The sequence below is a fragment of the Tamandua tetradactyla genome, chromosome 11 (genome assembly GCF_023851605.1).
Source record: "Tamandua tetradactyla isolate mTamTet1 chromosome 11, mTamTet1.pri, whole genome shotgun sequence".
Taxonomy (NCBI): Eukaryota; Metazoa; Chordata; class Mammalia; order Pilosa; family Myrmecophagidae; genus Tamandua; species Tamandua tetradactyla.
Genome location: NC_135337.1, coordinates 57,699,042 through 57,987,399, shown reverse-complemented (window position 1 = coordinate 57,987,399; position 288,358 = coordinate 57,699,042). Strand labels below are relative to the sequence as shown.

At 39.3% G+C, this 288,358-nt stretch overlaps 2 protein-coding genes, 1 long non-coding RNA gene and 1 pseudogene across 3 annotated transcripts; 2 read left to right on the top strand and 2 right to left on the bottom strand.

The window, feature by feature from the left end:
• Positions 1-46,721: 46,721 nt before the first annotated feature.
• DIRAS3 (DIRAS family GTPase 3) lies at positions 46,722-47,671 on the bottom strand. The gene has a single exon (XM_077119504.1). It carries the CDS (start codon positions 47,669-47,671, stop codon positions 46,985-46,987), a length of 687 nt encoding a protein of 228 aa, XP_076975619.1. The 3' UTR covers positions 46,722-46,984.
• Positions 47,672-108,825: 61,154 nt separating this feature from the next.
• On the top strand, positions 108,826-132,396 carry LOC143649134 (heterogeneous nuclear ribonucleoprotein K-like; annotated as a pseudogene).
• Positions 132,397-140,035: 7,639 nt separating this feature from the next.
• Positions 140,036-252,564, bottom strand: WLS (Wnt ligand secretion mediator). The gene is made up of 12 exons (XM_077120645.1): positions 252,188-252,564; positions 207,854-208,126; positions 181,862-181,986; positions 178,129-178,290; positions 176,954-177,090; positions 173,554-173,722; positions 164,862-164,959; positions 164,438-164,501; positions 162,336-162,479; positions 160,993-161,076; positions 153,154-153,307; positions 140,036-141,670 (listed from the first exon to the last, which is right to left on the bottom strand). The coding sequence occupies exons 1-12, from the start codon at positions 252,291-252,293 to the stop codon at positions 141,561-141,563; spliced, it is 1,626 nt and encodes a 541-aa protein (XP_076976760.1). The 5' UTR covers positions 252,294-252,564; the 3' UTR covers positions 140,036-141,560.
• Positions 142,606-144,554, top strand: LOC143650175 (uncharacterized). The gene is made up of 2 exons (XR_013159420.1): positions 142,606-143,091; positions 143,579-144,554. It is a non-coding gene; the product is annotated as an uncharacterized LOC143650175 (long non-coding RNA).
• Positions 252,565-288,358: the final 35,794 nt, after the last annotated feature.

The following is a 288,358-nucleotide window of genomic DNA, read 5'->3' as shown; positions in this document are numbered from 1 at the left end:
CAATGTTCATCATCCTGGAGGACAGAGCAGGTGAGTGTCTATGAACACTGGTGTCAATTTAGCTAAAGAAATTTATTGATACTGTTTCAACTTTTTATTTATTTCCATACTAGGTTTCTTTCCTCTACTTTTTTTCACTTCTTAATCTCACACTGATAGCAGGTTTGGGAATCAGTATCAGTAAACTGGGAAAATACAGTATCAGTGCAGTGGGCATAATTTTCAGTTTTCATTTACTTTAATCCTTACAGACATCCTGAATTCACTGTCTGGCATTTATTTTTTCCAAACTCTGGGCCTCTGGGTCCAGTTTTATAGGTGTAGTTTATAGATGCAGTATCCAAATTCATGGATATGCAAACATACTTCTCAGTGGATTTTGTACATTTCTGTTAATCTTGGACTTTATGAATTTACTTAGACATCTGAACAACCCTCAGTATTTTATTATGTATGTGCTAAGATTTTTTTAAGACACTTGATCTTTGATCCTAGCTAAGGTATGTAAGCAACTTCAAATCAGAAATTGGTTTCTATAGGAAAACTCTTAGTATAAATCAGCACTGCCCAATAGAAACATAATGTGAGTCACAAAGATTACTTAAATATAAAATTTAAATTTTTGGTAGTCATATTTAAAAAGCAAAACGAAACATAAAAATTAGTTTTAATAACATTTTATTTAACCTACTTTGTCTAAAATATTATCATTGGAACAAGTAATAAAGTCAGAAATTATCAGAGTATGCATTCTTTCTTTACCAATGTTTTATATCTTTCTTTACCCCCTGTTCTAGTGTGCTAGCTGCTGGAATGCAACATACCAGAGACGGACTGGCTTTTAATAAAAGGGGATTTATTTTATTAGTTCTTCAGAGGAAAGGCAGCTAACTTTCATCTGAGTTTCTTTCTTGCGTGGGAAGGCTCAGGGTAATCTCTGCTGGCCTTCTCTCCAAGCCTTTGGGTTCCAACAACTTTCCCCGGGATGATTCCTTTCTGCATCTCCAAAGGCCTGGGCTGAGCTGAGATGAGGCATGCTGAGCTGCTTTTGCTGTGCTATGTTGTGCTCTCTCATTTAAGCGCCAGCCAATTAAGTCAAATGTCATTCATTGCAGCAGGCACGCCTACTAGCTGACTGTAGCTGTAATCAGCAACAGATGAAATTCACGTACCATTGGCTCATGTCCGCAGCAACAGAACTAAATGCCTTCACCTGGCCAGGTTGACAACTGAATCCAACTACCACACCCCCATACAAGCAGTAATAATGCAAAGTTTCTTTCTTGCCTATGGATATTTTGGAGATAGACCTTAGAGATCATCTTGTCCAAACTTTTGGTTTATGGTCAAGGAAGCTGTAACCTCAGTAACTATTTCAATCAAATGTCCTCCTGTGTTGGGGCAGTCTCCATTCCATGAAGCTTTTCTGCAGAGTTAAGGAGTGATATGGTCTGAACTGAGGATGGTACAAGGAATGGCTATGTCACCTAAGAGAATTTACCCAGCTAGATTATGTATACCTGCAAAGTCTCTTCTTTGCACATGTCTTTCTTCTTCCATGGTAGCAGAACCCTGAACTTGGCAGGGTACATAGCTTCTCAAAATAAAGACTACATTTCCCATCCTCCCATGAAGCTGGGGAGAGGAAGAGCATGCAACTAAGTTCCGACAACGGGATATTTGGGGAAAGTGAAGAGTACAACTTTCAGGAAGCATACATAATGAGAAACAATAATACCCTTCTAAATTTTCCTTCTCACTAATTAGAATGTGAGTAAAGGTTGAAATTTCACTACTATCTGGAATCATGAAAGAAAGGGAAAATAAGATAGGAGTCTGGGTTCCTGCCACTTTTAAGTACCATGCTAGCCCTGGATTGACTAGCTAGCTCTCAAAGTCTTGCTTGTGAGAGAGAAATATTTATCTCATTTAAGGCATGTTACTTTGTTGTTTTTGTTTTGTTGGAGCTGAAGCTATCCTTAACTCATAGAGCCTTACCTTCAAAGTCTTCCCTTACATGCACCATGTCTTCCCCTCTCCCACTCCCCAAGTTTGGTAAGGCATCCTTCCTTTACTTCTAAAGCCCCCTCTAACCACACCTGTCATAATGATTTTCCCCTCTATATTGTAATTATTTATGCATATTTCTAATTTTATACATTGCATATGTACTGTGTATCTATTGATCACTATGGCTGATTGTCCCCTGACTATTTTCTATATTCTTCTTTATGACCCAAAACCCCTTTCCACAAATCATTTTGAGTTAGATATTTGACAATAAGAGGTACTCACAGGTTTAGAAGTTGAAAGATACAGAGAGACTGCTATCTAATAAGGTAGCATCTGAACACAAGCAACTGGAATCATCAGTGTGACCTGTACAGGATTTTTTCAAAGCAGCCTCTTGACTTTTTCTCCCTTAGCCCCTCAAAGAGCTATATAAGACTCTAATTCTTTGTACTAAATCGTTTCTATTTTCCTGAAACCTGACTGCCACTCCACCTATTACATGCCACAACTTAGAGCAGCTGGAATAGTAGTGAACAAAGAAAACACTGTCTTTCCCCTACAGAACATTCTATCTTTTCTGTGAACCTCTTGATTTCTAGCCCCAAATACAATCCCTGGCATATAAAGGGCCTTCAATAAGTGCCTGTTGAATGGACTTACTTAGATGACATTTTGTTGTCTTGAAGTTTAGATAAAATGTAACAAGGGTCTAGAGAGATGAAGGGACTGGCCAAGGATCACACAACTCAGTAACTAACAGCAAAGCTGAATATCAAACCCACAACTCCAGATTCCCAGTCCATGACTCTTTCTACACGTTTCTTGGGAAGAGAGAACATTTAAAAGTAGCTGAAGCTCCCTGTAATCAATGTCAGGTGACTATTTTTTCAGCCACGTCTATAGTGTGGCTGAAAAATTAAAAACATAAAAAAAAAAAGAAAGTAAAATAAAAATCTTTTCTACCTAGAAACACTGAGCAGCTGGCCCATCAGCACGAGGAAACCCACCATAACACCCATTCTAGAATTGGGCATATTCTTCTCCCCTGCAGAACAGAGCATGCCTTATTCCCTAAAGACCTGCGTGGCACTGGCAGAGGGGAATCTCACCACAAGAAGCAGCCCAGCCTGGGAATTAGTTTCCGTGCCTGCAATTGGACATTTCTTCTCCCCACCTGGAAGCACCAGCCAACCTAGCCTGGGAAGTGGGAGGGATCAGAGGGCGTATCAGCCCTGGTGAACCATATGCAGGACCAGAGGAGCCAAGCAGATCCACACAATACAACAGAAGTTCTGAAAATTAAATTGTCACTGGAATCAGGGCCCCCCAAATTAGACCAAGATCTGCATGTTAAACCTAAACAAGGAGATGACCTATTAAAAAGAAAGATTTAAATAGGACCCAGAGTCTTCTACATAATAGCCAAAATGTCTAGTAATACAGCTGCTGATCACTCATCACAAGGAACCAGGAAAATCGCACTTTGAATATGAAAAGACAATCAACTGACTCCAACACAGATGAATGAGATGTTGGAATAATCTTACACGTATTTTAAAGTACCCATCGTAAAAATGCTTTAACAAGCAATTACAAAATCTCTTGAAACAAATGAAAAATAAAAGTTCTTAGCAAAAAATAGAAGTTATAAAAAGAAACAAATGGAAATGATTGAAATGAAAAACATGCAGTAACAATAATAATTGTAAAACCTCATATGGGCTTAAAAGTAGAGTGAGGATGACAAGGGTAGGCTCAATGAACTTGAGGAAAGATTAATGAAATTTAACAAATCTAAATAACAAAGAGAAAATAGATTAAAAATAAATTAAGAGAACCTCAGCAAGCTGTAGGATAAGATCTGCCATTTATGTTATCACGGTTTATAAGAGAGAAGAGAAAGGGAAGGGTGCTGAAAGAGTATTCAAAAAAATAATGGTGAAAACTTCCCAAATTTTCAGAAAGATATAAGCGTACATATTCAAGAAGCTGAGTGAATCCAAGTGGGTTAAACTCAAGGAAATCCATGTCTAGACACATTATAATTAAATTTCTGTAAACTGAAAAGCAAAAAAAAAAAACAAAAAAACAGTTTGAAAGCAACTAGAGAGAAGCCACACATTACCTCACATAACCTATAGGGGAATATATCAATTTGAATTTGAATGTTGGAAAATTTCTCATCTGAAACTACAGAGGCCTTAAGGAAGTAGCACAATATTTTTTGTGTGCTGAAAACAGAACTGTCAGCTATAAATTTTATATCCAGAGCATCTATCTTATGGGAATTTGTTGCTAGTAGACCTACTGCTTGAAAAAATGGCTACAGAATGTTCTTCAAACAGGAAGTAAATAAAAAAAGAAGGAGTCTTGCAATATCAGGATGGGGAAAAAAATAAGAAGAATAAAACATGGTATTTTAAAATCATATGTGATTATTGAAACAAATATTAAAACAGCTTCTGATAGGATGCTCATGTGTGAAGAAGAAATACTCAAAATAATGATGTTTTAAAAGTGGGATTGATAAAGGGTCCTAAATGGAAGTAAGATAGCCACACTTCCCTCAGTGTGGTAAACCACCAATATCAGTAGACTGTGATAAGTTGTGTATATATGTATTATAATACTCAAAGCAACCACCAAGAAAACTATATTATAAAATGTGATATAAAAAATGCGATATGATTTTAAATAAAGCAATATGGAATTCTAAAAATATTCTAGGGACCTATAGAAATGCAAGAAAAACAGAGGAATGAGAGACAAAGGAAAGAAATAGTAAACAAATAATAAAATGGCTGACTTAAGCCCCAACATGTTAGTGGTTACCTTAGATAGAAGATGTTTATATACACTGATTAAAAGGCAGAAATTGGGGGTGCGAGGGTAGTTCAGTGGCAGAATTCTCGCCTGCCATGCAGGAGACCTGGGTTCGATTCCCGGCCCATGCACTTCCCCAAAAAACAGAAAAACAAGCAAAAACAAAGAAATAAAAAACTAATCATACAAAAATTCAACAAATGGTGCTGCAATAACAGGATACTCACGGAAAAAGAATGAAATGTGACCCTGCCATACAGCATGCAAAAAAAAAAAAGGCAGCGATTGACTGCCTTTTAAAAAACACACAACTCAACTAAAGAGGAAATTTCAGAATGATAAAAGGATCAATTTGCAAAGAAGAAATAGCAATCCTGATCTTTATGTCTCAGACAACAGAGCCTCAAAGCACATGAAGCAAAATGTGAGAGAGCTGAAAGTAGAAATAGAAAAATCCAGTTACAATTGGGGACTTCAACTCCCCACTCTTAACAACTGTTGGAACAGAAAATCAGCTAAGATATAGAAAAATGAACACCACAATCAGCCAACAGTATCTAACTGTCATATATAGAACACTCCAACCAACATCAGCAGAATTACTTTATCCAAGAGCCCATGAAATATTCACCAAGATAGTTAATATCTTGAGCCATAAAGAATCCTCAACAAGGGATGGTGGTGATGGTAGCACAAAATTTGAGTATAGTTAACAGCACTGAATTATATATTTGAATGTGGTTAAAAGGAGAAATTTTAGGTTGTATGTATTTACCAGAATAAAGATTAAAAAGAAAGTACATAGGACTATACAATACAAACGATAAACCTTATCGTAAACAATGGACTATAATTAATAGTAAAATTATTAAAATATTCTTTCATGAATGGTAATGAATTCACCATGCTAATGCAGGTGTTAGGAATAGGACGGCACATGGAAACTTTATTTTATGCATACTTTTTCTGTAAACCTACAATTTCTCTAATAAAAAACCCTCGACAAATTTAAAAGCATTGAGATGACTCAAGGTATATTCTCAGACATAATGGAATCAAACAAGAAATTAATAAAAGAAAGACAACAGAAAAATCTCTAGACACTTGGAAATGAAATGACACTGCTAAATAATACATGAGTCAAAGAAGTCTCAAAGGAAATAACAGCATACATAGAACAGAATGAAATTGAAAATGCAATATATCAACATATGCAGGATTCTGCCAAAGTAATGCAGAGAGAAAATACTTACTTTAGAAAAGAAGAATGTTTTCAAATCAATCATCAATGTTTCTACCTAAAAATACAAGAAGAGTAAAATAAACTGAAAGCAAGTAGAATGAGGGAAATAGAAAAGATAAGAGCAGAAACCAATGAATTATAAACAGGAAAATAATAACCAGTGAAACAAAAAGTTGGTTCTTTAAGCATTTCAAGAAAATTGGTATACAATTTCAAGAAAATTGATTTCAAGTAAATTGACAAAGATGAAATGACAGACGATCCAAAGCACCAATATTAGGAATGAAAGCGGGAAATATCACTATAGACCCAGCAGCCATTAAAATCATGACAAGGCAGTACACAAACAACTTTACATTTATAAATTCAACAACTTAGAAGAAATCGATCATTTCCTTGAAAAATACATATAAACTGAATAGTCTATAGCCATTAAAGAGATTCTATTTGTAACTAAAAAGCTCCAAAAAAGAAATTTACAGGTCAAAGTTATTTTGCTGGATAATTCTACCAAATATTTAAAGAAGAATTAACAAAGTTTATGCAACTTCAACAAACAATAAAAGATGAAGGTGAATTTCCCAACTCATTTTATGAGGCCAATATTTCCCTGTGTTGTTTATACTACATTTTGCACTCTTACATTTGCACATGCTGTGCCTGTGCCCACCACTAGACTATGAGCTCTCTGAGGCCAGGAGATATGTTTCATTCTGTGTCTTCAGATTCTTACACAAGTTGGACGCTAAATAAATGTCTGTTGAATTTGTTGGAAAAAAAGGATAAACAAAGACTATGGAGGTAGGGGTGTGGGTTTGGGGGGGGGAGGCATTGGTTGTGCATCCCATTGGAATTTCAGACCACTTCCTATGTGAATCAAAGAGAGTGTCAAACAAAGACCACTTCCCAACCAAACAAAGAGAGCACACACCAAAAGAGAAAGCTACTCATCTTTCATGCTTAAACACAATTTCTCAACAAAATATTAGCAAATAGAATCCTGTATCATATGAACATAACTAACCACCATGACCTCATGAGGTTTATTCCAGATATGTAAGGTTAGTTCAACATTTAAAAGCCAATCAAGGGCGGGCCGCGGTGGCTCAGCGGGCAAAGTGCTTGCCTGCCATGCCGGAGGACCTCGGTTCGATTCCCGGCCCCAGCCCATGTAAAAAAGAACAAACGAACAAACAAAATACAATAGAACAAGAAAATGTTTAAAGATGTTTCCCTTTCTTCCTTTCTTCCTTCCTTCCTTCCTTCCTTCTCTCTGTCTTTCCTTCCCTTCCTCCCTCTCTTTAAAAAAAAAAAAAAAAAAAAAAAAGTCAATCAAGGGGAAGATGTGGGAAGATGGCAGAGTAGAAAGGTCCAGAACTCAGTCCTTCCACCGGAACAACTAGTAAACAGGCAGGAACCTTCTGAAACAACTATTTTTTAAACCCCAGAGGCCAGAAGAATGCTTTATAGCAACCAGTGAAGAGCAGAAGGAGGAGGCTGAAAAATATAGTAAAGAACAGTAAATTGCTCTCTCTACACAGCAGCTGTCAGTGCCCATGCCCCACTCTCATGGCAGGCTGCCAAGGGGTCCAGCCCCTGAATAGTTCACTGGTGTCAGAAAAGGACGTAAAAATCCTCTTCCCTGAACAGGGGTGGGCACAGATGATCACTGATCATGGGTTTTGATTAGTAACTTCAGATTGCTGGGAGCCCAGGTCTGGGGGCATCCATTGTTTCAACTTGCCCTAGACAAAGGTGGCGCAGCCATTGTTTAAACCCTCCCTGAACAGGAGTGGTGGCAGTGGAGACAAGGATACGGTGCTTCCTTAGACCTTTGGGGGGCAGTTGAGGGGTTGCAATTGCTGGGCAGGCCAGGAAAGCTCAGCTCTGTGAACACCTAAGAGAAGCTTTTGGTGTTCCTTCTCCAGGGCACATTGGAAATGCCTTCTCCAGGGCACATTGGAAATGGTTTGCACACCCTGCATGTGTCCCTGGCAATATTTTGGCTGGGAAAGGCTGACTTGGAAAAGTATTCTCTGGAATGCACCTCTTCCCATAATTATCCCTCCACCCAAAGCAGTTTGAGACAATAAATATAGAGGTGAACAGTCTCAGGCAAAGGCCTAATAGCCTTTCAACTCCTGGGAGAAGGAGAGGGAAGTCTGTCTCTTGGGAAATAGAGGGGAACTCCAAAACAATTAACAAGCAAAAACCCAGGACGAAACAGAAACCCATAAAGTGAGGGAAATCCCTGCACATTGCATTTGCCTTGAGCAGGCCTTCATGATAGGAGGGCTGAAGCTAAAAAAAAAATCTCTTTCTTATCATAAGTTGGTTCTAAAATCAAGAAACAGACATCTCAGGGAATGAATCCCAGAATTAACATTAAAAGATATTCAAATGTGTACTGTTGGATTCCACAGCATGTCTGCAGGAGGCAAGAGCACCATGGAGGACTCAGCTTCAACCCCAGCCTCAACCTTAACCCCGGAGACCTCAACCATACCTGAGTGGCAGCTGCTGGTGAACAAAGCACAGATTAGAAAGGTGGTGAGAGCTCTGTTGGAGAATTCCAAGTCCAGGAAAAATGCTCATGACTTTCTTTTGAATGAGAAAGAAAATTTTTTCTTAATAATGGTATTATGGAAAATTCCAGGTAGAAAACTGAAGGTCAGATTGTCTGAAATAGAAAGGACTATTAGAGGATACTATGAACAACTGTACATAAAGGTTAATAACGTAGATGAAATAAACAAATTCTTAGAAACACACAAACTATCTACCTTAGCTCAAGAAGAAATAGAAAATCTCAGCAAACCAATTACTAGTATAGAGATTGAATTGGTAATCAATAACCTCCCAACCAGCTGTCCTCACAGGGGAATGATACCAAATATTCCAGGATGATTTAACTCCAATTCTGTTCAAACATTCCAGCCCTCAAAAAAAAATATGGAACACTCACTAATTCATTCTATGTCATCAACATCACCCTCATAACCAAAGCCAGATAAAGTTACCACAAGAAAAAAACTTCAGACCAACATTTCTTATGAATATATACGCAAAAATCCTCTACAAAATACTAGCAAACAAAATCCAACAGCATATTAAAAGAACTACACATCATGATCAAGTGGAATTTCTCCCTGGTAGCAAGCTTGGTTTAACATAAGAAAATCAATTAATTAAATGCACCACATTAACATAAGGAAGGAAAAGAAAACACATGATCATCTCACTAGAAGCAGAAAAGGCTTTTGACAAAATCCAGCACTGTTCTTGATAAAATACTCTGAAATCCAAGAATAAAATGACACTTCCTCAACAAGATAAAGGGCGTATATGTGAAGCCCACAGCTAACATTTTACTTACTGGTGAAAGACTGAAAGCTTTCCCTCTAAGATTAAGAAAAAGACAAGGATGCCCACTGTCACCACTGTTATTCAACATTGTGACTGAAATGTAATTAAATGAGAGCATTTAGGCAAGAAAAAGATAGAAAAGGTATCCCAATTAGAAATGAAGAAGGAAAACTTTCCCTTTTGCAGATGATATGATCTTATATAGAGAACATCCTGAAAAATACACAATGAAGCTCCTAGAGCTAGTAAATGAATTCAGCAAAATGGCAGGATACAAGATCAACATCCAAAATTAGTAGTGTTTCTCTGTACAAGCAATGAACAATGAGAAGAAGAAATCAAGAAAAAATTCCATTTCCCATGGCAGCTAAAAGAATCATATATATAGGAATAAATCTAACCAAAGATGTAAAGGATTTATACATAGAAAACTACAAAACATTGCTAAAAGAAATTAAAGACGATATAAATAAATGGAAGGACATTTCATGTTCATGGATTGGAATACTAAATATTGTTTAGATGTCGATACCACCTGTGTTAGTTTGCAAGCTGCCAGGATGCGATATACTAGAACTGGAAAGGCTTTATAAAAAGAGAATCTAATGTTACAAGTTTACAGTTCAGGGGCCAGGTTCTAAGCCTATATACCTTAATGTAAATTAAGGTATATAGGGAAAGATATCTTAATTCGAGAAAGGTCAGTGGGTAGAGAACACCTCTGACAGCTGGGAAATCATGTGCTGGCATCCGCTGGTTCCTTGCTCCCACTCCATTGCTTTCAGCTTCTTTTCCTGTGGGGTTCCTCACTTTGCTTCTTTGGGGCTGGCCTTCATCTCTTGGCTTCCCTTGGCTCTCTCCAAGTTCTGGCTTGCTTAACATCTCGCGGCAACATCTTCTGGGCTCCAAGAATCTTCAAATATCTGTGCCTCTGTTCTCCAAGTGTCGGTGTCTGTGTCAGCTCTACTCTGAAGTTTCTGTCAGCTCTGAGGCTTTTGTCGTTTCTGACTCTCTCCAAAATATTTCCTCTTTTAAAGGATTCTAGTCAGCTAATCAAGACCTACCCAGGATGGGTGGAGTCACATCTCCATTTAATCAAAGGTCACACCCAAACTGGGTATGTCACATCTCCCTGGAGATAACCTAATCAAAATTTCCAACCTACAGTATTGAATTAGAATTAAAAGAAATGGTTGCTCCTATAAGATTGGATCAGGATATTTTGTATACGGTGTAAGACAGCAGTCCTCTTTCATTCTTTTGGCTATTGATATCCAATTCTCCCAAGTCATTTATTGAAAAAACCTTGGGGGCCTTTGGGGGCCTTGCCAAAGGTTAATTGACCATAGATTTGATATTCAATCTCTACACTCTTGATTCGGTTCCTTTTCATCAATACTTCTATCTTTGTGTCAGTACCATGCCATTTTGACCACTGTGGCTTTAAAATAAGCTTTAAAGTTGGGAAGTGTTAGTCCTCCTACTTCACTCTTCTTTTTGAGGATATCTTTAGCTGTTCGAGGTTTCTTTCCCTTCCAAATAAATTTGATAACTAGCTTTTCCAAGTTTTCAAGATAAATTGTTGGAATTTTAATTGGTGTTTTATTGAATCTGTAGATCAATTTGGGTAGAACTGACGTCTTAATGACAGCCCAACTTCCTATCATGAACATGGAATATCTTTCCATCTATTAAGATCTTCCACATCTGTGATCAAGCTTATTCCTAAATACTTTATTCTTTTAGTGGCTATTTTGAATGGATATTTTCCTTAATTGTTTCCTCAGTGAGATCCTTACTTGTATACAGAAACATTACTAATTTTTGAATATTAATCTTCTGTCCCCCCATTGTGCTGATTTTTTTTATTAGCTCAAGTGGCTTTATCATGGATTCCTCAGGATTTTCCATGTATAGTATAATGTCATCTGCAAGTAATGCAAGTTTTACTTCTTCCTTTCATATTTGGGTGCATTTTATTCCTTTCTTCTGTCTTATCACTCCAGCTAGAACTTCTAGTATAATGTTGAATTATAGTTGTGATAGTGGGAATCCTTGTCTTGTTCCCCATCTTAGAGGGAATGCTTTCAGTCTCTCACCATTGAGAATGATGGGCTGGCTGTGGATTTTTCATATATGTTCTTTATGATATTGAGGAAGTTTTCTTCAATTCCTACCCTTTTAAGTGTTTTTGTTAGAAAAGAATGCTGAATTTTTTCAAATGCTTTTTCAGCATCAATTGATATGATCATGTGATTTTCCCTTTTGATTTGTTAATGTGCTGTATTACATTGATTTATTTTGTTTTCCCTCCCTATTTGTCCTTTACATTACCCTTAGTGATACTGTTCAGTTCTGTACCCTTCTCCAGATCCCCCTCCCCTGCCATTCTTTTTCAGCTGATGGAACTCTTTTTAGTATATCTTGTAGAGCAGGTCTCTTGTTGGAAAATTTTCTCAGCCTTGTTTGTCTGTGAAGATTTTAATCTCTCCCTTAATTTTGCAGGACAACTTGGCAGGATAAAGAATTCTTGGCTAGAAATTGTTCTCTTTCAGAATTTTAAATGTATCATGCCACTGCCTTCTAACCTCCAGGGTGCCTGTTGACTAGTCTGAGCCTAGTTTTATGTAGTTTCTCTTGTAATGAGTGAATCTTTTTTTTCTCTTGCTGATTTCATGACTTTTTTGCTTCTCTTCAAGATTTGACATTCTAATTAATATGTGTCTTGCTGTAAGCCTATTTGGATTTATACTATTGGAATTCATTGGGCTTTTTTTGATTTGCATATTTATATCTTTTATAAGGATTGGGGAATTTTCCCCCATAATCTCTTCAACTAGCCTTCCTATCCTTTACTGTTATTTTCTCCTTCTGGGATACTGATAATTCTTATCTTTGTGTGCTTCATGTTGTTTATCATCTCCCTGAGTCTAGTTTCATTTTTTCCATCTATCTTGCCATTTGTTCTTTTGTGCATTTGAGTTCAATTGTCCTTTCTTCTAATTTGCTTATTCTTTCTTCTGTCTCTTCAAATCTGCTGTTGTGTCTCTCTGTATACTCTTAATTTGGTCTACAGTGTCTTTCATCTCTGTGAGATCTGCTATTTTTCTATTTATTCTTTCAAATTCTCCTTTGTACTTGTTTTTCTTGATATCCTTTGTGTCACTATGAACATCCTTGATTAGTTGTTCCAAATTCTGTGTCTCCTCTGGTTATTTAGTTTGGTCATTTGTCTGGGCCATATCTGCCTAAATATTCACATGCTTTGTGACCTTCTGTTGCAAACAGGGCATTTGATTGTCTTGATAAGGTTATTTTGCCAGCTCATTTCCTTCACTTGTCTTAGGTTCTGTATTTACTTGGGTTTGCATTGAAAGTCCTCTTTTGGATTTGGTTTGGGGACTCTTCCCCACCAAACCAAGTAGCAGATCTCATGAGGGGATTGCAATTCTACTTTGGGCTCTATTGAAAGCTAGGCAGATAGGCAATTTACCAGACTGCACATTCCATTTCTTCCCAGCAGGTGGTGCTGTTGAGCCACCTCTTCTCAGATCCACTCCTCCCTGATTGCAAATGCCAGCTGAGCTGAATGGAGACCTGATGTAATTCCAGCTAGAGCCACTAGTCTTGTTGCTTGTTCAAAGCTGCCAACCCCGGGCTTGGGAGATAGGCATTGTGCACCTCAGCCCAGACTCCACTTGTGTGACTGATAGCTCTTGTGGCCCCAGACTCCCACTTGCAATGATCCTGGGCTGTGGGGCTGGGTATTTCAGCCTACCCTGCCCATAGTCAGTCTAGAAATGTCTGACAGCTGCTTGTGGCGTTCAATTCAGCTGACTTCCTCAGTCTTGCCTCTCTGTCTGCATGTGCCTGAGGTCTCTGGTACTCTTTTGGGGAAAGGGAGTAATATTAGGACCCAAACAAGTCTCTTTGACATGCCACTGTTGAACCAGCACCTCTCTGCATCTTCCCTTCCTCCCCAGGGGAGGGCATCCAGTCTCCACCAAGAAAAGACTAGGTGCCCATAGCAGCCTGTCCCAGGAGTAAGGAGCAAGTACTGTATCCTGGCCAAATGGTCTCTGTATGCAAGGAGACCAAGTCTGCAGGATTCCAAGTTCCCCATGGGAATTCCTGGCAGCAGAACTGTGAGGGAAGTTCTCCCAAGGCAGTTGCAGTGGTAGGTGGGAATCATGACTGAGAATACTCACCCTGTTCTCTACATCCTGTTTCTCCACCTTTTCATTCAAGGCCTCCCTGTACAGGGTAGAAGACCCTCTCTGGTCACTCACTCTCTGGAACCTCAGTCTCAGTCGTTTTCTCTGTATCATCCCTCAATGTCGTATGGAGCTGGAGTGAACTCAGCCTCTCCTATTCCACCATCTTCCCTGGAATTCTATTTTGATTTTTTTAATGCAGTTGAATTGAGATAGATTCACATACCATATACTTATCTAAAGTGTACGATCAGTGATTCACTGTATCATCATACAGTTCTGTATTCATCACACAATAAATTTTTGAAATTTTTCATTACTCCACAAAATAGATAAAAGAATAAGAATAAAAATGAAAAAGAACTTCCAAAACATCCTATACCCTTTACCCCCCCCTGTTTTTTATTTATTTTTGTCCTTATTTATTTATTTTTAACTTGTCTGTCCATATATTGGATACAGAGTGAGTATCCATGAGTGTCAGCCATGATGTTTTCACAATCACATGATCACACTGTAAAAGCCATATAGTTATACAATCATCTTCAATAGACAAGGCTACTGGATTACAGTTCAACAGTTTCAGGCATTTCCTTCTAGCTATTCTAATACACTAAAAACATCATATATATATATATATAAAATGCCTAAGAGCAACCTCCAGAATGATCTCTCAAGTCTATTTGAAATCTTTTAGCCACTTAAACTTTACTTTGTCTAATTTCTATTCCCCCTTTGGTCAAGAGGAATTTCTCAATCCCAAATTGCCAGGTCAAGACCATCCCTGAGAGTCATATCCCGCATTGTCAGGGAGAATTACCCCTCTGGGAGTTATGTCCCACATATGGGGGAGAGCAGTGAGTTTACCTGCTGAATTGGCTTAGAGAGAGGGAGGCCACACCTGAGCAACAAAAAGGATTCTCTCGGGGAAACACTTAGGCATAATTACAAGTAGGCTGATCTTCTCCTTTCTACGAACAAGTTTCATAATGGCAAGGTCCATGATCAAGGGCTCAGTCTATTAAACTGGTGGTCCCAAATGTTTACAAGGATGTCAGGAATACCCCAAGTGGGAAAGTTCAATATTTCCTCATTTTTCCCTAGTTCCTCAAGGGGTCTTTACAAAACTTTTGGATTCTCTGCCCAAAGTACTCTGAGCTGTATCACGGCATAACACTAACCTGTAGAAACCAACAAGTTCTTACTTCTTATTCATGTTTCCATGTAATTATACTGTTAGAATAAAGTGGTCAGTTGATTTTGTGTGTGTGTGGGGGGGCAGGCACTGGGAATCAAACCAAGGTCTCCGGCATGGCAGGCGAGAATTCTGCCACTGAGCCACCATTGCACCACCCCCAACTGATTTTTGAACAAGGGGGAAAAGACCACCCAATTTGGAAAGATTAGTGTTTTCAACAAATGGTGCTGGAAAAACCGGATCACCTTTTGCAAAAAAGAAGAAGGAGAAGGAGAAGGAGAAGGAAAAGGAGAAGGAGAAGAAAAGGAAGAAAAAGAAGGAGGAAGAAGAGAAGGAAGACACATAAGGACTAGAACTATCAATTTCTAGAAGAAAACAACATAGGGCAGCAGCTTCAGGACCCTGTATTAGGCAATATTGTTTTATATTTTACATCCAAAGCATAAACAATAAAAGCAAAAATAGATAAATGGGGCCTCATCAAAACTACAATCTGCTGTGCCTCCAAGGGCTTTGTTCTGAAAGTAAAATGACAACCTATACAATGGGAGAAAATATTTGGAAGTCATATATTTGATTAAGGTTTAATATCTAGAAAATATAAACAAATCCTTCAATTTATGAACAAAAAGGCAAACAGCCCAATTAAAAATGAACAAAAGACTTGAACAGACATCTCTCCAAAGAAGATATACAAATAGCACACACACAAAAAAACACATAAAAAGATGTTGAATATCATTAGCCACCTGAGAAATGTAAATCAAAATCACAATGAGATATCATTTCAGACCCATTAGAATGGCTGCTATTAAAAAATGGAAAACAAGTGTTGGAGAGGATGTGAAGAAATTGGAATACTCATTCATTGCTGGTGGGAACGTAAAATGGTGCCGCCGCTGTGGGAGATAGTCTGGTGGTTTCTCAGATAGCTCAGGTATGGCAGAGAACTACCATATGACCGAGAAATCCCACAACTAGGTGTATACCCAAAACAATTGAAAGCAGGGACTCAAACAGTATTTACATACCAATGTTCACAGCAACACTATTCACAATTGCCAAAAGATGAAAGCAACTCAAGTGTCCATCAACTGTGAATTTATAAACAAAATGTGACATATACACACAATAGAATATTGATACATAAAAAGGAATGAAATCCTGATACATGTGTTGACATGGATGAACCTTGAAGACACCATGTTTAGTGAAATAAGCCAGCCAAACATTGTATGATCTCACTGATCTAAAAATCTAGAATATAGATTACCAGGGGATGAGGTGGGGATAAGAGATGGGAAATTAAAGCTTAAAATGTACCGGTTCCTATTTGAAATGATGGAAATGCTTTAGTAATGGGTGTAGTGATGGTAGCACAATAGTGTGAATGCAAATAACACCACTGGAATACAAATCTGAATATTATTAAAAGGGGAAATGCTAGATTGTATATATGGTAACGGAATAAAAATTTTATAAGTTGATCGATGTAAACCACCATATTAACAGGATAGAGAAGAAAAATAATGTGATTATATTAACTGAAGCAGAAAAGAGCAACTACAAAATATCAATACTACTATCAGGCTTAAAGTTGAAAGTTGAATTCTTTTCCCCTAAGATCAGGATCAAGGCAAGGATATCTGCTTCCAACAATCCTATTGTGTTACTGGTCACCGCAATAAAACAAGAAATAAAAAGCAAGAAATTATAATATCCCTATTTCCAAATTACGTTACTTCTTTATGTAGAATATTCTGAGAGATATACAAAAATCTACAATTAACAAGCAAGTTTAGCAATGTCACAGGATATAACATCAACACACAAAATCAACTTCATATCTATATATTAACAGTGTAAATTTGGAAACCAGATTTAAAAGACATGCTAGTTACAATTACTGTAAAGAAAAAAAAATTAGGTGTAAACTTAACAAAAGATATACAGGATCTATACACTGAAAATTACAAAATGCTAATGAAAGAAGTCAAAGAAGACTATTTAGGAGAGATGTAACATGTGCATAGATTGGAAGATTTAACACAGTAAAGAAGTCAATTCTCCCCAAATTGATCTATAAATTCTACACAATTTGATAAAAATTCCAGCAACTATTTTTTTTTTTTGTAGATATGGATGAGCTATCCTAAAATTTAATGGAAATGCATAGTATCTAGAATAGTTAGACAATCCTGAAAGCTAAGAACAAAGTATGTATCAGTCTACTATCATTGCTATAACAAACAACCACAAATTTGGTGGCTTAAAAAACATAAATTTATTTTTTTAAGTTCTGGGGACCAGAAGACCAAAGTCAGTTTCACTGCTGAAAGTTGTTGTCAGGGATGGTTGGTAGGGATGGTTTCCTCTGGTGGCTCTAGGGGAGAATCTGTTCCTTGGCTCTTTTAGCTGCTATAGGCTGCTGGCATTCCTTGGCATGTGCCCACATCACCCCAATTTCTGCTTCCACTGTCATGTTGCCTTCACTTCTGTAATCAAATCTCCCTTTTCCTCTCTGTTATAAGGACATGTATGGTTACATTTAGGGTCTACCCAGAAAACACAGGATACATCTCCCATCTCAAGATCCTTAAGTTATGGACCATGCAACCGCCCCCCTCCCCCCAAAAAAGTTAATCACATCTTCAAAGTCCTTTCACCCATATAAGGTTACACTTACAGGGTCCAAGGATTAGGACCTGGATATCACTAGGGGCTATTATTTAGTCTAACACAAAGTGGAAGAAATCATTCTACTGATAGCATCTTAATATATAGCTACACTAATGGAAATAGTGTTATGTTGGCAGAGAGATAGACACATAGGTTAAAGAAACAGAATAAAGAATCCCAAAACATACCCAGGTCAAATGAGTTTTAGCACAGGTGTAAGAGCAACTCAATGTAAGAATGATAGTCTTTTCAACAAATGGTACTGAAGCAACTGGACATCCATAGGCAAAACAAACAAACAAAAAAGCTTGACCCAAACCTCATGTCTTGTATACAAATTAATTCAAAATGAATCATGAACTTAAATGTAAAGCATGAAAGCATAAGACTTAACAACAACAACAACAAAACAGGAGAAATTCTTTGGAATGTAGAGCTAGATGAAGAGTTCTTATACTTGACATCAAAAGTTTGATCCATAAAATAAAAATCTGATAAACTGCACCACATCAAATATAAAGTTTTTGTGCTGCAAAAGACCCTTTTAATCGGATGAAAAAGACAACCTACCAACTTTTTTGTAAACTATGTATCTGCAAATCACATATATGCCAAAGTAGTAACACCTAAAATATATAATGGACCCTTCAAACTCAGCAGTAAAAGACAAACAATCCAATTAGAAAATGGACAGAAGATATGAACAGAAATTTCACTGGAAAGGATATATATATGTGGTAAATAAACATGTGGAAAGCTGTTCAACATCATTAGCCTTTAGAGAAATGTATATTAAAAACACAATCTGATAATCATTACTGAACTATCAGAATGGCTAAAATAAAAGTATTGATAACACTAAATTCTGTCAAGGATACATAGAACCTGGATCACTCATACATTACTGGTAGAAATGTAAAATGGTACAGCCTCTCAGGAAAGCAGAGAGGCAGTGCATTTATAAAATTAAACACACAACCATCACAAGCCCAGGAATTACACTCTTGGTATATATGCCAGGGAAATGAAAACTTATGTTCACACAAAAGCCTGTTGATAGAAATTTTATTTATAATAGCAAAACCTGAAAATAACCTAGATGTCCTTTAACAGGTAAACGGTTAAACAGCTATGGTACATCCATACCATGGAATACTTTTCAGCAATAAAAAGAAATGGACTTTTAATACACACAACTTGAATGAATCTCAAGGGAATTATACCAAGTGAAAAAAAGCCAACATCAAAAGTTTCATGCTGCCTGATTCCATTTATACAACATTCATGAAATGACAAATTATATGTAGGGTTGGAGAACAGAGTGGTTGTGACCAGTGATTAGAGCTGTGTATGTGGGGGAATCTAGATGAGATCATTGTAAAAGAGCAGAAAAAGAGACACTGGTCATGATGGAACTCTGCTGTATCTTGAATGTGGGAGTCCTTATATGAATCTACACATGCCAAAATTTCATAAAATTAAATACACATGTACATAAATGAGTGGGTATAAAACAGGTGAAATCTAATTGAGAGCAGTTGATTGTATCAATATCAATTTCTTTGTTGTGCTATTGTACTATAGTAATTCAAGATATTACCAATGGGTAAAGGTGTACAAGATCTCGCTATATTTCCTACAACTACATGTGAATTTGTATTTAACTCAAAATAAAGTTTTCAAAAATATAAACAAAACAAAACAAACCTAACATATTCTTCGTTTCTAAATGGAAAATTTGGAAATAACTCTGGAAGTAAGTTTTTTTTTTTAAAGAAGGGTAAATAGACCATAACTGCAAAATGTTTTGTTTCATTGTCTGAGACTATTTTGAAACATAATAGGAATATGATAGGTTTGGAGAGGAGAGTATGTGCTGCAAAATTATCAGCTCCTATACAAGGATGTATAGGAGACACCATGAGCTTTGGGCAAAATGCTGACTCTGAATTGCAAAATTTTGTAAACAGAGCATGTGGAATGTGCCCACATCCTTAAATATAAATAGCACTTCTATGTTTTACATAAACTAATTTAAAATTCCTTTACTTGCATTTTTCTTGCAGTTTTCAAGGTGCTTTCACGAGCAAATCTGGTTCTATCCTCCTAGCCACACAGTATGGTAGACAGAGCAAAACTTTTTATCCTCCATTATAAAGATGAGAAAACTGAAGGTGGGAGAAGTGATTTATTCAGTCATGAGCTAGAAAATTGTGAAGTTGGGAATAAAATATGAACCTTCTGACGCTGGTTGATGAAGTTACTTGAAGGTGAGGACTGAGTCTTATAATTCCTGTCTTACTTAGAGGGTTAATCTGATGTGGGCACAAGGGCACTATGGATTATGAGTCATGGATTTAAGGTTTGGCAGTGAGCCTGGTCGGATAAAGCAGGAATATAAATTGGAAGATTAGTAGCAAGGGGTGAGAGAGTTGCTACTAAGTCCCAGAAAAGAAAAACATCTGTTAGGAGTCATGAAGAATGCCTTGAATTTTGATTTGTGATTCTATTAAGAAGAAAGGGAATTCCAGTCAGAGTGTTAGTAAAGACACAGAGGCAGGAAAGTGAGCAGTGTATATGAGAAAGGAGGCAGGAAATTGGATCCAGTGGTCCCCAACCTCCTCTGTCTCCACAGCAGTTGTACCACACCGATAGCGGTGAGGACTTCCTCTCCTCCTACCCCTGCTATGGTCCTTGGGACTTCATCCTCAGCACCAATGACCCTTCCAACACCCTGATCCCTAATCCCTCTTAACCACCACCCGCCATCACGTCTCCCTCACCCCTGAAGTCCTTGGGACTTCATCCTCAGCACCAATGACCCTTCCAACACCCTGATCCCTAATCCCTCTTGACCACCACTCGCCATCACGTCCCCCTCACCCCTGAGGTCCTTGGGACTTCATCCTCAGCACCAATGACCCTTCCAACACCCTGATCCCTAATCCCTCTTAACCACCACCCGCCATCACGTCTCCCTCACCCCTGAGGTCCTTGGGACTTCATCCTCAGCACCAATGACCCTTCCAACACCCTGATCCCTAATCCCTCTTAACCACCACCCACCATCACGTCTCCCTCACCCCTGAAGTCCTTGGGACTTCATCCTCAGCACCAATGACCCTTCCAACACCCTGATCCCTAATCCCTCTTAACCACCACCCGCCATCACGTCTCCCTCACCCCTGAAGTCCTTGGGACTTCATCCTCAGCACCAATGACCCTTCCAACACCCTGATCCCTAATCCCTCTTGACCACCACCCGCCATCACGTCCCCCTCACCCCTGAGGTCCTTGGGACTTCATCCTCAGCACCAATGACCCTTCCAACACCCTGATCCCTAATCCCTCTTAACCTCCACCCGCCATCACGTCTCCCTCACCCCTGAGGTCCTTGGGACTTCATCCTCAGCACCAATGACCCTTCCAACACCCTGATCCCTAATCCCTCTTAACCACCACCTGCCATCACGTCTCCCTCACCCCTGAGGTCCTTGGGACTTCATCCTCAGCACCAATGACCCTTCCAACACCCTGATCCCTAATCCCTCTTAACCACCACCCGCCATCACATCTCCCTCACCCCTGATAACCATAGCACAGGCCTGGGGCACCACCCTTACACCGCAACACCGTTCAGGGTTTCTCCGCCTCCTAGTTGCAACATTCTCAGGGACGGCCGCCCTGACCACAGCCTCCTATTCTCTCATCTTTCCCTCTGCTTCCTCCCCATTTGTACTGAACCTGCCTTTGCTCAGGTTTTATTTTCTCTGCTCATTTAGCAAAGAAAGTTTGATTACAATTTGGTGGGGACTGGATGGAAGGGACAAAAATCTCAAATCAGAAAACAAAAATTCTCAGTATACGGGCCATGCGGAGCAGTGGTTAAAATCACTAACTTTGGAGCCTGATAGCCCTGGGTTTGAGTACTGGTTTTGCCACCTGCTAGCTAATATAAACCAGAGTTAATATAACGTAGATATTATTTATTAAATCCTTATTATTTATAGAATTGTTATTTAACATACATTGCCTTATTTAATGCTTAGAAGGGTCCTATATTAGATAGATGAACGATAATTATTTTATATAATAGTAAGAATATAATAAAAATAATGGTAAGAATATATCTATAATATACATCATTATAATATAATTCCCTCACAAGAAGTTTCTACTAGAATGAAGGAGCAAGAATGATGGTTTTAGATGAAGAAGCGGCTGTGAGAGTTTTTGCATGGTGGGTATAGAGTGTTTGCCAATAAAAATTAATAAAAAAAAAAGTACTACTTCACATATCAGAAAGCAAATAATTAACCAAAGCAGTGGCCAACTGCAAAAGTTTCAGTGGGTTTAGAATGATTTAGGGGATTAATGAAGGATGAATTTACAAAGGGAGTTAAAAAATAAATAGAATACGCCTTTAGGGTGGGAGAGATCCAAGAAGGAAGGCACTGGCAGAGGCTAGCTAGTATATTAGTTTCCTAGGTCTACCATAACAAATTACCATAAGCTTGGTGACTTTAAACAATAGAAATTCATTCTTTCACAGTTTTGAAGTCCAGAAGTCTGAATCAAGCTGTTGGCAGGGCAGTGCTCCATTCAAAGTCTTTAGAGAAGAAGCCTTTCTTACCTCTTCCTGTTTCTGGTGGTATTCCTTGGCATATGGCCATAAAATTCTATTTCTCATCTTCACACAGCCTTCTTCCATGTGTGTTTCTGGGTCTCAAATCTTCACCTTTCCTACATAAGGATACTACCAGTCATTGGATTTAGGGTCCATCCTAAACCCAGGATAATCTCATCTCAAAATCCTTGACTTAATTACGAATGTAAAGGCTCTATTTCCAAATAAGGTCACATTTACAGCTACCAGGATTTGGGACTTGGACATATGTTTTTGGAGAACACAATTCAATCCACTTCAATTAGACATGCAAATAACAAGCTAGAGGACTCGTGGAGCTAGTACTGCTGAAAGACATGCAGTCAAAGTCACCTAGGGAGAAAAGTTCACCTTTGATAGGAGGAGTTCCACCACTTTTTATGTAGTCTGAAGGAAGTAGGAGAAGATGCAATGCAGTTACAGAGAAATAGTTAGGGAGTAGGAAGGAAACTGATGGGACTCATGTTAAATGAATGGATTTCTCTGCAAAGATATCTGTGGAGATTTGATTGGTGGAGAGTTTTTGGAATTTGGGGAGAAATGATTAGGAATAGATCCAGGTTTGGGGGAGGGCAAGTTATGATGACTCTAGTTGCACAAAAGGACTGCTGTGTAATTGCAAGGGCTCTGCTGAGATTGGAGAGCATGACTTTGAATCAGAGCCAACTGGCCTGTTTCCTTGACTTACTCCAGTATCTCTCGGCATCTTAGGAACAAGAGCAGAGAAAACAAATTGGGATGTCTTCCCAAGAATGGGCATTGGTAAGGCACATTCAATTCCAGGACAAGAGGACAAAGGGAAAAAATTTGAAGAATAAGCAGGATTTTGAGAGCTGGATTAGGAAAAGGGATAATATGGGGAAGCAAAGAATTTCAAAATATCAAAACCAAGGCAGATGCATGATTTAGTTTTAGGTCTGGAATAAACACTACTTACTTTAAGATTATGTTGCTGTCTTCTTCTTCATTAAACAATTATTAAAATGTGCAAAAAATATATTTTAAGGGGGCTGGGAACGAAACACACTGTTTACAATATGGTTTTCCTAAGTTCTGATATTGAAGCTTTTACCACAAGAATGAAAGGCACAGTGTTGCATACTGCTCCCATCCATTTTTATAGCGCTCTTAGGTCTGTTCTAAGTCTGCTAGTAGGACAGCCCATTTCCGTTACCACTCAGGCTATAGCTGACATCAGAGAGTCAGAGAGGCTGTGGATAAAGGGTTGGAAATAATGGCAATGCGAAAAGCTCCCCATGAGCATGAAGCCCCAATCAGGTATCCCATAAGCAGATGTGGGAAGATCTCATTGCTACAGGCACCAAAATAAAAGCTATAAATAGGCAACTTAATGAAGTCCTGGTAAAACTTTGGATCAAATTGCCTAAGAACCAAAAATTTACTAAAGTGAGCTCCCAAGCTTCTGAGGGAGAAAGGAAGTCAGGAAAGAAACTACCATTTCTTTCTTTTAATTGTTCATCTGGGCATAAGAAGGGTATATATAGTCAAACACAAGTTTCCCATGGGAATAGGAGGCCCCAGGTTAGTAATAAAGATTTTAGCAGGTATTGGATCTACAAACTGAGGTCTGATTGCAATATTTTTGGTGACTTCTTTTCCCAGGGACCTAGGATTCCTAACAAAATGGCTGCAAAGGCCAACAACAAGGCCAATTGACCTGTTTTCCTCGTGTTTTGTGGTCTGAGGCACAGGTAACACAAATTATCATTTCCCCTTTTTGACTGCAAAGCAATGGGATATTTGACTTCTATTTTCAGAGCATGCATTGGTCCAACTATCAGCATTTTAATGGGGCAGGTATAGCTGTCCACGGTGTCACATCTAAGTGAATTAATGCCTGATAGAGCTTCTTAGTCCACTGCTGCAAAAAGTTCTTACCATTTTTTATCTGTAACTTTAACAAACTATTCTTTCCTTTAATTAGGCCTGCACCCGTGGGATTGTAGGGCAGCAAGAATGTCACACGATGTCCTGATTCATGGCCTAGGATTGGGTTATTTGAAAAGTCATCCCCCAATCACTGTCTATCTATGTAGGTACATTATACGAGTGCTCACCCGTTCCAAACAGCAGATTGTGGCTCACTGTTTCCCCACCGGGAAAGTTAACAGAAGTCCTGTAGCCATGTCCAAGTCAGTAAAAGCATGTTTCATCCCTTTCCAGAGTGGAACGGGACCAATGTAATCTACTTGCCACCAGGTCACTAGGATTTGTGACTGGGTAGTATGTTCCATTTGGTATGGTAGCCTACATGGTAGACACAGGGAGTACAAAGGGCATTCTCTAGTGATGTCTACTGAGACTGAGGCATGATTGGCAACTGGAACTGCTGGGCTAGATGTGTCAGGGTTTGATACCCTCAGTGTTTGCTTATCTGATGAAGCCATTCCACTGCTTCCCTGGTTTCAGCTGTGCTACTCTGAACTTGTACAGGTGCATCTATTTCCACATTCCCAGGTACGTGAATTTGGGACATGATAGACAGTTACTTTACATCATTGGCAGGCATCTCATATGTCTCTCCACAATTCTTGCCCCCAGAAGGGTGATCTATGACTACCCATTGTTCCTGCTTCCAGGTTGCCAAGTAGGTCTTAGGGCCTTTGTGATCAGCCCACTTGTAGGTACAGATAGTTAGCACATCTCCTGGTTCGTGCACTATTACCATTCATACTGCTCTTAACTCAGCCCATTGACTACTTTGCATAGCACTAGTCTCCCACCATCTAGTGTCTGACAAATGCAACGTGGGTTGTACGGCTACAGTTGTCCACGAGGGAGGCTGCCTGCTAGTGGGCCCATCAGTGTACCAAGTAGACTCAGGTAGGGGCCCTGTGCCTTCTGTAGTAGGCATTTGAACAGCTATTTCAGGTGCAGTGACTTTAGCTGTTGAATCTTTTATATAGGACTCTGGTCCAAGAAACTCGTGAACTTTTGCATTGAGAGGGCTGGTATTGAAAATGTTGTGCTGTAGCAGATCCGTGTGCTTAGCTGGGCACTGCTAGAGTGTGGCTTAGAAGCCACGTCAGTTACATACCCCTAAAGAGGGATGGCTATTTTCCAGGTGACTGAGCATCTTTGTGTCAGCCCCTCCACTTACAATAAGGCACAATGTACAACACACAATTGCTTTTCCAGGGGCCTATATTTCAGTTTTGCCCCTTTCCATAATTGTGACCAAAAGCCAAGGGATATTTAGAGTGTTGCCTCTGCCACAGACCCCACCAAAAGCCAATATTAGTGCTGGCTACATCCAACTTACAGGGCAGGTCTGGATTTACACCACCCCACCCCCATCGCATACAAGTGCCTGTGCTATTGCTCTTTTTGCCCTTTTAAAAGCAGACTGTTGGGAGGCAACCTGTTTCCAGAAATGGTCTTTCCTAATCAAAACATGCAAAGGTTTTAACATTTGGGCTAAGTGAGAAACAAAAGGTCTCCAATATCCCAACAACCCCCAGAAAGCCATTACTTGTTTTGGTGTTTGCAGCACAGGGAAACATTGAACCTTAGCAATTACAGCAGAAGGTATCGTTTTTGTCTTTTCTGACCATACAACATCCAAGAATTTGACAGAGCAGCCAGGGCCTTGTAACTTGTGGCACTTGACTGTCCATCCCCAGATCTCAAGGTCAGATAGCAATGAGCCTGAAGCTTCTTTTCATTCTGAAAGAGAGTTGCTAGTTAACATTACATCATCAATATGGTGAAATAGAGTTACACTTGTGGGACTTTTCATTTAGCTAAATTACTTGCCATGAGATCATGAAAGATGGTCAGGCTTGGGCTATGTATATAGCCTTGGGGAGGCACAGTAAAAGTAAAAGTCCATTGTTGGCCTCTCCAAGTGAAGGTAAATGCAGGCTGTCTTGAATTTTTTAGGGAGATACTAAAGAAAACATTAGTGAGATCCAATACAAGATGCTAAAGAAAGCATTAGCAAGATCCAATACAAAATGACATTAACACAACTGTGTACTAATCTCCTGTAATAAATCAGTAATGTCTGGGACTGTGGCATATTACAGTGGTGTTACTTTTTTTTAACTCCCAGAAATCTACCATCATTTGCCATGTTCCATCAGGCTTTCATACTGGCTATACAGGACTATTGAAAGGGCTAAGGGTGGGTATTATTATCTCTACCCGGCTCCAATGTTTTGATAGTTTTTGAGTTTTTTTGGTGCCTTCCTGGAAGTTTATATGGTTTTGCAGCCATGGCCATCCAAGGCAGGGGTATTTTTACAGGGGACCATTTAGCTTGTCCTCTCAGTACTGCTTTAATCACTGTACATCAGAAGCACTATATAGTGGTCTGTAATGTGGCATTCTTTAGACCATCAATTCTAAAAATGTATTTTGGCATTGGGGAAATATATACCATATACATTTGGGAGGGGCAATCTCCCAATTTATAAAGTCATACTGTGCCTCTTTGCCTGGATCATTCTCCCCATCTACCCACCCCATATCTATCTATAGCTAGTACTGGCCTATGGAATCAGGCTACATTGCTAGAGATTAAGTACATTTGGTTCCCATATTTAGTAGAGCTAACACTTGCTGCTGGTCAGTAGGGGACCAGTAGGTAGCTAATTCTACATGTGGCCACTGATCCCCAGGGTCCTTGGTTATTGATCACACCCAGGAATCTCAACCTCCCACCTATAGAAGAGGGAAAGGGACCTGCCCAGCCTTCTCTGGGGGTGGGGGGGGTGGAAGTCTCCTGGGCTTGGGCTCTGAATGGTAGTTTCTTTCCTGACTTCCTTTCTCCCTCAGAAGAATCAGAATCAACAGGAGATATCTATAAATAATAAGGTTTTAAAGATGTCTCATGCAACTGTGAGGATGGAAGAGTCTGAAATCCACAGGGCAAGCCTGTGAAGCTGGCAGCTCTAATGAAGGGTCTAGATGAACTCCACAGGAGAAGCTCACTGGCAGGAGAAGCAGTGAAAAAGTCTTATTCCTTAGAAGTCTTAAACTGATTGGAGCATCTCATTGGTGGGAGACAAGCCTTAGTTGATCACAGATGTAATCAGCCACAATATACAAGCAACTGACTGATGATTTAATACACCAGTCTTCTGGTTTATCAACCAGCCATGAAATATCCTTATAGCAATAGTCAGGCCAGTGCTTAGCTGACCAAACAACTGGGGCATCATCACTTGGCCAAGTTGACATCAGAACCTAACCATCATAGTCCACCCCTTGTCAAATTGGCAGCTATGCACATCAAACATGCCTAATTTCTAAATAGAACACAATAACAAACATATTTGCCTAACAATTCTCATCTGTCCTATGTACAACTGGAAACACTACATCTCTCCAGAATGGGTGCAAGTCCTTAGGTAACATTCACTCTTAAACTTCATATCCTATGGCTTAAATACCATAACATGAACAACATAGCTTATGTGATATGATCAGAGGAAAATAAGATATTTTTCTTACGTACGAATGCAAACATACTCATAACAAAACAGGTAGGAAATATTCATACAATCACAGTCCTTGTTTCTGTAACTGGTTATAGTCCATATTTATCACTACCTCCTTCTACTCATTCCATGTTCCCTTTACCCTCAGCAAGCACTTCAGCTGGTCATGGTTCTTTGCCAGGTAGGGTGACCCAGACCTCCATTCCTGAAGTTTCTGAGCCATTGGTAGTCTTGCCTGAATTGGGTTGTTACAGTTCTCCATTGACTTTAATCATAGGGCATGGTGGTACTAACAGACTCCCTAGGGGAACTCCTGTATTCCAGGGAAATTCTTCTTTACCTCCATTGTGTAGTTGCAGTCCTACTTCCCCTTGATAGTCAGAATCAATCGCCTCAGACAGAACAGTAATCTCCTTTCTTGCATGTTGATTCCATGGCATGAAAAGTTTAAAATGGCCATGTGGCAGTCTTTAATTTCCAGTTCAATGGAATCACTGTTGTGTCTCCTGGAAGAAGGCACCCCTCCTTTTGGAACTAAGACCTGTAGACCAGCAGAGCTTAAGGTTTCAGGGACAGGAAGCAAAACTTTCCCAGAAAATCACTAGGGGTGATAGTGAGATATGCCACTCCCCTTTCTACCTCTTGATTCCTGGACCTATGAATCCTGGCTATGGAAAAAATAGCACCGTAGAGTGGACATTGATTGAGAGCATACCCAGCCTCCCGGAGAACATTGCCCCAGCCCTGCAAGGAACTGCTACCTAGCTGAATATTCCGAAGGCCATTCCACTGTTCTATTAAACCTTGGTGGAGAACATGATAAGACCAGAGAATTCCATGAGCATATGCCCACTCCTGTACTTTGCTGTGAAGTGGGTTCCTTGATCAGAAGCAATGTCGAGTGGAATACCATGATGGTAGGTAACTATAAGTCCATGGATGGTAGTTTTTTTTTTTTACATTTGTTCCCCCTATTATTTGTTTATTTTTAATCCACATTTTTACTCATCTGTCTATACTGTAGATAAAAGAAGCATAAGACACAAGGTTTTCACAATCACACAGTCACATTGCAAAAGCTATGTCGTTACGCAATCATCTTCAAGAAACATGGCTATTGGAACACAGCTCTACAGTTTCAGCACTTTCCTCTAGTCTCTCTAATACACCTTAAACTAAAAGGAGATATCTATATAATGTGTAAGAATAATCTCCAGGATAACCTCTTGACTCTGTCTGAAATCTCTCAACCACTGACACCTTATTTTGTCTCATTTTTCTCTTTCATCAAGAAGGTTTTCTCAATCCCTTGATGCTGAGTCCCAACTCATTCTAGGATTTCTGTCCCACATTGCCAGGGAGGTTTACACCCTTGGGAGTTATGTCCCATGGAGAGAGGGGCACGAATGGCAGTTTTTGTGGAAGCATTGTGTTCAGGGAAAGCAAACCCATATCTGGAATTTGTGTCTATTCCAATTGGAACAAGTTGCTGCCCCTACCATGATGGAAGTGACCCAATATAATCAACCAGCTACCAGGTAGCCACCTCGGGGAATGGTGCCATATCGGGAACTGAGTGTGAGTCTCTGCTGCTGGCAGATTGGACACTCAGCAGTGGCCATAGCCAGGTCAGACTTGGTGAGTGCAAATCCATGTTGTGCAAGCTGCATATGAGCCCATGCATAACCTCCATCCCTACCACCATGACCACTTTGTTCATGAGCCCATTGGGCAATGGCAGGTGTAGCTGAGGGAAGAGGATGACTCATATCCACAGGACAGATCATCTTATCCACATGATTATAAAACCTTCCTCTGTTGAAGGTTTGACTGGTGATCATTCAAAAGGGACACAAATATCTTCATGTTCTTTGCCCACTCAGTAAAGTCTATTCATATACCTCTTCCCCAGACCTCCTTGTCACCAATTTTCTAATCACTCTCCTTCCAAGTCCCTGACCATCCAGCCAAACCATTAGCAACAGCCCATCAGTCAATATATAAACACACCTCTGGCCAATTCTCCTCCCAGGCAAACAACCAGGTGCAGTTATTGAACTTCTGCCCATGGGGAGGATTTCCCTTCATGACTATCCTTTAAGGATATCCCAGAAAGAGGTTGTAGTGCAGCAGCTGTCCACTTCCAGGTGTTCCCTTCATATCATGCAGAACCATCTGTAAACCAGGCCAGAGTTTTCTCTTCCATAGTCAACTGACTATAAAGAACTTCCCAAGAGGCCATAGCTCTGGTCTGGGTAAGAGAAGGTAATTGGCAGGATAAGGCCATGGGCATTTGGATCACTTCCTCATGTAACTTATTTGTGCCTTCAAGACCTACTCGAGCACTATCTCTTATATACCATTTCCATTTTATGATGGAGTGCTGCTGTGCACACCCAACGTTAAGGCTTTGTGGGTCAGACAACACCCAGCTCATGATAGGCAACTCAGGTCTCATGGTAAGTTTGTGGCCCATGGTTAAGCATTCAGTCCCTACTATGGCCCAGTAGTAGGCTAAACGCTGTTTCTCAAAAGGAGTGTAGTTATTTGCAGAGGATGGTAAGGTTTGCTCCAAAATCCTCATGGTCTGTCTTGTGTTTCTACTATAAACAGCATCCCTATTTGCCACTGACACTTCCAGCACCATTGGATCTGCTGGATCATATGTTCCAAGTGGCAGAGCAGCTTGCACAGCAGCCTGGACTTGTCACAGAACTTCCTCTTGTTCTGGCCCCCACTCAAAACCAGCAGCTTTTCTGGTCACTTAGTAAATGGGCCAGAGTAGCACCCTCAAACGAGGAATATGGTGTCTCCCAAATCCAAAGAGGCCAACTTGGCATTGTGCCTCGTTTTTGGTCATAGGAGGGGCTGGATGCAACAGTTTATCCTTCACCTTAGAAGGGATATCTCAAAATGCCCCACACCACTAGACACCTAGAAATTTCACTGAGGTGGAAGTTCACTTTATTTTTGTTGGTTATATCTCTCATCCCCTGACACACAAATGCCTCATTAATAAATTTAGAGTAGTCTACTTCTTGCTCACTGGTGTAGTCAACAGGATATCATCAATATAATGGACCAGTGTGATGTCTTGTGGGAGGGAGAAATGGTCAAGATCTGTGGACAAGATTGTGACATAGGGATGGAGAGTTGATATACCCCTGAGGCAGGCCAGTGAAGGTAAACTGCTGGTCTTACCAACTGAATGCAAACTGTTTCTGGTGGTCCTTACTGACTGTTCGTACAGTAGAGGACTCTCATGATTTGCAGGGGGAGAATATCTCCATAATGTCCCTCTTCCTGGTATCTTGTTAACAATCAATGGAACTCTGGTATGTATATTATTAGATCAGCAATAATTAACCTTTATCATTCCCCATAAACATCTTTCTTTTTGCCTATAGTACCTGTGATGAGTAGGTTCATGTGTCAACTTGTCCCAGTGCTGGTGCACAGTTGTCTGGTCAAGAAAGCACTGGCTTTTAAGGCTTTTAAGAAGAGTTCAGAAGAGAGAATCTCTCTTTTCTGCTTCAACCAGCCAGCCTCTGCCGGGGAATTCATTGAGGACCTTCACTGTCAGTATGGAAAGACTTGATGGAATTCATGATGTAGGGTGGCTATACCCCCCCAGTTGTATAATTTTACTGTTAAACTACAAAGCAATAGTCTTTTACATGAGCAATATGGTTGGCCCTATTTACCTTACAACTGAACAGGATGTTGTATGTGCTATAATTGGACTCTTTGGGTCATTTGGGTCTTTGGGTCTTTTGGGCCATGATACACCATGAGCAAGTGGAATTTATTCCAGGTATGCAAAGTTGACTTAATATCCAAAAATCAATGAACTCAATATACCATATTGATAGAATAAATGATAAAAAGCATATGATCATCTCAATAGATACAAGGAAAAAAAAAACATTGTTTAACACTATTTCATGATTAAAAAAAAACAAGGAATAGAAAGGAACTTCCTTAACCGGATAAAGGCCATCAACAACAAAAAGTCATTGCTAATATTACACTTAATCATGAAAGGCTATGCCCCGCCCCCCGCCCCAAGATCAGGCACAAGATGACATTCAAGATTACAACTTCTACCGAGCATTGTACTAGATACTAGATGTTCTAGCCTGGGCAACTAGGTAAGAACAGGAAATAAAGATATAAAGAATGGAAAGGAAGATGTAAATTATTCACAGATGATATAATACCTACAGAAAACCTTAAGAAATATAAGCATAAAAAACCATTAGACAATATAGTTTAGCATGGTTGCTGTGTACAAGATCAACATACAAAAGTCAATTACATTTCTATACGCTAGCAATGAGCAATCAAAAAATGAAATTAAGGGAACAATTTCATTTACAATAACATCAAAAAGAATAAAATGCTTAGGAATAAATTTGATAAAAGAAGTGCAAGACTTGGTAACTGAAAACTAAAAAATAAACATTGTTGAAAGAAGTTAAAGAAGATCTAAATAAATGGAAAGACAGCCCACGTTCATAGATGGGATTATACATGCAAAACAACAACAATATTATACATGCAAAACAGCAACAATGAAAACATTATACAGATGCAACTCCAAGTAATCTACAGATTCAACTCAATCCTTTTCAAGATATAAGTTGCCTCTTTTTTCCAGAAATTGACAAGATGATTCTAAAATTCACTGCAAGTGGAAGGGACCCAGAATAGTCAAAACTAGTCTTGAAAAATAACTAAATTGGAGGACTCACGTTTCCTAATTTCAAGACATACTACAAAGCTACAGTAATCAAGACAGTGTAGTACTGGCATAAGGATAGACACATACACAAATGGAAGAGAATCAAGAGTCCAGAAATAAGTTCTTATATTTATGGTTAATTGATTTTTGACAAGGTGGCCAAGACAATTCAATGCGGGCAATAAAAGACTTTACAATAAATGGTGCTGGTTCAGCTGGAAATTCACATGCAAAAAAATGAAATTAGACCGCACTTCACATCATCATACACAAAAATTAACTCCAAATGGATTATGGACCTAAATGTAAAGATCTTGGATGAAAATAAAGTCATATAACTTCATGACTTTGGGTTAGGTCAAATGGCAAAAGAAGAAATAAACATCTTTAAATTAAAAACTTTTGTGTTTCAGAGGACATCATCAAGAAAGTAAAAAAGACAAGCCATATAATTGGAAAAATATTTGCAAATAATATACCTGATAGGTGACTTGTATCTTGTACATATAAAGAACTTTTACAACTGAACAATAAAAAGACAAAAAACCCAACAACTTAGAAATGAAAAAAAGTATTTGTCAATATCTAGAAAATAGCTTCCTGGAACTTTTATTGACTTTGCATTGAATTTACAGATAAAGTTGGAAAGAATAGACATCTTAACAATATTCAGTCTACAAAAAAGATTTATGTAGATAGTTTCTGATCCTTCATCAGTTTTGAGGTTTTCTACTGATAAATCCTATACATACTATGTTAGATTTACACCTAAGATTTAATTTTATTTTGCTGTCATTGTAAATGAAATTGTGTCTTCTATGTGTTCATTGCTAGTATATAGGAAAGCAATTGAATTTTGTATTTTAACCTTTAGCCTTGTATTCTGTGGTCTTGTATCAATTGATTATCATTAGTTTCTGGGAATTCTTTCTGTCAATTCTTTGAGATTTTCTACCTATGCAATAGTGTAATCTGGGCACAAAAGCAGCATTATATTTCCCTCCAAATCTGTATACCTACATTTTCCTTTCTGAGCTTATTGCACTGACTAGAACTTCCACTCTGATGTTGAATAGGAGAGGTGAGAAGAGATATCATCGCCTTGTCGCCAATCGTAGAGGGAAAGCATCCAGCTTCTTATCATTAAGTATGATGTTAGCTGTTGGCATTTTGCAGATGTTCTTTGTCAAGCTGAGGAAAGTTCCCTCTATTTCTATTTTCTTGAGAATGTTTATCATAAATTACTATGGGGTTTTGTCAAATGAATTTTCTGTATCAATTGATAGAGTCAAATGATTTTCTTCTTTAACCTCCTGAATAAAATGAGTTAAAAAATTCTCCCTCTGATTCTTCAGAACTAGATTATAGAGAATCGATATAATTTCTTAAATCTGTGGCAGAATTCACCAGTGAAAGCAGCTGAATGCAGCAAATTTCCTTTTCTGAAAGATTATTAATTATTGATCCAATTTCTTTAATAGATGTGGGCCAATTTAGATGATCAATTTTCTCATGTGAATTTCGGTAGTGTATATTTTTCAGGGCATTAGTCCATTTCATATAAAATTATCAAATTGTTTAGGCATAGAATGGTTCACTCTATTTGTTTAAGATAATTTTTATTTTTATTTTATTTATTTATGTATTTATTTATTTATTATGAAAGGGCAGGCATCGGGAATTGAGCCCAGGTGTCCGGCATGGCAGGCAAGAACTCTGCCACTGAGCCACCTTTGCCCACCTTTAATATCATTTTAAGGTCCATGAGATTAGTACTAATGAATCCTCTTTCATTTGTTATAGTGGTATTTGTTGTTTTTTCTTTTTCTTCTTGGTTATTTGGCTTTATTATCTATTTTATTGATCCTTTCAAAGAACTAGTTTTGATTTTGTTGAGTTCTTTATTGTTTCAGTTTTGTTTTATTGATCTCTGTTCTAACTTGTATTATTTCATTTCTTCTCCTTGTTTTAGGCTTAAATTGCTTTTTCTCTGGTTTTCTAAGGAGCGGTTTAGATCATCTTTATTTTTTAAAATATGCATACCATTCTAAATTTTCCTCCAAGAACTGTTTTCACTGCATCCCATAAATTTTGATAAATTCTTTCTTTTTATTTTCACTTAGTTAAAAATGTCTTTAAATTTCTCTTGAGGCCTCTTTAACCATGTGCTATCTAGAAGTGCGTTGTTTAATTTCTAAATATTAAAGGTTTTTCCAAGTATCTTTCATTTATTGATATCTAATTTAATCCCATGTGGTCTGAAGCATACTTTGCATGATTTCTATTATTTTGAATCTGTTGAGGTTGGTTTTATGGTCCACAGCGTGGTCTACCTTGGTGACCATTTCGTGTGAGCTTGGAAGAATGTGTATTCAGCCGTTTATGGAGGGACTATTCTAAAAACACCAATGATATCAAAGTGATTGATAGTGGTGTTCAGATCAAGTATATCTTTTCTGATTTTATGCTTGCTTAATCTGTTAATTAATGAAAGAGGGGTGTTGAAGCCTTCGGTTAAAATGGTGGATTTGTCTGTTTCTCCTTGAGTTTTATCAGCTTTTGCTTCACAATTTTTGATGCTCTGTTGTTAAGAACGTAAACGTTAAGGATTATTGTATCTTCTTGGAGAACTGACCCCTTTATCATTATTTAATGCCTCTCCTTATCTTTATAATTTTCCTTGTTTCAAAGTCTGCTTTGCCTGAAATTAATACAGCTACTCTGTCTTTCTTTTGATTAGTATTTGCAAGGTTTATTTCTCTATATTCACTTACCGTAACCTATGGCCAAGTGATTTTTTTTCTTTATTAGAGAAACTGTGGTTTTACAGAACAATCGTGCATAAAATACAGGATTCCTATATCCCCCCACTAATACCTTGCATGGCTGTGGAGCATTTGTCACAATTGATCGTAGCACATTTTTACAATTGTACTATTACTTAAAGTCCATGGTTAACTTAGGGTTTACTGTTTGTACAGTGTACTTCCATGGATTTTGTTGTTGTTTTTTAGTTGTTTTCTGTTATCACATACACAATCTAACATTTCCCCCTTTTAATCATATTCATATACATTTCAGTGCTGGTAATTGCATCCACAATGTTGTGCAATCATCACCACCATCCATTACCAAAATATTTCCATCATTCCAAATAGGAAACTTGCACATTTTAAACCTTAATTTCCCATTCCCTATCCTCACTTTATCCCCTGGTAACACGTATTCTAGATATGAGTTTGTTTATTCTTAATGGTTCAAATCAGTGAGATCATACGATATTTGTCTTTTTGAACTTGTTTCACTCAACAAGTTCATCCATGTTGTCGCATGTATCATTCATTTACTTTTAAGCTATGTGCATCATAATATTTAAAGTATATTTCTCATAATATATAGTTGAGTCTATTTCTCCATCCACTTTAACATATCTGTCTTTGATTTGGTATAGTTGGACCATTGATATTCAAAGTGATTATTGAGGTATTGGATTAATAGCTGTGCATTTGTAAATGTTTTCTATTCATTATATGTGTTGCTTATTTCTTAATGTTCCTCCCCTTTTCTGCTTTCTCTCATTTAAATGAGAAATTTATATGATTCCATTTTCTCTCCTTTCTTGGCTTATCAATTATACTTCTTTGAAAAAGAAATTTGTGGATGCTGTTGAATTTGCAATACACATTTACAACTAATGGATTTCCACTTTCTCACCGCACTGAATCACATGGAGTGCAGGGACTTTACAGCGGAGTCTTCTCAGTCTCCCTCTTACTCTTTATGACATTGCCGTGGTGTGCTTCACTTATCTATAATCACTTAATAAATTATTATTATTTGGAACAATTAGCTACCTATTAAATCAAACAGGCATAAGAAACCATTTTATCTTCCTTTATTCCTTCTCCAATACTTTTCCTTTTGCACATAGATCTCATGTATCATTTTCCACATTCCTAAAGAATGTCTTTTAACATTTCTTTCAAAGCAGTTTGGCTGGTGATGAATTTCTTCTCTTTACCTTTGTCTGAGAAAGTTATTCAATTTTGAAGGATAATTTTGCTGGTTATATAGGTCTGGGTTGATTTTGTTTTCTTTCAATACTTGAAATATTTCACTCCTCTGTTTCTTGCTTCCCTGGTTTCTAATGGGAAGTCTGCTGTATTTCATATCTTTTTCTCCCTCTGCATGTAATGTGCTTTTTTTCTTTTAAACTCTGGCTTTCTTCAAAATTTTCTCTTTGCCTTTAGTTTTCTAAAGTTTGAAGATGATAAGCCTAGTGTATATATATATATTGTGTTTTCTGAGCTTTCTGGAGTTGTGATTTTGTGTCTGTCATTAACTTTGGAAAGCTATCAGCATTATTCCTTTAAATATTTCTTCTGCTCCTTCTTCATCCTTCCTTCTTTCTCTCCTTCCTTCCAGTATTTCAATTATGTGTATGTTACACTTTTTAAAATTGTCCATTGTTCTTGGATATTCTGTTTTGATTTTTAAATCCTCTTTCCTATTTGCATTTCTGTTCAGAATATTTCTAGACATATCTTGAGGTTCACATGTTCTTTCCTCAGTTGTTCCTGGTATACTAAGGGGCTCATTAAAAGCCTTCTTTATTTTGATTACAATGTTTTGGATTTCTCACATTTACTGTTGATTTTTTTCTTAGAGTTTCTATCTCTCTCTTACATTATGTATCTGTACTTGCATGTTGTCTACTTTTCTCTCTAGAGCCCTTAACATATTAATCATAGTTATTTAAATTTCCTGCTTGATAATTCTACTATCTGAATCTGGTTCTGATGCTTGCTTTGTCTCTTAGGTCTGTTATTTTTTTTCCTTTTAGCATTTCTTGTGGGTTTTTTTTGTTGTTGTTGAAAGATGGATTTAATGCATTGGTCATCGGAACTGAGGTGACTAGCCCATAAGTGTTATAAGAATTTATGTTAATCTGGCTGTTAATTGGGCTGGATTTATATATTTGTTGTAGCTGTAGGTGACAGAGGCTTCAGATTCCTCTAGTGTCCTTACTTTTGTCTACTGTTGTCCTTGGTTTCCTAAGAATATCCTCTCAAATAGAATCTTTACCTTGTAGCTCTCTCAACTGCAATCCACTGCTGTTGTATTGAAGCCCTGTTGCTGTGTTATTAAAATGTGGAGGAGAGGAAGCCTTCTGTAATCCTATGTTTAAATCTCAGTTTCCAGTCTTTTAGTGGTCCTGTGTCCCCAGTCAGTGACCATCACAAGTGCTCTTTTGTGACCATCGCAAGTGAAATAGGAGGGATGCAGCGCCTTTAGCAGGGTAATTGCTCCCCAGATGGAGAAGATTCTGGTAGTCTTTACCCCTGGAGAGTAGACCTTGTGGCTGTTTTTGTGGGGAAAGCTCTGGACAAATCTCAAAATGGTTGCTTTTCCCCTTCCATCACCAGAGAGATAAGGGGACTTTTCTTGGCTGTTTACTATGAGAACCTGGTGGAGTACTTAGAAGTAAAATCCATGAAGGTTGGCAGGGGGTGGGGGCTTAAGACTTTGGCCTCCCATGCATTTCTTACATTCATGCTAGTTTACAATCAGCCAACCATAATTCATCAAAATTGCTATTAATGTCTTCCTACTATTTTGTGCCTCTAGTGGCTTCTGTTCCAGGTAAGCTGATCTCAGATTTGATTCTCTGTATTTGCATTTCTCTCAAGATTATAGGGTGGCATTTTGTCCTGTGACCTCAATTCTCTGAGGGAGCCAAGGAAAGTTATTGACTTTCAGTTTGTTCAGATTTTTTCTTGTTGTGAAGATAGAAGTGATAACGTCCAAGCTCTGCATGTGTTAGAACTGAAACCAGAAGTCCTGGGCAAAGAATTTGAATAGACATCTCCAGAGAAGATATTACAAATGGCCAAAAGGCACATGAAATTTCTCAACATCATTAGTCATTAGTGAAATGCAAATCAAATGCACACTAAAATGGCTAAAATTAAAAAGACACTGATAAATTTTTACAAAGTTGTGGAGAAATTGGAAACCCTTATATATTGCTGGGGCTATTGTCAAATTGTTCAGTCACTTTGGAAAACTGTTTGGCACTCCCTCAAAATATTACACAAAGAGTTACTATGTGACCCAGGAATTCTACTCCTAGGTATATACTTTTGATGGTTTGAAGCTTTATGTACTCAGAAGAGATCAGGTTCTTTTAATTCATTCTGGAGGTGGGTGTGGGTGGTATATCTACTGTGGGTGGGACCTTTTAATTAGATTATTTCAATTGAGATGTGGCCCACCTTGTGGAATTTGGAGCTGTTATGTACCCCAGAAAAGGCCATGTTCTTTTTTTTAAAAAAAAAAATATTTTTACTGTAAACAACAACCTAACATACAAACACTCTTGACATACAACTCTTGACATGGTTATAATCAATAGCTCACAATCATCACATAATTGTGCATTCATCATCATGATCATTTTTTGAACATTTGCATCACTCCAGAAAAAGAAATAAAAAAGAAGAAACTCATACATGCCATACCCCTTACTCCTCCCTCTCATTGACCACTAGTATTTCAATCTACTCAATTTATTTTAACCTTTGTTCCCCCTATTATTTGTTTATTTCTTATCCATATTTTTTACTCATCTGTCCATACCGTAGATAAAAGGAGCATCAGACACAGGTTTTCATAATCATACTGTCACATTATAAAAGTTATATCATTATATAATCATCTTCAAGAAACACGGTTGTTAGAACACAGTTCTACAGTTTCAGGTATTTCCCTCTACCCACTCTAACACATCATAAACTAAAATGGGGATATCTATATAATGTGTAAAAATAACCTCCAGAATAACCTCTTGACTCTGTTTGAAATCTCTCAGCCATTGACATTTATTTTGTCTCATTCCTCTCTTCCCCCTTTTGATTGAGAAGGTTTTCTCAATCCTGTGATGCTGAGCCCCAGCTCATTCTGGGATCTGTCCCACGTTGCCAGGGAGATTTGCACCTCTGAGAGTCGTGTCCCACATAGAGGGGGAGGGCAGTGAGTTTGCTTGCCGTGTTGGCGGAGAGAGAGAGTGGCCACATTTGAGCAACAAAAGAGGTTCTCTGGGGTTGTCTCTTATGCCTAATTTTAAGTAGGCTTAAGTAGGGATAAGTTTAATAGGGGAAAACCCAAAGATTGAGGGTTCAGCCTATTGATTTGGTTGTCCCCAAGGCCATGTCCTTTTAATTCTTGTGGGTGCAGACTTATTGTGGGTGGGAACTTTAGTTAGGTTATTTCAATAGAGATGCAACCCACTAATTCAAGGTGAGTCTTCATCATTTACTGGAGCCTTTTATGAAAGGTAAAAGGCAGAAACACAGAGAAAGAGAGTTTAGAAAGAAAAGCTTGGAGATGCTAAGAGAGGATGCTCAGAGAGAAAGCCACTGGAATCAGAACCTGAAGCAATGGAACCCAGGATTAAAAGATCAGCAGATGCCAGCCATGTCCCTTCCTAAGTGACAGAGGAACTCCAGATACCAGCAGCCTTTACTCAGAGAAGCCTTTACTCAGCTTCCTCTTGATGGCTTAATTTGAACATTCTCATGGCTTTAAAACTATAAATTTATAAACTTAAAAACTACAAATTTATAAACAATAAATCCCTACTGTAAAAAATAAAAATTAAAATAATAAAAAAGAACAAAAGAAAACAAAAAAAGACAAAAATAACAAAACAAAAATCCCTGTTGTAAAAGCCAACCCATGTCTGGTGTACCACCTTCCGGCAGCTTTAGCAAACCCAAACACACCTCATTCAAGGTGGGTCTTAACCTTCTTACTGGTGTCCTTTATAAGAGGATAAAAGATAGAAAAAAAAGCCCCAGAGAAGTTTAGAGAGAAGACACATGCACGGTAACAGACATAGAAGCTAAAAGGCAGAAACACACAGAAGGAAGACATGGAAGCCAGAAGCTGGAAGTCATGAAACGTGGGAGAGAAGGACCAGCAGGTGCCACCATGTGCCTGGCTATTTGACACCAAGCTGACCAGTAGCCAGTCTTCGGGAAGAAGTTACTATACAGATGATGCCTTAATTTGGACATTTTCATGGCCTAAGAATTGTAAACTTGTAAGCTAATAAATCTCTAGTGTTGAAAGCCAGTCCATTTCTGGTATACTGCATTTCATCAGCTTTACCAAACTAAAACAATACCCCGAAGAATTGAAAACATATGCCCGTACAACAGTTTGTACTGAATGTTCATAGTAGCATTATTCATCGTAGCCAAAAAGTGGAAACATCCCAAATGTCAATTAACTGATGAATTGGCAAATCGATGAATGGTTAAAAAGTGTGCTATACCCATAAATTGGGATAGTATTTGGCCATAAGGAGGAATGAAGTGCTGATACATGTCATAACATAAATGAACCTTGAAACCATTATGCTCAGTAACAGATACCAGACATAAAAAAGCTACATATTGTGTAATTTCATTTATATGAAATATACAAAACAGGCATAGATTTGTGGTTACCAGGAGCTTTGGGAATGGGGAAATGGGGATGGACTGCTAATAGGTAAGAGATATCTTTCTCATTAGTATAAATTGTAGAAATTTTAATTTTTTTAACTTTTAAATTTATGTATTTATGTATTTATTTATTTATTTTTATTAATAAAAAATTAACAACAATTGAACAAAACATTAACGTATTATCATTCTGTTCTATATGTATAATCAGTAATTCACAATATCATCACATAGTTGCATATTCATCATCAATATCATTTCTTAGAACATTTGCATCAATTCAGAAAAAGAAATAAAAAGACAACAGAAAAAGAAATAAAGCAAAAACAGAAAAAAAAAAGATTATATATACCATACTCCTTACCCCTCCCTTTCATTGATCACTAGCATTTCAAACTATATTTATTTTAACATTTGTTCCCCCTATTATTTATTTTTTTCCATGTGTTCTACTCATTTGTTGACAAGGTAGATAAAAGGAGCATCAGACACAAGGTTTTCACAATCACACAGTCACATTGTGAAAGCTATGTCATTATTCAATCATCATCAAGAAACATGGCTACCGGAACACAGCTCCACGTTTTCAGGCAGTTCCCTCCAGCCTCTCCATTACATCTTGAATAACAAGGTGATATCTACTTACTGCGTAAGAATAACCTCCAGGATAACCTCTCGACTCTGGAATCTCTCAGCCATTGACATTTTGTCTCATTTCACTCTTCCCTCTTTTGGTCGAGAAGGTTTTCTCAATCCCTTGATGCTGAGTCTCAGCTCATTCTAGGGTTTCTCTCCCACGTTGCCAGGAAGGTCCACACCCCTGGGAGTCATGTCCCATGTAGACAGGAGGGGGCGTGGTAAGTTTGTTTGTTGTGTTGGCTGGAGAGAGAGGCCACATCTGAGCAATGAAAAAGATTCTCTTGGGGCTGACTCTTAGGCCTAAATTCTAAGTAGACTTGACCTATCCTTTGTGGGGTTAAGTTTCATGTGAACAAACCCCAAGCCTGGGGACTCAGCCTATAGCTTTGGTTGTCCACACTGCTTGTGTGAATATCAAGAATTCAAGTTGGGGAAGTTGAATTTCTCCCCGTTCTCACCATTCTTTGGTGACTTTGCAAATACTTTTTTATTCACTGATCGAATCACTCTGGGATTCATCGGGGCATCACTCTGGACAAACCAACAAAATCTCATGTCCCACCCAAGGTTTCAAGTACTTATGGTGTTCAATCAAGCTATCTACATAAGTTTTATTAGGAAATGCACTAGTCAAAATATAAATTTTGTGCCAAATAAATGTTTCTTGCTTTAGTCTCACACATAAGGTGAAATTTTAAAATATTAACTACCATCTATTTTCAGCACCCTGCAATAATGACATTCCTTTGTTCTTCCTCATGGAAAAACATTTTTAAAATTTGTACATTTAGTCACTATTATTATACACTCTAGGCATTCCTAGATTATAACATCTCAATCTTTATCGTCTATCTTTCTTTCTGATTTCATTTATGCACCCAGCCGTCCTCCCTCTATCATTCTCACATTCAGCTTCATTTAGTGTTTTAACATAATTGTATTACAGTTAGGTAGTAGAACTTTTGTTAATATCCTACAGGTCTCTGAGGGTCTATTCATTTCTTTTTAATCTATTTCCTCTCTGTTGTTGAAATTTGTTAAATTCTATTGATGTGTTCTCAAGTTCACTGATTCTATCCTCTATCATCTCCAATCTACTGTGAATATATCCAGCAATATCTTTATTTTCGTTATTTTATTGTTCAGTTCTATAATTTATATTTGATTTTTTATTACTTTTATTTTTTTGTTGAAATTTTCTATAATTTCATTTGTTAAGGAGAATTCATAGTAGCTTTCTGAAGCATTTTTAGAAGATCGCTTTAAAATCCTGTTCAGATAATACTAACATCTGATTTATCTTGGTGTCTGTTGATTTTTCCTTTTCTTTCTCATCCATGTTCTGATTTTCTTGGTTCTTGGTATGGTGAATGATTTCTATTGTATCGTGAACATTTTAACTATTATAACCTGACTTTGGATTCTACCTAATCACTTTTAGCAGGCATTCCCGCTCTATGAATGTGTGAGGGCCAGTTGGGTGTGTATTTTAAGCTTTCCGCTAGGCTCCACCTTCACCACTCCAACAAGTGTGGGGTGCTGACACACTAGCTCTTTGCAGAAGAATGGAATAGAAGCTAAGCTTCCCCCTCAGCTCCACTGACATCTTCCTTGCGAAAATGAAGCACAGACACATACTTACCTAATTGGGACATAAACTCAGCCCCCCCCGCTGGACCCCAGTGATGAGAGGAGAAGGAGAGGAGCACCAACTAACTTAATTTGCACAGCCTCTTTCAGTCTCACTGATGCCACTTGGATGTGGAGGCTCAGCTCCCCCACTGTACCCTGCTGACATGGGTGGGAGTAAGGTGGCGGAGAGAACTAGAGTGCCAATTTGGTCTGCTTCCACTCCTCCTTCAGTCTTCATTACCGCCCTATGGGGACAGAGGTTCCCCACTAAGCACCCACTGACACAAGCCTGGCAAGGGAATCAGAACATTAGCTCCCTGCTTAGCCTATTGATACCGTGTGGCTGAGGGAATCTGCCACACCTGGATAGAGGGTTAGCAACATGAGGAAGGAAAATCAGAGTTGAAGAGAGCAAGGGAAGGGGTGGGTGTTTTTTCCTGTTCTCTTTTTTTCCAAGAAGGTATTCTGTGATTAGATTATCTCATTTTCCTGGTTCTTTGGCTAGGGGGAACCAGAGGTTTTTTTTGTTTTGTTTTGTTTTGTTTTGTCTGTCACTTAGTGGTTCCAGCATCTGCAATGCCCTGTCCAGGACATATGGCAGACAAGCCCAGGAAATTCACCATCATGTCCCTCTTCCAGTCCCAAGGTTCTTGGGCAGTTTGCTTTCTCTCCATCTTTAAGCATTTTCCTTTGCCTGTTTATTGGGTTGTATCCAGGGTTTTTTAGTTATAAGAGGGAGGACCTTGAAGGAATGGAGTTATAATATCCTGGCGAAAATCAATCTCTATTTATAGCTTTCTAAGTACTTGTGTTCCCCAAGATTCTGTCTTTTATCTTGCTTTCTCTTCTTTCCTTCCATAGACTTACTTACCACAAGATATACATTGAAAATTCACAAATCATTGTCTCCCTTTCCTAATCTTAGTTCAGTTCCCCACTGGAATCCTCAACCTGGCTGTCCTGTAAATACCTGTTGCCCAAAATGTAACTTATTATCCACATGCGCATATGTATATAGACATTCCCTCAAATAGGCTCTTCTCCCTTTATTTCTGAACTTGGTTAATGACCCATTCAGAACTCACTCAGAAATGCCAAGCGGAAGCCCATCAGTCATCCTACTTTCTCCATAGCATACAAATTCCAATACATCACCATGCTCTGGCCATTCTCCCTACTAAAATCAATCCCTTTCTCTCCATTTCCTCTGGTAAAGCCTAGAGCATTTACTCAAAATCTCATTCCTGGGCTATTCTAATAGCTTTCTAATTTGTCAACTTGCTCTCTCTCTAGCACATCTTCCAGAGACTCCAGAGAAATCTTTTAAAAATATAAATATACTTAAGTTTGCTTTAGTCCTTTAGTAATTCCCCTTTACCTCCAATAGATAAATTCTAACCCCTAAATTTTCAGACTTAACTTCCATAATTTGATCCATCCATTCTGGAAACATGCTGTGCTGTCTCAGAGCCCACACTTGGTCCATGCTTTGATCACACTGTTCTGTCTGCCTGAAATGTCTTTCTCTCCTTCCCTGATCTCACTCCTATTAGGTCTAAAAGATTTCAGTCATGTACTCTCTTCTGGGAAATTTTTTCTGACTCCCTATGTGAAATGTTTCCTTCCCTGTTTCTAAAACACCCTATATATGTTGCAATTGTTGGTTTGCTTTTGCCTCCCATCCTGTTTTCTAGGGAGAGTGTGTGCAAGTTTCCATTTCTACCTCTGTGTAATATGGATACAGAACAGAAAGGCTAGCAGTTTCATCCTTTGACTGGGCCTCTTGGAGAGGCAGTATGCCGTAGTGGTTAAGAGCACAGACTCTGGAGAAGAACACCTGGCTTCAAATCCTAACTCTACCATTTACTAGTTTTGTGACATTTATCAGTGTCCCAATCTGCAAAATAGGCATAACAGTGTTTAGTTCATTGAAATAGAAGTGAAGATTAAATAAAACAATGTAGAACATTGTCTGGTATGTAGAAAAATTGTATAATTGTTTGATATAACAATGTAAAACATTGGTATGTAGATTATATTATATGTGTTTGCTATTATCTTGCAATGTTCTTATATTTTACTAAACATTATCTGTAACATTAAAAACATGTCCTTTTCTTTCTAATGGTTAATATTTCCCACTCAAACCCTTAGTAATGCCCTTGCTAGTCCACAGGAAGTAACAGTGAATGTGATATTTTTTTCAAGGAGAATTCTCCTGGAAAATGGCCAATCTAGAGTATTTTCTTTTAGAATTGATATTACTCTGTTAGGGACTTTGTTAAGAATTATTATTTTTAAAATAGAATACATGAAAAGTAATATGGAAGTAACCACTCAGGTATTTTCTAGTGGTTGACAATAACTGTTGTGAAAGTGCTTAGGGAAAATCTTAGATAATTGACTAAAATGGAACCACTAAAGTGATTTTCTATGCTCAAAAGCTGTCTATACCACTGTGAAATAGAGGTTTATGATTCCTTCCCAGCAGTGAGCGTCCTCCCTAGAAAACAAGCCAAAAAGAGCCACTTTAAGAAGTATAAATTGCTCAATATATATTTGTTGAATAATGAATATTTTATGGAAACCCCACTCAGATTAAGAGCGTCTCACAATACTTGGGGGTGGGGGTGGGGAAGGCTACAAAGCAAGGACATGCATAGATGTGTATTTCCTTACTCAAAAAAAACTGATGCTCAAGTATAAAATTAATCATTTTAAAAATTTCCTTAAGCAAGAGTTTCTCAAATTTGAAACCCACCCATTTCTCCACTTACCATCCATCCCCTTCCCCATCTCCCACAGCCATTATTTCTTGAAAAAGACATTTGATAACAGTGGAAAGCTGAGCTCTGTTTTTCACCTGCTATCTCCAAGACAATAGCACCATGAGCACCCTTTTCAAAGATGCCTGGAGTTCTTCTGGATGTCAGTCCAGGAAAGGTTATGGAAACAAATCAGCTCTGCATTGCAGGGAACCCTTTAAAACCTTCTATTGGCTACTTTGAAGAGGGCAAACTCAACCTTGAGTGAAATTTTTATTAGAAACCTTAACCAGATGTGGTTTAAATTCTAATGCAATGGATAATTTCTGTTGTTGTCTGGTGAAAAAGAAATTACCACAGTTGATTACATGCAGAAATAGCTTTATTAAGTCATGCAGCACTTTTTTTTAAACCTATGTGGAATACCCAAACATTTTTTAATGACATAAGAAATAGCTAGCACATCTTTGGTAAGCAGGTTCCACTTTCACAATTTTATATACGTCAATGATCAACTACAGATTTTTCATGTCTTTCAGTATATCTTTCTTACAGCAATTTGTCAAAACATTTGTTACACAAATACACGACTTAAGAAATACATACACTATGAAAAGAAATATCAGACATTAACAGGATTTGAAATGTTTAAAGCAAACACAATAATAGGGCTACACAAGGGACTGTGGCATCTTTCAGTTCATTTCTGTATTTTATTCTCTTTTGAAAGACATTTTCTCCAAAGTTCCTCTGTCCAGGTTTCATTTCCTGTAAATGGATCATGCTCTCATTTTTTTTCCCTCCTCAAATGACGTTTTAGCAAGTTGAAATCTCTCAGCTGAGAAAAAGGAAAGTTATCAACTCACAAGGGGCATTTATTGACACCTATTTTTTAAATAGCCTAAGCCACAGCACATACTTTAAAACACAAAAGTCAATCACAGACAGGCGGCGCGTCACGCTGGGAGCAGTCCATGCCTTCCGCACGCCGCAAGGAGAGGCAGGTCGGGCTCCTGAGGCCCAGAGCTCACATGATGATGCATTTGTCGAGCAGCTTCTCGGTGGCCTTGGGCACCTCGGCTTTCCTCTGGGGGATCTGGAGGCAGCCGGCGGGCTTCTTCTCGTGGGTCAGCAGCATGAGGAACAGCTCCCGCACGTTGACATCGGTCTTCGCCGAGGTCTCCAGGAAGCCGCAATTCCACTCCAGCGCGTAGGCGGCTCCATCCCTCAGCGCCAGCTCGCGGTGGCCGTCGTCGCTTTTGTTGCCCACCAGCACGATGGGGCACTTATGCAGGTTGTTGCCTTTGATCTCGCAGATCAGCTCATAGAAGGGCTTCAGCTCCTCCAGGGTCTGCTTCTTGGTGACCGAGTAGACCAGAATGAAGGCGTGACCCTTGGCAATGGCGAGGCGCTTCAGGCCCGGGTATCGGGGGCTGCCGGTGGTGTCGGTGATGTGCAGGGCGCCCACGCTGTTGTCGCAGCTCATCACCTGGCGGTAGGTGTCTTCGATGGTCGGCAGGTAGACATCACGGAAGGTGCCGCGCACCCACCTCTGCACCAGCGCGCTCTTGCCCACGCCCGCGGAGCCCATCACCACCACGCGGTAGTCTTTGCTCCTTCTCTGCGGCATCAGGGCGCGGATGATAAGCAGAGTGGGCAGGGGCCGCAGCCGCCGCATCAGCCGTTCCTTGAAGCCAAAGCAGCAGTTGCCCATTGTCGGGAATTGGCGGGGAGTTGCGTGCACAACTTCCCTGGGGCCAAGTCGGTCGTAGGGGTAGCCTAGGAAGGAAGTAAAGGGAGAATGAGAGATGGGGGGGGGCCTAGCCTAACCTCGGGATGGAGACCACGGAGGACGCTGGGGAAAGTCGATGCTCAGAAGGTACCTGGGCAGGACGAACAGCGTGGAGTTTGGGAGAACACACACACACACCGCGCGGTCGGGGTGGCAGATCCCGCTGCTGAGCGATGGACAGGGGACCTACGCAGACCTGAGTTAAAGTGCTATACGGAGTAGACAGGTGGACTTCTTTTCTTTTTTGAGGGGGGAGGTATAAAAATGGAAAAGTGCACCATTCGTTGAAGAGAAACGGGTGAGAAGAGCTAACTATACACCGAGGCTGAAAGTCATGGAGGCATTTAGAATCTCAGCACCACAAGACCAGGGAGAGGAGGGGAGTGGAGGGCTTTTGGGTGGAAGAGTTGCGGGTGGAGGTTGAACAGCAGAGAGTCGACTGGACATGGGCTGTGAGAGAGCTGTGGGGCGGGCGTTGCCGCTGTCCCAGGACAACGCGAATGGGACTGGACTGGACCAGGTGCGCACGGGCCGGCCTCCATCCAGGTGGAGCCGGGGAAGAGGCTGGGGCAGCGCCCTTGTCCTCAGCGCGCTGCCACTGCCTGGACCCCGAGGGCTCGTGCTCTCTGCATCCCTTTCCTCTCTCCTTCCCGGAGGTAGACCCGGCCTCGCTGCCCACCCCAGGCGCCCCCTAGAGACAGTGCAGGCGGGAGGGGACGCTCGCTCAGACCCTCTTTCGACGACTCCTCCCGCATACGCACACTTCGAAATGTTCTTTAACACCACGCTACTGTACTCTCATTTTCCCGGGACGGGCTATAAAATGAGCTGTAATAATGAATACCTGGCCCACACTTAAAACTATCTATCACCCAAACACGCTGGAATCAAACCTTTCCTCCAGGTAAGCCCCTGTCGCCTTTTCCCGTTCGGTATTAAAGTTCGTCAGCATCACCGCACCAGCGGGATCAATTGTTGAGCGATCACTGCGATCAAGGGTTGGATGCCGCGATCAGGGGTGTGGTCGCACCCCTGGAGAGGCTCCCCCAGAGTTCGTAGGGCTCTCCTGGTGCATGCAACCCCATGCCAAGGAAACCCGTTCTCCACGGCGAGGGTCCCGGGGACATGCAGGGATCCGCGCCCGCTCTGGGACGACGCGCCTACGGCTCCCACCGGTAACAGCCCGCACCCGTTCGCCCACCGCACCTTGCATTGGTGTGCCGGAAAAAGGCGGATGATGGCTTTCACCTCTCCCAGAGGCGCGAACGAGAGTTCTAGTGGGCAAATTCGCTCCACTTAGAACAAGAAGTAGTGACCAATCGCGGACTCCGAACAGCAGCCGGAGTCCAGTGGGGGAACTAGCGAGGTCGGAGGCTCCTGGAGAAATGCTCCAACAACTGTTGGACTCTGACTAGAGCCCCAGAGCCAGGGAGCGCAGGCTGGGAGACTCCAATCGCTCGATGCACAGGGGAAGTCTGGCTGTAAGGGGCTGGCTGAGCCCAGTCGCGGACCCCACAGGCTGCCCGGCGTCCCCCACACCTGAGTGGCTGGTCCCACAGCCCAGGGGCGGGGGGAGTGGGGTGGGAGGACAGCAGCCGCTCTGCGTCTTCAGCGGAGCCCGCCTTCTTTTGGCTTTCTTGGTATTGAGGATTCTAATCATGGGCATGGATCTGGGATGTTATACTCCAAACATTAGGATGAAGAAAACACACAGACGTACACGTACACGCACACACACACACACACACACACACACACACACACACACACGCTGCTTCTTGTGGTTACCTGGGACTACAAGGCAATGGCCTATCCAGATGAAGATGCTTAGGGGATTTACACTCTCAGCTCCAACTAGACATCACTCACCTACCCGGGTCCTTCTTAGCTCTACTCCCTTTCCTTCCTTCAGGGTTAACCTTTCCCAAAGCAGGCACCCTTCACATCCTTGAAGAAGGACCTGTTAGAATCTTCCCCACCGCTGCTGCAGGTGTCTCACAGAATCCCTTCCACTTAGTTCAGTAAACATGCGGCTAGCGGAAACCCCAGTTTTTTGTCCTTTAAGTAGAGTCCATAGGATAGCTGTTAGTATGTGCCAATTTGGCTGTTTAAGTGTTCAGTTGTTACCAGGGGAGGTATTTGGAAGATGGGATTAGCATCTACAATCCGCTGACCTCAAGTAAAGGAGATTACCCTCCAGAATGTGGGTGTGTTTAATTCTATCAGCTGGGAGTCTAATGCAAGAACTGGAGGTTTCCACAGGTGAGAAGAACTTCTTCCTCAAGATTTCACCACACATTCTTGCTGGAATTTCCAGCCTCCCAGCTTCCCCTGGGGAATTCAGACTGAAGACTTCAACCTCACCTTAGTAGTAGTATTCTAGCTTGGAGTCTTATAGAATTCAGCACCTGTAACTTGTATAAACCAGTCTCTAAATACATACATACATCTACCATACACATATCCTGTTGGTTTTGTTTCTCTGGATAACCCTGATTGATACAGTTCAACTAACACTTCCATTAGAAGAGCTTTTAGGATCTACTTGATGGTAGTTTAGACATAGATTCCATTTAAGGGGAGCTAGTGGTGTTCTCTAAATCAGAGACTCTATCTTATTCATCACCATTATTTTGCACAGTAAGTCTCAGCAGATCGTCTTCAGAAAAACCCTATAAGAAGCAGGACAAGTTTTTGTTTGTTTTAAAAATGAGAAAATGGAGGCTCTATGAGGTGGTCAAAGTGTTTAAGTGCATGTGCTTTGGAGTTAAAAGTTCCAGAATTTAGAGCACTTACTGATAAACCTCTTAAAGCTTCAGTTTTCTCACTTGATAAAGTGGGACTACCAACAGTATCTGCTTCATAAATTCGTTATGAGGATTGAATAAGCTAATACATATACTTCTCTTAGCATAGTTCATGGGACAAGCAACCCACAATGTAGGATTTTCTTTTAAAATTAAACTGTTGACTTTTCTCACCCATTAGAACCAGATTTAGGCAAAATTGTGACCACAACACAATTTGTATTAGAACCTCATGAGATTAAACACAATTGGTTGTCTATCTCTCTGTTACCCTCTCCCTTGAATATATCTGGCATCACAATCTCTCTTTTGCTTAATGAACCCACTTGAGTTGGGCCTCCTAAAGCAGTTTGTCATATTCTCCATAATTTTCCCACCCCAAAACTGTTGTGATCCTTTCCCTCTGGGTTGCATTCCTTGTGCTGAAACGACGAAGTCCTAATCACATCATGTCCCATGTCTACAGGACACTGGTTCTAAAGCTCTTCCCTTATGTTATATTATTTAATGTTCAGTACAGCATTGTAATTAGAAATCATTGTCCTTATTTACAGATAAGTAAAGGAAAGCCTAAAGCAGAATATTAAGATGGGCCCTATAGCCTTTGCAACTGGTGTTACTTCTATGATTATTTTATGTTATATGGCAAAAGGAAGATTATCCAGCAGGCCTGATCTAATCACACAAGCCCCTTAAATGCATAGAGTTTCCTCTGGCTGTATCTGAAAATTGAATTGTCATGGGAACCACAGTCTGCAAAAGTAGGTCAGGACCTCTGTGTTGAATCTAAATGGGGTGACTGCCTGCAAAAATAAGAGACTTGCATAGGATACAAAATAACATAATAGCTAAACGCCCAGGGTACAATAAAAATACAGTTAAAAATCACTTATAGCATCAAATACCAGGAAAATCAAAACCTGAGTGAGAAAAGAGAATCAAATGACACCAACACGGAGCTTAATCAGATATTGAAATTTTCTAACAAATATTTTAAAGTAGTGATTATAAGAATACTTCAGTAAGCAATTATAAATTCTCTTGGAAAAAAATAAAGACTCTCAGAAGAACAGGAAATTGTAAGAGAGTTCTAAATGGAAATTATAGAATTGAAAATAAAATAATAAAAATTTAAAAACTCCCTTGATGGACCCAATAGTAGAATGTACATGACAGGTGATACAGCCAGAGAACTTTAGGATGCAGCAATAGAGTTTAACCCCACTCTGTACAAGAATTAAAAACAGACAGGGGGTGCATGGGTTGTTCAGTGGTAGAATTCTCTCCTGCCATGTAGAATACCAGGGTTGGATTACTGGTATGTGCATTTCCACCCGCTAAAGAAAAAAAAATCAAATGATGCTGCAATAATGTAATACTCACATGGAAAAAGAATGAAAATGACTCCCACCATACAGTATACAAAAACAAAAATAAAAAACAACAGACTGAAAAAAAAAAAGGATCTTAAGGACCTGTGGGACAGTAGCCAAAATTTCAAAATTTTATCAACAGAATTCTAGAAAGAAAGGAGAAAGAGAGTGTGGATGAAAGGGTATTTGACGAACTAATGGCTACTTCCCAAATTTGCCAAAAGCATAAACTCTCAGTTCCTGGAATCTGAATGAACCCTTAACAGGATAATCCCAAGGAAATCCATGTCAAGATATATCATCATTAACTTCTGAAACCTGAAGACAGAAGACAAAGAGAAATTATATATTACCAATAGAAGAATATTAATTTGAAAGATAGCAGATTTCCTATCTGAAACCACAGAGGTTAATGGAAGTGGTATGGGAAGATTGTGGGAAGACAGTGGAGTAGGATGCTCCAGTAATCAGTTCCTGAACTAGAACAACACCAAAACAACTATTAAACAGGCAAGAACTGTCTCTATCATCTATTTAGAAGCTCTGGAGTGGGTAGAACACTGTAGAGCATCCAGAGAAGAAAAGGAGGAAGAGATGCATAAATCATGGTAAACACAAGTAGATTGCTCTCTCTTTGTGGTGGTTACCACTGCCCCACCCCCACTCTCATGGCAATCTAGCAATCTCTTGGAATAGCTTGCTGGTGTCAGAAAGGGGCATCAAAATCCACTTTTCCAGGTGGGCTACGGTGGCTTAGCAGGCAAGAATGCTTGCCTGCCATGCCAGAGGACCTGGGTTTGATTCCTGGTGCCTGCCCATGTAAAAAAAAAATCCACTTCTGCAAGAACTGGAATGGGTACAAGCCTCTGCTGATCACAATTTTTGATGAGCTACTTTGTATCACTGGGAATCCAGTTCTCAGGGTAGCCATTGTTTCAACCCATCCTAGACCAAGGCAGTGGAGGAGATTTAAAGATGGTACATTTCCTAGAGCTATGGAAAACAGTTGAATGGCTGCATTTGCTGGGCAGATCAAGAAAACACAGCTGGTATAGCCATGGAAGAAGTTCCTGGAGCCTTCCTGGCCCCTCCCTTATCCCCTCACCAGGACAATTTGGAGGCAGCTGATGCTCCCTTAGTGGGTCCCTGGCCTTGTACCATCTGGGAAGACTGACTTGAGAAAATCCCCTCTCCTTCCTGAATTTGTCCTCCAGACAAAAGCAGCTTGAGACAACAAAAGCAGTGTAAGAAACAATTAAGGTGGATAGCCTGAGGCAAAGGCTTACCTGCTTTAATTCCAGCAGTGAAACATCAGGAAGAGAGAAAAGGTCTACTTTTGGAGGTAGGGAGACATTCACACTAATGTAAACAAGGGAACTTCACTGGCCACTATCAGATACAAACTCAAGACAAGATAGGGGCCCAAAAAAGACAGGGAGGGCCCTGCACTTTGCGTTTACCTTGGGCAGACTTTCTTGATAGGAGGAATGACATTCAAGAAAATCTCTGCATATCAAAAGCTGGTTATAAGCTCAAGAAATAGACATCATGACTTCCAAGGGTGTAAATGACTCCCAGGGGTACATCTCTCTGGCAAAGTGGGACCTGACTCTCGGAGACGAGACTGGACCTGGCATCATGAAAATGAGAAAGCCTTCTTAACCAAAAGGAAGAAGAGAGAAATGAGACAAAATAAAGTTTCAGTGGCTGAGAGATTTCAAACAGAATGGAGAGGTTAACCTGGAGGTTATTTGTATGCATTATATAGATATCCCTTTTTAGTTTGGGGTGTTTTGGAGTGGCTAGAGGAAAGTGCCTGAAACTACCAAGCTGTGTTCCAGTAGCCTTGATTCTTGAAGAAGACTGTATAACTATATAACTTTTACAATGTGACTGTGGGATTGTGAAAACCTTGTGTCTGATGCCCATATTATCCAGGGTATGGATAGATGTGTAAAAAAAAAGGGGGGGGGGATAAAAAGTAATAAATAAATAGAAGAGAGAGATAAAGGGTAAAAATTGTATAGCCAGAAATACTGTGGGCCAATGAGAGGGAGGGGTAAGGGGTGTGGGATATATGAATTCTTTTTTTTTTCTTTTTTGGGAGTGATGCAAATGTTCTAAAAATGATTATGGTGAAGAATACAGAACTATGTGATAATATTGTGAGTCATTGATTGTATAATATGATCGGTCTGTAAGTATGCGGATATTTCTCAATAAGAATATTTTTTTAAAAAAGAAGCAGAATCTTATAATCCCAAAGTTAACATTTTAAAACATTTGAAATATACAGTGTACAAGAAAAGATTACAAGACAAAGAAACATGAAATGAAGTTACAACCAAAGGAAAAGGATAAAAATCCAGGAAACACCAATGAAAAAAGACCAGACTGTGGTCAAAATGGAAAAAGATGTTTAAAAAATGATCTAAATATGTTCATGGAGATGAAAGAAAATACAGAGAAAGAACTACAGGATATCAGGAAAACAATGAATGAACAATATGAGAAGCTTAACAAAGAAATAGAAATTTATAAAAGAAATGAAATGTAATCACAATAACTGGAATGAAAAGTACCCAGGAGGGTTTAACGGCTGACTGAAGAAATCAAAGAAGCAAACTTGTAGACAAGACAATTGAAATGATCAGGCTGAGGAGTAGAAAGAAAAAAAAGAATTATAAAAAGTGAAAATAGCCTAAGAGATGTCTAAGACATCATCCAGCATACCATATATACATTTTGTGGGTCCCAGAAGGAGAAGAAAGAGAGAAGGGGGCAGAAGGAAAATTCAAAGAAACAATGACAGAAAACTTCTCAAATGTAGCAAGAGATAATGAAATGCACATACAAGAAGCCCAGAGTACACCAAACAGGACAAACTTGAAGAGAAATACATCCCATCACGTACTGATCAAATCGTCAAATGTAAGAACAGGGAGAGAGTTCTGAAAGCTGGGGGAGAAAAGCAACATGTCATATACAAAGGAGTCCCAATTTGATCGAGTGCCAGTTTCTTATCAAAAACTAGGGAGTCAAGAAGGCTTTGGGTTGAAATACATGAAGTGCTGAGAGAAAACAACTGCCAACCAAGAATTTTATATCCAGTGAGATACTCTTTCAAAAATGAAGAAGAGGGGCAGTGTGATGGTGGCTCAGTGACAGAATTCTAGCCTGCCATGCTGGAAACCCTGGTTCGATTCCCAGTGGCCTGCCCATGCCAAAAAAAAAAAAAAAAAAAGAAAAAAAAAAGAGGGAGACATGAAGACATTTTAGGAAACTGGAAGCTGAGGGAGTCCATCACCACTACACCTACCCTACAAGCAATGTAAGTTCCTCAGACTGAAAGGAAAGGAACTAGAGAAGGATTCAAAGTGGCATAAAGAAATAAAAGCCCCCAGTAAAGGTAACCATTTGAGTAACTACAAATGCCACTATAATTGTATTGTATTTTTTGGTATGTAACTCCACTTCTTACTTCCTGCAGGTGATAAAATGCAAATGCATAAAAAGTAATGATAAATCTGTAATTTGACATACATGTCAAATTGCATGTCAATTGCAATTATATGCAAAGATATAATTTATAAAAGGTACAAAAAAGATGCAATTTATAAAAGATGTAATTTATAAAAGATGCAATTATATGCAAAGATATAATTTATAAAAGGTACAAAAAAAGGTGATGGATGGAGGAATATAAGAATAGTGTATGCTACTAAAGTTAAGTTTGTATCCAAACAAGTATAATGTTACATATTTAGGATGTTAAATTTTAACCCTATAGTAATCACAAGAAAAATACTTGAAAAATATATCAATGTATAAATGAGAAAGGACTCAATGTACAATGCAAAAAATCAAATAAATATTAAAGTAGGAACTAACAGAAGAATTGAAGGACAAAAAGGTAAAAGACTTGTAAAAACTAAATAGTAAAATAGCCCAAAAAGTTCTGCATTACCAGTAGTTACTTAAATGTAAATGGATTAAACTCATCAGTCAAAGATCAGAGATTGGCTAATTGTAGCATCTTCTTTGAATTAAGTAATTCAAATCCAGATGATGTCATCATAATAAATAATAAATAATAATAAACAATAATAATAGAGCTCCAGTTTTCCTTTCTGAAGAAGTCAATACATGCAACATGTTTATTTCCTTTCAAAGAACAGCATGCCTTAGCAAGTGGAAACAGGTTATCTAAAGCAAATAACTTGCTGCCTAAAATTGTTAAAGACAAATTCAGTATTCATTTTAATTCTTATGTCTAATATAACCTTGGAAAACATCAGTGCCATGGATAATTTGGTTTTGATGAGTTCTAATGAACAAATGTTAAATTAATAATATCTGAATTGTGCGTAGAATGGGATTGCTTCTAGAGTGCTGGTAATGTTTTATATCTTGACCTGGGTGGTACTATATATATATATATGCTTTATAATCATTATTAAACTGTTCATATGTTATGTGCTTTTCTGTATTATGATATATGGCTCACAATAATAAAGGATTGAAGAAGTGAAAAAAATAAATAATAAAAAAAGATCAGGGATTGGCAGAATGGATGAAACAGCATGATTCAACCATATGCTGTCTATGAGAGACTCACCTTAAACTCAAAGTACGTTGGAAGTGAAAGGATGGAAAGAATATACCATGCAAGAAATAACTGAAAGAGAGCTGGGCTCGTTATATAGAGATGAGATAAAATAGACTATAAGTCATAAACAATTACAAGGAACAAATACAGTTATTATAGTTATAAATGGGCCATTTCAACAGGGAGACATAACAATTATAAATATACATGCACCTAACAACAGAGCCTAAAAATATATCTGAAGCAAATATTGACAGATTTGAAGGGAGAAATTGATTGATCAACCTTAATAGTAGGAAACTCTAACACACCACTTTCAATAATGGATAGAACATCTAGACAAAAGATCAATAAAGGAATAGAAGACTTGAATGATAGGCTAAACCAAATAAACCAAACAGACATATATAGAACACTTCATCCAATAGTAGCAGAATATAAATTCTTTCTGAGTGCACATGGATCATTCTCCAGAATAGACCATTTTGTAGTTCATAAAATAAGCCTCAATAAATTCAAAATCATACAATGTATCTTCTCCAACCACAATGGAAAGAAGCTGGAAATCAGTAACAGAGAAATAGAAATTCATAAATATGTAGAAATTAAACAATGCACTCTTAAGCAATGGATTAAAGAAGAAATCATAAGGGAGATTTGGAAATATCTTGAGGTGAATGAAAATGAAAATACAATATGCCAAAATATATACAAAGCAGCAAAGGCAGGACTGAGAGGTAAATTTAGAGCTCTTGATTATTTTGAAAAAGAAGAGGAGGTGCAAGGGTAGTTCAGTGGTTGAATTCTCATCTGCCATTTGGGAGACCTGGGTTTGATTCCCTGCCCATGCACTTCCTCAACAAACGAACAAGCAAACAAACAAAAGAAAAACTAAACAAACAAAAATTCAGCAAATGGTGTTGCAATAAGGGGATACTCACATGGAAAAAGAATGAAAGGTGATCCCTGCCATACGGTATATAAAAGAAAAAGAAAGATTTCAAATCAGAGACCTAACCTCAGAACTGGAAAACTGAAAAAGGAAAAACAAACTAAGTGCAAAGCAAGTAGGAAGATGGGAAAAACAAAGATTATAATGGGGAGAAAAAAAATAAGAGAGAATAAACAAAACCAAAAGCTGGTTCTTTGAAAAGATCAATAAAATTTACAAATTGTTTTAGTTTGTTAACACTGCTGGAAATGCAATATACCAGAAATAGATTAGCTTTTATAAAGGGAATTTATTAAGTACTAGTTACAGTTACAGGACCATAAAAATGACTAAGGCATCTAGAGTAAGATACCTTGACTTAGGAAAAACCGATGTCTGTCACATGGGAAGACATATGGCTGGTGTCTGATCATCTTTGTTCTCAGTTTTGTTCCCAGTTCCATTGCTTCCAGCTTCTGATTCTAGTGGTTTTGACTTCAAGCATCTGTAGCCCTTCACTTAGCTCTTCTGGGGCAAAACCCTGGGTTCTACCATGCTTAGTGTATTAGTTTATTAATGCTGTCAGAAAGTAAAATACTAGAATGGAATGGCTTTTAAAGGGGGAATTTAATAAGTTATAAGTTTACAGTTCTAAGGCCATAAATATGCCCTAAAAAGGTATCCAGAGAAAGATAGCTTGGCTCAAGGAAGGGCAATCTGGGAAGGCACATGGCTGGTGTTGGCTGGTCCTTGTTCTGGTTCCATTCCTTCCAGCTTCTGTCCTGTGAGGTTCCTCACTTGGCTTCAGTGGGCCCTCACTTAGCTCCTCCAGGACATGATCCTGGGTTCTGGCTTTCTTGTCATCTCATGGAAAGGCACATGGTGACATCTGCTGGGCTTCAGCCATGTCTAAGCATCTCCTCTCTCTGTCAGCACTCCAACTCCTCCAAACATCTGTGTCTCTGTAAGCTCTGAAGCACCTGTTCTCCAAACATCTACATCTGTGTCAGCTTTCTGTTGGCTCTAGCTCTCTCCTTCTTTTAAAGGATTCCAGTAAACTAATCAAGACCCACCCTGAATGGGCAGATTGCATCTCCATCTAATGAAAAGGTCACACCCACAATTGGGCACACCACATCTTCATGGAGAAAATCTAATTAAAAGGGCCACACCCCAAACTGGGAGTGCCGTATCTCCATGGAGATAATCTAATCAAAACAAAATATTCTATTTACAATATTGGATCAGGATTAAAAGAAATGGCTGCCCGTGCAAGATTGAATCAGGATTAAAACATGGCTTTTCCGAGGCACATAACAGTTTCAAACGGGCACACTTAGCATCTTATGGGAAGGCACACGGCAATGTCTGTTGGGCTCTGCAAGTGCCCATATCTAGGTGTCTGCTCTGTCATCATTCCAGGCATCTCCAAATGTCTACATCTCTGTTGGCTCTTTTAAAGACTCCAGTAAACTAATCAAGACCCACCTTGAATGGATGGTTTCACATCTCCATCTAATCAAAAAGTCACACCCTTAACTGGAGTGTCACGTCTTCATGAAAACCATACAATCAACGTATCCACCCTAAATAATAGGTCTGCCTCCACAAGATCAGACTAGGAAAAAGAACATGGCTTTTCTTCAAACTAGCATGCAGACCTTTAGCTAGTCTGATGAAGAAATTTTAAAAAAAGGTTGTAAATGACTAAAATCAGAAATAAAAAGGGGGACATTACTAGTGACCCCATAAGATAAAAAGGATTATTACAGAATACTATGAACAACAGTACAACAAATTAGATGACCTAGATGAAATGGATAAATTACTAGAAACACAATCTATCTTCACTGACTCTAGAAGAAATGGATTTCATCAAAACAATAATTGGTAAAGTGATTACATAATCAGAACTCACCCAACACAGAAAATCCCAGATGGCTTCAAAGGTAAATTTTAAATATTCCTAAAAGAATTAGTTCCCATCCTGCTCAAATTTTTCCAAAAAATTGAAGAGAAGGGAATACTCCCTAATTTATTCTGTAAGGCCGGATAAAGATACCACAAGGAAAGAAAATTACAGATAAGTATCTCTTATGAATATAGATGATGCAAAAATTTTTGACAAAAATACTAGCAAACCAAACCCAATAACACATTAAAAGAATTATACAACAGGATCAGGTGGGATTTATTCTAAGTATGCAAGGGTGATTCCAAATAAGAAAATCACTTAATGTACGGGAAAAACACACGATCATATCAATTGATGCAGAAAAGGCATTAGGCAAAAATCCAGCACCCTTTCTTGATTAAAACACTTAGGGAGCTAGAAACAAAAGGAAACATCCTCACCCTAATAAAGAGCCTATATGAAAAACCCACAGTTAACATCATACTCAGTGGTGAAAGACTGAAATATCTTGGAAATATCTTGAGGTGAATGAAAATGAAAATACAATATGCCAAAATATATACAAAGCAGCAAAGACAGGACTGAGAGGTAAATTTAGAGCTCTTGATTATTTTGAAAAAGAAGAGGAGGTGCAAGGGTAGTTCAGTGGTTGAATTCTCATCTGCCATTTGGGAGACCTGGGTTTGATTCCCTGCCCATGCACTTCCTCAACAAACGAACAAGCAAACAAACAAAAGAAAAACTAAACAAACAAAAATTCAGCAAATGGTGTTGCAATAAGGGGACTTTCCTTCTAAGTAATAACTTAGGAATTACTAAGTTAATTAATTAACTTAGTTAATAATAACTTTCCCTCTAAGATCAGGAACTAGAAAAGAATGGCCACTGTCCAACTGTTGTTCAATATTGTACTGTAGGATCTAGCCAGAACAATCAGAAAAGAAAAAGAAACAAAAGCCATCCAAATTGGAAAGGAAGAAGTAAAACTTTCCCTATTTGGAGATGACATGATCCAATATGCAGAAAATCCTGAAAAATCCACAATAAAATTCCTAGAGCTAATAAATGAATTTAGCAACATGATGGATACAAGACTAATATGCAAAAATCAGTACTGTTTCTATACACTAATAATGAACGATCTGAGGAAGATATCAAGAAAAAAAATCCATTTACAATAGCAACTAAAATAATCAAATATCTAGGAATAAATCTAATCAAGGATGTAAAGGACTTGTACACAGAAAACTACAAAACAGTGTTAAAAGAAATCAAAGGTGGCCTAAATAAATGAAAGGACATTCCTTGTTCATTGATTGGAAGGTAAATATTCTTAAGATATCAGTTCTACCAAAGTTATAACAGATTCAACACAGTCTCATTAAAAATTACAACTTTCTTTCCAGAAATGGAAAACCAGTCATCAAATTCATATGGAAGGCTAAGGAGCCTTAAGTAGTCAGAACCATCTTGAAAATGAAGTTGGAGGACTCACACTTCCCAATCTTAAAGCTTATTACAAAGCCAGAGTGTGTTAGTTTGAAGCTATTATGTACCCCAGAAAATGCCATGTTTTTTTACTCCATTCCTGTGGGTATAGACCTATTGTAGGCAGGATATTTGGGTCAGGTTATTTCAATTGGGCTGTGACCCATCCAATTCAAGGTGGGTCTTAATTCTTTTAATGACGTCCTTTATGAGAGGATAATAGAGAGATGAAACCAAGAGAAGCTCACAGAGAAAAAGCCCCCAGAGGAACTGAGAAAGAGAAAGTCACTAAAGCCAGAAGCTGAAAGTAGCAAAACCCAGGAGAGAAGGACCAGTGGACACCAGCAATGTGCCTTTCCATTTGACAGAGGTATCTCAGATGCCAGTAGTCTTTCTTCAGAGAAGGGATCCTCCTGTTGATGCCTTAACTTGGACATTTTCATGGCTTTAGAATTGTAACTTATAAAGTAATAATTCCCCTTTGTTAAAAGCCAGTCCATTTCTGGTACACTGCATTTTGGCAGCTTTAGCAAATTGGAACACAGAGCAATCAAAACAGCATGGTATTGGTGCAAGGGCACGGGTCCTTGGAATCAAACTGAGGGTTCAGAAATCAACCCTCGTATTTATGGCCAACTGATTTTTGATAAGATAGTAAAGACAACTCAATTGGTAAAGAACAGTCTCTTCAACAATTGGTGCTGGGAAAACTGGATGTCCAATATGCAAAAAAAAAAAAGAAGGTAAACCCTTACCTCATGCCATATGCAAAAGACAATTCAAAATAGATTAAAGATCTAAATATAAGAGCCAGAACTATGAAACTACTTGAAGAATCTTCAGGACCTTGAGTGAGACAATGGTTTCTTAGACTTCACACTCAAAGCACACTCAACAAAAGAAAAAATAGATAAATGGGACTTCACAAAATTTTAAACTTGTGTCTCCAAATACTGTATCATGGAAACAAAATGAGAGTCTACAAAATGCGATAAAATATTTGAAAACCACATCTACAATAAGGGCTTAATAGCCCAAATATAAAAAGAACTCCTACAACTCAACAACAAAAAGACAAACAACCAAATTTTTCAAATGGGCAAAAGACTTGAACAGAGACTTATCTAAAGAAGATATTCAAATGGCAAAAAGAAAACACATGAAAATATGCCCAACATCATTAGACATTTGGAAAGTGCAAATCAAAAACCACAATGAGATATTATTTCACACCAACTAGAATAGCTGCTATTTAAAAAAAAGAGGAAAATTACAAGCCTTGGAGAGGGTATGGAGAAATAGAAACACTTATTCATTGCTAGTGGCATTGTAAAATGGTGCAGCCCCTGTGGCAGGTCCTCAGAAAGTTATGTATAGAATTACCATACGACCCAGCAATCCCACTTCTATGTACCTGAAATAATTGAAAGCAGTCACTCAAACAGATATTTGCATACCAATGTTTGTAGTGGCGTTATTCACAATTAGCAAAAGATGGAGGCATCAACTGTGGCATGATAAACAAAACTTGATTGATACAATGGAATATTGTTCTGCCATAAAAATGAAAAAAGTTCTGGTATAAGCAACAATGGATAAACCTTGAAGATATCATGTTGACTCTAAAGCCAGACAAAAAAGGACATTGTATAGTCCCACTTACATGAAATTTACAGTAAATAAATTCACAAAATCAGAGATGTCAGCTGGGCTACAAGCATCTACAAACATGTGTCTCCATGTGTCGGTATCTGTGAATGGGAATGGAAGAGTGCAAAATCCATAGGGCAGGGAGTGAAGCTGGCAGCTCCAATGAAGTGTCTGGATGAACTCCACAGGAGAAGGTCACTGGCTGAAGAAGCACTGACAGAATCTCTCTTCTTCCTTAAAAGTACTAAACTGATTGGATTATCTCATTGTAGGAGACACACTTTAGTTAATCGTAGATGTGATCAGCCACAGATGCAATCAACTTACTGATGATTTAATACACCGGCCTTCTGTTTTATCAACCAGCCATGAAATATCCTTGCAGAAATAGTCATGCCTACCCAGACAAGTGGGCATCATTACTTAGCCAAGTTGACATCAAAAGCTAACCATCACAGGAAGTAGGGCTCAAAATGTACAGCGTATCAATTTGGGATAACAGGAAGGTTTTAGTAATGGATGGTGGTGATGGTGGCATAACATTGTGAACCTAATTAAGGGCCCTGAATTATATATCTGAAAGTGGTTAAAGGGGTAATTTTCCATTGTATATCAGTCAGTAGAATAAAATTTTTTTAAAAATCCACAGAACTGCAGAATACAAACAGCGAACACTAAGTTAAACCGTGGACTATAGTTAATAGTGCAATTACAAAAATGCACTTTCATCAATTATAACAAATGTTTCACACCAATTACAGGTATTATTAATGAAATTGTATATGGGAATCTTGTATTTTATGCAAGATTACTCTGTAAACCTACAACATCTCTAATTAAAAAAAAATGTTTTGAAGTGTCATCACATTTTTCAAGTATCTTTTAATAGAATAACTGTCAAGAGCAAATTATATAACAGACTTAATTTCTAACATACCAGGAATTATCTTAGAATGAAATGGTGCAAACATGCCAATTAAAAGGCCGAGATTGGAAGAGACTATCTAAACATAGTCACATGCACAACCCAACTATACAGTGTTTGAAGCAAGAAGAAACTTATTTCAAATTCAATGACGTAGGCAGTTGAATATTAAAAAACTTTTAAATAGAATATCATGAAATATATGGAAATCAGCATTTAAAACACAATCCCATTTACAATCATTCTAAGGAAAATGAAATATTTAGGTATATGCTTAACAAACTATGTTTATGATCTGTATGCTGAAAATTATAAAATGCCAATGAAAGAAGTCAAAGACCTAAAAAAATGGAGAGTCATAACATGTCCATGGATTAGAAGTAGAATAACAATTCTCCCAAATTGATCTACAGGTTGAATGCAATTCCCATCAAAATCCCAGCAAGATTTTTTGGTAAACAGAGACAAACTTATTCTAAAATTTATATAGAAAGTCACAGGACTTAGAATAGCTAAAAACACTATTGTAAAAGAAGAATAAAGTGTGAGGAACCACTATATCTTATATAAAGTCTTACTGTATAGCCATAGTAACTAAGACAGACTGTATTGATGGAGGAATAGATATATAGATCAATGGAACAGAATTGAGAACTCAGAAATAGACCCACACAAATCGTTTTTTGACAAAGATGCAAAAGTAATTCAATGTAGGAGGGATAGTATTTTTAACTAACTGAATGCTGGAAGAAACAGACATCCATGGGGGAGAAAAAAAGAGAACCTTGATCAAAATTTCACCATTTAAAATAAAACTAAATTAAATGGATCATGGATATAGATGTAAGTTTATCAAACTGTTAGGGAAAAATTAAGAGAAAATCTTTAGGATTTAGAGCTAGGCAAAGAGTTCTTAGATGACATAAATAGCATGATCCATGAAAGAAAAAATTGATAAATAAGATCTCACCAAAATTAAAAACTTTTGCTCTGCAAAGACCCTGTAAAAAGAATGAAAAGATAAGGTAGAGACTGGGAGAAAACATTTACAAGCTACATATCTGGCACAGAATTAATATCTCAAATATATCATGAACTCTAAACTCAATATTTAAAAATAATCTAATTAAAAAATGTATCTTTTGCTGAAAAAGATACACAGATAGCAAATAATTTTATGAAAATTGTCCAACATCATTAGCCATTAGAGAAATGTAAATCAAAAGCACAATGAGATATCACTACACAGCTATCAAAATGGTTATGCTGATGAGGATGCCAAGACACTGGACCACTTATACACTGCCAGCAGGAGTGTAAAATGGCACAGCCCACACTGGAAAACAGTTTGGCAGTTATAAAAATGCACATGTAATTAAACATACAACCCAGCAATTGTGTCCTTTGGTATTTGCTGCAGAGAAATGAAAACGTATGTTCACACAAAAAATTTGTACAGAAATATTCATAGCTGCTTAATAGTAGCCAAACACTGAAAACAACTCAATGTCCCTCAATGAGTAAATGGTTAAGCAAACTATGTTACATCCATACCATGGAATACCATTCAACAATAATAAGAAATAAACTACTGACACATACAACAATTAGATGAGTCTCAAGAGAATTATGCCGAGTGAAAAAGGCTAACCCTAAAAGATTACATATTGCATGATTCCATTGATACAACATTCTTGAAATAAAAATATAGAAATGGGCTCTTTCTCCGCCGGCAGCGCTCCCGCCGCCATCTTATCCTTCCCTTTCTCCTCCTGCTCCGGCGGCTCTCCAACCACCATCATGCCCTCTTCCGCCTTCACCGGCTCCCCGCCACCGTCCTCGACAGCCTTGCCACCCTCACCTTTCCTCCTCCAGAACAGCTACTAGGGGCGTAGAAACGATACAGAACAGCTCCCAGAGCCATGACAGAGATCAAAAAGACAGCGTACCCCATCTTGCAATGGCTGACTGTCTGGGAGAACCCGCTCCGGTGAGATCGCCGAGGGGCTCCCTGGGCAGGGTGGCAAGTGGCCGGAGTCCATCCCTTCCTCCTTCCTGGGCCAGCTGGCAGAATTGGGCAGGCGGTCCCCTCAAGCCGCGGCGGCTGGCGCCCCAACCATGCGAGGCCCCCCGGACCAACTGAGAGAATTGGATCGAAAATCCCCAGACCGCGGAGAACGGTGACCGGGGGGTCCCTTCCAAACACGTGACTCCCCGGTCCGGCTGGGAATGGTGCACTCTCCCGGGCTGCGGCGGCTGGCACCCTCCCGCCACGCTTGGCGCCCCGGGCAGACTAGGAAATTCGGTCGGGCACTCTCCCGGGCTGCAGCGGCTGGCGACCCTCCCTGCGTTTGGACCCCCGGGCCAGCTGGCCCTCTTCCAAGCCGCTTCGGCTGGCGAACCTCCCCCACGGTGAGAGTTTTCCAAAGTTAAAGGACCCACAGCACCTTTTACTGGTGGAACCCACAGACAAACGTGTGCCACGAGTGCCACCTACTGGGCAGGATAAGAAAAACAGAACCCAGAGATTTCACAGAAAAATCTTTCAACCTGTTGGGTCCATCACCCAGGGAAATCTGACTAAATGTCCAGATGCCAGCAGAAAATAACGGATCACGTTCAGAAAATTGAAAATATGGCCCAGTCAAAGGAACAAACCAATAGTTCAAATGAGATACAGGAGCTGAAACAACTAATGCTGAATATACGAACAGAAATGGAAAACCTCTTCAAAAATGAAATCGATAAATTGAGGGAGGACATGAAGAAGACATGGGCTGAACAAAAAGAAGAGATAGAAAAACTGAAAAAACAAATCACAGAGGTTATGGAAGTGAAGGATAAAGTAGAAAAGATGGAAAAAACAATGGATACCTACAATGATAGATTTAAAGAGACAGAAGATAGAATTAGTGATTTGAAGAATGGAACATCTGAATTCCAAAAAAAAACAGAAACTATCTGGAAAAGAATGGAAAAATTTGAACAGGGTATCAGGGAACTCAAGGACAATATGAACCGCACAAATATATGTGTTGTGGGTGTCCCAGAAGGAGAAGAGAAGGGAAAGGAGGAGAAAAACTAATGGAAGAAATTATCACTGAAAATTTTCCAACTCTTATGAAAGACTTAAAATTACAGATCCAAGAAGTGCAGTGCACCCCAAAGAGATTAGACCCAAATAGGCGTTCTCCAAGACACTTACTAGTTAGAATGTCAGAGGTCAAAGAGAAAGACAGGATCTTGAAAGCAGCAAGAGAAAAACAATCCATCACATACAAGGGAAACCCAATAAGACTACGTGTAGATTTCTCAGCAGAAACCATGGAAGCTAGAAGACAGTGGGATGATATATTTAAATTACTAAAAGAGAAAAACTGCCAACCAAGACTCTTATATCCAGCAAAATTGTCCTTCAAAAATGAGGGAGAAATTAAAACATTCTCCAACAAAAAGTCACTGAGAGAATTTGTGACCAAGAGACCAGCTCTGCAAGAAATACTAAAGGGAGCACTAGAGTCAGATACGAAAAGACAGAAGAGAGAGGTATGGAGAAGAGTGTAGAAAGAAGGAAAGTCAGATATGATATATATAATACAAAAGGCAAAATGGTAGAGGAAAATATTATCCAAACAGTAATAACACTAAATGTTAATGGACTGAATTCCCCAATCAAAAGACATAGATTGGCAGAATGGATTAAAAAACAGGATCCTTCTATATGCTGTCTACAGGAAACACATCTTAGACCCAAAGATAAACATAGGTTGAAAGTGAAAGGTTGGGAAAAGATATTTCATGCAAATAACAACCAGAAAAGAGCAGGAGTGGCTATACTAATATCCAACAAGTTAGACTTCAAATGTAAAACAGTTAAAAGAGACAAAGAAGGACACTATATACTAATAAAAGGAACAATTAAACAAGAAGACATAGCAATCATAAATATTTACGCACCAAACCAGAATGCCCCAAAATACGTGAGGAATACACTGCAAACACTGAAAAGGGAAATAGACACATATACCATAATAGTTGGAGACTTCAATTCACCACTCTCATCAATGGACAGAACGTCTAGACAGAGGATCAATAAAGAAATAGAGAATCTGAATATTACTATAAATGAGCTAGACTTAACAGATATTTATAGGACATTACATCCCACAACAGCAGGATACACCTTTTTCTCAAGTGCTCATGGATCATTCTCAAAGATAGACCATATGCTGGGTCACAAAGCAAGTCTTACCAAATTTAAAAAGATTGAAATCATACACAACACTTTCTCAGATCATAAAGGAATGAAGTTGGAAATCAATAATAGGTGGAGTGCCAGAAAATTCACAAATACGTGGAGGCTCAACAACACACTCTTAAACAACAAGTGAGTCAAAGAATAAATTGCAAAAGAAATTAGTAAATACCTCGAGGTGAATGAAAATGAAAACACAACATATCAAAACTTATGGGACGCAGCAAAGGCAGTGCTAAGAGGGAAATTTATTGCCCTAAATGCCTATATCAGAAAAGAAGAAAAGGCAAAAATGCAGGAATTAACTGTCCACTTGGAAGAACTGGAGAAAGAACAGCAAACTAATCCCAAAGCAAGCAAAAGGAAAGAAATAATAAAGATTAGAGCAGAAATAAATGAAATTGAAAACATGAAAACAATAGAGAAAATCAATAAGGCCAGAAGTTGGTTCTAAGATTGATGGGCCCTTAGCAAGATTGACAAAAAGAAGAAGAGAGAGGATGCAAATAAATAAGATCAGAAATGGAAGAGGCGACATAACTACTGACCTCACAGAAATAAAGGAGGTAATAACAGGATACTATGAACAACTTTACGCTAATAAATACAACAATTTAGATGAAATGGACGGGTTCCTGGAAAGACATGAACAACCAACTTTGACTCAAGAAGAAATAGATGACCTCAACAAACCAATCATAAGTAAAGAAATTGAATTAGTCATTCAAAACCTTCCTAAAAAGAAAAGTCCAGGACCAGACGGCTTCACATGTGAATTCTATCAAACATTCCAGAAAGAATTAGTACCAACTCTCCTCAAACTCTTCAAAAAAATCAAAGTGGAGAGAAAACTACCTAATTCATTCTATGAAGCCAACATCACCCTCATACCAAAACCAGGCAAAGATATTACAAAAAAAGAAAACTACAGGCCAATCTCTCTAATGAATATAGATGCAAAAATCCTCAATAAAATTCTAGCAAATCGTATCCAACAACACATTAAAAGAATTATACATCATGACCAAGTAGGATTCATCCCAGGTATGCAAGGATGGTTCAACATAAGAAAATCAATTAATGTAATACACCATATCAACAAATCAAGGCAGAAAAATCACATGATCATCTCAATTGATGCAGAGAAGGCATTTGACAAGATTCAACATCCTTTCCTGTTGAAAACACTTCAAAAGATAGGAATACAAGGGAACTTCCTTAAAATGATAGAGGGAATATATGAAAAACCCACAGCTAATATCATCCTCAATGGGGAAAAATTGAAAACTTTCCCCCTAAGATCAGGTACAAGACAAGGATGTCCACTATCACCACTATTATTCAACATTGTGTTGGAGGTTCTAGCCAGAGCAATTAGACAAGAAAAAGAAATACAAGGCATCAAAATTGGAAAGGAAGAAGTAAAACTATCACTGTTTGCAGATGATATGATACTATACGTTGAAAACCCGGAAAAATCCACAACAAAACTACTAGAGCTAATAAATGAGTACAGCAAAGTAGCAGGTTACAAGATCAACATTCAAAAATCTGTAGCATTTCTATACACTAGTAATGAACAAGCTGAGGGGGAAATCAGGAAACGAATCCCATTTACAATTGCAACTAAAAGAATAAAATACCTAGGAATAAATTTAACTAAAGAGACAAAAAATCTATATAAAGAAAACTACAAAAAACTGCTAAAAGAAATCACAGAAGACCTAAATAGATGGAAGGGCATACCATGTTCATGGATTGGAAGACTAAATATAGTTAAGATGTCAATCCTACCTAAATTGATTTACAAATTCAATGCAATACCAATAAAAATCCCAATAACTTATTTTTCAGAAATAGAAAAACCAATAAGCAAATTTATCTGGAAGACCTAGAGAACATTATGCTGAGTGAGTCTAGCCAAAAACTAAAGGACAAATACTGTATGGTCCCACTGATGTGAAAGACATTCGAGAATAAATTTGGAATATGTCCTTGATAACAGAGTCCAGCAGGAGGTAAAAACAGGGTAAGATAATGGCCAATTGGAGTTGAAGGGATACAGACGGTGTAACAGGACTAGATACAAAAACTCAAAAATGGACAGCACAATAATACCTAATTGTAAAGTAATCATGTTAAAACACTGAATGAAGCTGCATCTGAGCTATAGGTTTTTGTTTTGTTTTGTTTTGTTTTGTTTTGATTTTACTATTATTACTTTTATTTTTTTCTCTATATTAACATTCTATATCTTTTTCGGTTATGTTGCTAGTTCTTCTAAACCAATGCAAATGTACTAAGAAATGATGATCATGCATCTATGTGATGATGTTAAGAATTAATGATTGCATATGTAGAATGGTATGATCTCTAAATGTTGGGTTAATTTCTTTTTTTCCATTAATTAAAAAAAAAAAAAGAGAAGGGATAATTGGAGCTGAAGGGATACAGACTGTACAACGGGACTGGATATAAAAACTCAGAAATGCACAGCACAATACTACCCAATTGTAATGCAATTATGTTAAAACACTGAATGAAGCTGCATGTGAGGTATAGGTTTTTTGTTTTTGTTTTTTTTGTTTTTTTTTCTTTCTATTATTGTTTTAATTCTTATTCTGTTGTCTTTTTATTTCTTTTTCTAAATCGATGCAAATGTATTAAGAAATGATGAATATGCAACTATGTGATGTTATTAAGAATTACTGATTGTACATGTAGATTGGAATGATTTCTAATTGTTTTGTTAATTCTTTTTTTAATTAATAAAAAAAAAATTTATCTGGAAGGGCAGGGTGCCCCGAATTGCTAAAAACATCTTGAGGAAAAAAAACGAAGCTGGAGGTCTCGTGCTGCCGGACTTTAAGGCATATTATGAAGCCACACTGGTCAAAACAGCATGGTATTGGCATAAAGATAGATATATCGACCAATGGAATTGAATAGAGTGCTCAGATATAGACCCTCTCTTCTATGGACATTTGATCTTTGATAAGGCAGTCAAGCCAACTCACCTGGGACAGAACAGTCTTTTCAATAAATGGTGCCTAGAAAACTGGATATCCATATGCAAAAGAATGAAAGAAGCCCCATATCTCATACCTTATACAAAAGTTAACTCAAAATGGATCAAAGATCTAAACATTAGGTCTAAGACCATAAAACACTTAGAGGAAAATGTAGGGAGATATCGTATGAAACTTACAATTGGAGGCGGTTTTATGGACCTTTAACCTAAAGCAAGAGCACTGAAGAAGGAAATAAATAAATGGGAGCTCCTCAAAATTAAACACTTTTGTGCATCAAAGAACTTCATCAAGAAAGTAGAAAGACAGCCTACACAATGGGAGATAATATTTGGAAATGACATATCAGATAAAGGTCTAGTATCCAGAATTTATAAAGAGATTGTTCAACTCAACAACAAAAAGACAGCCAACCCAATTACAAAATGGGAAAAAGACTTGAACAGACACCTATCAGAAGAGGAAATACAAATGGCCAAAAATGCACATGAAGAGATGCTCAATATCTCTGGCCATTAGAGAAATGCAAATCAAAACCACAATGAGATATCATCTCACACCCACCAGAATGGCCATTATCAACAAAACAGAAAATGACAAGTGCTGGAGAGAATGCAGAGAAAGAGGCACACTTATCCACTGTTGGTGGGAATGTCAAATGGTGCAACCACTGTGGAAGGCAGTTTGGTGGTTCCTCAAAAAGCTGAATATAGAATTGCCATATGACCCAGTAATACCATTGCTGGGTATCTATTCAAAGGACTTAAGGGCAAAGACACAAATGGACATTTGCACACCAATGTTTATAGCAGCATTATTTACAATTGCAAAGAGATGGAAACAGCCAAAATGTCCATCAACAGAAGAATGGCTAAACAAACTGTGGTATATACATACGATGGAATACTATGCAGCTTTAAGACAGGATAAACTTATGAAGCATGTAATGACATGGATGGACCTAGAGAACATTATGCTGAGTGAGTCCAGCCAAAAACTAAAGGACGAATACTGTATGGTCCCACTGATGTGAACGGACATTCGAGAATAAACTTGGAATATGTCACTGGTAACAGAGTCCAGCAGGAGTTAGAAACAGGGTAAGATAATGGGTAATTGGAGCTGAAGGGATACAGACTGTGCAACAGGACTAGATACAAAAACTCAAAAATGGACAGCACAATAATACCTAATTGTAAAGTAATCATGTTAAAATACTAAATGAAGCTGCATCTGAGCTATAGGTTTTTTTTTTTACTATTATTATTACTTTTATTTCTTTTCTCTATATTAACATTCTATATCTTTTTCTGTTGTGTTGCTAGTTCTTCCAAACCGATGCAAAAGTACTAAGAAATGATGATCATGCATCTATGTGATGATGTTAAGAATTACTGATTGCATATGTAGAATGGTATGATTTCTAAATGTTGGGTTAATTTCTTTTTTTCCGTTAATTAATAAAAAAAAAGAAAAAGAAAAAAGAAAAAAAGCTCTGCAGAGCATTTTAACAAGAGGAAATCTATTGCCTTGTCTAGCTGACCTTACTTCACTGGTGCCTTCTTGGAATTTTATTCAGTAAGCACCCACTGTAGGAAAAGTGCTCGATTGTAAGCCCAGAGGATTAAAGAAGAATTAGGCACCATTGTTTCTGCCCGTAGGAGCTACTCGCTGGTATGGGTAGGGATTTGGGGTGGGATGAGATGAGCATTCAAAAGGCTCTAGGGGTTTGGAGAGGAGAACTAGAATAGAGGTGGTAAGAATGCAGACCCTGAAGGTTGCCTGGTTCAAATCCTAGCTCTATTACATATTAGCTGTGGCATCTTAGTTAAGTTACTTAAACATTTTCTACCTCTATTTCCTCAACGACAAAATGGGAGTCATCCTACCTGCATCAGAGGATAAAGTCTTAGCTCAAAGACCAGAAAGGAAAGGCTATGCTGACCTCGAGTTAGCCTGCAAATAAAAGGCATTGGACTGAAAAAAAAAAAAAAAATATATATATATAGAAATGCTGTATTAGGGGAGGGAAGATGAGAAGGAGGGGAAAAGGGCTGTAAAAAGGCAACATGAGGAAATCTTGTGGTGATGGGACTATGTAGATATACAACATTTCACCTGTGATAAAATTTTATTGAACTAAATACACAAATGAGGGCAAGTGACACTAGGGACATCCAAATAAGATTGAAGGATTGCATCAGTGTTAATGTCCTGGTTGGGATATTGCACTATATTTATGCAAGATATTGCCATTGGAAGAAATTGGGCAAAGGGTACACTGACTCTCTCTGTTATTGTTTCTTAAACTGCATGTGAATCTACAATCATCTCAAACTAAAATGTTTAGTTAAAAAAAGCTTTTCAAATAGGCAAACAAGCTCTGATGGCACCCCATCGCCTACAGAATTAAGTCCAAACTCTTTAGCTTCATGCTCCCAGTACCTTAAAAACAGGCTCTAAATTCTCTTTCCAATCTTATTCCACAGCCTTCTGCAAGCACTGGCTGAATAATGAACTATTCCTGGGAGTTCCCCATGTCTCTGCTTCTCCACTCAGCTCATGCTATTCTTACTGCTTGCAAGACCCCCCTCCCCCTCCATCCCTTAACTAGCCTTAAACCTAGTCTCCCCTCAAGGCTCACCTCCAAATGGCACCTCCTTCCAACTGGAAGGAATTCCTTCCCCCACGAGCTCCCACAGCCCCTTGCCACTTCATATTGCAGCTATGTGTGTACTTGTTTTATGTTACCCACGGAGCGATGAGCTCTTCTCAGACAGGATGCAGATGTATCTCTGATACCCTCACAGATGTTAGTTAATATCTATATTAGCACTCAGAAGATGTGGAGCTGGTGTAGTGGAAAGCACTTTCCATCCTGAGAGACAGGAATATTTGAAGAAGTACCAGCTCTTGAGCCAGCCTCGCTTCCTCTCTAATCCTGGTTCCACCACCTAAAGTTGGGCCTTTAATTTTACCCCCAGTTTCCTCAACTGTATAATAGGAGTAATACATGGTAAGGGATGTATTAAAAATTACCTTCTTCAAAACCAGGTACCTACACATGCAGAAAATGCAGCTGGGGTCTGAAGACCCGGTTGTATGAACTTAAGTAAACAACCTGTTTTCTTTGTATACTCAATTTCTTCATCTGTAAAGCAGGTACCACAGGATCTATGAATGGAGTAAGATTAATTGCATTATTTGTGTGAAAACACTTTAGGAACGTTAGACCACACTATCCAAGTAATAGAATGTGAGTGGGCTAACATTTCCTTGGGTATTCGCCAAAAGCCAGGCAGAGTTTTGAATGAGTTAACCCATTTAGACCTTACTGTAATTCTATGCCCTGCAGACTATTACCACCTCCATTTTGCAGATGAAGAGCCCAGGACACAGAGGTTAGCTAAGTGGCAGAGATTGCCTGTCTCCAGGACTTGGGCATTAATACCGGAACGCCTCTCTAGGAGAGACACATGGGCGGTATTTAGGCCCTTCCACAATGATACATTTAGGAGTCCTTCGACTTGCAGTTTCTTAACAGGTTATCTTTTCTTTTTTTTTTTAAAGCTTTGTAAAAGACCTGATAATAGCTGTGTTACCCACCCTACACAATAAGTAACCTGCTTTGCAACTTTTGATTTCCAGGATCAGTGCTCCTTTCCTAATCCCACTGTAAGCCTCTTCTCCCATTCTTACTGTGTTTGTTCTCAACCATACTGCTTCTCCTTGCACCCCATTGCGATGAATAGCTGGTTGTTCCCAGAGATAGTGTCTCCTACCTCATAGAGAAAGGAGGCCACCAGACAAAACTCCACCAGCGCTTGCCCCAGCACATCCTCCGGCATTCTCTCTTACCTCCATCCAAGTTTAATGCCTTTATCAGAGCCCTGGAGCTCTTTTCAAGCTGTGGAATCACCTGGGATGCTTGTTAAAACTATCAACCACAGATTTAAGCAGAATCAGAAATTGGAGATCAAGCCTGTGTATCTGTATTTTTTTTTTAACAAGCTCTGGTAATTTTTTTTTCATTATTATTATTAGAGAAGTTGTGAGTTTACAAAACAATCATGCATAAAATGCAGGATTTATGTATGCCACCCCCCACCCCCAACTTGCATTGGAGTGGAACATTTGTTACAATCGATGATAGCACCTTTTTATAATTGTGCTATTAATAAAAATCTCATCCATATTGCCATATGTATCATGACTTCATATATTTTTACTGCTGAAGAAGAGTTCATATTAAAAAGTGTTTATCCGTTCATGAGTTGATGGACACTTGGGTTACTTCCATCTTTTGGCAATTGTGAATAATGCTGCTATGAACATTACTGTGAAATCATCTGTGTGACTCCCTGCTTTCAATTGCTTTGGGTATGTACCTAGCAGTGGGATTGCTGGGTTATATGGTAGTTCTATTCTTAGCTTTCAGGGAACCACCAAACTGTCATTCACAGTGGCTGCGCCATTTTACATCACCACCAGCAATGGATAGTGTTCCTAATTCTCTGCATCCTCTCCAACACTTGTTATTTTCCACTTTTTAAATAGCAGCCATTCTAATGACTGTGAAATGATATCTTATTGTGCCTTTTATTTTAATTTCCCTGATGTCTAATGATATTGAGCATCTTTTCATGTGTTTTCTGGCTATTAGTATATCTTCTTTGAAGAGATGTCTGTTCGAGAACTTTGACCACCTTTAAATTGGGTTCTTTGTCTTTTTGTTAAGTTGAAGCATTTCTTCACATAGTCTGGATATTAATCCTTTATTGGATATATGGATATATGGTTTCTGAATATTTTCTTCCCTTGTATAAGTTGCCATTTTACTTTCATGATAAAGTCCTTGGAGGCACAGAAGTTTTTAATTTTTATGAGGTCTACTTATCTATTTTTGTTGTTGTTGCTTGTGCTTTGGGTGTAAATTCTAAGAAACCATTGCCTAACATAATGCTTCCTGAAGATGCTTCCTTAAGATTTTGATAGTTCAACCTCTTAAATTAAGGTATTTGATTTTAAATTGATTTTTAGAATATGATGTGAGGTAGAGTTTCTCCATCGTTTTTTTTTTTTTCAAATAGAGATCCAGTTTTCCTGGCACTATTTGTTGTTATCCTTTCCCACTTGAGTAGTCTGTCACCTTGTCAAAAATCAGTTGACCATGAATGTAAGGGTTGATTTCTGAGCTCTCAATTTGATTCTTTTGGTCTGTAAGTCTGTTCTTGTGCCAGTACAATGATGTTTGGTTTACTGTGGCTTTGTAAATAGTTTTCAGATTGGGAGGTGTGAGTCCTCCAACTCCATTCTTCTTTTTAATATGGCTTTTGGCATTTGGGGCCACTTATCTTCCATACAAATGTGATAATTGACTTTTCCATTTCTGCAAAGTTTGCTGGAATTTTCTTGGGGCTGCATTGAATCTATAAATTATGTTTATAGATTGACATATTGATGATATTTAGTCTTCCAATCCCTGAACATGGATTGTCCTTCAATTTATTTGGTTCTCCTTTAATTTCTTTAAATATTGGTTATATTTATTCACAGATATGATTCTTTTAGTTGCTATTGTGAATAGATTTTTTCTTGAATTCTTCTGATTGTTCTATTCCTTGTGTAGAGAAACAATACTGTTTTTGAACTATTGAATCTTGTACTCTGCTACTTTGCTAAATTCATTTAATACCCTAGGAACTTTGATATAGTTTTTTCAGGATTTTCTGCATATAAGATCATATCACCTGCAAATAGGGAATGTTTTACTTCTTCCCTTCCAATTTGGATGCCTTTTAGTTCTTTTTCTTGCCTATTTTTCTGGCAAGAACTTCCAGTACATTGACTAGTAACAGTGGTGACAGTGGGTAATCTTGTCTTGTTCCTGGTCTCAGAGGGAAAGCTTTCAGTCTTTCACCATTAAGTAGGATGTTAGCTGAGGGCTTTTCATATATGCCCTGTACCATGTTGAGGAAGTTTCCTTCTATTCTTAGTGTTCTATGTGTTTTTATCAGGAAAGGGTGGTGATTTTGTCAAATGCCTTTTCTGTGTCAATTGAGATGAATAAGTAATTTTATCCCTTCATTCTGTTAATGTGGTGTACTATATTAATTGAATTTCTTATGTTGAACAACCTTGCCTACAAGGTTTGATCATATTCTTTTTTTGATCATATTCTTTTTCTTTCTTTCTTTCTGTTTTTTTTTTTTTTTTTTGGCATGGGCAGGCACCCAGAATTGAACCTGGGTCCTCTGCATGGCAAGCAAGAACTCTGCCTGCTGAGCCACTGTGGTCCACCCTTGATCATGTTCTTTTAATATGCTGTTGAATTCAGTGTGCTAGTAATTAAAAAAATTTTTTTTTGCTTCTATATTCATAAGAGATATTGGTCTGTAGTTTTATTTCCTTGTGGTATCTTTGTCCAAATTTGATATGGGGTTGATGTTTGCTTCATATAATAAGTTCAGGAGTATTCCTTCCTCTTCAACTTCTTGGAAGATTTTGAGCAGAATTGGAGTTAAGTTTCTCAGAATGTTTGGTAAAATTCCCCAGTGGAGCTGTCTGGTCCTGGCCTTTTCTTTATTTGACGACCGAGTCAATCTCTTAACTAATAATAGGTTTGTTGTGATTTTCTATTTCTTCTTGAGTCAATGTAGGTAGTATGTGTGTTCCTAAGAATTAGTCAATTTCACCTAGGTTTTCTGATTTATTGGAATACAATTTTTCATACTATGTTTTATAGTCCTTTTTATTTCGGTGGGGTTGTAGTAATGCTCCCATTTTCATTGTTGACTTTAGAAATCTGTGTCTTCTCTCTTTTTTACTTTGCCAGTCTAACTCAAGGTTTGTGAATTTTATTGATCTTTTCAAAGAGCCAACTTTCAGTTTTGTTGATTCTCCCTATTGATTTTTTATTCTCTGTTTCTTGTATCTTTACACTGATCTTTGTTATTTCCTTCCTTCTGCTGGCTTTGAGTTTAATTTGTTCTTCTTTTCTAGTTCTTCTAGTTTTGTGATTAGGACTCTGATTTGAACTCATTCTTCTTTAATGTAAGCATTTAGAGCTGTAAATTTCTCTCCCAGCACTGTCTTCATGGCATCTGTTTTCGTTTGCTAAAGGTGCTGGAATGAAATATACCAGAAATGGAACAGCTTTTAAAAAGGGAATTTATTAAGTTTCATGTTTACAATTCTAAGGTCATGAAAATGTCCAAATTAAGGCATCCAGAGAAAGAGACTTTAAATCCAAAGAAAGGGCTGATGAAGTTCGGGATTTCTCTCTCAGCTGGGAGTGCACATTGTGATGTCAGTTACGTTTCTCTCTTCATTTCATATGGCTTCCCCAGGGGCCTTTTCCTTCTGTATCTCCAATGATCTCTAGCTGTATGGGCTCTGTCAGCACTAAAGCCTTTTCCAAAATAGTTTCCTCTAAAAGGGATCCAGGAAGCAACCCCACCTTGAATATATGGAGACACTTCTCCATAGAAACCATGTAATCAAATTTACCACCCACAACTGGATGGGTCACATCTCCATGAAAACAGTAAAAAAAAAAAAATCCCACGCAGCACTATTGAATGAGGATTAAAGAGCATGGTTTCCTGGGGTACACAAGAGTTTCAAGCCGGCACAACATCCCATAAGTTTTGGAATGTTGTATTTTCATTTTCTATTCACTTCAAGATATTTCCTAATTTCACGTGTTATTTCCTCTTTAAACCACTGTTTTTCAAGGAGTATGTTGTTTAATTTCCAAATATTTGTGTTTTTCCCATTTTTCTCTTTGCTATTGATTTCTTGCTTTATTATTTTGTTGTCAGAGAACATACATTGTATGAATTGTATGATTTCAGTATTTTTGAACTTATTGAGACTTGTTTTGTGATGTAACATGTGATCTATTCTGGCATATGGTCCAAGTGCATTCAAGAAAGACGTATATTCTGCTTTCATTGGATGCAGTGTTCTATATATGTCTATTAGCTCCAGTTGATTTAGTCTATCATTGAAGCCCTGCACTTCCTTATTGCACTTCTGACTAGATGTTCTGTCCATTATTGAGAGTGGTATGTTAAAGTCTTCTACTATTATTGTGGAACTATCCATTTTTCCTTTCAAATCTGTCACTATTTGCTTCATATAATTTGGGGCTCAGCTGTAAGGTACATATGTATTTATAATTGTTTTATCTTCCAGTTAAATTGTTTCCTTTATCAGTATATAATGACCAGCTTTATCCCTCATAACTGTTTTTGATTAAAGTCTAGTTTTTCTAATATTAGCATAGCCACCTCCAGCTGTCTTTTGGTAACTATTTGCATGATATGTGGTTTTTCCTTCTTTCATCCTCAACCAGCTTGTATCTTTGAGTTTAAGGTGAATGTCTTGCAAACAGCATATATTTGGTTCATGCTTTTTAAAATACATTCTGTCAATCACCGTCTTTTGAGTGGAGACTTTAATCCTTTTACATTTAAAGTCACTAATGATAATACAGTACTTTATTCTGTCATTTTGTTATTTAGCCTTTATAAGTCAAAACTTTTTTGTCCTTCACTACCATTAAAGCCTACTATTTATTTGTTTTTTTTGGTTGTACCTATTTGAGTTTCTTCTCATGTCTATCTGGATATATTTTTCATCTACTTACCTTATGTTAACCATAGGGTTAAAATTTAACATCTTAAATGTATAACAATCATATTTGGTTTGATACCAACTTAACCTCAATAGTATTCATATATTTTTCTATGCCCCCTTGCCCCATGTAATGTTTTGGTATTTGTTACCACTTTTATCTTTGTATGTTATATGTTTCCAAAATTAGATTTATCATCCCTTTTTAATGCATGTACATCTTAGCACCTGTAGGAAATAAGAAGTGAAGTTACATACCAAATAATACAGTACAATATTATTGGCATTTATAATTACCCAAATGATTGCCTTTTATTACAAGCCTTTATTTCTTTATGCTGTTTTGAACAACTCCCTAGTGTCTTTTCTTTTCAGTCTGAAGAACTCCCTATAGTATTGTTTGTAGGGCTGTCTAGTGGTGATGAACTCCCTCAGCTTTTGTTTATCTGAGAATGTCTTAATCTCTTCCTCATTTATTTTTATTTTTATTATTTATTTATTGGTACACTGTGTGGTGGGGTCACATTTCATTATTTTTCCACGTGAATATCCCAGCTTTTTCCATGTGAGTATCCCATTTCTCCCTCATTTTTGAGAGAGAGTCTCATCAGACACAAAATTTTTGGCTGGCAGTTGTTTTCCTTGGTCCCACTACCTTCTTGCCTCCATGGTTTCTGATGAGAAATCAGCAATGAATCTAATTGGGACTCCAATGTATGCAATATGTTGCTTTTCTCTTGCACCTTTCAGAACTTTCTCTTGTTCTTAACATTTGATCGTTTAAGCAATATACAACATGGTGCATTTTTCTTCATATTTATCCTGTTTTGTGTTTTCTGAACTTCTTAGATTTTCATAATCATGTCTTTTGCTAAGTTTGAGAAGTTCTCTGTCATTATCAATTTGACTATTCCTTCTGCCTCTTTCTTCTCCTTCTGGGACCCCCTATTATGCATATATTATGCATATGCTTGATGGTGTCCCAAAGCTGTCTTAATCTATTTTCACTTTTGATATTTCCTTTTTACTTTCTGCTCCCCAGCATGACTCATTTCAAGTGTCTTATCTTCAAATTCACTGATTCTTTCTTCTACCAGCAGCAAACTGCTTTTCAAACCCACCTGGGTATTTTTCATTTCAGTTATTGTGGCCTTCAACTCCAGTAGTTCTGTTTGGTTCCCTTTTAAAATTTCTATCTCTTTGCTTAGACATTCATTATTTTCCTGTTATCTTTAGTTCTTCCTTGATATTTTCCTTCATCTCCTTGAGCATTTTTGAGATAATTTTTTTTAAGGTTTTGTTTGGTATGTTCACATTCTTGTCTTCTGCATTGGAATTTTTTGCGTTTTTATACTCTTGCCTTATATGGGCCATCATTTCCTATTTGTTTGTCTTGTACTCTTTTGTTGCACACTGTACATTTTAATATTTTAAAATATTACGTCTGTGATTCATTCCCTGGGATATCTCTTTCTTGGTGTTGTAACCATCTGGGAATAAGATAGATTTTTTGTGTGTGCCTTCACCCTCCTATCAGGAAGTTTCTGCCCACAGCAAATGCAATGTTCAAGGTTTTCCCTGTCTTTTGGGTTTCTGTCTTGTTCTGGACTTTTGCTTGTTAGTTGTTTCAGAGTTCCCCTGTTTACAAGACTTTACTTGTCCACTTTGTTTCTCAGGAGACAAATTTCCCTCTCCTGGGTAATTGGCATAGGCAAGCCTTTGTACCAGACTGTCTGCTTTTATAGGTTTTTTTAAACTTCCTTTTGTTGTCTCATGCTGCTTTTGCCTGGAGGAGGGCCACCCAGAGAGGAGTTTCTCAAGTCAGTTTTCCCCAGCCAAAACAGGGCCATGGATCCATGAAATGAATGTTGGCTGGTTCCAAAGTGTCCTGAGGAGGGAAACAGGAAGTACTTTAAAATCTTCTCCAGTGGCTGCCCAAAACTGAGCTTTCTTGGCCTGCAATGAAAATGCAGCCCTTCAACTAACTGTGCCCTGCAACTCTGAGGAAGCCTGCATCATTAAATCTCCACTGCCTCAATGACTGTCGGGGTGGGGGTGGGGTTGAAATGTTGTCTGCTGCTGTCTTTGTCAGTGTGGATTGAAAATAATAGCTGCCTTCAGCACCAAGACCAGTGATCCAAATTCTCTAATCAAAAGTCATTATCAGTGGTCATCTGTGCCTACCCTTTCTTGGGAAGAAAATTTTTATATCCCCTTAGGTCACCAGCAGACAGCCTGAGTCTAGGCCCTGTGACAGCTTGCCATAAGAATGGGGATGGGCACACATAGCTGCCACATGGAGAGGACAATTTATAGTTCTTTACTGTAATTTATCTGCCTCTTCTTCCTGCTTTTCCCTGCACCATGTACCATGTTTTTCTGGCCTCTGGAGTTTCAAGATAGTTGTTTCAGATAATTCCTGCCTGTTTAATAGGCAGGAGTTGTTTTGGTAGGAGGACTGAGTCCTGGAGTTCCCTACCCTGCCATTTTCCTCAGAAGTACCTCTGGTCAAATGTCTACGTTTTAACAGGACTCCTCAGATGATTTTGATGCAAAGGAACACTTGAGACTGTTCCTTTAGAATATTGCTTTAAGCAATCATCCACTCTCAAGCCTGTATCTTTGATCTTTTATTCTCCTTTGGATTCTTTCTCTTTGCCTATAAATATATTCAAATTTCTTCTATCCTGATAATAGTACAACATAGGATGGTGGTGAAGAATAATGTTAATATCTGTAAAGCACTCACAATAGTGCCCTGTATGTGCACATATGTGTGTTAGCTGTTACTATTCTTATAGTAATTTTTTATTGACTAAAGCCCATAAACTATTCAGATTTACTTAGTTTTTTCCTAATGTCCTTTTCTGCTTGGTGATCCCATTCAGGATACCAAGTTATATTTAGTTGTCATGGCTTCCTAGGCTCTTTTTGGCTGCAGCAATTTCACAGATTGTCCTTGTTTTTTTATGGTCTTGACAATTTTGAGGGACACTAGTTGAGTATATTATAGGATGCTGATGAATTGGAATTTGTCTAATGTTTTTCTCTGAATTACTTTGAGATTATGGATTTTGAAGATGAATATTCCAGAGGTAGAGTACCACTTCAGATCATATTAAGGATATATATTGTAAATATGATTTATGATTGCCGATGTTGACTTTGATCACCTGGCTTAGGTAGTGTTTGTCAGGTTTCTCTACAGAAAAGTTACTTCTTTCCCCCCTTTCCATACTGTACTCTTTGGAAGGAAGTCATTATGTGCAGCCCACACTGAAGGAATGGGAGTTATTCACCCCTCCTTTAGAGTGGAATATCTATATAATTATTTGAATTATTACTGCATTGGGGATTTGTCTCTTCTCTCCAGTTATTAACTTATTCAATCATTTATTTATATCAGTATGGGCTTATGAATTGTATATTATAAATCCCATATTACTTTTTTTTTTTTTTTTGTCATGGGCAGACACCGGGAATCGAACCTGGGTTTTCGGCATGGCAAGCAAGAACTCTTCCACTGAGCCACTGTGGCCCGCCCCATGTTACTTTTTTGTTGTTGTTGCACAAATTGTTGTAACTTTGGCCATTATGACATCTTTTAATTATACCCCTTTGACATTCTCTTCATCTGTGTGTGTGTGTATTAGCACTTCCTTGCTTTCTGGATTACAAAATGCTTTAGTCTCATCTTACATACTTCACGTCCCAGTCCAAGAATCAGTATTTTTCTAAAGATTCCTGGTTCCTGTTATTGGAAAATGGTATTAGGAACCAAGATCAGGGTGCTAGATGTGCTCACTGTTATTGAGGTATCATTTCCTTTAGGCCCTGTCAGCTGATAGGGCAAAGAAATATGTGTGTAAATTAGTCTGTGCATATATATATATCTACTAATTGTTATATATATAATAATCTGCATCTATCTTAATTAAATGTGAGTTCTTACTGATATCTCCAACTCGAATCCATTGCCACATGGATCATTTAGTCTTCTACCCTTCCTGATTTGTAAATTTCCACTCAACAGCAAGAAACCTGCCCCCCACTAACTTTCATCCATTTATTTCCTTGTATATATGTTAAACCGTGTCTGCATTATTAACTGCCTCCTCTTCCCCACTTCAAAACATCTCTATCAACTAGTGTACAATACTTATGTGCACTGCCTTTGCCTTTAGTCTTACAGATTCCATTCATTTCCAAAGATAGTTAGTTAGGTCAGTTGTTTTACCACAGCCTGTTCAGTGAGGTCATAAAATAGGTAAATTATTTTCTCACAGTCTTCATTCTTTCCTGGGGTCTCTGAACTTCCTTACATTTTTTAAAAAACTTGCATATATTAAGGTTCACTATTTTTTTTAAAGCTCTAAGGTTTTGGCACTTTCATAATATCATATATCCACCATTACATATCATACCAAATAGTTTCACTACCTTAAAAACCCATTATGCTTCACTTATTCATGCCTCTTTTCTCCCCCAGAACCTCAGTGAACCACCGATATTTCTACTGTTTCTATAGTTTTGCCTTTTCCAGAATATCATATAACTGGAAATATGTAGCATGTAGCCTTTCTGACTGGCTTCTTTCATCTAGAAATATGCTTTTATGTTTCCTCCATGCCTTTTTGTGACTTGATACCTCGTATCTTTAAGTTGTTGAATAATACTCCAATGTATGGATGTATTCCAGTTTGTTGACAGCTTTACCTATTAAAGGATATCTTGGGTGTTTCCAATTTCAGGCAATTTTGAATAAAGTTGCTATAAACATTCATGTGCAGGTTTTTGTGTGAGAATATGTTTTGCAGTCATTTGGGTACATACCTAGGAATTCGGTTTCTAGACCATATGATAAAATTATGTTTAGTTTGTATGAAACTGCCAAAACATCTTCCAACATGGTTGTCCTATTGTGTATTCCCACCGGCAATGAATGAGAATTTTTGTTGCTCTGCATCTTCCTTGCATTTCACAGTGTCAGTTATTTGACTTTTAGCCATTCATATAGGTGTATAGGTGGAATCTCATCAGTGGTTTAGTTTGTAATTCTCTAATGTCAAATGATATTAAGCATAATTCCATATGCTTATTTGGCATCTTTCATAGTCATATTTATGTGTCACCTTGGCCAGGTGGTGGTGCCTGGTTGTCTGGTTAGGCAAGCGCTGGCCTGTCTGTTGTTATGAGGACATTTCATGGACTTAAATCATGACCATGTTGGTGGTATCCACAGCTGATTGCAATTGTAATCAGCTAAGGGCAGTGTCTTCTGCAATGAGTGCTGCTTAATCTAATCACTGGAAGGCTTTTAAGGAGGACTCAGAAGAGACAAACACTCTTCCTGCTTTAGCCAGCCAGCCTCTTCCGAGAGTTTATTGAGGACATTCATCAGAGCTGCCAGCTTGTGGCCTGCCCTACAGATCTTGAACTCTTACATCCCCATGGTTGCCTCGCCAGCCACTCCTGAGAGTTCATTGAGTACCTTCATTGGAGCTGCCAGCTCGTGGCCTGCCCTATGGACCTTGGACTCTACATCTTCACAGTTACATGAGACAGTTTGATAAATTTTATATTTACAGATATCTCCTGCTGATTCTGTTTCTCTAGAGAACCCTAGCTAACACAGCTTGGTACTAGGTGTGGAGTGTATGAGTAGGCTTTCCATGATAAATCCACTCTGACATTCCAATCTCTCTATGCCACTGGATCCCCTCATCTACATTATACCAGGGCAGTTTTGGCATTCCAGAAATGTCTGGAGGATGCACCTTTTACCAGAACTGTGAGAAATAAATTTGTGAGACCAGCTCCATCATCCCTGAAGGGGTCTGTAGTCACCCTTCTCTGTAGGTCAGCTATTCCTGTGGGAACTGCTGTCACTGAGCTGGAATAATTAAATACAATGGGGGTGATCAGATCCTGAGCTGGCAGAAGCCAGGTGGCAGCGCTTAATCACCAAAGACAAGGTAGGCATAGCTATCATAATGGACAACAGACTCAAAGTAAGAGTCAAAATAATCTGACTCGCAGAGACTTGTGACTTTGACTAGTAGATCATGAGGTACCTAGAAGTGCTGTAATGGCCAGTCTACTAAATTCTTATTTGAGCTGTATAAGTAAAAGAGTTCTAGGTCAAGTGAACAGAAGTCTAACTTGAATTGTAAAAACAAAGAGTTGGGGGTTCAAGGGTAGTTCAGTGGTAGAATTCTTATCTGCCATGCAGGAGACCTGGATTTGATTCCTGGTCCATGCACTTCCCAAAAAACAAACAAACAAGCAAAAAACAAATAAGCAAAACAAACAAAAAAAATCAACAAATTGTGCTGCAATAATGGGGCTCACATGGAAAAATAATGAAATGTGACCCCACCATACAGTATAAAAAACAAAAACAAAACAAAACAAAGAGTCATAGCCCCTTAATCAATTTCCAGACTTGAGACAGTTTACAGACCCAGAGTCCCTTGAGTGAGGGTGAGACCAGGTCCCTTTGGGGGAGGGGCCTGTAACACTGCCACAAATTCATACTGTTAATCTTCCTCCAAGCCTTCCCCAAGAAACCTATGGCATTTTACCAGGGTAACTGTGTGTGTTAGTTAGATTCAGTTGTCAACTTGGCCAGGTGAGCATACCTAATCTTGTTGCTGTGGACATAAGCCAATGGTATGTGAATCTCATCTGTTGCCAATTACATCTGCAGTCGGCTAGGAGGCATGTCTGCTGCAATGAGTGACATTTGACTTAATTGGCTGGTGCTTAAATGAGAGAACGCAACATAGCACAGCCTAAGCAGCTCAGCATTCCTCATCTCAGCACTTGCAGCTCAGCCCAGGCTTTTGGAGATGCAGAAAGAAGTCACCCCGGGCAAAGTTGTTGGAACCCAGGGGCCTGGAGAGAAGACCAGCAGAGACCATCCTGTGCCTTCCACGTAAGAAAGAACCTCAGTGGAAAGTTAGCTGCCTTTCCTCTGAAGAACTAACAAAATAAATCCCCTTTTATTAAAGGCCAATCTGTCTGTGGTGTGTTGCATTCCGGCAGCTAGCAAACTAGAACACTGTGTATTGGGGAAAAGGAAATTATCAGATATTTTGGGAATTATTAGACACTGGTTCAGAAGTGATATTAATTCCAGGGGACTCAAAACGTCACTCTGGTCCACCAGTCAGTGTGGGGGCTTATGGAGGTCAGGTGATCAATGGAGTTTTAGCTCTGGTTCATCTCACAGTGGGTCCAGTGGGCCTCCGACCCATTTTGTAGTTATTTCCTCAGTTCCAGAATGCATAATTGCAATAAGCAAACTGAGCAAGTGGCAGAATCCCCACATTTGCTCTCTGACTTGTGGAGTGAGAGCTATTATGGTAGGAAAGGCCAAGTGGAAGCCACTAGAATTGCTCTTACTTAGCAAAATAGTAAATCAGAAGCAATAACATATTCCTGGAGGGATTGCAGAGATTAGTGCCACTCTTAAGAACTTGAAGGATGCAAGGGTGGTGATTCCCACATCCCCATTCAACTCTCCTGTTTGGCCCATGCAGAAAACAGATGGGTCTAGGAGGATGACAGTGGATTATCATAAACTTAACCAGGTGGTGACTTCAAATGCAGCTGCTATTCCAGATGTGATATCATTGTTTGAGCAAATCAATACATCCCCTGGTACCTGGTATGCAGGTATTGTTCTGGCAAATGCTTTTTTCTCAATAGCTGTTAGTAAGGACCACCAGAAAAAGTTTGCTTTCAGCTGGCAAGGTCAGCAATATACTTTCATTGTTCTACCTCATGGGTATATCAACTCTCCAGCCCTATGTCATCACCTTATCCCCAGGGACCTTATTCAGTTCTCCATCTCACAAGACATCGCACTGGTCAATTATATTGATAATATCACATTGATTGGACCTAGGAGCAAGAAGTAGCAACTATTCTAGACTTATTGGTAAGGTATTTGCGTGTCAGAGGATGGGAGATAAAGCCAACAAAACTACAGAGGCTTTCCACTTCAGTGAAATTTTTAGGTATCCAGTGGTGTGGGGCATGTCTAGATATCCCTTCTAAGGTGAAGGATAAGTTGCTACATCTGACCCCTCCTATGACCAAAAATGAGACACAACACCTAGTTGTCTCTATTTGGAGTTTGGTGACAATATATTCCTCATTTGGGTGTGCTACTCTGGCCCGTTTATGGAGTGGCAAAAAAAACAGCTAATTTTTAGTGGGGACCTGAAAAAGAGGAAGCTCTGCGACAGATCTAGGCTTCTGTACAAGCTGCTCTGCCACTTGGACCATAAGATGTTACAGATCTAATGGTGCTGGAAGTGTCAGTGGCAAATAGAAATGCCGTATGGAGGCTTTGGCAGGCCCCAATAGGAGAATTACAATGCAGACCCTTAGGATTTTGGAGCAAAGCCTTACCATTTGCTGCAGATAATTACTCTCCTTTTGAGAAATAGCTTTTGGCCTGCTACTGAGCCTTAGTAGAGAATGAACATTTGACCATGGGCCAGCAAGTTACCATGAGACTTGAGTTGCCTATCATGAGCTGGGTCTTGTCTGACCCACCAAGACATAAAGTTGGGTGAATGCAACACTACTCCATCATAAAATGGAAATGGTATCTATGAGATAGGGCCAGAGCAGGTCCTGAAAGCACAAGTAAGCTATATGAAGAAGTGCCCCAAATGCCCATGGGCTGCACTCCTGCCACATTATCTTCTATTACCCAGACAAGAACTATGGCCTCTTAGGGAGTTCCTTACAGTGAACTGACTGAGGAAGAGAAAACTTGGGCCTAGTTTAAAGATGGTTCTGCATGATATGTAGGTACCACCAGAAAGTGGACAGCTACAGCACTACAAACCTTTTCTGGGATGTCCCTGAAGGACAGTGGTGAGGGAGAATCCTCCCAGTGCACAGAACTTTGACCAGTACACCCAGTTGTTCATTTTGGTCGGAAGGAGAACTGACCAGAGGTGCATTTGTAGCAAAATAGTTTTTTGGCTGATTCATGGGCTGTTGCAAATGATTTGGCTGGATGGTCAGGGACTTGGAAAGAGTATGATTGGAAAAGTGGTGACAAAGAGGTCTGGGGAAGAGATATGTGGATAGACCTTTCTGAGTGGGCTAAAAAATGAAGATCTTTGTGGCCCATGTGAATGCACATCAGAGGGTGACTTCAGCAGAGGAAGGTTTTAATAATCACATGGATAAGATGACCCATTCTGTGGATACCAGTCAGCCTCTTTCCCCAGCAACTCCTGTCATTGCCCAGTGGGCTCATTAACAAAGTGATCATAGTATAGGGATGGAGGTTATGCATGGGCTCAGCAACATGAGCTTCCACTCACCAAGGCTGACCTGGCTACAGTCACTGCTGAGTGATCAATCTGTCAGCAACAGAGACCCACACTCAGTCCCGGATATGGCACTATTCCCCAAGGTGATCAGCCGGCTACCTGGTGGCAGGTTGATTACATTGGATCACTTCCATCATGGAAGGGACAGCAATTTTTTCTAACTAGAACAGACACATACTCTGGATAAGGGTTTGCTTTCCCTACATTGCAATGCTTCTGCCAAAACTACCATTTGTGGACTTACAGAATGCCTTAGCCATTGTCATGGTATTCCACAAAGCAGTACTTCTGATCAAGAAACCCACTTTACAGCAAATGAAGTGTGGGAATGGGCATATGCTCATGGAATTCTCTGGTCTTATCATGTTTCCCATCATCCAGAGGCAGCTGGGTTGATAGAATGCTGGAATGGCCTTTTGAAAACTCAATTATATTGCTAACTAGGTTGCAATTCTTTGCAGGGCTGGGGTGATGTTCTCTGAATCAGCATCCACTGCATGGGGCTGTTTCTTCCATGGCCAGGATCCATGGGTCCAGGTACCAAGGGATGGAAATGGGAGTGGCACCGCTCACTACTACCCCTAGTGATCTACTAGGAAAACTTTTGCTTCCTGTCCTTGTGACCTTGAGCTCTGCAGGTTTTAGTTCCAGAAGGAGGAGTGCTTCCACCAGAAGAAACAACAATGATTTCATTGAACTGGAATCTAAGACTGCCACCTGGTCACTTCATGACTCTGGATCAACAAGCCAAAAAAGGGATTACTTTACTGGCTGGGATGATTGACCCTGACTGTCAGGGGGAAATAGACTACAGCTACTTAAATACAGTAAAGAAGAGTTCGCTGGAATATAGGAGATTCCCTGGGGCATTTCTTAGTACTATCATGGCCTGTGATTAAAATCAATGGAAAACTGCAACAACCCAATCCAGGCAGGACTACCAATGGCTCTGAAACTTCAAGAATGAATATTTGGGTCACCCCACCAGGCAAAGAACCATGCTCAGCTGAAGTGCTTGCTGAGGGTAAAGGGAACATGGAATGGATAGTGGAAGAAGGTAGTGATGAATATGAACTATGACCACAAGGTCGATTACAGAAATGAGGAATGTAATGGTATGAATATTTCTTCCTTGCTTTGTAATTGTTATCTATGTATTTATACATAAATCAAATATCTTTGTTTTGCTGTTTATTTTATCCCCTTTATCATATGACACAAGCTATTTTGTTCATGTTATAGTATTTAAGTTGTAAGGTCTCAAGTTTAAGAGTGAATATTACTCAAGGACTTGCACCCTATTCTAGAGAGATTTAATGCATACAGCTGGAAATGTATGTGAGGGAAATGTATGTTAGTGAGGGAAAAATATCTTATTGTTTTCTATTTAGAGATTAAGTGTGGTTTAAAGTGATGTGTATAGCTGCCAAGTTGACAAGGGGTGGATTCTCATGGTCGAGTTCTTGTGTCAACTTGGCCAGGTAGTGGTGCCCAGTTGTCTGGTCAGGCAAGCTCTGGCCTATTTGTTGCTGTGAGGACATCTTATGGCCTTAAATCATGACCATGTTGGCGGCATCCACAGCTGATTGCAATGAACTAAGGGGAGTGTCTTCTGCAATGAGTGATGCTTAATCTAATCACTGGGAGGCTTTTAAGGAAGACTCAGAAAAGACAATTACTCTTCCTTGTTTCAGCCAGCCAGCCTCTCCTGAGGGTTCGTTGAAGACCTTCACTGGAGCTGTCAGCTTGTGGCTTGCCCTACAGGCCTTGGGCTCTACATTTCCACGGTTACATGAGACACTTTTATAAATTTTATATTTACAGATCTCTCCTGCTGATTCTGTTTCTCTAGAGAATCCTAGCTAATGCAGCATTTCCATATCATCTTTTCTGAGGTATTTGTTCAGATCTTTTGCCCACTTTTAAACAGAATTGTTCATTTTCTTATTGTTGAATTTTAGGAGCTCTTTGTAAGTTTTTGGCACAAATCCTTTATCAGCGTGGCTTTTGCAAATATTTTCTCCTCTTCCATGGCTTGCCTTTTCATTCAGAATCTCTTTTACAGAGCAGAAATTTTTTATTTTAATAAAGTCCAACTTATCTTTTTCTTTAATGGATCATACTTTTGGTGTTGAATCTATAAGCTCATTGTCAAATCCAATGTCACCTAAATTTTTTCCAATTTATCTTTTAGAAGTCTTATAGTTTTGCATTTTACATTTAGGACTATGATAAATTTTGCATTCATTTTTATAAAAAGTATAAGGTCTTTTGTCTAGATGCATTTTGGTTTTTGCATGTGGATGTTCAATTGTTTAGCACTATTTGTTGAAAATATTGCCTCTCTATTGAACTGCCTTTGCTCCTTTATCAAAATCATTTGATGATATTTATGTGGGTCTATTTTCAAGCTCTCTATTCTCTTACATCAATCTATGTGTCTGTTATTTCACCAGTTCACATTGTTTTGATCACTATAGCTTTATAGTAAGTCTTGAAATCAGTAAAGATACCCAGAAACTTTATTCTTTTTCTACAGTATTTTGTTGACTATTCTGATTCTTTTTTACCTTTCCTTATAAACTTCAGAATCATTTTATTGATATCCACAGATTGCTGTGATTTTTACTGGGGTTGTGCTTAATCTATAAATTAAGATAGGAATAATTGTCATCTTAACAAAATTGAGTCTTCCAATTCAGTGACACGGAATCTCTCTATATATTTTTAGATCTTTGATTTCTTTCATCAGAGTTTTGCAGTTTTCTTCTTATAGATCCTGTACATATTTTGTTAGATTTTACGTGTTTGTTTTTTGATGCTAATGTAAATGTATAAGGTTTTAAATTTTGAATTGCAATTGCTTAATGCAGGAATAAAGGAAACTTTCTGATTTTGTAAGTTAATCTTGCATCCTGCAAATTTGGTATAGTCACTTATTAGTTCTAGGAGTGTTTTTTGTCTATTCTTTGGGATTTTCAACATAGACAACCATGTCACCTGTGAAAAAAAGCAGTTACAACTATTTTTCTATTCTATATATCTTTTATTTCTTTGTCTTATTGTACTGTACTAGCTAAGGTTTCTTGTACATGTTGAATAGGAGCTGTAAGAGGGGACATCCTTGCTTTGTTCTCGTTCTTAGGGGGAAAGCATCAAGTTTCTCATCTGTATGATGTTAGCTATAGCTTTTAAAATAGATTTTCTTTGCCAATTTGAAGAACTTTCTCTACATTCCTAGTTCACTAAGTGTTTTATCAGGAATGGGTGCAAAATTTCATCAAATACATTTTCTGTATCAATTGATATGACTATATGTATTAGTCAGGGTTCTCTAGGGAAACAGAACCAACAGGAGATATCTATAAATATTATAAGATTTTATGAAAATATCTCACACAACTGTGAGGATACACAAGTCCAAATTCCATAGGGCAGACTGCAAGCTTGCAACTCCAATGAAGGTTTTTGATAATTTCCCAGGAAAAGCTGGCTGGCTGAAATAGAGATGAAGGTTCTCTTCTGACTGCTGAAGTCATCACTTCTTTTAAAGCCTTTAACTGATCAGATTAAATGTCTTTCATTGCTGAAGACACACTCCTTAGTTGATTGTAAATGTAATGAGCCATAAATGCAATCAATTACTGATGATTTAAGTCCACAAAATGTGTTCACAATAACAATCAGGCCGGTGCTTGCTTGACCAGATGACTGAGTGCCATTACCTGGCCAAGCTGACACATGAGCCTAACCATCACACCATACAATTGTTCTTCTTTATCCTGTTGATAAGGTAGATTACATGGTTTGGTTTTCAAATGTTGAACCCACATTGCACACCTGAAATAAATCCCCTTGGTAATAGAGTATAATTCTCTTGATACATTGTTAGATTTGATTTGCTAATATTTTCTTGAGGATTTTGAATCTATAGTCATGAGAGACATTGGTCTGTAGTTTTCCTTTCTTGCAATGCCTTTACCTGGTTTTGGTATTAGGGTGATGTTGACCTCAAAAGATGAGGGAAGAAATGTTCCTTATCCTCCCATTTTCAGGAAGAGATTGTAGAGAATGTATGTCATTTATTTCTTAAATACTTTGTAGAGTTCACCAGTGAAAGCATCTGGTTTGAGACCTTCCTTTGTGCTGGATTATCAATTATGGATTCAATTTCTTTAATAGTTATAGGCTTATTCATATTGACTACTTCTCTTTATGTGAATTTTGGAAGTTGTGTCTTTCGAGGAATTGGTTCATTTCATCTAAGTTATCAAATGTGTGGGCACAGTTGTTCATTAATTCTTTTGTTATCCTTCTAAAAACCATGGGGTCAGTAGTGATGAATCTTCTTTCATTCCTGATGCTGGTAATTTGTGTCTTCTCTCTTTTTTCTTGATTAGGTTGATTAGGGATTTATCAATGTTATTGATCTCTTTAAAGAACCATCTTTTAGATTCTTTCATTTTTCTAATGTTTTTCACTTTTTAATTTCATTGATAACTGCTATACTTTTCCATTATTTCCTGCTCTAATTTTTTATTATTTCCTATCTTCAACTTGCTTTAGGCTTACGTTCCCCATTTCTCCCCTAATTTCCTAAGGAGGAGGCTTAAATAATTCATTTTACAACTTTCTTCTTTTTAAATATATGCATTCAATACTATAAATTCCCTCTAAGTACTGCTTTCACTATATCCCACAAATTTAGTAAATTGAATTTTCATTTTAATTTAATTTAAAATATTTTTAATTTTTTGAGATGTCTCCCTTGACTCCTATGTTAAGAAGTATGTTGTTAAATTTCCAAATATTGGGGACTTTTCAGCTACCTTTCTTTAATTCACTTCTTATTTAACTCCATTGTGCTCTGGGTACATATTTTGAATGCTTTCTATTCTTTTAATTGGTTAAGGTGTGTCTTATGGTACAGAATGTGCACTATCTTGGTGACTAGTCCATGTGAGCCTGAGTAGAATGGGTACTCCGTTGTTGTTGGAGGAAGAGTACTCTATAAATGTCAAATTGATACAATTGATTCATGGTTCTATTCCATTCACCTGTATCTTTTTTTAAACCTTCTTTTTTTAGGGGGGAAGGGGTGTGTTGTGTGCATGGGCCAGGAATCAAACCTGGGTCTCTGGTATGGCCAGGTGAGCATTCTACTAATGAGCACCCATACATTCTTAGACTTTTAAAAAATTGTGTATTTATTTATTTTTCCATTCACTGATCTCTTTACTTAATTTCTGTCTGCTGGAGCTATCAATTATTGAAGGAGGGGTATTGACGTCTCCAACTATAATAGTGAACGTGTCTATTTCCCCTTGCATTGCATTTCTATCAGATTTTGCCTCATGTTTTTTGACAGTCTTTTGTCAAGTACATGCACATTACAGATTGTGTCTTTTTGAAGAATTGACCTCTTTATCATCATGATATCCTGATCATTATCCTTTTTCTAAATCTTATATGTCTTAAGCTAATACAGCTAATTTGCTTCCTTTTGACAAGTGTAAGTATGGTATATCCTTCTCCATACCATAAATTTTTACTTACTTGTGCTTTTATATCTAAAGTGAATGTCTTGTAAACAACATATAGTTGGGTCTTGTTTTTTACCCATTCAGTGTGTGTCTTTAGTTGATATATCTAGACCATTCACATTTAAAATGATCTTTGATATAGTTGGCTTAATATGTACCATGTCTGTAATTGTTTTCTATTTGCTGCACTTGTTCTTTGCTTCTATCTTCTTTTTCTGACTTCTCTAGTTTTAACTGAGCATTTCATATCATTCCATTTTTATCCTCTATAAACAATTATACTTTTAAAAATTATACTTAAAAAATTAGTGATTGTCCTAGAATTTACAATGTACATTTACAGCTAATCTAAGTTTACTTTCAAATAACAATATACTGCTTCTCATCCAGGTCATGTGGTTTATAACAGTATATTCCCAAGTCTTTTCCCCCATCCCTTATAACTGCTGTCATTCATTTCACTTATGCATAGGCTCTAACCACTCATAATTGTTACTATTCCTACTTTGAACAAATAGTTATCTATTAGATCAGTTAAGAATAAGAATAATAAAACATTTCATTTTATCTTCATTTATTCCTTCTCTGATGCTCTTCTCTTCTTTATTTAGATATGAGTTTCTGGTCTACATCATATTCCTTCCCCTTGGAGAACGTCTTTTAAAATTTCCTGTGTGCAGGTCTATTGTGACAAATTCCCTCAGTGTTTTTTTTTTTTTTTTTTTGTCTCAGAAAGTCTCATTCTCTTTTCATTTTGAAAGATAATTTCATGGAATATAGAATTTCTAGGTTGTGTTTCTTTTTTCTTTTAATACTTTTTAAGTATTTCAGTCTGCTCTCTTCTTGCCTTCATTGTTTCTGATAAGACATATGATTTAAGTCTTACCTTATTCTTGTATAGGTAATGTGTCCCTTCCCAGACCCAAACTTTGTTTAAGATTTTCTTTTTGTCCTTATTTTTCTGCAGTTTGAATAATATGATATACCTGGGTGCAGACATTTAAGTATTTAGCCTGTTTGGTGCTCTCTGAGTTTCCTGGATCTGCAGTTTGATGTCTGTCATAATTTGGAAAATTCTCAGCCATTAGTACTTTAAATATTTATTTTTCTCTTTTATGTTTTTCTTCTGATGCTTCAATCACACATATTTTATTCTCTTTGATATTTCTTGAATATTTTATTGTGTTTTTTATTTCTATTTTAAAGATTTACTTTATTCCTTTTCTCTTTCCTTTTCAATTTAGAATGTTTCAGTTACATATTTCCAAGCTCACTGATTCTTTTCTTGTCTAATCTACTGATGAGCCTGTTAAAGGCATTCCTTGATACAGTATTTTTTCTTTCTCACATTTCCTTTTGATTTCTTTCTCTGCTTACCTTGTGCATCTGTTTTTTCATGCCTACTTTTTCCATTATTGCCCTTAACATATTTAATAATATTTAATCATTTAATTATTCAAAATTCCTGAATGATAATTCCAAAATGGTTGTCATAACTGAGAATGGTTCTGATGCTTACTTTCGCTCTTTAGTCTGTGTTTTTTCTGGTCTTTTAGCATGCCATATACTTTTTTGGTGAAAGCCAGGTGTGATGTATCGGTAATTGGAATTGAGGTAAAAAGGCCTTTACTATGGGGTTTTTAAATATGGGTAGGAGGTGGTCTGTGTTCAGTGTTTGCTGTAGGTGCCAGAGGTTTCAGTTTCCTCTAGCGTTCTTGATTTTTTTATCCTCCTTTATTGTCTTTGGGCTTTCCTAAGGAGTCCATCATATAGATTTTTATAGTTCTTTCAGTTGTACTCAATTGTTATTATACTGGACTCTGTTGATGTGGTGTTACGGCATGGGGGAGGAGAAGAGCTCCATAATCTTATGGTTAGAGTTCAGATTTTTTAGTGGGCCTGACTCAGGCTGTGACCTTTAGCAGTGTTTCTCACCTTTGTTTTTTTCCTTCCCTTTAGTGACACAGGGAGTCTCTAAGTAGCTACAGTCGGATCATTGCCGCTTCTTCTAGGTAAATAAGACTCTGGTAAAGTTGTTTCCCTAACCCTAGGCCACAAACATACTGTATATTCTTTGGAATTAACTTTAGTTTTCTCTTTCGTAATTAAATATTTAATCCAACTTTGTATTTGGTATGGATTGATCTAATTTTATTTTCCTTATAGAGTGAGCAGGTTTTCCTAATGCCATCTATCTATCTGTTTATCTATCTATCGATCTATATATCTATCTATATATATTTATAATGAGGAATAATAGTGTTAAGAGATTGCTCCCAATTTTTCCAGGTTGGTGTGGATAACTGGTAAATATTCATAGAGGACATATTATCTGAAGGGTGGAGAGGACATGAGAATAAAAGAATTCTAGACATAAGAGCAATGTCAAAATCATAGAACCAAGAAAGCATCTATGGATGAAACAGTAGTTGAATTGGAAATCATCTGTGGTCTAATTACACCATTACTGAGGTGAGTAATTTTTCCCAAGTTTATACAGCCAGAAAGTTTCAGTGCTGGGATTCAAACCTAGAAAGAGTGACTCCAGAACATATTCTCCTAACCACAGAAGGAAGTTGAGTCCTGCCTGAGGTGCACCAGCCATTTAGACATTGAGCCAAGATGAAGACTTCAATCTGTCTTCACGCTTATACAACTTCTACTCCCCCACAGGGGCACACCTTGAAACATAATTATTGCTCCAAAAGTCTTGTGGAGAGGAGAATGATAGAGTTGAAAGAATCCTCAAGGGTCAAGAGAAAAACATTTCTATAGGATTCAGAAATGACTATATTCTCATGAGGCAGAGATTTGGGGCTAGCACTAATCACAGCTTTAAATAAGCTCCCAGTGCTGTCTTCTTAATTAAATGAGCCGGAATCTATCTTTGGCAATTTTCCTAGATGATCAGGTCTGTGTAAGTGAATGCTTATGCCCTAGATCCAAGGGAATGTGCCAGCCAATTGAAGCCAGCTCTCTCCGTGGGGGTGAGGAATGGGGAAGAGAAGGAGAGTGTAAGGCACCATGATGGGACTGGCCAAGGAGAGTCTTCCTTTTTCCCAATATGCACAACTTGGAATGTTTTGTAGCAATTAAAAGTAGTAGATTAAATGTTCACATAATAACGTGAATGGATATTTAAACAGTCCTTACTGAAAAAAACATAAGTAAATGGGATGAGATATATGGTAGCCCATCATTTATGTAAATTAAGGATCCATGCCCACAAAACAATATTATACATTTTTGCAACACACATGCATACGAGATACATATCAAGCATGTTAGAATGCTTGCTTGTGGGAGGAAGGAGGAAAGAGTGAACTAAACTGGATATATACATCCGTACATAAATTGCATGTGCTTTACAACTCAAACAATGATGAGATGCTTGAGAACTGTATTCTTAAATGATTCACCTTTGAAACTCTCACACTACCTGGTATACAGTGAAAATATAGTAGGAGATATATTAGGAGATCAATGGCTACATCTTCAAACTCTATGGTGAACATGACCTGCTGTGCATAGCAAAGGCCTTTCTTCCAAGAATTTCCTTTCCTCTCTTTAAAAAAAAAATAGTATTACCAATACATTAGAAAATTCTTCCTTGTCATGGGCCAAAATCTACCTTCTCATGGGCCAAAATCTACCTTCAAATTATGATCACACATAGACTTGGTTCTTCCCTCTAATAACCCTTCAAATCAGTGCTGTTCAATAGACCATTCTGCAATGAGGAAAATATTCCATGTCTGTGCTGTCCAACATGGTAACCACTAGCCACGTGCAACTACTGAGCCCTTGAAATGTGGCTCCTGTGACTGAGGACATGTATTTTTTTTCATTTAATTTTATTTTAATTAATTTAAAATTAAATTTAAATAGTCATATATGGCTAGTGACTAATGTATTGAAAGTGCAGTTTCAAATATATGAATATAAGCTATGTCTCCTCTTATGCCTTCTTGTTTTCTGACTAAACTTCTACAGTTCCTCTAAAGATTCTTTACACATGTTCTTGGCAACCCTGTCTTCTTGCCCCCCAGACCTGATCACATACTTAACAAGACTCTCCAATGTATCAGTGCAGGGCTTTGCATGGATCTCAGTGCTCCAGATGTGGTCTGACTAGCATAAAGTATAGTGAAACTTTTTCCCAGTGCAGGAGAACTGTAGTCCTGTTGATTACATTAGCATGAGGCTACTCTTTAGCTTTTGAGAAAAATATAGTCATAAATTTTAGAACTGTAAAGAGACATTCCAAAGAGTTGGGGATGAGTCAGCAATAGTAATTTCCATAACACTAGAATAGCTTAATTCACCAAGAGATCCTAATCTGGAATGTTCTGATGCCAAGAAAAGAATATCTATTCCTGAACCTGGAATAACCTTTCAACACCAAGAATGAATTTCAGGAAATTGTAGGGAAACAAGGGAGCTAGTATTGGGGTATATAAGTAACTATATTTTTATAAGATCAGTGTTATGTCCATGTTCACAAGAAATCAACCCTCAAAGGGTGTACATTCATCTGTATTTTATTTTAATAAAGTTTGACCTAAAACAATGCAGGACAAATGAAATAGGAAGTGGTTTGCCAAATACTTTCACATACATCTTTACCTCTTTTATGTATCCCTTAAACATCATCTTCTGAGCACATTTAAAATATGTTTCGATTTATAAACCACTAAGCACATGCCTTTTGGATTTTTTTTTTCCAGGTGCACTGCTTTTAGAGAAAGTAAGGCACAGCCCCATCATACCTAATTTAAATGTGCTGTAGCATGCTCAGTCACAAATTGACCTTGTTTCTGAAGATAATGAAATTTAAGATTTTTTTGTTATATATACTTCAGTCTGGATCATTCTGCATTTCATTAAGTTGGAATACCATCTCCTTCCAGCTATTTCTTCATATGCCATTTTTACTTCTTCATAGGTCATGTATTAAATGTAGGTCATAGACTATAGTCAATCTTAGAGAAAGGACATCATTAGAATTGGCTTTTATGGTGCATTACAAAATTCATGTTCATTCCAACTGTGTCCAATTTGTCCATTCATTCAACAAATATTATAGCCATGAACAAAAGAGGAATTGCTTCTACCCTTTTGGAGCTTATTGACTAGTATTTCCATGAGGGAGCAATATAGGATGAGAGATGGTAAGGTGAGCTGAAGGAAGCTAAAGGAGAAAAAAGTAGAAACTAGGCATGGAGTCCAACATGGTCAATTTGAAACCAAGCTGTGTTCATTGTAGCATTCAGATACGTTTGGGTTAGTGGGGAAAATGGTGAGGCTGAAATACCAGGATTCTCTTTGAATGTAGGATGTGGTAGGTTGAATTATGTACCCCCCAAATTTATGTTCTTAAATTTAATCCTCATCCCAGTAGGTGTGAGCCCATTGTCAGTAGGACTGTGCTAGTTTGTAAATTACCAGAATGCAAGACACCAGAAATGGAATGGCTTTTAAGAAGGGAGTTTGTTAAGTTGCAAGTTTACAGTTCAAAGTCTGTGAAAATGTCCAAATTAAGGCATCCAGGGAAAGATACCTTGGTTCAAGAAAGCCTAAGATGTTAGAGTTTCCTTTCTCAGTGGAAAGATACATGGTAAAGAATGCAGCTCTCTCTCAGTCTTCTTCAATGGCTTCCCCAGGGGCATTTTCTTTCTTCATTTCCAATGGTCTCTGGCTGTGAGGGCTCTGTTGGCTCTGGTGGCTCTAAAGCTTTTTCCAAAAAGGTTCCCTCTTAAAGGACTCCAGTAAGGTACCCCACCTTGAATGGGTGGAAACACATCTCCATGGAAACCACCAAATAAAAAGTTACCATCCAAAATTGGGTGAATCACATGGCCATGGAGACAATCAGAAAGACCCCACCCACCAATATTGAATGAGGGTTAAAGGTCATGGCTTTTCTGGGGTACATAATAGCTTCACACTAGCACAAGGACTTTTTTGAGTAAGGTCTAATTAACTGAATTAGGGTGGGTCTTAATCCATGAAGAGAACTCAGAGGTCACAGAAGCCAGAATAAAGAGGACATTTCTACGTGACAGGAGGCAGACTGACAAGGCAAGGAATCCCAAGGATTGCTGGCTGCCTGTACCAGAATATACAGACTTCAGGAGAAAGCAAGTCTTGCCCATACCTTGATTTTGGACTTCTTCTAACCTCAAAACCATGAACCAATAAATGCCTGTTGTTAAGCCAATTCATTGTATGATATTTGTCATAGCAGCCTGGAAAACTAAGACAAAGGTATAAAGTATCTTATAGCAAAGATCAATTTTGCCAGATTCTGTGCCACTTTAAAACAAGGGTTGCTTTCCTTCCAGTTGGAAATAATAATACATGCATCAATAACAAAGATTCTCAAAGGAGGGAAAAGATAACTCAGAATCGAACAAAATGTCTATCCCTTTCATTTGTCTTCCTAAGTTTCTCCATGGAGTTGACTGACTGGAAAACTCAAGCCAGTCAAAGTTCAAAGGTGAATCATTAGGACCTAGGAGGTACTACTATTCAGGTGTCCCTAGTCAATAGGGTAAAATGGAAAAGGGGATTATTCATACCAGAAATTCAAACACAACTTGGTTTCAGTGCTCTGGGCTGCAGTTTGATTCCTAGAGGGTTCATCATGATAGCAGTTCCTTGGAAGGCCCTGGAGTTCCCATCCAGTAGCCAAAGTGTCTCTCAAGCAGCAGATGGATGCAGGGTCCACTGGCCAGGTTGGGAACATGGGAACGCATGAACCCTCCACAGTATCCTCACAGGCACAGAGGAACGAATCACTTAGCATTTACGGACTGGGGTTCCAGGCTGAAAAAAAAAATCCTGTTGAGAAGAAATATAGGAGTCAGGACATTTCCTGAATAATACTGAGTGTCTCCGCCTGCCTGTGTGGCAGGAGAAGGGTCCTGATTAACACTTCCGTGTCTGGTTTTCTGGGGAGACAATCTGATCCTTTTAACAACTTCATCCAGAACTGGAAGTGATATAACATAGCTAACAGGTATTGCGAGCTATGTGTAAAACATCATTCCAATCACTTTCCTAATAGTAACACATGTAATACTCAAAACAAACCTCTAACTACCCTCACTTTATAAATGAGGAAACTGAGGCAGAGAGAGGCTAAGTTTCTCCTCTAGTAAGTGGCACTGTGTAGATTCAAGCACTGGGAGTTGAGCTTCAGGGCTCAGTTAGGCACTTGGCCACTATGGTCTGTTAAATTAAAGAGCTTTTTATAAAGACAAGAATAATTATTTAAAATGACAATAATTATCCTCAATTAAAAAAAAAACAGAGGCACATTTCTCTCCCCTTTTTAGTGAGAGTCCAGTTTTTAATTGTTTCAGTGTTTTCATCTCAAAAGGTGTTTTGGCACTCTAAAATACTCATTGGCTAAACAAAAATATTCATTTGTACTTACAAATAAAGGAAAAAAATTTTCACTCCATTCTGTCATTTCAGCAGGACTCAGATGCTAAAGTTATGTACCTCTGATTTCACTGCTTTCAAGTGGCGATGGTTAGGCTTAGGTGTCAACTTGGTCAGGTGACAGTGCCCAGTTTTCTGGTCTACCCATTACTACAAGGATACTTTGTGGTATCAAGTCGGTTGATTGCACCTGTAACTGATTACATCTACAATCAGCTAAGAGTGTGTCTTCTGTGACAAGGGAATCCAGTCAGGCAGGTTTAATCCAATCAGCTAAAAATTTTAAGGAAGGCATCACAGTCTGTCCTACAGATTTGGGATTCTTGTATCCTCACTGTTGCATGTGATGTTTTTATAAATCTCATATATACAGATATCTCCTGTTTGTTCCGTTTCTCTAGAGAACGTTGACTAATACAGAATCAAGTTATTATTTGTTCTTTATACAATTTCTGCCAGTAAAATTGAGTTCTCCAAGCCTGATTTTGAAAACAAACTTTTAAATTTTAGAACTGATTCTTGTTTCATAAATCTCCCCTAGAGGTGTTTTCCTTCTTCATCTCCAAAGGTCTCTGGCTGCATGGGCTCTGTAGCCCTTTCCAAAATGGTTCCCTCTTAAAGGGTTCCAGTAAGCAACCCCACCTTGAACAGGTGGAGACACATCTCCATGGAAACCATCTAACCAAAAGTTACCACCTACGATTGGGTAGGTCACATCTCCATGGATAATTAAAAACTATCACCCAGCAATACTGAATGAGGATCAAAACCATGGCTTTTCTGGGGTCCACAAATTCAAACCAGCACATTCCACCCTTTGGACCCCCAAAAGACATGTTCTTTCCAAATGCAAAATACGTTAATTCCATTACAACATCAGAAAGTGGTAAACCATTTCTGTAAAAATATAAATACAATACAAAGTCAGACAGCACAAAAGCTCATCAAAGTCTGTTACAGGCATAGCCTATCCTAAGGCAAAATCCTCCCCTGGCTCTGGACCTATAAAACTCAGAACAAGTTACTTGCTGCCAACATACAAAGGAGGGACAGCCATAGGATAAATATCTCCATATCCACAGGGAAAAACTGGAAGGAACACAGGGGTCACCAAACCCAAGCAGTTTTGAAAACCTACAGGGCAAACTTCATTAGATTTCAAAGTCATTTATCTTCGGGGATTTAGAAAGCAGCAGTCCTGCACTTTCCAAGGGCCTATGCAGAGGCCTGCCTCTCTCTGAATGCAACTTTGGGGAAAATTGGGGTGATAACCTTTTCTCTGCTCCACCCTGTCCAAGCTTCGGGGCTACACCCAGGCTCTATGCCATCTCTGGAACACATGCTCAAACCCTTCATGTGCTGGCAGCCAGGCTCTCTCCAACCCCCAAGGAATGTGCTCCATCCTCTCCAAGTTCTGAGGCAGCACAATTCTTCCACTGCAACCAGGTGGAAGGCCCATCCTCTGCCTTTGGGGCAAACTCACCCTCTCCAAGTACTTGGGTGGGTCAGCTCTCCTGGCCTGAGGTTTCTTGACTTTAGACTTTAGCTTCCATAGCTCTGCATTTGAAGTTATTTTACCTTCACATTGTCCTTTTTCTGAGCACCCCAGTCCAGACTGGCAGTGGTTCCATTTATATAGGCCCCACAGCACTCTTGTTGGCTTTCTATGTAATAAGATTCTGCCCATCAGACAGCAGGACTTTCCACAAATCCTTCCTGGATGACTCCATCTCCAATCCTGGTTTTCTCTGAAATGGCTGACTGGCCAAATCCTCACATGGGGCACCTTTCTCTGGGGTCTCCCTTTCTGAAGTCCATAATTTTCCAGAACATCAATTTCTATTTGTTTGGAGGGTTTTTTTTGTACCCACGAGTTCAGTTCTCAGCTTATCTCTTCCCTGTCGCAGTTTGCCATAGCTGCAAAGAAAAACCAAGCTGCACTTTCCACATTTAATTTGGAAATCCTGCTAGATATCCAAATTCATGGCTTTTAAAATCTGCATTCTAGCCAAAGCCACTAATCAATTTTGCCAAGTTATCAGCCATTTTAAAGTGAGGATCACCTTTCTTTCAGTTTGCAATAACACAGGCCTCATTTCTATCTAGAGCCTCGTAAGAGGCACATTTAGAGTTCACATTTCTACCAATAGTCTCTTCAAAGCATTCTAGGCTTTCTCTATCAAGCTCCTCACAATTCCTCCAAAATCTTTCCCTTATCCATTTAAAAACCTGTTCCACAGGGAGAAATTCAACTTCCCCAATTTGAATTCTTGATATTCTCACAAGCAGTGTGGACAACCAAAGCTATAGGCTGAGCCCCCAGTCTTGGGGTTTGTTCATATGAAACTTAACCCCACAAAGGATAGGTCAAGTCTGCTTAAAATTAGGCCTAACAGTCGCCCCCAAGACAGCCTCTTTTTTTGCTCAGATGTGGCCTCTCTCTCCAGCCAACACAACACACAAACTCACCACCCTCCCCCTGTCTATGTGGGACATGACTCCCAGGGATGCAGACCTCCCTGGCAACGTGGGACAGAAATCCTAGAATGAGCTGAGACTCAGCATCACGGGATTGAGAAAACCTTCTCGACCAAAAGGGGGAAGAATGATATGAGACAAAGTGTCAATGGCTGAGAGATTCCAAACAGAGTCGAGAGGTTATCCTGGAGGTTATTCTTACACATTAAGTAGATATCACCTTGTTGTTCAAGATGTAGTGGAGAGGCTGGAGGGAACTCCCTGAGAATGTAGAGCTGTGTTCCAGTAGCCATGTTTCTTGATGATGATTGAATAATGATATAGCTTTCACAATGTGACTGTGTGATTGTGAAAACCCTGTGTCTGATGCTCCTTTTATCTACCTTGTCGACAGACGAGTAGAACATATGGAATAAAAATAAATAATAGGGGGAACAAATGTTAAAATAAATTTAGTTTGAAATGCTAGTGATCAATGAAAGGGAGGGGTAAGGGGTATGGTATAAATTTTTTTTCTGTTTTTGTTTTATTTCTTTTTCTAAATAGATGCAAATGTTCCAAGAAGTGATCATGATGATGAATATGCAACTATGTGATGATATTGTGAATTACTGATTATATATTAGAATGGAATGATCAAAATAGGAATGTTTGCATTTGCTTTGTGGTTTTTGATATTTAAAAATAAAATAAAATAAAATAATAAAATAAAACCCTGTTCCAACATGTTTGAAATTTGCAAACTGCAGTAGCACCCTACTTCTCTCATACCAAAATCTGTTCTAGTTTTCTAGCTGCCAGAATGTGATATACCAGAGACAGAATGACTTTAAAAGGGGGGATTTATTAAGTTGCAAGTCCACAGTTAGACTGTGAAAATGTCCCAACTAAAGCAAGGCTGTAGAAATGTCCAATCTAAGGCATCCAGGGAAAAATGCTTTGGTTCAAGAAAGCCGATGACATTCAGGGTTTCTCTCTCAATTGGAAAGGCCCATGCTAACTTTGTCTCCTGGCCCCTTGTGTCATGAAGCTTCCCCAGGGGCATTTTCCTTCTTCATCTCCAAAGGTCTCTGACTGCATGGGCTCTGTAGCACTTTCCAAAATGGTTCCCTCTTAAAGGGCTCCAATAAGCAACCCTATCTTGAATGGGTAGACATATCTCCATGAAATCATCGAATCAAAAGTTACCACCCACAATTGGAAGTGAAATCATTACCCGCCCCCCTATGTGGGACATGACATCCAGGGATGAAAGTCTCTGTGGAGGCATGGGAAATGACTCCCAGGGATGAGTCTGGCCCTGGCACCGTGGGATCAACAATGCCATCCTGACCAAAGCCAAAACAGGGAAAAGAAGGGTAACAAATAGGGTATCGGTGGCTGAGAGAGTTCAAATAGAGTAGAGAGTACACTGGAGGCTGCTCTTACACAAACTTCAGTTAGATATAACATAACTTGCCAAACCCTAAACAAGACCATTCTAGCCAATCCTAAAGAACACCTAGGACAATATATAAGATTCTACAAAGGTTCCATGCACTAGGGTAACTTTCTAGAAATGTACAACCTGTATATTTATGAATTCTAACCTGCTTGTGCTTCCGTGCTAAATATTGTAGCCAGAATGTGGAAGTCCAGCAGCCAAGTTCACACAGCTAAATTCATGTCAGAGTCCAGCTCTCTTGACCACTGTTAGCTGTTCTTTCCAACACACCATGGCTGATGCTGCCTAGTGAGAGGCTACAGAGAAAAGACCGATCAACTATCTTCTTAAGGCAGTGGTGTGACATGCTTGGTTTCCCTTCACTGTAGGCAAGTGTTTTAGTTTGTAAGCTGCTGGAATGTAATATACCAGAAATGGAATGACTTTTTTTTTTCATGGGCAGGCACCAGGAAATGAACGCGGGTCTCTGGCATGGCAGGTAAGAACTCTACCTGCTGAGCCACTGTGGCCCACTGGGAGCGGCTTTCAAAAAGGAATTTTTTTTAAGTTGTGAAATTTACAGTCCTAAGGTCATGGAAATGTCCAAATTAAGGCATCCAGAGAAAGATACCTTAACTCCAAAGAAAGTGTCAATGACATTCAGGCTTTCTCTCTCAGCTATCTTCTCTCTTCATTTCATAAGTCTTCCCTGGGGACGTTTTCCTTCTCCACCTCCAAAGGTCTCTGGCTATGTGGGCTCTGTCAATTCTAAAGCTTTTTCCAAATTGGTTCCCACTTAAAGGCCTCCAGTAAGCAATCCCACCTTGAATGGGTGGAGACACATTTCCATGGAAACCACCAAATCAAAAGTTACCACCCAAAATTGGGAGGGTCACATCTCCATGGAAACTATCAAAAAGATCCCACCCAGCAATATAGAATGAGGATTAAAGAGCATGGCTTTTCTTGGGTATACAACAGATTCAAACTGGCACAGCAAGTTTGAAAGCTTCCAAGGGAGAAGCTGAAGATATTTATTCCAGTTTATAACTAGCCTGGTGTGCTGGTCTGAAAGAATGTATGTACCCTAGAAAAGCCATGTTTTAATCAAAATCCCATTTTGTAGAGGCAGAAAAATCCCTATTCAATACTGTACGTAATTAGATCACCTCCCTGGAGATGTAACCCATCAAGAGTGGTTGTTAAACTGGATTAGGGGAGATGTGTCTCCACCCATTTGGGTGGATCTTGATTAGTTTACTTGAGTCTTATAAAAAAGGAAACATTTTGGAGAATGAGAGAGATTCAGAAAGAGCAGAGAAGAATGACATAGCCATGAGAAGCAGAGCGCCCACAAGCCAGTGACCTGTGGAGATGAAGAAGGAAAACGCCTCCCGGGGAGATTCATGAAACAGGAAGCCAGGAGAGAAAGTAGCAGATGACGCCTTGCTCGCCATGTGCCCTTCTAGCCAAGAGAGAAACTGTGACTGTGTTCACTATGTGCTTTCTCACTTGAGAGAGAAACCATGAACTTCATCGGCCCTCTTGAACCAAAGTATCTTTCCCTGGATGCTTTTGATTGGACGTTTATATGGAGTTGTTGTAATTGGGACATTTTCTCAGCCTTAGAACTGTAAACTAGCAACTTATTAAATTCTCCTTTTTAAAAGCCATTCCGTTTCTGGTATATTGCATTCTGGCAACTGGCAAACTAGAACATCTGGACAAACCAGCTGGGGAGAGAATTTTCTGTAACACGGAAATTGTGTTGCTCCATCAGAGACCTTATCAAAACTTTGGCATCAACAGAGTAAAACTTTGGTGTTTTCCCATTTGCACCTCACGCTCACCTGTTGCAAACTGCTCTCCATAGTTTCCACTGTGACATGACACCACAGCTATAACTGCCTAGCCCCGCAGCACCTGCACATGCTGAAATTCCCACCTTCTCTCAATTCTCTTCTTTCTCCCCAAACTCCCATTTCTTCTTAAGACTAAGTACAGTGAGGAAAAATTAAAATAATTTAAATGTGAGTGATGTATATTCTCACCCCCTTAGGGAATACTTAAATCCAAAGAGGACATTCTCTAAATAAATCTTCCACTTTGGCTAGGAAGAGAAATTGGGAGATGGGAATAAAAGTTTTGGAAAGAATTTAAAATTAGATTGTCTGGATTTATGCAGAATAGTTTGTCTAGTTGTGAAAGTACATGCAAAGAGTCTCCAAGCCTCATTTTCTTCATCTACAAAATGGGGATGATAATAATTGTACCTGCTTCATAGAATCACTATGAAGATTAAATGAAATAATATAAAGAAGTTGCCACCATGCTTGGCACATAGTCATAGATCAACACATGTTCATTACCATTATTATTATTTGTAGGTATCAGCAACCTAAAATGAGAGAGAGATTCCTCCTTAACTCCCAGAAAGCATGAGGCTATCATGTTGTTTCACATTATAAAGGTTTTATTCTATTGTCTTCCTCCAGCACAAACCCAGTTACCTAGTAGGGGAGACAGAGGATGGTCTTGAAAGAAAAAACCTGAAAGCTCAGCCACTCTAGGGCCTCACGGAGTAGTGTCAGAGGGGCATTGCCGGCAGATGGACCTGGAATCTAACCAATTCGACCGCTTACTGTAGTGTATTCTTGAGCATGTCATCTTCTGTCTTTGACCCCAATGGATATACATTCATCCAGAAATAATATAATATAATAAATATATTATATTGTATATAATATAATAATAGAATAGAACATTATATATTAAATAATATGACATTATACAATATAATATAAATCCATGACAGGGTTTGCCATTACTTGCTAATTAGTAAATAAGCTGATTAAATATTGTTCATGGATCAGAAAGGCAATGCTCACCCACGGGGTGTGTCTTCCAGTGGTGACAGTTCAGAAAAAGTGGCAACAAGCAGTTTTGCAAATGCCTGTTTATAAACACACGCTGTCTTTTTAGGAGGAAAAGTATAAGTATAGTTCAGTCATAGTGAGACATATTGGCAAACTTGTTTTAAATTTTTTTAATACCCTTATAAATTCAATCTCAGATTTCCCATTGGATCTGAGTGAGGAGAGGTTACAGCAGCCACTAGGGTGTCACTTGTTGGTCCTGCCCAGTTCTGCTCTGCAAGAATATAAAATAACTGATTGGTGTGTCCATTTAATACAAGAAAATGGAAACTGAACAACCAGAGGAAACTTTTCCCAACACAGAAACCAATGGTGAATTTGGTGAATGTCCGACAGAAGAGATGAAAGAAGACAAGCATTTAAAAGATCTGGAAACACTGATGAGATGGTTAAACATCTCATTCTGCTTCCAAGTAAGAATGCTGGGGCAGGGATTGGAAAAGGAGGCAAGAGTGAGCGTTAAGGTTCCCCATGCAGATTACAATGCCAGTGTTTCAGTCCCAGACAGCAGTGGCCCCGAGCACACACTGAGTATCAGTGCTGATATTGAAACGTTTGAAGAAATTCTAAAGAAAATCATCCCCATCTTGGAAGAGGGCCTGCAGTTGCCATCACCCACTGCAAGCAGTAAGCTTCCCCTCAAATCTGATGCTGCGGAATGCTTAAATTACCACCACTATAAAGGAAGTGACTTTGACTGCCAGTTGAGACTGTTGATTCATCAGAGTCTAGCAGGAGGAATTATTGGGATCAAAGGTGCTAAAATCAAAGAACTTTGAGAAAACAGACAGACAATAGTCAAGATTTTCAAGGAATGCTGTCCTCATTCCACTGACAGAGAATTGGAGGAAAGCTTGATAAGGTTGCAGAGTGCATAAACATCATCCTTGATCTTATATCTGAGTCTCCCATCAAAGGACGTGCACAGCCTTATGATCCCAATTTTTATGATGAAACCTATGATTGTGATGGTTTTACAATGATGTTTGATGACTGCCTGGACGTCCTGTGGGATTTCCTCTGCGAGGAAGATGTGGTTTTGACAGAATGCTTCCTGGTCAGGGTGGGCATCTGATGCCTCCATCTAGAAGAGATTACGATGCTATGAGCCTTCCTCGAAGTCCTCCTCCTCTTCCTGGAAGAGGTGGCCGGGGTGGCAACAGAGCTCAGAATCTTCCTCTTCCACCATCACCACCACCTAGAAGAGGAGATGTAATGGCTTATGACAGAAGAGGTAGACCTGGAGACCATTATGATGACAGGGCTGGTTTCAGAGCTGATGCATCTTGGAACTCTGCAGTAGATACATGGAGTCCCTCAGGATGACAGATGGCTTATGAACCACAGGGTGGCTCTGGATATGATTATTCCTGTGCAGGGGGTCACGGCTCGTATGGTGATCTTGGTGGTCTAGGAGTACTACACAAGTAAGTATTCCCAAAGATTTGGCTGGATCTATTATTGGGAAGGATGGTCAATGATTAAACAAGTCTGTCATGAGTCATGTGTTTCAATCAAAATTGATGAAAATTTAGAAGGATCTGAAGACTGGATCAGTACCATTGCAGGAACACAGGACCAGATACGGAATTCACAGTATTTGCTGCAGAACAGTGTGAAGCAGTATACAGATGTTAGAGGAGTCTAATGAAAGATATTTTTTCTTTTTTAATAGTGTAAAGCGGCATTCTGGAAAAATTTTTCTAAGACTACTGAAGAACATAAGGAGTCCTGAATCTTTTTTTTTTTTTATCTGCTGCTGTTTAAAAAGCCAACATTGGGTGGGCGATGATGGTGCTGTGTCAGAGTTCTTGCCTGCCATGCCGAGACCCGGGTTCTATTCCTGGTGCCTGCCCATGCATTAAAAAAAAAAAAAAAGCCAACATTCCTCTGCTTCACAGGTGTTCTGCATTTGAGGTGTAGTGAAGTCTTTGCTGTTCACTAGATGGAATATTTTAGATCCTTACAAATAGGGTGGGGGTGGGGTGGGGAAAAGGGAAAACTAACATTGAAATTTTGAAACGGCAGCAGAGTGAGTGAATTTTATTTTGTGTTCATTCTTGGCGGCAAAAAAGGGATTCCCCCCACCCCATGTAATTATTGTGAATATTCTGAACACCTTGCTTTGTGGTCACTGTGACATTTGGGGTGGGGGTTGGGACAGAGAGGAAAAGTGACAGTAGTCCACCTGTCCCTGGTATCTCCTCAGACTGTGTGCAGACCATATAATGCTCTTTTGTAAGAAACGCTTCATGATTTTTAAAATGAATTCAGTGAACCTATGTTTTGGTGGTAATTATTTTTTAAACAAAAAAGTCATTTTTCAAGTATCTAAATTCTTCCACCCCACCCCTAAACCAAACACTAAGTTTGATTATCAGCTCCTCTGTTGGATATAAGTACATCTCTTCTTGGGCATAGGCAGAATACCTCGGCAAATTCAGGTTTGGTGATTTGATGGTTTGAAAGTTCATTGTTTGGGAAGATATAGATATTTCATCACATATTCATGCTTATAATAAGCTGGGGTTTTTTATGTATTTGTTTTTGTAAGTTGTTGCAACCTACTTTACAACAGTTTCACTAATCAGAATAATGCTTGGTTATGGAAGTAGCTGAATAAATTTTGATTAGATTACTTTTCACCTGGACTTCAACACGGACAGGCACCTGGGTCTCCCGAATGGCAGGTGTGAACTCTGACACTGAGCCACTGTTGCCTGCCGTGGGGGTGTTTTATTAGTTAAACTTTGTAATGTGCATATCTATTGTTTTTCCATTATATGCAAATTGAAAGAAAAAGATGCACCATTTTCTCTGTGGTATGTTGGATTATATAAGAAATGTTTGGAAACAATTTAAAACAAATTTTAAAATGAAAAGAAAGTTCCTGTTGATGTTTTCTATAGTTTCTTGGCATTTGTATTCATAGCTAAAAATTGACTTCCAAATAAATAAAACTACCATGATACTAGATTTGATGTGTGTCCAATTTGAACAATGGTTGATTGACAACTATAAAGTTTGTTTCCTCTTCTAAGGAAATACAACTATCTTAAATTATTAAAAAAAATCAATCTCAATATCTCTACTCTATCCTTGGACAGAAATGAAATATCTTATTGAAAATTTTATTTTTTAAAAAGGGTCATTGACCTGTATGTGGATGGCAGCAAATACCTTCTTTACATAACCTGCTGGGATCTGCAAGGCTCTTTGCATGCAGAGGTGTGGGTGGCCAGACTTCTGGTTCTGAGTCTTGGTGTGTGGGAAGCAAGGAGCAGAGTGGAACACATAACAGGTGCCAGATGTTTGCCTTTAATATATTTCCTTTAACATCTCTCTCCCTGTAGTGGGTGACCATTTTCTCCCTCTCCTGGAATTTCTGCAAGTCTATAAAAAGGAGTTATCTGTTCTTTTGGGGTGTTGGGAAATTAGCTTCCATTCATCCCTCTCATTCACTTCCCAGAGGGAAGGATGACTTCTCTCTTTGGTGAAGTTGGGAGAAGGGCACTGAACTATGGGCTCTGTGCCAGTTTAAAGTATTGTGTGCTCAGAAAAGCCATGTTTTAATCCTGATCCAATCTTGCGGGATCAACCATTTCTTTACATCCAGATTCAATACTGTAAGTTGGAACTTTTGATTAGATTATCTCCATGGAGATGTAGCACTCCCAATTGTGGGTGTGATCTTTTGATTAGATGGAGCTATGACTCCGCCTATTCCAGGTGGCTCTCGATCAGTTTACTGGATTCCCCTAAAAGAGAAGACATTTTGAAGAGAGTGGCGCTGACATGGATTCCGACATTGGAGAACAGAAACATGGATGTTTGGAAATGCCTGGAGTCCAACGGATGTTGCCAAGAAATATTAAGCAATCCAAAATCTGGAGAGAACCAAGGCAAGCAAGAGATGATATCCAAAAATAAATAATAGGGGGAACAAATGTTAAAATAAATTTAATTTGAAATGCTAGTGATCAATGAAAAGGAGGGGTAGGGGGTATGGTATGTATAACTTTTTTTTCTGTTTTCATTTTATTTCTTTTTCTGAATCAATGCAAATGTTCTAAGAAATGATCATGATGAATATGCAACTATGTGATGATACTGTGAATTACTGATTATATATGTAGAACAGAATGATCACATATTAAGAATGTCTGCGTTTCTTTAGTCATATTTTTAAAAAATTTTAAAAATTAATTTAAAAATTAAAAAAAAAAAGAGATGAAAGCCAGCTCTGGAGGAGCAAAATGAGGAACCCCCACAGGAACAGAGGCTGAAATCAATGGAGCCCAGGTACAAGGGACCAGCGGATGCCAGCCATGTGACTACCCAGCTGACAGAGATGTTGAAGACTCATCTGCCTTCCTTGAGTTAACATTTTTGTAGGCTTAGAACTGTAAACTTGTTACTTATTAAATTCCCTTTTAAAAAAAGCCATTCCAGTTCTGGTATATTACATTCTGGCAGCTTGTAAACTAATACAGGCTCTTTGTTGAGCTGGTTGTGCACAGGATGGAGATTTTGTTTTCACTGCTTCTACTTCCCTACAGAAAGAACTGGAGTCTTACCAATGTCTGGAGACCATTGAATTTCTTCCTGCTTTCCAAAATTCATTCCTACAAGGCAGAATGAGAATCCCTGTGTGCCTATGCATCAAAACTGATGTCCTCTTGTGGAACTCCAGAATTGGAGTAGAGTTGGGCCATTTTTAAAGTCATTTTGTTGCAGGTCCAGTGCATTTGTCAGCAAAGCTGCTATTTTTATTTCTATCTGACTGAACATACAGGTATTTCTCAATTTGTTCAGAACCAGAGAAGCCCTACTACTCAAAAAGCTGGAAGTGTCCTTGCAAATGACATAGCTCAAGCCCCTTATTTTGGAGATAAGAAGTTGAGAACTGTATGCTCCTCCTTCTGGCCCACCATCTCTTCTCTGAAGCCACCTAACTCCTGGCAACAAAATGAAGAGTGGCTGCAAGGCTGCTAGATTGTTTGGCCTGATCCTGCTGCTTTAGACCCTGAATGAATCCTGCCAGGGCTGGAGGATCCTGCCTTACATTGGTGCCTCACTGTGTCTCTGTTTTCTCCATGTAGACCTCTTGCCTCAGATTGTTCTGGGCCTATTGTTTTCCCATACTTAGGAGCACACATGTCTACGTTCTCCTACGCATTGATCAGAACCCTTTGCTTTGCTGGGCACCCTATTATTATACTATTATCAGTGTCCTGGGATATGTTCCTGTTCTGGACCTGTCCCTGTGGATTAGAATCTGCATATAGGTCTCCTGTCTCCTTGTCCTGTGCTCTTTCTGTCCACACCAGGGTGGATACTCACTGTAAACTGTAGGGCTGGACTGTTCTTATTATCAGACTCTATTAAATAGAAGAATAGCTTTATCTCATCGTGTGATTCAGAAATGGTTGCTAGGGAAACCAGTGGGGATGTGTTTAATTTGTAATCTTGAAATTGCCATAAATTAGTAGTGATGCATGCTCTAGCCTCAAAAGCATTGGGACTGAGCTGAATACCAAGCAGATGAAGAGAAAAATAACAGGTTGGCTCCCATTGTGATCAACTCACACTCCTTATATAAAGTATTTTTTCATTGCATTGCCAAAAAGCTAAAGGGATTAAAGAGGGAGTCAAAGGAAATACCACAGTGCCCTTCTAATGGACCAGGAAAACTGGAAAGACAGAATAATATAGGCCCTCTCTTCTTCTCAATTCAGGTAGTCCTAGCAGTGATTAAGGGGGGTGCTTTAGAAATGGAGAGGGATAAGAGGAACACCTGAGAGGATTTTTTTATTTTAAAATAGATTCAGAATTGTAAAAGTATTGTTCTTAGGGGCTGTTAATTTCGTACTGGAGAATTAAGCTACTTGCAAATTTTCATCATCTGGCAAAACCAGTAGGAACATATGTCAAATTTAGATGAGGACACAGCATCATCTGCATTCAGATGGTCACCCGCACTCTTCTTGAACATTTCCATTGATGAAGAACTCACTCTTTCGAAGGCAGCCCATTTCATAGTAAAACAGCCCTGATTCTTAGGAAATCTGCCTTGTAGCAAACTGAAAAAGGGTAGGGCACTTCCCTTCCTCAGTGGGGTTGACTGGTTGAGCTCACAGAGGCTGGTTTATAGGCCTAAGAACAACCTCTGCCATATTTGCCCACTACTGGGCAAGACACACTGGTTCTGGGGCACAAGACTGTTCAGAAAGTTGAGAAGTCTCACTTTCAGGCAGAGAAAGCAGTGGTCAGGAAAGAGTTCAACATTACTTGATGTAGCATTTGGTTAAGAATGAAGGGAATTGACTGTGTTTCTCAAGTTGCAATGCTCATCCATTGCAATGAAACAAAATGAAAATGCAGTCCTTATTACCCAGGATAAATATTCATATGGAATTCTTCCTTATACAATAAGGTTTTGAGAAGCATCACCATCTGAATGGATGGATAATGACTCAGTGCTCCAGATGTAGCCATGTGTGCTAAATCTAGTGGGGTCATTGTGTTCTCATTTGAGAGCACCATACATAGCTGCGTCAGTGCAGCTGAATATCACATTAGCTCCTGAGAGTTATATCTCAGGGATGACTCATACAGGACTTTATAATCAGTGAAAGCCCCCAGGCTATTTTGTTCAGAAAGTTCAACAAAAAGTCTTTGTTGGAGCAACATCACATGGCATCCAACCCCAGTTCTGTTGAGATTATGAATGTCCGGGGTCTCTTCTAGCACCTTGCCTGCTTTTGCTGTTCAGGAGAACACGTCCAGCATTGTGAATTCAGGATTGCACTCTCCGGCTTTGGGCTCAGGCACCTTTCAAGGTCTGCCAAGCCTGTGGATAGTTAATTTCACCTGTATGAGCTCAGCCTCACCAGCTTTTATTTGTGCAGAACAGCACGTTTAATGAAGGGAAATGTCTAATCTACCCTTTGTTTTCTGCTTTCTAATTCCTTAACAGAAAAGTTAAAGGAAAGCCAGGAGTCAAAAAGTACAGCTCTCTTTCTCATTTGTTGAAGCATCATAATCAGTTTATCTGACAATATACTACCCTGGTAAGAGGTAATAAAAATTATGGATTTTGGAACAAGACTTCCAGCCTGAGTGTTTATATTTCGTATACTCCTTTTACTTTTGTTAGTTATGCTAGTTATTGTGCTACTTAATTGTTTTAAGTAATGAATGAAGAGTTCTTTGGTCTATAAAACTGGAGATGTTTACTAAATTTTCAGTCAGTTCGGTCACTCTTATAGAAAGTCTAGCTTTATATGTGACAAAGCCACAACCAAGGTTCACTCCATTGTGGAAAAGGAAGCCAGAAAGAAATGCATGGTCATGAACTGCACCTTTGCGAATTCAAAAGTCTGAAACTATGACAGAAGTCATTGTAGGATGTCTTTGACTATACAGGGACTCCAAATCCCAGATGAAAAGGGAATCCTAGCTTTCCCTTGGAACTCTACTCAAGATTTCATAGGAAACTAGCTGCCATGTAAAACTGGGGAAATACATAAAGGATTATTTCTTGGTGTGGGTGTGTGTATAAGTAACTTCAGCCTGTTAGAAAGGGAGTCAGAACACGTTTGAACTTGGAAGAAGGGGTAGAAAGACAGGAATTGGTTCTATCCCATAAGCTGCATCTGTGGGAAAAATATCAGTATTATACACCTAAAATCAGAAGAGAGGACAGAGACATTTCAGTAGGAAAGAGGCAAAAGGAAGCAATGCTGTTGACCCCAGTAGGAGGAGCATGGACTTTGGTTGAGGGTACAAGAGGTAAGAGAAGAGAAAAGATAGTAATATATATCATTTTTCTACTTATTTTATTGAGACTAATGATCTTAAATGTAACACTGGCCACTACAACCAAAGTTTTAATATGGAAAGCCACGTACATGGCTCTGCAGTTACAGAATTCCTTGGTGCAGAATTTTGATTGGGGAGAATTCCAGCTAAAAACCACAATAGTGGAAAGTGGTCAACCAAGATGAGAGCATTCGATACTCCTGAGTGCCATTCCCCCACTGAATCTTTTGAACAACTAGCAAAAACTGGCAAACCCATCTTCCTAAAACTCCAGAAAGCAGTTAGAAGGTTGCAGTAACTGGGTGAATGCTGAATCAAGAAAATGCACTTTAAAAATTGGAGGAGAAGATTCTGGCACCCTTCGTGGTCCCTCCCACACTGCTTCCTGGCATGTTGAAGAGCCAACCTGCATCCCATTGTGGATTCCTTGCCCTGTTCCAGAGGGAGAAGAGTAACCCCTGCGTGCATCCTGGGGTTCCAGAAAATGCCATGTAGGCAGAAGCAGGTTGCAGACAGCTAAAGCAGCATGGGGAAAGAAAAACAACAAAACAAACAAACAAGAAACTCTTAAATCCAAGTGGCTTGGGGCAAAGAATTATCTGTTTTAAACAATATACTAGAATAATCAGGAGGGGTGGAAAGTCCATTTCATAGAGAGGAGAGGGGCCATCCAAATTCCAATATATGTGGGAATTCCAAAGATGGTGAGCAAACACAAGCTTAGGAAAAGACTCAAGCTCAGAAAAAAATGGAGAAGACCTAGCTTTCCGCAGTCATTACAGGCAGGTCCCCTGATCTTCTGAAGGAGAGCAGCCAGGGCAGAACCAATTTGCAAAGACTGTGAAAGTGTTTTTTTTTTTTTTTTTGCATCGATTTGTTTTTGCTAGCTCCTGGCACTCAAATTCATAGAGTCAGAAACTAGAATAAGAAGGTACCAGGGGTGGGGGTGGGGGGTGGTAGGGAATGGGGAGTTAATGCCTAATTGGTAGATAGTTTCTATTTGGGGTGATGGAAACATTTTGCTAATGGATGGTGGGGATGGCAGCACAACATTGTGAGTATAATTAACAGCAGTTATATATTTGTATATGTTTAAAAGGAGATTTTTAAGGTATAAACACATACACACATATAGGTTACTAAAGTTAAAAAATGACAGGACTTTCCCGGTGCCTGCCCATGCAAAAAAAAAAAAAAAAAAAATCCACAGGACTGCACAACACGGCGAACCCTAATGTAAATGGAATATGTTAACAGCGTATTTATAATAACATCATTTCATCAATTGCAACAAAGGTACCTCACTAACACAAAATTTAATAATAGGGAAATGTGTGTGTGAGGGGTGTGTATGGGAGTTTTGCATTTTCTGCGTTATTTTTTCTGTAAATATAAACCTTCTTTAATAAAAAGAAAAGAAAAAACCCACAATAGACATTCCCATAGCAATGCTCTGTATTTAAAATGCAGAGACATCAATAATGTATACACTCTTAAGTGGTTTATTAAAAGGCACTTAGAACTCACTCATAAAGAGATAAATACGTGTACCACAGCCTGTCCTAATGGCCAAAGTGGGTGAGTCAGTGGTAAGTGTTCTCAGAGAAATGCCAGGTGTGGGCGAGCAGGGATCCGTCATTGAGCCCTTCAGGGAGCTCTTGAAAGTGGGTCTGGAACACAGTGTCCCTCAGGGTTTCTTAGTGTCTGTGTGAGCTTACACTGCAGTGCGAGGCCACTCCAGCTTAGCTGTCACCATACGGGGGCTTGGAGGATAAAAACAACATAAAAACCCTTGCCTGGTATCCTGCAGCTCTGAAACACCCCAAGGTAAGGGCAGGGGAATTGTACTGTGACTTGATTTCACCTAGGAGACAAACCAATCAAGACTCCATTCCAGAAACTTGTCCCTCAGTGGATCCAGGAATCTGCCATCAGCTGTGTAGCAGTGCCAGGCATTTCCCTACGAAAGCTCAGGGGTTCTCATGTACATTAGGATTCTGCTGGCTCACTGCCTACGTGGGAAATGTGCATGGCTGATTTGTTTTGCTACCTTTGGATGCTCGCCTGCATGGCAGGTCCCAGGACCAGAGATGCTCAGTGTCCTGCGATACTTGGTCAGTTCCTCAAAGTCAGTATGATTTTCATTGGAAAACACTGTGCTTTGGACATTGTCAAAAGGCTAGTTCCCCTAAAAGCAGTAGGTGTGGCTCTAAGTTGCTTTTAGTAATGTGTACAGTAAAATGATTGAATCCCAATCTTTTCTGCTTTAAATTCAAACAGATCTTAAATTCAAAAAATATTGATCAGCATAAAGAAATGATCAAATAATCCACAATCCCACTATTTAGGTACAGTAATTACTAATATTCTGGCTTCTGTCTTCCCATTCTGTTTTGAAAATGGGACAAAATGATGCAGGCAACATATTTTAATCAGCTATTTACATTTAATACATTGCGAATAATCTTTATTCTTCCTACATATTTTCTTCTATACATCAGTTTTAGTTGCAGCCTAATATTCCATCTTGTGGATCTGCCATTGTTGGGCTATCCTTTACTGGTGATCAGTTAGGTTTTGTCCATCATTTTGTTGTTGTCACTGTTAACATGTTGAAGTAATCTGTATTTTCTTCAGAAAAGCCTTTTTATTGCCAGTGAGAAAAAGGATATTTGACAGCTGAGAGGGTGAGAGGGTAGATGGAGTGCAAAGAGTTTAAGATCTACAATGAGGATTACAGTCCAGTCCCATCCCTACCATAGGCGTGTAAACCTTAAGCCCGACAGTTCAACCTCTCTGGGCCTCAGATTCCTCACCCACAATGGGAGAAAAATAACTCTTACCGGGTGGGCCGCGGTGGCTCAGCAGGCAGACTTCTCGCCTGCCACGCCGTGAGACCCAGGTTCGATTCCTGGTGCCTGCCCAAGCAGAAAAATAAATAAATAAATAATGCTTACCTAGTGTAATTGATTGCACAGGGGATTAGAGAGATCATCTATGTGTGAGTACTTTAAAATTGTAGTTTACTAATAGGGAAAAATAAATATTATCTAGCATTTACCGCAAGCCTCTTATATGCCAGACACTTCCCAAAACTTTCTATACTGTATCTCATTTCATCCACATGGCAATCCTATAAAATAGGATCTATTACAATCCATATTTTACAAAAATGAGACATGGCTGCAAATTTTCACAGCATAGCCACACCTCTGGAAGCAGCAGAGGGACTCAGACCCTCGGCCCAGGCTTGGAGGTGAGGGAGGGCAGAGGATTGCACGCTTACATTTTTGCAATAAGCTATGGCCAGAATTGTCTTCCAGGTGTGCTTGTTTCCCCGTGGAATGAGCTGAAACATTGGCTGGAGGCAATTCTGAGCCCGAGAATGTGCCTACAAGCCCCCTTACAGCCTAGGTTAAGAGGGGAATTTGGGGGCTCTTGAAAACAAGTGTGATAATCCTTATATACCCATAACACTTTGCATTTTTCCATGCTCTTTCCTGTCTGTTCTCTAATTTAGTCCTGACAATAGCTCTATGAGGTGGGTGAAGTACATGTCTTATAAGAAAGGGAAAAGTGGCACAGAGCAGCTTGTCAAATGTCACACAATATATTGGAACAGAAAAAAAGCGAACTCAAGACTCCTGACCCCAAACCACTTGAAAAGGACATACCCCCAGCTTGTTGGAAAAAGGTCTGCTCTTTGAAGTAAAACAGACTTGGCTTGAAATCCTGGCTTTTCCACTTAATAGCTGCGCAGCTTTGGTCACGCCGTTTCTCGGATTCTGAGTTCCTTCATCTTTTAAAAGGGATCATAAAAGGGGATAAGAATGCTTATTTCCTGGGATTGTCTAGTGGACCAAATGAGGTAATGGAGTATATTAAAAATGCCCACCACTGCTGTCTCACCATCACCACTTGGCCCTCGATGTTCTGGGATCGACCCGGGAGCCCCCTCCTTCTCCACGGACGCTGAGTGATGGGAGTGGCCAATTCACTCACAGAGCAGCCAGTTGACTTGGAGGGAACACACAATCTGAGGAACTGAGTCACTCAGATTCTTCCTCTTTGGGGAGTTTTCCCTTGGAACTGATTATTTTTTAAACTAACTTACATTTAAATAGCAGCATTGAATTAATTTAAATTTAAATCCTGGCTACTCTATTGAACAGCTCAGGACTATGGATTTATTCTCTGGAGAAGGTGCCACAGAGGTCGAAGAGTTGGGAAAAGTTTGGGAGACTTTCTTATCATGGGAAAAATGAGCACATCAAAGGTGTTGTGAGGTCAGTGAAAGGACCAAATAAATATGAAGGAAATGAATGGTAATGCTTGGAGTTTCTCAAGCTCTGGTTGGGAAGCGAAGATGACTGTGGAGTCCAGATCGTTTTTGTCCTCTATTTCTAACCCAATAGTCCAATGTTAGTAGGCTACAATAAAGAAGTATTGAAGAGCACATAGTCCCACAGAAGGACTGTGGAGAACTAGAAACTATAAAGTGCTTCCTAATGTAAAAGAAATATGAACTGTGTGGTGGCTTGAAGCTGTATGGACCACAGAAAAATCACGTTGTTAAAGCTAATCCATTCCTGTGAATTTAAACCTTTTGTAAGTAGGACCTTTTGACTAGGTTACTTCAGGTAAGATGTGGCCTGGGGTGGGTCTTAATCCTCTTACTGGGGTCCTTTATAAGAAGAAAATTCTGGAAGCCAGAAGCTAAAAGCAATGAAACCTGAAAAAGAAGAGAGAGACCAGCAAATGCCACCATGCACCTTGCCAGGGGATAGAGGAGTCGAGATTCACTGGCAGCCAGTCTTTTGGGAGATGTTTTGATTTGGACGTTTCTCAAAACTTACAACTTAATAAATGCTCATTGTTAAATACTGACTCATTTCATGGTATCTGCATCTTGGTCCCCTAGCAGACTAGAACAACCTGCTAAAATCTAATTTTAATTTTATTCCTGGGCTTGCAAGAAGTAATGCACTATATTTTCACTCCCCCTACACCCCTCCCCACCCTGCCAAAGAGCTGAAAACACAGCAATGAGTATAAATATGGTGAAAAGCAAGATTGCTGTACTGGCAAATACTAATATTAAAACTACAATCAAAAGCTAAGTAACAAGGTGAGGAGATTAAGCGATCTTAGAAGGGGGATAAAGTTTTCATAGGTAGCTAGCACCCTCTGGCGTTCAGCAAAAGGAAATGCAATTCTTCTCTGGAAAAAAGCATTGTTAATTTGGGTTCCTAGGATTTCCGCAGAATAAGCAGCTCTAAAAAAATATATAACTAAACATACAAGAAAGCAAATCGCTATGAGCAAGGGGAGAAGAAACAAAATAAAACAGATTTAGACCTTCAAGGATTTTAAGTAGTGGAATAGTCATGTAGAATGTGAAATAACTATATATGAAATCCTTAGAGAAATAGAATATGAAGTCACAGAAATAAACTGCAATGGCTGTCAAAAAATGAAATGGTAGATCTGTAAAAAGTATTAAATATAACTTTATGAATGAAAAATGTTATTAATTAACATAAAACTCAGTGGGTGGGTGTGCTGGTTTGAAAGGATATATGCCCCCTAAGAAAAACCATGTTTTAATATAAATCCCATTTCATAAAGGTAGAATAATCTCTATTCAATACTGTATGTTCGAAACTGTAATAAGATCATCTCCCTGGATGATGTGATTTAGTCAAAAATGGTTGTTAAACTGGATTAGGGGACGACATGTCTCCACCCATTTGGGAGGGTCTTGATTGGTTTATTGGAGTCCTGTAAAAGGGGAAATATTTTGGAGAATGAGAGATTCAGAGAGAGCAACACTACAAAGCAGAGAGTCCACCAGCCTGCGACCTTTGGAGATGAAGAAGGAAGATGCCTCCCTGGGAGCTTCATGAAACCAGAAGCCAGGAGAGAAAACTAGCAGACGCCGCCGCCATGTTCGCCACATGCCTTCTCACTTGAGAGAGAAACCCTGAACTTTATCGGCCTTCTTGAACCAAGGTATCTTTTCCGGATGCCTTAAATTGAACATTTCTATAGACTTGTTGTAATTGGGACATTTTCTCGGCCCTAGGACTGTAAACTAGCACCTCATTAAATTCCCACTTTTTAAAAGCCGTTCCGTTTCTGGTATATTGCATTCCAGCAGCTAGCAAACTAGAACAGTGGGTTAAACAGCAGAAGACAGAATTAGTGAAGCAGAAAATAGAGTTGAAGGAATTAAACAGAATGCAACACAGTGAGAAAAGATGATCAATAAAAAATAAATATTAATAAATAATGACTTTATATTATTATAGAATCCTGGTAAGGCTAGTGGATTGAACACATGCATCTATTTTTACTCCCTCCCTCAAATCTATTAAAACTACAGTTAAGAGATTTTTAAATGGCTTAAACCCACAGGGATGGGCAGAATATGAGAAGAGACAATAGCAACAAACTTTTGGAAAAGGGGAAACAGATGAACAAATGATAATGAACTCATCAGAGCTAAGAAAGCCAAATTCCAAATTGACAGTGGGAAAATCATTGAACCAACCCAATTTGCTTGCTAAAATAAACCCAAAAAAAAAGCTGAAGAAGGGGCATAAGAGAGAAAAAAAAACATATTTTAATGTAATGGAAAACAAAGATATAATAGATAGGATCTACTGAGCCAAAAGTTATTTGAAAATACTATTGGACGGGCCACGGTGGCTCAGCAGGCAAGAATGCTCGCCTGCCATGCCAGAGGACCCGGTTTCGATTCCTGGTGCCTGCCCATGTGAAAAAAGAAAAGAAAATACTATTGAAAATAGTTCCATCTCTGGCAAGATTGAGAAAAAAAGAGAAGACATGAACATGCATTGGTAATAAACAAAAGGACATACCTACAGATGGACAAAACAAAAGATAGTAACTGAATACTGTGAACTATTTTATGTCTGTACATGAAAACTTAGAAGAAATGGGAAAAAATTCTAGAAGAATAATATTTTAAAAAGTGATTAAGAAAATCAGAATCACCTTATACACCATTAAATAAATTAAAACAGTAGCCAAAATCTTTCTAGAAAGAAAATAAACAGCTCAGATGTTTCATCAGCATATAATTATCTCCTAGATGGAAGCATAAATGTCCAAGAAAAGTCAAGATATTCTGGAGACAAATAGGAAGAAGGAATTTGCCTTACTGGGTCGCAAGTCTTACTAAAATACTACAGTAATTAAAACAGTATGGTTTTGAGGTCAGGATAGTCAAATCGATTAATGGAAAGCCCAGAAACAGACTACAGATAAACTGTAAGGTGTTAAATGAAGGAAGTGACAATTTAGATTATGGGTGAAAGGATGAACTATTTAATAAATGATGCTGGATCATTGGCTATTCACATAGGAAATAATGAAATAAGATTTCTACTTCTCATCGTATATAAAAATATGTCTTCATTTAGATTATAGTGGTGAAAAAATAAGTAAATTCCTGACAAACTCTTAAATTTAAAAGGCAAAACTTTAAAACTGTTAGGATAAATTTAGAACACCTTTATAACCTTGGGGTAGGAAAAGATTTCTTTAAAAAGACGCTAAGAATAACAACCAAAAGAGAAAATATTGATAAATCAACTACAGTAATATCATCAAAAGATACCATAAAGAGGGCAGGCCATGGTGGCTCAGCAGGCAGAGTTCTCGCCTGCCATGCAGAGATGCAGGTTCGATTTCCAGTGCCTGCCTGAGCGAAAAAAAAAAGAGATGCCATAAAGGCAGTGACAAGACAACCCCCCAAAGATATTTGTAACAGATATAACTAAAAAAAAAAAATATATATATATATACAGATTATATTAGTAAAAATTCTACAAGTCAATTAAATCAATTAGGACAACCCAACCAAAAATGGCTATAATGACTAATAGATATTTCACAGAAGAGGAAACACAGATGGCAGATAAACATATGAAAATATGTGTAATCCCACTAGCAATCAAGGAAAACCAAGACCAATCAAATACTATTTTACACACACTAGTTTGGAAAAATTAAGACAATACCAAGGGTTTATGAGAATGTGGATTAATGGGAACTTTTAAACAACGTCTGTGACAATGGAATATATACAATCACTTTGTAAAATAGCTTGGTACTATATTGCAAAGTGGAAAACTTGCAACCTCTATGACCTATCAATTCCACTCTTAAATTTATACCTAGAGAAACTTTTGCACATGGCCATTGGGAGACATGTACCAGAATGAGAAAACAAATAAAAAAGCTACGTGTGTCAACACGTATGAATCTTACAAGCCCAGAACTGAATGATAAGAGTGTAGGTCATATAAAGCATGATCTTTTCCTAATGCTCAACACAAGCAAAGTGAAACAATATGTTATTTAAACTTCATGCATATGTGGAAAAATACATAAATGAAGCAAAGGAGCAGTAAAGAACCAAACTCAGAAGAGGATCCCCTGGGGCAGAGGCAGGAACCATTTCAGGAAGGAATTCAGAACCAGATAAAAAAGCTATAGCTACTATTTTGATTCTTAAGTGACATAGTGGATTTTTATTACTGATTTAATAACACATAGACATTGCACATGTACTCTATCTTAAAATTATACAATAACATTTTTAAAGATAAGGCAGGCTGGAGGAATAAAAATAAAAGTTACCTATTTTTAGCTAATTAAAAATGCAAGGGTCCCAGGGATCTATCCAATTACTCCTTCTGCGTTATATTTCTAGAGAACACAGCACACCAGTCCGCAGCCCAGGGACTGGCTGGGAGCTGGGTGGGCGCCCAGGGTAGCACGGGCTCCCGATGGTGGCACGAGGTGGAGCCACAGCAACCAGCCTTGGCCAGAGGCTTCCGCAGCAGGGGCAATGCCACCACCTTATCCTTAGCCAACTCCTAGAGGCCTGTTTGCCATCCTCACCGTAAGCAGTGTCACCGAGCCGGGAGAGGGCATGGTTCAACACAGTGACTGTCATGAAGGTAAATAACATGGCGAGTCATTACCTTCCCCAGAGAGAGTTGTGTGTCCGATGCCGGTCCAGCCCAGTGGAGAAGTCAGGACACAGCAGGACCATGTGGGGCCTTGGAGACCAGCCAGTTGCCCTGTTCATCTGTGCTCATTTGCCCTATGCCTAAAGAGGCTAAACGGAGGGTTATGGACCAAAGTCAGTGAAATGAACCTTCTCTTTACTTCCCATTTCAACTTTGAGATGGGGGACCATGGATGACCTTCAATCATTTGACTCTGGTGATCGCTCATCAGCCACGATCTGTGGTCTTAATTCAGACACCTAGTGAGTGATTAAGGCTGGAGGAGAGAAGCACCATTTGGTGATGAGTTGCAGAAGCTGGTGAAAAGTGGTAAAGCGTGGCCGAACTGGGTGCTAGCTCTCGTTTTGCTTCTCTCTAGCCATATGAGCCTGGACAAGTCCCTGGGGCCCAAAAGGGAGGGCTCAGGTCTCATTTTGGGATGATGTAGTCTTCCTGGAGGGCATTTGAATCATGTAGGGAGGATTTTTGGGTCATCACAATGACTGGGGGACCCTGTTAGCCTTTAAGCAAGAGTCGGGGTACTTGCTATTCTTCAATGTGCTGGACCATCCCACCCAAATGCTTGGTGAGCCTATTGAGAAACTCTAGCCTTAAGAGTCCTTTCTCCCCATCGTCAGTATAAGGGATGTTCACTGCCCAACAGGAAAGCCTGAGGGATATTTTATGATGTGCATAGGTATCTGCCCAAACCAAAGGCACGTGGCTCCTGATCCTAATTTTGGGACATTTAGGGCTATGAAAGCTCTATTCTCACTCATTTCCTGTTTGGGAGCTGAGCTGCCCGTGCAGATTTGGTGGAACTTGGTTGAGGTGGATAATTATGGACCATTTGTTTGCTAATTCTGTCAGCCAAAGGGAGCAGAAAACTGGCTTGCTCCGGTTCCAATTGCATCCTCAGACAAATGGTGTGTTCTGAGCTTTGTCATCCTGTGCAGAGCTCAGCAGTGCCCTCCTTGGGAGACTCTGGAAATGTACATGACTGGCTGCTCGGAGAAAATGACTTGGCCATAAAGGAGAAAATGCCACTGCCAGCCTTTGCAGGTACCTTTGTGAACACTAGAGAAAGGAGCCCCTTCTAGAAAGAGGCAGCCCTATGCCAGGGTACACAGCTTGGTGAGAGGAGTGAGAACCAGATTTCAGTCCTCATTTATTCCCCTGGCCAGGCATTCTTGTGCAGTGCACAGGCTGTACAACCATACCTAGTGGCCGGAACCTCTCACTCCCAACCAATCCAGTGACCCTTTCTTGGCTTCTCTCAGGAGCCTGCCTCTCTGTGACTATCCCTTGGCGACCTGAATCCAACAACACATTGTGTGGGCCCTCCCTACCTCCTGAGTTCTGGTTCAAAAGAAACGGGCCTGGAACACTTACAGGGTGTCCAGTCCCCTTGGCCTCCTGACATTCAGGATTTTTACACTGCAGTTCTAATTTCTTTTTCTATCACTACACCCCAAAATAGTCCACTATTTTAGGTGGGCTACTTTAGTCAACGCCTCACAGACAAAGCTTGTGAAATTCCATTTCCTCCCTCTCTCACACTCTTTCCTTATCTTGTCTATCCAAATTCTTCAAGGCTCAGCTCGTTTCTGCTCTTCTGGGAAGTCCTCTTGGATCATCCCAGATCAGAAGTCACTGGAAGGCACTCATTATACCTCCCTCTGGTAACTGGCTGCATGGCTCATGTATTGAGCATCTTGTTCTCTAGCAAGATTATAAGTTACTTGGAGACAAGAACCTAATTTAAGAAGACTTAGCTCTTATGCTCCCCTACTTCAGCAGTCATCATGATAACAAGCAGCTTCTCTTTCTGATCTCTAACACCTCAACTAATCAACACATGAAACCAACCAACCAACCTTTAAAGACCAAGGAACTTAACTTCGTGCCTGGATTGGCAATGAGGGCACTGAGACAAGGCTGGGGCCAAATCTGTGAACCTGATTTAGTAAGTTGCACTTGAACTTAGCCTGGAATGCATTGATCCATCTTAAAGAAAGCGTTTCATTCTGGAGACACTGGCCTGCTCGTGGCTCATACACCTGAGTGTCATGGCGGGAAGTCCTCTCTCTCCCTCGGCCACTCTGGCTCTCTCAAATCCTGAGTCTTCCAGTTTCCCATGACAATAAAATCAGCCATATCTCTATAGGTGGAGCGCTTACACATAAGTTGGTTGAGTCAGATTCTTGAGTTTAAGAAAAGAGGTGCTTTGGATAGGTTTTAAAACCCTTGATGATTTTGCAGAAGCTCTGCACCAGCTAAAGAACTGAAATCCATCAGGACTCAGCACAGCAAATATTTCTAAACATGCCTGGGAAAGGGCATCTTCATTGAGTTTCCCTAGTAAGGCATTCATTCCCCAGGCAATTACTGAACACCTCTGTGTTCCCAGGCAGAGTTTTATGCTCTGGCCATACAGCTGGGAACAAAATATACAGAAATCCTTGCCCTGTGAGCTTCCACTCTAGCTAGTTGCACAGTTCACTTTTCACAAGAGACATTCCATTGGATGCCACAGGAGCTTGCTGGGAGAAAGGGGGCTGCACAGCTATCAGAAATAACTCCTCAAACCTTACTGTTCAAAATGTAGTCTGTAAGCAGCAGAATCACCTCAAGGCATGATAGAAATTAAGTGTCTCAGGCTCTTCCCCAGAACTTCCTAATCAGAAAGGGCATTTTCACAAGGTCCCCTGAACAGTGTGCCGGTGAAGGTTTAAGAGGCATACAACATCAAGTCCCATGAGATGCCCCACAAATAAATGGGAGCAGAACGGTCAGATAAGTTTGAGAAAGAGCATGGCCTGTACCTCCTCAGCATGTTAAACAGGGAGCAGTCTCCCAGAAAAGAAACTTGTTAAAAATTCCAGCACTCATCAAACTTACTTGACAGCCCAGCAATGGTAAACACTCAAAGGACTAGTGTCTTTTGAAACTGTAATTCACAGACTCAACTATTTTTGGTTTCAACTATCCTGAAAAGAATGAGTCCACGATGTGATTGCTGACTCTTTCACTGAGGCACAAATTTGGATTGTGCCGTTGCCAGGCTGGGGCTGTGGGCAAGACTCCCAGCTCTAGAAGGAGCTGGTCAGGGGGGTGGTGGGGACCCAGGGGAGACATCGTTATGTGGCTGGGTTGGTCTCTCCTTATCACTGAGTCTGTGGAAATACTTATGGAGTAATAAAGAACACAGACTCTCAATGAGAAATAGCCATCACTTGAGAGATAAGTCTTTACTTTGATTTGAATTGTTGGTTAACTTGTGGTGTGAGGATGTACACAGGAAATACGTGTCATCTGGAGAAAGTCAGGAGCCCATATAAGCATATCTGAGAAGGTTCTGGACTCTATCTTACTCCACTGGTATCAAGGATCTATGATGGCGGAGGTGGTGGTGATAGCTAACATTTAGTGAGATTTTATTTCATGTAAGGCATTACACTAAGGGCTTCATGTGTAATAACTTATATATTCCTTACAATGATGTTATGAAATTAGTAGTGTAATCCCCATTTTAAAGATGAGGAAATGGAAGCACAGAGAAGTGAGGGAACTTGTCCAAGGTCACAGAGCTGGTTCTTCATATATTCCTTTTATGCTGAATGAAATTTCTGAAGATCTAGGTGACAGGTGGAGACTAACCCAGCCCAATGATGCAGTGGCCCCTGGATTCCCACCATCCCACATCCAGCTCCAACTCCACCCCCTACTCCTACCCCCTCCCACCCCCCAGAGCTGAGAGTCTTGCCCAGAGCCCCAGCCTGGCAGTGGGCATGATTCAAATATGTGCCTCAGTAAAACTGTCAACCATCACTCCATGGGCACATTCCTTTGGGAATAGTTCAAACCAAAAAAGTTGAATATCCTTTGGGAGAATGTTATGTCCCTGATTTGGGGGTGCCACTTCAGGTGTGAGGCAGTTCTAAGTGCTCAGAGGTAGGCAGGATGACCTCAGTGGTGGGCCTGGGGCTGTGAGGGGAAGACTGGTTTGCTCCAGAGCAGTCCTAGAAAGTGGGGCATTGTGCTGGAGTGCAAGTCAGATGACACTTGGACAGGGCAGGCCTACCCTGGTCCCAGCACTGCTCACATCAGCTGCATAGCCTCTAGCAACTTCCCTTGAGCCTCAGTGCCTTCTCTTTAGTTGTGGGATGACTATACCTCCTACTGAGGCTGCTCAGAGGTCCTCACCTGGCTGGCGTGTGTGGCAGTCCTGGGCACCTCAATTTTAACTCACTGTCCACTGCCTGGGAGAGATTCAGGAGCCCAGGTCCTTTCTGGGCTCCCTTGGGGAGTGGCTGCTCTGCACTGGCATATCCACATCACACAAGAGCTGGCCTAAGACACCTCTCATCAGAGGTCTGCTGCCTCCCTAACAAACAGGACAGAACCCCAATGGTGAGGCTAGAGCCCTGGTGTGGTTGGACAAAACCCAGGGATAAATTATCCCTCCTTCTTGGGATGAAACTTAGAGCTCTGCTATTCCTAACTGGACAGCCCCTCATGTCTGGAGATGACTGGTTCAGTTTATGAGGTTCCTTCATTTTGGGGGATTGTATAGTGTGGCAGTAAGCGGTCAGCCAGGCTGTGTGACTTTGAGTGACCCAGGACAAGTGCCTGACCCCTCTAAGATTCAGCATGCTCACCTGTAACTGGTGTTAATAAAAGCACCTGTGTCCTGGGATTTTGTGAGGATAGGTTACCACCCTGCAACATGGCACATAATTGGTGCTAAGAAAAGAGTAGTTATTGCTATCGTTATTTTATTGTTATTTTTATTTGGACATTGGTTAACAAGAGTGATGTGATGGTTAAGCTCAGGTGTCAACTTGGCCAGCTTATGGTGTCCAGTTGTTTGGTCAAGCACGCACACTAGCCTGATTGCTATTGTGAGGGCATTTCATGGATGTAACTCATCAGTAAATTGTTTGCATCTGTGGCTGATTGCGTCTACAATCAACTGAGGAGATTGCCTTCAACAATGAGGAGAGGCTCATCCAATCAGTTGAAGACCTTAAAAGGAGAACTGATGATTTCAGCAGTGAGAGGGAGGGTTTCCATCTCTACTTCAACTAGCCAACTTTTCCTGGGGAATTCATAGAAAATTTTCTTCCGAGTTCCCAGCTTGCAGCCTGCCCTGTGGACTTTGGACTTGCCTATCTTCACAGGTGAGTGAGCCAATTCCTATTTTCAAAAAAAAATTCATGATATTCACATTATGTACATCCCATTAGTTCTGTTTCCCTAGAGAACCCTGACAGATACAAGGGGCATCTGGGCTCAGATCATGCATAACGAATACTTTTTTAACTTGCCTTTCAAAAACATCAACAAAATTGATGGTATTTTGAAAAAAATGAAATGGAAAAAGTGGTTTCTTCCCTCTCTGTAAAGCTGATATTTTTGTATGAGTTTGCTCAGACATAATAATAATTTTAAAAAGCACATAAGAATCAGGGGCTTCTAAAAAACATAATAATCCTCCTCCTGTATATCGTGACTCTTCTGCTCCCTCCTCCAGGAGCCGGCGCTGGCGTTTGGGTACAGCCCTCCTGGAGGGGGGCAGGTCAGTCGATACCACTCACCCTCTGGGGTTGACCTGAGCTTCCTGCTGCACTTGCTCCTTTGGTTTCATCATTAACTTCCAGGTTTACTCCTTGTCTTTTAGAGGCGGAACTGGACAGACCCCAAGACCACAAGGAAGGGCCTCAAGCCCTGCAGCTGGGCAGAGATTCAGCCCTCCTGTGGTTTCGTTGCCCCCACCCCCCCATCTGAAGGCCGGGAGGGTTGGGGGAGAGGACAGGGACAACTGTTAGAGCTCTGCTGTAAGCACGTACTTCCCTTGTCTTAATCTCATGGGTGAGTTTTGTGGCTGAGATCCATGCATGGCTGAGCCAAGAGTGAAGAGTCTGTTTTTTTTTGCCTTTCATCTACGATGTCCCCTAATAATGCAGCTGTCTAGACAATGTTTGGGGCAGGAAGAGAGATGTGTCTGTGACAGCATTCCAGCAAAAGGTGGGATATGGAGGGGTAAGCCAAACTCTGCTCAGCTACTTCCTAGCTATGTGACCCAGAGGAAATCATTCCACCTCTCTGTGCTTCAACTTCCTTCTATGTAAATGGAAAAAATGATAGGACATACCTCAGAGGCCTGATCTAAGGATTAAATGAGTTGATAAATGTAAAGCGATTAATCTGCCTGGCACGTAGCAGACTTAAATGCTAAGATATTATTGCTGCTGTTACTGAATCAAGTCCAACAAATGTATGAATCTGTTTTTGTTTCTGGTGCATTTCGAGAAACTAGGACGGTACCTGGCACTTAGAGGTGTTCCATAAATTTCTGTTGGGTGAATGAATATTACTATTAAAATCAGACGGAACAGTCTTTTGTTATGCTGCCATTGTTTATTTTGGCCAGCAGAGGGCAGCAAATAGCTATGACAAGCCCGTTGTGGGTGAGCGTGGTTTTAAATAAGTCCTTTCCAAGGCTAACAGAACTGTCCCACCTGAGCCCAGCCGCTCCAGGCTCTGTATCTGGCCTCTATCCACGCCCATTCCTCTTTGCACATTCCTCTTTGCAGGCAGAAACTCCAGCTTACAACCAATCTTGGTTCAGTTCTTTGCACAAGCCCAACTTATTTTCTGTGTCCTCCCGTCCTCTCTCCATCCCTCCGTCTCTCCCCACTTCCCATGTCTCCCTTCCCCCTTTCCTCCTCTCTGTCTCTTTCTGATTATCTGTGTCTATTTCCCTCCCCCACATATTCTCTCCTCTGCATCAGGCAATTATACTGCACACATAAATTTTATCTGCACAACTTCAGCTTCTACTCTAAACCATAAAGTCTGGAGTATTCTTATACAGCCTTCTTCCCGCTGGGTGAGTGCTGCCCAGTGCAGTGTGGGAAAAAGAGCATCGAGTTTGATCGGAGCAGACCAGAGGGGCACTGAAACTTGGCCAAGGGTTCGTGGGAATTGGCTGAAGATAGAGCAGTAACCGAGATCAGGGCTCTGTCCATCACACCAGGTGGTCACTCACTCTCTCTTATATCCCCAAAGGAGGCTCAGATGGCCCCTATTTACTGATTCAGTCCATGTGGCCACCAGCTCCTGGGCCCCCGATGCCTTCCCCTGGGCTCTGGCACAGCAGAGCAGATCGCACCCCAGAGCAGCTCCCTGGGGACGGCGGACAGGCCCCCACCGCTGCCTGGGTGTTCCTCTGCTCACTCTGTCCTTGCCCACGACTCGTGCATTGCCTCCATGAGCCAGTACAGGTGCGTCTTCCCAGGATGGTGCATTTCTCTGGCACTGAAGGGCCCATACTGGCAAACCAAAGGTGAGTTCCTTGGGAGCCCTCGGGGTGCAGAATCTTGGGTGCTCTACTTGTTGGCAGCCTCCAACACGGGTGACAGGCTGGGAATGCTGCCCACCCGTGCCAGCCTCACAGCAGCTCCAGAGTCTCATCTCAGGGTCCTTCTACTACTTATCCGCCCCACTTTGCTTAAAATCCTTTCTTCCCCAATCATTACCCAATGAAGCATGCCAGGATAACTGTTTGGAAAAATATATTTCATTGAGGTCCCTACTGAAAAACAAATTTCATATGAATTGATGAGCTAAAGAAAGAAAAATTAAAAATGGAAAATTTAAAAACTAGAAGAAATATAGGTGACCTATTGTTTTCGGTTAAGGAAGACTTCCTTGAACGTTAAGCAAAGAACGAAACTATAAGGAAAAGATTTACAGATTTGACGACCTAAAACTTTGAGGGCTCTATACCCCAGGAAACATAACAGACAAAATTAAAAGCAAGTGACATATTAGGAAAAAATACCTGTCATACACATAACAAATGGTGGATATCTTAAATCAGTCAGTAAAAGATATACTTCCTAAAAGGAAAACTGATAAAAATCTGAACTGACAACTAAAATAACAAACTGTTAAGAATATGGAACTTGATCAGTTTCACTGATAATCAAATAAAAGCAAAATTGAAACTTTTTTTTTTGCCTCTTAAAGTGGCAAATTTCAAAATGACAAAGAATTAAGTGAAGATACAGAGGCACAGCCCCTCTCTGTCTGCTGTTGGCACATTTTAGGAGCTTTAAGATGTCCATGATACATGCTTTTATTCATAGCCAATATCACTGCCACTATGTGTTTGTTCCTTCTTCCCCCACTATCACCCCCAATTCCCATACCAATATGCCCCGTGATGACAAGGGCTTTGTTTACTGATCTATCCCAAGTGCTTAGAACAGATCTAGTACATAATAAGATTCTCAATAAATATTTCATGAAGGAATGATTGAACTTTTGCACCAGTAATTCTATTCTTAGAAATTGGGCCTAAGGCAACAAAAAGTTATAAAAAGATTTATATCCCAGGACATTCATTTCAGCATATGTTGTAACAGTAAAACTTTGCAGACCATTTGAATGTCCAATGATAGGAGATCAGTAAACAAATTATGTCATGTCAATGTTAGAGACTACATTAAAGCCATTAAACTTTATAACATGGAAAAATGTCCTCAATATTATATATTGTGAAAAATGCAGATTGCAAAACACTGTGTATAATATGATCCCAGCTTTAAGTTATACATATGCATATATGCATAGAAAAACTCGTATAAGAACACAGTCCAAAATTTTTAGCAGTATTTATCTCTGGGTAATAGAATTATGAAAAGTTTATAGTGTTTTTCTTTATTCTTTAATGTGTTTTTCTAAAGCTTTTACAATAAGCCTACTTTGCTTTTGAGATCGGATAAAAACACCACCCTTATTCCTCAGGCCTACTCTAGTTCCAAATGACTAGCAGCCCAGGGGACAGGAGAGTGTGGGTAAATCTTCCCGCTTTCTCACTGCAGTGAGACAATCCTGAAGTGTGTCCCACATGGCTTCTCAGAAGTTTCCGAGTACACAGTGGCAACCTTTATTTCCTTTCCCTTCTTCTCTGCCTTAGTGATCCGGGGATCACTTTCCACATAAACTACTGGCACACAAACCCTTGTTTCCAAGTCTGCTTTTAATGGGGACCCAGGAATATTGTATTGTCACAAACTTGATGCTTAAAACAGTGGGAAAGCATTCTCTCACAGTTCTGATGAATGGAAATCCACAGTGACAGCAGAGTTGGTTCCTCTGGAGCCCCCGAGGGAGAATCTGTTCCATGCTTCTTCCTGTGTCTTCTGGTGGCCAGTCCTTGGTGTTCTTTGGCTCGGTGCATCGTAACTCCAATCTTTGCCTCCATTTTCCCATGGCTGCCTTCTTGCTATGTCTCTCTACTGGATTCAGGGCCCACCCTCTTCCAGAATGATCTCAAGAGTCTTACTTTAACTACATCTGCAGAGACCCCCATTCCAAATAAGGCCACATACTTAACTTCTGGATGGACGTAGCTTTGAGGGACACAATTCAACCCACTACACGTGGCTAAGAAACACAAATAGTTTAAACATCCTGTCCACTCCTCAGGAACAACCTCCTTTGTGAAGTTTCCTCTAACCCAAGGAGCAATCATCAAAACATGTATCTCTGGGTTTGCAAGAGTTTTGATATAGCTTCCTCCCTTGTGCGAGTTACCTATGTAATATTCCCAACCAGTGAGCATGAGAGGAATACCTGCTAAGCCTGGTGTGGTGGGAAGAACTCACACATGGTTCCTGGTTCACTTTCAGCCTGTTAAAGCTGGTCCTAGAGTGCATGTCCCTAAACTGAAGAGAGGTCCTACTTTGCTAAGAGTGCGGACCATCCCAATCTTGATTCTTCCTAATGAAAAGCTTCTGCATACAGGAGTCATCTCAGTGAGCACAGAACCTCAGGAATAGCAAGGGCACAAGCAATGAGAGGGGGTCTGCAGAGCTATGGAGTCCATAAATACATGTGATGTATTTATACTACCCCCTTCCCCAATTAACCTGCTAGTACATTGGATCAGGTGCCCTTTCACGCTATGGGATGTGGGTGTCATTAATATATAGCTTGTGTATGATTCATAGAATCAGGGCTGGTGAGTAGGGAGCTTCCTAAAAGGCAGCAATTACTAGGGAGTGGCTATAATTTCCCCAATTCCAAGGGCTGACTTTGGTATTGAAGATTTGTTCAGTGGTAGCTGTCATTTTGCGTGTGACCAGAAGAGGGCAACCGCTTGCTGTGGATGGAGGAAAAGACAGGGCAGATCATTTTAAGGGTGGAATAACATCTCCCAATAAGGTCATTTTACTCTACTGAGAGTTACCGCTCAAAACAAAATTTGTGACTCTTCCGCTGCAAATGTGCTACTTGAAAGACAGTGAATTCGGGGACTGAAGATCTCTTTTTTATTACAACTCTGCTACTTTAATATACAACCCTGAGCAAGTCACCCTTCAGCTCTCTTAGCTACAATTCTTTATTTATGAAACGTAATCCTCATGCTGTGACTGTGAGGGGATAATATTAGGGAGAATATGCAAATTAAGCTCCACATATTACAAAACACATACACGATGCGTGAAAAAAAGAATTCTAAGAGACATGCTGTGTGTGTGTGTGTGTGTGTGTGTGTGTGTGTGAAGGAGAGCTGGACAGAGGAGAGATGAACTGGCAGAGGGAGGTTTTTCTGGTCTGGGGTGAACATATATTTGTAAATTCTCCCGCAACTGAAACCAATCCCTTTTTTTAAAACTGGGGAAAACGATGACATTTACTTTGATATCAAACTGCATTCATTTTCAAATGTAAAGATGTACTTTGCCAATTGAATTTGCATATGAGAAAGTGAAATACAATAGGGAAACATGTTAAGGATCTACATTTAAGTTTTAAAATGCTTGATTTCAGAGGAAGCTATTGATTGCATTAGTTTTTTTTTGAGATCTAAGTGTTTTAGTGATCACATGATTATGAGAAGCAAAAATGTAAGATGTGGATATTAAAAAAATACTAGTGCCATTTTCTTATGATGTAAATTATCATACTATCCATGCCAGCCAGAATGCAACTGAAAGACTGAGCATCTTATCTTGGAATAACAAGAAAGCAGAATGCAGTTACCAGGCAAGCGGTACAGGGGGAGCTGTCTGGAAACCAGGTCTCGAGGAGGAGTTGAGGAACTAGGCGTTGAGCTTAAAGAAGACCTAAGTAGCACTGGACATATAGGAAGGGGCCCAGGAGGAAAGGGTCAGAGTCACAATGGAGTGGTCTGGGCTCAATACTAAAGAACTCGGTGCTTGGTTGGGGGAGATACAGCTCCTGACAGTTGATGGGTTATAGAAGTCCTGGAAGACCACTCTGCTGGCAGTAGTAAAGGGGCTGCTGAAGTTGTCCACAAACCAAGTTATCTCTTATCCCTACACAATGAAATAAATCACGCATCAAAATGTAATGGATGAGATCAAGTTTGCAGAAGTCAGAATCCTGTAGCACAGTGCAATGAAAGGGACCTTTAATTAAAGGGACAAAGATATAGGCTCATGAAGGACAGACGAAACTGGAAAGTTCAGGCTAATCAACTGCATTAACATCTTAATGATGAACATAACGAATTGTGTTCACTCACTCACTTACCAGCTCTCTATGATTGAATTCCCACTCTGCTGCGATCTTTTTAGGGACTGGTGTATATTTTCTTCGGAGGGGTGGGGATCACCCCTCAGGCTTCATCTCAGTTGGGAGGAAATCCTTTTCAAGGTACTGATTGTCCTTTGTATTTATTTGTTCTCCATCAAAAACCTTTCTACTCCTCTTTTAGCCACCAATGTTAACTGACATTATTAGGAGGAAAGGAAGTGCCTGGGATGGTGGAGCCATAGATATGTATTCTTCATTGTAGATGATTACATGAGAATTTTAGTTTATTGAGATTCCCATGTTACCATTCAGCCCCTGAGAGCCTGATCCAACTTAAGAGTGATTAAAAATAGTTCCTAGTGGGCGGGCCACAGTGGCGCAGCAGGCAAGGATGCTTGCCTGCCATGCCAGAGGACCTGGGTTCGATTCCCGGTGCCTGCCCATGTAAAAAAAAAAAAAATAGTTCCTAGAACTGCAACAAGGATCAGATCCAAGAACATGGTTGAGCCCATCAAGGCGGGCTCACCTCATAGGTGTTGCTAACACCTGTGAGGTCCTCCAACCTCCCTCTGGCATTTCTTTTGAGTTTCTTAAAAGTATCTGCAAAGGTCCTAGGGATGCAACTACCAAGGGCTCTTCTAGATCTGAGAATATGGGCTAAATGATTCAGGAATCAGTGAACTTCCTGGCATTCAAGAATGGTTAGAGTGCTTTATCTCAATTCTGAAAAATGATTAAAGCTACCTGGAAGTCACACATAGAACCAATTCTATAATTATTGTGGGCATTTTCTTCCCCAAAGAGAAATGTAGGAATAACAGTGAAAACCCAATGTCAGCTAACATAAAACTAATTTTGTCTTCTATCTGAAGTTACAATAGTATTTTGTTCATTGAATTCATCAGTGAAGGTCTTCATTTTTAAAAGCAAATAAGTGGTACATTTTGTATTTATTTTCTATAGTATTCTTCCAAAGCTACATGAAGAATGTTTTCATGATGATTTCTAAAACTGGTATACATAGCCAACATCAATCTTTTTTTCTCGGTTGATGAGCTGTACAAGAGAAAGGTTTTTCTCCTCTCGTGAAGAGTTTCTTGAACTTTCCACTGATTTGAAATTGCTGTGCTTAGCCTGTGTTCTCGAAACTGAGGAATTCTTGAGCAGAACTCCACACTTAATTCAAGTTTGGGAAGAAGACAGGATCCAGAAAAGGACATGCTACACCTGTCTCCTTTTGATCTCAAGTTTCTCCTCCAACCTCCATCTTCTTTTCTCCCCCGTTTGAGGATGAAAGTGTCCTTTCACTCCTGAAGAGCTAGCTCATCAACTTGTGATTCCAAATCTGTCTTTCCCTAGGGCTCTCTTTACTTCATCATCTTCTTTCCTTCATGGCTGGCTCTCATACCTACCTCCTCCTACCTGCTACCACCCTATCTCCTTCCTTCCCATCTCTACTATCCATTGACTCTGCTCTACCTTTCTCTGTCCAACCTCTGCCCTTGACACTTCAGAAAGTTACATACATCCAACCACTAAATCTAACGGGCTTTTCTTAATCCTTAAACACCATTGGAACATCTTTTTTCCCCCTATGAAACTTTCACTTTCTTTGGTTTCTTTAACAAATGGATGGATCTTCTTTTTCCTGGTGGGTCTACCTCACTTTCTTCCTTATATATGGACTGTGACTCTTCCTCCAAGTGTTGTCCCTGGCTCGTCACTCTTCCTGATTAACTTCTTTAATGCTCTGTCTCAGCCATTACTTTTCATTCTCAGTGCCAATGAATCTCAAAATGAATCTCAAATTTCCTGCACTAACATTTCTGCTAGCTTGTCAGGATTTTCTCCAGGAGATGGCTTTTAAAACCCAGCCTGGGCAAATCCAAACTCATCAGCTTCCCACTGTGGTTGATCTTTCCTGGTTGCCCTCTCCAGTCTTTGGATATTTTCCCCAGTCCATAGAATGAGCCCTAGCAGCCAGTTGACTTGACTCCCTGGTCACAGTTGATTAACACAGGGTTAGACATTATCTGAGGTTGAGCTGCTCAGGTACTCTCTTCTAGTTCTGAAGTGAGAGATACAGATTCGGAGTGGTTGTTAGTTAAATAAGTGGGAAGTAAAAGGGAAAGGTCCATGAATTTCTGGTACTGAGGTCCCTTAGAGCTGTCTTAGTTTGTACTCTTTCTGATTAATTCAGCCTTTCCATAGATTCATGAGATATTCTAGGAAAGTTCTAAGGAAGTTCCTCTTTTGGTTAAGCTTGCTAGGGTTGGCTTCTAATACTTCTAGAACTTTAAGGACCATGTTGTCACCTCTCTTTCAGGAATCTCTAATTCTGTTAGCGGGCCTACCATTCTTTCACCCAGCAAGGGCTTGAAATTTGACTCTACTTTCACTTTCCATCAAGCCCATGTTCAGAACACTCAAACCTTGTCAGTTTTACCTCCAAAATACCCTCCTACCTCCTCTCCAGGTCCTCCGCTATTGCCCTGGGTCCAGCCTATGTGATCTCTTTGCAGATCTCTCTATGCTCTGCTTTTAATTCTCATCATATAACTTCTCTGCCCACAGGCTAGGTCTTATAGCTCTTATCATAGCATTAAAAACCCTTCTCATTCCGGCTCACAGGTGCATAGGGCTCATATTCTGCTCTTTCTACTTCTTCTCCATACCAGCCATGGCTGATGATCAGCTTTATCCAAACATTCCATATGTTTTGCTGCTGCTTATTATTTTTGTATTGCTCTTCCCTTGCCCTTTAACTATAGGAGAATCGTACTTCTTCCTTAAGGCCCATCTCCGGCTTTTGCCCCAATCCCTTAGGAGAAACTTTGCTTCTACCCTCTGGGAAATGAGACTACTGCATCTTCCCTGCTGGAGTGTGAGAACACAGGGTGTATGCAATTCTTAGCACCACAGGGGTTGATCAGTAAGTGGATGTTGAGTGCACTGGATCAACACCATCAAACATTTACCAGGATAGGAAAAGACCTGGAGAGGATAGCCAAAGTCAATTTATTTTCTACTGTCACTGCTTACCATTGGGTTTAGACAAAATCAGGGTGAGGGTTGCTGAGTGAGTGAATTAAATGGACTGTGCCGTGGGCCTCCAGGCATCAGTGTCCGAAAAACTGTGCACTCATGAATTTGTGTTTTAAGACTCCAAGAAAAACATATTTCTATGGCTTTATAGTTTATAAAGCATTTCCTTGTACATTAACTGACTTAATTTTCACAGCAACCCCGAGGAACAGGTAAAGTTTATTAACATCATTTTGTAGGTGAGTGAACAGGCAGGGCATGTGGCTTGAACAAGGTCACCCAACTAGTAAATAATTGACCTTCAACAGGAAACTATGCTTTCTAAACTTAGAGTTCCGCTGCTGTTCTTTCTCTTGCAATATCAAGTTACCTCTCTAAGGGCAGCATTAAAATACAATGAAATGGGCTCTTTGGGGGAAAGTGGGGATTAGGCAGGGAAGAATCTATTTCCAAAGCACGTAACTCCTGTTTTCCATTCTTGCTGCCACAGGAGCATTCAAAGCCCGCCTAGGGAGGATAACAACCCAGTACACAAAATTTACCCTATTTCCAGAAATAGATACTTCCCCAAACACTTTGATTTGATGGCAAAATATTTTAATTTTTTATAAAGCTGTTTCCCACCCCCCTCTTCCCACCCCACAGACTCAACATGAAAAGGAATCAGCACGCATGTATATCGGTTGGAGCAGGAGGATGTGTGCATATACATATATGCATATACATACAGATTTATTTAAATGATCTGATCTACACTTTTGGAGACTCTTTGAAGCATCTTATCAAAAGAAAACACATTTTAAGCCTTTTCAGACCCAAAGGCCATTTAATACAATAAATCCTACTTGGGTAGGTTAGCAAAACATTTTTGAAAATCCACAACCAACAGACTGGTTAGTATTGGATATGCAATATTTGGTTTAAAGTTGAAATGCCCCTGGTGTAATGGACCTTCTCATGAAATTCAGCTATTTTACATTATGCCATTAAAAGTAAGCCTGCATCTCTATTGACAACTTAAATATTAACTCAATAGGCTACTTGGTGATATAAATAGGAAAAGTAACGTGGTCATGGACTAGGAGTGAGAAGACTATGATACTAGTCTATTTCGGACTGCAGAGCATGTTTCAATCTACCCTAGAATCTAAAACAGGAAAAAAGTCAAATATTCCACCCTATGTAGACCCTACCTGGCCCAAGCCGTCCCCCAAGGAGTACATCCCCAACACATGAGGCTGACTAACCACCTGCTACAGATGTTACTATGTAACTAATTAACAATGATCACAAGAGCATGTGTCATACCAGAGGCTTTTGTTATCATACACAACACATTAGTGGCTGCACAACTCTTCCTCCAAAAGCTGTCGTCAGAAGGCAGACTGACAGATGTCCAGGCTGCTGGTCCAAGAAACCACAGCTAAGCGACTCGAGGCGTTCGTTTGCACACTGTGCTCTCTCTGGCACGCTCCCCACAAGACAGTCCCCGCCGGGTGCTGCAGCCTCTATTCCTGGGCCTCTTTGCGAGTCAACTTGTAGATCTCGGTGGGGCCGTCCACATGGGTGATTGTGGTGGTGAGCTGGAGTTCTTCTCCGCTGTGGACACCCAGATCGCCTGCAACAGGGTTTTCGGCGTTAGATGTGTTCAAGGGAGGAAATGGCAGAAAGCTGGGATGCATTGCCGTAACAACCGCACCAGTGCTAGCCCTCTTTCACCTTCTGAGCTCACAGAGAAACCCAGAGCTCCCCCAACATCCAAGACAAGGGCTACCTCCCAACCTTATCACTTGACCTTCTCAGTACTGTTTATAGCTCGTTCCTTCTTTGGCCCCCAGAGAACAGTCATTAATGCTATGAGGTGCTGGCTGCTGATATTATTCGTAGCCATTATTAACATTTAATGAGAGCTGACTTCGTGCCTGGTACTACTCTCAAGTCTTTACACGGGATCTTATTTCATCTTCACAAAAAACCATGACCACACCAGCTTTACAGACAAGGGAACGGGGAGGGAAAGCCCAAAGTGGTGGAGCTGAGCTGCCACCAAGCGGAGAGCCAGAAGCACGTGGGTCTAAGGCCCGTGCAGGGGGGTCAGCTGGACCAGCGGGCCTCCGGATTGAGGGAGAGGCAGGCACGTCAACATCTGTCGTGAATAATTTACAGGATGGCCGCGCCACGTGCAGGCAAACAAGACCTGCCTATTTTTAGGAACAGTTAGGGGTTTTCTCAAGGAACAAAAGTACCAGACACATGCTCTGAATTTCCCTCTGTCCCTCAGGACCCCGTGCACAACACCAGCATTTGAACTGATCATCAGTGGACAGAGCTGTTCCTCTGCTAAACTGGAATAATGGGCCTTTTCTTAATTAGCTGGACAGAAATATATTTCTGTAAGTTAAACCCTTAACATTTGCTACCTGCTATTAGACAATTAAATGAAGGAATACCCAGCAAAGGGAAATGGAAAAAGTCCAGGACTAATCATGTTCAGTTAGACCAGACTGCAGGGGTCGGGAGGGGTCAATGAATCACATCTGCATGCACCTTGCAGAGGCGTGCTGGGGAACAACAAGTTAAACCTGTGTCTGTGAGTTTTATGGTGCATATATGATACTCGTATTTTCTGAGACTGAAATTCTTCTCAGTTCAAACCATGGAATTAAATAAATAAACGCTGTTTTCAGTTGTGATTTCATAGCAGGACTTTAAGGTAAGTCTTGGCCCTGACTGTTGAATCTAAGATCTTGTGACTGTTTTAAGAATGGCTGGGCATCCATGGATCTGATGGCCTCAGGACCCTAAAGGACACCTGACACACTGGTCCTGCAGGCTGAGTGGCCGGTGCCTTCCACCTGGTGGCAGTTTCTCATTGTAGACCTGTTTCTCACAAGCGTCACAGTAGGCGTCAGTCCTACTGTCAAACACTGGCCTGTACCTCTCCACCCAAAAGGGATCAGAAGCTGTTGCAGAGGAGTGTTGATGGCATTTGGCGCTGTTTTGGCAAGAGTGGAGTCTACACAACTGAGGGCAAAGAAGGTACTGATGGGGCCCCAGAGATCCAGCCTCCAACTTTGTGCACCCCTGGGCCATGGCACAGACCAATGCAGTTCAAAGCAAAGCTGATGAGAGGCTTTATGCGGGCTGCCTGGGACCAGGCTGAACCATTACTTGTGCAATGAGCAAGTTTTCCCAGGTCACTAACTTGCATCCCTGCTGCTGCAACTTCCAGTCCACTCCTTAGTCAAGCACATGCAGTAAAACTTCCCATTTCTTGGTCAAAGCTAGTTCTGGATTTCCCAATCTGTGTGAGCCATTAAAACTTCAAAGCCATTTTCAAGTCTGTGCGAGCCATCAAATCCCTAAGAGAGCCCTGACCACCCGGCTCCACACATTAGCACCTCTAAGTGTTTACCTAAGGAATTCCTCTCACTGAGCTTCTTAGAAACAGACACTAGAATGTAATTCTACTGAACTGAAGACACTAAGTCTTTAGGCTTAAAATGGGATTCCTGTTTTCAATTAGCAGGTCCAAGAAACTGTGTGTGATTCTGCTGATCACTTGAAGAGACAGCAAGATATGCTGCGTCTTCTTTATTTCAACCAGTACCTATACCATTCCAGCATCTCTACTGTTGGGCTTACCATGTGCCTGACATCATTCTAAACACTTTACGGACTACTGCATTCCATCCGCATCCCAGTCCTCTGACAGATGGACTGTTATCATCATCCCCATTCTTTGGATGAAGCAATCAAGGCACAGAGAGACTAAAGCCCAAGTTGGCAAACAAAGACTATGGGATTTAAACCTGAGCAATGAGGTTGCTGAATCTAGGCTTTCAACCTTTAAGCCATGCTGCCTCATCTTAAATATGAGTTCTCAACTGCCAATGAAACTTCTAGTGAAGTGGGAAGCCTGCATGCTGTGTGTTACAGTTATAAATATATATATATATACACACGCACACAAGGAACTGGACAAATTGTTCAGTATATCAATTTTGCATTTGTATCTGAGGAAAGAGAATTTACAGCACACATATCAGTACATGATAGCACAGGAGCTGTTATTTATGGTATTTGCCATATGCACTGTGAAGGGCTCTGGAAATGATATCTCCCAGATGAAGACACTGGGGCTCAACTAGGGGACTATTTCTTTAGTGTGATCCCGTCTGCTCACGGCAGAGCTGGGCTAGGGACCCAGAGCAATGGTCCCCTGTGTGGCAAAATCTTTGATTCCTCTGTGGTTTCACTGTATCCTGAAAGCCACCTTTTTCCCTTTAAGGAATGGATGTCAGAATATGGCAGTAGCATAGCAGGAGTGAGGATTCCTCCATTTGTCTCCCAATTCCATCAACTCCTACTTCTGCCAAGGTCTTGCTCCATCTGTTCCTCTCCTTCTCTCTTGTTGTTGGCTCCTGCTCCCCTACACACAAATATTCTCAAAGTCTCTTCCTTCTAAGACCAAAAAAAAAAAAAAAGAGCCTCTTCTGAAATGTGATATGTTTCTATAAAGGAAAAGAAAGGGAAAGCAAGGGGGAGGGAAGGGAAGGGGACGTGGAGGAGGATGGGAGGGGAACAGCGGGGAGGGTGATGAGAGGGGAAGGGGAACAGAGGGGAAGAGGAAGGAAAGGAAAGCGGAATGGAGGGGAAGGTGAAGAGAGGAAATCTTCAGTTTGCAGTAGGGCTCCCTCCATAGTTATGATGTCAATTAATCTCTGCAAACTAACAAACTGAATGCTTATATCCTCCAAATGATTGTGAAATGAGACCAATTTCTGGCACCAATTTATCCTCAATGAACTATGACACCGGATGTGTATCTGAGATCTTGTATCCACAGGTATGTAGCTGCTGCTTCTTTCTGACTTCCTGGAACGCATACCGAAAACCAAGAAAGCCACACAAACCGACATTTAATGACAGTCATTTGTGCAGCTATACTACTTTTGTAAAAAAAAAAAAAGGACAACTGCTATGGTAAATCCAGGTTTCACAGAATATTGGGAGAAATAAGGGATCTTCTAAAATTAATAAGGGTCAACTAATTCCATCTTCACAAGCTCCAAGGCAGATTAACACACCATTACACAGATGTGAAAGCCAGAGAGCTCTCACACCATGCGTTCATATTTTTTTTTCTCAAGGTCATACGCAGTACGTGCTGGAGTCAGGATTCAGAGCCATCTGTGCCTACCTCCAAAGCGTATGTTCTTTCCAGGACACTCTTAACTCCATTCTTTTTTTGTGGAATTTTCCCTGGTCCCCTACCTTCCTCCTGGCTTACTGAATCTTATTCACCTTCAAAGTAAAGCTCAAAAGATGACTCTCTGTAATGAAGTCCCTGGTTCACAGCACAGTAAGAGAAACAGGGAGAGTATAGTGATTGTAAAGCTAAATTATTTCCATGCAAAGGACTCTACTTTATTCTAAGATTATGTCCTTCATACATTTTTGGTGTTAAGATGATTTTATGTTAAAAAAAATAAAATGGTGGATGGCTAATTTTTTAAAAATCTTTTTCTTTAAGAATATAAATATCCAGCACAATATCTGGTATGTAATAAGTATCCAATCAAGCATCCATTAACACTTGCCAGATGTAGGCAAGTCCACCTCCTCCCTGTTCCCTACAAGTAGTATCTTGGCACTGATGCTCCCCGCTGATCAATTCAATGCTCCTGGGTCCAGACGTTTCTCAATCCCTTTCAATTACAGAGGTGGTTTACACCAACCTTGGAGTAGCTAAGCCACTTCCAGTCCCCTCCATAGTAGCTTTTGGGGGGTGAGGCCAGGCATGCGGTGGCAGGCAACTAACTGCAAGAGGAAGGAGGGCAGCACAATAAGACTTGGAAGTTTAGAATGAAAGCTTAGGAAGCAGGACATGTTCACAAGAAGGTAGCTGAGGTGTCCTCTCTCATGGCAGGGTGATAGTAATTCTTAGACTCAGAAAAATGATTTTGATTGGGTGAGTGTAGCAACCTGAGTTTTGCCCCAAATTTAGATGTGTTCTTGGTCTTAATCTTCATTTCTAGGGGTATGAACCCATTGTAAATAGAATCTCTTGAAGATGTTATTTTTTTAGTTAAGGGATGGCACAACTGAATGAAGCTGGGTCTTAACCTGGATTACTGGAGTCCTTTATAAACAGAAGAAATTCAAAAACATTGAAAGAAAGCCACTGGGTCTGAAACCCTGCAACTAGAAAAGAAAGAAGAGGAGAGCACAATGTGATGGGAAAGCCACGGAACTGACAACCAGCCAGAAAGTTACTGACCCTGGAATGAAGCAGATCTTTCAGTCTCTGAAACCAGGAGACAATAAATTCCCATTGGTAAACTAACTCATTGTTTGGTACTTGTCACAGCAGCCAGGAAAAGTAAGAGCAAGGAGAGGTCAGGTCGCTGTTAGGACAACAGCCTTGGGAGAGATGGGAGGCAGAAAGAACCTGATTACAAACAGCAGAGCAGAAGGTACCAGGTTGGTGATGTCTTGTCACCTGGTTCCTACTTTTCCAGGGGAATACAGAAGGGCCCACTTCAGAGTCTGGGTCCTGCCCTGGTGATAAGTCCATTCCATCACGCTCATAGACATCAAGGAGAAGTCAAGTTGGCCATAGGAGGGGTCATCTAACATGCAACCCAGGGGAGGGGACCTCAACAATAGGTGGTTACTGGCAAAGCCTTATGACTCAAACCAAACATTTACTGAGAAAACAAAAGCTAAAACCACAGTTCCTGCGAAACAAGCAGCAGGAGGCTTTAGAAGTTTCTGGAAGTAAAACTGACATCACACAGTAACTAGCTACCAAGACATGCAAATCCAGGGTTGCTGCTATTGCTTCCAGCAGATTGAGTGCACTATACAGAAGGCATTTAGTGCCAATAGAATGGAACGGGTTGGCAATTAGGGTGTCTCCTATTCCCTTTGCCATAGTCAGCTGGTCAGGGCTTCCATTTCTCACTTCTTTTCTAATGCCTTCTGACAAGAATTTTATGGATGAAAGAACATAAAAATGAAAGCTATTATCAAGAGTTGCTTGACTTCATAAGCAGCTCCAACTTTTTTTTAAACCTGAATTGGTGACTGAGTAGGCTTGGACTGCTTTTTATGTGTGCAGGGCACCATTTGTGTTGTACCCCAGGGAGCGGGTGCTATTGCTTGGAGCTAAGGGTTAACATCAGCTTGTTGCAATTCATTTCTGCCTGGAAAGACAGCCAAAATAATTCACAAATTGGTTATGGTAACAGGTAAGAAGAACAATTTTGATAAAAAAGGCAGCAGCAGCAGGGCAGAAAATGTGAATGTTCCTTGAAGGTAAAAGAATTAAAATATCTTTGCAAAATTAAAAAAAAAATTGTGTGTGTGTGTAATGATTAATATGCATGTAGTTGCACCACCATTCAACCAACAGGAAGAAGCACAGAGCCCCATCCTCCTGCAACACTAGCGTGTAGGTAAAAGGCTTATTTTGGAGGTGGGTGGCCACATTCTGTGTTTCAGGCAGGAGATGAGGAATTCTTGTTTCCCAGACCAGATGAATAGGCCTTGGAAACAAGGACTGTGTCTTTTCTCACTCATTTGTGCCTCACCTCCCCTTACTCCATCTTATCAAACCTGTGCCAAGTACTTATCAGCACTGTGCCAAGTACTGAGGAGATTTGCTGTTCATTTGTAGGGGGTCATGTGCCTAACCATACAATAAAAGAGAAAAAAATGTTAGGGGAAATGCTTTTCAGAAACCTACCCTCTCTTGAACTTACTGCCCATTTTGTTTCAGTCCATTCCTTGACCGAGAGAGAAAAGCAGCAGTCTATGCACTTGGCTTCCATTTCCTCCCTACCCACTCTCTTCTGACGTGTGCCCTTTGGCTTCTCTCTTTACTGCCCAAACAAAAACAACCCTCCTCAATGGTTCTTTCTCTGCTGCATCAGAAACTGCTAGTCAAGTTCCTGGAAATGGGCTTTCAACAGGATGGATCTTTCCATCCAGGAGTCATCTCATCAAGCAAGGGCACCACACACCTGGGATTCATTCTCCATAACAAGAGATCTGAATTATTGGCTCTGGGCCTTAAAAGCAAATGGGATGGGGAAGCCAAGCCAACGTAAAAATAAAAACTTTCCATGAGAAAAGAAAAGAACACAGGAAAACTGTGGGAGGAGAAGAAATGGCATCCAGAGATGCAGAGATTTAAGAAAACAGTTCATTTTTTAGCATTCCACGTAATATTTTAAACTACCTCTTTCCAAGAATCGCCAAAATTTTGGCAAATGCTCCATAATTCCTAGGATACACTGTATGATCTAGTGGGCAGATAGAGATAGAGATAGAGATAGAGATAGAGATAGAGATAGAGTTAGAGATGGAGAGAGAGAGAGGGAAGGAGGGGGAGGGGAAGAGAGAGAGAGAGAGAGAGAGAGAGAGAGAGAGAGAGAGAGAGAGAGAGAGAGAGAGATTTAGTTTGTATGCTACCAGGATGCAATATACCAAAACAGAACAGTTTTTAAAAAAGGAATTTATTAAGTTGCCATCTAAGGCCATGAAAATGTCCAAATTAAGGCATCCAGATAAAGATACCTTACTCCAAAGAAAGGGTAGATGATGTTCAGGGTTTCTCTCTCAGCTGGAAGGGCATACAGCACATCTGCTAGCTTTCTTTTCTCATTTCATAAGTCTTCCTTGGGGGTGTTTTCCTTCTGTGTCTCCATATGCCTCTGGCTGTGTAAGCTCTGTTAGCCCTTTCCAAAATGGTTCTCTCTTAAAAGATTCCAGTAAGCAACCTCGCTTTGAGTGGGTAGAGACACATCTCCATGGAAATGATCTAATCAAAAGTTACCACCCACAATTGGGTGAGCCACATCTCCATGGAAACATTCAGAAAGATTGCACCTAGCAATGTTGAATGAGGGTTAAAAGACATAGCTTTTCTGGGGTACACAATAGCTTAAAATGGGCACATTCCACATTTTGGACCACCCAAATATATGTTCTTTCCAAATGCAAAATATGTTCATTCCATCACAATATTACAAAGCCTAACCCATTTCAGTATAAATACAAATACAATATAAAGTCAGAAACAGTACAAAATCTCATCAAAGTCAACTATAGGCATGGTCTGTCCTAAGGTCTCCTCTCGTTCTGGACCAAACTCAGAGCAAGTTATCTACTGCTAATATACAAAGGTGGGACAGTCATAGGAGACATATTCCCATTTCCATAGGTAGAAATTGGAAGGAACATAGGGGTCACTGGCCCCAAATGGTTCTGAAAACCTGCAGAGCAAACTCCATTAGATTTCAGAATCTGAGAGTCATTTATTCTTGGGGCTTTAGAAAGCAGCAGTCCCACCCTTTCCAAGGGCCTACTTAGAGGCCCTGCTCTCTCCACTATAATATGGAATTGGCAATCTTGGAGGACATTGGGGAGACCACCTTTTTCTCAGTTTCACCCTCTCCAAGCATTGGGCCACACCCAGGTTCTCTGCCATCTCCAGGGCACACACTCAACCCCTCCAGAACAATGGGGTGGTAGTCAGGCTCTGCCCAATTCCCAAGGAATGTGCTCCACTTTCTCCAAGGCCTGGGGCACAACTCTTCCGGAACATCCAGGTAGAAGGCCCACCCTCTGCCTTTGGGGCAGACTCACCCTCTCCAGGTGCTTGGGTGGGTCTGCTCTTCTGGCCTGAGGTTTTTTGGGTTCAGACCTTAGTTCTGAAATTCCATGGTTCTATCTCTGAAATTCCTTCAATTTTCCCCTTTTCTGTCCCCATTTATACAGACCCCACAACACTCTTGTTGGTTTTCTATGTAGTATGCTTGGATCATGCCCGTCAGATAAAGGGACTTTTCACAGATCCTTTCTGGATAGCTCTATCTCAAATCCTTGCTTATTTTGTAATGGCTGACTACTTCCACGTTTGGTTAAATCCTCACATGGGGCACTATTCTCTGAAGACTCCCTTTCAGGAAGTCCAGAATTTTCCAGACCATCAATTTTTGGTTTCTTTATACTCAAGAGTTCAGTTCTCAGCTTATCTCTTTCCTGTTGCATTTCACTATAAGGTGCAAGGAAAAACCAGGCTGCACTTTCCACATTCCAATCTCTTCTGCTAAATATCCAAGTTCATGGCTTTTAAAATATGCTTTCCATCCAAAACCAGTCATCAATTTTGCCAGATAATCTGCCATTTTTAAACAATGACCACCTTCTTTCCAGTTTGCAATAACACATGCATCGTCATATCTATCTAAGGCCTTATCAGAGGTATATTTAGAGTCCATATTTCTACCAACAGTTTCTTCAAAACATTCTCTACCTTAACTATTAAACTCTTCACAGCTATTTCAGAATCTTCCCCCATCCATTAAAAAAGTTGTTCCAACATGTTTGGGATTTATAAACTGCAGCAGCGCCCCACTTCTCTGGTATCAAAATCTGTTTTAGTTTGTAAGCTGCCAGAATGCAATGTACCAGAAACAGAATAGCTTTTAAAAAGGGAATTTATTAAGTTGCAAGTTTACAGTCTAAGGCCATGAAGATGTCCAAATTAAGGCATCCAGATAAAGATACCTTTCTCCAAAGAAAGGGTTGATGATGTTTGGGGTTTCTCTCTCAGCTGGCATGGCACATGGCCACATCTGCTAGCTTTCTCTCCTCATTTCATAAGGCTTCTCCACAGATGGTTTCCTTGGCATCTCCAAAGGTTTCTGGCTGTGTGAGCTCTATTGGTTCTGAAGCTTTTCCAAAATGGTTTCCTCTAAAAGGACTCCAGTAAGTAACCCCACCTTGAATGGGTCATCTCCATGGAAGTCATCTAATCAAAAGTTCCCACCCACAACTGGGTGGGTCACCTATCCATGGAAACAATAAAGAGATTCCACCCAGAAATACTGAATGAGGATTAAAGAGCATGGCTTTTCCCAGGTACACAACAGTGACAGTTTCAAACAGGCACAGAGATAAAGAGATAGAGATGGGGGGGGGGGGGAGAGAGGAAGAGAGGGAGAGAGAAAGAGAGAGAGAGAGAAAGGAAAATGATCATAGAATCCAACATGGGAAAGACCCTTCCAGATAAACATGCTCATGGCACCATGCAGGAAAGTGAAGGGTATAGAAAGGTTTCAGGGGCCCAATGGGGCTGCTGTTAAGTCACAGCTGCTCATGTCATCATTGTAAAGTTGTTAAAGACTATGGTTTTGTGTTTGTGATCAGCAAAGGGTCCCAAAAGTACACTAAATTTCTAGAAGAATGTTTTCTCAATGGAGGGCCCTATTGGCATTTTGGATAGGACAATTCTTTATTAAAAGGGCATGAAATTGAATATGACAAGAGATCTTTATATTCTAAAGAGGCTAAGGAATAGGAGAAAAGAAGCTTAATGTCCAGGATATTCTCACACAGAAGGGACAAGAGACAGCTAAAGTACAGGTTGCGACCATCCCTTCATCCTTGACTCTCAACACAAAAAGCCTCTCCTCTTTTCCTTTCATCTCCATCTCACAGGTCTTTCTAGCCCCTCTCAAGATCACTGGCACATCTGTGAAGCATGAAGTCTAATCTAGAACTCTTATTTTTAAAGCATTGATCTATTCAACATTTTAAATGCACCCTTAAGAACAGCCAGTCCTTGTCCTTGAGTAGCTAATGTTCTAGCAAGAGAGAGAAGGCTTAGGCAAGCTCATCTACCACATGTGGCCTCACATGACTATTGCCTTGTGAAAAGTGTAATAGTTTTCCCCCAAGCCTGTTCCTTAGTATACTGGTCCTAAAGACGTACCATCCAGAAAAAAAGGGTTCTGAGGCCAAATAATTTAATCAAAAGACAAACTATCCAGAAAAAGAATTCTGGGGTCAAATATTTTAATAATTTTGGGAAACACTCTTATTCTGTCTCTTCCCTTCCCTTAAGAAACTTACAATACAAATGAGTGTACTAAAGACTAAAGACACTAAGATGCCTTTCAGTATCTCATTAATGCTGATTAACCTTATATTCTCAAACTTACTTGATTGCTGAAACCTATCAACATTCCATGGAAGTAATATTCTATTGAATACGACTTGCCAGATTCTAATTGGAGTGATCAAGGGTAGGTTTCAAGGAGGAGGTTACATTTTGGCAGGGCCCAAAAGATGGCTAGTGCTTCAAGGGGCCCTGATAGCAGCAGGACACATAACCCATTCATTCAGCACACACTTACTCTGAGTAAGGTCAACTGTTGGTACCATGGGGTACCATGAGAACCTTAAAGTCCTGGCCTCTGCAGAGTGAAGGGCACTGGCACTGATTTGAGAAAGAGAATTTTATATTTTGGAAATAGCAAGTAACTGGTTTGGGTACAGCAGATGTGAAGAAGAGAAGAAAGAATAAGGTTGGAGCTAAATGGTGTAGGGTGAAGTATCCAAAGGAAAAAGAAGCTATTATATCAATTGTTTACCCCCATATTTTGTGGTTGATAGCACCGGCTTGGGCAGGGAAATTCATTTCTTTCTGCCACTGGCTAGCAGAGAAATCCTGAGCACAGCCCTTATCTTATCTGGGCCTCAGTTTCCTCATTTCTAAAATGAAAGGATTGGCTAAATTCTCTAAGTTTTCTTCAGCGTCAAGATCTCAGGTTCTGTGATTATATAGATAGGAAAAGACAGCATATATCAGCATTAGAGAACACAAGTGCTGTGGGAGGTAGGAGGATGGCTATTGGCTTGGATGTATGTCAACAAATATCTTCAACTCTCAGGTTTTGGCTTCTCTCCACCTGATATCTTAGGATCACACTTGTGAAACTGGAAGAATAAATGTGCATACTTCCAGCAGACTTAATGTTGCTCAAAAAATTGAGGAAAGCAGGGCATATAGACTAGAATGCAATATTCCCAGTGTATTTTAAAGATGAATAAATGAGGACTTAAAGAGATCTCTGGTTTTTTAGCTTCTTTGGCCCCAGTGGTGCTCACTTATTATGCCCCATTATTGGTATTCTTGCTAGAAAAGCTTGACTCTGGAACTAGAGAGCCTTAGCTATTTAAGCCTGGAAGACACAAAAAGCTACTTGTCTTGAATTAAGCTATGCTAAAGAGACTCGAACTTACCGTTAGACTGATCTTCCCCGTAATTCTTATGTGATGGTGCATACAAGAACATCAAGGCAAAAACGTAGAGGTTCCACATGCCGTAGATGCCCGTGAAAAAGGCACTGTTCACTTGGACTGTGACGCCGCCCCATTTCCAATGGCCTTCAGTCACCTATGGAAAAGATAGAGAAAAAACACAAAACTGACACAGGAATCTACTAGTGCAAAAACCAGGTCTCTTCCATGTGGAAAACTGAATGGATATGTAAGATACCATCTTTTACTGTGAATCACACCAGTAGGATTTAAGGTTAATTGAGGGTTTACCATGTGCCAGGCATGAAGTCAGTTGTTCTCACCTAGGCTGTGCATTAGAATCACCTGGGGAGCTTTTTAAAAATCTAGATGCTCAGTCTATATACCAGACTTATTAAGTCAGAAACTTGGGGGCATCGATATTTTTAAAGCTTCCTAGGTGCAAACAGTATCAGCCAGATGGAGTCCACTACACTAAAGGCTTTACATGCGTGATTCCATTTAACACTCTCCACCAAGCCAAAGTAGTGACGATTATTCCCCACTTACAGATGAGGAAACTAAGGTTTAGAGAGAACAAGTACTTCCAAGGTCACAGAGGATAGTCAGGATTCTAACGCATGGCTTGTTTTTAGAGTTCTGACTCTGATTTATAACTCTGGACTGCTCTCAAGATATCATATGGAGAAGCAATGAACTGATCAACAAATCCCAAGTAGATTTCTATCTCTGTGCCAATACATCCTCTTCACTTCCTCCTGTGGGCTTCTGTTCACACTTGATCTCACCAGAAATGCCTTCAACAAAGTACTTCCCATATCAAAATGCTATCAAATTCTTGCACAAATGTTTTTCTGACTATCCAGAGCCATGTTGAGATTTGTACCTCCAAAATCTCACCATCCTTTCAGTCCATTTTGCAGATAATTTTATAGTTCCGTGATCTTGAGTAGCTCATAAATTGTCATGTATGAGCAAAATGCCTTCTCCACTAGACAGGGATTCCTTGATGGTAGGAGCAATGCAGTAGACCTCTGCATCTTCTACAATACCTGGCCTGATTCTGAGTAGAGACTAGTTGCTCATTAAATGCCTGGCAAGTCAAGCAGAGGCATGCACTGGTATGAATTTGCAGAACTAAGTTTATGAGCTTCTTGGAATGAAATATTTGAGAAATTTTTTTGTTGTTCTACATTGAATTATAGGAATTCTTCCTTTTTTGGTGTCTTGTCTTAGTAATTCTGAAGAGATTGAATTATAAACATTACAGTAGGGAGGTAACAAAATCACGTAAGTCTTAATATATACACATAAGCTTCAACCTGCCCCCCTCATCCAACTCCTTCAAATTGGAAATTTAAACACAGTGTTGAACACCTGGGTCCAGAAACTTCCATGGTGGAGAGGCTTGTCTTCCTCATGGCTACCTCTGAACATAGGTACTGGTCTCTTCTTAAACAGCAGTGCATCATTATTCCGAATTTAAAGAAAATTGTATTGGAGTCTAACACTTAACCATTAATGACAGTTTCTCCTCTGCTGCCTGTCTTCCCAGCTAGATGTAAACATCTTGTGGGCAGAGATCAGGTCAGTTTTGTTCACTGCCATGTCTTTGGTACTTGATATGCCATGGGTAAACAGAGGTTGACTAAATGAACAAATGAATCCTCAGCATGAGCAGTTTTCTTTAATATGGCAGCATGACATAGCAGAGAGACACAGGCTAGGATTTTGGCAGAACTGTACCAAAATCCAGGCTTTACCACTCGCTTTGCATTTAATATAACAAGATTAAGAACTTGAACTTCAGTTTCTTTAAATGTAAAATAGAGATGAGGATCCCTAACTTAACAGTTACCGAGGACAATTAATTAAAAAAAAAGAAAAGAAAAGAAAAATCTAGAAATGTCCTGGTACATAGTAAATAAATATACAATTAATTTTATTTATGTAATGCCTGTAAATCACTAGAAAGGTAATTATTAAGTTTTCATATACTGTGCAATGTTGTGAAGTTCCTTTTGTCTGTGTTAATGATATGGTAATTGTCTTAAGGGCTGTTCTGATGACATGTAGTTTATGCTGAGATGTGTCAACAGATCTGAATGTGGAAGTGAATGACTAATGTGTGCTAGCTCCAAGATCGATGAAATGATTTTGATCGATCAGGAGATTTTAAGTGGGGGAAAAAGAAAACAGTGGACAAATGTTCCTGTGACAGCTCAATGAGGCTGGGTTATATAAGCCAACTACAGGAGCCCCTTCTAAATTCTAAGGTGGCAAACTAGATCTCCATGTGAATGACTTAAATAAGTAGGGTGATTTCACCTCCAGCTTATGATGCAGCAGGCCTGAATTCATTGGTAGCTTCTGCCTAACCAGTGACCCACTGGTAACATTTCCTCTTGAAAGAACTAAAGTGTTAGTTAACCAGTTGACTAGCTGATTATAGAATTAACCCATTCAAGTTCAGTTTTACTGATACATTACTGTTCATTTTTATGATTCATAAACAAACCATTACCCATGAACTCTTATTTTGGAAAATAATTCACATTAGATGAAATACCTAGGAGTGTATTTTGCTGAAAAAAAGAAAAAGATTTCATAACCACTACCGATTTTAGGACAAGTGCATGGGTATTCAAGCTACTTAAGACTTCTTAGAAATATCTTCTAATTCCACCCTTCTTACTTTCAAGTACAGAATATCTTAACTTTATAAACATTACACTACCTAGTTAAAGCATCTCTGAATGATTCTTTTTTTTTTTTTTTTAACATGGGCAGGCACTGGGAATCAAACTCAGGTCCTCTGGCATGGCAGGCAAGTGTTCTTGCCTGCTGAGCCACTGTGGCCCGCCCTCTGAATGATTCTTAATGCATATGATGGAAGGAGAGAGGAAGTTTCAAGAGAGTAGCTGGAAATACATGTATCTGCTGCCATAACAAGGGGAACTGTGCCTCATGTGATTAAGGAAAGAAGGCAAGACTGGGTGAGCCACAGGTGAGGCCAGGCACAGCAGTTCTCTAATAAGGCAGCTGGCCCTTTGGCTAAGAAAAGGAAGCATAAGAGTCCCTACTTTCTAGGATATAAGTTGAGAATATTCAGTATTGACAGTTTTGCCGAATTGATTCTTGCTAGGATTACCATGACTGACCCAGCTACAGAAACACCCAACTACATGCCTGCCACACAATATGCTCAATAGATGCTTGTTGAATGAATGGGGCAAATGTACAGGGGTGTGCAGGGAGCACACTGGGTGTACATGGAGGTAGAAAAGGGCACTACAAATGGCAGCTCTTAAGAAATTACTGGATGGAAAGTAAAGAGAAAATACGGCAGGTAATAATAAATCACAATAATTGTGTTTAAACGTGAGAGATGCCAGTGAGGAACAGGTGGTATTTCACTCAAATATTGCTCTCTGTTGTGTATCTATCTATCACTTAAAAAAGTAGTTAACATAGATTGGCATAAAGCTCAGATTAAAAAAAAATTATAACAAAGATAGCAATAGTTAACATTTATTCAATGCTAATGCTGTGCCAGGCACTATACTGAGCATTTTGCATGAAATATCTTATTTAATCTTGATAATGATTCTGTAAAGTGGGTAGGTTCCCATTCAACCCATGGCTAAACTGTGGCATAGAGAGGTGAGGTAACTTGCCCAGAATTGCTCAGCCAGAAAGTTGTGACTCTGTTTCCAGAGAATATGTTTTTGGGTTTTTTGGGGGGGATGCATGGGCCAAGAATCGAACCCAGGTCTTCCATATAGCAGGCGAGCATTCTACCACTGAACCACCCCCACACCCCATACTCCAGAGAATATGCTCTTAGCCATTATAAAACATGAGACTAGAGATAATATCTTAAATGGTGATTAGTCTCTAAAATTAGCATATAAAGCAACTATTATGTAAGGTCAAATATCTTTTGAAAATTCACTCAATTGTCCACAATATATATTATTTTTACAGCACGTATACAAAGGTTAGCATATTCAATTATCTATATAATAATATTATATATGGACTATGTATCCTAAGCATGATAACTTATGGTATATAGTAAATTGCATATATATGCAAAATATAATCTTACAGTAGAACCCCTGGGATAAGATGTATCATGAGAGGCACATGGGAGCTGAGATTGATCGGCGAAATAGCAGATTCATGTCCCCAGTCTCATACTTGTTCTGAGACATATGCTTGTTCTTTAGAATGGAGGTGTAAGTACTCATACTATTTGATTTGTAATCTCTAAATATATTATTTCCTACTGAGGGCAAAGAGTTGGGTTTGCATAAATGAACTGGGCAGTTAGTGCAACTCCACTGTCTGGACACGAAATTGGGCTTTCCATTCTCATCTCTCCATTATTCTTGCCCGCGACAGCCTGAGCTCTGAGCACATTCCCAGCCATAGGTACTTTTTTATCGCAGTCATACCAACAGAGCAGGCTGGGTAAGTCTGGATTTTACTAATGCCAAGAGATGGGGGGGGGGGAGCAGCCACTTATTTTAATTTTCAGATAAAAATCAGATATGCCCTGCCCCCTTAAAAATCATCCACCTTACTTTGGTAAGTCCCTATTTTTTCCTGATTTTACATTTGAACAATTTACTTTTGTGTGAAACCACCCAATTATACCCCTGGAGCCAAGTGAAGGTCAAATCCTTTTACACCCAGTAGTCTTGACAACCAACATTCCACTTAACAAGATTTCCAAATTCCAGACACAGGCCTTGTTAGTGGAAACATCACCTCTGTAACAGAAGGAAGTGACTGCGTGAGCACACACACACACACACACACACAAACGAGCCAGGGACAGGCTCTCTGGGGGTTTGCTGCAAGTGGCTTGACCTGAGTTTCGGGCACCTCGGGGTCCCCTCAGTGCAGGTTGGTGATCCTCTCCCCCTGCATGGCCGTTCTGTTCCCCATTGCCCACCACCTCTAAATGGAGCGCCTCTTTCTCTTCCAGAAGGAAGAGGCTGAAATACCAGACTGTATGTACCATCACTTGGTTGCTATGACTGAAGCCATTAAAACTGCAGGCATTAAAAGACTGCACCTCAGTGCCAGCTACAAAGCTTCAAGGTCACCACATCCCACAGCTTCCCATCAGCCTTTCATTCCTAGCCTCGGAGCTTCAATATCCTGGCGAGATCCCCCTGCATTCTATTTCATGGGGCTTAAATGTGAACTCTCCCAGCAAGCCCAGGAGTATAATGGGGGTTTTAATACATTCCTTTCACCTAGGGCTGGGATCCGTTTCAAAAAGTTACCCAATAGGTTTTCTTTCAGGTGAGATCATTGCTGAGACATTCCAAAATGACATTAAAAAATAAATCCTCTGATGACTATATTAATACAGTACCTGGGCCACTGCGAGTTATGCCTGAAAACGTCTTAGATGTCTATAAATAAACCTTAAAAAAACAAACAACAACAGTAGGAAGACTGTGGGGAGCTAATGGAATCCAAAAGGCCTTATTTGCCACCACCCCCCCTTATATTTGAAATCCACCCCAGGCCGGGACTGTCACGGCAGATATAAAAAAGCCAGCCACTGGCTGGAACTGCGCTAGAAAATTCTTGGCAATGGAATATTAATATTTTTCTCTAAAGAAAGCTACAAACTATCTGCTCCTTGGAAGAGCAGTTTCCTCTGCTTTAAGAAGGTGCAGTGATAACACGTACATGGTTAAACTCCGGCAACCTGTAGCCACCTTAAAGATCAGCAAACTTCCTTCAGATGCACAAAGCACCCTCCAGAGACAAGAGAGGGAGAGGGATTGTGGGAGAATGACTTCAGCTTTCTAGAGTGATAGAGACATGCCTTAGGACCGAAAGTGCCCTTCTGTTCTGTCTTCCTGAGAGCACATCTTGGCATTACCTTTTATTCCTCCACCTCTACTTTTGGGACCCCGTTTCTCCAGCAGGCTCTACGCTCTCTCAGCCTCGGGTGTGCTAAGTGTCACAGCACATTACCGCGGGACTGGAGGAACTGGAAAGGAACTGGAAAGAATCCACAGCAGGGGATTAGCTGAAGTCAGTGCCACAGATACCCTTGTTTGAATATGGGTATTTGAGCCTCAGCTGGTAGAATAAAAAACTCATTCAGAATTGGAAATATTTTTACTGCATGTGGAGTGGAGGGTGAAATTTCCAAGGTTTTATAAACAAACAGTCTGATACAAATATAGTACTGTTGTAGGTCAAAGTAGATGTGGCAAATGGGACCCATGAAGATGCCTAGCCATGTGTCTGTTTTCATTTTTCCCATATCAACTGCAGCCTTCAGCAGAGCCGGCAATGCTAGCACTTCCCAGTGGTCAGAGCCAGCAGGGCCCTTGAAGCTCCGGACATGGGGTCTCCTGGAGTGTCCCTGGATAGAATTCAAGGGATTCACCAACAGAAATGGGAAAACTTATGTCTTTATATTCACTGATCTCTAACTGAAAGCGAGCATTTCCTTCAATTATGAATGTAGAAAACACATCCCAGGAGTTTTAGCACCACCCATAAATTTGTCAATAATAAAAAATCACAGTGTTTTCATATCACATTGCAGTTGTGGCAGATATATATCTGTAATGTTTATAATTGCAAAGTATATACATACCTATTTAATTTCCTTTGAAATTTAAATTATTTTATTTTATTTACTGAAAAACATTTTAAGAAGAGAGCCACAGACCTAATCAGATTGCAAAGGCATCAATGACGCAAAAAAGTATGGAAGCCCCTGTACTAGCAGAAGACTTGCTAGCACAGTGAAGTAATTCTTGTTCTAAGTCTTTGTCTGCATTACTAAACTTCTCTGTGTTGGCAACCATAAGGATAATGGAGCATTGGCAAGAGTCAGAAGGACTGGGTTTTGTCCCAGAATTTACTGTATGTCCTTTGGCAAGACATTCAACCTTCATGTTACTCATAAAATTATAGATATTCATGCTTATAATTGCTTCGGAAGCATTACTTTATTTGATTCTTGCAGTTGCCTTCTGCAGTGGTACTACGGTTATACCCATTTTACAGACAAGGAAATGAATGTTACAACTGTTAAGTGCATCAGCCAAAGTCCCACCCAACTGGAAAGCTGCATAACTGGGAAATGTCTCTGAAGTCATTAGATTTCACATGCTAGCACACTGGGATACGAATTTCTACCCTACTTATCTCATGGGATTTTCGTGAGGCTGAAAAGAATGAAGGACATAAAATACATTAGGTTTAAACAGTTACTTTCCATTTTCCAAAACAAGTTAACAATATTTTAAAAATTATTATCATTTTCCCAACTGAGATTTTCAAGTATAGCAACATTATGAGTTTGGGAGATAACTGATGGAATGATACAGTTCTATCAAGGGGACTTTTGAATTACTTTTCATGTTTAAATGGCAATATAATTATTATAAAGAATGGCTGATGAACCAACAAAGGATATACATTAACGCCTAGGATAAGGATCAAATTAATACATCAGTTGTTAGCTTTTGCTACAGGGTTTATTCTCTTAAGCAAATGAAATAGGAACCCTTCGATCTGGCTGTGGACATTTAACTTATTTTAGCAACTATTTTCCCCCACCATGGTATGGTCAAAGGAAAAATTCAGTCCGTCTCTGGCCAGATGAGAATGAGTCTCAGATTACAGCAATCTCAATAAACATGGCTTGCCCATCTGTCCAGACTTATAGCTTCTCTGTTCCTTTCCTCTTTGGTTCTGTACAATTTTCTGTTCAGAGGGAAGGGATCTCTCCAGGAATATACTCACTGTGCCATCTCAGGGCTCACTCACCTGACTAACAATGAAGAAAATGACAGTCATAGCAGCACAGGCCAAGGTGATCAGCATGAGAAACTTGAACCTGAAAATGAGTCCCTATTAGGAAAAGAAGGGAAGAAGAGCTTAATTTCCACCAGCCACCATCTATCCTTTTCTCTACGTATAAATCTAGGAAAAGCGTCTTTGAAAAAAAACCTCTGTAAAACCAAATCCCTAGGATTGACAGTGAAAAAAAAATCACCTAGTAATATTTCTCCTGCAGAGGTGAATGTGGCTAGAAAATTTCTTGGACCAAATACCTCCAATGTTTTTATCTCCCAAGAAGCAGCGATACCAGAGCCTGGGAAATTACATTCACAGCACGTCTCTAGGCTGCTAATTTCCCTGCTAAGCTGGTTATGCTTCTCTGCAAGGGTTCAAAGTTACCAAATCCAAGTTTTCTGTGGTTGTAATAAAATTCTGCTCCAGTGAACAAAATGAAATGTGCATATTAATCAACATGAAGTGGATTTGGTTGCCTTTTCTCATGTGTCACTCCAGCACTGGAGACAGGCGGGCTTCAGATAGTGCCTGTGATTTCCTGAGAGCAGGATTTAAGGGAACCTCCGTCTCAGGGATGGATACCTATCATTCGGCGCTTCTTATTTATAAATCCACGGCATATCAAAACGTCGTGGACCTATAGTTTCTGCTCCCCTTTTCACAGAGGATTTAGGCCAGTGTCTCCAAGGATCGCCACTTAAACATGAGCACAAGGGATTCTTGAAAGATCAAGAATGTGTTGCCTGTATTAGAGCTTTGAGGATTTTGAGTATTCTTTTCTTGGATGAGGCACAGAATCTCTAAACACAGATAACTGAACTCTGAGTACTTGCCATATATTTTAGGGGAAATGTCTGGAAGTCATATCCCCTGGGCCAGTCCCCAGGCTTAAAGCTGATTCTAGGTGGTGGGGGTGGGGGTGGGGCCCTGGATTGATGAAAGCCTCACCCCAAACCATATGCTAATTCTACCATAGTCAAATCTCCCATATAGTAAGCCACTAAATTCCATCCCAAAGCTGAAAAACCCGATGAACAAGTTAACTCCTTACTGGGGAGAGAAAGAAATTTGTACCGTGGGAAACTTCAAGATTTAGACAGGCCAGCTAGATATTCAAACTTACAGTAGGATTTAGCCTCTAATTTTGCCCAGAAAGCCGACAATGAGAATCTCTCAATGTCAATGTGTATTGAAAGAGAGTACACAGTTGTGTGTGTGTGTTTGTGTGTGTGTGGGTGGGTGTCGGTTTTTACATATCCAGCAGGAAATATTGAGTACCGGTTCCTTTAGAATGAGCCAAGAGAGCGTCTCACCTCATAGTGCAGTCGCCGGACCTTGCTCATGGCTGGCAGGCTAGACTGCTTCCCACTGATGTTCCGGAACACCTGAAACACCATGAAGCACAGAAACAGGAAGTAGAGGCAGAGGCAGATCCCAGCCACAATGATGAAGGCCATCTGATGGGATCAGTTAAGGAAATGGCCGGGGAGGCAAAGACACCAAACTGAGAGGACGCAAGCATGTTTCCCCAGCTATGTTGGTGATGCTCTTTTGTCTCCAAATATATCAGCACTTTTCAGGGAGATGAACTATTAAAACCCATCATTCTAACGGCAGCATGGGAGGTTTTCTGACTCCTGTGCCACAGAGACCGTCCTATCAAAATTGCTTCTAAAAAGCCAAATAAGAGGAATGTGCCTTGCTGGTCAGAAATGCAGTATCTAGGACCCGCCCCAGACCTACTGAATCAGAACCTACCTCTCAATCAGGTGTCCAGGAGATTTATATGTGCAATGAAGTTCAAGAGTACAAAAATGGTAGATAGTGGCTGCTAAACTCTTCATTGAAAGATGCATTAAAATCACTGGAAGAGTGAGTTTAAACAGATGCCCAGGTCCCACCCCAGGTATATGGAGTCAGAATTTTCCCATGGTTAACGAACCAAATATAACCATGTTGGGAAGCACTGGACTAGTCCCAGGATTTTTATAAGAATGAACTTGAGATGCCCTGGAATCAGGGGGAGGGACAGGGTGGAGGTGGGGTGAAGCGGCATGACCCTGGGCGCGGGATCAAAGGTCCTGAAGTAAAACTAGGAATGAAGCACTGTTTGCAAACTTCTGTCGCTACCGTGGGCAAAAGGACATGTGGCAGGGGGCAAGGCAGTTGGGGGGCAATATACTTTGAGATACCCTGGTGAGAACCTGAGACCAATGGTTTAAACCCAATTTGAGACTCACCAAGGCTTGGTACAGAATGAGATGACTTTTAGGTAGGTGACCTCATTCCCATTCCTCTCTGTGACAGCCCCACATTTTTTAACAACTCTGAACTCAGCATGTACATTTCATTAGATAATACAGTTAATGCAGCTGCTTCTTCTTCTTGCCTAAAAAGCTGTTAATTCAAAGATGCACCTTACAATCAATGATATTCTGAAATTAAAAAATATGCTAGCTTGATGCAAGACTTTGAAAAAGGTTATTTACCTCTCTGTGCCTCCATCATATCTGTAAAATGAAAGAGTTCACCTACTTAACATGATAAATATTTCCTTGGTTATGTAGTTAGGACTTTTTGATATCATGGGAGAAGGGAGGTTTGACCCTGTCATCTTTAAAGTAACAATACTACTGATTCAGTTTCTTCATAAAGCTCTTGTGACATTATGAAAACCAATATAAATATCACGGCTGAATAAAGCATGTTCACCAACACTTAGCAAAATATCATTATCTATTAACCCAAGCCTTTTCTCCTTAATCCAGATGAGAATCTCTTTTCAACCAAAGTACTTAAACATATTATTCAGGAAGATAAAATATTTAAATCCAGCATCCTAAAAAGGATAAGCTAAGACTGTTGCTTCTGCTTCAGGAAGATGACTCAGACAGAGCTTATGCCAACCAATCGGAAGCCGCAGCGACTCCTCTGGAACTAATCACCTTAGCCTTATCGCCACTCAGTCACAGAAATGAATAGCAGCAGTGCGGCATGCCAGCACACCAAGGTCACTTTAAGAAGGCTCAAACACAGATAACTTCAGACACAGGCTCTCATACAGGGACCCAGAGAAGAATCTGCATGGCTTCAGGGAAAAGCTAGTCATGCTTCAGTATGCAGTAAACGAGTGTATAATAGATTATTTAGACAGACTGCAGGAAAACCAGCAACTCTGACCCTTCTGTCATGGGGATGCGCTGCCACCTCCCCATTTGCCTCCTCTCACCTGGGCTTGAAAGCAAGCATTAATTGTTCCCATTATTTGCCTTAATTGTAACGGTTAGCGTTGGTCTGAACTTAAAAGCTCTGGCTGAGCACATATGGAGAGCATCAGCAGTGACTTAGAAAATGATCTTAGGGACAGGCAGCTGTGGGAAGAAATAAAAACCCTGAGCCCATCAAGGAAGGATACAGCCAGCTCTGTTCCAACATCTGTAGTCCAGATACTGTAGAAAGGATTGGTAAGTTGTACCCCTCTAAAAAGAAAAACAAGATGGAAAGGCAAGACACGATTAATAAAAAGGCAAGGGGGAACTTCCCTTGTTACATAAACTTAGCCTTTCATCCAAAAGGGTGGGGGCTCTATTTAGAAAGGAATGTCATAGAGAACCTAAAGAGAGAAGGAGCTTTTAGAATATGAGCAGCCCAAATGTTCTGTAGCTACAAAGGGCTCTGTGTTTGATTTAATAACATCCGTCATCTGTGGATGTGACCAGATCCAACTCTTTCATCTTGAAGAAAAGATTCATTTTCTTTTTTGAATACTGCTTCTGAAGAGATGGGGACAGGACATGGCAACGGGCATTTCAGCTCCGAGTGCTGCAACCACCTCTTACCTCTCACACATGTCAAATATGAAAAGGCAGAAAGAGCCAACAGCAATTGGTCCAACTTGTTTCCAGTACCCTGCGATGTGATTCCGCTCATGCTGGTCCTGAGGAAAACCAAATGGAGAAAGAAGATAAAGAGGTGAGAAAAGTCAACCAGTTCTATAGGTGAGTGAATCAGTTAAACAATATTTGCTGACTACTGACTGTGTATTAAGCATCACGCTAGAATCTAGGCATACATGAATGAATAAGACAAAGATCTCTTTTCTTATGGAGCTCACTTTCATTGGGGAAATCCGGCACATAAATAGACCATTACAAAGCCCCCTGATATGGGCTCTGATAGTAGTAAGAACAGGATGCTATCAGAACACACAACAAAAGATCTCATATCCTAGGCGAGGAAGTTTTGTTGTCCCAAAATAACCCATTCACAATTAAATCCATATGTGACTTGAAACTTTTAGAGTGCAAGTACTTACAAAGGTGGGGTGGTCCCCAGAGGTCCAAATAGAGACTGAGGCATATGTTTATGCCAAATGTGAGAATCTCCTAAGGTTAGGAAAATGAACATATTTTTCATCTATCTTGATTAAAAACAAAAAAAGATTTCTTTTGATAGATATATACAAAGACATGAAGAGAGAGAAACTGGAGGAATATAGAGTGAGAATATGAGGAGAAGCAAAAGACATATCTTAGCATCGAGGCTGTGATTCAGGTGGGATGTCCCGTATGAGCCCACTGCAAGGTCATACGTCCTGCAGCTGTACGAGACAGCGTTCTCCACTCCTACTGCTGCTGCCAAGGGTCCATTCTCAATGACGGCCTAACTTTGGAGGACCTCATATATGATGACCAGCAAGAGGCAAAAGTCTTTCTTTCCTCTCAAACTGCTCTTCTGCGAGGACAGTAAGTTTTTAGAGATAATGAGCCAACCATAGGGAGAGGAACTGTGGCAAGATGGTGACATACAAAGCTCCAGGAATCAGTCCCTCCACCAGAACAAATATTAAACAGGCAGGAACTGTCTGAATCAATTATTTGGAAACTCCAGAGTTCAGTGGAACATTGTGCACCATCCAGGGTCGAGCAGGAGGAAGATACTGGCAAACTGTGATCAATATACCTACAGAGAAAATGTCTGTTTCCTGGGAGATAGAGGGGCATTCAAGCTTCTGAAATATGGAAGCTCCTAAGGCAACTAGTAAGTACAGGCCCTGGACAAGACACAGGCTTAGCAAAGATGGGGAAGACCCAGCAATTTGCATTCACCTTGGGCTGACTTTCCTGCTAGGAGAATTTAACTCTGCAGAAGAGTTACGAGGCAAAACTAATTCACAAAGATGGTGAAAGGTAGTTTTTATGCTTAGGTTTGTTCAGTTTTGTTAGCTCTTGGCACTCAAGAAATCTCTGTTATCTCCCAGGGGTGTAAACCTCCCTGGCAACATGGGACAGAAATCCTAGAATCAACCAGGACTCAGCATCAAGGGATTGAGAAAACCTTCTTGACCAAAAGGGGGAAGAGAAAAACGAGACAAAATAAAGTGTCAAACAGAAATCTCTTTTGGCTGAGAGATTTCAAATAGAGGCAAGAGATTATCCTGGAGCTTATTCTTATGCATTATATAGATATCCCTTTTCAGTTTATGGTGTATTTGAATGGCTAAAGGGAAGTACCTAAAGAGCTGTTCTCCAGTAGCCTTTGTTTCTTGAAGAGAATTGTATAAAGATATAACGTCTACAATGTGACTGCGTGATTGTGAAAACCTTGATTTGATGTTCCCTTCATCTAGGGTATGGACAGATGGGTAAAAGCCATAAATAAAAATAAACAATAGGGAGAACAAAGGTTAAAATACATTGGGTAGATGGAAATACTAGTGGTCAATGAGAGGGAGGGGCAAGGGGTATGGTATGAATGCGTTTTTTTCTTTTTATTAAAACTGATCATGGTGATGATTATACTACTATGTGATGATATTGTGAGCCACTGATTGTACACTATGTATGGAATGTTTTTATGTTAAAAATGTTCGTGTTTGTATGTTGCTTTGTCAATAAAAATATAAAAAAACAGAAAATCTCTGTCATCATATCACTAGCTACATACAAGGTCAAGAAACAGACATATCAGAGAATAAATCCCAGAGTTAACATTTAAAAATATTAAAATGTACAATGTGCAACAAAAGATAACAAGACAAAGAAACAATAAATGGTGGACCATCCAAAAAAAGGACACAAATCTAGAAAATAACACTGAAAATACTAGACTGTGGACACACCAGACAAAGACTTTAAAAACATGATCGTCAATATGCTCAAGGAGATGAAGGAAAATACAGAGAAAGAATTAAAGGATATCAGTAAAGTAATAAATAAACAAGAGATAGAAATTTTAAAAAGTAACCAAACAGTATAACCAAGAAATTTAGATTTAAGGGATGATTTTGATTACTGAATCATTATATAAATATTCCTTTTTGCTATCTGGCATATTGGAGTAGACAGAGGGAAATACCTGAAATCTCTAAATTGCAATCCAGCTGTCTTAATCTCTGACAATGATTGTATAGCCTTTATCTTCTGTCCCTGTGATTGCAAAAACCTTGTGAGTAACCTTCATTTGTACCCATTTATCCAGCTTTTCAACTTTAGAGTGTTGCAATCACTAAAGAGAGCCCCTAATGTTTATTAATGAAAGGCCTTGGGTCTGCCCAGAATTAATCTACCTAAAGTCCAAAGTTACCTTGATAACAGAGACTGGTTTTAACCAAAATGGGTCTGCCTGACATGTGCAGTAGCTTAGACTTTAACCTATGGGTCCCCTATACCTCCTTATAATACTAAAAATCACACCCATAATCATATTAAAGCTGCCATTTTATTACATGCATTCTGTGACTAAGCATGTAATCAATCTGCACATCTCAATAATTAGATCACCTCTAATTATATCATCTGGGCCCACTATGCTCATTACCCTAAAGCCTGCCATTTTAATTCTATAAAACTATCAGAACTACTGCAGTTCAGGGAGACAGATTTGGGGCCAACAGGCCATCTGCTGTCCTAGTACATGGCTAATAATAAACTTTTTCTCTCTTTGAAACCCTGGTGTCTCAGGAATTGGTCATCTGAGTGCATTGGGCAAAAGAATCCACCACTCTGTCTGGTGACAACTGGATTTCAACTGGTGTTGAAGACCATAATAACTGAAATGAAGACATCCCAGGAGAATTTCAACAGCAGATTGGAGCTGTCAAAAGAAAAGAATCAGCTAACTAAAAAACAAGACAATTTAAATGTGTCAAGTTGAGGAACAGAAAGAAAAAAAGAATTATAAGAAGTAAAAATAACCTAAGAGACCTCTGGAATGGCATCAAGTATAGCAATATATTCATTATAGGAGTCCCAAAAGGAAAAGAAAGAGAGAAAGGGACAGATGGAATATTCAAAGAAATAATGACAAAAAAACTTCCCAAACTTAGGAAAAGATATGAATATGCATATTCAAGAAGCCCAGAGGACATAAAACAGGACAAACTTGAAGAGATATAAATCCCATCATATACTGATCAGATAAGATTGTCGAATGCAAAGGACAAGGAGAGAGTTCTGAAAGCTGTAAGAGAAAAGCAACATGTTATGTACAAGGGAGTCCCAATTAGATAAAGTGGCAATTTCTCATCAGAAACCATGAAGGCAAGGCACATTGAAATACTTAAAGTGCTGAGAGAAAATAACTGCAAACCAAGAATTTCATATCCAGCAAGGCTCTCTTTCAAAAATGTGGAAAAGATGAAGACAATTCCTGAAAAGCAAAAGTTGAGGGAGTTCATTACCACTTCACCTACACTACAAGCAATACTAAAGAGAGTTCTTCAGACTGAAATGAAAGGACACTAGACAGTAGTTCAAAGTGGCATAAAGAAATAAAGACCTCCAGCAAATGTAACCATTGGGTAATTACAAATGCCAGTTTAATTGTATTGCATTTTTTGGGATATAAAAATTACAATTCTTACTTCTTGCAGGTGCTAAAATGCAAACCCATAAAAAACAATGATAAATCTAAGGCTTTGGACATACAATGTACAAAGTATAATTTGTAATAGTTATTTTAAAAGATGGGGGCACAGAGGAGTTCTGGAACAGTGAATGTGTATTCTATTGAAGTCAAGCTGATATAAAATCAAATACAATTGTTATATATTTGGGGTGTTACATTTTAACCCCATGGTCACCTCATGGAAAATATAAGAAAAATATATTGATATGGAAATGAGAAGGGACTTAATATGGTAATACTCAAATATTAAAGTAAGCATCAATGGAAGAACTGAAGGACTAAACAGGTATGAGATTTATAAAGACTAAATAGCAAAATGGCAGAAGAAAGTACTGTATTATCATTAGTCACTTTAAATGTAAATGAATTAAACTCTACAGTCAGAAGAAAGATTGGCAAAATGGATAAAAGAGCATGACCTAACCATATGTTCCTTACAAGAGACATAAGAGACATAAGTAGATTGAAAGTGAAAGGATGGAAGAAAATATAACATGGAAGTAGTAACCAAAAGAAAGCGAGGGTAGCTATACTAATATCAAATAAAAATAAAATTTAAGTAAAAAACTATTGCAAGGGACAAAGATGGACATTATTTATGGATAAAGTTCAAATCAACAAGAAGACATAATAATTATAAATATATATATGCATCTAACAACAAAGCCTCAAAATACATGAAGCAAATACTGAGAGATTTGAAGGAAGGAATAGATGGTTGTACATTAATAGGATACTTTAACACACAACTTTCAATGATGGAGAGAACACCTTGGCAGAAGATCACATGAGAAATAGACTGGAATGATACTCTAAATGGACAAGATCTAACAGATATATATATAGAACACTTCACCCAACATCAGCAGAATACACATTCCTCTTGAGTACACGTGGGTCATTCTCCAGGAGAGATGATAAGTTAGGTCAGAAAATAAGTTTCAATAACTTAAAAAATATTGAAATTATATAGTGTATCTTCTCCAACCATAGTGGAATGAAGCTAGAAATCAATAACAGAGACAGAAATGGAAATTTAAGAAATACGTGGAAATTATACAACACACCTCCAAACAAGCAAGAGGTTAATGAAAATGAAAATGCAACACACTAAAACCAAAGGCAGTGCTGAGAGGAAAATTTATAGCTCCAAGGGAAGAACGATTGATTACATTACAAAAGAAGAAAAATTTCAAATGAAAGACCTAACGTCAAAACTGGAAGAATGAGAAAAAGAGGGAACTAAACCCAAAGTAGGTAGGAGGGAAATAACAAAGATTAGAGTGAGCCAAGTAAAGCAGAGAATTAAAAAAAAGTAGACAGAATTAACAAAACCAAAAGTTGGTTCTTGAAAAGAAAAAAAGAGAGAAGAAACAAACTAAAATCATAAATGAAAAGAGGAGACATTACTACTGACCCCACTGAAAATGTTTCAAAAAAGAATATACTATGAATGCCAACAAGACGAAATGGACAAATTCCTAGAAACACAGAAAAGGTGACTCAAGAAGACATAAAGATCTCAAGAAACCAATAAGTATTAAAGAAATTAAATCAGTAACCAAAAACCTCCCTAAAAAGCAAAGCCCAGGAGCAGATGGCTTCACACAGAAATTTTAAGAAACATTCAAAGAAGAACTAGCATCAATCCTACTCGAACTCTTGCAAAAACTGGAAGAGGGAACATCCCCTGATTCTATGCGGCCAGCATTACCCTCACACAGAAGCTAGATAAAGACACCACGAGAAAAAAAAATTACAGAAAAATGTCTCCTATAATATAGGTGATGCAGAAATCCTCAACAAAATAATAGTAAACTGAATCCATTGGTATACTGAAAGAATTATACACCATGATCAAGTGGGATTTACCCCTGGTACCCAAGAGTGGTCCAACATAAGAAAATTACTTAATGTAGTGCATCACATGTTATTCAACATTGTACTGGAAGTTACAGCAGAGCAGGCAGAAAAAAAAAGAAGAAGAAATAAAAGGCATCCAAATTGGAAAGGAAGTAAAACTTCCCCCTATTTGCAGATGAAATGTTCCTATATATAAGAATATCTCAAAAAAAATCCACAACAAAGCTTCTAGAGCTAATAAATGAATTTGGCAACATGGTGGGGTACAAGAGCTATAACCCAAATCAGTAGTGATTCTCTACACTATTAATGAACCCTCAGAAGAGGAAATAAAGGAAAAAAATTCATTTACAATAGCAACTAAAAGAATCACATATCTTGGAGTAAATCTAACCATGGATGTAAAGGAGTTGTACACAGCAAACTACAAAACTTTGTTAAAAGAATTTAAAGAAGACCTAAATAAATGGAAGGTTATTATGTTCATGGATTGAAAGACTAAATATTATTAAAGTGTCAATTCTGCCAAAAGTGACACAATCCCAATCAAAATTTCAACATTATTAGCAGTAATTGAAAACCTAATCATCAAATTTTTATGGAAGATAAGGGCCCTTGAATATAGCCAAAGCCAACTTGAAAAAGAAGCACAAAATTGGAGGACTCATATTTTCCAATTTTAAAAGTTATTTCAAAGCCACAATAATCAAAACAGCAAGATAGTGGCACAAGGATGACATAGAGATGAATGACATCACATTGAGAGCTCAGAAATCAACCCTAACATTTATTTATGGCCAACTGATTTTTGATAAGGGAACAAAGACTACTCAGTTGGGATAGAATAGTCTCTTCAACATGATACAGGGAAAACTGGATCCCCTGCCTCATACTATATATAAAAATCAACTCAAAATGGATCACATACTTAAATCTAAGATTCAGAACTATAAAAATCCTAGAAGAAAACATAGGAAAGCATCTTCAGGACTTGTATCAGGCAGTGGCTTCTTAGACTTTACACCCAAAGCCCAATCATCAAAAGAAAAATCGATATATGGGACCTCATCAAAATTAAAAACTTTTGTGCCTCAAAGGACTTTATTATGAAAGTAAAACAGCAACCTAGATGATGAGAGAAAATATTTGGAAACCACATATCTGATAAGTGTTTAGTATCCAGAATATATAAAGAAATCCTATAACTCAACAACAAAAAAGACAAATAATTCAATTAAACAATGGGCAAAAGACTTGAATAGACATTTCTCAAAGATAAACAAATGTTCAGAAAGCACATGAAAATGTGCTTTAAATCATTAGCCATCAGGGATATGCAAATAAAAAGCACAATTAGATACCATTTCACACCCACTAGAGTGGATACTCAATAAAACAGTGGAAATTTATAAATGTTGTTGAGAACATGGAGAAATAATAACACTCATTCATTTTTGGTGGGAATGTAAAATGGTGTAGCCAGTATTGAAGACAGTTTGGCAGTTCCTCAAAAAGTTAAGTATAGAATTTTTATATGACCCAGTCTTCCCATTTCAAGCTATATACCCAATAGCATCGAAAGCTGAGACTCGAACAAATATTTTCACAATGATATCATGGCATTATTTTCAATTGTCACAAGATGGAGGCAACCCAAATGTCCATCGACCAATGAATGGATAACAAAATGTGGTATATACACCCAATGGAATAATATTATTCAGCCATAAAAAGGGATAAAGTCCAGATACATACTACAGCATAGATGAATCTTGAAGATAACATGTTGAGTGAAATAAACCAGACCAAAAAGGATAAATATTGTATGATCTCACCAACAGGAAATACTTAGAATAAGCAACACATAGATTCAGAATCTAGAATGTAGGTTACCATGGGATGGGGGCAGGTAGGAAATAAGGAGCTAACACTTAAAATGTACAGAATTCCTATTTCATATGTTGAAAAAGTTTTGGTAGCAGATGGAGGTGATGGTAGCATAACAATATGAGGTAGCACAACAAACTGAATTATATATATGAATGTAGTTAAGGGGGGATTTTAGGTTTTATATATGTTACTAGAACAAAATTTTGAAAAAAATCTATGGTACTGTACAACATAAACTGTGAATCCTAAATTAAACCATGGACTATAATTAATCACATAGTTATAACCATGCTTACACAAGGTAATAAATGGTAACTATTTTGTGCATATTTTTTTCTGGAAAGCTACAACTTCTCTAATTAAAAAAATAATGCGATATAATGTTCTATCCTACTACTGGACTTATGTGGCTGACACGAGGACCATGATTTGCTGGAATATCATAATAGCCACAGTATGATAGAAGCACCATTTTTATTTTTATTCATGGTACCTTCAATTCCTCTTGAAATATGGTGTTTTGGGGTATTAGGGGTTACTAGGTCACATGGACAAACTGTAAGCTGATAAAAAGCCAGGAGACAAAAAGAGCTGAAGCTATAGCCACATCAAAGAAAAAAGAAATAATAATAATCATCATTAACATCTGTATGCTTACCACCTAAGTCCTTCACTCACACGATCTCACTTCTCACAAAAGCCCCTATAAGTCCCATTTTACAGATGAAGAACTTGAGATTCAGAATATTTAAGTCACTTGCCCAAAGCTACTCAGCTATTAGGTGGTAGAGCAGGAATCTGAAGCAGAGATTTTAATTCCAAAGCTTGCACCCCAACCACTAACTTACTCATCCCCCAGTGGGCTCTTACCATCATGTGCTCGCCGCAGAAGATGATCCAGAAGGAGAGAAGCATTGCATAGAAGATGCCCTGCCGGATATCACCGAACAACAGCATCCAGGTCCAGTCAAACCCAATGGAAAACCATTCTACTGGGATATTGATAAAGGTCATGGAAATCCCAAGGGCAAAGATGACTCTGATGATGAGAAAATATCGGGAAAACACCTTTACTTTTAAACACCTGAAGCCAGTTTAGGGATTTGATGTTATTTATTGGAACTGAAGCCATAGAATCAATTTCTTAGCTCTCGCAATGAGTTTCTATCCAAAGATACAAAATATTCCATTTAGTTGACATCATCACAGAATGAAGGAATCTTGGATTAGCTTTTCCATTGAATTGAGCCTAACCTCCTTAATATCCCAAACTTTATTTTTGTTACCATTCCAGATTAAGAGTTTCCTATATCGATTTCATTTAATATATGTCCTCTCTTAAAATTTCAGGTTACTATTAACCTGATTATTAAAAACACTATTACATGTCAACACAGTTGGTTCACCAATCCAGTCCTCACTTGTGTGGCTATGGGGTCAGGGACAACACCCTCCCTGCTCCAGGGATATGTCATACCCAGAACATAGGCCCTGTCAGGGTCAGAGGACTTGTTTGTACATTGAAGAAGCTCTTCTCAGCACCATTTGCCAATGCAAGCCTGGCTGGAAGCTGCATCTTCAGCCACTAGCACCCTGCTTGGTCCAGAATAGTTTTAAACATTCTGCAGTTTTTTATAAGCTATATTTTTGTATGTTTAATTGTCATTTAAAATTCTAATGCATTTTTTGCTTAATCACTCCTATTTAAAAAATAAAATATACATGTAATTGACTTAAACAAGTGTAAATAAAAAATGTTTTTGAAACTAAAAAAAAAAACCAACTCTGTTACAGTGATATTCTCAGCAATTGTGAATTACATAAGCATACCAGTTTCAATAATAAATGACACCAAATACATATGAAATACAAATTCTTCTGGCAGTTTGTTTCATTTTTATTTTCCTTAACCCCCCCATCACACTATTAATTGCCACTTCTCTATCAAAATATCGCTCATTATGTCACTGATTTATTCATACTTTCCTTCACGCCCATGAAATGCATATGCTTATTTAGCACTGATCATGTGCCAGCCACTGTGCTACGATCATCGACACCGAAAAGAAAAGGACATGTTCTTTCACTCTTGGAGCTGCAGTTTATCAGGGGAGCCAGAGGAAGAAACAATCAAAATACAGGGTGGTAAGATGTATGAGAATTATACACAGGTTGCTACTGGGGCCTCTAATTTTGACAAGAGACAGAAATTGAGATGAGTTGTGAGTTAAGGTTAGAGGGATGGGAAAGGAAATCCCAACTTGAGGGAAGAACCTGGATGAAGGCATGGAGACATTAAATAGCTTGAAGTATTTGCAGATCTGCAGTTAGCAAATATCAGGAAACAAGAGGAAGTGAGATTGGAGAAGTAATGAGGATTGAGGTCATGAAAGACCTTGTATGCATCACTACAGAATTTGAAATCTATCTTGAAAGGACTGGGTCTGAGAAAGAGTTTAAGCAAGGGAGTGGAATGATTCATTTATTCATCCACAAGTATTTATTGAGTTCCTACTATGTGCTAGACACTGTTACAGATGCTGGGTATATAGTATTGACCAAAAAAAGCAAGGATTCTCCTCTTCTTGGGGAGAACAGGGGAAATGCAGTACATAAATAAAGAATGAACATCATGAAGAAAAATAAAGCAAGGTAAGAGAATGGAGAGAGAAGGGCACTATTTTATATAAAGAAGATGGGAAGAGCCTCTAAGATAAAAGACAGACTATGGCTTAAAGGAAATGAGGAATCAAGCCACAAAAGTATCTGGGGAAAAGAATATCTAATAAAGAGAATGGCAAGTGCAAAGGCCCTGGGATGAATGTATGCCAGGCACGTTTGTGCACCATCAAGGTGGCTGGTAGGTGGTAGGGCAGACAGGAGATGAGATCAGAGGTGACAAGAGGCCAGTCCATGTAGTGCTTGGTAGGACAGAGCAAAGGAGGTGTAAAGCCAGTGGAGAGCTTTGAGGAAAAGAGTAATATGGTCTCATTTGTACTTGGAGGAAAAGAGTAATATGGTCTCATTTGTACTTGGAAAACAGAACTCGGCTGTGTGTGAATAGAGTGTAGGAAGGAAAATGGTGGGAGCCAGGAGAGCAGTATAGAAGCTATTTCTAATAATCCAGGTGAAAAATAATGGTGGATTAGATTAAGGTGGCAGCAGTGGAAATGCTGGGATTCCCTGGTAGACTAGATGACAGGTATGAAAAAAAGTGGGGAGTAAATGACCCCTCGATCTCTAGCCTGAGCAACTAGAAGGATGGAGTCATCACTTACTAAGAAGGGGAATCTTGAGGGAGGAGCATGTTTGAAGTGGGTGGAAATCAAGTGTTGTTCTTTGTATATGTTCCATTTTCAATGCAAGTGAAGATGTCAAGCAAGCTATCAGAGTCTAAAGTTGGGAAAGATTGGGGCTGAGGGTATAAATTAAGAGTCATCAAAGTGTAGATTATTTTTAAAGCTATAAGAGTGGATGAGATCACCTCGGGAATACAGATCCAAGAGATCCAAGGGCTATGTCCTGGCCCCAAAGTTGAAGAGGTTGGAAAGATGGAAGGAAAGAGCAATGGAGACCAAGTAAAAGTCATCAAGGAAGGAGACTATCCAAGAGAAGGGCAGAGGAGGCTCAGTAAAGGAAAAGGGAGTGATCAACTACATCAAATGCTGGTGTTGAGTCAAGGAAAGTGAGGGCTGAGAAATGACCATGGATTGGATTTGGAATGTGGAGGTCACTGGCACCTGTGTCAAGTTCAAAAAGGAATAGGAGAAGATAAACAAAGGAGAATTTTGAGTTTTGCTGTAAGCGGAGCACAGAAATAGTCTGGTAGCTTGGGGGAAGTGGGGGAACAGTGAGTTTTTGTTAATAATGGATGATGGTAGAACACTGTATATTGATGAGAATCATCCAGCAGAAAGGGAAGGTCAATAATGTGGCAGAAAAGGGGACATATCTTCAGGAGCACTGTTCCGTAGGTCAGAGGATTGGAGTTAGTTAGGAGCAAGGCAGTTCATCCACCCATTGTAATAGAGAGGACATATCTGTTTCTGGCCAAAGGGATGAAGTGCAGAGACAGAAACATGAGAGTGGTAGAACCCCTAAGATTTCATAACAATTTGCGGGTGAAACTGAAGGAGGAAAAGGAGTCCAGTATGACTCCTGGTTCAAATCACTAGCCCAAGTGACACACTGACTTCTTGAATTAGACCCCAGGGGCATGGCAGGTCATGGAATGTTAGTTATTAAAGAGTGCTCTGAAATCAGCTCTTACTTTTCCAGAAGCACTGGGGGTCGGGACATCATGGTGATCCTTCTCCAGTACCACACCATAATGATGAAGATGCTGGGCGTAAGGAAGGTCTTCATGGCAAACCACACCTTGGTGAAGCCTCCATTTTGGTGGATCCCCTAGACAGAGACCAATCATAATTTTGAAGCTGAATATATTTTAGTATTATTTTCCACCATCAATTGCATCTTGGGGAGAGTTGGGCAGAGACCTTGTCTGCTGATCCAAGAACATTCACAATTTACAGCATCTTCTGAACTTATACTACCCCTGGCCCCTCTTCAGGAACTGTAGAAATATGAATCAAACATATGAAAATGGACTGGCCCACTCTGTGCTAAGGGAATGGTTAAGAATATGATCAAAGAGTTTCTGTAAGGATTTTCATTGAGAAATTGGAGCTATCCTAAATGCCCAAAATATTGAGATTGGCTAAATATACTAAGGTAAATCTATACAATGTAATGCTAATATAACATAATGTAATGCAGTATGGCAAATATATTTACATTATATTCACAATATATCTTACATGAAGAAAATAAGGAAAAAAATACTGTGTTCAGTATGATTCCATTTTTTTTCTAAGGGAAGGATTCTATATGCATATATGCTTAGAAAAAGTAAGGAAGGATATACAACGAAACTTCAACACCTGTGGTTATCTCTAGATGGGAGAATATTACTGGCAATTTTTATGCTGCTCTGTGTGTTTATCAATACTTGGTAATTTTTCTACAATAAATATAAATTTCTTGTATAATCTGTTTTTTTTTCTGATTAAGAAAAAGGCCTCATTACTCCATGTTCTACTTTTTCCCCTATTAAACAAATAAACTAGAAAGAAGCACATTGCCAAAAATGTTTCTTTTAACATTGTGCTTGCAATGGAAAACATGTAAAAACAGATTACTTTTGTCTCTTGTGTTATTCTTTATGCAATCATGATCATGATAAAAAAACAGACACAGTAATGGCATTGCTTTCCGTATCTGTAATCTCTCACGCAATCGAGTTCCTTTTATGTTCTAAGCCATTGTGGGTAAACTGAGGCATGGGGATGCCAAGGGCGAGATGGCGCTCCCTTCTCACTCATGGGTCCATGAACCAGTACCTCAAGAGTCACAGCTTTTGGTTGGGTTATTCGATCCACTTACCACCAGCCGAATATCCTTTATCTCCCCGATCCCAACGTTGATTTTCTTCTTCTCGTTCACAGGCAGCCGGATGTTCAGGAGGTAGAATTTATGAGCCACAGACCCGATTTCCATGAAAGGAAGGACATCGCATTCATAGTAGCGGCCCTCATGCTCTGGGGTCTGAGAGAAGAGCAGAGAGCACGGGGGAGGGTCACGCTTTCCAACAGACTATGCCTTGATGCCTTACCTATCTTTCCTATTTACAAATCAGAACTAAAATTAGAACTCTGCAGAAACTACTGAAAATATAATACAGGCTCTAATTCCACCTCAGATTAAACTGCTCTGAGGAAGCTGACTGATTATCCTCTGCGGTAACAGCAAGAGGAGGGTTTTCTGGTACGTTTCTAGTCAGGGTCTTATTTTATTTATAGAAATTGAGAATTTGAAGAGGAAGGGAACAAAATTATCCAGCCTACAGCCACTGACTTGATGCATGTCTTGCCCGAGGTCCTGAAGGTAGCAGCAGAATTGGGATGAGGACAGGGGTGTCCCGCGTCCAGCACTCCATATTACTCCTTCTAGTTCCGACAGGGAAGACGACACCCCAGTGCAGCAGAAGGGAAGAAATGACTTTGCTGAGGATAGCCTGGAGCTCTGAGGCAAGGAAGGGGCTTAGATTCTAGTTCTGCCCCTGTCCAAGGCTGGCTTTGAATCTTTCCTTGGGAAGGTCACCTTATCCAGCCTACAGCCACTGACTTGATGCATGTCTTGCCCGAGGTCCTGAAGGTAGCAGCAGAATTGGGATGAGGACAGGGGTCTCCCGCGTCCAGCACACCATATTACTCCTTCTAGTTCCGACAGGGAAGACGACACCCCAGTGCAGCAGAAGGGAAGAAATGACTTTGCTGAGGATAGCCTGGAGCTCTGAGGCAAGGAAGGGGCTTAGATTCTAGTCCTGCCCCTGTCCAAGGCTGGCTTTGAATCTTTCCTTGGGAAGGTCACCTCATCTCAGTTGGCCTCACCTTCCTCTGAAGTAAAGCAAGAAGGTCAACTAAGATGATCTCCAGGGTCCCTTCCAGTTTTCCCAGTCATGGCTTCTGGTATGTTCCCCACTTCCCTGTCTCAGAGAGGCTGCCAACCACACCATGAGACGCATTTGTCTAAGTTCAACAAATTTAGAGAGACATGTTATATTCTGGGATTTCACCCTGGACTATCGGTCTCAGAAACAAATGCACTGTGAACCCTGCTAGGGACTTTTCCCACTGAGGCTCTGTCTCAGCTAGTATTTAGGGCATTTAGGAAGGAAAATTCCCTACTCTGGCTCTCTTTCCTCTCATCTCTCTCAGCCCTCCCCCAACGCAGGCAAGAGACTGGCTAATTAGGACAAATTACAGCAAGTAGCAACTTGACTTTTTTTTTTCTTAACTTCACAATCCGCCAGGGACTTAAAAAGCTTTAAAGCAATTTCTCATTTAATCTTCAGACTCAAGACTAAATTTCACTGCAATCAAAAAGCAAGATTTGATGATTCATTTCCTTCACACCTTTCAAGGTTTAATATCTTCCTTGAAAGGGATCAACACATCCTAAAGATAATTAGGCAAGCTTCATTAAGAAGCAGTTGCAGGCAAACACCCCTCCCCCTCACTCTCTGCTTCTCCAGTGCCCTCCAAGTGTACATACAAAGGTGAGAAATGACTTTCCTTTTCTAAAGATGAAATTCCGTATCTACTAACTTACATGTATAAACCAATCTCAGCTCTGAAAGATGCAATCAGCAGTTAGAAAGGCTTTAATTAATCTCATCCGCTGCATACAAAGACCTAACAATGTTAGCTATTCCTCTTTCCTGTTACCTTCAGTTTCTCTCCCATTCATTTTCGCCTACAGATTATCCCCAGGGTCCTGCTTAAAACAATGCCACATGGTTTCTTTTGAAGGGAGCCATATTTGGTCCATGAAACAGAGTTCAGTGCAGTGGTTCTCAAACTTTATTGAGCTTAAGAACATGAATTGAAAGCCTGTCAAAACACAGATTCCATGGCCCTTCCCCCTAAGATTTGATTCAGTAGGTTTCAAGTGTGACCTGGGAATCTGCATTTCCTACAAGCTCGCAAGTGAGGCTGATGCTGTTCCTCTTTGGTTCACACTTTTCTGTAGCTTTGTTCTAGAGAACCTATTTGGATGGAGTTGGGATGGGGTGGAGGTGGAGGAATAGGGTAAATAAACGCCAGGTACTACATTATGTGCAGGGAGACTGGTTTACTCTAGTGTGTTCCTGTCGTCCTCTGTGCCACACATCTGATTAACATTCTCTTCCATCCTCAGATGAGTTCCAGAATAGATGATAAATTATAAGGTCACCCTGTCTGTGTTAATTACCTCAACTGGTCTTTAAAAGACTCCCCAAACAGGTATTATCATCCCATTTTGCAAAAGAGAAACTGAGGCTTGAATGGATTATGGGAGCTTGCCTGAGGTAACACACTCAATCCAAGTATCCATGCTTTTAACCTAGGGTAATACTGTGAAACTGCTCTTGCCCCATCATTCTCCTCTTTAGAGTAGTATTGGTAGGACTAGGGCATGGAATTTGAGGCTTCAACCTGCCATTGTTACTGTTTTATAGGAAACCAAACTTTGCAGTTGTAGAAAAAAACCTATAGCAAAATTAGGAGAGGCCAAGGCTAGGAGAGGAGAGGAGCTGAATCAACCAGTAGGATGAGTACTGCAAAGCTGTGCAAATCCTTCAAAGCAACTGATGTAAAGATGTTAAATGAGAAAAGACATATGCAGAATGTACCTCAGTGGAAAGTTTGGCCTCTCAAGAGCTTCAGACAAAGAAAATGAGAACATTTCTGAGTCTGAGGACTATCAGAGATCCCTGGCTGGTGGTACTCCATGCCCAAACCCTTGAAGGGTATGAGCAATCACGGACAACAGCACCCACAGTGGCCTCTCATCTCTGCAGAGACGTCGAGGCAAGGGTGGGTGAGTGGGGGTGGTGGTGAGTGGGTATCAGAATTTGGGAAGATACTGTGTGAGGGCAGCACTGCAACTTGAAAAGAACATCCAGCTAATTTCTGATTTGGTACTTATGCCATCAAATCCCACTATCCTCTCTGAGGGTGACTTTCAGTCAAAGGAGGAATCTAAGGCCTTTGCCCAGAAGAAAATGTCTCCCCACTCGCAATGAAGGACAGTAACCTCCCACGGGTGGTTAAATGAGCCCTCCTGGGAGAAATGGAGAGGGGAGAGTACTACGGAGGGGTAAGAAGGTCAGGAGGTATCACATGAAGCCAGATTTCCTTCCCCTCCTTTTCTGTGGTATTCCGTGGGATCGCCAGTCCTCACCTCTGCATGTTAACTTTGGAAACAAACAGATGCCTAGGAAACAGAGAAGCAGACACACGCATTCATCCAATAGGAACAGATTCTGACTTAGCAAAGTTCTTCAAACACTTTCGGCACTTTGTCAAAGAATAAAGAGTTGTTGTATGGAGACTTTTCAGAGAAACAGCCAAACTATTTCAAACAGTCCTTCTTCTTTTCTTTCCATCTTTACAGAAAGATGAAATCTCTGCTGTGCCCTTCTCTTTACTAATGACAAAGGATAACGACCAACATCTGTGGGTCATGCATACCAAAATATAAGGGACACATCTGTACATTGTAAAAGCAGATCTTACCATATACTTGGGGACTAAGTAGAACCTCTATCATCTTAGACCTCAAAGTATCTTACCTTGGGGGATGTGAAAGTGCATTTGAGTTTCCGTGGTACTCTCTCATGGGCCATTTCAGTCCATTCAGCAAACATATCATCACGGTAAGCCAGGGAAACATCCATGGAAACTTCTGCATTTTCCCCTGCAAGAGAAAGGACACACAATTCACAAATGCTTTCTGGGAAGACACTTTGGAAATGATTAAAAAATCCTTATAGGCTTTGCATGAAAACCAATCAGAAAAAGAGTTATATTCTCAAACTCCAAATCTGAAACTCCAAACCTGAAGACTTAGAAGTCATAGAATGAAAGCCTGAACTGGATATTGTATCCACTCCCAAAACTGCTCTGCCAGGCAAAGAGCTTCCGTTTAAATTCCCCAGAGATGGACATTTCATTTGAAGCAGTTCAATTCACTTTTAGCTCAAATGGTCATATTTTTATGCATGGTCAGAATTATCCTTCTGCTCTTAGGGTCTGCTCATTGGAATCACATGGAAAATTTCATCCCTCTTCCATAGAAAGCATCTTAGGTACCTGAACACCATACCACATCTGCCTGCTCTCTCGCCTCTCTGCTAAACATGAACAAGTTTTTCAACCACCCTTCCCCACCCAAGACTTGACCAAGTACCTTGGGTGCACTTCTCTGGACATACCCTGGTCTGAAAACATCCTTAAAATCATTTCCAATAAGTTTTCAAATATAGGATCAGCTACTATTCTGAAAGCTCGAAATGACTTTTTTCTGAAATTGAAGTTATATACAGATAAGAATATAATGAGTAGTAAAAAAATGAATGCTCATATATACTTGCATATCAGTAAAGATTATAAATGGGTTTAACTCACCACAGAACTCATTAAGGAGATTAGATTAATAAAAATGGCATCTATTCATTTATACTATGGTGAGCAAGTTGAAGAACAGAGGGATATTAGAAAAAAAGGCATTTCCAAAATGATTTACTTAAAAAGCTAGTTCCCACCAGGGTTATGAGATTGGTCCAATTCTAAACTCTGGCTATTCAGTCTTGAGTAAATCTCAATATCCAGAAACCTTAGTTTGCTTATCTGTAAAGTAATACCCACCCCCAGGGCTGTTATGAGGATTAAATGAGGTTATGTAGGTGAAAGCATTGGTACATTGCCTGGTATACAGTAGGTGGTCAATAAATGTTGACTGGATCTGCACATATACAGGTCATAAGGGAGAACAGATCTGAAAAACTGCTATTTGGAAAATTAAGGCTTTTCTATCCATTGGTCCAGTGTGGCTTGAGGCAGATTTGACAGAATGGATCATCTCTGGCTCTCAGAGGAAATCTAGGGAGAGGAAGAAATGCTACACAATGAGGGATAGTGCAAAAATTAGGGATTTGAGGCCATTCTGATACAGAAGAAACAGTCTCCTTCCCCATCGACTATTTAAATTATCACGTAGGAATTCCCATTAAACATGGCAAAATGACCACTGTCATTTTCCTCCTCTCCCTCTTATAACACCACCAAAAAGGAGTAAAGGAAAACTAGAGTATTAAATCATAAGGGGAAAAAGGACATGAGCAGACCAAAAATCTCAACAATTAAAAAATAAAATGTTGAAAAATAGATGGAATGGGGTTTCCTGACAGCCAGAGACTTAGCCACAACTTAACTCCCACAGAAGGAATATTCTAGAAAGTGAGCCAATATGTCCCATAGAATCCCAGGTAGGGCAGTTCAGAACTTTAAGACACCAAGTGTTGTAGAAGGAAGGGGTGAAGCATGGGGCTGAAGAAGGTAACTGGGTCAGTGTCTGTATACAGAAGATTTAGACCCCCAGTTCGCATTCACCTTCCAATCTCTGCATAGTCAGTGGGGATATTCTGAACTTAGGGACCCCAGGACCTGCAGGGACCCATAGCTGAAAATGGGGGCCAGCAAAAGTCTGTTTAAGAAACCACGGGGGGTGGGCCACAGTGGCTCAGCAGGTAAGAATGCTTGCCTGCCAAGCCCGAGGACCTGGGTTCGATTCCCGGTGCCTGCCCATGTAAAAAAAATAAATAAATAAAGAAAGAAAGAAAAAAAAAAAAAAGAAACCACGGGGGCCCCAATTTAGCAAAAGCAAAGCTCAGAGTTCATAGATCCTCCTGGCTAGGGGTCAGGCTGGCTACCACTTCCCCCCAGTCTGCAGCTTCAGTTGCAGGGCAGTAGAATTGGCCAGGGCATGCATCTGTGAATCAGTTATTCTGCATTGCTGGCATCCTTTTCACTTCTTTTTAACATTGGTGTTGGGAATTGGGGTTTTCAGCGATCTTGAAAGGGCATGTTCAGAATCACAGGACTCAAGAGTACAAATCTGAAAATCTATAAAAGAACTTACCAGCTTACATAAGCTTTAAGCAACAGCTCACATGTTGTGCTCCTTGGAGTCGTAGGGTTTAGAAGAGTGGCTTTTGATTTTGTGGGAGGGGCCTTTAATTTAACTCCCCTATGAAAAGGCCCTCTCTGTCTGGCCCTCCTCCAGCTATCTTTTCTTCACAGGGAGAAGTGGAGGCCAAGGGGACAGGCCCCCTCAGAGCCCGTGTCCCACTTGTAGACAATGATCCAGGCAACTGGCACCCCAGTGGCTCTGCACCTACTCCCACATGGCCTCTTTTCCAGACCTGTCCTTCCAAGGGGGAACCGCATTACACTGGGCCCACCACTGGGTTGAGGAGTCGCCAGAAGGCTGCCATTTTTAAGAGGATATTAATAGAGCCCCAGCATGGACATTGGAATGTCCACACAAGGACCTTTTCTGTGTGGCCTGGAGCCCAGGGTGGGGAAGAAAGGGTCCTGGGGTTTATACTCCCTGGGCAGTCACATTTAGGCACAGAACTCCAATGAGTCGAAAAGTCTTCAATTCAAACCTGGCCTCCCAGTTCATTATGAAGGTAAATTTGTAAAGCTATTTGATTCAACCTTGTGTTGGCCTGTAATGCCACTTTTAAATATTTAGACCTGTGGCAGCCATGCCTTCATGGGCACTTTTGCCCTGGGTTCCACCACTGCTAGGGGCAGGTCTGATTCAGGGTTGCCGTGGGGAGAGAGAAGACCAGATAGGCTTGTCTCCTTGCCTGGTCCCAGCTGCAACACAGTTATTCTAATATGTCCAATATGTTGGGGATCCACAAAGGATCCCCTTAAATTACACCGTCAAAAACAAAACAAAAGATAAACGCTGTTTTAATGTGTAATTACTCTGTATTAAGACCCCATGATTTGGTGCTTTCATTTAAATTAACTTATTAAATTTTTCTGACAGCTTTGTGTACCACATATTGATATTCTCTTTTGGTTAATGAGTAAAATGAGGTCCTCAGATATTAAGTAAACTGCCTGAAGTTATGTCCTTGTTAGTAACATGAGGGAGATAGCTTCTATTTGAAGATGATCATGTCATCCGAAGATGACAATCATTTTTTTATTGCTTAAAGAAACTTGTGATAAAGGAACCCCCTCAAGTCACAAAATATGAATGAGAAAAACATCTCTCCTTTATCAGATGCTAATAAAGATGTACTTTGCAAGCAATATATCTTTAGCTTCTCACCCCCCCCCCCCGACAAAGAGATACTAACATTACAAGTAAGACGGGAACATATAATGCCCAAGAACAAATACAATACTAGTAAATGGCAGAGCTGGGATATAAACCTTGGTTTGAATCACCCCAGAGCAGAGCCCTCGTCCCCTCCTCTACCTTTGTTGGTAGAAAAACAGTAGAATTAAAAACAAGCCCAGCAGCTAAATTGAGCACATTACTAGGAGTTGCCACTCAGCTCTGACCAAATGCCCTTCCTACCTTCCTACAGCAGAAAACTATCAGTGTCAAAGGAAAGGCTAAGCCTACTTACATTTAGGCCTAAGAGTCACACCCCCACAGAACCTCTTTTGTTGCTCAGATGTGGTCTCTCTTGCTAAGCCAACTCAGCAGGTGAAACTCATTGCCCTACCCCTACATGGGACATGACTCTGAGGGGTGTAATTCTCCCCGGCAATGTGGGACAGAAATCCTGGGATAAGCCGGTACTCAGCATCAAGGGGTTGAGAAAACCTTCTTGACCAAAAGGGAAGAGAGGAATGAGACAAAATAAAGTTTCAAACAGAGTCAAGAGGTTATTGTGGAGCTTATTTTTATGCATTATATAGCTACCCCTTTTTAGTTTATGGGGCATTGACATGGCTGGAGGAAAGTACCTGAAACTATTGAGCTGTGTTCCAGTAACCTTGATTCTTGAAGATGATTGTATAAAGATACAACTTTTACAATGTGATTGTGGAATTGTGAAAATCTTGTGTCTGTTATTCCTTTTATCCAGGGTATAGACAGATGAGTAAAAAATAAGAAATAAATAAATAATAGGGGGCCAAAGAGTAAAATAAGTTGGGTAGATGGAAATACTAGTGGTCAATGAGAGGGAAGTATGGGATATATGAATTTTTCCTTTTTTCTTTTCATTTCTTTTTCTGGAATGATACCAATGTTCTAAAAGATGGTGATGAATACACAACTATGTGATGGTGTTGTGAGCCATTAATTGCACACCATGTATGGAATGTATGTGTGTGAAGATTTATCAATAAAAATATTTAAAAAAAAAAAAAGAAAACTGTGCAGTGTTCCTGGGAGGGTCCCAAATATGGCTCATCCTAATGTCTGGAATTCTCTAATCTGAGCTTAATGGGAACTACTGAAACAGATTTAGCCCTATTTCAGTAAATGCCTAGAAAAGCATGGCGTGGTCCCAAGAGCACCGAGTTAGAAGCTGGAGAACACCTTATGTCATGTCCTGGTTCTCCTGTCACTGCATGTGTGGTCATAGGCAGTCTGGGGTCGAACATGAGAGTAAGCTGTGTCTAAAGGAGGTAGCTGCTCCTTATTTTCAGCCAGTAGCTGTCATGAGATAGTACATACAGGTCTGTCATCAGATCTTCTGATTTTTTTCAAGAGAACCCAGAAATTCATATTTTTATGAGACACCACCAATTTTTAAATGTCAATGAATTAGTCACTAAAAACAAAACAAAACAAAAAATTCCCTCTGCAGGTCAGCTAATCTGAGTCCCATCTGTGGAGGTGACATGAAATCTCTTCTTACTAGCCACCACACCACCACTCTTTTTTCCCATTTCATGTTCGAGTTCTTTCTACAACTTTCTATTATGGTACACTAAATTTATAGTATGCTCTGCCTAATCCACACATATTAGCTACTCGTTTCTTGTACAATCTGGGGCAGAGGTGTTAACATTTCTATTCATGAGATGAAGAAGTCAGGGCTTAGAAGGCTCCACCCCAGGAATACCAGACAAGCTTCCAGTGCTCTGTGCCTGCCATCCTACAGACTTTTGACATCTTTCACAGTGTAAGTAAAAACCAGAAATCTCAGGGAGAAAGGCCTCGCCAGGTAATCCTCTCACTTCCCTCGCTGGATCTTGTGATACTGACACTGGTATGCTCAGGCTCTTTACCTGTCAGGAGAGGCCCTACTTCCCAGGATTTTGTGATGATTGAATTACTTACTGTATGAAAAATGCCAAGCACGGTGCAATAATAAGCACCAGGTGTAACTATGGTTAGTTTCATTTTATTAGGGAAGTGAAATTCTTACATTACCTTTAATCCATAATGATTTCCAGGCTTCAAGACCATGGGACGTCCCACTATGAACCCCTCCCGAAATGTGGAGCACAAAATTCAAAGACAGGTGCATGGGCGTTTCAGGGGTAGAATGCTTGCCTTCCATGCGAGAGACCCGGGTTTGATTACCGCACCATGTACCCCTCCACACCAGCCCCCCCAAAAAATCGAAGACAGGAAAGCACTGGGCATAGCAACCCAGCAATACTGTGAAGTCGGCCACCTGAGCCATTTTCACTTCTGCCTCCACTGGATTCGGAAATAAAGTTCAGCTTTAATGACTACATTGCTTGTAATAAAACACTGGTTTCATGACTCCTGGGATACTGCATGAGCAATACTCCCCCTGACACACACCCTGGAGATAATGAAGGTGAAGAATTCAATTTGAACTCCCTGAGAGAACAGCAGGAAGGCTGGGGCTACATTTAGCATTTAGGAAGCCTTCCCTATAAAGCCAGGATACTGGTTATACCAGTTCCATGTGGTAAAGTTGTAAGGTATTGGAGCATGGGGCATTTATAGATCTGAAATCCATGGTTTTATACACCTATACCAGACTGGCAGCTTTGCTCTCCTATGGGCTGGCCAAGCTTCTCAAATGACTTGGAGACATATTTTAGCTGAGTGGAAAATTCATTCAGAACACTGGACAGTGTAGAAGGGCATCATGGCTGCTCACACTTAGTATTTCCATCCTGTTATGGGGACAGCACTCTGACACAAGGTAACATGCACTCTAGGGTTCTGTGGAAGCAAAGCTGGTCTGCAGAGTGTAATTTCAGTTAGCAGGATCTGTGCTTTTCCAAATGGGGAGTCACTGACCAATCATGTCCTTAGAAAGCATTTATCTCTGGACTGGCTATATGTACTTGCTCTGCCCTGGACGAGGGGAGTATTTGCTTATCTATTTTTCTGCAGACAAGTGGAAAGCTACAAAGAGAGGCCAGCCTGATCTTTATGCCAAAGGGGGTGGGGGTGGGGGGTTGGGCCAACAGCAGGGAAAAAGACTGAGCATGCCTAAGAAACCAGGACAACCACCTGATGGGGGTAAACAAATGAAAGATGCAACTCACAGCTTCATTGAGGAAGTCATCAGACCATTTCTCATTTACTCACTTTTCTCACTTACATCCTCTCTATATTTTACATGGTATTTGCCAGCCAGGATGGTATGAGCATGAGTCTGGGGGACACACAGAGCTGGCTTGGAATGCTATCATTATGTCTACTTGGCTGACGGATACTGAGTAAGTCTCAGTTTCCACCACTGCAAGATGGAAGCAGTCGGACCTACTGCCTAAGGCTGTGGACAGGACCAAATACTTAGCAGAGAGCCGGCCCTTTCCCTTTCCATCCATTCCCAGGATTGTAAGTTTATATCATGGACTGAATAACTGGAAATAAAGGAGGGAAGGGGAAGAACACATTACTTTAAGAGGAAATAAAGAATAATTTTATGGTTGTCAAAAGCTTTTAGGCTTCCTCAGAGACCTTGATTTTCCTGGGTCCTTGCCCTGGGAAAAAAATTAAAGAGATTTCAAAATGCTTATATGCATTGCTGTGTTTCATAGGGGCTGCCAGTCACAGGGTTTGTTTGGGCAACCTCAGAAGGAGGCCACGCAGACAAGCCTCCTCCCGGCCTTCAGTAGACGTATAACCTGGGGGTGATTTATGCCAGCATTCCTTGTATTTTCTTGATGCTTTCAATTAAGGAAATAACAAAACCAGCTCTGTCCTATATCTGTGCTCAGGTCTTACAAAAATGGATTCAGATTAATTATAAATTTAGCCCAGCTCTTTTCTTAAGATGCCTTACAGGCTTGGGTGTGAGCAGTTATAAAAGTGAATGAGTACAATTATTTTGCAAACCAGCCTAACAGTTCAGTTCACATGACCTCTTTCCTCTTTCCCCATTACTTCAAGCATTTGCATTGGTGGAGAAATACTTTCCACTTTTAAGAAAACACTTCTCTAAGCATCTTCAAAATGGTCTCTTGCTGTATCTGAAGCAGAATCTTGTAGTTAAAGTCAGTTGTCTACGAAATATGACTAGGACAGAGGAGGACATTTTGCATGTTAGATCCTTTGCAAAGTGAGATCTTTCTAGCTAGAAAACATTTATTTATCTGATTTGGACCAAAGGACTATGGGTTGTACATGTGGACAAGTAACTGGGCACACCAATTGCTTTGTAAAGAAATGAGCCTTAAGTACCATCAACTATAGTGAAACTATATCTCCACATTCTAGAGTTGCTCTTACCCTTCTAACTCAGTGCACTCATCCTGAAGATCTTTACCTACTCCTGGGACTTCAGTCGCCAACTCCAGTTTAGGTTTCCCTCCTGAGTTTCAAATTTACTATTCACTTCCCATTGGCTGTCTCTTCTACCATGGGTCATAAAACCCACCCATCAAATTTGGTCAAATTCCTTCACTAGGTATCTTTCAGATTCATCCCTTTTCCCTTTCCTCGTTGTCACTGCCCTTCTTTGGGCCACCATCATTTCTGCCCAGGCAATGGAAATGCTGGCCCAGTTCCTGTCTACTTTTCATACTGCAGCCAGAGCAGGGATTGCTAAAGTACAAAGCAGGCCATGCCAGCTTTATCACTTTCAATGCCTTTGTACTGCGCCTTTAGTACAGTAAAGGGCACAGAAAGCTAAGATCTGGCTCCTGTTTAGCCTTCCAGGTTCATATTTTACAATTCCTTTCTCACTCTTGCTACAGGTCGTTCAACTCCACTGTGCCCCTACAGCCTTGGAAGGTGGATAGGAATTCAGGCTTTGGAGAGAGCCAGTCTGGGGTTACAGCCCACCTCTGCTACTTGGTACCTGTGCAACACTAGACAAGTCACTGCACTTGTCTGTCTATAAGACGGGGATAATGGTAGTGCCCATCCCCTATGGTTATCGTGAGGATTAAATGAGACAATTCATATGAAATGCTCAGCGTAGCCCTGGCATACAGTAAGCACTCATTAAATGTTGGCTGCTACTTTAAAACTGCTGTTTGAGCTTCCTAACTTGCTGTGCTCACGGTCACCACTGGCATACCAAACTTTAAGGAGGTGTCCCTTTTGCAATGGTGAATTACAAAGGAGATTTCTTTTCACCTGGGGCTGTAGACAAGACCCTCAGTCAGTGCTCAGCATCTCTACTAGTACCTAGTAGACAAGTTTCTACTTACCATCTAGAATTCAACTCAAGTTCACTCCCCCCTTTCCTTACCCATTACGTGCCCTTCTTCTTGTCTTACAGCCCCACGTTCATCCTATACCTGTAACACACCACACTGCAGGGCTCCCTTATCACTTACCTGTATATCTCTCCCTGCCTACCTCTCATTCAGACTGAGAATTTCCTGAATGCCAGGGATGGCCTTAGCCTTATTCACAGCTCTATCATTTGTGGTCTTTACACAGTAGATATTCATTAAATATTTGCTAACTTTATAAATATCAACTTTAGTTCTCCAAATACTCCCACAGCCCAAAATTACTGTCACTCTGTCACCTCTATGCCACACAAGTGTGGTCGACAGTGTGCTCTGTTTTGAAGATATCCACATTTCCCTTCTTCATCGCACACTCCCCCTACTCTCCTGTATGCACAGAACTCACACATATGCATGTGCACACACACACATACACAAGCATGTGCAACTTTGAAAAAAGGATCTTGAACAAATATGATCCAACGGTCCCACCAAGGAGCCATGTGTCTGTTCCCCAGAACTAGGGGAAGGGAATTTTTAATGAAAGTGACCTTGAGGGAGCCACTGTCTCTTCCCCTCTTCCTTCTGAATTATATTACAGGGTTGTCCTAGAGTTCTGCTTGAGAGGCCCATTGTGGGCACAGGAGAAGACAGGACACAACCCACGGGGCCTTAAACCAAAGAGTTCTCTGACCCAATGCTAGTCTAGGGTTCAAGGCTTAAGCAATACAATAAAAGGGTAGGTCTTTGACATCCGTATAGTGTCTGGTCAGTCTACAGTATATGTGAAAAAATGGGGCTCTGGCAAGAGATTCCAGAAAAGAAAAATTGTACAGCTCAAATTTGGGTACAGCATGCCTCATGTCATGTCTCTGGTAACCTAATCACAGCTGTCAAGCCCGGAAAGGAGAGAAGCCCATCAGGAATGCAGAATCCATAATAACCAGTGCTGCCACCAAGGTGGAATCACTACACCTCTAATGTTCGATGGACTATCTGACCCAATTCATTTTTTGCTCTACCAATATTTTTAAACACCTACTATTTTTCATGTACAATCTTAAGTATATACAAGACAATGTCATTGTCCTCAAATAATTCACAGTAAAGTGAGGAAGGCAGGTGTACATATAAATAAGTATAATTCCATGCAGTTAATATTGCATTAGCACTTCATATAAAGTACAGAGTCAGCACAAAGGGGTCAAGAGTGTTGGGGAGGGGGTGAAAGAAGGTAGTACAGAAAACTTTCAGAAAAATCTGGATCACAGGATGGAGTTCACTAGGCTAGTTCACTAGTTGCCAGAAAAGCAATTTCTGGCAGGGGGAGTCACATGTATAAAAAGTTGGGGAAGCACAAAATAGCATCATACAGTCAGAGAAGTTAAATAATTCAATATGGCAGGGAAGGGGAGAGGGAGTAGAGAGAATAGGCAAGGAGGGGGGAGCAGGCAGGGTCTAATGATGAAGGGAAGAAACTTGCATTGCACAATGCAGAATATTTTCTAAAAAGATGTTTAAGCAAGGAAGAGATTCTGACAGCTGTTTGAAAGGCACATGGAAGGGGTGGGGGCAGAGACATCCAGAGGAAACCAAGGCCCACTGCCCTTACGTAGCTGCAGCATCCAAGACTATTTAATCTCTTAGAAAACAGTAGAAGACCTTTCACTGATTTCCAAGGAATTTGAATTCAAGGATGAACCCAAACTTTTCCTAACCAAGGCTGGAGAAATCAGAACTATCCAAGCTTTCCAGTATTAAAATACTGGAAAGCAAGAGCACTTTCCTATTTGACCACAATCCACATAAATATGGAGAGAAAACAAGTCTGACAGTCCAGGGAGGAAAACACCCAGTGGGCTTCTTTGCTTTCTCCCCAGGACATTGTCCATGCTCCAGAGCATTTAGAATAGCTGATTTGATGATTATGAAAATCCACCTGCCTCTCTCTCACTCTCTTGCTATCTCTGAATGCAATTAGAGAAAAGAGCTTCATTCACACTGAATCTAAAAATAGATGATGGCAGAGTTCACAGACTGACAGCTGCATTCTCATACAGTAACCAGGAAAGGAAAGGGATGGCTAATTTAACTTAACAACTTCCAAAACAAACAGTGCAGAAGAGGTCTAGGATAAAGAGAAAACACAAAGGTCAGTTCTTCAAAGAGTTGGAAGAGGAATGGGGTCACCCTGTGACCGTTCATTAGTCCTCCCCAAATCTCGAAAAAAAAAAAAAACTGTCTAAGCATTTTGCCTAGCTCTGCCCAGAGTCCTTCAGACAAGAGTTCTAGCAGACAGACAGAGCTGCCACAGGGATCCAAACAGGCCCAGGCAGAAGGACCAGGACTTCTAACCTATATCACCTGGATGCCTGCGATCTAAAAAGAGTCACTATTTTTTCTAGAGAAGATAAACGAGTGCATTCCCCACACCATATCTAAATTACACTCTGCTTAGCCTAGGGCACAAAACAAAAAGTTATTCAGGAAATAAACATGGCTCATTAATGGGTAGACACCAGGTGTCCCAATGGAACGAGCCATTTCTTTCCCTCCCCTCCCTCCTAAAATGTTTTCTGTTTTCCTCCCGGGTCTGCCTTGCCCAGGGAAGGGATTATGGTTGGGTTTCAAAAGAAACAAGGGAATGCTTGTGGACGGGCAGCAGATTCTCTCTCCAGCTCTCCCACAGATCGGTGTTAGCTCTCGGGGCTGCTGCCAGCCAGCTAAATGTCAGATCACTGTCCCCTCGCATTCCCTTGCGGCACTGCCTCCATTGCCCTGGTGACTAAGCTGTTTCAACAGCTGTGTTATCGCTGGACTCGGGCCAGTGTTATTCACACAGAGTATTTGTTTCGTAGGCTTATGTGGGGAATTATTGCGCTGGGCATTTGGGGTTCTATTTTGCAGCAAAGTTGCGCGCCTTGATCAATCAGCCAGGGCATTCACTGAAGGTGAGCTCCCGGCAGCGATGGGACACTATTCAGCGGTCGCCCTGTCTTCCAGAGATGTACATATTCATAACAGCACACAGAGCCTGCAGAGTGCGTGCGGGTCTGTGGGAGCGAAAGAAGGAGGCATAATTGCAGAAGGGACCCTTGGCTGAACCCTGGAAGATGCCCCCTCCTCTCCCTCAACAAAAGCCATCCCCACCAAAAAGAGGGTTAAGCGGGATTCTTTATTTCACACTTTCCCTGTCGTCCTCTCCCTCATTCTTTTTCCTTTCAGGTAATGCTGGCACCTTCTGTCACTCTCCTTCTGCTCACTCCACAACCTTGCCCCTGAGCCCTAAGCCTGGAGTGCGGGCTCTTCCTGTGACCTCCTGCCTCGGCTCCTGGGTACCTCGGGCTCTCATCACATCACTTGTGATCCCTGATGGACAGATCACCTATGAAGACAGCAGGGCCTGTTTACTTGTCCCTCTTTCTCCACGACTCTACATCTCCAGCTCCTTGGTTGGTGTGGTAGGTGCCCAGTTACTAACTGCTGAATAAATAGACCCTTAGACCCCCCCTCTGAGGACTTATGGGAAAGCTCCCTCCTTGCAGCAGGGTCAGTTTCTACTTTTCATCCATTCTCGGCAAACTCTCCATCCATGAGCCTGGCTTGCCTGGCCTCCCTCCAAAGTTCTCACCAGCAGCTATCAGGCTCTGGTTCCTGGCATCAAAGAGATCTCAGGAATGTACGTATTCGTATAAAAACATTATAATAAAGACAATATGGCATTTTCAAATAAGACAATGACTCTTAAAAGCTCACATTTTTGAGTGCCTACCACATGCAGGCATTCTCACCCCCACCCAGATGCCTAGCTAGATATAAACGTTCCACTCCAATCTCAAAATGAGGAAACTGAGGCCCAAGGTCAGGCTGCTAGGGTGAGAGGGAGGCAGTATACGATCCCAGGTTTGTCTGACTTCACAACTCAAGTTCTTTCCCATTACGTCAATGGGTCACGAATTAGGGGATCCATTTCTGGCTTTAGGAAGGCCACAAATTCACTGTACAAACCGAATAAAGTCACTTTACATATTGTTTGCTTTGATTAGATATTGGCTCAGAGGACAGCTAAGATCCCTTCTAGTTCTCACACTCATGAATCTAGAAATTAATGCCAGTTATTTGCCTGCCTTCTATTTTTGAGGCATTCTGGCAAAAACAAAGAACCATAAAACAATTCCTGCCCTCAGGGCACTTAGAATGGCATTGGGAGTGACAAGGAATGAAAACATGAGTTTGACTAATACAAGAATTAAACAGTAACAAATAGAAAACACCAGCGTACTAGACAACAGGGCTTGAGAAAAACCACTATTGGAACTTTAAAAGGACAAAGGTGGAATTTAACAACGGTCCTTCCCCTGCCCAGCAGAAAGAGGAGAGGGCGAGAGCAGGCGGGGAAAACCAGGCACCAGAAGGGATCCTGTCTTTCACGGGAAAGCTTTGTTTCCAACAAGTTTTGGAAGGTAAAAAGTAGGCTAAAAACAAGCTTTTTTATTTCCAACCCACCTTTTCTTCATTCCCATGAATGAGGTGGGGATACAAATGAGAGCAGGCAGCCAGGGAGAAAAATAATATGGCTGGTGGTTCCTGACCTCTTGGATTCCTGCCGACAGAGAAGCCCGAGAGGCAACATTTAATTGTGGAAAACCAGCCTTGCTCTCCTCTTATCTTTCCCTCTGCGACTTAAACCCACAATTACTGGCAACCCCTAGACTCCGAGTCACTCAGCTGGTGGTGGCAGCGATGGCTGCGTCTGCCGCTGAAAAGCAAAAGGGGAGTCAGATTTTACCTGCCTTCGGAAGCCTGCCTTGGGCGAACACTGCTTTACGACTTCTCCCATTAAAAAGTTCACAGATGCCCTCCCATTGGGAGTACCACCATGCAAGAAGTCCAAATGGAAAAGAAAAAGAGAGAGAGAAATATGATTTCTTGCCGCTGTGTAATTCAAAGGACAAGCTATAAGTCTCAAATCTTGAATTCTACAATTCATTTCAGCATTAGATACGTGCTTTTCAGTTCCTTTTCTGAAGGCTCTAAATCCAAATTCCTTAGCTTAGGCATCAAGACAACTCACCAACTGGGACCTCTGTCTCTCAGGAGCTATTATTTTCTCTTTAATATGACTTTCTTCCACAACCTAAGAAATGGGCTTACTGTCTTGCACCCAATATATTATTTCCCTGAATTTCAGAGTGGGGAAATATGAGTTTTATTCCTGATTTTTTTCAATTAAAAACCAAGTGACCTTGGAGAAGTCAGTTCCACAATTTCAGTTTTCTGGGCTTTAAAACTTGTTCTCACATTAGTGACCTCACAGGCAATGGTGGAAATTTAACCTTGAACATCACGTGTCAAGCATTCCCAGTAGATGCACAAAAAGTGATTCCTTCATTCTACATTAATGCCTTGGCTTGAGTTTGAATCTTCACCTAGAAAACTTTCTCTTTCCAACTTATGTCCCAATCTTCCCTTAACAGTCTTCTACTCTAAGAGGAGTACCTTTGCTCCCATCTTGAATTATTAAAAGCATTTTAATCTACATCTCAATATGTTTATAGTCAAATATACTTAACTTAACTCATAAATCTGTAGACATAGTTCCCTCAGCATGCTGAGAATTCCCCACATCTTTTATGTTAGGGTGTTCTCTGGGTGTCTAAATGTTGATTAACATGCAATTTGTTTGGTACTCAAAGGGCCGAGCTATATTGTGACGTTGACACTCTTACCTTGGGATCCATAAACCTCTGAATTCCATTTGTGAGCTCCAGGGTTTTATTTGAAATATAAATATGAAGTGTATGAATGAGGCCTATGTGCGTTTTCCATCCTAGGTTAAGATCTGTGGTGGTTTGAAGTTCTAGGTGCCCCAGAAACATATGTTCTTAAATCTAATCCATTTCTGTAGGTGTGAATCCCTTGTAAGTACGATCTTTTAATGAGGATACTTCACCTCAGTCAGGAAGGGTCTTAATCCTATTACTGGAGTCCTTTATAAGCAGAGTCAAATTCAGACAGAGAGAGAAAGCTATGGAAGCAAGAAGCTGAAATTCAACAGAACATGGAAGGGAACAGAGAGACCAGGAGAGGCCACCATGTGCTTTGCCATATGACAAGCTAAGGACCGAAGATCACAGCAGCCAGCCCCAGAATGCCCCAGAAAATGACTTTCCTTTTAGCTTCAAGCCATGAGCAAATAAATGCCCGTTGTTTAACTCAACGTCAAGGCATTTGCTTGAGCAGCCTAGGAAACTGAAGCAAGATTCTTGATTTAAAATTAAGAACCACTGTCTTGAACTAACGAAAGTCCATGACCAACACTGTCCGTGCCTCTGCTCTGCAAAATGTGCCCCTGCTGTCTGCTCAAGTCCAAGCCTTCACCTCTACTGAGCACTACTATGAACCAAGCACTTCTTATGCATATGCTTCACATAGATTTTTATAGTTTAATCCTTACAACAATGCTGGAGCTACTGTATCTCTATTTTACATATGAGGAAAATAAAGCACAAGGAACATTAGAAACTTACCAAAGGTCACAAAATTTGTTGGGGATTCAGCCCAAGCACTATGGCTTCACAGTGTTGACTCTTGCGCTATAGCTTCTCTCCAAGGCCATTCATTTCTCAATACAAAGGAAGGTTGCCCTTGGATGGCTAGACTTTTTGTCATCAGGTAGCAGAAGGCAATGAATTCCAACTTCTCCTTTAAGGTTCTACCCTTCAAGACTTGATTGTAAAATTACCTTCTCAGTAAGTTAAATATTTCCCTTTCTGTGTTTGTGGAACACTTTACTTACAACAATGAACATGTTGGTGTGATTTTCTGTTTATATTTCTCCCTAAACTAGGTGTGAGCTCCTAATTAATACTTTTGAGTATATCTTGAATCTCTATGCTGCCAAAGGCTATGTTAAGTCTGGGGACACAAAGATGAACAAGACTCAGTTCCCACCTCAAAGAACTGAAACCTACAGGACAGAGAGTTGTAAACAAAAAACATGCAATGAGGTTTTTTTGAAATTGTATTTTATGATTAAGGACTTACCTTTGTCTCTTATATCCTGAGCAAAATACTAGGACATAGTATATTCGGGCATTCAATAAGACTATTGAATAAATGAATGAAGTTGGTAGGGGCCTCCGATTCTGGAGTTTTAAATGAAAGATCTACCATCCCTTCATGCAAACCATTTGAGGTTATTTCTACACTGACTCACCTAAAACTGCTTCCTGTGTTGGTGTCTATGATACATTTTTTAATGTCAGACTAAAAATACACTTCCAGTACACCAACACTGTCTGCCTACCCAAGGACTAGAAATGAACCCAAGGTAACACATAAAATAAACTACAACAAAACTCACTCATTTCAACACTAAGCTTACCCACTAACTGACTGGGTGGTGTCTTTCTAAAATCGTTCACACTTGAGGATCTCTGAAGTCACCTATTTATACAAAGCTAAAGGTGGTGGGTACTCATGGGACTTTTATAGAGCCAAAGAATCTTAAGTGAATCATGGACTCTCGGCAGGGGAGAGTTAAAATAGATGGAACCTGGGAGGTCACCTACTATAATTTCCCACCCAGGACAGGAAGCTGCTCCATTGTGCCATCAAAAGGCTCAAGTGGGATCCAGGCACTAGAATTCTAAGATCACTTACATTTATAACCCATTTCCCAGCTGGGAGACTTTGGGCAAATCATCCAACTGTCTAATCGTCAGTTATCTCACTCTACGGGCAAGAAGTGTTGAAATGGTCAGATGAAGTAAAAGTAAACTTGCCTTCATCAGAGCTCATTTGGTTGCAAGAGACAATTTTAATTTCACCACACTAACTTAGGCAGAAAAGGGGGGGATTGGCTGTAACGATGCAGCAATATCTCAGGAAACTGGATGACAGAAAGTGCTGACAAGTTTGAGGGACCAGAACCAGGAATAAAGACCTGTCATGAGTAAAGTCACCTTTTGTAGGTCTATCACAATCACACCATATGGTCTTTCATCCTACTTGTCTCTTTGCATCTGGACTTTTCTCTCTGAAAAGCAACTCCCCCTATTTTTCTACGTTCTTAGTACCTAAGTAGCCCTCAAGATTTTCCATTTAAAGTGCCAGTGAAGGTGGGCCTGCTATTACTGATTTCTATTTCTTCAAAGAATCAGATTGAACCCCCTTTGGATCAAGGGCGATTCTTAATCAGCTACATCTGGGGTACTGGTCAGGTGGCCAGCTACCCATTAGGCAGGGATAAAGAAAGCAGATTTTCTGAGGGAGGGATGTTAAGCAAATTTCTACAAGAAAAGGAAAGGGGCAAAAGCAAGTTACTGGCAACGATCACCGGTATCTCTGGTACAAAAGTACTATGTAAAGAAAGTACCGCTTAGCGCATCCTATCATTGTGATAACTAGGGTCATGTTTATCAGCCCCACCAACCAGTTTCTGCTTGATTACTGTCAATGACAGGCAGCTCACTATATGCAGAGGGAGACTACCTTTCCATTTCTGAACAACTGCAACTATTAAAACTCTTTTTCCTAAGTGACGGCAACTGTTTTGAAGATATGAGTATTTGCAATTTCCCCTCAAACCTGACCTTTAAAGAAGGAATAATCTGGCCTGTTTAGGTCAGGCCTGGGCTTTCCTTTGTAATAATTTGTATGGATTACATACATATAAAAAAGATAACTTCTTCGGATAATTATTTTAGGAAACAACGTAGACCAGAATAATTTAAAGAGCAGACCCCCTTCTTCTAAAAATCTCACATCTCTCTCTCCTACTAACCCCATTACCACTAATACACAAGGGGAAATGGAACCATTTCTAGTGTCTCTGTGTTGTTGGGGGAAATGGTTTTTTCCAATGTAGAGTCCCTGGTATTTTTGCAAGTAAAATCTACCTTGCCTAAACTAAAAAGGACTTTCCTACCTCCATCTAACTTCTTGTGTTTTAGAAAGCATAATTCAGAAAATAATTTACTTCAGTTTTCCTTAGGTTACCCAAAGAGAATCTCCTCATTTATATATAACCTCAGAGCAGGAAATGAAGCCTATGGGTGATCTGCAACTGTGGCATATAAACAGGACCAGCCTATCTCCAAATCTAGATTCTAGAATGCACTATATTCCCTGAACTACGGATTGGAAGATTTTTTTAAAAAATTGAAAATACACCATTTTAGAATGACCAGAGCAACTTCTGTCTGAGAATATGAGAGGCTGGCAGAGGCATACCTGCCTGAATAGACACTACTAGACTTGTTGCTATGTGCTATTTACCTATCCACCCTGTCCATATACAGCTGGGAGGCCCTCCCTGACCTTGAGCCAGCTCAGCTCCCCTGCAGTTGGGGAGAATCACTGGGTTCAGGTTTCTTGTCTGTTAAATTAAAGGACTAGTCCTTTAACATTTTCAGGTCATATACTCATTGAAAAATCTGACCAAAGGCACAAATCCTCTTATCTCTAAAAACACTTTACATGTAAATATGACCCAAACTTTGCATATAATATCAAAGAGCTCACATACTCCCTGAATTCCACCCATACACTTCCTGGTTGAATATCATAAAAGACTATGATAACATGGTAAATATTCAGTAAATATTTTACCATATTATTCAATACCACAAGACAAGTGTTTTAAGACTGCAGCAGAACTCAGTACAATCTACTTCCCAATGTTAAATTGACCAGGAAGTCAATGAAGGACTGGAAGTGTGAGGGACTGGACATACCAAACTATAACCATCCATATAACATCTTCAGGAGGTTTTGGTGGAGCCCAGTTGTTTCTCAATTGGAATTTTTCATTTGGAAATATAAGTGACAAAAATCATCAAGCCAGATATAGAGATCCCGAGAGCTTTAGAGTAATGCTGTCCAAGTAATGTGCTTACCAATAATCACATCCCAAACAAAACAAACCAAGCATTCCCACGCTCCTGCCAATATAAACATGGTTACAATGGTTAATTCCAAAGGGAGTGCTGTACAGACATGCCTGGAGATTCCCTCAAAGGAAAAGATAATCCATGAATGAAATGGCTAACACCACTGTCCTCAGTCTTCACTACTCCCAGTCTTCTCCCCATGATTTCACAGGTTCTATCTCAAGTCAGTGGTAACTAGTGGTAAGTAATCCATGCTAGAAAATTCTATAACAATTTGAAGGGGGCTCACGGCTCTATAAGAAGAGAGAGAGAAGTCCAATTAAGCCTATCTCAAATGCTGACAACCGCCCCACCTCCTACCACACCCCACAAGCCCCACTCCATTGAATTCTCCTCATCTTTTTAGTATATTTTGAGCTTTGAGAGCTTATCTTTTTTTGGGTGGGGGGGGGTGTTCGCAGAAGGAAAGAGAACTGGAAGCTTTTGTATCTGATGGGATGGACTGAAATTCAGGTTAGGTAAAGAATTTTTAAAGGTAACTTTAAAAATCTTGATGACACCACTTACAATAAAAACTATGCAATCAGAAATGCTTCTTAGAAACAGAGACTATAAAATGTTCATGGAGGGAAAAAAAGGCCTCTTTTTTAGAGGTAGGGAGTAGAGTCAGGAGCGAGAAATATAGGTTTCTTCTTAGCAGATTCTTCAACACATTTTGTAAATCAAGGCCATCCATAGAGGCATGGAGTTCCAGCTGTGTGAATACTGGTCTGTTCCATCAGGGCGGTTAGTTTGGTTGGTATGTAATCCTTCTGCCCCATTAAGGTCTCTTTGTAGACCTTTCACGAGAGATATCAGAAATGGAATTAAGAACCCCATGGAGTTAAGAACCATAACTTTTGGATGATCATTGATAAATACGCTGGAAGTTTTCCTGCCTGTCTTCTTTCTACAAATTTGCCCGCATCGTTTTGGATAATGTGATGGTTTATTTTGTACAATCAACAGATTATTCCTTTTTTCTGTCTAGTTGTCTGCACTTGGTCTCTACCTAACATTCCATTATAGATTCATAAATGGAAGGGCACAATCTCTTCATAGAAAAGTTAGGTCAGGGCACCTGGCAACCTAATTTGAAAACTGACTGCATAATAATATCATTCTAATTGTGGTGGGGTTTTTTGTGTTGTTTTGTTTTTGTTTTTTACTAGAATTGACTAGAAATATGTTTTATAGAGATGTTTTCAGTCTAGGGGGAAAAAGTCACTTGTGACTTGCAGAAATAATTCTACCATTTCATCTAGTCATTCACAATAATGAGTCAAGCAAAGAAGCCTTAACTCTTGATTGCAGGGTATAGCCAGGGCTCTAGGCAAAATACAATAACTTTATTACTTAAGAACAGAGCAGATTGCCTAGTCCCCCCACCCCCACCCATGCCCCACAGGATTTACCAGAATTTCTTCAGCCCGGGGGATTTTTTGACCCTCTAAAAGTCTTATGCTTGCTACTCAAGCAGATCAGTCCATCTCGAGGCTTTCTGCCAATGACTCTCAGTGCTCCTACTTCAACAGCCTGTAGATTTGAAGGTTGAAAAAGGCGTGTCAAAAAAACCTCTGTCTTTGATCTCTTTACTCAGATTCCTTAGAGAGTCTGGGTTATGCTAAGAATGTGATTTGTAGTAATCATTAAACTGGCATTCCATTACAAGTGGCACCATTTCAGCTCACCCAAAACTACATTTCCCAAATATATCTTAAATTGGGTGACTGATAATATACTATACAAACACTGGTATATTTTAGATAGTATTTTAAGAGGACATCTCTTTAACAAAATGGGGTACCCAGAGTCTAGAGAATATTATCAAATAAGACAGTATGGCCCTACAGAAAAATCTAATGCACACAGATAATGCATCATGTATCCAGACAACAGAACACCAGTAGATGAAGTGGTGTTTATGCTGACTTTTTCTCAGGCATGCTTTCAGCCTCTGTACACTCTTCCTGTGTCCTGACTCTTCAGAATAAAGAGCTGGAGTCCTGTGTTCCTGACCTCCCTAAAGAAGCACCATGTTTGCGCCCTGACAAATATGTTAATTTGGCACCTCTTAAGCATCAGGGAATATGCAGTGATAATCATAGATTTCATAGATTTCACAGACAGATCTGTTCATACTTGTAAATAGTATTCATTGAAAGATGAATGACTCCTTTTCCCAAACACCTACATGTCTCTGGATTATTTTCATTCTACCTCCTTCTTCAGCTCTTGAAGACTATTGTTTAACACTTGTTTAATTCAGTTTAAAACTTGAACTAGTTTTTCACACATATCATTGAATGACAATTATAGTTTTAAAAATGTTTCCTTAAAAGATGAAAAGTAGGGGCATTGTTTAAAATTATTTTTAAATTTGGATTGCATTTTTTAAAATTAAAGTTTACTTTATAATTCAAAAGCAAACTTTTAACACTTGTATTATTGTACTGGTCATTAATTCTAAACAATGAATTAATGAATAAACAATGAATAAATAATGCTTTCACTTAATTTTAAAATAATGGGGCTCATTACTTTAATGTATTCATATTACTGGATTATAATTTTTTGTATAATGTGTGGAGTATCATCTTTCTTAACAAGATGATATATTCTATATATAATATATATGATGATATATATTATATATTATATTCAAATATAATATACCCATTACCAACCAATTTTATTACTATAATTTTTCCTATAATGACATCACTTTTCCCACAGAGGCACCAGTCTGCTTATATCCTCAAATTGATGAAGCAATGAATAGCTTTATCATGTTAATCAACGCTTTTCTAATTTTCTGAGGACTTGTCAAGATTTGAAACCCTAGCTAAAACCTGTATCGGCTTCAAATTGAAGTGTTTAATAGAAATAAACATTTAACCCCCAAATGACTGGAAGCCATTTTAAAATATGTAGTTTTAATTTATTTTATCTGTTCAAGGACATTTCAAAGGTAGGTGAAAATTCTGATCAGACATATATGGGATATCCCAGCTTTAATTTCCTAGTCTGAACATAAAAATCTCTTCTCATTGTTAAAATCTGAAACTCATTTCTTGGACTGTTCCTGGGAAAATTGAAAGAAAAAAAATATGATTGGTCCTGACTTCACCTTAAATTTGAGGTAATATTGTTACAGCTGAAACTTTGACAAAACAGGAGATCATCCATATATACCATATTCCCAGTCTTTCTCCTTGTTCCATTTATTGTTCTCAGAAAGGAAACCAGAATAATGATGAAAATCTAAGAAAGTGGGCACGCAATCTCATGCATGCTTAATGCAAGGATCAGAGGAAACCTGTTGAGTTGTGCAAACATAAATTATAATTTAAAAATAAATGTAAGTGTATATCTACATCTGGGTATCACTGAGCAAAGGCATAATATCACCTTTAACTGAAGCCCTGCTCAGGGTCCACAAATAAAGGTACTAAGGATAAATTTGAGTAAAAAAAAATTCCACAAGCCACAACCTGCTACCTTTTCACACTGAAGTCAGCAGATTCCATTTTCCTTCCAACCACTGCTGCTGCTCATCGTAAGTACTTTTTGATCTGGTTTTCTTGATGGCTGTATGGTTTCAGCTATTTCAAACACTTATTTGTCTATCTTGCTCATTTTTTTTTAGTATGTCCCTATTAAGTTCAGGCCCTCATGCTACAGGAAACTTATCTGTTTTAAATAAGAGACATCATTAAAATATTTTTAATAGATAAAGATATATTTAATTTTGGAGCCTGAAGAAATATTTGAAAGAGAGAAAACTTCAGACACATCTCATTCACATGTAATTTACAAATAGAAATATTTATTTAAAGCTTCATTAGCATAGGCATTTTTAACGTTGAAGATTAATATTTGCTGGATGATATTTTTTTCTGTGAAATTAACATAAAGATGACTTTTTTAGTTTCTACCATGGGAGAACTATTCAAGATTTGAATTGAAAATCCTTTCATCTATACTGCTAAAGATTAAAAATATGAATATTGAGCTTTCAGATATATTTCAGCTGAGTTTGGGGAATCTTAAAATATTCAATCTACGCACAATGAACACAAATTCATTAGGAACTAGCAAAAACAAAAGTAGCAGAAGGTATATGAGTTACTTCACATCACTTGGAAAGTTTCTTTAAAACCACATTTTCGATTATAACAGCATTCAGTAAATATACTTAAGAATCTTCTTCCAGATTTTGAAAGTTCGGTAACTTGTCCAAATTAACAGTTTATAAGAGATTTTAAACCCATCTCCATGGGACTCCCAAGTCCATGCTCTTAACAATTCTGCTATCCTACCTCTCTGTCTGGATGCCCACAAATCAGTGAGTATATTTTAAATGAAATGGTGGCTCCTTTTGAAAGAGTATGCCAGCACAGTTGGCACCCTCTAAGATGGTCCTCAATTATCCATCTCTTAGTATCTTGTCCTTGTGAAACATCCTTCCTTGAGCATGGGCTGGACTTAATGGTTTGCTCCTAATGATAGAACACATAAGAAGTAATGGGCTTCCCTTCCAAGATTGAGTGAAAAAATAAACTGGTCCTTTCTGTCTTGGGCACTTGTGCTTCTCACTATCCTTTGGATTACTTGCTCTGGGGGAAGCCAGCTGCCATGTTTTGAGACAGACCTGTAGAGAGGTCCAGTGAAGCCTCAAGCCTCTGATGAGATGCAGACCAGGCCAACAGCTTATCTGCAACCTCACCAGAGAGACTGAGTCAGAGACTCATAAGCTAAGCTGTAATTGGGTTCCTGATCCCTAGAAATGTAGAAATAATAATGTGTGTTGCTTTAAGCTGCTAAGTTTTGGGTTCTAATATAGCCAATAAACAATAATCATTTAATTTTTTATTATAGTGTTTATCTTTTCCTTTATACTTGGAGCTAAGAGTAGGAATTCTGTCCAGGAGAGACTCTACCTTAAATAAGCACAGATAACCAGCCCAGATGACAAAAAACTCAGCACCAAAACACAAATAGTTACTCTATTTATTCCATCTTCCCTTACTTTTCTCCCTTTTCTGGATATATTATTGGAACTAGGAGTAATTAAACCCAAACTCTGATGTCAGTACAATAGCTTTAAACTAATACTTTTTAAATTTCATAGCAAATTCTTTCCTTTCCTAAATTCACACATTACGGTGAAATTCTTCTTATGATAGCACAGATCACATTTTATCTTATTTGTAGGGTTAATTGTCTGTTTCCAAACTACCCTCTTCCCTAACCCTTTACTGGTACCAAGTCTTGTTCAATTTTTGTATCCTCAGTACCCTGTGCATAATCCACCACTCCTTCAGTGTAGACTGCTCCTCCATTTTCCCCCCACAATCACCCTCAATTCCTTGCAGGCTTTTCTCCCTTCAGCATTCACCTCAACCTTCCCCAACCTCCCATCCCTACACAATTCACACACATACTCTCCCTTCACACTCACCTGAGCGGGAAGCCTTCCCTTTCCCTAAACTATTTTCTGTAAGTGCCCACAGCCTCCCAGGCATAGCTTTGGCACAGCACCTACCATGCTCTGCTGTAATGATCAGCTTATTTGTCCTTTTCCCCTGACTACAAGTACCTTGTGGATGGGGTCTTCATCTCTGTCCACATGTCCAGTCCACAGTACAGTGCTTGGCAGTAGTGGGCACTCAAAAGACACTTTGAAATTTGAGTAGGAGACTAAATGGACAAGAAAAAGAAAACTCTGCATTCTAGAAAATGATCTCAGCATCATCTGTTTCTTCCAGATATCATGCCATATATATATATACTGCTCCAACTCCTAAATAGAGTTAAATGAATTTAATTGTATATCAAGAATATTGCTGTACTGTGCATGAGACTCCCGGGATGAGCCAGAACCTGGCATCAAGGGATTGAAAAAGCCTTCTTGACCAAAAGGGGAAAGAGAGAAATGAGACAAAATAAAGTTTCAGTGGCTGAGAGATTTCAAAGAGTTGAGAGGTTATCCTGGAGGTTATTCTTTTACATTATATAGATAACCCTTTTTAATTTATGGCTTTCTTTTTTTCAGTTTATTGCTTTTCAGCTTTATGGCTAGGGGGAAGTATCTGAAACTGTTGAACTGTGTCCCAGTAGCCTTGATTCTTGAAGACGATTGTATACCTAGATAGCTTTTACAATGTGACCATGTGATTGTGAAAACCTTGTGTCTGATGCTCCTTTTATCCAAGGCATGGACAGATGAGTAAAAAAAGAAAAAAAAAAGATAAAAATAAATAAATAATGGGGGAAATAAAGGATAAAAATTGGGTAGATTGAAATACTGTAAGTCAATAAGAGAGAGGGGTAAAGGGGTATGGGATGTATGAGTTCTTTTTTTTCCCTGTCTTTGGAGGGATGCAAATGTTCAAAAAATAATCATGGTGAAGAATACACAACTATATGATGATACTGTGAACCACTGGTTTTATTATATGGTTGGTCAACAAAAATATTTTTTAAGAAAAGATTATTGCTGCAATAAGGAAATTAGAAAAAATGTTTTAACGCATGGACAGGCCCCAAGCAGAGCTGTCTTTAACACGCTTCTCTATCTTGGTTTCATCCCTGCTCTCCATGTCACTGATAATGTTTTTGCCTTTTCAACCTAAGATTCTTATACTGCCCCAGATGCTGCATATGGATCTGCTCCCAGATACTGTCCAAATATCTCCTCTCCACACCCATGACCTGTGTCCATGTCTCACACCCTTACAGTCCTGAACCATCAGGTAAACCAAAAAAACGAAACGAAATGAAACCTGGGTTAGTGGGAAATGGGTGCTTATGGGTTAATACTTCCATTTTAAAGGATTCTTTTTCTAAAAGCCCAGGAAGAGAAGACATTATAAAAGAAGGGACGTTCCACAGCCCTTAATTGGGTGAATCCCTCATGGGTAGGGTACCAGCTCTTCCATTCTCTAGCCTTCTGACCTGGACAAACACACTAGTACACAAGTCTCCTATCTATAAATAAAATAATAACTAGACCTACTTCAAGATTCAATGGGTTAATGTATGTAAAAAAAAAAAAAAAGAATGCCTAGTATGTAATAAGTAGTCAATAATTATCGGCATTTATTATCATCATTTTTCTGTTGTTAGAACTGGGGAAGAAAATTCCCAAAGGTAAGAGAGGGTGTGAGAGGATAGCATACTTACTGATTTGGTTGTTCAGCTTAAATGCAATGTCCAGTTGCAGGATAAACAGCATGAATTGGAACCAGGGGCTCATCTCCATGGCAGGGAGGGGAATGTGGACAGAAAACACAATGTCATTGGCTTCGATTTCCCGTGGAATTGCTTCATCAATGTCTCGGATTTTGTCACACTGGTTGGCTCCCCAAGGCATTAGCCATTTTGTCCTGTGATGGTTTTTATGGGCATCCACACATTTTACTGACATATAGGAAACTGCTGTTGTAGGCCCAGGAGCTGAAAAGAAAAAGGTTTTCTGTTTAGAGAAACCATCCATTTAAGTGATCATTTCTGGCTAACGTTCTTTTCACTCTCTTCTCTCCATTTTTGATACTGCTTTTTTACAACTTGGGATCAGTAATACCAAGGCCTTCAGTGACCTCGAGTGATATCATGGAAATGTCCCAAGAACCTTCCTACGGTGTTTTCAATGGCTGATATTTAAAGAGTACATTTGTCATCTGTTTGGTACAGATACTTCTCATCCCAAACAAATGTCACAAAATCACCTGTGCAACAGTCACACCTGTCTGATAGGTCTGGTGTTCCTGAGAGTGCAGACTTTGAAGTCAGAAGACTTGAGTCTGAAGTCTGGTTAAGGAACTCACAACTTACTGTCAGTTAATCTTGGGTAAATCAGTTAAATGTATAATGGCTTTGGATACTGAGAAACGAGATGGTTAGCTTCCAAGATTTCTCTCAACTCTAAAATTCTACAGCACTGCTTTGGATTGACAGAAAGGACTGTGTTGTCCTTGGGGCCCCACTTAGCTTAGTCCTTATCTGAGAATGAGAACTCAAACATTGGTTTCAAAGGTCTACTTAAATATGGTACACATATTTCAAGAGAGCAAATCAAATTTGAAGTGTATAATATTAAAAATCACTATTTTGACATTAAAAAAGATTACATGCTTATAATAGAAAATGTGAAAAATATAGAAATTTTGAAGTGTAAAACAACATTTACTCAAAATCCCAGTGGGGGAAACTAACCATTGTTGGAAAAATATCAAAATGCAATCTGTCTTTTCTATGGGTGCACAATTAAATAAAATTTATGCATGAATTGAATTTAAAATGCATATAAATATGAGCACATATTTTTGCAAAATAACATTGTATCATATATAGTTTTGTAGCCTTTTCTTTTTGATTTGCTTAGAGAAAAAAAAAAAGCTATGGTGTCAATCTACTTGCTGCCAAATCCTGGCTCTCCCATTTTTAGCTGTGTTACCACTAATCCATGCTAGGGAAATTTGGGGAGTTACTAATCTGTGTTTTTGTTTTAAGATCTCTTAAATGGAGATAATAATAGTACTGATTTCCCCTAGTCACTGTATGCATTAAATAAGTTAATGTATGAAAAATACTCAGAACAGTGCTTGGGCTCAAGGGAAATATAAAATTAATATTATATATTATAAACATTCTTTATAAACTCAAAATTTTCAATTAGTGTTTGCAAAATAGTCAATTATGTGAAATATCAAAATTAATTTAACCACTCTCCTATCAGTTTGTAAAGACTGCCTATAAATAAAAATAGTTATTCTTTGGCAAATATTTTTGTTAGTAATTTATTCTACCCTTTCCATCAAATTTGTTTATAACAATTTTTAATATGAAGAAGATTCAGATTTTATATAGAATCTCCCTTTTTGCTTTTGTGCTGAGAGACCCTTGTCTCCAAATTCAATAAACAGCAACCTTTATTGACTTCTAGCTTCATGTTAAATTTTTCATTTCTTTAATATTTAAAATGTGATCTATCTGGAATTCGTTTTGAAATAAGATGAGGCAAGATTCTAGCTTTACTTTTTTTCTACATATTTCAGTTGTCCTTTATTAGACCTCTCTTTCTGGTTGATTTATGGTATCATCTGTAACTTATACACACCAGTATGTGTTTCTGGACAATCTATTGAATTCTATGCAACTGACTGTCAATACATGGTTTAATACATTATTTTGAATCCTATAAATTGATGGTTTGTATTAATATTTCATAAAGCAACCCTCCTCCCCCAATCAATTTCAAATTTCATACTTTTCCTGGGATTCTGATTGAGATTACATTAAATCTATAAATTAATTTAGACAGAATTAGCGTTCTTTCCCAATATTTAGTCTTTCCATCAAAAAATAGTAATTGCTTCTCTTTTAACTGTAATCCATTTTTATACGTCATTGAAAACTTTCATAGTTTTCTTCATGTGGATTCTACTAGTACAACATAATTTTATAATATATTTATTAAATTTTCTATGACAGGTAGTAGTAAAAGGAAAACATTATACATGATGATTTATATGCATTACTTAAATATACTTAATTCTATGCCTATGATACTGCATACTGCGCTTGCAGAGCTTTCCTTAGGAAAAATCATTTAATAGATAGATATCAGCCAGCAACTAAAGGAAGTTGCAAAGTCAGAGGAAAATCACTTGGGAGGGAAATACTATTAATATTCTGCCTTATTTTTAAGATCAAATACACATTCATTAAAAAAAAAAACTTCTACCCTTAAATATCTATCCTTATGGAAAATTGTGAGGACATTACTAATATAGAAGTAGTAAAATACTGTATTTGCAGAAATTTGGGACAATGACTTCTAAAGCTTACTAGAAAACTCAGATCTACCACTAAACTCTAGACGAAAGCCCTTTAATGTAGTTTCCTGAATACTATGACACAGTCACCACTAATCCCTGCCAGGGAGAGTTTTTCTTTAAAACTCAAAACTATATCACTGAGACATTTTATACCCAATCCATCTAAAATCAAACCTCTGGCTTATTATTAGAAATATGAGTCAATCAAGCTCTGGTTATCCTGACTCAGCTAAATGACCCACTGACACTAGAGAGACCAAGTGGCACATTTAACTGAACCCTTTTTAACCTTTTTAAATGTGGTTGGAGAAATAAACAGTGACCCAAAAGTCATGAATTCTATTTTTGGGTAACATACTCAAACTGACTATTTGCTGCAAAAAATAGTTACTACATTTTAAAACTTCTATCCTTCCAAAATGAACCTAACTTTTTTTCAGTTCTTTATTTTCTTTTTTTCCTTTTGAAAAACAAGTCTCACACTCTTCAGACCGAAATGAAAAATAACTAGCCGAGGTCCTCAGTTAAGCTCCAAAACCACATTCCAAACTTAATAACAGAGAAGCTGAGCACTTTCCGGGCACAAAGGCTGCATTTTTAATGGACAGAGTGAACGCCTGCCTTTGTAGTCGCTTGCATTATTTTCGTTCTCTCATTAGTCTAGTGTGTCTTGCACAGAGAAAATAAATCCCAGGAATACTAATATTTTCATAAAGATCATGGTAATGAACTTGGAGAAGCCTCAAGTGCATCTCAAGCTATACCACCGGAGTAACAAATATTGTTCTTTACTTAAATAAATTAATCCTCTAGTCTGGAAAGCCTTTTGCATAACTTAAAAACATGAAGATAATTCAACATTTTCAATTTTTCCTGTGATCAAAGGCAAAATGCTTGACTGGTCAGAGAAAGTAAGCTAGACATCCCGATATTTAGCCAATAGATGGTTAATTTTCCCCCAATAATACAGTTACAGCCTAAGACAACTTCATACCCCGGCTAGAAACGAATTCCCAATTGTTTATGTTGAAAGCACATCAAGGTAAACTAAAAGCAAACTTGATAGCTGCAGCTGGTTGCCTACTATATGAAAGTATTTTGATTACCTTTAGCCAAAATTATGACTACACAGATCACAAAACATGATCTAGAATCAAAATACATCTGAGTTCTGTATTTCTGTCTCTCAGTTAAAAAAGAGAAAGAGAAAGAGAGAGAGCCTTTATTATAAGGGACAAGAAAGAAAATGGAGGAAGTTCAAATTATCTGCAACCTTTGAACGTGCCACAATCTAGCTGACAGGGAAATGTAATGAAGTCCTCACTTAGACACCGGTGGGGCTCTAAGAATCTGTGTCTTTAAGAAGACGCTGGATGCACTCAGGTCAGCAAACCGAGCCATGTTTGCTCAGGTGAAAGCTAAAAATAACCAGTCCTCAATATTCCTATAGGATAGTAATGCAATATCACGCAGCTGCCCTAGCACGCGTCAGTGTCCCCTCTACCCGTCCGTAGTATCCAATTTTGTTGAAAACATTTGGGCCAAAAGCTACTTCTACATCAGTACAATTTAGTAGGCAGAAAAATTTGCCAAAAATGAACACGCCCGGTCATTTTACACTGGTTAACTTATGGTGGGTTAAGACAGTATTTAGAATATGTGCAAATGTTATAAACTATGAACTACTTATCGCAAACAGTGCCTATCTCAAGTGCAGCCCCCTTACTATGCCAGACATAGGCCATCCTTTCTTTCCCTGTCTGCACTTTAACAACATTTTTGGCCTTCAGCTCTTCATTACAGCACACAAACTACATAATGATACATAACACTTAATTTTTAAAAATTTTCTATTGTTATCATAACGTATATCCAAAGCAGAGAAAGAAAAAAGCGAGAGTTTTCAGAGCACTCTTCAACAAGTAGTTAAGGACAGATTCCAGAATTTGTCATGGGCTACCATCCTCCCAGATTTTTCTTTCTAGCTGCTCCAGAAAATAGAAGGCTAGAAGGGATAAATATTTTTTTATCATCACAATTGACTTTTTTTTCTTTTGGTGAAAAATAACATACATACAACAACCAATAAATTTCAAAGCACAACAATTAGTCGTAGAACAGATTTCAGAGTTTGATACGGGTTACAATTCCACAGTTTTAGGTTTTTACTTCTAGCTGCTCTAAGATACTGGACACTAAAAGAGGTATCAATTTAATGAATCAGCAATCATATACATATGTTAAACCCTATGTTTTTTGCATAACTTCACCACCACCTTTGATCTTTCTATCCTACCTTTTAGGGGTATTTGGGCTATGGCCATTCTAACTTTTTCATGTTGGAAGGGGCTGTCAATAATATGGGGTAGGGAGATGGAACTAGCTGATGTTCTGGAGAGGCTGACCCATCTAGGTTTCAGGACTTATTGGGTCCAGGGACCCATCTAGAGGTTTTAGGTTTCTGGAAAGTTATCCTAGTTCATGGAACCTTTGTAGAATCTTCATGACATTTAATTTTAAAATGATATGAAATCAATGATACGTCTAACAAATTCTAGGCTGTGAAGAACTACACAAATACAACTTGAAGCTTCCTTGAAAATGCAATGGGTCCTCAATTGCATTCATTATTAAAGTTGATACTACTTTCAATAAATATGTCTTGACTACCTACTCCGAGCTTGGCATTAAGATAGAGGCTGGAGTCAATATCATAGATACCAGCAATGTAAAATGTACAATTAGTGGGGAAAACAGGAAACAACAACAACAAAAAGTTACAGGAGAAATTAATGCAATTGTGGTGAATGCTATATTTATCCTGATAATTTCTGAGAAAGGACAACCATTAGATATTTGGATTGTGGAAGAAATTGAATTCACTAGAGTGAGATGAAAAATTCCAGCCGTCATTACAATGTAACCACAAATAAAAATGTTTAGCTGAACAAGGGCTAAACACATACTTCTTTTGGAGGAATATTCATTGACTCCAGTCAGCTTCCTGTTCTCTCAGCTCAAATGGCTGTCCAGTCTACAAATTACTATCTAGCCTACCACTGCCAGCTGTCACGCTCAAAGTTGAGTCAACATAAAATTATTAGCTACCATTCCCTCCAGAACTTGTAATTAAAGAATTAGATAGAGAAACAAAACTTAGAAAAGTTAAAATAAAACTAAAACACCATGTTGACATGATACATCGTCTCCATTTAAGCCAAAAAATAGAGTATTTATTTCTTTACTTTATTACAAGTAGAGAAGAGCCTTTTAGCAATTGGAGTGTTACTATTATGCAGGCACCACACTAATAAAAGCTCGAGACAAACAATGGACCAGGGATCTACACTGGGAGGCTGACAGGTCAGGGAATTAGATCCTGATTGAAAATTGCTTTAAGGAGGTTTGCATAGTAGGCTTCAGGAACAAAGAGGGCTGGGGTGGTTGATTATAGGAGGCAGGACTTGGCCTTGAAGGAGAGCAGGTGTTAGCCCGGAGAAGGGTCTGGGGAAAGAGTAGGCCAGGTCAGAGGATTACCTAGAAAGTCACAGCATTTTCTGCAGATGACTGAGTTTTAAAATTTAAAAAGAGATCATTTTACAGGTAAAACTGCAGCACATTCCCACCTGCCCACTGTCCCTCACTTTTTATTGCCAGGGGAATGATTTTAAGTGAGTGAGTTGGCTTCTGCTCCAAATACCCTCTGCTGTACTCTATGGAGCAAAATAAAGAATAATCGAGAGGCACAGGACTCACAAATGAAATAATTTTTCTTTAGGGGGATGGTCCCTTCTAAGACGCCCATCTCTGCTCTGTAGCTAGCCACAGGGCTAGACATAAGACCCGCTGGGAGAGGGGGGCACAGGAAAGGGGAGGATGGTCTGGGAGGGAGCAGAGGCACACCACCTCACATTCCTGCAACAGGCCTTTGAAGTCTCAATCATCAGGTAATAGCCTTTACCTAAATTAGAGGAAGAATGTCTGCCTTGCAACAAAGATGATACTTAAAGACTAATCTGCTTCAGGCTACAAGGAAAGGAATGTAGAGAACAGACCAGTTTAAAGGGAAATTCATGTTTACAAGCTTTAACAATCATAACCCCCCAGTTTGAGAAAGTAATGATTTTAAGTAAAAAAGATCAAAGATTTCAGAAATAGTGTAGAAAATTTTATTTTTAAGAGAGCATTTAGCTAACACAATAACACCATATATATATATATGTATAGAGAGAGAGAGAGAGAGAGGGAGGGAGGGAGGTAGAGAGAGAGAGAAAGAGAGAGAGAGATTTAAAAGCATACAGGTAATTGTTAGCAAATAGTTTCTTCTACTGACTCAAGAGGGAGGTTGATTGCTGGTCTCAGCTAAAAATCTGCTATCATGATCGATGCACCTGTAAATTCATGAATGTTTGGTTTATGTATGTTTTTATCATTTCATTTATTTATTTTCTACCTTGTACCATCAATATTTGGGGGCTGATTTAAAAGAATAGAATTAATGTTGGGGGCACTAAAAATTACTCAGCCTCTACTGTTGTAGGTATGGCCTTCTCTATACCTACAAAGGTAGAGGACAAAGCAATAGCTGAATAATTAAAGCTCCCCAAATTTTCATCTGAAATATAAAGCTAAATGGTTTAATATCCATTTACTTTGTAATGTAGAGCCAACCTCCACTGCCTGGCCACGAATGGTATTATAAGAAGTTAATTAAAAATTATATACCCAAATTTGCTCAGTGGCAGAATTCTCGCCTGCCATGCCAGAGACCCAGGTTTGATTTCCAGTACCTGCCTATGTAAAAAAACAAAACAAACTTATATATCCAAATTGTTTCTAAGCTTTGCTTATCTCCATAGCTATACTAGCCTGAATGAGAATGTATCTAAAATTTATTGGGAATTTAGACCCTTGGACAATCCCAGGGTTTCCTTAGGATTTTTTTGGCATGCATAAAGAGAAGAAGAGGAAATAAGGGGAAATGGAACATACTTGGCAGAAATTAAGAGCTCTAACTCAATTCTTGTTATCCATAAAATTATAATTTTTATTCACATCCCAGAAAGCATCCATTTAACATAAAAGAATTGTCAGCTACATTTGGAAATAAATTGTAATTGTGTTAGATTGAGTTCTCTCCAAAATTCCATGTACCTTTCTCAGGCTCGAAAAACTATACTTTAATTGTGCCTAAAAGGAACCATGTGGGATATACGATACAACTTGGGTAGACAGAGTCATGAGGTCTTAGACAACTAGCCATACCTCAAGTCAATTCCGTCTTCTGTTCACTCCAGGTCAGTTTCTAAAAAGATTTCTCATCATTGCAACAGCAGAGATCTAAATCCCAGAAGACCTTGTCCTTATGACCCCATCAAAAATTCCAGCTAAAGAAAAGTGTGAAGACTTGAGTTAAACCAACTTTGTGCTTAGAAATTAACTGTCTCAGCCTACTAATCCTTTAACTAAAATTCTTCTGGAATTATAATGATCAGACGTTCATTCCTTCTCTGCCACTCCCTTTGAAGATGAGATTCTCCTATGTTTCAACCATGTCAGTTAAATCTTAATAAATTACTAAATGAACTACTATTTCACAATTCAATCTCAATTGCTGCAGAATTGAACACTGGTCTATTGGGGCTGGATATGAAGAAGAGATTTTTCGAATCCTTGTATCTCTGCTCTGGTGCATGGAATAGGGTATTCCAAGTGAAATGCAATTCATTCTTGCCAGCAATTCTCAGGAAGCTGTTAATTATGCTAACATCTGTTCTAGGAGAACTAAATTTTCAAACACGGCAGAACATTCCTCTAAACTACTACCACCAAAACACACAAACACTTACAAAACACACCACACACCAGACTTGGAAGCAAAATAATTTGTACTGCACACACAAGAAGTCAAGCACTTATTTAAAAGTAGTTCCCTAGAGCCTAACCTTATGAATAAATGACATAGGCATTTTGACAGTGAGTTTCAGAAGTAAAAGCAAACAGTCGTTTAATTCATTCTGACAAAAAATACTGAAAAATATTTTATGTTTAGATCTTAGGTTGATGAGGATTTTAAATGCTTGGCCTACAACTTCAATTGTTCTAGAGCCAAAGATGAAATAGCTTTAAAGAATTGAAGAATTACTCTGTATTTGTCAGAATCTATGCAGCAAACAAACAGCACCCCTTGGCTTATGTTACTTGCCTGGCTTGGATCCCGTGCAATTGAGGAGCACTGGTATCAAGAGGAAAAAAAGTCGAGTGCTTTGGGATACTGAGCCAAACTCTTAAATTAATAGTATTTGAAATGCTGTGGCAAACATGAAATTATTTTATGCTCAAGATCGGTGCCAGTTTTTTCTTTTTGAAAAAATAATAAAATGCACATAAAGGGCCCTGCTACAGATTTAGCATGTACAATTTGCCAACCATTAGATGTGCTAATTGGAGAAGCAATTCGGTGGCCTGAATTGGGATTAAAAAACTGACTTCTACCTTTGGTGTCCAGGAGCAAAGAGAGGCTAAATTAAGAAGTCCATCAGAAGTTCATCGAATCACTAATTCTAACCTCTATCCCTGGAAAATGCCTGCAATTACTTTTTCTCCATTGCTCTAGAAATAAAACAGCAAAAATTAAATACACATGAAGTAAGCACAAAGCCCTCCAAAGAAAAACCAAATGGTTCTTCTGTTGATGCTATTGCTCACTGCTTGGCAAACCAGTCATCAGGGCTGAATTTTTGACTTTGTGCCAATGCTTCAAAATCAGCAACCTTTCAGCCAACAGGCTGTGGAATGCAGCCAAGACCACCTATGGAAAGTGAATTATAGCATCTTATAATTTACTACCTTGGGCTATGATCTCATAAACCCAGCGTGAAGGGCAAACTAGCTCTTGTGTGGGAACTCACTCACAGTCCCTGCAGAGGCCCCCAAAGCTGCTGTGGCAGAGCTTTGGGGTCAGAGATGACAAAAGGGATGGACAAACAGCTCTACCTCCTGAGCGAGCTTTCTATTGGCAGATTTCTGTACTGGAATTTTAGAGTTAGGAAATCCCAAAGTTAAATCTTCCAGAAGAAAGAGGTCAGCTGCTTTGTTCTGATGTCCTTATTACACTTGCTAAATTTCTAAGGCATTTTCTCTTTATCAATATTGTCATCCATGTTAATAATAAACATGAATAGTAATTAATATATGGATTGCACATGACTCTTTATAAAGCATTTCCACACATATAGCTCATTTAACCCTCATAGTAAGATCATTAAGTAAGATCATGATAATTAACCCTATTCCACAGTTTAGATTAATGAGTTTTGTTCCACTAGTACACAGTAGAGCAAGGACTGGAACCCAGGTCTGACTTCATACCCAGTGCTCCTTCCAATACACCACTTCACCTTTCAATTGTCCATTTACTTATTAGTACTCATGATTTAACAGGTTTCTGCAATTACCTAAGAGGTAATTTGTAGAGGAGAAGGATGGGATAAGGAAAACCAAAAGGAGTCATAAGTTGTTTATTGAAGATCCTTAGGCAAGACACTACCTATCACCTGGCTGGGCAGCCATAGAGCAAATCAGCCAGTCTGCTTCTTGGGAGATTGCAAGCAGGGACAGGGTCTCTCTATAGAGTCACCGAAAGGGATGACGGGATAACAAGCTCCAGAAAATGCTCCGAACTCCACCCAATCTAATGGATGCCCTTCATGTTCACTGGTATTTTTGTTCTATTTTCAAATGTTGAGCAAGCAGTCTGGCGACATTGGCCTAGAGAACATGAGACTCAAGAACACGATGGGACTGCCAAAGAAGAACATATTATAGACTTACTAGACAGAATAAGGGCCATGGATGCAAATCACAGGTAGGCTTGTTTCAGATCAACCTAAGGATGAAGTTACTTACAATTGAGGTAGGCATGCAATGGGACAATTTGACTCAGCAAAGGGCAACTTCTCCATCCATGGAAACATTCAGGAAGTGGCCACATAAATAAGAACCTGAACTAAATAGTGAGTCCTCTTGGTCACACCAAAATGATAAAATCTCCTGTCCACACATGCAGGATACTAAGGACTTAAATGGAATCCTTAAGGCCTAATATATAAAGCAGTACACAGTTTATTGATTTATTTTTCTCCATTTTCTGACTAATTTCAGCTAAATAGATAAAAGCAATTATAGGAACAAAAGTACCGGGTATTCTGAAAGGTTAAAAATTTAGTGTTGGGAGGTACAAGCTGAACCTAAGGTAAGGTAAGATCTCTTAATGACTTTATCTGGAATTTCACAAATGCCAAGAATGATAATATCCTCTTTCTTGATTATTAAAAGAAAAGATAGACACATAGTTGTGATTTTCCTAGAATTGGGGGCGGGGGAAATTGTAAGGGTAAACTGCAATTATAATATTTACATTCTTAGGAGGTGTTTTTTTTATTTTAGCATTGAAATAACCAAATTAAATAAAACCATTATTTCATTGTTGTATTTTAACATTTTCATCTGTCCTAGATCCTTCTCAAGTGCCACCTCCTTCATTTAATTTGTTAAATGTTTGCTATGAACCTCCAGCATCTGAGGCCTTCTCTGGTTTTCCTTCAGTTACAAACCTTGTTTGGCCCCAATGTCACTTTGTCTATGTCTTTACTATAGCATTCTACTTTATTTACAAACATAGCTTCTGCACCCTACTAAATTAGAAGGTCCTTGGAGGCAGAACATGTCTTGTTTCCATGTATGGCAATGAGCATAGAGGCTTCAGCATGTAAACCTGTGCTAAACTATTTATATAATAGCCTCCCTGGGTCTTTACATCATAATCAATACATTAACATTAATTTATGCTTGCATTTACCCAGCAACATTTTATGAAACACCTATTAAGCACTATTTTTAAAAAATGCTGCAACAGATTAGATTCATGGCCTGCCTGTATCAAATTACTATTAAGAGTGTCCCTTGGAGAGCACTTAGAGAAGCACTGGCTGCTTTCCACAATGTCAACGTCCCGTTTCAGTGTTAAAGGTCTTAACCTAGGCCAATTCCCTATAAATTCTTATGAGGTTTCTTGCAAAGCCGTTTAAACCAATATATAAAGTGAGTACTGGAATTCTGAGGATCAAAATGAATTTTCCTAAACTGAAATACTATACCTAATCCACAGGAAGAAAAGTAATTTTATACATCATAAGAAAAGAGACAGACAATAGGGAAGAAAAAAAAAGGTAACTTAAAACATTTTTTCCCCAAAAGCGTTTGTGGCTGACATTAAAATTATGGGAATATGTTGAAATACGTACTCTTTAACTTAGTTCCTTGATATTAAGGTTCTTAAGGGCAGGACTTAAACAGTTATTTATCCAGTTCAAGTATTGCCCTGAGGGCATCAAGGCCTGGACAGATAGGAATCAAATAGGAGGCAAAATGAGGTAAAATATTCACATGTAAGCCTTAAATGTGTATAATTAATTGTTGCATGTTTTGAAGATTTTAAGACAAAATCTACAGTCAGTCCTAAGTACACACATAGGAACACTTTTTTACTCATTTTTATTATTATCCTTCAAACCAATCCCACAAGGGAGAAAATAAGCACCTCCTTCTAAAGTCAACAGATCTTATTGCTGAAGTCAAATTTACACAACAGGCTCAAACAGAAAACTGGACAAAGGAATCCACTGCTACACTGATGCACCATTACCCAGCAACTCTAAACGAATTTTTCTGTGCCCCAGTGTATTCTGCATGAGGGTTCTGAAAGAACGAGTCAAGAGCAGTGAAAGACTTCTGAGGTTGAAGGAACAATGGAGCCTGGAGGGGCTATCAGAAATCTCGAGATGTAGTTGCAGAATGGTGTCAGGTAGATGCAGTTGTACTAGAAGGAAGAGATATTTAATAGGAAGAATTTGCAGGTCCTGTTGGTTCATGTGGGATGTGAGTGGGAGGGAGAAGTCAAGAATGTCCCAGCGGTTCCGGTATGGAAAGCAGATGATGATAATGGCATTTACTGAGCAGGAATCAAAGGAAAATAAGTGATAAGTCGTATCTCAGGTGGAAGCATTGTAGAAGCTGGACATACCTGGCTTGGACAAGCAAAGAGCTCAGTTGGGGGTGGGGTGAAAATGTAAATGATGCGGAAAAGGAATTTGATTTTGTTCTGGGTAGCTCCAGTAGTTGCAAGTTATAAGGAAGGAAGAAATAGGAGATCAACAAAAGTCAGACTTGCCCCAAATTAGCCTGACCAGTGGAAGATCATGAGCTCTCCATGCCTGTGTTAGTAAATACATCCTGATAACACTGGGTGAGCACCGAAGGCACAGAGAACATTTAAACATTGGATGGGAAAGGAAACATGACCTCTAGGGCTTCCTCCATCATTAACATTCTATGAGCACTCTTCATATATTTATAGCTTCAGTTTTGGGCCATGGACTAGTCTGCTCTTCCTGAACTCCTACATGCTTGAGCATAAGAATTTGGTGAAATGTATTGTCCCAGGAATGAGTACTTCTGAGTTCTAGTATTGGATATGTGACCAACAAGGCAAATTATTTAATCCATCTTGGTCCTAGTTTTCTCAACTGTAAAAAGGCAGCATTTGTTTTTTAATATTTGTCTTTTTTTCCTTTATTAGAGAAATTGTGTTTTACAGAACAATCATACATGAAATACAGGATTCTCATATAACATCACCTTGCATTGGTGTGGACACTTGCTGCAATTAATGATAGCATATTTTTATAATAGTACGATTAATCAAAGTCCACGGTTTAACTTAGGATTCACTATATGTGTAGTATAGTTACATGGATTTTTTCATTTTTTTTTCTGTTACTGTATAAGCCATATATATATAAACATTTCCTCTTTTAATCCTATTTAGATATATATTTCAGTGCTGTTAATTGTGCTCACAATGTTGTACTACTGTCACCACCAACATTCTAAATAGGAAGCCTATACATTTTACACCTTAACTTCCCATCCCTTAACCCATCAACCACCCTACCCCCTGTCCCTTGGTAATCTATATTTTAGATTCTTTACTAATTGTTCCAAATCACTGAGATCATACAATATTTGTTCTTTTGTGTCTGACTTATATTACTCAACATAATGTCTTCAACATTTGTTTCATGTATCAGGACTTCATTCCTTTTATGGTTGAATGTTCCATTATATGTATATACCACATTTTTTTTTATCCATTCATTGGTTGGCAGACACTTGTGATGCTTCCATCTTTTGGCAATTGTGAATAAGGCTGCTATGAACATTGGAAGGAAAATATCTGCTTGAGCCCCTGTTCAATTCTGCTTTCAATTCTTTTGGTGTATACCTAGTACCGAGATTGTCGGTGTGTCAGTTAGATTCAGTTGTCAACTTGGCCAGGTGAGCATACCTAGTTTTGTTGCTGCGGACATAAGCCAATGGTACGTGAACCTCATCTGTTGCTAATTACATCTGCAGTCGGCTAGGAGGCATGCCTGCTGCAATGAAGGACGTTTGACTTAATTGGTTGGTGCTTAAATGAGAGACCGCAAGGTAGCACAGCCCAAGCAGCTGGGCCTTCCTCATCTCAGCACTTGCAGCTCAGCCCAGGCCTTTGGAGATGCAGAAAGAAGTCACCTCGGGGACGGTTGCTGGAACCCAGGGGCCTGGAGAGAAGACCAGCAGAGACCATCCTGTGCCTTCCACATAAGAAAGAACCTCAGTGGAAAGTTAGTTGCCTTTCCTCTGAAGAACTAACAAAATAAATCCCTTTTTATTAAAAACCAGTCGGTCTCTGGTATGTTGCATTCCGGCAGCTAGCAAACTAAAACAGTTGGGTCATGTGGTAGTTCTTTACTTAGTTTTCTGAGGAACTGCCAAACTATCTTCCATAGCAGCTACCCCACTTTACATTGCCACCAGAAATGAATGAGTGTTCCTACTTCTCCACATCCTCAACAACACTTATTTTCTCCTTAACTTTTTTAGTAGTAGCCATTTTAGTGGGTGTAGAATGGTATCTCATTTTGATTTTGATTTGTATTTCCCTGAGGGCTAATGATGTGTTTTCTGGCCATTTGTATATCTTCCTTGGAGAGATGTCTGTTCAAGTCTTTTGTCCATTGTTTAATGGGGTTGTTTGGTTTTTGTTGTTAAACTGAAGGATTTCTTTACATATATACTGACTGGATATTAATTCTTTATTGAATATGTGGTTTCCAAATATTTTCTCCCATTGTGTAGGTTGTTGTTTAACACGTGAGAAATTCCTCTGAGGAATAAAAGTTTTTAATTTTGTGAGGTACCACTTAATCTATTCTTTTGTTGATATTCCTTGTTTTTGGGTGCAAAGTCTAAGAAACAAGGTTCTCAAGATGCTTTCCTATGTTTTCTTCCAGAAGTTTGATAATTCTAGCTCTTATATTTAGGCCTTTTATCCATTTTGAATTGTTTTTTGTATGTGGTATGAGAAAGGGTTGCTCCATTTTTTTTTCCAAATGGAGATCCAGTTTTTCCAGCATCACTTGTTGAAGAGACAATTCTATCCCAATTGAGTAGTCTTTGCCACTTCATCAAAAATCAGTTGGCCATAAGTGTAAGGGTTGATTTCTAAACATTCAATTTAATTCCATTAATCTATAAGTCTATCCTTGTGCCAGTACCATGCTTTTTTGATTACTGTGGCTTTGTAATAACTTTTAGTATTGGGAAGTGTGAGTCCTCCAACTTTGAGCTTCTTTTTCAAGATGGCTTTAGTTATTCAGGGTCCCTTACCCTTCCATACAAAATTAATGATTGGCTTTTCCAATTCTGCAAAGAAAGTTTTTGGTATTTTCATTGGGAATGCATGAATTCATAAATTGCTTTGGTTAGTATTGGCCTCTTAAGGAAATTTAGTCTTCCTGTTCATGAACATGAATGTCCTTCCATTTACTTAGTTCTTCTTTAATTTCTTTCAGCAATATTTTGCAGTTTGCTGTGTACAAGTCCTTTACATCCTTGGTTATATTTATTTCCAGATATTTGATTCTTTTAGAGTTTCTGTGAATGATTTTTTTTCTTGATTTCTTGTCCCAGTTATTCATTGTTTATGTATAGAGGTACTAATGACTTTTGGATTTTGTTTTTGTACCCCCATCACTTTGCTGAATTCATTTATTAGCTCTTGGAAATTCGTTGCAAATTTTCTAGGATTTTCTGTATATAAGATCATGTGGCCTGCAAATAGGGAACATTTTACTTCTTCCCTTCCAATCTGGATACCTTTTAGCTCTTTTTCTTGCCTTATTGCTCTGGCAAGAACTTACAGAACACTGACGAGTAACAGTGGTGACAGTGGGCAATCTTGTCTTGTTCCTGGAACAAAAGAAAGCTTTCAGACCTTCACCATTAAGTAGGATGTTAGCTGTGGGCTTTTCATACATGCCCAGTACCATGTTGAAGAAGTTTCTTTCCTTCTATTCCTAGTGTTTTATGTGTTTTTATCAAGAAAGGCTGGTGATTTTGTCAAATGCCTTTTCTGGGTCAATTGAGATGATTAGGATCCCTCCCACCTTCGTTTTATTAATGTTAGGTATTTATATGAACTGATTTTCTTATATTGAATCAACCTTACATACCAGGGATAAATTCCACTTGATTATGGTGTTTAATTCTTTTAATGTGCCATTGGATTCAGTTTGCTAGTATTTTGTTGAGGATTTTTGCATCTATAGTCATAAAAGATATCAGTCTGTAGTTTTCCTCTTCTGGCTTTGGCATGAGATGATGTTGGCCTCATAGAATGACTTAAGGAGTGTTTCCTCCTCTTCTGATTTTTAGAAGTTTGAACCGAATTGGAATTAAGTCTTCTTAGGATGTAGAATTCATCTGTGAAACTATATGGTCCTGGGCTTTTCTTTATTGGGAGCTTTTTGAGGACTGAGTCAATCTTTTTACTAGTAATTGGTTTGTTGAGATCTTCTATTTCTTCTTGATTCAGTGAATGTAAATTTTTGTTTCTAGAAATTTGTCCATTTCATATACAGTTTCTAATTTATTGGCATACAGTTGTTCATAGTATATAATTATAGTCCTTTTTATTTCAGTGCAGTTGGTAGTAATGTCCTGCTTTTCATTTCTGATTTGTTATTTGTACCTTCTCTCTCTCTCTCTTTTATTTTTCTTTGTCAGTTTAGCTAAAGGTTTGTCGATTTTGTTGATATTTTCAAAGAACCAACTTTTGGTTTCATTGTTTCTCTATTTTTTGTTGTATTCTCTTTCATTTATCTTAATTCTAATCTCTATTATTTCCTTCCTTCTGGCTTGTTTTGGGTTTAGTTTGCTCTTCTTTTTCTAATTCTTCTAGTTTTGAGGTTTGGTCTCTGATTTGTATTCATCTTTTTAAATCTAAGCATTTAGAGCTGTAAATCTCCCTCTCACATTTTCTTTGCTGCATCCCATAAGTTTTCATTTTCTTTAGCCTCAAGATATTTTCTCATTTCACTTCATATTTCCTCTTTAATCCACTGTTTTTAAAAGACTATGTGGTTATATTTCCACATATTGTGAATTTTCTCTTTTTCTCTGTTATTGATTTCCAGCTTCATTCCATTGTGGTTGGAAAATAGATATTGTATGATTTCAATAATTCTGAACATATGGTCTGTCCTAGAGAATGATTTATGGTCACCTGAGAAGAATGCATATTCTGTTTTTTGCTGGCTGCATTGTTCTATATGTCTGAAGCAAGTAGGTTGATAGTGGAATGACAGAAAAATATATGCCATGCAAGTAGCAACAAAAAGAGAGCTGGAGTGGCTATATCAATATTGGATAAAATAGATTTGAAGTAAAAAATAGTCATGAGAGAAAGGTGGTCATTACATACTGATAAAAGGAATAATTCAACAGGATGTTGTAACAATTATAAATATATATGCACCTAATCACAGAGCCCTAAAATATATGAAGTAAACACTGACAGATTTGAAGGGACTGATTGATGGTTCTACATTAATAATAGGAGATGTAAACACACCACTCTCAATAATGGAAGGCATCTAATCAGAAGATCAATAAGGAAGTATAGGACTCAAATGATACACTAAACCAATTAGATCTAACAGACATAGAACACTATATGCAATAAAAGGCAGTATTTTAACTGTTAGACATTTCTAAGTTAGAAATTCTATAATTCTAAAGGGAATTTATATACTGTATGTTATGGTGAAAGTTAGTCTTTAAGGTTAAAATAATATCCTTTAAATTTAGAGTCAATTTATTTGCCAAGGGTATAGCTGCCAAGATTTCCCCATCCAGGCCTCTCTCTCCCCTCATTTTTCTTGTATGTTTTCATCTCTTATGGGAAGACATTTTAGTCATCCTGCTCTGGTCTGTTATTTGGAGTTTGAACAGGCTTTGTATGGTTTCTATCATCCAATAATTGGTGAGACCAAATAACTGCTCCAGAGAGCAAGCAAACTACAATCAACTGCATATGAAAAACTTCAGACTGATCACTTCAGCAGGTTGCAATATATCTCTATAATATACGGTATAGTAAAGGTGGTCCAATCAAATCACAATGAAAACATTTAGAGGAAAAATATCCCAAACACTCCATTCCAGCTTCCAGTCAACAGTCTGTACCTCACTGTATAATATGACACAAAGACATTCCAATACAATGAAAGATAATACAATCAGAAGTGAGTTTATAAGAATTTCAACTTGAGCTTCTAAGATGTCTTTCTCTTAGAAATGTCCCTGGGCTATTTAAGCAAGCTTTTCACAAATCAGAATAAAATAATTATTGAAGAGTAAAAATTATTAATGTGGGCATTCCCTACCAATTCCACGCCTTCCTGCAAATAAAGGGAATGCTGGGTTTACCTGTTCTGTTGCATCCTTTCAACCTACACTCCACAAGGTTAAATTACTGCTAGATAGATTATTTGGTTTTTCTTGATATATAATCAAGAGGAAGAAGAGATGGGCTTAGGCTTGGGATCAGGGAAGTTTTGCCAAAGGAAGTATTTTTGGGGGGATGGAGGGGGAATTAGAAGCATGTGTGGTTTCTGATATTTCTAGAAGTTGCTACAAATTTTATGTACCGTTTCCCATGTTTCAATAGTATGAATAAAAACTGCAGTTACTAAGTTGTTTTAAATTCTTTTTGGTTGTCTGCCTGTTGGACAGAATCTCTACTTTTAACTAGACCAACAAGATTATGTCTTCATTAGTGCAAATTAAGAAAATAAAATAACAGATGCAAAAATACTGCACAACCCTTAGGCAGGTTTTATGTAAATAGCATAAGATATTGGGAACATTGGGAACCATCTTAGAAAGGTACATCAGGATTATGGGGCTATAGTTACATGAGGCTGGAGCCATGATGACATTCATCCATCATCTCCATTTCAATATTTGACTAAATTCTGGACTCCTCACAATAAGAGCTATAGCTATCAATTCTCTCTTAGCATTCCTGACTGCCCTGACCCATCCCTCTCCCCCAGGGGTTCTCAACCTCAGCACTATTGACATTTTGAGCCAGATAATTCTTTGTGGTCAAGAGTTGCCCCGTGCATTGTAGGATGTTTAGCAGCATCCCTAGCTTCTACTCACTAGATACCAATAGCATCCATCTCTCCCCTCTTACTCCACCCAAGTGGTGACACTCAGAAATGTCTCCCAATATTGCCGAATATCCACTTGGGAGGCAAAGTCACTGCTGGTTAAGCACCCCTACTTTATCCCAACCACCCACATTTAGAAGAAAAAAATTTATGCTTCCTAAGCCATTCTACAAGGCTCCTTTGCAGAGTTTGCAAGTACAGGACTTCTGTATACTCAACAATCCCTAATCATTACAGTCATCTACATGCTAAACTGACTGCCCAGGCTGTCATCTAAAAATTAAAAATGATAATTACATCTACCATTGGTCGGGTATTTCTTGTGTGCCAAGCATTGTGCTAAGGGGATTAACTGGATTGTTTTCCATTCTTATTCAGCATTAAGCGGTATTTATTATTATCTCCATTTAAAGATGATTAAAATGAGTCTCTGAAAATGTATATAACTCATCCAAGGTAACAGTCAACAAATAAGTGGTTGAACTGGGACCTGAACCTAAATCCATCAGAGTGCAGTCTTTCTTTGTCTTAGGCACCACTATTTCTCCTTATGAGAAGAGCCAAGGCAGAGATACATAGGAAAGATATTTTCCATAAGTTACAGGAGGTAAAAGGTGACAGGTTCATGAAGAGCAAGTACAATCTGGGGCTTCACTAATGTACTAAAGTGACCTGTACATAGACTGTTGGAGGACTCAGTGTTCTCTGCACTAAGCTCACCACCTGCAGTATGGATGTCTTTGTTCAAAGAACACTAGCAAGCTGATTTTTAAATTATAGATTTCCTACTGAAAACAGGAAAGCGATGGTTACCTCTAAGTAGAAAGCACAAGCAGTAGCTGGTTTCCATGGTAATAGAGGTAAACTTAAACTTGACTGGAAATGCAATGTCCAGAAATGGACAGCAAGCAAGGTAAGGAGTCTAAACCATACAATGGGTGTTTCCCCTTGAAAAGGGAAAGTCAGAGAAGGGAAATGATAGCCATCTTCAACTATTTGAAAGGTCACATCTAAAATAAGGGAAGCACATGTTCCAGATTATTCCAAAAGGAAAATCTATGATTCATGAGTGGAAATGACAACGTGGTGATGGAAGCCAGTTTTCCACTGAATGATAAGAAAGAATACTTAACTGTCATAGTGTTTCAACTGAATTGAAAAAGTAAACAGACTACAGAGCAACGCATCACTGGGATGGAAAAGTGATGGTAAGGAGGTTGTTCCTGTGGGGAGCCCAGTAGGCAGGAAGTTGGACCAGAAAAACTCCAAGCAAAAACTTTGTTTCACTAAAGAATTGTTCAATTGTAGAAGGCAAATGGGAATGGGTCAACACTGGGTAGAAAGCACCAGCAGTAGTTTATCACCACAATAGCAGAAGTAAACTCTGATCTTGCCTGGGAAGAAAATATAGTTAGGTAAGACTAGACACAAAAGAGGAATAGCCTTGTGGGAAGATTTATCCCCCTCTGTTCTAAATAGATGGTCAAGTGACAGGTAGGAAGAGCAGGGGGGAGAAAAGAATTAAGCAGTTCTTTCTGTTAACTCATAACACTAAGACACTCTGATGCATCTTTCATGAAATTTACAGCCAACTTCCACTATTCTGGCTTGAAAACTCCATTTCATTTTTAACAGAAAATAAGATAATGATCCAGGGAACAGCTAAGTAATAATTGCTTATCTTTTTTCCTAAACACTAAAATTGACTTTGGTTCTACTACCCTTTATTTGCCCTAAAACAAAAGTTCATTTATAAAATATCCTTCCACTAGATTAAGTGCACAGATAGGACAGGGCTAAACTCACTTTCCTTTTAGAAAACCAACCCCACTGCAAATGTACAAGATCCATTCTGGAAAATAAAACTTTTACAAAGTCAACCTCTACAGGGCATACAACCTATGTTGTAAAAGAGAGGTGGTGGAAGAATAACAGGTTTTCCTTAAAAAAAACAAAACAAAACAAAAACAAACAAACAAACAAAAAACCTACACTGATTCATCTTTCCATATTAAATATGAATAATACTTAAGAGAATTTTATCTATCTCTTCATCTTGAGGGCACTCAGAGCATTTACAGTCTCATTATTTCACATAACACTATTCAGTGGGTACCAAAAATTATTATCCTCCTTTGATTTCTAAGAAAGCAACTACAGAGAGATTAAACAAGCTGGTTGTCTAAGGTCACTCAGTAAACTGAGATGCCTGGATTTGCAATTCAGGACTTGCTTTAAGGATTTAGTGCAAACTGACTGAACCTCATAAACTTACAGAAACCCCAAAGCCTAACCCATGTCTTCTCCATTTCTCACACACCCAGGCAACTTTCATCATCTAAACCCAAATCTGCCATTATATGAATCTTGCACAAAGGAATCCTACCAAGCCAGGCACTATGCCTGCAATCAGCCTGGCCCCACACTTGACTTTATTTTCCAATCAGTATCGACCCACTCTTTATCAAGTGATATCGATTTTGTCTGGTTGCATCTGGGAAATTCTTAACTTCTTGACTAGCTTTTGCACAGTTGGTTTAACTCAGACGAGACAGAGGATCAAATCATAGTGGTTTTAAAAAATGCCTCCACCACTCTGATTACAAAGGAGGCATGATTAACGAAGTTCCTTTTGTGTCCAAGCTCCATTCTGAGAGCGAGAGAAAAAGCTTTCCGCCCCCCTTTTTTGATTGCTGAGTCTTTTCCTACTTGTCTCATCAACCTCACAATCTGTTCACAGCCCAAACAGACAATCCAGCCAGTCTGTGGAGAGTTCCTAAAACATTTATGTCATGAAAGCAGACAGGAAGAACAGAACCTCATTTTAACAAAGGATGATGGGAGATGCAGCAAAAGAGTTCACAAAGGGAAATACAGACAGAGGCCGGGGGCTGAATGGATTTGCCCACAATGTCTAACACAATGCCAGTCCTTTAGAGTATTTGTAAACCTTCTGGTCAATTTACACAACCTCCAGGTTTTGTTCCAAAAACTCCATTCCTTTTAGAACAGAAGATTTTCAAAGATAATACAGACCAAGTGACAAGTTAGAGAAGCCCAAATCAGTACTTCAGTATCTCGAGAACTTAAAGCATGAGAAAAACCAAGACAAAGATGCCAGCTCCAGCTCAACCACTTAAGGGAGTCAAGATAATGCAGATAAAATAGCATATTTCCTGGCACATGGTAAGTGCTCAATTTATGTTATTTAATATTTTTTATCATATGTTGCTCTGCTTCATTCATGATACTTTTATACATGTACCATACATCTCCTCAGCTAAAATAGTGCCACTTTATTTGTCTTTGGTGCATTAGAAAAAGAACAGTGCCTTCATATACATTATCTTACTTAAAACTTACAGTTATAGGGTTGTTTACAGATGAGATACTAAAGGCAAGCAAAGCTCTCAAAGTTGGAGAATGGTAAGATTCCCTGACTGAGATTTCAACTTCTATTAAACATCCAGCACTTTCTTCACATCACATCACAGATGAGCAGAATTTAGCAAAGTCTAAGATAAACTTCAGTTAACATCTAAAACAAGTTACAATCTGTGGGTAACCTAAAGACTCCGGATTTACTTTGAGTACCTTTAACAGTAAAAAAAGGGGGTGTGTCAGTTTGAAACTATTATGTACCCCTAAAAAGTCATGTTTTAATCCTGATCCAATCTTGTGGAGGCAGCTGTTTCTTTTACTCCTGATTCAATGCTGTAGAGTAGAAACTTTTGCTTAGACTATTTCCACAGAGATGTGGCACACTCAATTGTGGGTGTGACCTTTTGGTTAGATGGAGATGTGACTCCACCAGTTCAGGGTGGGCCTTTATTCATTCACTGGCGTCCTTTAAAAGAGGAAGCATTTTGGAGAAAGTGCAGAGCAGATGCACATGCTTGGAGAACAGTTGCTTCAGAGCTGACGGAGCCAGCACAAGACCCAGATGTTCTGAGATGCAGGGCCCAGCAGACGCTGCCATGTGCCTTCATCACAAGATACTAAGTAAGCCAGAACCCAGAGTTATGTCCCAGAGGAGCTAAGTGAATGCCTATAGATACCAAGTGATGAATCCCCAGGGGAAACAGAGGCTAAAAGAAACAGAACCCAGGGGCAAGGGACAGCCACGTGCTTCCCTAGCTGACAGAGGTGTTCTGGATGGCATCAGCCTATCTTGAGTGAAGATAACCTCTTGTTGGTGCCTTAGTTTGGACATTTTCTCGGCACTAGAACTCTAAACTTGTAACTTATTAAATTCCCTTTTTAAAAGCCATTCCATTTCTGGTATACTGCATTCTGGCAGTTTAACAAACTGGTATGGGGGTGAGGAGGGCAGGGCGCAGAAAACATGTTTGGTTTGGAGGAAAGAGACATACCTCTTTGTTTTTTATTTGCCAAAGTAAGAATAATAATTAAAAAGTCAACCTTCTCTTCACAACAACTCTGCAGTATAGGTAGGAAAAGCATTATCAGGTCCTTTTAACAAAAAAGTAAGGGCAAGAGGAAGCATGAAGGTTTCAGTATTTGTCTAAGGAGGCAGATGATACTAGAACCAGATCTCTTAATATTCATTTCATGGATTTATTTTTCTATTAAGCTCATTTTTAATTGAGTGCCCTAAATTAGGAGAATCTTGTCTTGGATTATGCATATTTTGCTTCAAATGGTCTCTCCACACTTCAAAGTCAGGTCAAACCCAAATATTTAAACAAAATATTTTTATTTTCACCTAAAAAAAAATGCTTAAAATTCAGTCTATTTCATCAATTTATCCCTTAACACCAAATAGTCTTATTTTATTGATCTTGTTCCTCCAATCAGATTTAAGTTCTTCAAAGGCAAGGGCCACGTGTGTACTTCTTCAATAGCCCATGGCTAGCCTCGTTCGGGGACAGCAGGAATGAATGCATGCTGGCTCATTCCTAGCTCTGTCTCCCAGACTCCCAGAGGGCCTGAAGAAACCCCAAGACAACTTAACATCTACTGAAGTTTCTCAACCATCCCCAGAAATAGTGTTCTGCTTGAGCAGTCATTAAAGTGTCTCCTCTGCCCTCAAGAGCCTCATTGCAGCCTCTGGGAGAGTCCTATTGCCATCCATTTCACAGACATCCAGCCCTGCAGGAGCACGTGTTGCAACGAGTTTCACTTCAAAGCTCTCAGCCTGGCCAAGTCCCAGCAATTGCCAAGAATATCCTCACCAGTCACCAGTCACTTCGGTGCTCCTACAGTGGTCCCTGAACACACACGCACCCATTCAGCCATGCACACATGGACCCAGGGACACACGGACACACCACTCTAGTTGGAAGAGCAGTACCTAACAGGGGTCGTTTGATATCTGGTTTTATTTTCTATTTACTAAAGAAGATCTATTTCATAAAAAAATTAGTAAATCTTTCAAATACACTATATACAATATAGTCTCCATCAAGATTTAACTTTAAATTGAAGACATATTAAAGGCATTTATCTGTTCTCTTTTGGTTGCAAGAGATAGGAAACCCTGCTCAAAGTTCTGAAGCAAAAATTCAATCAATCAATCAGTCAGTCAATCAATCAGTCAGTCAATCAATCAATCAAGAGCCGAGACTCGGCATCCAGGGATTGAGAAAAATTTCTCGACCAAGAGGGGGAAGAGAGAAGTGAGACAAAATAATGTGTCAGTGGCTGAGACATTTCAAACAGAGTTGAGAGGTTATCCTGGAGGTTATTCTTACGCATTATATATCACCTTTTTAATTTATGGGGTATTGGAGTGGCTAGAGGGAAGTGCCTGAAACTGTAGAGCTGTGTTCCAGTAGCCATGTTTCTCGAAGATGATTTGTGATTCTATATGATATAGCTTTTACAATGTGACTGTATGAATGTGAGAACCTTATGTTTGATGCTCATTTTATCTAGGGTATGGATAGATGAGTAAAAAATATGGATAAAATTAAGGAAATAATAGGGGGAACAAAGGTTAAAATAAATTGAATAGATTGAAATACTAGTGGTCAATGAGAGGGAGGGGTAAGTGGTATGGTATGCATGAGCCTTTTTTTCTTTTTTATATCTTTTGCTGGAGTGATGCAAATGTTCAAAAAAAAATGATCATGGCGATGAATACACAACTATGTGATGTTACTGTGAGCCAGTGATGTACACCAAGTATAGAATGTTTGTGTGTCAAGAATGTTCATATGAGGCGGGCCACGATGGCTCAGCAGGCAAGGACACTTGCCTGCCATGCCAGAGGACCCGGGTTCGCTTCCCGGTGCCTGCCCATGTAAAAAAAAAAAGATTTAAAAAAAAGAATGTTCGTATGTTTGCTTGTTAAGGTTTAACAATAAAAATATTTTTAAAAAATCCATCACTCAATAAGGCGAAACTGAAAAATGTCCAGAGATAGAGTAGTCCTCAGGTGGTGGTGGTTTTAGGAAATCAATCTGTGTCATCAGATGTCTATTCTTCACAATCCCTAAATCTTTCCTTATGTTGTGTTAGCTTCATTCTCAGGCTCCATTGGAAGGACTCTGGCAGTTCCAGGCCCGCCAGGCTCATAGTCTCTACATTCAAGTCTAGTAGGAAAAGGAGAGAATTAAATAAGAATTAAATAATGGGGGAAAATGCCAAAGTCTCTTCCTGGTTGCTGCTATACAAGTCTCAGGATTTACTCTGATTAGACTAACTTGGGGAATGTGTCCCTGTGGCTAGCACTTGGTTTGGTCATGTGTCCATCACTGTAGTAGGAGGTGAGCAACGCTTAGACCACATGGACTGAGAGAAGGGAAGAGAAAGTGCTGCAAAGGAAACTCAGGGTCCTGCTACTAAAAGAAGTCAGCTAAATGCTGGGCTGCCAAAAAATAACTATCCTCCTCAGGAAATCCTTTCTTCCCCTCATCTCCAAGACGTTGCATTACAGGGATGATCAGTTTTGAAAATAGTTTACTAATGGAAAGAAAAATCCAGGCATGACACAAAGACTATATACTGGCTAGTTAGCATGGAAAATTATATTCACCCTCACTTGTAATCAAAGAAATGTCAATTAAAAGAATAAGAAACAATGTTTTAACCAGCAAATTGGCAAAAAAATATTTTAGAATAAAAATAGTGCCTAAGCCCCCAGTCTCGAGGTTTGTTCATATGAAACTTAACCCCACAAAGGATAGGTCAAGTCTACTTAAAATTTAGGCCTAAGAATCACCCCCAAGAGAGCCTCTTTTGTTGCTCAGATGTGGCCCCTCTCTCCAGCCAACACAACAAGCAATCTCATCACCCTAACCCTCTCTACATGGGACATGACTCCCAGGTGTGTGGACCTTCCTGGCAACGTGGGACAGAGATCTTGGAATGAACGGAGACTCAGAATCAAGGGATTGAGAAAAACCCTAGAATGAGCTGAGACTTAGCATCAAGGAATTGAGAAAACCTTCTTGACCAAAAGGGGAAGAGGGAAATGAGACAAAGTGTCAATGGCTGAGAGATTCCAAACAGAGTTGAGAGGTTATCCTGGAGGTTATTCTTACGCATTAAGTAGATATCACCTTGTTATTCAAGACGTAATGGAGAGGCTGGAGGGAACTGCCTGAAAATGCAGAGCTGTGTTCCAGTAGCCATGTTTCTTGAGGATGATTGAATAATGATATAGCTCTCACAATGTGACTGTGTGATTGTGAAAACTTTGTATCGATGCTCCTTTTATCTACCTTGTCAACAAATGAGTAGAACATATGGAATAAAAATAAATAATAGGGGGAACAAATGTTAAAATAAATTTAGTGTGAAATGCTAGTGATCAATGAAAGCGAGGGGTAAGGGGTATGGTAGGTATAATCTTTTTTTTTTCTTTTCTGTTTTCATTTTATTTCTTTTTCTATTGTCTCTTTATTTCTTTTTCTGAATTAATGCAAATGTTCTAAGAAATGATGAATATGCAACTAAGTGCTGATATTGTGAATTACTGATTATATATGTTAATGTGTTATTTGGTTTGTTAATTTTTTAAATTAATAAATAAATTAAAAAAAAATAGTGCCCAAGATTCAAGGAGATGGGCACTCCCAGACCTAAATAACGGAATATATGGTGGCTATAATTGATCTGAGGGGCTACTTGGCAATTAACATCAAAATCTTTGAAGATGGGCATGACTTTTGACATAAGATAAATTCACAGTGAAATTGCTAAGGAAATAATTAAGGATATACATAAGAATTTAGCTACAAAGGTATTGTTTATAATAACCCCCAATTTGGAAATAAAATACATGTCCAACAATAGGACTTAATCTAATATAATCAATAATTTGACCATCTCATTAATAGAAGATAATGTAATTATGGAAAATCCATGAGATATACTGACACTTTCAATGCACAGTATTGGCATGGCTTAAATAAGGGAGAAAGGCACACCATGGAAGAGAGTTGATACAGTTAATACAGTAGACACAGCTTCTGTGCTAAATCATAACTAACCCTCATAGATCAGTTTCATCCTCATCTCTTAAGCATTCCCTGACTCCTTCTTTAAGATTTGCCATAGGGTCTACAGACCCAGATTCTGCCTAGGGAAAGGTCAAGACATTTGGGCACCCTCAGTAGGCTAAACTTTGTTATTCCTTCAAAGACAGATCCTTTATATATTTGTTCAACAATTATCTATGGGAGCAACAGTTGAGTGCAGCATGAGTGAAGAAGGATTGCAGATGGCATTTGCTTGTCCTAAAAGATAGTCTCCCAAAAGTAACACTTGGTTAATATATATAATGACTTCTACATAAAAAACTAAGCTTTTTTTCTAGTTCTTCATCCTATCAAGTAGAATTCAATGCTCAAATCCCCAGAGTTCTTCCTACCACAAACAAATCTACTACCTACTCAAAGAAAACTTACTACAAAGTTAGTTATTCTCCATCTTGGCTTCCATAACCATGCAAATGTCCCTGGTGAACTGGACTATCTGAGTAGTGTTGATAAGATCAAATGAGTGATGCCTATGAAAATGCTCTCAAGAAGGATAAAAGGATGATAGAAATGTGAGTGATCAGGAATATCAATTCATCACCACGATCTAACGAACACTCCACAAAGCACTGGATAGCCCATGACACACCATTGGTTTCTCCTTAACTTTCACATTCCTTTCTCATTTCTGAATACCGGATGTTTGCCTGTAAAGTCTGCCTGCAGCAAAAGGGCAGGTCCTTCTCTACTTTCAAACTGACCACAGAGGCCTTATAAAAGCTTTTGAAATTTAGGTAATTAAATAATGGGGGAAAAAGCCAAAGATAATCCAAAAAGGAGACCTGAAGTGGAAAAGGGCAGCAGCAGGACCAAGTAGAGTGGTTAATGATTTTCATATTATCTCATTCAAGCTATGACAATTAAAATTCCTAAAAGATGTAAACTTCTGGGAGCAAGCATTCTTTTTGAGTTAGTATACAGTCCTAGATAATCATTATATAGCACGACAGGTATTTTCCCAAAGGAAATCACTGTTTCAGAAAATGTTGTTTTTTGATTTTGGTAGGACCATGCCCAAGTCTAAAGAAATTTCTGCCTCTAGACTATGGACTTATACAGTATTTCTTCTACAGTCTTTTTCTCATTTTGGAGAACAGTAAAAGTTTAAATAATACATGGATGGAACAACAATTAGTACACTGAAGTTCTTAAATGCCCTTCTTTTTCAACCCCCACCCCAATTACATCCCTCCCTTGAGGATATTTACAATCCTTCATGACACATGCTCTGTACCTTCTTGGTTCAAGGAAAACACACCTACAGCATTTCAAATTAACTACTGACCCTTACTCTCACACTATAAACAAACCCTTTTCAAAATCTCAATTGCATTGTGTCCACATTGATTAAAGCTTGAAGCCTGGTGACCTCATGTGGTGTTAACTTCTCCCATGCACCAACAGCATTCGCCTTTCTACTCAATTACCCCCTTTGGTGCCAGAGGATTGTTACCCAATGAACATACACAATGGACTTCTGCTTCATTACACTAACCAACAGCAGGATAGAAATAAGCAGAAGAGGAATAAACAAGCTAATTTATCATGAGGACAGAGCAAGCTTTCACCAGTCTCGCCATGGAAAACTTCAGTGGTTAATGGGAATATCAATAGTCTAGGGGTGATGTTTATGATTTTACAGATTATAGACAGAGCCACAACAGAACCTCAGTGATGGAAGAATTCTGGAGATTAGCAGGAGTGAACACACGCCCACAAAACCTGTGACTCAAAACGCTGGGGTCTTACATAAAACCCACTGAATAATAACATCCAGACCCCGGGTTTTGGATAATGTAGACTGACACCCTGGTAATTTGCCCCAAGTGTTCCTCCTAACTGTGGGGCCCCTCGTATTCATCTTTGACAAGGTGGTCAGGAGGGACCCAGCCTCTTTGTGAGAGGGATCTGGTTGTCCCTCCTTCATTAGGCATGGCAAGGGCACAGAGGCTGATTGAATTAACAGCTTTGGAGAGCTTCAGTCCCAGTTCCCAGACATTAGCACCGTCATCCAGAGCAAATTAAAAGTCTCACAGCAATTAAGCAGATTTTGAAAATGAATTTCCCATGGTTCAATGGCTAAACAAGCAATATTGAGTTAAGTATTAGAGAGGAGTTTACGAGGAGGAAAGGAGGGTCTGATGCTGAATTTCCAGAAAATGTGCAATTGGTAGAAGAAACTTAGGCATAAACTTGAGCGTTTGCTAACTCAGCTTTTATATTTCTTTTATGAAAAGTAAAAAATTGACAGAATTTTTGTATTAGATTGGCCCAGTTCAGAAGGATTTTTTTAAATTCCTCTAACATCATTACATTATTATTCAAAATAAATAAAAAATCAGGAGGGGACAAAATACCTGTTCCAGTCCCTGCAGTTTTGAATCTAAACCATGAGCATATACCTGACTCTGGAACCATCTACAGCTGAACTAGCGTAGAACCTTCCTCTTCAGTCTCCCAAAGGACCCCCGGGTATTTACCTGCAGGAACTATCTCCTGGGTTAAAAGAATAAAACTATCAATAAAATAGTACCTCACGTATTCTACATGTTTACTGTTTGCTAGGAACGGTACTGAGGACTTTTCATGCATTATCTTATTTAACTTTCACGGCAGAATCACCAGACAACAAATATTATTACTCCAATTTTACCCGTCTGAGAGATGAGATAACTTAGGCTCTGAGATTAATTTGTTCAAGTTGGTAGAGCCAGGGTTAGAACCCCCCCCCCCCCTTTTTTTTAACCTCAAAGCTCTTGCTTGCATTTAGAACCGCAAACTCCCACTTCCGGTGTGATTTTTATACAGTTGTTAGAGGAGTACATAAGTTCACAAGAAAAAGCGTCCAGTTTCAGAGAGAAGGAATTCACGATGACAGGCCAGGAGGAGCTACCATCTCCTTTCCCGCGCCTGTGTTCTCGCCATCACCGCCTCCGTCTCCCCTCACTCTATGCCCTCTTCCTGCTACTCCCATCCTCAGCTGGAAAGCCGGGCGACAAGGATGCCAAGCCCAGCTTTTGTAAGGTTTTCTCCTTTTCTTTAGTTTCCTTCCCTTTCAGCTTACATCTGCTTCTGAAAGTTCTGTTCCGCCATCTCCAAGTAGCTCACACATTCACAAGACCCAGGTTTCTCTTAGCCACAGGCACCTATGGAGCACCGCATGTTTCAGCTCCGTTTAGGAACCCCGGAGAAGGTGCGCATGGATTCTCTGCCACCCACCCGACCCACAGGCTGAACACAATGGAATGCAGAGGCGGCTGTTTGCATTTATTACACTTTCCTGTCAACGGCAGCTATGAAAACTAGTATCATAAAAACTGTATTGATCTCTAAGCATAACCGTAAAGAAATCGACAAAATTCTTAAGGGGAAAACTTTGGAAATTATTTCTATTATTTTCCATTATGGAAAATCAAGGGATCTATGTGATCTTCTTTTAAAAGACGCCCCTTCAAAACAACCCACACTGGCCAGAAGAAACATATTTATTTCTTAAAGACAGTAAATTACAAGATTTTCATTATCATTCAGCATCCCCCATTTGAATATCCAAAATCTGGAGAGGCTTATACTTGGGTGTGTTCCTTTCCTTTCACCAAACTTCAGCAGCCAGTTCAGACAACCAGCCACAGCCAATTCTCTTCCTTCTTGGCCAAATAAAGACCAAATATCTAGACGGGGCACAAGAGCTAGTTAGCATTATCAGCAGGCATAAAAGTAACAAAACTCTCCAGCAAAGATCAGGAACCTCAGTTCAAATTTTATTTTCTCACCATGACCTCTAGATTCTCCAATATAATGGGAAAAGGTCCCTTTCCAACTCCAAAAATAACACAATTGTACAAATCTAATCAACGAGATAACCCCCTCCCGAAACACTACAAGCCATCTTTTAAATTCAGGTGAATAATGAGAACCACCTCTCATTTAAATTATAAAAGAATAACCCAGAACCTAATGTTAAAAATCTTAGGGCAGACCTTAAAGTTGAAGTATTTTAGCTACTTCTATTAGGGTTCAAAGTGCAAGGCATTTATGAAATATTATTTATGAAATATTAATGTATACCTATACTGCACTACTCTCTGGTTGCACATGAAACTGCACATGAAAATGACCAAGTTAGATCACCCGTTCTCTCGTGCTGCTTAGAGTCTTACAGGCGTAATATTTTAATCATTATTTTTATTCATAATTTCTTATATAGCACTATAATCCAAGCTAATGTTTCAGATGTGGTTAATATTTCATAAGAAAAAAGATCATGTTTTCCCTCAAAGCTTGACTTTCAAATGTCTTTATCACTTATGTTATGTCTGGAAGCAAAAAAAAAAAATTTCCCAATGGATGAAGACTCCAATTTTATAATGTAAAACAAAGAAGAACAACTGGGATTTGCTTTGCAGCAACCATAGATAGAATATTATGTCTTCCATGAAATGAGTGCTATCCATTTAAAAGTCTTGCCACTTGGGTTTATCTATGCTATAAGGAGCCATGAAATTGGGCCTAGCATTTAAAAAGAGAAACATTTAAAATTCAAATTAGACCTTGGTGAAAACTACTAATAACTTAAATCAAAAAGAAGTCAATCACTTTAATTTACCAAATATATGGATGTCATAAGTTGCTGGGATTCTAAGTTTAATTTTAGATATTAAAAGGTAGAAATAACCTGCCATGGGCCCAACCAGTCACAGGATGACTTTGGGGTGGGGGGTGGGGGGTGGGAGAAACCTTTACAGAAATAGTCAGGGCAACTTTTACTTCAGGGAGGGGGTTAGCATATATTGATTCTCTTATTTAAACCTTACCACCTCTCTGTGAACCAGAATTTTTTTACTTGGGGAAACTGAGGCTCACACCAATAGGTTACAAAGCCAATTTGAACGTAACAGATAATAAACCATATCACACCCACCGATCAACCATAAAACCTCATGCTGATCTCTTTGAATGGAAGAATCAGTAGGTTTATCACAGAGCGGAAGTATCATATGGAAAATCTTGAGCCAACACCATGTTATTTTATTTTCTAGGAATCCTCTAATAAGCTCAACTTATCAACAGACAACTTTCAAAATCACTAGAACATTTCTGCTTAGTGGGGTAAGTGATTTAATGTGAGATTTTGGGAAAGTTAATAACTTCCATGGACAGAGCTGTTATCATTAACTAACTTAAATCCTTACCCAGGGATCTCACAGTCCCATTGACATACTAATTCTGATTTTGTCCAAAACCCAAAGATGCCTCTCAACTTCCCCTAAACTATACTTGCTTTCTCTTTTTTAACAGTGTGGGGTGGTGAGGAGAGGAAGGTAATGGGGGAGTTCTTCTGATTATCTGTTAAAAACAAAACAATTAATTGAAAGGTGACCTTAATGTCTTCTAAGTCTTAAAAATCTCGAGCATCTACAAATTATCCTATTTCTTTCTCTTGCATCAACTATTATCCAGAAATGCCATGTTTTCAAAGAGTGAGATTCTGCTCTGCTTGGGCATATTCAAAGAATAGTGCTGGGGATTTAGATTGAGCACTCTCAAGGACCTGCAAATTCTGTAAAATAGGGAGGGTGAGGCTTTGAATAAAAGGATGTTGAAGGTTCCAGAGTTGCTTGTTACAGGCCAAACCCCACCACCCCTCACAATTCTGAAGAAGCTGGTTCTCTTTAAGTAGAAGCAGATATTCTACAGGTGACAGCAAAGTCCGAGATACAGTCTTTTCAAACTTAAGTAAAAAATCTTATCTATATCTTCCCTTAGCCGAGGCACGCAGGGGCAAAGCTAGGAGTCCATCTCACACAAGCCAGAACTAGTTAAACAGAACAGAAAAGAGAAAGGAATGTAGGGACGTGTCTTTTCCACATTTGAGGCATTCTGCTCTCGGGCAAGTTACAACCTAAATGAGAGCAGATAAAATATATAAGAACCACAGTAAAAGGCACAGGACCTCAAACAGGCCTGATCTGCCTTGAAAGAGAGCTGCATTTAATAAAATATGGGGCCCAACTTTTTGGTTGCAATCTCCTGAAGGCAAGCATATTAAGTAGACTTAAAAGTCAAAACTCATTACGGCTAAAGACGGGCTTCTTGGCAATCAGATAATGCAGAATAACACAATGTTTTGGGACTCTGCTTGCCTTCAACGAAAAGAAAGGCAAAGTAGGAAGAATTAAAGTACAATACCTGCCCCTCTAGAATCACAAAAAATATGCTTTTCAGTCGCAAACGCTGAGGCCCTCAACCTTTTAAGTCCTATTTTGGCAATATGAATTTCCTTTTACTATTACCTTCAAAGTGATGAAACGGCAGACTACGGATGAGGAATTTTGTCAGTTCTTTTACAAATCAGACAAAAAATATATAGGGCTATGTTGTTTTCCCCCAGTCCCACCATACATTCAGAATTATGCCCACCACAAACATTCCCTGAAAGCACAAAAGCTAGTCACGGATTTTTAGTCAAAGGAAGCCTCAGACTGGTGAAGCCTTAAAACTAATTACATGGAGTTGGGTTGAGTAAGTAAGGACCATACTGAGTTGTGTGTATGCGTTTTTAAGAGTTTTAAGTTTACAACATCTCCCTGAGCCCGAGGGAGGGAGCATACCACACCCTTAGCAAGCAAGGCAAGAATTTAGGTGTGTGTGTGTGTGTGTGTGTGTGTGTGTGTGTGTGTGTGTGTGTGTTTTTCAACTCTGTGGTATTTTTTAAAATCCACATTAGAACAGCCTAATTGTTGTATATAATTCTGTTGCTCTGTAACAGATGAGCTAAGAATATTAAGTCTACAAAGGCAAGAAGGAAAAGAAAGTTATCGTTATTTTATGTTCAAGTAGTAGAAAAGTTAACAGAGCTGAAGGTACCTCAAGTTGGGAATTTTCTGTCTATGGCGTCAGACAGAAATCAGATGTTCTTGCTGTTGAAACTCAAAAGAAGATATACCTTTGGAGCTCTGACAGGTGTTAGAACACAGGTTTAAGTCGTGGCTCTGCTTCTCATTGTGTGAACTGAATCACTTCCCTTTCCTGAATCTGATTCTTCCTAAAACAAGGTAGGACAAGGTGGTCTCCAAAGCCTTTTTCATCTTTGCAATTTAATACTGACAACATCACGGCTTCCATTCAGGCCAAATAATACCTAAGTGTACGGATACAGTGGATTCGAATAGCTGCACTCGTGGAAAATAGTAAAACCGTACAGGGTTAGAGTAGAATCAATAATTATATTAGCCTATAATATCATAATATAGCAAGGATGCTACTCCTATGTGAAATGACTTCCCAGAGGTCCCAGAATCCTGGACATTCTTATTCTGGATGGTGACATCTAATAAATCCCCTTCCTTTGTCTTCTTGCCCCATTCCTATTCCCTCTGCTGTGAGTTCCTGTGGCAAATTGTCCCAACTGTTTTGGACTTAAAAAATGGCATAACCAGATTTTGTTAAAATTGTGTATAAAGCAAAAAGAAACAGACACCACGTGCAAGCCTGAGGGATTCCTTGGGAGCAAAGTGCGCATGTTTTAGGAGAACAATTTGGACCTATATGCTTATTCAGTGGTTCTCTGCAACAATACTAATATCTAAAGTGTTCAAAAGGCTCATTATGAGACACTTGATTATAACATGGGAATTAATCTCAGAAAGCAGGATGACCTCCCTGCACTTTCACACAGAAACTGAGGAATGCTTTGGGCCATTTCCATTCTTTCTGCCTCAGCTGATCCATAGACGGAGGTCCCTGCTATAGCCTGAATCTGAAAGTGTTTGACAAAGTGGTGGTGACACAAAGAAGAAAAAGAATGGATAATAAACAACGCCATGTTTAAGTTCCTCTAGATTTAAGACCCAGAGAAAGACAGAGAAAGAAAAGCAGGAACCATGGTGGGAGGTGAAGCAGATGGTTTCAGGGAAAAGTCCTTTGGAAATCACATCTCTGGTGGGGTTAGTTCAGGGAGATACATGTCCTGCAGAGAGTAGATTCCAGAGATATTTAATCCTCACAACAATCCCCCATGAGGTGGGACAACTCCGTTCCACGTCACAATTAAGGGAAGCAGCCAAGAAGCTTTTGTGACCTGCCTGAGATGACTGAAATCACAGGTTTCTGCAGAGTCTTAGCCAAGTTTCTTTCCACTACATGAAACCGCCCTAAGACCAAGGGCTCTTTTTGGGGGGAGAAGGTCAGTCAGGATCAAGACAGCAGTTAACTGGCCCCAACCAGCTCTCACAAGCTCAACCTTATTAAACTGGAGCTTGGGGGAGGAAAAAAAAAACTGAGTCAACTATTTACAGACCCATTACCGTCTTCCTAAAGAAAAATCATAATGCTTTGCCAAAACAAACGTAATAACTTGGCCTCTTCTTTCAATTACCTCTGCTCTCTTGGAAATATGAATCTGTGGATAAGAGCCTCTGAATTAATTCAGGGAGTTAACCAGAAGAGAATCCTATAATTCCTGTGTGCCAATGAAGAACAGCACCTTTGCTAGGGAACATTAATAGAATGAAGTTGGAAAGGGAAAGAGACCCAGGATAGAAAGTCATAGTGGATGAAAACACTAACTCAGTTTGGAGGAAGGAGAGTACCATCGGAAGTAGGTTTTAGAAAGCTAGGTACAAGCTGTGTTTTGAAGAGATGTTCCTATATTTTTACAAAGGCCTTAGTTTTTCTTACCTAGCGTTCTTATGTTACGCCCTTTGTCACACTGACACCCCCCCCACCTCCTGTGTTCAGCAACTACACCGAGGACCTATCATGTACAACACTAAGCATCCAATAGGTCTGTCTTTCTGAAGTCTTCAGATACAACTATAAGCCATGCTTTGCTGATTTCCTCCTCGGGATGGTTCTTTTGAACATGATTTATCCTGTTCATTTGTTTTGGGGCTCCCCACCTCATTTGGGGGTATAATTTGCTAAGGTTCAGCCCACCCCAGCCAGCACTGGCCAACATGTACAATGGCTGATGTGAAAGGTTAACATTTATTAGGAATGTAGATCCTCAGTTTACGAGGTAAGTAGGTCAGTAGTTAGTAACCACGCAGTGATGAGAGTGAGCAGTTTGGGGAAGGGGGAGAAGCAGAAAGTGGGGAGATTAAGCTTTTGTCTTCCATTTCATCCATGTAGAATCAGTTTCATCATGAGGGATCCTTTGTTTCCCAAGGCCATTGAAGGAACAATGCTCCACAGGACGGTGGCATTAGGCTTAAGAGCATGGTTTAGGAATCAGCCAAGCATTAGGGGCTTGAGTTTCAGCTTTCACTTTTACTATTTCTGAAAGCTCAGAAAAGTTCCTTAAACAAGCCTCAGATTTATCTGAAAATTGGACAAAGTAACAGTACCTGTTCTTCTGGGCTTTTATGAGCATTACATGAATCAACACATCAAAAACTTTTCCATAGTCACCCAGTAAATCCTCCCAAAGCAATAGATGGTAGTAAGCCAAATATCTTGCTACAAGCATGTAAGACTGATTATTGCTTTCATCCCCCTACAAAATTTAAGTAGGAATGGAATGTGAGGGGTTCAAGAAGGGGGGTGGAAATAAAAGGCTAAATAACTTAAGCATATTTTTCTATTGTAAAATATGAGACTCTTTCTTTTCTGTAATTTAACAGTCCTCTCAGAATAGCCCTATTATGAGAAGGAAAATTGGCCAAACATTTTATCACCTTAAATTTCAATGCTTCAATGACTCCTCTCTAGCCCAAATGCCCATCTCCATCAGCAAAGTTTCTCTGGGACCCGTCACTATCTGGAAAATTTGTCTTATGAGACCACCATTATAGTGTTTCAGAGAAGAAAGAAGACCTAAATAGACACAATAGTTTCATGTCTTGATGCTCCCTCTCCTTTATCATCTTTTAGATATTCTAACAAAATTGAGGGCTCCAAATCTTCAATAGAGCATTTTTTCCAAAGAACAAAATGTACCTATTCATGATGTCAGTATGGCTATTCATCGGAGCCACTGGTTTGGAACACCTTCATCATTATGTACAGGTAGGTGTGTATTTAAACAAAAAGGGTCCTTTGGAAAAAACAGAATTTGCAACTTCCAGTAAGTGGCTCTTCTCTATTACTCCAACATCACTGCCAGTTTGCACCCTCTAAAATCCTCTACAACTTCAGTTCTCTCCTTCTCCCTTCTTCCTTTGAAAAGTAGAAAAGAAAGTTCTGGCTTAAATAACTGCATAAGCACTTTAAAACCACTAACTAGAGAAAATAAAATCGAGTAATATTTAAAGTAGCAGAATCTCAAACACGATTGCTGAACCGGGTTGCTCAGCCAATTGGACTATTCATACAGTTAGGGGGTCTGGTTGGAACTTGTAAGAAACTGGTTGGACTGGCATCCGCAGACTTTCTCAAAGAAGGCATCCTCCCTTAGCCTTGGCAAGGCACTACTTCAGTATGTACAGCTGGACTCCATTTAATTTATCTTCATATTTCATCTCTTTCCTTGTGATCTTACCCGATGATTAAAAATGGGAAATCACTTGCTTTTTTTAGTGTTATTCATTATGTCTTGCTTCATTCAAACCATTTTTATTCAGACCTCAAAAAGCAAGGTTTGGGGAGCTGGGGAGGGGGATCACTAGAGTGATCAGATTGAGTTCAGTCCTAGCTTTGATCCTTATCAGTTAGATAACCTTGAGCAATTTTACTAGACCTTTCTGCTCCTCCCTTTACCTCAGTAAAATGGGTACAATACCAATGGGGAGGGCTTTTGTGTGAATTAAATTAGATGTTTGGCACACACAGTACATATTCCGTACATGTTATACATCCTTCATCTTATTTTATTGACATTTATTTCAAGATATGGAATACGAATATAATTTTCTGATTGTATAATTAGCAAGGCTTCTAATTTCATATGTTCTCAAATTCCCAGTAAATGAATGAGAGTTATCTTGATTCTAGAAAACTCATAAAGGAAGTCTTTTGCTGGCAAACTTGCATTAAGAAAGACACTTTTCTACCCTAGTTTACCCAGGCTCCAAACCCCCCTCCTTCCCAACAACCAGCCAGTAGCTACTGCTCTAATCTGGGCACACAGTAGTCTCTAACAAATATTTTGCAAATTAGGCAAATAGCACACATTTAGCTCTAAACCTAAGGACGTTCACACAATCTCAGCAAATTCTAAATCTCCATAGAAACACCTTTATAAGGAAGATTAGGTAAGAATATCTTTTCTCAGTTTATATGGATAAAAAATTCTAAAGGCCAAATTATTTTAAAATATCAACTAGCTAAAGGCAGCCTGAAGTCTAATCTGGGTTCCAGGCAACAGACTTGCAAATCTCATAAAGCCACACATAACACTATTATCTACAGGAAATATCCCTCACTTTTAATAGGGAAAAAGGAAAGTTTCGATAGCAGGCTAGACAAGCCGTAAAAAAAGAATGATTAGATGACAGAATGATTAGAGCTTGTTAGCATAAACATGATTTTGTTGCAATAACCAAGTAGTTTCATTTTATAAAGTCAAGTAATGCAAGTTGAATTACTAAAATTTTTCCCAAATTTCTGCAAGAAGAATTTGTGAGGTTGCACAGTATTCCTACAAACTACATTAGATACTTCTGCTAGTTAACAAAGAGAAACAATGACATGGTTTGAATCAGGTATGAAACTTTAAAAAATAAAAAGAAGAATCAAATACAGAAAAATATGGGCTAGCATCAACCAAAGACTAATTTGTGTTTCTTACTCATCACCAACAACCCTTAAACTGTGCAGAATATAAGATAAACTATTGCATCATTAAGACAGTCTTTTTTATCACTTTTCCCCCTCATGAAAGCAAACATGTCAGCTTGGGAAGGAGACCATCTAAATGACAAAGCTCCTGCTCATAAGGACACACAAGATACACACAGAAAAATATAATAAAACAAGCCCCAAACAATAATGACTAACCATGTGCCCCTAAGTGACTAGGTAAATCAGCTTAACCAACAGGCTTCCATCTCCTCATTGCTAGATTAATAATTTTAAGGTCCCTTTCAGTTCTAAGATTGTATGACTTTTTCAGTACTTATAGAGTTTTGTATAATATTGAGACTGGTGGGGTTTTGCAGCCCTCTAGGATTGGAGAAAATTTAAACATTAGACATAAAACAAATAGTAGGGATTGGGTTTTGGCTTAGCCTATTTAAATATTCACAGTAAACTTAAAACCCAGTGCATAGAGGAACAAATTCTTATATACTATAAACAACTGTAATTTTGTTGAATTTCTTAAAATTCTTCAACTCTCCAAATAAACAACTGTAGCAGAAACAAAAACTCACATGAATGGACCACAAATAAGGACATCGAAAGTTTCCACTTAAAATACAATAACAGCACAATACTATGGGCTATACAATGAAAGGACAGTAGATAAACCCATGTAATAAATTGAGAAAACTGATTTTATACACATATATACTGTGGTCTCGGCACTGAAAAAAATTTAAAAAGGTAACTCACATAAGTGAGCTTTTGAAAGAAACAGCAAATCTTCCTACAGAAATAAATTGGGGATTGGTTGATACTTCTTTGGAGTCCAACTTTGGGACATTCTCATTCGTGGATATGCTTAAAATAATACAGTAATTTTCTATTCATCCAGTCCTGATTTTTATACACCATAAGTTTTAGAACAGGTGGGAATAGTGATGTGCTTTCTCAACCATTACATTCCCCATACATGACTAATTTGAGGCTGAGCAAGTTGCACATTATGGGCCAGGGATTCAAGTTCATGACTTTTAGTCTACTGAACTCTTGTTTCAGGATAAGTGGTCTCTTTCCCCTCCTCCACCAACCATCTCTGCAGCTGTTTCTCCATGAATTAAATCCACCCAACATGAAGTCAATGGGAATTAAAAAAAAAAAAAAATTCTGTAGACTCATTTTTAAGGAGGATCAAGATTAGGTTATATCTTTATATTTTCTTGCAGGGGTTCTTAAATTTTAAAATGAATTCTAAATATTAAAGAAGTTTAGCCACTTAAGAGACCTTTCAATAAATAAGAACTCATCAGATGGCTGATTTTATCATTGCTCAAAAATTTTACAAAAGCATGGCAAAGTCAGTGAATTTTTAAATACCTCAAATTCTATCACATAAGATATTGCTTTCAAGAGTCTTTTTGCAGAATCTCATTAGATATTTAGCAGTATAATGACACTGAATGCACGATTTCTAAAAATTGGTAAAAAAAAAAAAAAAAGGCCATTGGGTTATAGAAGAATATTTAAATAGGCTAAGCCAAAACCCAATCCCTACTATTTGTTTTATGTCTAATGTTTAAATTTTCTCCAATCCTAGAGGGCTGCAAAACCCCACCAGTCTCAATATTATACAAAACTCTATAAGTATTGAAAAAGTCATACAATCTTAGAACTGAAAGGGACCTTAAAATTATTAATCTAGCAATGAGGAGATGGAAGCCTGTTGGTTAAGCTGATTTACCTAGTCACTTAGGGGCACATGGTTTGTCATTATTGTTTGGGGCTTGTTTTATTATATTTTTCTGTGTGTATCTTGTGTGTCCTTATGAGCAGGAGCTTTGTCATTTAGATGGTCTCCTTCCCAAGCTGACATGTTTGCTTTCATGAGGGGGAAAAGTGATTAAAAAAAGAATATTTATAGGCAGTTCACAATCAAGATTTCACTTTTTCATTTGACCTGCTGCAAATGTATTAGAAAGACACTTCACAACCCGGACACCCGACTTCTTAAATAGCAGAGGAGTTGAGCAGTGGAGGAGTTCTCTTCTCAGTGGGGAGAGTGAAGAAAAAGATTTCTGAACTTTACTTTCATCCTGCAAACTGTTCCTTCAACTACTGATTTCTCTTGCCTGCTTGGTTAAAGTTCAAATTCTTAGCTCAGTTTCATTTGCTTTCCAGCTTAAGGAAGCTTGGTAGGAAACATATTGCTTACCTTTAGTTGATATATTTTTTTCCCCATTTTTTGGGTCTGTAACATACTCAATTTCCTAGATTTTTATGAAGATCAAAAAAATTACTCTCCAAATACAAGAGATAAAGGCTAAGACATTTTCAAAGTGTCTAACGTGGCCTGGATCTGATCTGCTCAGTCTTTAGATTAGAACTGGGGACATAGCCTTTGCAACTGAAAAAAGGAAGTGGGGCTAAGCAGTCCATTTATACAACTACCTTAAGAAGCGTGAGGACGGATATTTATCTTTTTCAAGAAAGGCTGGAACTAAAGCAATCTGTTAAGGGAAATCTTGTTATAATTAGGATCTTTTACTGATTTGTTAAGGCTGCTATCAAGTACGGGTTACTAACCAAGTTCTAAGGCCAAAACAAACTCTCGCACCATTTACACCAGTCCATCCAAAGTGTTTCGCCTCTACAGCAACTCTAATGTCCAGCAGCCACTCACAGGTGCCCACAGACCTTCACCACAGCATGAGAATTCCAGAAATGATTCTAGTTCTTGAAGTGCCCTAGGAAACCTACAACAGTGGATAATGGGCTCTTCAATGCTAAGAGATCAGCTTTAGAAAAGGAAAAAGAAACACACACCAACAAACACCAGGGAACTATGCATAATGGTTCACTGCTTGTGCAAAAACCTCAAAGAGGATGAAGGTCAGACAGGGATAATAGGCCAATTTAATTCTGAAAGCACAAGGTGCAAGAAATTTTAATTATGGTCTGCCACTGAAATCACACAAGATCCAATGGCATCTAGCTGCAACTGCTCATCAAGGGAGACAAGAGGTGTAATTGTAACCGCTGCATAATCACTGTGAGGGCACAGGGAAGGCTGCCTTCAGCTCCCAGCAGAAGAGGTATTAAGAGCCTCAGAAAAAATCAAATACAGGGAAACATGGAGGTTGCACGTAGCCAAACAGGAGCTCGCAACACGAAAGCCAAACCATTCAGTGTGTGTGCGTGCGTGAGTGTGTGTTGATGGTGAGGTTTCCAAAAATAAAAGGAACAAGCTGTTTGGCCCAAATTGAAGGCACGAGCTTAAAAACTCTGAACCCCTTTATGCTTTGTGGACACACACAACACGGAGAGAGAAAGACACGCTCTCTCGGGGAAGCTTCTCCCACTCTCCTTTGTTTAAGGGAATTAGCTTGATGTTACAGTGATTTTTTCAGTACCAGACTCCCTTTAATTTGTTCCCATCAAGCCTAAGTCTGGAAGAAAACGCCACGCACACGACCTGAGATGTCCAAGCCCGTGCAGCTCGCGCCCCCCGGACGGTTCCCCCGCAGTCCACGTCGCGCGAACCCTCGCAAAGGGACGCCCGGAATGGACTAGCTCCACTCTGCAAAGTTTAACAAAGCGGCAAAGTAAGCAAGTTGAACCTTCCACCCGCGCAGGCTGCAAAGTTTCGCGGTAAAGTTTGCGCCGAGATGTCCTAAATTGGGGGCGACGGGAGTGGGGGGGGGCGGGGGCGGTGGATCGCGAGTGCATGGAGAAGCGGGAAGGACGGATGGAGATGGAGAGGATGGACGGGCAGCGAGAGGAAGTGAATTTTTCCGAGTGGAAGGTCCGTCCAACGGTCTTCACCGTCCAGAAGCCTATTTGGCTCGGAGGGGTCAAGGAGGTGCTTTCCCAGGGGAAGTTTTCCCGGGCGGGAGCTGTCACCTGCGGCGGGTGGCGGTGCGTGGAGGACGCGAGGAGGGCCTGTAGGCGCCGAGGGAGGACCAGGAACTCCAGGCTCACCGGCTCCTGGGGCTCTAAGAAGTGGGGGAGGGGAGATTCGCGAAAGGGCAGGAGGCCAAAAGCAACACCTTTCGGATACGCTTCCCCCCCCCCCCCCCCACCGCGACCTCTCCAACTTCCCGCGGCGCCAGCCAAGGACTTTCTCCCACCGCGCCCCACCGCATCCCGCCTCGCAGTCCACAGCCCGGACCTGTCCGTGGTCACGGGGAGGTGGGGAGGGGGGAGAGAGGGGCTTAGGGACGAAGGGCTGCGGCGAAGAAGCCGAGGGCGCTAGGGTCGCGACCCAAGATGCACGCCGGTCCCCACCTCGCGGACCCGACCAAATGCATTCACACAGGCTGCAACCAGACCCCTGTAACCCGGCTCCGGGTCTGCGCCGGGCGCCGTTCCCCGACTCTTCTGTTGTTGCTAATAAAGTCGATTACGTTCCCCTCCGAGAGCTGATTGGAAGGGAACCGAGAGGAAAAGGGGGGGAACGCGGGAAAAAGCGGGGGTGGGGTGGGGGAGCGAGCAATCAACTTTGTAACCCAGCGCTTCCTCGCCCGATCCGTCGCCATGCTTAAGATTCCTACCCCCAGCCCCCCTCCTTCCTTTCAAGTGGATACTGAAACTAGGCCAAAACTTTTCCCCCTCCTTTTCTCTTAGCCACTAGACTGGATTGTGCCCCACGGAGCCCCATGGAGCTCTGCTTTCTTAAGCACAATAGCCGGACTAATTAGATCATAGAAGCAAGGCAGTGATACTGTAACAAGTAGCCCAAGAGGCAAAGAGGGAAGGAAGGGGCCAGAACAGAGACAGGAAAGGGGAAAAGTTTGCGGCTCTCGCACTTACCAATCAAGCCTCCCACCAGAAAGGCGATGATTTGGAACACGAACAGAATCCCACCAACAATGCACAGCTTCTTGGTGCTCATGTTTTCTATAATTGCCCCAGCCATTTTTGCGTCTCCCTGCCCCCCCCTTTTTTTCTTTTCTCCTTAAAATAAATGTTTTAGGGTGTGCGTTTTGCTCCCTCCCCTCTCACGCTCCCTCCTCTCTCGCCTCCTCTCCGGGCGCTGCAAAACTTCAGGGCGGCGGGAGCGCGGCGAGGATGGGACCGGGACGGAAAGAGCCCGCACGGATTCCCCCGGCGCGGCCGCCTCGGGCTCCCCCAGTGCCCGGAGCTGTGATTGTGGCCGCTCCGCCGCCTGCGGACGTTTAAAGGAGCAGGGAAGCGGATCACATGACGCCGCCTCCCTCCCTTTCTTCCTCCCTCCCTCCCTCTCGCGCTTCCTTCCTCCCTCCCCACCTCCCTCTCTCTTCCTCTCCCCCTTGCCCTCTAGTTCGGGGCCCGGGTCTGTGGCGGCCGCTGGCGCCCGGCTCCCGGCTCTGGCAGGCAGCCTGTCCCGCCAGGAGCTGCTACGATTTGGAGGTTGTTGTCGTTAAGTGCGTTCTCCCTACCCCGCCTCTCCCACGCTTCCTTCTCTGCTCCTTAAGTGTGCGATTTAAATCCCCCGTGGACCGCTTCTTAGACCTTTAACTTAACACATCGACTTTAGGAAATGGCCCCCCTCTCCCGACCCCGACTGCTAAAATTCCCTTTAGGAGAGGAGAAGTGAATTTTAAAAGGGACCTAATAGATGCTTAAGTCCAAAGCGCAGAGATGCGGACTGAAGTATAGGCTTGGCTTCCTTTTGCCTGGTCCCAGCTTGGGTAATTGGGCGTACACCCAGCTAAATCCCAAACTGCGCCCCTTGGGGACCCTGCACTCCAGCCAAACCAGACCGCTGTTTGGCCGGCATATCATCCCCCACCCCGATGGGATTCTAGAACCTTGACTCTGGCTGTTGCCTTAAATAAACGTTCTATTTTTCTTTTAAAGGGTTCAGATATCATATCATTTGGAAAACTTTTCTAATTTTCCGCACCATCTCCATGCAATATCTCAGGGAACTGAACCCCTATAATGCTGTATTCACATTTTTGCCCCCTGTTGTAAGGACTTGTGTGTACATGTTTGTCTCCACCACCGAGCTGTAAACGTCTGGAGATAGGGACCGAATTTTACTCATCTTTGTCCCCACCTCCACCCCCATGGTACCTAACAAAGTTCTAGCACTAAAAGGCCCTCCATAAATAAGTGAATGTGAAAGCAAGCTCACAGTTTGCATTTCAAAAGAGACCTTATTTGATTTAGATGGTGCGCATATTAGGTTGCAATGTTTGTTGTCTCTCTCTGTGAGGCTATATTTATATTTATCTCCACTTCAGGGAGAAAAAACGGTAGGGGTGGGGCATGCTCTTTAGCAATTTCTTGCTCTAACAAATGTGGGGCAGGCATTTCGGTATTTCATAAACTGACCAGTTGGTCAATACTTCTAATATTGCTCTCCGTTTGGTAACCAACCCTCAACCCCTGTCCAAGCCCTCTTCATGCTCTTAGGCCAAGGAAGTATCCCATGTTCTCCCATCTTCCTCTATTGTTTCCCGAACTTTCATTGCTCTTAGAGAAGTTGCCATGCAGGGGACACTTCTTAGAGGTGTCCGTTTCTAGTTTCCAACTAGACTAGACTCTTCTTAAGGACAGGTGCCAAATTTTATGGATATAAGATTCCGTCTCCTCGGCATGTAACAGTTCTGGGGATATGGTTGCTATTTGTTCCTTTTTTCATTCAACCCTTTATCCAGCAGTCGCTGTGCCACCTACATGTTTCAGGCTTTCTTTCCTGAGCACTAAGGAGATCAAGATGACAAGGCAACTTGCTCCTGTCCTGAAGGAGCCCCCAGTCTAGTTGTTATTCACTGACTAGTGATTAATCAGATGGGAGGGAAAGAAAGGAACTCTTGTCAACAATAGTGCTCAGAAGTGCTTAATGGAGACCTAAGCACAGATAGACCATTGTGGGGTCTTTGCCATTTCAGAAGCTTACATCTTTTTATTTATGTGTTTATTTGCTTATTCACTTACAATTAGAGAAGTTGTAGGTTCACAGAAAAATCATGTATAAAATACAATTTCCTATTATTAGCACCTTGCATTAGTGTGGTGCATTTGTTATAATTCACAGAGGAACATTTGTCAAATTATGCTGTTAGCTATGGTCCATCATTTACAATAGGGTATTGTTTATGTTATATAGTCCTACCTATGTTTTGTTCGGTTTCTTAATTTTTTGTTCTAATAACATATATACAACCTCATCTATTGAGGTTGATGGAATGGTTGTGGTAATGGATGGGGGTGAAAGTAGCACAGCATTATGAACATAATTAACAGCACTGAATTATATAATTGAATGTGATTAAAAGGGGGGATTTTTTTTCTTTTTGACAGGTGTAGGTTTTCCAAGGCATTAAAAAAAAAAAAAAAGACGAAGAAGTAAGTATGCCCTTCTCACCTCTGCAGCTAGTTAACTCCACATTCTGTGTTCTCATCTCAGCAAGCTGCTGGCTTCCACACATCTGAATAATAATGATGCCTTCAGGTTAGAATTTCTTTTTAAAACCAAGGGATTTCTTAAAGTAAGGTTGACAAGATTCATTACCAAGGTTTACCCTCCATTTGATACAACAGTTCACTATTTAAGAAAAAAAGGGATGGTGTCCTATGCACTTCAAGCTTGAATTGGAAATGCCTTATGCCCACAAGAAATACCTTGTCTAGTTGAATTGGTTTGAGCATCTAAGATGAAAGAACATCTTGATTCACTTTTCTATCGTCTTCTCCAGCACACACCCCACACTCTTCTCTCTCAAATGAATCTCTTCAGAGTAACTCTAACTCATTATGTTCCAGTTTCCTCATCTGGAAATGGGAAGCTTGGAATGAATTATTGGCTCTCCACCAAGGTGGAGCACCCCTATATTGAAAGAGCATTTATTAAATAAGTAATTTATTCGTTAACCCATTTTAATTTTTAAAAAAATTCGAATTGCTAATCTGTGTTCTAATTTGCATGAGTTTACCAGTAGTGCTAAAGTGGGTGGGGGGCAAATGCCTATTGAATTCATCACCATAGGCTACTTAAAAAAAAATACAGATTTTATTACATCTTTATAAATATTAACAGTAACTATTGGACTCTAATCACCAAAGGAGACAACATAGACCCGTAGCTGGATCTGGGATCTACGCCAGCCTCTGCTCCTTGCTATTGTGATCATGGGCAGTTACAGTCATTTACTTTGAGGCTCGGTTTCCTCACCCATAAATAAAAGGAGATAAACTTAGTACATATGTCACAGTGTTCCTGCAAAACACCAATGCTACCATTATCATTATTATTGTTGTATTTAGGAACCCTTAACCTAATGTAAAATCTCCTAGTATAACTGATCATTGCTAATCCTCAATTCCAAAATTTTATCCCATTATGATTGTTTTCAAAGTAGGTTTTGGGAGAAGTCTGGGTGGGTTAACTCTACTTGACAAGGGTGCTAATAAAGCCTGTGTCTAGCTTCAAACTCTGAGCGAGACTCAGTGAACTTTAAACATAGAAAAATTCTGTTCTAACACTGTTCCTTACCACCAGTAAAATGCCTGTTTGGGGTTGTCAGGTTGTTTGCCCCAGAGACTGGGAGGGCTCAGGAGGACAGTTCAGTTCCCCCAAAAGAAACTGACCATCCCAACTCCATTTCCCTAGACTTCAGGTTGGAGATCCTGACTTATCCATCATTTTATTCAAATTGTTTGGCATACAGAAGGCCGGAGTCCTGTCCAATGACTACTTACTGAATGGATGAACGAATGAATGTTTGAATAAAGAAGTATCCAACTGTAGGTAGTTTAACTGCAAACCACGCCCCCACCCCTAACTCCCATAAACTTACTATGTTCCTACCTGGCACAAACGCACTTGGCTGTGTGTTGTCTCCCCAACTTGCTTGCAGCCTCCTTAAAGATAAGGCGAGTGTGGCCTGAGCCTTTATCTCACTCACAGCTAGGAGGGAGGCTCAGTGCCTGGAGGTGAGAAAGCCCCCTTTGGAAGCCAAGGGCAGCCTGTCATTATCGTCATTGCAGTAAATGTAATATGGAGCTAGAAAAGAGGTGAATAGACCTCCTTAAACACCTAATTTACTTCCCAGAGGGACCCAAAAGGAGTAATAATCTCACTCAGAGGCTTCTCATTCTGCTAAATAGTTTTTATCCATAAATGGCATCCCCGTGTCTTCTGGTTGTTGGTATTTTCTTAATGTTAGTGCCTGTGAATGTGGGTAGACACTGTGGGTTCACACTCTGTTATTCAGTGTCACATTTCACTCAGTATGCATATATATATATTTTTTTCTCTTAAAATCACATCTTATATTTACATCTTATTCTTTTTTTTGTTGTTTGTTTTTCAAACAGAACCACTTTTTCTGAGGGCTCCATCGTCTTATTTTATATGGAGATTCAAGATCTTTTCTGGCCCCTTCTTTCACACACTAACTTTGGATAGGAATCATTCAAAACCCAGGGCTCAGAAGACACCTCGACCTGATCTCTAGATAAAATTGCTTAACCAATGCCGTCCTCCACCCACGGTCCTCCCTTTTTACACGTCAGCACCCACCTTCCAGATTTAGATTTCACCTTTTCTTTTACATCCCACATACATTTCAGACATCGAACTTATTTAATTCTACTTTCAAGTCTTTTGGGTTTACAAACGAACTTGGGAAAATTATGTACTTTTTTGAGTCTGATTTTCTCATTTCTAATAAAAAGGGGCTAATAGGGCCAAACCGACACCAAATCGGCTGCAGTGAGTGACAACACAAAGTAATGTAAAAAGTGCCTTCCACGGTGTTTGACCCAAAGAGGGCCCTCAACAAATACTGCGTGCTATAAGGGAGGAGGTTTCTGTTCCCAGAGAGCAAAAACAAAACCCCCCAAAACAGAAAAACAAAAACTATAAAACTCCTAATTACAGTCTCCTATGAAATTGCCTCTTTGAACCCAGGCAACCTGGAAAGGCAGGTAAGAAACTTTATAGGTTTCCGGAGGCTCCTGGTGAGAGGCTGCTTGAAATAGCCAGCCAGCCCCCTGTTGTTTCCCAGGGTTGAAAGAGGCCTATGCAGACAAGTAGGATTTCTCCAAATTATGAACCTCTGAGTCTCACTTTCTAGACTCCTGGAACAGAGGTGGGAAAAAGGGGGTTTTTTGATTTGTTGGCTTCCATTGCTGAAGCTATGCTGACCCCCGCCTGTCCACGTAAATGCTCTCCCTTCCCACTTCCCCCCTGGACTTCCTTATGCTCATCAACTCCTCCCCATTCCTTTGTCCCAGGGAGAGTGGCAGTGGGAGGAGCAGCTCATCAGTCCCAGACAGCTCACCCTGCACAGTGGTCCTGTGATAAGTAGAGACTATCCCACACCTTTCCTGGAACAGAGTCTGCACTCATATGTCTTTGAATGGACCAGTCCCTGGCTGCCCAGGGGGTTCTGAAACCATGCCCCTGTCCCCAGCTCCATTCCCAGATGGCCAGTAGCAGGGAGAGGGGCTCAGAACTAACCTCAGCCCTACCCTAGGTGGAGTGAGAGTAGGCCCTGACTCAAGCCAAAGCCCAGCCCTTACACCATCAGTCCCTCTACAGATTAATTCAAAATCATCACTAAATTGCTCAGCATAATGGACAATCTCCACTGTCCTACCATGTCCATATTTAAGGGGAAAGTAAAATCAGTATGATGATAAAACACATGAAAGTCAAAGATTCAAATACATATACTTTGCATTAGTCAAAGGGAACCAGGATGCCTGAGAATGGATGACAGGTAATGCCCAAACCTCAAATACAGTGGCAGCAAAGAGCCCCTAATAATAATGCAATAATTATAACAACAACAAGCACTTAACACTGATTGCTCCCAATGTACCAAGCACTGTGCTAAATGCCTTACATATGTTTCCCCATTAATTCATATAGCAGTACTATGGGATGGGTACAACAGTATTTTTATCATTTGAAAAAGAGGAAAGCAGATTCAGAGAGGTTAAGGAATTTGCCCTTGATCACACAGCCAGTAAAATGGGGAATTGAGATTTTAAAGCAGATGCAATACATGCAATATGCCATTCATTCATTCAATCAACAAATGATGCGTAAGCACCTAGGAGGAGCCAGGAGCCAACCAGGACAATGCAGACTCCAGGGCAGAGCAATGAACCAAACGAAGTCCTTGCCTTCCTGGAGACCCCTTCAAGGCTCTTCTCTCCTTTTTGTCTGCCTTGTCCTTTGAATCCACTGAAGTCCTCAGGGCTGTGGGAGTGAAGAGAAATCAAGTCCCCTCTGTGCCCTGGCACCCCACCCCTGCTTTCCCCTGAGCACTCAGGAGACGTTTGTTCAGCAGCCCTTTTCCTGCCATTTCTGAGATAGGCATTGTTTTAGTGTTTTTTCACCTTCCCTTTTGTTCACATTTACCAGCTCTGTTCTTTCCCTCAGCACCTTACTCCCACTCAGATCAGACTTCATCCAATTAGGCTTTAAATATTTGCAATTATTTCTTTGCTAGTATTTACCACTTTTCCAGGTTGAAGATCAGTTTTCAAGTCAAATGACTCATGAGAGTCATTGTTAAGCACAATTCCAGAATGTTTTGCGATCATACTTGAATAATATACACTAGCAAAAGACAGTTCACAAAATCAATTTTGGGGACAGGCTATGGTGGCTCAATGGCAGAGTTCTTGCCTACTATGCCAGAGATCCGGGTTCGATTCCCAGTGCCTGTCCATGTTTAAAAAAAAAATTGATTTTGGGTTAACTAATTTGCAAATTGATTGCTAAAATTTTTTTATCATGCTATGAAACCCCAATAAGGACTCTCTTTGCCAAAGAGCTCAAGTTACTTTATAGATATTATTAATTTTAATGTAACAATTTATAAGGGTGAAAATTCTCCAATTTCTGATATGTCTTACCTTTCTGAGAAATCTGACACCTGAAGCCTGAGTCAACTTGATGATGCTTTCTTTCATTTATTTCAGAAATATTTATTATGTGTTTACCACATGCCTGGCATGTTATTAGTGTCAGGATACAAATGTGTAAAGGACAGATGGGGCCCTTGCCCTCACAAAGCTTATAATCTCAACTATGTAAAAGGGTCGTGGTGATACAATGAGTCTGTTAGCTGACGGAGTAAGTCCTAAAGAACCGCTGGTGTGAGAGTCATACAGCAGACCTCAGGTCTGAGGAAAGGAGACAAGGGGAGGGAGTCTCCTTGGCTTGGCTTACAAGATCCTCCACGCTCTGGCTCCATTTGGCCTTCACAGAGGCAGCATTGTGTAGCAGTTAAGAGCATGGTCTCTGAAACCAGATGACCTGAAGTCTAATTCCTGGCTTTGCCACCTACAATGGAGGTCTACAAATTGTGTCTGAGCCAGTTGATTGCTTTGAGCTTTAGTTCCATCTGTGAAATGGGAATAATAATAACGCTCTCCAAACGTGATTACAATGAGGATAAATGGGTTAATTTAAAAAATATATATTTTTATTGTAAACCTTAACAAACAAACACACAACATTCTTGACATGCAAACATTCTATACATGGTGTACAATCAATGGCTCACAATATCATCACATAGTTGTATATTTATCACCATGATCATATTTTGAACATTTGTGTCTCTCCAGCAAGATAAATAAAAAAGAAAAGACTCATATATACCATAACCCTCACCCCTCCCTTTCATTGCCCTCTACTATTTCATTCTACTCAATTTATTTAACCTTTGTCCCCACTATTATTTCTTTATTTTTTATCCGTATTCTTTACTCATCTGTCCATAGCCTAGATAAAAGGAGCATCAGACACAAGGTTTTCACAATCACACAGTCACATTGCAAAAGCTATATCATTATACATTCATCTTCAAGAAACTTGGTTACTGGAACACAGCTCTACAGCCTCAGGTACTTTAAAAATGGGTTAATTTTTTAAAATTAATTAATTTATTAAACATAACAACATACAAACACAAACATTCTTACCATATGACCATTCCATTCTTGCTATATAATCGAAAACTCACAATATCATAACATAGTTGTATATTCATCATCAGGATCATTTCTTAGAACATTTGCATCAATTCAGAAAAAGAAATAAAAAGGAAACAGAAAAAAATTCATACATACCATACCCCTTTCCCCTCCCCTTCACTGATCACTAGCAGTGATTTATTTATTTATCTATTATCCATATTTATTTATTTTTTATAAATAATAAATTTTTGTTATTTATTTATTTTTAATCCATAGGTTTTACTTGCCTGTCAATAAGGTAGATAAAAGGAGCATCAGACACAAGATTTTCATAATCACACAGTGACATTGCGAAAGCTATATCATTATACAATCATCTTCAAGAAACGTGGCTACTAGAACACAGCTCCACATTTTCAGGAAGATTCCTCCAGACTCTTCATTATACCTTAACTAAAAGGGTGACATCTATATAATGTGTAAGAATAACCTTCAGGATAACCTCTTGACTCTGTTTGGAATCTCTCAGCCATTGACATTTTGTTTTGTCTCGTTTCACTTTTCCCCCTTTTGGTTGAGAAGGTTTTCTCAATCCCTTGTTGCTGAGTCCCAGCTCATTCTAGTATTTCTGTTCCACGTTGCCAGGAAGGTCCACACCCCTGGGGGTCATGTCCCACGCAGAGAAGGTGAGGGCAGTGAGTTTGCTTGTCGTGTTGGCTGAGAGAGAGAGGCCACATCTGAGCAACAAAAAAGGTTCTCAGGGGGTGACTCTTAGGCCTAATTTTAAGTAGGCTTAGTCTGTCCTTTGTGGGGTTAAGTTAAGTCATATGAACAAATCCCAAGATTGAGGGCTGAGCCTATTGCTTTGGTTGTTCCTACTACTTGTGAGAATATCAAGAATTCTCCACTTGGAGAAGTTCAATTTTTCCCCTTTCTCGCCATTTCCTCAAGGGGACTTTGCAAATACTTTTTAATTCATTGTTCAAATCACTCTGGGATTTATAGGGGCATCATTCTGGACAAACCTACAAAATCTCATGCCCTACTCAAGGTTCCATGTACTTATGGTGTTCAATTAAGCTGTCCACATCAGTTATATTAGGAAATGCACTAGTTAAAATATAAATTTTGTACCAAATAAACATTTTTTTTGCTTTAGTCTCACACATAAGTTAAAGTTTTAAAATATGAATTAGCATCTATTTTCATTACCCTGCAGTATTGAAGTTCCTGTGTTTTTCCTCATGCAAAACATTTTTAAATTTGTACATTTAGTCACTATCATTATACACTCTAGGCATTCCTCGATTATTCCATCTCAGTCTTTATCATATATCTTTTCTTTTCATTTCATTTGTGCCCCCAGGCCTCCTCCTTCTATCATTCTCAGATTCAGCTTCATTCAGAGTACTTACATTATTGTATTACAGTTAGGTATCATTGTGCTATTTCTGATTTTTTACGATCAGTCCTGTTGCACAATCTGTATCCCTTCAGCTCCAATAACCCAATATCTATCCTATTTCTATCTCCTGATGGTTTCTGTTACCAACTGAAATTCTCCAAGTTCATCCACTAATATCAGCTCATATCATATCAGTGAGACCATACAGTATTTTTCCTTTTGTTTCTGGCTAATCTCACTCAGCAAAATGTCCTTAAGTTCCATCCATGCTGTTACATACTTCATAACTTTATTCTGTGTTACAGCTGCATAATATTCCATCATATGTATATATTACACTTGTTTAGCCACTCCTCTGTTGATGGACATTTGGGCTGTTTCTATCTCTTGGCAATTGTAATTGCTGCTATAAACATTGGTGTGCAAATGTCCATTTGTGTCCTTGCCCCCATGTCCTCTGAGTAGATACCTAGCAATGGTATTGCCAGGTCATATGGCAATTCTATGCTTAGCTTCCTGAGTAACTGACAAACTGCCTTCCACAGCACTTATACCATTTGACTTTCCCACCAACAGTGGATAAGTGTGCCTCTTTCTCCACATCCTCTCCAGCACTTGCCATTTTCTGTTTTATTGATAATGGGCATTCTGGTGGGTGTGAGATGATATCTTATTATGATTTTGATTTGCATTTCCCCAATAGCAAGGGAAGTTGAATATCTTTTCATGTGCCTTTTGGCCATTTGTATTTCCTCTTCTGTGAAGTGTCTGTTCATGTCTTTTGTCCATTTTGTAATTGGGTTGTCTGTCTTTTTGTTGTTGAGCTGAACAATCTCTTTATATGTTTTGGATACTAGACCTTTATCTGATATATCTTTTCCAAATATTGTCTCCCATTGTGTATACTGTCTTTTACTTTCTTGATGAAGTTCTTTGATGCACAATAGTGTTTAATTTTAAGGAGTCCTCCTTATTTCTTTCTTTCTTCAATGCTCGTGCTTTGGGTATAAGGTCTAGGAAACCACCTCCTATTATAAGATTTATAACATATCTCCTTAGATTTTCTTCTAAAAGTTTTATGGTCTTATATCTAATGTTTAGGTCTTTGATCCATTTTGAGTTAATTTTTGTATAGGGTGTGAGATATGGATCCTCTTTCATTCTTTTGCATGTGGATATCCAGTTCTCTAGGCACCATTTATTGAAGAGACTGTTCTGTTCCAGGTGAGTTGGCTTGACTGCCTTATCAAAGATCAATTGTCCATAGGTGAGAGGGTCTATATCTGAACACTCTATTTGATTTCATTGGTCAGTATATCTATCTTTATGCCAGTACCATGGTGTTTTGACCACTGTAGCTTTGTAATATGCCTTAAAGTCAGGTAATGTGAGACCTCTGACTTCATTTTTCTTTCCTAGTATATTTTTAGCTATTTTGAGCACCCTGCCCTTCCAGATAAATTTGGTTATTGGTTTTTGTGTTTCAGAAAAGTAAGTTTTTGGAATTTTAATTGGTATTGCATTGAATCTATAAATCAACTTAGGTAGAATTGACATCTTAACTATATTTAGTCTTCCAATCCATGAACACGGTATGCCCTTCCATTTATTTAGGTCTTCTGTGATTTCTTTTAACAATTTCTTATAGTTTTCTTTGTATAGGTCTTTTGTACCTTTAGTTAAATTTATTTCTAAATATTTTATTCTTTTGGTTGCAATTGTAAATGGAATTTTTTCTTGATTTCCCCCTCAGATTGTTTGTTACAAGTCTATAGAAACACTACAGATTTTTGAGTGTTTATTTTGTAACCTGACACTTTGCTGTACTCATTTATTAGCTCTAGTAGTTTTGCTGTGGATTTTTTTGGGTTTTCGACATATAGTATCATATCATCTGCAAACAGTAAGAGTTTTACTTCTTCCTTTCTGATTTTGATGTTTTGTATTTCTTTTTCTTGTCTAATTGCTCTGGCTAGAACTTCCAACACAATGTTGAATAACAATGGTGATAGTGGACATCCTTGTCTTGTTCCTGGTCTTAGGGAGAAAGTTTTCAGGTTTTCCCCATTGAGGATGATGCTAGCTGTAGGTTTTTCATATATTCCCTTTATCGTGTTGAGGATGTTCCCTTCTATTTCTATCCTTTGAATTGTTTTCAACGGGAAAGGATGTTGAATTTTGTCAAATGCCTTTTCTGCATCAATCGAGATAATCATGTGGTTTTTCTGCTTTGATTTGTTGATATGGTGTATTACATTAATTGATTTTCTTATGTTGAACCACCTTTGCATACCTGGGATGAATCCTCCTTGGTCATGGTGTATAACTCTTTTAATGTGCTGCTGGATTCGAATTGCAAGAATTTTGTTGAGGATTTTTGCATCTATATTCGTTAGAGAGATTGGTCTGTAGTTTTCTTTTCTTGTAATATCTTTGTCTGGCTTTGGTATGAGGGTGATGTTGGCTTCATAGAATGAGTTAGGTAGCCTTACCTCCTCTTCAATTTTTTTGAAGAGCTTGTGCAGGACTGGTACTAATTCTTTCTTGAATGTTTGGTAAAATTCACATGTGAAGCCATCTGGTCCTGGACTTTTCTTTTGGGGGAGCTTCTTAATGACTGATTCAATTTCTTTACTTGTGATTGATTTGTTGAGGTCGTCTATTTCTTCTTGAGTTAATGTTGGTTGTTCATGCCTTTCTAGGAAGTGGTCCAATTCATCTACATTGTCCAGTTTATTAACTTAAAGTTGTTCATAGTATCCTCTCATTACTTTTTTTATTTATGTTGGGGTCAGTGGTATGTCTCCTCTTCCATTTCTGATTTTGTTTATTTGCATCCCCTCTCTTCTTCTTTTTGTCAACCTCACTAAGGGTCCATCAATCTTATTGGTTTTCTCATAGAATCAACTTCTGGTTTTGTTGATTTTCTCAATTGTTTTCATGTTCTCATTTTCATTTATTTCTGCTCTAATCTTCATTATTTCTTTCCTTTTGCTTGCTTTGGGGTTAGTTTCTTGTTCTTTCTCTAGTTCTCCCAAGTGCACAGTTAATTCCTTGATTTTTTCTTTTTCTTTTTCTTTTTGATATAGGCATTTAGGGCAATAAATTTCCCTCTTACCACTGCCTTTGCTGCATCCCATGAATTTTGATATGTTGTGTTTTTGTTTTTATGTGCCTCAAGATATTTACTGATTTCTTTTGTAATTTCTTCCTTGACCCACTGGTTGTTTAAGAGTGTGTTGTTGAGCTTCCGTGTATTTGTGAATTTTCTGGCACTCTGTCTATTATTGGCTTCCAATGTCATTCCTTTATGATCTGAGAAAGTGTTTTTTCATGATTTCAGTCTTTTTAAATTTACTGAGGCTTGCTTTGTGACCCAGCATAGGTCTATCCTTGGTAATGCCATGAGCACTTGAGAAAAAGCTGTATCCTGCTGTTGTGGGTGTAATGTTCTATAAATGTCTGTTGAGTCTAGCTCATTTATTGTATTATTCAAATGCTCTGTTTCTTTATTGATCCTCTGTCTAGATATTCTGTCCATTGATAAGAGTGGGGAATTGAAGTCTCCAACTATTATGGTAGATGTGTCTATTTCTCTTTTCAGTGTTTGCCTCATGTATTTTGCAGCATTCTGGCTCAGTGCGTAAATATTTATGATTATTATGTCTTCTTGTTGAAAGTGTCCTTCTTTGTCTCTTTTAACTGTTTTACATTTAAAGTCTAATTTGTTGGATATTAGTATGGTTATTCCTGCTCTTTTCTGATTGTTATTTGCATGAAATATCTTTTCCCAACCTTTCACTTCAACCTATGTTCATCCTTGGGTCTAAGATTCATTTCTTATAGACAGCATATAGATGGGTCCCTGCTTTTTAATCCATTCTGCCAGTCTATGTCTTTTGATTAGGGAGTTTAATCTATTAACATTTACTGTTATTACTGTACAGGCAGTACTTTCTTCTACCATTTTGCCTTTTGGATTTTATATGTCATATCTAATTTTCCTTCTTTTTACCTTTACTGATAATCTTCATTTCTACACTCTTCTCCACACCTCTCTCTCCTCTCTCTTTTCCTATCTGTCTCTAGTGCTCTCTTTAGTATTTCTTGCAGAGCCAGTCTCTCAGTCACAAATTCTCTCAGTAATTTTTTGTCTGAAAATGTTTTAATTTCCCTCTCATTTTTTGAAGGACAATTTTGATGGATATTGAATTCTTGTTTGGCAGTTTTTCTCTTTTAGTAACTTAAATATATCATCCCACTGTCTTCTTGCCTCCGTGGTTTCTGCTGAGAAATCTATGCATAGTCTTATTGGGCTTCCCTTGTATGTGATGGATTGCTTTTCTCTTGCTGCTTTCAAGATTCTCTTTCTCTTCGACATCTGACATTCTGATTAGTAAGTGTCTTGGAGTATGTCTATTTGGATCTATTCTGTTTGGGGTGTATGTTGCATTTCCTGGATCTGAAATTTTAAGTCTTTCATAAGAGTTGGGAAATTTTCAATGATAATTTCCTTCTTTAGTTTTTCTCCTCCTTTTCCCTTCTCTTCTCCTTCTGGGACACCCACAGCACACATATTCGTGCACTTCATATTGTCATTCAATTCCATGAGTCCTGCTCATATTTGTCCATTCTTTTCCCTATATTTTCTTTTGCTTGTTGGATTTCTGATGTTCTGTCCTTCAGTTCACTAATCCTCTCTTCTGCCTCTTGAAATCTGACATTGTAGGTTTCCATTGTTTTTTCATTTCCTACTGTGCCTTCCATTCCCATAAGTTCTTAGATTTGTTTTCTTAGACTTTCAATTTCTTCTTTTTGTTCATTCCTTGCCTTCCTTGTATCCTCCCTCAATTTATTGATTTGATTTTTAATGAAGTTTTCCATGTCTGTTTGAACATTCTGAGTTAATTGTTTCAACTCCTGTATCTCATTTGAATTGTTGGGTTGTTCCTTTGACTGGGCCATATCTTCAATTTTCCTAGTATGATTCATTGTTTTTTGCTGGCATCTAGGCATTTAATTACCTTAATTAGTTTATTCTGGAGATTGTTTTCACTTTTTTTACCTAGGATTTTCTTGCTGGGTGACTTTGTTGTCTGTTCTTTGACATTCAGTTTAGCTTATTCTAGACCTGTAGCTTAGGTTTTGTTTAACAGATCAGAATTTTTCAGTTCTTGTTTTTTCTTACCCTGCCTATATGGTGCCTTTTTCCCCCTCCTTTAGGAGGGTCTACTTAGGTATTGTAGACCCCAGGCAGATTTTCTCAGACCAAACCAGACTCTTCTCAGGAGGAAAGAATCACCTGCATCGGTTTCCCTGAGGGTGAGAACAGAAGGTTGAAAGACTTTCCTATGAAACCTCTGGACTCTGCATTTTTCCTATCCTTCCCAGTATGTGGTGCTTTTCTGCCTGTGGGTCCCACCAGCATAAGGTGATACAGTACCTTTAACTTCAGCAGACTCTCCCTGCTGGGGGTGTGGTGGAGACAGAGGAGAGGTTGTAAGCTGGCTTTAATCATTTCACTTTTCCAGACCCTGGGGTCTGAATTCCTTGAGGGAGGGAATCCACTTGAGCTGGGCCCCACCCCTCTGCTGGGGAAAGCACAGGCTTCAGACAAGCACTCAAACAAGTTTAATTTTGCCTATGCCTGGGGCAGTTGGAGCCTAAGAAGCCTTGAAGCCGTATCCAAAGAGTAGTTAAGCCACAAAAAAGAAAAAGAAAAATCCTTCTCAGAGCAGGACCCCTGTTCCTCGGGTATGCCAATCAAGAGCTTAAGTTGGTATGTTCCTCTGTGTATCTTCAGGTCCTATGTGCACCCTTATTTCCTTCAGGGCCCAGACCCTTTCAAGTATATGTGCTATCTGATAAAAAAAAAACAAAAAAACGTTTATTTGCTTTTTCTTTTTTCTTTTGCCATCAGCCCTGCCCTCTCTGCACCGGGGCAAAAACCAGCAACCTCTGCTTTTACTCGAGGTTCAGCTGAGCTGGGAGCCTATTTTCAGTAGTCAGAATTTGTGATTAATTCCATGATTGGAGCTTGGTTGTGTTCAGCCCCTGCTGCTGGTAAAGTCTCTTTCCTTTCTCCTCTTGGAACCAGTCCAGCTTGTCCAGACTGGTGTACACTGTGTGTCTGGTCATTGACATGGCCTCAACAGTTGTTCTGTACTGTTCCTTGTCATTTACTAGCTGTTCTGTAACTGATCCTTGTTGTTTACTATCCCACACCTCACTAAGTCACCATCTTGGCCCTTCCCAAAAATGGGTTAGTTTTTATGAAGTTTTAAAACAGTGCCTTCAGGCACTTAAAACAGTAAGTGCGAATAAATATTTGCCAAAAAAATAAGTGCATTTTCCCTTTTTGCCATTTTTGCAAGGATACCTTGGGTTCTGTTGACTCTAAATATCTTGATGAACCCCCAAAGCTCCATGTTTTTGGACATATGCTCAGTATTGTGTTTTTTACTGAGCATCTCCTGTATCCAGGTTTTGATACATAATTATGGGGGTAGTATGAGAAGTGTGAATTTAGGATGAAACACCTTCATAGAATCATGACTCGACCATGGATCAGCTCTGAGACCTGGGGTAAGCAACTTACCTCTCAGAGACTCAGCCAAGTCACCCTTAAAATTAAGTTAATTGGGGCGGGCCGCGGTGGCTCAGTGGGCAAAGTGCTTGCCTGCCATGCCGGAGGACCTCTGTTCGATTCCCGGCCCCAGCCCATGTAAAAAACAGACAAACAAACAAAATACAATAAAACAAGAAAATGTTTAAAAGATGTTTCCCTTTCTTCCTCCCTTCCTTCCTTCTCTCTGTCTTTCCTTCCCTTCCTCCCTCTCTTTAAAAAAAAAAAAAAAAAAAAAATTAAGTTGATTGTATCTTCACAAGGCTGTGGCAAGGGTTAAATATATTTAATGTATAAAGGGCTTCACAACATTCTAAGCATTCAATAAGCACTCGGTAATAAGGTGGAAGTAGAGGAGGAAAAAGATAATATTGGAGTTGGATACCATTATTTAGTTAGAAAACTGAGGTCTAACTGCCCTCAACCCCACCCTCCCATCCTGCCCTGCTTGGGGACGCTTCCTCTACATGCAATGCTTCCCTCAACTCCAGAATCCTCCTTCAACTCTTCCTCATCAAACCCTGCTTTTTAAATTGGGATTGTAACAAATCAGGATACCAAGTTCCCAGGACTGTTTGTTGAAACTCTGACTGTCTTTCAAATGTCATACTTACTTTGAGACTTTTTTTGATCCCCACCCATAAGCAGATACAGTATTACCCTTGAGTAAATCCTCATATAACTCTCTCTGCTATTTCCCTTCAAACATGCTACTCCACATTGTGGTTCTTTGGGTACTTGTCATATCCACTCCAGTAGATCATTTGCTCTTTGATGTCCAGGAACTGAAGTTTACTCAGAAATTTTTAAATTTAATTCTGGCAGAATTCTAGGATGTCTGCTTTGAGGTTGCAAAGTTGCCCGTGCCTCTTTCTTTCTCTCTCTCAACAGATGGTCTATTTCACTGGGGACAGGGGGAACAGGAGCATCATAAGGTAAGAACAGTCCCAGCCTTCAAATGGATCTATGCTTCTACATATACTGTAAGACACTTTTTAGACAGAGAGCCAGCATGGTCTGGTTAAGGGCATTTTCTTTGAAACTAGACTAGGGCTAGACTCCTGACTGGTTCTCCTATTTGCTGGATGTGTGTAACCTTGAGCAAGTTAATAATCTTATCTGTACCTTGGCTCCCTATCTGTAAATGAGGACAATAATAATAACATATGCTCTCACTCACAGACGCTCAGGGTAGTGGTAAGGGTTTAAATGAGTTAATATGTGAAAATTGCTTATTAGAGCACTTGGCACATAGTATGCACTCAGTAAAAAGTTAACTATTATTTTTGATGTTCCATCACTGTCTGTGATTTGCTTCTTCAATGATGTCCTTTCATGCCTTTCCTCGGTCTTACTCTCGAGTCTTCCCCATCCCCAAAAGATCCATTCCTTAAGGATTCCTACCTCCACTGGCTTCTAGAAAGAACAGTTCACATTTGCTGGCTTTGTACCTTACTTACCATTTCCTTCCTGACCTCATGAAGATAATCTAGATTCCACTGACTGCTCTGACAAAAGTCACTAGTGACCTCTTTGGTGCTTATCCTACTCAGTGTCTCTGAAATTTGACACTGTTGACACTCCTCCTTTTGGAGGAAACCTTCCACACCTCCTTGGCATCAGTAACTACTTTCTCCTAGTTCTCCTTCTGCTTCTCTAATGTCTCCTCATTTCTCTTTCACTGGCTTTATCTTCTCTGCCAATCCTTAAATGCAGATACTCCTTGAGAGTCGGGATTCTCTCCTTTACCTCATCGCTTCTCATAAGGTCATGGGCAAATACGCATGTTTAGTTCTAATCTCTTGCCTGGACTTTAGACTCAGAGCCAATTACTTCCTGGACCTGTTTGCCAGGATAAACCATGTGAATCTCCAAATCACCCAAATATCTCCCCACCCCCACCTTCCCTACTCAGTTAATGGTCCAACTCTCCATCCAGTGATGCAAGTTATACATCCCAAGGCCATCCCTGATTCCTTGTCCACATATCCACTCAGGTGCCCAGATCAGATTATTGTTCATAATGAGCCAGCCTCTCCTCTCCACCCTCTCTGCCTCTTTGCAAGTCCAAACTTTCATGATCTCTCCAAGTTGGGCTATTGAAGACCTTCCCTATCAAGCCTTCCACCTCTGGTTTCTTAATAGAGATAATACAGTGTGCACACAGCTTTCAAAGTGTGATCATTTAAAAACATAGACATGATTTTCTCATTTCCCAAATGTTTTAGTTTGCCTGACCTTTTATCACAAACACCATAGAATGGGTTTGGTTTAACAAGGGAAATTTTTTGGTTCAAGGGTTCAAGAAGCTAGAAGTCCAAAATCAAGGCATCAGTGAGGCCATGCTTTCTCCCCAAAGACTGTGGCATGCTGATGCTGGCTTGCCAGCAATCCTTGGGGTTCCTTGACTTTCCCATTACATGGCAATGTCCTCTCCTTTCTCTTCAGGGTTCCTGCTAACTTCCTGCTTCTGACTCTTTATAAAGTCACTAATAATCCAGATTAAGACTCACCCTCATTCATCTGAACCACATTTTAACTAAAAATAACATCTTCAAGAGATTTTATTTACAATGAACTCACACCCACAGGCATGCAGATTAAGAATAAGGCCATGTATAAATTTGGGTACATAATTCAATTTCCACACAGAATATGACCCTTCAGTATTACCACATTGCCTACAGAATAAAGCCTGCCTTTAAAACCCATATCTAACAAAATCTTACTGATTATTCTAAGATCTAGACACTTCGGATTATCTTTTGTGCCCAGATACATGAAGGTACTTCTTTGTTCCTCCCTAAGTATACATAGTTTACAGCCTAGCTCAGGTCTTTATCCTTATATTATAAACATTAGGATAGACCAGTTGACCCCTAAGGTGGTGACACCAAGATATGTATCCATGAAATTCATCCTCTTGTATTATCTATTTCAAAATACTGACTATCCAGAGGCCCAAGATGGATACCTAGGTTCTTCCTTTATTTGTGCAGTCAACAGCTACTGAACATATTATATGCCAAGCATCATAAACAACCCATTTTAATAAAAACATCAAACATGTGTGTCACCCTTACTATGTAGTGGACACTGTTCTAAGTGATATATATATTTATGAATATTTATGTATACATATATGTCATGGTCTGTTTCGTACGTCAACTTGGCCAGGTGGTGTTGCCCAGTCATCTGGTCAGGCAAGCACTGGCCTGTCTGTTGCTATGAGGACATTTCATGGACTTATATCATGATTACGTTGGCTGCATCCACAGTTGATTGCATTTGTAATCAGCTACTGGGAGTGTCTTCTGCAATGAGCAATGCTTAATTAAATCACTGGAAGGCTTTTAAGGAGATTCAGAAGAGACGGTCATTCTTGCTTTAGCCGGTGAGCCTCTTCTATGGAATTTGTCCAGATCCTTCATCGGAGTCACCAATTTCACAGCCTGCCCTGTGGATTTTGGACTCTTCTATTCATGTGGTTGTCCAGCCAGCCTCTCCTGAGAGTTCACTGAGGACCTTCATCTGTGTTAACAGCTTGTGGCCTGTCCTGTAGACCTTGGACTCTACATTCACACAGTTATGTGAGATACTTTTATAAATTTTATATCTACAGATATCTCCTGCAGATTCTGTTTCTCTAGAGAACTCTAGGAAATACAATATATATCATAAAAATGTATATATATATATATAACAATTTATATATAAATATAAATTTATATATATAAATTATATATATAATAACACTTAGAACTAAAATAAAATAATAAGATATACTTCAAATGGTTGTTGTGAGAATTAAAGGGTCTAAGTGTGCTCTTTTATACCTATCACTTAGAACATTTTATCACATTATTTCACCACAAACATTTGGGATATGTACTTTATTATTAAATTTTAAATACTGAAGAAGTTTAGGCTTAGAAAGGATTGGTAATTTGCCCAAGTCACACAGGAGCTGGGATTTGAACCCAAGCAGCATAATACTAAAATCCACGCACTTCACTATTACTGTCTTCTGCTTTTTCATTCTAATGACAGTTATGGTAACACCTCTTAAGTTTTTTAGTGTACTAGGAACTGTTCTGAAAACATTACATTTATTCCTTCATGTAGTCCTCACAACACTGTCTATGAGGTACTATTTTTCTCCTTGATTATCTATGCAAATGGACTTTGCTTAGAGAAAACCAAGTACCTATTCAAACTGATAAAACAAAAATTTAGGCGTGAATACTCACTTCAAAAGAATATGTTTTATTCCTCTATTTGTTTCAGAATTCTTTGGAATTGTGGATTCCTCAAATCATTTGACAGAAACATTTGGGCATATTTCTAGGTTGAGAGTGAGGATCATCTGTCTTTATTCATTCAACCATATACCCATTCAAAAAACATTTATTTGGCATCTACTATATACCTGACACTAGATATATCAGAGAATGCTTCTGCTTTTAAGAAAGTAAAAGTCTAGAAAAGGAAAAGGACATTAAAATCAATGAATGCAATAAAGATGGCAGATAGAATTGCAGAGAGCTTAACAGAATGGATTCTAGAGCCAGGCAGACTTTGTTCAAAGACTGGGTCTACCAGTTATTTGCTATGTGACATTAGGAAAGTCATTTAACCTATTTATGTTCCACTTTTCTCACGGGCCTACCTTCTAAGATAGCTGCCAGGATTGAAAATGTTAATGTGTTGAAAGGTCTTAAACTAGTTCCTGGAACATGGCAGCCCTAAAGAAAGGGCAGCTATGGTGACTGTCATTACTACTCTTAGTAGTAGTTTTTGTCATTGTCTTCATCATATCACTCACCGTGAAAGGTACGCTGGCATTTGGGAGCAGGCGCAAAAGAGAAAATGGCTTATTTTAAGCTGGAGAAGGAGAAAAAAGATAATTCTGATGAGTTTTAAAAGATGAGTAGGTGTTTTTCAGGTAGACAAGAAAAAAATAAATAGATGGGCAAGGCTGAAATCAGAGAACATTGTGTCTTAATGAGCACGCATCAGGCTGAAGCGTTGATAAAATATGTCATTGTCTCCCCAGAGCATATTGCTTTGGAGACTTACATCCAAGTAGGATAGGAATATAACAAGAGTGGAGAAGTGATCTCATCATGATTACAGATCCTTGGAAGCTATCATTTGAAACCATATTTATTATTGGACTGGAATAATAATACCTTCTCCTGTATTTATATGGCACTATTTCTATATAATTTTAAGATGCTATCTCAATAATATCCACAACCTTGGAAATTATAATTATAATTATCCCTGCTTTTCATAAGGGAAAGCAGAAATCCAGGGGTGAAAAACAGAAATCCAGAGTTATTTTCTTTTTAAAGTTACTTGTGGATCTAGAAATGGGACCTTAGTTTGTAGTACAATGGGATTGAAAATAGTAAGACTGCACTAATTCCACACTCCCTCCACATCTTTTTCCTTTTCTTTGGAAAAATAGAGTAAAATTCTGTCATTAAAAGAAGCTAGGGTAAACCAAACTCTGAAATCTGTTCTACAACTAATTGTTGTTTTGTGCTTTGACATTTATTGCCTTTTTGTATATATGTTATTTTTCACGAAAAAAGAAAAAAAAAGTCGACTGTGATGATAAAAAAAATATATTTATTCCTTCTAGCCTCCTGTATTCTGGGGTAGCTAGAAGGAAAGATCTGAGATGATGGTGTGGTAGCCCATGACAAACTTTGGGATGTGTCCTGTAACTACTTGTCGAAGAGTGATTTGAAAGCTATTGCTTTCTTCTTTCTTTGCTTTGTATATATGTTGTATTAGACAATAAAGAAAATTTTTAAAAATTAGGCCTTAGTTACCCCTAGAGAACCTCTTTTATTGCTCAGATGTGACCTCTTTTTCTAAGCTGGCATAGCAAGCGAACTCACTCACCTCCCCCTCTACATGGGACATAACTCCCATGGAGTAAACCTCCCTGGCAACATAGGACAGAAATCCTGGGATGAGCTGGGACTTGGAATCAAGGGATTGAGAAAACCTTCTCAGCCAAAAAGAGGAAGAGAGAAATGAGACAAAATAAAGTGTCGGTGGCTGAGAGATTTCAAACAGAGTCGAGAGGTTATCCTGGAGGTTTTTCTTATGCATTATATAAATATCCCCTTTTTAGTTTACAGTGTACCGGAGTGTCTAGACAGAAGTACCAGAAACTGTGGAGCTGTGTTCCAGGAGCCATATTTCTTGAAGATGATTGTATAATGAGACTGTGTGATTGCGAAAACCATGTGTCTGGTGCTCCTTTTGTCTAGGGTATGGACAGATGAGTAAAACATATAAATAAAAATAAATAGTAGGGGAACAAAGGTTAAAATAAATTGAGTAGATTGAAATAGTAGTGGTCAATGAGAGGGAGGGGTAAGGGGTATGGGATGTATGAGTTTTTTCCTTTTTTATTTCTTTTGCTGGAGTGATGCAAATGTTCAAAAAAATAATCATGGTGATGAACATACAACTATGTGATGATATTGTGAGCCATTAATTGTACACCATGTATAGAATGTTTGTATGTCGAGAATGTTTGTATGCTGGTCTGTTAAGGATTGACAATAAAAATATTAAAAAAAAAAAAAAAGAAGCTAGGGTTGGGTTAAAAGACAATAAGTATTAGTAATGGGCCAGGAAGAAAGCATTGGATGGGTTATGAGACGGATTTGCAATGAGGAGTAGAATGGATGAGCTGGCGTTATCTTGGACAATTTGCTAGAAGAAAACTCATATTTATTTATTCAAAATTTAATTGATATATAACTTACATACTGTCAAATGTAGAAGTCATAGGTGTACATTTTTAAAAAAAATTTTTATAGGTGTGCATTTTGATGAAACTTTACATATGAATTCATATATGTGAAATAGAACGACCAAGATCAAGATACAGAGCATTTTTTGCATCCCGAAAGACTCTTTTGTGTTCCCTGCCAGACAATTACTCCTCCAGTGATAACCACTCCTTTCCCCTTAATCATCACAGAGGAGGGTTTCCTGGTTCTGCACCCCATGAAGTGTTTTTGTATTCTTTTGACTGGTGATTTTTGCCCAAGATTATTTCTGTGAGATTCATCTATGTTATTGCAAGTAGCAGTATTTTGTCTATTTCATTTTATTGTATAATATAGCACAGTTTATTTATTCACATGACAGTTGAGTTGCTTCTTAAAGTTTGGCTAATATAAATAAAGCTGCTCTAAACATTCTCACATGTTTTTTGGTGGACACAGTAATCATGCCTTTCTGTTGGCTACATAAGCAAAAGTAGAACTGTTAGACTAAGATGAAGGTATAGTTAATGTTAACAGATAATGTAGAACAGTTTTTTTAAATAGTTATGCCAATTTACACTTACGTTAGCAATGTAGGTTCCACATCTTCAGAAACAGTTGGTAGTATCAGTCTTTTTACTTTTAGCCATTCTGGTGGGGAGGTATGAATGTCTTATTAGAGTTTTGACTTGCATTTCCAATATGAATAATGATGTTGACGTTTTTGTCGTTCTAATATATCCTTTTCTGAAATGTCTGCTCTTTTTTTTTCCCATTTTAAAATTGGTGACTGTCTTTTCCTTATTGATTTGCAGAAGTTCTTTATATATTCTGGATACCTATCTCTTCTCAGGATTTGAATTGCACATATAATCTCTTGATCTGAAGCTTGATTGTTTTACTTTCACATGTAGATTTATGGCTTAGCTGAAATTAGTTTTTCTATATGGCTATTCAATTGATCCTGAGCCATTCGTTTTCCCACTGAATTTCAGTCATGCCTATGTGATAAATCAGGTAACCGTATTTGTGTGAATATTTTTCGGTGCTCTATGTTCTGTTCCATCAGTCTGTTTATCTCAACTTCCAGTATCACCACACTGTTTATTTTACTTTAGTTTATAACAATTAATTCACTATTACTGACTTGTAGTATGTTCTTCAGATTTTTTTTTCTTCAAAATTGACTCAGCTACTGTGGTTTCCTGAATTTAATATAAATTTTATAACATCTTGACAGTTTTCACAGAAACTGGTTGAGATTTTGACTAAGAATGCATTGAATTTATAGGCCCAATTTGACAAAAATTGACATCTTACTATTGAGTTTTCCAATCAACAAACATAGGATTTCTTTTACTTATTTTGGTCTTCTTTAATTTCTCTCAGTTTATATTTTAATACTTTTGCTGTCAAGGTCTTACACTCCTTTAATTAGACTTAAAAATTTATTTATTATTACAATTTGTGGATTATTTTACTTTTCTACAGCAATAATTATGTTATATGTGAATAATGATTACATTGATTCTTTCTTTCCAAATTTTCTAGTTTTTATTTTGTTTTCTTATCTTATTTTATTGGTTAATTCTAGCGTTATGTAGAATAAAAAAGTCACCGCTATTATTTGAAATTTGTTTTGAAAATTCTAGTCAGAGCAAGCAGCAAGAGAATGAAATGAGAAAGTATGAGGAAGTAAGCTTAGAGTTATTTGTAATTGATAAATTATACATCTAAAGATGCAAACAATTCAATTAAAAATTATTGCAAGCAGTAAGAATATTCATCAAAATCACTGATCACAAATTTAATATAAAAGTAAATTACTTAAATGAAATGATAATCTGTCAAAACTAAAAGAGGAGGAAATAGTTCATGCACTATTACTATAAAAAAGTTAAAATTCCAGGAATGAATTTAATAAGAAAACTACAAGAATTGAAATTCCACCAAGGTGCATAAAAGAAGAGTTAAAAAAAATGAAAAGATGTCCACTATTTGATAGAATACTTAATATTAAAAAGACATCAGTTATCCATGTATTGATATAAAAGCATAATGAAATTCCTATCAAAAATATGAATAAGGGTTTTTTTTTGAAACTTGAATAAATGATCCTAAAATTTATACAGAAAAATAAACTTGCAAGAAAAAACTCTAAACAAGAGTGAGTCTTGGGGGTGAGGGGTTGGCAACATCAGATAAAGTATTTAAAACTTTTTGCCCTGCTCTCAGATTAGATCAACAGAACAATGAAACGGATTAGATAATCTATAAGTAAGTCCAAATAATAACCAGAATTGTAATATATTTGGTCTCATCTTTAATAAATGAGGAAAATGTGGCTTGTTGGATGAATTATGTTGGTAAGACTGGCTGAACATTTGAGGAACATAAAGCTGGCTTCCTCTTTTTTCTTTCATTACTAAAATAAATTCCAGATGATTCAATGACTTAATGTGAAAAAAGAAACCATGAAGTAATTAAAAGAAAGCATGAAGTAATACTAATTCAGAAATAATTTTGTCATGAGAATAGTCTTTCTAAACTTTTTTCAAAGCTCTCAAGCCATACAGGTAGAGTTTCTATCCAAATTTATATTTCGATATTTTTACCAATTAAAAAACTTACATCAGTAAAAAAGACCAAAAAAGAAAGACAAAAAAATTGTGAGAAGCATTTGCAATATATATATGACAAAACACCCTTAAAAGTACAAAAAAACTCACAAATAACGTAAGCAACAGATAAAACGTAAGTAACAAACGTAAGTAACAGATAAATAGAAAACAGACTAGGGAGTTCACAGAAAATTATTAATGGACAACTAACACATGAAAAGATACTCAACCATATTAACATTTAAAGTATTCAAATTGAAAACAAGAATAAAAGTGTCATTTTTTTTCTATCCAAATTAAAACGGTTAAGTAAACCCAAAGCTAAAGGGAAATAAACGTTTCTATGTATCATTGATAGTATAAGATATTATGAACCTTTTGTAGGAAATTTATCAACATCTGCCCAAATTACTAATAAGCATTTATTTTGCCTCCACTTGAAAATTATCTTACCCATATACCTGCAAAAGTGTTTAAAAAAAAATATATGTACAGGAATTCCGCGATTTTGTTGTGGCATCATTTTAATAGTAAAAGTGAAATCTTTTTACTAGCTACAAATGGAAGAGATTGTTACCAGTGATTACCTCCAGAGAGTGGGATAACAGAGTAGAAAGGATAAAGGGCAGGATAATTTTATGTATGGCCTCATATTTTTCTGTTCTATTTAAGTAAGCCTATATTACTGCTATAATAACATTAACTAGTTAATTTTAAAAAGTATTGAAGAATTTGCATCAACTTTTAAAGACCCAGAAAATTGCCCAGAAATCTCCTTTGAGACCACAAAAAGTTCCTTTTGTTTTATTTATCTTTGATTTTCTATTTCTTTTTTTATTTACCTTTAAAAATAAATGCAATTCATTTAAACTCATTTGGTCCAATTGCTAGTAATCCGGAAGTGTTGTTTTCAATATATTTTTTTCTTTTATATACCTTTGGGTTTATTTCATCTTTGTACAAAACTTGAGAAATTATGATGTTGTGCACTCAACAATTGCACTGGGATATTTAGAAAAATCCTGCAGGTTACAGTTGAGTTCTGTATTTTGGGGGGGAGGCGTGGGGTGCGTGGTCTGGGAATTGAACCTGGGTCTCCCTCATGAAAGGCGAGCCCTCAATCACTAGTTCTCTATTTTTCTGGAAGATATCAATCAATTTCCTCTAACATGAAACAAGTCATGACCATGCTGTTGTAATAAACTCTCTTTTAATTACAATCTAGGCCAGAAGGGTTTGGGATAAATATATAGTAGGCAGCACTGTTGTTGGGCAATGTTCCACTTTAAACACAATTCTACAGCCCAACTTCAAGAAACATAATGCTCAGATAACTAAAGAGACAGAAAAATGGTAGAATCACTAATTATCGATTGGCCTTAGATGTTAGTATAACTCTAGTGGCAACATTTTTATCCTTTATTTTAGAGGAATATTATTGAAGTCAAAGTAACTACTCACTGTGGTAAAAACATGGTGGTATGAAGTATTTAATGAATGAAGACTGTGATGGTTAATTAACACACTTGCAAATCGTGAAGATATTCTTTAAGCAGTGAGATTACAGAGAAGGAATTGATGAGGTGCACTAACTCAATGGCAGTCCCTCTGCATGATCATCCTAAGTCTTCTCACAATTCACTTGGACCCCATCTTTAAGTTTCATTGGCACTATCATTCAATTAAACAGACATTTCTTTATGAGCCTACTATGGGTTTGGGGCTTTTGGTAGAGCCCGTGAGGACCATAAAAGAAGCATATGACATTTGAAACAGTCGCACCATTCATGGAGAATGTTGGGATCCTGGAGCAGCAGTACCTTTTGCCTGCCTTGAGCAGAGGGTATGGCATTCTTACTGCAACGCTTGGCCTCAGGAGTAGGAATCACACAGTAAAAGGAAATTGCACATGAAGGAAATGCTGCATGGGCTTGCTAGAGACTTTAAACTATTACCTTAGAGGCCCGTGCTTGGGATGCATTAATTACTTATGGGTAGTTTGTTTAGTCATTCGCTTTGTTCAACAAATATTCGTTTGGCGCTTATTATATGCCAGGCCCTGGGAAGATATTGCTGAATCACATGGTCTTCCTCACTTTCAGAAACTTGTAGACTAAAAAAAAAAAGGTAACTACGCGTGCCACATCTTAAAACATACCTGGAGAGATCCTAGATTCATGTGCAAACAGAGGCCTATTTTATAATGGATTCTCAGACCAATGCTGAGAACCTATGAGCTTTGTGCTTACAAAAAATGATGAGGACATAAAACAAAAAAATGGGGCTCCCTGAGTTTAAGACCCAGCTCTGCAGCTTCCTAGCCATGTGAAACTGAGCAAAGTTTTAGACTCTCTTTGCTCCACTTTCTTTAATCTGTAAACTGGCACTAATAATAGTGTGTTACTCCCAGACTGGTTCTAAGGATTCAATTAGCTAATGTACATATGGAGTTATAACAACACTTAGCTCATAGTAAGCAATATGTTATATTTATATGTTTCAGCTTTAGAGAAGTATTACTAGGTTCCATATTCAACAAGAATACTGTAAAAATTAATTCACTAAAAGTCATAAATGTTTAACCATCATTGCAACACAGTTTTACTCGTATATTCAGAAGGGATAGAGATGTATTTTAATATGTTTGACATGACATGGGGAAAATCTTTTAATAGTTAAGATCCCTAGGGACCATAAAGATTACAAAACACCCATGAGCACTGAAAAATACTGTCCATCTCCAGGTATTGTGCTAGGTGATTTGCCTACATTACTGATCCATGATATCTTATCTACAAATCTGAAATACAAAAAGTTCTGAAACCAAACTATCATGAGGTTGTTTATAAATTGCATTTATCTCACTTAACAGGAATATGTTTCTATGCTTTATCGAACTAATATTGAGTATGATAGATTCGAGTATTTTACAGTAAATATTCATTCGCCTACTCCTCTCCTTTGGGAAGAAATACATTTTCTTGACTTTGGACTTTTCCATGTGACTTACTTTGACCAATGGAATGAAAGAGGAAACGATGGGAGCAGAGGATTCAAATGTACTTGTGCAGTTTAGGTTGTGTTTGGCCTTCCTATGATTTACAGTGAGGAAACCCTGTCCCAGAAACTCCTGGTCCAAGGAAAATCAGAAGAATGCACAGCCATCTCCACAAATTATAGCCTAGACTAAGCCCAGTCTATCCCAGATGAGACTAGATGACCTTCAGTCTACAGTAGAGGATAAATAAGAAAAATATATAATTGCATTTGTAAGTCACTATGATTTGGAGTACTTTGTTAATAGTTATTGTGGCAATAGCTGACTAAAACAATATACTTGATTAAAAGTACTGTCTGAGACCTTTTTGAGAATGCTGTATATTATATAGTATATGCTCCATACTTTGTAATCATGCTATCTAAATTTTGAAACACATTCAGCTTTAGGGCCTTAGATAAGAAATTGTAGGTTTGTATTTTATATATTTTTACAATACTCCAGTGAGATTAATAGTAGGACACTTCAATATACCACTTTCCATAGTGGATAGAACATCTAGACAGAAGATCAATAAGGAAATAGAAGACTTGAATGATACCATAAAAGAACTTAGACTAAACTGACATATATGGAATACTTCATGCAACAGTAGGAGAATATGCGCTCTTCTCTAGGATAGACCACATGTTCATAAAACAAGTCTTATAAATTACAAATATTGAAATCATACAGTGAATCTTCTCTAACCATGATAGAATGAAACAATAAATCAATAACAGAAAGAGAAATGGAAAATTAAAAAATACGTGGAAATTAAAAACGTGCTCTTAAACAACCAATGGGTTAAGGAAGAAACCACAATGGAAATTAGGAAATTTCATTCTTAAGGTGAATGAAAATGAACACACAACTTACCAAAACTTATGGAATACAGCAAAGGCCATGCTGAGAAGGAAATTTATAGCTTTACAAGCCTACCAAAAAAGAAGAGAGATCTCAAAAGATCAATCTAACTTCAAAACTGGAAGATCAAGAAAAACAAGAGCAAACTACACTCACAGCCAGTTGAAAGAAGGAAATAAGAATTAGAGCGAAGATAAATGAAATAGAGAATAAAAAAACAATAAAATCAACAAAATCAAAAGTTGACTTTTTGAAAAGATCTATAAAATCTGCAAACTTTTAGTTAGACTGACAAAGAAAAAAAGAGAGAGGACGCATAACTAAAATCAGCAGTTAAAAATGGGGGCATTACTACTGGCTTCATTGAAATAAAACGGACTATAACAGGTTACTATGATCAAGTGTATGCCAATAAATTAGATAATCTAGATGAAATGGACAAATTCCTAGAAACACAAAAACTACCTTTCCTGCATTGAGAAATAGCTTTAATTCAACTTCATGAAACTACGCTGTCTTTAGAATTATGGCTTCTTGCCATCAAAGATAAAGTCCATCAAAAAATTCTATGATTGTACTTGTATGACACATTAAAGGACAACAACAAAGACAACAACTATTAATTCTTACAATTCACATTTCTTTGAAACTTTACAAAGCAGTGGAATCAACACTTCAGTGGTCAATAAATGACCACTCTAACTATAGAAATGATTGTTAAATATGTTGACTTACTTTTCTAATTAAAAAGTAATAGCAATTTCAGTAGTAAATATGAAAGAGTCAAAATAATTTTGAAATAAAAGGTAGCAATCACCACAGTCTTACACTAAAATATAGCAAGTAACTATATCAGGGAAGTATAGAAAAGTATCAACAGGAGAATGATGTGGCTGGACCAATTCAAACTTTATCCTTCATTCATTTAACCTATGCCTCGACTTTGAAAAATTAGTGGGTTGAATAATTTATTGCTTTAATTAAATCTTTGTAAAAATCACTGAGCTCTCTGAATTTCTTGTTTCCTTTATACTGATATCTCTATGTTCCACAAATGACTGGAAAACAATTCCTGAATTTACCGGTTTCCCCATGCTCTGTTTTCTTTAGTGTTGCATACATGGAAGGGAAATTATCAGAAGCCAGGAAATGGGCAGAATTTCTAATGTCTAGTTGGAAAAGCAGGGAAATGTTAGTTTCATTACTAACTATCTTAACGAGTTTCAATAACAACAACAAAAACTAAGTACACCAATTCACAAATTGCATTCTTCAAACACTTTGGAGCCTCTCCACAATAAAAGATTTCACTTTTAAACTGTACTTTCACTGCAAAGTAGATATAAACACAGTATTTGTAATGGATTCACATTTTAAATTCAATCTTGACTAACCAAATTAGAGATGGAGATACACACATGCTGTGATGGTTAATTTCATGCATCAACTTGGGTAGATTATGGTGTCCAGTTGTTTAGTCAAGCACTCTCATTCTAGTTACTGTAAGGGTATTTCATGGATGAGACTCGCATGTATAATCAGTTGATTGCATCTACAGTCAACAAGAGAGATTGCCTTCAGCAGCGTGGGTAGTCTCCTCTCATCCAATCAGATAGATGGAGGTCAAAAACCAAGACCAAGAATTTCTGCCTCAAAGACCAAGAATTTCTGTCTCAACTTCAGCATTAGTTCTTGGCAGAATTTCCAGCTTCCTCTGGGAAATTTAGACTAAGTACCTTTATGGGGGTTTTCAGCTTGCAGCCTGCCCTACAGAGCACAGGCTTGACAGTCCCCATGGTCACATAAGCCAATTCCTTATAATAATATATTACCTGTTGGTCCTGTTTCTCAAGGGAACCCTAATACACGCGTGTCCATCTATGTTGGAGGACTCACACTGCCTGAATTTAAAGCATATTGCAAAGCTACCGTGGTCAAAGAACATAGTTTGGGCACAAGAATAGATACATTTCTATCCTTTCTATCTATTCATAGAATCGAACTGAGAGTTCAGAAATAGACTCTCACATTTACAGTGGACTGGTTTTTGACAAGACTGCTGCATTCCCTCAATTAAGAAAGAATACTATCTTCAAAAAATGTTGCTGGGAGATCTGCATATCCACATGTAAAAGAATGAAAGAGGGACCTTATCTCATACCATATACAAAATTAAAACAAAATGATCAAAGACCTAAATACAAGAGTCAGGAGTGTAACACTTCTAGAAGAAAATGTAGATGTGCATTGTCAAATCTTGTGGTAGGCAATGGTTTCTTAGATTTTCTACTCAAAGCACAAGCAATGAAAGAAAAAAAATAGATACATAGGACTTCCTTAAAATGAAAAACTTTTGCACATCAAAGGAATTTGTCACAAACGTGAAAGGCAAATTACTCATTGGGAGAAAATATTTGGAAACCATACATCCAATAAGGGTTGAATATCCAGAATACATAAAGATACCCTACAATTCCACAATAAAAAGACAAACAACCAAATTTAAAAATGGGCAAAAGACTTGAATAGACATTTTTCCAAAGAGGAAATACAAATGGTTATAATTACTTGGAATCTTGAATAGGGCGTGAGATCGTATTGATTTGTACAGGTTAGTGTGATGCCCCAATATATTCCTGTTCTAGTCTGCTAGCTGCTGGAATGCAATACACCAGAAATGAAATGGCTTTTAAAAAGGGGAATTTAATAAGTTGCTAGTTTACAGTTCCAAGGCTGGGAAAATGTTCCAATTAAAACAAGTCTATAGAAATGTCCAATCAAAGGCATCCAGGGAAAGATACTTTGGTTCAAGAAGGCCAATGAAATTCAGGGTTTCTCTCTGAAGTGAGAAGGCACATAGCAAACACAGTCAGAGTTCCTCTCTCATCTGGAAGGGCACATGGCAAACACAGCATCATTTGCTAGCTTCTTCTCCTAGCTTCCTGTTTCATGAAGCTCCCCAGAAGGCATTTTCCTTCTTCATCTCTAAAGGTCACTGGCTGGTGGACTTTGCTTCTCGTGGCTGTGTCATTCTGCTTTGCTCTCTCTGAATCGCTCTCTTTCTCCAAAATGTTTTCTCTTTTATAGAATTTCAGAAACTAATCAAGACCTACTCGAATGCGTGGAGACATGTCACCACCTAATCCAGCTTAATAACCGCTCTTGATCAAATCACATCTCCAGGGAGATGATCTAATTACAGATCCAAACATACAGTATTGAATAGGGATTATTCTGCCATTACAAAATGGGATTTTGATTAAAACATGACTTTTCTAGGGTTCATGCATCCTTTCAAAACAGCACAATTCCAGAGTAATTTGGTCAGAGAATAAGAAAGTATTTGCAAAGTCCCTTTGGGGGACTGGAGAGAAAGGAGGAATATTAAACTTCCCATTCTTTTTAATACTAGGAATTAACTGAATCAAGAAAAAATACAATCTAGCCTTCTGCTAGCAGGTCCTTAAACCATTGCCCAAAGGCCTATAGTTACAAAGTCTTCACTCACAGCATCTCACTCATTTTCTCAACCCTGAGAGGTTAATTGTCGCCAGTCACCATGAAGAAATTCAGGCTCAGAGAAGTCAGTGACTTGTTAAAAGGTCCATGACTTGTAAGGGGTGGAGCAGGGTCTCAAACCCAACTCTGCCTTTCAGCACACTCCCCACCACAGGGAGACAGCAAACTGGGGGCAGGACAAAGCTCCCAGGATTCCTCAGTTCTGAAGGTTATAAAATCACTCAAGAAATAGTTTAAATCATTTATTTCGATTGTGTGGCATGGCTGCCAGCAGTCACTGGTATCCATTCTCTTTGTCCTTTAGTAGAAGTCCTAGTATTTTCCTCAGCCTCTCCTGTAGTCAGTGGGATATGAGCAGAGATAATTGTGCATCTTCTGGGTTGCACCTTTGGAAGTAAAAACATGCCCCTTCCTTTGCTTCTTCTCCCCATTCTGCTTGTGGCACTAGACCCAGAAGGTATATTAGCAATCCTCCTGGGAAGAGGAAAACACCACAGGGGATGGCAGAGATAGGAGGAATAGCGGGTGTTTAACACTATGGTGCTGCCTTATTATCCCTAATTGTTGAATTATTACATATGAGAGAGAAATACATTTCTATTTTGTATAAATAGACTGCTTTTTATAAATTGGGATTTTGTTGTAGCAATTAAATTTGAAATTTGGAATTGAAAGGGAAAACTGGGTGTTCTAGTTTGCAAGCTGCCGGGATGCAATATACCAGAAACAGAACAGCTTTTAAAAAGGGGAATTTATGAAGTTGCAAGTTTACAGTTCTAAGGCCTTGAAAAAGTCAAAATTAAAGCAAGGCTATAAAAATATCCAATCTAAGACATTGTTCTAGTTTGCTAGTGGCTGGAATGCAATGTACCAGAAATGGAATGGCTTTTAAAAAGAGGAATTTAATAAATTGCTAGTTTACATTTCTAAGGCCGAAAAAATGTCCCAATTACAACAAGTCTATAGAAATGTCCAATCAAAGGCATCCAGGGAAAGATACCCTGGTTCAAGAAGGCCGATGAAGTTCACGGTTTCTTTCTTATCTGGAAGGGCACATGGCCAACACGGTGTCATCTGCTAGCTTTCTCTCCTTGCTTCTGGTTTCATGAAGCTCCCCGGGAGGCATTTTCCTTCTTCATCTACAAAGGTCGCTGACTCGTGGACTCTCTGCTTCATGGTGCTGCAGCATTCTCTGCTCTCTCTGAAATCTCCCTATCTCCAAAATGTTTCCTCTTTTATAGGACTCCAGTAAACCAATCAAGACCCACCCAAATGGGTGGAGATATGTCGTCGCCTAATCCAGTTTAACAACCACTCTTGACTAAATCACATCATCCAGGGAGATGATCTGATTACAGTTTCAAACATACAGTATTGAATAGGGATTATTCTACCTTTATGAAAGGGATTTTGATTAAAATTTGGCTTTTCTAAGGGACATACATCCTTTCAAACTAGCACAGGCATCCACGGTAACTTAATTCAAGAAGGCGGATGGCATTAAGGGTTTTTCTCTTAGCTGGAAAAGCCCATGGCAAACATGACGATGTCTGCTAGCTTTTTCTCCAGGCTTCTTGTTTCATGAAGCTCCCCCAGGGGCATTTTCCTTCTTCATCTCCAAAGATCTCTGGCTGTGTGGGCTCTAAAGCTTTTTCCAAAATGATTCCCTCTTAAAGAGCTCCAGTAAGCAACCCACCTTGAATGGGTGGAGACACATCTCCATGGAAACCATCTAATCAAAAGTTACCACCCATAATTGGGTGGGTCACAGCTCCACGGATAATCAAAAAGTTCCCACCCAGCAATATTGAAGGAAGATTAAAGGACATGGCTTTTCTGGGGTTCACAACAGATTAGAACCTGGACACCAGGTTTATTTTACTTTTCCCAATTATGATGCTTTAATCGACATTTCTCTTTATTTTCTAGTTCTACTGCATCTACTGTCTTTAATGGCACTGGTCCCTCACAGACTCAAATAAGCATCTGGTCCCCTAATAGGATATCACAATCACGAGCTTGAAGTATATCTTTGACTGCTGGTCAGATTGCTCCTGTGGTTGTTTGGTTACCTTGTTTTGTTACCAGGCACTGTTTTATCAAACACACAGGCTTGAGAGTTCTTTGAGTGAAAGAACTTATTCATCTTTTTATCCACATAGCAAACTACAGAAGACCTGGCACATTGCAGATACCCAGTGAATAAATGGATGGTCAATGCAATTGCGTTAGAGAGATGGTGCATCTCAAAGCAAAGGTGAGAACCCTGATGTCCGCATTGCCTGGGTGTTATGGTTGGGAATGGAGGGGTTGATGCCATCCAGCTAGTCAATCAGGGTGCTGGCCACAGCAATTAATTCAGAGACCAGCACATGACTAAGGCCCAATCAGTCAGAAGTGATTCTAGAATTATTGTTTGAAATGAAAGTAAAGAGAGACTCTCTTTCTGCTGGGGTTGCATCTTGGAGCTGCTGGAAGACATTTTGCTACCAGACGTGGAGAGCGTTCCTGAGAGCAGAGTCCATTCACTGGAAAGAATAGAAGAGAGGGAATAAGGCCGAATCCTGATGACACTATCTCAGCCTCTGACTCCAGCTCTACCCATGGATCTTTCAATTGTGAACCAAAGAATTGCTCTTTTTACTTTGTGCAATTTCAGTTGGTCCTGAGTAATAAAGACACATGAATTCTAGTACTAGCTTCATCTCCATCTTGAGGAATCATTTCGCCTGTTTGGGCCACATTTCTGAATATTGAGGTAGTTGGACTCGATAATTTCTAAGGTCCTTTCCAGCTCTAATTTCAATGATTATTTCTTCATATATACATACATATGAAGATGTATAATTTATATATATATATAAATCAACTAGGGCAATACTAGTTACATCTCAGTGGCTTAATACAACAGATTATTATTTTTCACTCAGTTTAAGTCTAAACAGGTATTTCTCATTGGCAGGCAGCTCTCCTCCAAGTCAAAATTTAAGGACTCAGGCTTCCTTTATCTTTGACTCTGCCATTTTCAATCTGTGGCTTCCTAGGTCACCATGCTTATAGTCATTAAGCAAGGAAAATGAAAAAGAAAACAAAAATTGTGTATCGTGGAGGGATGGGAGGTTATATAGCTTGCGTACAATGAACACATATCACTTCTGTTTACATTCTATTAGTCA

Bases quoted from the DNA above. Each gene is read 5' to 3' on its own strand.
- DIRAS3 (XM_077119504.1), bottom strand. From the start codon at position 47,671: ATGGGCAACTGCTGCTTTGGCTTCAAGGAACGGCTGATGCGGCGGCTG.
- WLS (XM_077120645.1), bottom strand. From the start codon at position 252,293: ATGGCTGGGGCAATTATAGAAAACATGAGCACCAAGAAGCTGTGCATT. The intron at 177,091-178,128 runs GTAAGTGGATCG...GTCTCTGTCTAG, and splicing joins TAAAGGATATTCGGCTGGTG to GGGATCCACCAAAATGGAGG. The intron at 164,502-164,861 runs GTAAGAGGTGGT...TTTTCTTTTTAG, and splicing joins ATATTTGACATGTGTGAGAG to AGGGGTACAACTTACCAATC.